The 288,358-nt window shown below is 41.1% G+C and overlaps 1 protein-coding gene across 33 annotated transcripts; it reads left to right on the top strand.

The window, feature by feature from the left end:
- Positions 1-111,515: 111,515 nt before the first annotated feature.
- Positions 111,516-230,664, top strand: LOC130282928 (uncharacterized). Of its 33 annotated transcripts, none has more exons than XM_056531896.1 (55): positions 111,516-111,769; positions 114,229-114,472; positions 117,127-117,178; positions 121,680-121,746; positions 127,583-128,090; positions 128,371-128,397; positions 136,478-136,507; positions 138,932-138,983; positions 141,759-141,825; positions 141,911-142,136; positions 142,225-142,248; positions 143,303-143,354; positions 144,355-144,421; positions 147,453-147,678; positions 147,762-147,791; positions 149,319-149,370; positions 149,551-149,611; positions 149,713-149,941; positions 152,730-152,781; positions 152,913-152,979; positions 153,064-153,289; positions 154,268-154,297; positions 169,579-169,605; positions 177,520-177,543; positions 177,831-177,860; positions 178,198-178,224; positions 178,787-178,816; positions 178,909-178,941; positions 181,071-181,103; positions 182,327-182,353; positions 182,445-182,474; positions 184,774-184,800; positions 184,897-184,926; positions 185,889-185,915; positions 186,007-186,036; positions 188,408-188,434; positions 188,542-188,574; positions 189,525-189,557; positions 198,141-198,173; positions 204,390-204,416; positions 204,521-204,553; positions 205,028-205,057; positions 205,526-205,558; positions 206,642-206,674; positions 208,189-208,221; positions 209,038-209,064; positions 209,169-209,201; positions 209,676-209,705; positions 210,165-210,197; positions 211,283-211,315; positions 216,816-216,839; positions 216,935-216,967; positions 218,197-218,223; positions 227,824-227,853; positions 230,479-230,664. In XM_056531896.1, the coding sequence occupies exons 1-55, from the start codon at positions 111,650-111,652 to the stop codon at positions 230,499-230,501; spliced, it is 3,492 nt and encodes a 1,163-aa protein (XP_056387871.1). In that variant the 5' UTR covers positions 111,516-111,649; the 3' UTR covers positions 230,502-230,664. The 33 variants fall into 33 exon arrangements, with proteins under 33 accessions (XP_056387871.1, XP_056387868.1, XP_056387870.1 ...); XM_056531893.1 differs by having other exon boundaries at positions 169,576-169,605; XM_056531895.1 differs by having other exon boundaries at positions 154,265-154,297.
- The last annotated feature ends 57,694 nt before the right edge of the window (positions 230,665-288,358 follow it).

Here is a 288,358-nt window from a genome sequence, read left to right as displayed (position 1 = left end):
ACTACTCGCCATATTTTCCATAAGAAGTCAAAGTAAAATGTCATAATTTACTGGCCTCCTATTTGCCTTTAGGAATCTTCAATGTGCCAAGCCGCAATTCACGCTGGAGTACTGAAGCCATGGGATGAAAATGTACGCATTTTAGTGGAAAGAATCCAAGGTCAACTGAGTTATAAGGAATCAAACAGGAATGGAATCATTGCCAAACCATATGGTGCTGCTCCTTGGTCATTTAGAGTGAGATTACCCAGAGAAGAACCAGAGGAATCAACTCCAGAACCATTTAAGTTACCAGCAGGTGATCATTTATGCATACTTTTTATGTTTGTTTGTTTCTTTAGGGACACGCACAGTTACGATTTCAGAACAATGTGTTGATTCGAAAAAATATTTAAAAGTCACATAATGCAAACATATACTAAGGCATACTTAGAAAAGATTATCAATACACCAGATTATAGAAAAATAATATTTAGCATAGTAAATAGGGGGCATAAAACAAATTGCTAAAACTATAAAGATAAAAGAAAACTAATGGTACTTTTGTTTCTTTGTTTGCTTTCAACACCAAAAGTATGGAGAGATTTGAACTAGCATTTTTTTTAGCAAATCTATTTTTGAAATATTGTACAACACATTAAAACTGATGTTTAAGTCACTCTCCCCAATTAAACTTTCTTGAACAGGGCTAAGTTATAAAACTTCTCATGATATTAATTCCATAAAAGCTTGTAGCATCCAGTAAAAAAAAAAGTATACTTTGAAAGTGTAGGCTCTTTAAGATAGAAGCCAACAGACGTCCTTCGGACCTCCACTGTTTTATTTTTATATTTGTTTCCCATCTTATTCGACACATCTTGGGATGTGTCCGTTTTAGAGGCTATTTAAGACAGGACACACCTGAACATATAATACTATCTTTTGCATACTATAATTTTTGAATTCAAGATTAAAGTGTAACTGTCATTTTTTTTATTCTATTTACAACATTTAAACGATTCTAAATATTTTTTATGCATATACTTTATTAGTCACATTGCACCCCTTGTGTTTGAGAATTAGTCTTAAAATAATGAATTCACCACATTTCTTAACTGCCGTTGCTATGCTCTGCACACAGTAGCTATGTAAAGTCAGAAGCATAGATACACTCTCGGCTCACTGGTCCTGATGCATTTTATCTCAAAATAGCTTTACCTGATGGCCTACCCGATGATAGAGATATAGAGCATTGGAACAAGCCTGCTACTGACCATTCTCAGCTGTGTAGATGAGAGAGAAGCAGTAGCAGGGGATGACACAGCTGCTCCTTCAATCCGTGCTCTAAAAAGGTTTACCCGATGCTCCATCTCTTGCATCGAGTACGTCACCAGAAAAAGCTATTTAGAGATAGAGAGTGTCGGGAAAAACGAGCTGAGAATGCAGATATGCCAATACACAGCTACTGTACGGACAGGGGATAGCAAAGCGAGTTTAGAAATGGGGGTGTTCCAGTTTAAGACTAATTTTCACATACAAGGTAACCAATATGGCTAATAAAGTTTGTTAAAAAAAAACATAATTAAAGTTCCCTAAATTTTGTAACTGAAAAATAATGACAGTTACACTGTAAAAATAAGTGACGGAACAATTTTCTCATAAATCATAGGCTGTTAAAATGTTGTGTTTGTCCTTATGTTATGTGTATTTTTATTACAGAAAAGTCATCCTGTTCATTAACTGCAATGGAAATTAAAGAGCGTGTCGCAGAGTAAGCACTCTTTCATTTTTTACTCCATTTCTTAAATCAAGTATAAATATATGTTAACATAATATACGGCATGCTTGAACAAACTATCTGACATGCCCCCCAAAAATTTTATTTATTTTTTCCATTCATTTAGAGTCCCATGTCCATCTGATTGTCTCAAAGAGAAAGCTGCTGTTTATGGAACTGAAGTCTATGCACCGGTAAGCTGAAATGTTAAATATGGCTATAAAAGAACTTAAAGGGCAGTAAACGTTTTTATATGTTTCCTGTTTAAAAAATAAAAAAAGTTTGAAAAAAAAAACATTTAAAACAACTGAACGCCATGAAAAAGGGTTAAAACGTATAAAATATTTGAACAATGCAATATGACCCTAAATAAGAGCTTGATCTCAACTTTGTCCCATAGGCTTCCTCCATTTGCAGAGCAGGTCTTCATGCTGGAGTGCTAGGCAATGAAGGTGGAAAAGTGATCTTTGCGAAAGTGCAAGGGCGCCCTAATTATGAAGAAAGCATAAACAATGGAGTGAGGAGCAATAAATATGGCCCTTCAGCAGAGTCATTTAGGGTCTCTAAACCAATCGACAAGGCTCCATCTGAAATCTCAGATAAGCCCTCATTCTGGGAACCTGAAGAAATTCCTCAACCCTCTGACTATATAAAGAAACCATCAACTTGGGATCCCACCAAAGAAACCAAAGAAACAGGAACTATCTACCCCACAAAAGAAGGAGAAACCGCTAAACCAGGTGGAAAGAAACCAAAGAAACCACCAGGTAAATTTAATTCTAAACAGATGTTAAAATCTGTATGGCAGCTAAAACAATTGCTTCTATGCCTGGATTACCTGAAAACACGGGTATTCCCATAGAGACGCGGAAAGGAGGCCGAAATTCGGTTTGTAGAAAGATCGATAGGTCATCAAACACCTAGATTCGGAACTTATCCCATTATGTTTATGCAGTGAAATAACATTTTGGAATGCTTATATATTTGACTGCATGAAGTTTTTGCTTTCCTTCGTACAAAACAATAGTGAGGAACTAGTTTGATTCCTTGGTAAAATGTATTTTAACAATCAATCTGAGGTCAATAAGAATGGACTCCTTATTGAAATCAGTCACTTAGTAAGCAACAATCCTACTTCACATCAATAGATGAAAACACGCAAGATCGCTATTCCTCCATAGGTCTAAACATTAACAATCGTCTTCTCCTCTTTTCTAAACAGTTAAGAGTCAGTGCTTGTCAACTGCCAAACAATTGGCTGAACCAGTTGCAGAGTAAGTTTGAGAAGTAACATTAAGTTTTTGTCTTGTTTAGGTTAATTGTTGCATTCTTCCTCTTCTTTGCATTCTCTTTACAACTCTGCACTCCTTTTTTTCTAGAATACTCTGCCCATCCAACTGCAACCAACATCCAAACATGGTGTGGGGTACAGATACCTACAGCTATGTAAGTTGCCACTGAAACAGGAAAATGTATTCTTCTGTAACATTGGCTTTGGCCAAAAAGGAATAACTACTCGCCATATTTTCCATAAGAAGTCAAAGTAAAATGTCATAATTTAATGGCCTCCTATTTGCCTTTAGGAATCTTCAATGTGCCAGGCCGCAATTCACGCTGGAGTACTGAAGCCATGGGATGAAAATGTACGCATTTTAGTGGAAAGAATCCAAGGTCAACTGAGTTATAAGGAATCAAACAGGAATGGAATCATTGCCAAACCATATGGTGCTGCTCCTTGGTCATTTAGAGTGAGATTACCCAGAGAAGAACCAGAGGAATCAACTCCAGAACCATTTAAGTTACCAGCAGGTGATCATTTATGCATACTTTTTATGTTTGTTTGTTTCTTTAGGGACACGCACAGTTACGATTTCAGAACAATGTGTTGATTGGAAAAAATATTTAAAAGTCACATAATGCAAACATATACTAAGGCATACTTAGGAAAGATTATCAATACACCAGATTATAGAAAAATAATATTTTGCATAGTAAATAGGGGGCATAAAACAAATTGCTAAAACTATAAAGATAAAAGAAAACTAATGGTACCTTTGTCTTGTTTCTTTGTTTGCTTTCAACACCAAAAGTATGGAGAGATTTGAACTAGCATTTTTTTTAGCAAATCTATTTTTGAAATATTGTACAACACATTAAAACTGATGTTTAAGTCACTCTCCCCAATTAAACTTTCTTGAACAGGGCTAAGTTATAAAACTTCTCATGATATTAATTCCATAAAAGCTTGTAGCATCCAGTAAAAAAAAAAAGTATACTTTGAAAGTGTAGGCTCTTTAAGATAGAAGCCAACAGACGTCCTTCGGACCTCCACTGTTTTATTTTTATATTTGTTTCCCATCTTATTCGACACATCTTGGGATGTGTCCGTTTTAGAGGCTATTTAAGACAGGACACACCTGAACATATAATACTATCTTTTGCATACTATAATTTTTGAATTCAAGATTAAAGTGTAACTGTCATTTTTTTTATTCTATTTACAACATTTAAACGATTCTAAATATTTTTTATGCATATACTTTATTAGTCACATTGCACCCCTTGTGTTTGAGAATTAGTCTTAAAATAATGAATTCACAACATGTCTTAACTGCCGTTGCTATGCTCTGCACACAGTAGCTATGTAAAGTCAGAAGCATAGATACACTCTCGGCTCGCTGGTCCTGATGCATGTTATCTCAAAATAGCTTTACCTGATGGCCTACCCGATGATAGAGATATAGAGCATTGGAACAAGCCTGCTACTGACCATTCTCAGCTGTGTAGATGAGAGAGAAGCAGTAGCAGGGGATGACACAGCTGCTCCTTCAATCCGTGCTCTAAAAAGGTTTACCCGATGCTCCATCTCTTGCATCGAGTACGTCACCAGAAAAAGCTATTTAGAGATAGAGAGTGTCGGGAAAAACGAGCTGAGAATGCAGATATGCCAATACACAGCTACTGTACGGACAGGGGATAGCAAAGCGAGTTTAGAAATGGGGGTGTTCCAGTTTAAGACTAATTTTCACATACAAGGTAACCAATATGGCTAATAAAGTTTGTTAAAAAAAAACATAATTAAAGTTCCCTAAATTTTGTAACTGAAAAATAATGACAGTTACACTGTAAAAATAAGTGACGGAACAATTTTCTCATAAATCATAGGCTGTTAAAATGTTGTGTATGTCCTTATGTTATGTGTATTTTTATTACAGAAAAGTCATCCTGTTCATTAACTGCAATGGAAATTAAAGAGCGTGTTGCAGAGTAAGCACTCTTTCATTTTTTACTCCATTTCTTAAATCAAGTATAAATATATGTTAACATAATATACGGCATGCTTGAACAAACTATCTGACATGCCCCCCAAAAATTTTATTTATTTTTTCCATTCATTTAGAGTCCCATGTCCATCTGATTGTCTCAAAGAGAAAGCTGCTGTTTATGGAACTGAAGTCTATGCACCGGTAAGCTGAAATGTTAAATATGGCTATAAAAGAACTTAAAGGGCAGTAAACGTTTTTATTTGTTTCCTGTTTAAAAAATAAAAAAAAGTTTGAAAAAAAAAAACATTTAAAACAACTGAACGCCATGAAAAAGGGTTAAAACTTATAAAATATTTGAACAATGCAATATGACCCTAAATAAGAGCTTGATCTCAACTTTGTCCCATAGGCTTCCTCCATTTGCAGAGCAGGTCTTCATGCTGGAGTGCTAGGCAATGAAGGTGGAAAAGTGATCTTTGCGAAAGTGCAAGGGCGCCCTAATTATGAAGAAAGCATAAACAATGGAGTGAGGAGCAATAAATATGGCCCTTCAGCAGAGTCATTTAGGGTCTCTAAACCAATCGACAAGGCTCCATCTGAAACCTCAGATAAGCCCTCATTCTGGGAACCTGAAGAAATTCCTCAACCCTCTGACTATATAAAGAAACCATCAACTTGGGATCCCACCAAAGAAACCAAAGAAACAGGAACTATCTACCCCACAAAAGAAGGAGAAACCGCTAAACCAGGTGGAAAGAAACCAAAGAAACCACCAGGTAAATTTAATTCTAAACAGATGTTAAAATCTGTATGGCAGCTAAAACAATTGCTTCTATGCCTGGATTACCTGAAAACACGGGTATTCCCATAGAGACGCGGAAAGGAGGCCGAAATTCGGTTTGTAGAAAGATCAATAGGTCATCAAACACCTAGATTCGGAACTTATCCCATTATGTTTATGCAGTGAAATAACATTTTGGAATGCTTATATATTTGACTGCATGAAGTCTTTGCTTTCCTTCGTACAAAACAATAGTGAGGAACTAGTTTGATTCCTTGGTAAAATGTAATTTAACAATCAATCTGAGGTCAATACGAATGGACTCCTTATTGAAATCAGTCACTTAGTAAGCAACAATCCTACTTCGCATCAATAGATGAAAACACGCAAGATCGCTATTCCTCCATAGGTCTAAACATTAACAATCGTCTTCTCCTCTTTTCTAAACAGTTAAGAGTCAGTGCTTGTCAACTGCCAAACAATTGGCTGAACCAGTTGCAGAGTAAGTTTGAGAAGTAACACTAAGTTTCTGTCTTGTTTAGGTTACTTGTTGCATTCTTCCTCTTCTTTGCATTCTCTTTACAACTCTGCACTCCTTTTTTTCTAGAATAATCTGCCCATCCAACTGCAACCAACATCCAAACATGGTGTGGGGTACAGATACCTACAGCTATGTAAGTTGCCACTGAAACAGGAAAATGTACTAACATTGGCTTTGGCCAAAAAGGAATAACTACTCGCCATATTTTCCATAAGAAGTCAAAGTAAAATGTCATAATTTACTGGCCTCCTATTTGCCTTTAGGAATCTTCAATGTGCCAAGCCGCAATTCACGCTGGAGTACTGAAGCCATGGGATGAAAATGTACGCATTTTAGTGGAAAGAATCCAAGGTCAACTGAGTTATAAGGAATCAAACAGGAATGGAATCATTGCCAAACCATATGGTGCTGCTCCTTGGTCATTTAGAGTGAGATTACCCAGAGAAGAACCAGAGGAATCAACTCCAGAACCATTTAAGTTACCAGCAGGTGATCATTTATGCATACTTTTTATGTTTGTTTGTTTCTTTAGGGACACGCACAGTTACGATTTCAGAACAATGTGTTGATTCGAAAAAATATTTAAAAGTCACATAATGCAAACATATACTAAGGCATACTTAGGAAAGATTATCAATACACCAGATTATAGAAAAATAATATTTTGCATAGTAAATAGGGGGCATAAAACAAATTGCTAAAACTATAAAGATAAAAGAAAACTAATGGTACTTTTGTTTCTTTGTTTGCTTTCAACACCAAAAGTATGGAGAGATTTGAACTAGCATTTTTTTTAGCAAATCTATTTTTGAAATATTGTACAACACATTAAAACTGATGTTTAAGTCACTCTCCCCAATTAAACTTTCTTGAACAGGGCTAAGTTATAAAACTTCTCATGATATTAATTCCATAAAAGCTTGTAGCATCCAGTAAAAAAAAAAGTATACTTTGAAAGTGTAGGCTCTTTAAGATAGAAGCCAACAGACGTCCTTCGGACCTCCACTGTTTTATTTTTATATTTGTTTCCCATCTTATTCGACACATCTTGGGATGTGTCCGTTTTAGAGGCTATTTAAGACAGGACACACCTGAACATATAATACTATCTTTTGCATACTATAATTTTTGAATTCAAGATTAAAGTGTAACTGTCATTTTTTTTATTCTATTTACAACATTTAAACGATTCTAAATATTTTTTATGCATATACTTTATTAGTCACATTGCACCCCTTGTGTTTGAGAATTAGTCTTAAAATAATGAATTCACCACATTTCTTAACTGCCGTTGCTATGCTCTGCACACAGTAGCTATGTAAAGTCAGAAGCATAGATACACTCTCGGCTCGCTGGTCCTGATGCATGTTATCTCAAAATAGCTTTACCTGATGGCCTACCCGATGATAGAGATATAGAGCATTGGAACAAGCCTGCTACTGACCATTCTCAGCTGTGTAGATGAGAGAGAAGCAGTAGCAGGGGATGACACAGCTGCTCCTTCAATCCGTGCTCTAAAAAGGTTTACCCGATGCTCCATCTCTTGCATCGAGTACGTCACCAGAAAAAGCTATTTAGAGATAGAGAGTGTCGGGAAAAACGAGCTGAGAATGCAGATATGCCAATACACAGCTACTGTACGGACAGGGGATAGCAAAGCGAGTTTAGAAATGGGGGTGTTCCAGTTTAAGACTAATTTTCACATACAAGGTAACCAATATGGCTAATAAAGTTTGTTAAAAAAAAAACATAATTAAAGTTCCCTAAATTTTGTAACTGAAAAATAATGACAGTTACACTGTAAAAATAAGTGACGGAACAATTTTCTCATAAATCATAGACTGTTAAAATGTTGTGTTTGTCCTTATGTTATGTGTATTTTTATTACAGAAAAGTCATCCTGTTCATTAACTGCAATGGAAATTAAAGAGCGTGTCGCAGAGTAAGCACTCTTTCATTTTTTACTCCATTTCTTAAATCAAGTATAAATATATGTTAACATAATATACGGCATGCTTGAACAAACTATCTGACATGCCCCCCAAAAATTTTATTTATTTTTTCCATTCATTTAGAGTCCCATGTCCATCTGATTGTCTCAAAGAGAAAGCTGCTGTTTATGGAACTGAAGTCTATGCACCGGTAAGCTGAAATGTTAAATATGGCTATAAAAGAACTTAAAGGGCAGTAAACGTTTTTATTTGTTTCCTGTTTAAAAAATAAAAAAAGTTTGAAAAAAAAAAACATTTAAAACAACTGAACGCCATGAAAAAGGGTTAAAACGTATAAAATATTTGAACAATGCAATATGACCCTAAATAAGAGCTTGATCTCAACTTTGTCCCATAGGCTTCCTCCATTTGCAGAGCAGGTCTTCATGCTGGAGTGCTAGGCAATGAAGGTGGAAAAGTGATCTTTGCGAAAGTGCAAGGGCGCCCTAATTATGAAGAAAGCATAAACAATGGAGTGAGGAGCAATAAATATGGCCCTTCAGCAGAGTCATTTAGGGTCTCTAAACCAATCGACAAGGCTCCATCTGAAACCTCAGATAAGCCCTCATTCTGGGAACCTGAAGAAATTCCTCAACCCTCTGACTATATAAAGAAACCATCAACTTGGGATCCCACCAAAGAAACCAAAGAAACAGGAACTATCTACCCCACAAAAGAAGGAGAAACCGCTAAACCAGGTGGAAAGAAACCAAAGAAACCACCAGGTAAATTTAATTCTAAACAGATGTTAAAATCTGTATGGCAGCTAAAACAATTGCTTCTATGCCTGGATTACCTGAAAACACGGGTATTCCCATAGAGACGCGGAAAGGAGGCCGAAATTCGGTTTGTAGAAAGATCAATAGGTCATCAAACACCTAGATTCGGAACTTATCCCATTATGTTTATGCAGTGAAATAACATTTTGGAATGCTTATATATTTGACTGCATGAAGTCTTTGCTTTCCTTCGTACAAAACAATAGTGAGGAACTAGTTTGATTCCTTGGTAAAATGTAATTTAACAATCAATCTGAGGTCAATACGAATGGACTCCTTATTGAAATCAGTCACTTAGTAAGCAACAATCCTACTTCGCATCAATAGATGAAAACACGCAAGATCGCTATTCCTCCATAGGTCTAAACATTAACAATCGTCTTCTCCTCTTTTCTAAACAGTTAAGAGTCAGTGCTTGTCAACTGCCAAACAATTGGCTGAACCAGTTGCAGAGTAAGTTTGAGAAGTAACACTAAGTTTCTGTCTTGTTTAGGTTACTTGTTGCATTCTTCCTCTTCTTTGCATTCTCTTTACAACTCTGCACTCCTTTTTTTCTAGAATAATCTGCCCATCCAACTGCAACCAACATCCAAACATGGTGTGGGGTACAGATACCTACAGCTATGTAAGTTGCCACTGAAACAGGAAAATGTACTAACATTGGCTTTGGCCAAAAAGGAATAACTACTCGCCATATTTTCCATAAGAAGTCAAAGTAAAATGTCATAATTTACTGGCCTCCTATTTGCCTTTAGGAATCTTCAATGTGCCAAGCCGCAATTCACGCTGGAGTACTGAAGCCATGGGATGAAAATATACGCATTTTAGTGGAAAGAATCCAAGGTCAACTGAGTTATAAGGAATCAAACAGGAATGGAATCATTGCCAAACCATATGGTGCTGCTCCTTGGTCATTTAGAGTGAGATTACCCAGAGAAGAACCAGAGGAATCAACTCCAGAACCATTTAAGTTACCAGCAGGTGATCATTTATGCATACTTTTTATGTTTGTTTGTTTCTTTAGGGACACGCACAGTTACGATTTCAGAACAATGTGTTGATTGGAAAAAATATTTAAAAGTCACATAATGCAAACATATACTAAGGCATACTTAGGAAAGATTATCAATACACCAGATTATAGAAAAATAATATTTTGCATAGTAAATAGGGGGCATAAAACAAATTGCTAAAACTATAAAGATAAAAGAAAACTAATGGTACTTTTGTTTCTTTGTTTGCTTTCAACACCAAAAGTATGGAGAGATTTGAACTAGCATTTTTTTTAGCAAATCTATTTTTGAAATATTGTACAACACATTAAAACTGATGTTTAAGTCACTCTCCCCAATTAAACTTTCTTGAACAGGGCTAAGTTATAAAACTTCTCATGATATTAATTCCATAAAAGCTTGTAGCATCCAGTAAAAAAAAAAGTATACTTTGAAAGTGTAGGCTCTTTAAGATAGAAGCCAACAGACGTCCTTCGGACCTCCACTGTTTTATTTTTATATTTGTTTCCCATCTTATTCGACACATCTTGGGATGTGTCCGTTTTAGAGGCTATTTAAGACAGGACACACCTGAACATATAATACTATCTTTTGCATACTATAATTTTTGAATTCAAGATTAAAGTGTAACTGTCATTTTTTTTATTCTATTTACAACATTTAAACGATTCTAAATATTTTTTTGCATATACTTTATTAGTCACATTGCACCCCTTGTGTTTGAGAATTAGTCTTAAAATAATGAATTCACCACATTTCTTAACTGCCGTTGCTATGCTCTGCACACAGTAGCTATGTAAAGTCAGAAGCATAGATACACTCTCGGCTCGCTGGTCCTGATGCATGTTATCTCAAAATAGCTTTACCTGATGGCCTACCCGATGATAGAGATATAGAGCATTGGAACAAGCCTGCTACTGACCATTCTCAGCTGTGTAGATGAGAGAGAAGCAGTAGCAGGGGATGACACAGCTGTTCCTTCAATCCGTGCTCTAAAAAGGTTTACCCGATGCTCCATCTCTTGCATCGAGTACGTCACCAGAAAAAGCTATTTAAAGATAGAGAGTGTCGGGAAAAACGAGCTGAGAATGCAGATATGCCAATACACAGCTACTGTACGGACAGGGGATAGCAAAGCGAGTTTAGAAATGGGGGTGTTCCAGTTTAAGACTAATTTTCACATACAAGGTAACCAATATGGCTAATAAAGTTTGTTAAAAAAAAAACATAATTAAAGTTCCCTAAATTTTGTAACTGAAAAATAATGACAGTTACACTGTAAAAATAAGTGACGGAACAATTTTCTCATAAATCATAGACTGTTAAAATGTTGTGTTTGTCCTTATGTTATGTGTATTTTTATTACAGAAAAGTCATCCTGTTCATTAACTGCAATGGAAATTAAAGAGCGTGTCGCAGAGTAAGCACTCTTTCATTTTTTACTCCATTTCTTAAATCAAGTATAAATATATGTTAACATAATATACGGCATGCTTGAACAAACTATCTGACATGCCCCCCAAAAATTTTATTTATTTTTTCCATTCATTTAGAGTCCCATGTCCATCTGATTGTCTCAAAGAGAAAGCTGCTGTTTATGGAACTGAAGTCTATGCACCGGTAAGCTGAAATGTTAAATATGGCTATAAAAGAACTTAAAGGGCAGTAAACGTTTTTATTTGTTTCCTGTTTAAAAAATAAAAAAAGTTTGAAAAAAAAAAACATTTAAAACAACTGAACGCCATGAAAAAGGGTTAAAACGTATAAAATATTTGAACAATGCAATATGACCCTAAATAAGAGCTTGATCTCAACTTTGTCCCATAGGCTTCCTCCATTTGCAGAGCAGGTCTTCATGCTGGAGTGCTAGGCAATGAAGGTGGAAAAGTGATCTTTGCGAAAGTGCAAGGGCGCCCTAATTATGAAGAAAGCATAAACAATGGAGTGAGGAGCAATAAATATGGCCCTTCAGCAGAGTCATTTAGGGTCTCTAAACCAATCGACAAGGCTCCATCTGAAACCTCAGATAAGCCCTCATTCTGGGAACCTGAAGAAATTCCTCAACCCTCTGACTATATAAAGAAACCATCAACTTGGGATCCCACCAAAGAAACCAAAGAAACAGGAACTATCTACCCCACAAAAGAAGGAGAAACCGCTAAACCAGGTGGAAAGAAACCAAAGAAACCACCAGGTAAATTTAATTCTAAACAGATGTTAAAATCTGTATGGCAGCTAAAACAATTGCTTCTATGCCTGGATTACCTGAAAACACGGGTATTCCCATAGAGACGCGGAAAGGAGGCCGAAATTCGGTTTGTAGAAAGATCAATAGGTCATCAAACACCTAGATTCGGAACTTATCCCATTATGTTTATGCAGTGAAATAACATTTTGGAATGCTTATATATTTGACTGCATGAAGTCTTTGCTTTCCTTCGTACAAAACAATAGTGAGGAACTAGTTTGATTCCTTGGTAAAATGTAATTTAACAATCAATCTGAGGTCAATACGAATGGACTCCTTATTGAAATCAGTCACTTAGTAAGCAACAATCCTACTTCGCATCAATAGATGAAAACACGCAAGATCGCTATTCCTCCATAGGTCTAAACATTAACAATCGTCTTCTCCTCTTTTCTAAACAGTTAAGAGTCAGTGCTTGTCAACTGCCAAACAATTGGCTGAACCAGTTGCAGAGTAAGTTTGAGAAGTAACACTAAGTTTCTGTCTTGTTTAGGTTACTTGTTGCATTCTTCCTCTTCTTTGCATTCTCTTTACAACTCTGCACTCCTTTTTTTCTAGAATAATCTGCCCATCCAACTGCAACCAACATCCAAACATGGTGTGGGGTACAGATACCTACAGCTATGTAAGTTGCCACTGAAACAGGAAAATGTACTAACATTGGCTTTGGCCAAAAAGGAATAACTACTCGCCATATTTTCCATAAGAAGTCAAAGTAAAATGTCATAATTTACTGGCCTCCTATTTGCCTTTAGGAATCTTCAATGTGCCAAGCCGCAATTCACGCTGGAGTACTGAAGCCATGGGATGAAAATATACGCATTTTAGTGGAAAGAATCCAAGGTCAACTGAGTTATAAGGAATCAAACAGGAATGGAATCATTGCCAAACCATATGGTGCTGCTCCTTGGTCATTTAGAGTGAGATTACCCAGAGAAGAACCAGAGGAATCAACTCCAGAACCATTTAAGTTACCAGCAGGTGATCATTTATGCATACTTTTTATGTTTGTTTGTTTCTTTAGGGACACGCACAGTTACGATTTCAGAACAATGTGTTGATTGGAAAAAATATTTAAAAGTCACATAATGCAAACATATACTAAGGCATACTTAGGAAAGATTATCAATACACCAGATTATAGAAAAATAATATTTTGCATAGTAAATAGGGGGCATAAAACAAATTGCTAAAACTATAAAGATAAAAGAAAACTAATGGTACTTTTGTTTCTTTGTTTGCTTTCAACACCAAAAGTATGGAGAGATTTGAACTAGCATTTTTTTTAGCAAATCTATTTTTGAAATATTGTACAACACATTAAAACTGATGTTTAAGTCACTCTCCCCAATTAAACTTTCTTGAACAGGGCTAAGTTATAAAACTTCTCATGATATTAATTCCATAAAAGCTTGTAGCATCCAGTAAAAAAAAAAGTATACTTTGAAAGTGTAGGCTCTTTAAGATAGAAGCCAACAGACGTCCTTCGGACCTCCACTGTTTTATTTTTATATTTGTTTCCCATCTTATTCGACACATCTTGGGATGTGTCCGTTTTAGAGGCTATTTAAGACAGGACACACCTGAACATATAATACTATCTTTTGCATACTATAATTTTTGAATTCAAGATTAAAGTGTAACTGTCATTTTTTTTATTCTATTTACAACATTTAAACGATTCTAAATATTTTTTTGCATATACTTTATTAGTCACATTGCACCCCTTGTGTTTGAGAATTAGTCTTAAAATAATGAATTCACCACATTTCTTAACTGCCGTTGCTATGCTCTGCACACAGTAGCTATGTAAAGTCAGAAGCATAGATACACTCTCGGCTCGCTGGTCCTGATGCATGTTATCTCAAAATAGCTTTACCTGATGGCCTACCCGATGATAGAGATATAGAGCATTGGAACAAGCCTGCTACTGACCATTCTCAGCTGTGTAGATGAGAGAGAAGCAGTAGCAGGGGATGACACAGCTGTTCCTTCAATCCGTGCTCTAAAAAGGTTTACCCGATGCTCCATCTCTTGCATCGAGTACGTCACCAGAAAAAGCTATTTAAAGATAGAGAGTGTCGGGAAAAACGAGCTGAGAATGCAGATATGCCAATACACAGCTACTGTACGGACAGGGGATAGCAAAGCGAGTTTAGAAATGGGGGTGTTCCAGTTTAAGACTAATTTTCACATACAAGGTAACCAATATGGCTAATAAAGTTTGTTAAAAAAAAAACATAATTAAAGTTCCCTAAATTTTGTAACTGAAAAATAATGACAGTTACACTGTCAAAATAAGTGACGGAACAATTTTCTCATAAATCATAGGCTGTTAAAATGTTGTGTTTGTCCTTATGTTATGTGTATTTTTATTACAGAAAAGTCATCCTGTTCATTAACTGCAATGGAAATTAAAGAGCGTGTCGCAGAGTAAGCACTCTTTCATTTTTTACTCCATTTCTTAAATCAAGTATAAATATATGTTAACATAATATACGGCATGCTTGAACAAACTATCTGACATGCCCCCCAAAAATTTTATTTATTTTTTCCATTCATTTAGAGTCCCATGTCCATCTGATTGTCTCAAAGAGAAAGCTGCTGTTTATGGAACTGAAGTCTATGCACCGGTAAGCTGAAATGTTAAATATGGCTATAAAAGAACTTAAAGGGCAGTAAACGTTTTTATATGTTTCCTGTTTAAAAAATAAAAAAAGTTTGAAAAAAAAAAACATTTAAAACAACTGAACGCCATGAAAAAGGGTTAAAACGTATAAAATATTTGAACAATGCAATATGACCCTAAATAAGAGCTTGATCTCAACTTTGTCCCATAGGCTTCCTCCATTTGCAGAGCAGGTCTTCATGCTGGAGTGCTAGGCAATGAAGGTGGAAAAGTGATCTTTGCGAAAGTGCAAGGGCGCCCTAATTATGAAGAAAGCATAAACAATGGAGTGAGGAGCAATAAATATGGCCCTTCAGCAGAGTCATTTAGGGTCTCTAAACCAATCGACAAGGCTCCATCTGAAACCTCAGATAAGCCCTCATTCTGGGAACCTGAAGAAATTCCTCAACCCTCTGACTATATAAAGAAACCATCAACTTGGGATCCCACCAAAGAAACCAAAGAAACAGGAACTATCTACCCCACAAAAGAAGGAGAAACCGCTAAACCAGGTGGAAAGAAACCAAAGAAACCACCAGGTAAATTTAATTCTAAACAGATGTTAAAATCTGTATGGCAGCTAAAACAATTGCTTCTATGCCTGGATTACCTGAAAACACGGGTATTCCCTTAGAGACGCGAAAAGGAGGCCGAAATTCGGTTTGTAGAAAGATCGATAGGTCATCAAACACCTAGATTCGGAACTTATCCCATTATGTTTATGCAGTGAAATAACATTTTGGAATGCTTATATATTTGACTGCATGAAGTTTTTGCTTTCCTTCGTACAAAACAATAGTGAGGAACTAGTTTGATTCCTTGGTAAAATGTATTTTAACAATCAATCTGAGGTCAATAAGAATGGACTCCTTATTGAAATCAGTCACTTAGTAAGCAACAATCCTACTTCACATCAATAGATGAAAACACGCAAGATCGCTATTCCTCCATAGGTCTAAACATTAACAATCGTCTTCTCCTCTTTTCTAAACAGTTAAGAGTCAGTGCTTGTCAACTGCCAAACAATTGGCTGAACCAGTTGCAGAGTAAGTTTGAGAAGTAACACTAAGTTTTTGTCTTGTTTAGGTTAATTGTTGCATTCTTCCTCTTCTTTGCATTCTCTTTACAACTCTGCACTCCTTTTTTTCTAGAATAATCTGCCCATCCAACTGCAACCAACATCCAAACATGGTGTGGGGTACAGATACCTACAGCTATGTAAGTTGCCACTGAAACAGGAAAATGTATTCTTCTGTAACATTGGCTTTGGCCAAAAAGGAATAACTACTCGCCATATTTTCCATAAGAAGTCAAAGTAAAATGTCATAATTTAATGGCCTCCTATTTGCCTTTAGGAATCTTCAATGTGCCAAGCCGCAATTCACGCTGGAGTACTGAAGCCATGGGATGAAAATGTACGCATATTAGTGGAAAGAATCCAAGGTCAACTGAGTTATAAGGAATCAAACAGGAATGGAATCATTGCCAAACCATATGGTGCTGCTCCTTGGTCATTTAGAGTGAGATTACCCAGAGAAGAACCAGAGGAATCAACTCCAGAACCATTTAAGTTACCAGCAGGTGATCATTTATGCATACTTTTTATGTTTGTTTGTTTCTTTAGGGACACGCACAGTTACGATTTCAGAACAATGTGTTGATTGGAAAAAATATTTAAAAGTCACATAATGCAAACATATACTAAGGCATACTTAGGAAAGATTATCAATACACCAGATTATAGAAAAATAATATTTTGCATAGTAAATAGGGGGCATAAAACAAATTGCTAAAACTATAAAGATAAAAGAAAACTAATGGTACCTTTGTCTTGTTTCTTTGTTTGCTTTCAACACCAAAAGTATGGAGAGATTTGAACTAGCATTTTTTTTAGCAAATCTATTTTTGAAATATTGTACAACACATTAAAACTGATGTTTAAGTCACTCTCCCCAATTAAACTTTCTTGAACAGGGCTAAGTTATAAAACTTCTCATGATATTAATTCCATAAAAGCTTGTAGCATCCAGTAAAAAAAAAAGTATACTTTGAAAGTGTAGGCTCTTTAAGATAGAAGCCAACAGACGTCCTTCGGACCTCCACTGTTTTATTTTTATATTTGTTTCCCATCTTATTCGACACATCTTGGGATGTGTCCGTTTTAGAGGCTATTTAAGACAGGACACACCTGAACATATAATACTATCTTTTGCATACCATAATTTTTGAATTCAAGATTAAAGTGTAACTGTCATTTTTTTTATTCTATTTACAACATTTAAACGATTCTAAATATTTTTTTGCATATACTTTATTAGTCACATTGCACCCCTTGTGTTTGAGAATTAGTCTTAAAATAATGAATTCACCACATTTCTTAACTGCCGTTGCTATGCTCTGCACACAGTAGCTATGTAAAGTCAGAAGCATAGATACACTCTCGGCTCGCTGGTCCTGATGCATGTTATCTCAAAATAGCTTTACCTGATGGCCTACCCGATGATAGAGATATAGAGCATTGGAACAAGCCTGCTACTGACCATTCTCAGCTGTGTAGATGAGAGAGAAGCAGTAGCAGGGGATGACACAGCTGCTCCTTCAATCCGTGCTCTAAAAAGGTTTACCCGATGCTCCATCTCTTGCATCGAGTACGTCACCAGAAAAAGCTATTTAAAGATAGAGAGTGTCGGGAAAAACGAGCTGAGAATGCAGATATGCCAATAAACAGCTACTGTACGGACAGGGGATAGCAAAGCGAGTTTAGAAATGGGGGTGTTCCAGTTTAAGACTAATTTTCACATACAAGGTAACCAATATGGCTAATAAAGTTTGTTAAAAAAAAACATAATTAAAGTTCCCTAAATTTTGTAACTGAAAAATAATGACAGTTACACTGTAAAAATAAGTGACGGAACAATTTTCTCATAAATCATAGGCTGTTAAAATGTTGTGTTTGTCCTTATGTTATGTGTATTTTTATTACAGAAAAGTCATCCTGTTCATTAACTGCAATGGAAATTAAAGAGCGTGTCGCAGAGTAAGCACTCTTTCATTTTTTACTCCATTTCTTAAATCAAGTATAAATATATGTTAACATAATATACGGCATGCTTGAACAAACTATCTGACATGCCCCCCAAAAATTTTATTTATTTTTTCCATTCATTTAGAGTCCCATGTCCATCTGATTGTCTCAAAGAGAAAGCTGCTGTTTATGGAACTGAAGTCTATGCACCGGTAAGCTGAAATGTTAAATATGGCTATAAAAGAACTTAAAGGGCAGTAAACGTTTTTATATGTTTCCTGTTTAAAAAATAAAAAAAGTTTGAAAAAAAAAACATTTAAAACAACTGAACGCCATGAAAAAGGGTTAAAACGTATAAAATATTTGAACAATGCAATATGACCCTAAATAAGAGCTTGATCTCAACTTTGTCCCATAGGCTTCCTCCATTTGCAGAGCAGGTCTTCATGCTGGAGTGCTAGGCAATGAAGGTGGAAAAGTGATCTTTGTGAAAGTGCAAGGGCGCCCTAATTATGAAGAAAGCATAAACAATGGAGTGAGGAGCAATAAATATGGCCCTTCAGCAGAGTCATTTAGGGTCTCTAAACCAATCGACAAGGCTCCATCTGAAACCTCAGATAAGCCCTCATTCTGGGAACCTGAAGAAATTCCTCAACCCTCTGACTATATAAAGAAACCATCAACTTGGGATCCCACCAAAGAAACCAAAGAAACAGGAACTATCTACCCCACAAAAGAAGGAGAAACCGCTAAACCAGGTGGAAAGAAACCAAAGAAACCACCAGGTAAATTTAATTCTAAACAGATGTTAAAATCTGTATGGCAGCTAAAACAATTGCTTCTATGCCTGGATTACCTGAAAACACGGGTATTCCCATAGAGACGCGAAAAGGAGGCCGAAATTCGGTTTGTAGAAAGATCGATAGGTCATCAAACACCTAGATTCGGAACTTATCCCATTATGTTTATGCAGTGAAATAACATTTTGGAATGCTTATATATTTGACTGCATGAAGTTTTTGCTTTCCTTCGTACAAAACAATAGTGAGGAACTAGTTTGATTCCTTGGTAAAATGTATTTTAACAATCAATCTGAGGTCAATAAGAATGGACTCCTTATTGAAATCAGTCACTTAGTAAGCAACAATCCTACTTCACATCAATAGATGAAAACACGCAAGATCGCTATTCCTCCATAGGTCTAAACATTAACAATCGTCTTCTCCTCTTTTCTAAACAGTTAAGAGTCAGTGCTTGTCAACTGCCAAACAATTGGCTGAACCAGTTGCAGAGTAAGTTTGAGAAGTAACACTAAGTTTTTGTCTTGTTTAGGTTAATTGTTGCATTCTTCCTCTTCTTTGCATTCTCTTTACAACTCTGCACTCCTTTTTTTCTAGAATAATCTGCCCATCCAACTGCAACCAACATCCAAACATGGTGTGGGGTACAGATACCTACAGCTATGTAAGTTGCCACTGAAACAGGAAAATGTATTCTTCTGTAACATTGGCTTTGGCCAAAAAGGAATAACTACTCGCCATATTTTCCATAAGAAGTCAAAGTAAAATGTCATAATTTAATGGCCTCCTATTTGCCTTTAGGAATCTTCAATGTGCCAAGCCGCAATTCACGCTGGAGTACTGAAGCCATGGGATGAAAATGTACGCATTTTAGTGGAAAGAATCCAAGGTCAACTGAGTTATAAGGAATCAAACAGGAATGGAATCATTGCCAAACCATATGGTGCTGCTCCTTGGTCATTTAGAGTGAGATTACCCAGAGAAGAACCAGAGGAATCAACTCCAGAACCATTTAAGTTACCAGCAGGTGATCATTTATGCATACTTTTTATGTTTGTTTGTTTCTTTAGGGACACGCACAGTTACGATTTCAGAACAATGTGTTGATTGGAAAAAAATATTTAAAAGTCACATAATGCAAACATATACTAAGGCATACTTAGGAAAGATTATCAATACACCAGATTATAGAAAAATAATATTTTGCATAGTAAATAGGGGGCATAAAACAAATTGCTAAAACTATAAAGATAAAAGAAAACTAATGGTACCTTTGTCTTGTTTCTTTGTTTGCTTTCAACACCAAAAGTATGGAGAGATTTGAACTAGCATTTTTTTTAGCAAATCTATTTTTGAAATATTGTACAACACATTAAAACTGATGTTTAAGTCACTCTCCCCAATTAAACTTTCTTGAACAGGGCTAAGTTATAAAACTTCTCATGATATTAATTCCATAAAAGCTTGTAGCATCCAGTAAAAAAAAAAAAAAGTATACTTTGAAAGTGTAGGCTCTTTAAGATAGAAGCCAACAGACGTCCTTCGGACCTCCACTGTTTTATTTTTATATTTGTTTCCCATCTTATTCGACACATCTTGGGATGTGTCCGTTTTAGAGGCTATTTAAGACAGGACACACCTGAACATATAATACTATCTTTTGCATACTATAATTTTTGAATTCAAGATTAAAGTGTAACTGTCATTTTTTTTATTCTATTTACAACATTTAAACGATTCTAAATATTTTTTATGCATATACTTTATTAGTCACATTGCACCCCTTGTGTTTGAGAATTAGTCTTAAAATAATGAATTCACCACATGTCTTAACTAGTGTTGAGCGGCATAGGCCATATTCGAATTCGCGAATATTCGCGAATATATGGACGAATATTCGTCATATATTCGCGAATATTCGCATATTCGTTATATTCTCGTTTTATTCTCGCGCGCGCAAAAATTCGCGCATGCAAAAATTAACATATGAGAAAATTCGCATATGCGAACATTAACATATGCTAATTTTCGCATACGTGAATTTTCGCATATGCACAGTAGTATTACAGCCTTCTTTACACCACACAACCTGGAAGCAGAGAGGGGTGATCACTGTGATGTGTACTGTGAAGAAAAAAAAAAAAAAAAAACGAATATTCGTAATTACGAATATATAGCGCTATATTCGCGAAATTCGCGAATTCGCGAATATGCGATATTCGCGAATAATATTCGAATTGCGAATATTCGCGAGCAACACTAGTCTTAACTGCCGTTGCTATGCTCTGCACACAGTAGCTATGTAAAGTCAGAAGCATAGATACACTCTCGGCTCGCTGGTCCTGATGCATGTTATCTCAAAATAGCTTTACCTGATGGCCTACCCGATGATAGAGATATAGAGCATTGGAACAAGCCTGCTACTGACCATTCTCAGCTGTGTAGATGAGAGAGAAGCAGTAGCAGGGGATGACACAGCTGCTCCTTCAATCCGTGCTCTAAAAAGGTTTACCCGATGCTCCATCTCTTGCATCGAGTACGTCACCAGAAAAAGCTATTTAGAGATAGAGAGTGTCGGGAAAAACGAGCTGAGAATGCAGATATGCCAATACACAGCTACTGTACGGACAGGGGATAGCAAAGCGAGTTTAGAAATGGGGGTGTTCCAGTTTAAGACTAATTTTCACATACAAGGTAACCAATATGGCTAATAAAGTTTGTTAAAAAAAAACATAATTAAAGTTCCCTAAATTTTGTAACTGAAAAATAATGACAGTTACACTGTAAAAATAAGTGACGGAACAATTTTCTCATAAATCATAGGCTGTTAAAATGTTGTGTTTGTCCTTATGTTATGTGTATTTTTATTACAGAAAAGTCATCCTGTTCATTAACTGCAATGGAAATTAAAGAGCGTGTCGCAGAGTAAGCACTCTTTCATTTTTTACTCCATTTCTTAAATCAAGTATAAATATGTGTTAACATAATATACGGCATGCTTGAACAAACTATCTGACATGCCCCCCAAAAATTTTATTTATTTTTTCCATTCATTTAGAGTCCCATGTCCATCTGATTGTCTCAAAGAGAAAGCTGCTGTTTATGGAACTGAAGTCTATGCACCAGTAAGCTGAAATGTTAAATATGGCTATAAAAGAACTTAAAGGGCAGTAAACGTTTTTATTTGTTTCCTGTTTAAAAAATAAAAAAAAGTTTGAAAAAAAAAACATTTAAAACAACTGAACGCCATGAAAAAGGGTTAAAACGTATAAAATATTTGAACAATGCAATATGACCCTAAATAAGAGCTTGATCTCAACTTTGTCCCATAGGCTTCCTCCATTTGCAGAGCAGGTCTTCATGCTGGAGTGCTAGGCAATGAAGGTGGAAAAGTGATCTTTGCGAAAGTGCAAGGGCGCCCTAATTATGAAGAAAGCATAAACAATGGAGTGAGGAGCAATAAATATGGCCCTTCAGCAGAGTCATTTAGGGTCTCTAAACCAATCGACAAGGCTCCATCTGAAACCTCAGATAAGCCCTCATTCTGGGAACCTGAAGAAATTCCTCAACCCTCTGACTATATAAAGAAACCATCAACTTGGGATCCCACCAAAGAAACCAAAGAAACAGGAACTATCTACCCCACAAAAGAAGGAGAAACCGCTAAACCAGGTGGAAAGAAACCAAAGAAACCACCAGGTAAATTTAATTCTAAACAGATGTTAAAATCTGTATGGCAGCTAAAACAATTGCTTCTATGCCTGGATTACATGAAAACACGGGTATTCCCATAGAGACGCGGAAAGGAGGCCGAAATTCGGTTTGTAGAAAGATCAATAGGTCATCAAACACCTAGATTCGGAACTTATCCCATTATGTTTATGCAGTGAAATAACATTTTGGAATGCTTATATATTTGACTGCATGAAGTCTTTGCTTTCCTTCGTACAAAACAATAGTGAGGAACTAGTTTGATTCCTTGGTAAAATGTAATTTAACAATCAATCTGAGGTCAATACGAATGGACTCCTTATTGAAATCAGTCACTTAGTAAGCAACAATCCTACTTCGCATCAATAGATGAAAACACGCAAGATCGCTATTCCTCCATAGGTCTAAACATTAACAATCGTCTTCTCCTCTTTTCTAAACAGTTAAGAGTCAGTGCTTGTCAACTGCCAAACAATTGGCTGAACCAGTTGCAGAGTAAGTTTGAGAAGTAACACTAACTTTCTGTCTTGTTTAGGTTACTTGTTGCATTCTTCCTCTTCTTTGCATTCTCTTTACAACTCTGCACTCCTTTTTTTCTAGAATAATCTGCCCATCCAACTGCAACCAACATCCAAACATGGTGTGGGGTACAGATACCTACAGCTATGTAAGTTGCCACTGAAACAGGAAAATGTACTAACATTGGCTTTGGCCAAAAAGGAATAACTACTCGCCATATTTTCCATAAGAAGTCAAAGTAAAATGTCATAATTTACTGGCCTCCTATTTGCCTTTAGGAATCTTCAATGTGCCAAGCCGCAATTCACGCTGGAGTACTGAAGCCATGGGATGAAAATGTACGCATTTTAGTGGAAAGAATCCAAGGTCAACTGAGTTATAAGGAATCAAACAGGAATGGAATCATTGCCAAACCATATGGTGCTGCTCCTTGGTCATTTAGAGTGAGATTACCCAGAGAAGAACCAGAGGAATCAACTCCAGAACCATTTAAGTTACCAGCAGGTGATCATTTATGCATACTTTTTATGTTTGTTTGTTTCTTTAGGGACACGCACAGTTACGATTTCAGAACAATGTGTTGATTGGAAAAAATATTTAAAAGTCACATAATGCAAACATATACTAAGGCATACTTAGGAAAGATTATCAATACACCAGATTATAGAAAAATAATATTTTGCATAGTAAATAGGGGGCATAAAACAAATTGCTAAAACTATAAAGATAAAAGAAAACTAATGGTACTTTTGTTTCTTTGTTTGCTTTCAACACCAAAAGTATGGAGAGATTTGAACTAGCATTTTTTTTAGCAAATCTATTTTTGAAATATTGTACAACATATTAAAACTGATGTTTAAGTCACTCTCCCCAATTAAACTTTCTTGAACAGGGCTAAGTTATAAAACTTCTCATGATATTAATTCCATAAAAGCTTGTAGCATCCAGTAAAAAAAAAAGTATACTTTGAAAGTGTAGGCTCTTTAAGATAGAAGCCAACAGACGTCCTTCGGACCTCCACTGTTTTATTTTTATATTTGTTTCCCATCTTATTCGACACATCTTGGGATGTGTCCGTTTTAGAGGCTATTTAAGACAGGACACACCTGAACATATAATACTATCTTTTGCATACTATAATTTTTGAATTCAAGATTAAAGTGTAACTGTCATTTTTTTTATTCTATTTACAACATTTAAAAGATTCTAAATATTTTTTTGCATATACTTTATTAGTCACATTGCACCCCTTGTGTTTGAGAATTAGTCTTAAAATAATGAATTCACCACATTTCTTAACTGCCGTTGCTATGCTCTGCACACAGTAGCTATGTAAAGTCAGAAGCATAGATACACTCTCGGCTCGCTGGTCCTGATGCATGTTATCTCAAAATAGCTTTACCTGATGGCCTACCCGATGATAGAGATATAGAGCATTGGAACAAGCCTGCTACTGACCATTCTCAGCTGTGTAGATGAGAGAGAAGCAGTAGCAGGGGATGACACAGCTGTTCCTTCAATCCGTGCTCTAAAAAGGTTTACCCGATGCTCCATCTCTTGCATCGAGTACGTCACCAGAAAAAGCTATTTAAAGATAGAGAGTGTCGGGAAAAACGAGCTGAGAATGCAGATATGCCAATACACAGCTACTGTACGGACAGGGGAATAGCAAAGCGAGTTTAGAAATGGGGGTGTTCCAGTTTAAGACTAATTTTCACATACAAGGTAACCAATATGGCTAATAAAGTTTGTTAAAAAAAAACATAATTAAAGTTCCCTAAATTTTGTAACTGAAAAATAATGACAGTTACACTGTAAAAATAAGTGACGGAACAATTTTCTCATAAATCATAGGCTGTTAAAATGTTGTGTTTGTCCTTATGTTATGTGTATTTTTATTACAGAAAAGTCATCCTGTTCATTAACTGCAATGGAAATTAAAGAGCGTGTCGCAGAGTAAGCACTCTTTCATTTTTTACTCCATTTCTTAAATCAAGTATAAATATATGTTAACATAATATACGGCATGCTTGAACAAACTATCTGACATGCCCCCCAAAAATTTTATTTATTTTTTCCATTCATTTAGAGTCCCATGTCCATCTGATTGTCTCAAAGAGAAAGCTGCTGTTTATGGAACTGAAGTCTATGCACCGGTAAGCTGAAATGTTAAATATGGCTATAAAAGAACTTAAAGGGCAGTAAACGTTTTTATATGTTTCCTGTTTAAAAAATAAAAAAAGTTTGAAAAAAAAAAACATTTAAAACAACTGAACGCCATGAAAAAGGGTTAAAACGTATAAAATATTTGAACAATGCAATATGACCCTAAATAAGAGCTTGATCTCAACTTTGTCCCATAGGCTTCCTCCATTTGCAGAGCAGGTCTTCATGCTGGAGTGCTAGGCAATGAAGGTGGAAAAGTGATCTTTGCGAAAGTGCAAGGGCGCCCTAATTATGAAGAAAGCATAAACAATGGAGTGAGGAGCAATAAATATGGCCCTTCAGCAGAGTCATTTAGGGTCTCTAAACCAATCGACAAGGCTCCATCTGAAACCTCAGATAAGCCCTCATTCTGGGAACCTGAAGAAATTCCTCAACCCTCTGACTATATAAAGAAACCATCAACTTGGGATCCCACCAAAGAAACCAAAGAAACAGGAACTATCTACCCCACAAAAGAAGGAGAAACCGCTAAACCAGGTGGAAAGAAACCAAAGAAACCACCAGGTAAATTTAATTCTAAACAGATGTTAAAATCTGTATGGCAGCTAAAACAATTGCTTCTATGCCTGGATTACCTGAAAACACGGGTATTCCCATAGAGACGCGAAAAGGAGGCCGAAATTCGGTTTGTAGAAAGATCGATAGGTCATCAAACACCTAGATTCGGAACTTATCCCATTATGTTTATGCAGTGAAATAACATTTTGGAATGCTTATATATTTGACTGCATGAAGTTTTTGCTTTCCTTCGTACAAAACAATAGTGAGGAACTAGTTTGATTCCTTGGTAAAATGTATTTTAACAATCAATCTGAGGTCAATAAGAATGGACTCCTTATTGAAATCAGTCACTTAGTAAGCAACAATCCTACTTCACATCAATAGATGAAAACACGCAAGATCGCTATTCCTCCATAGGTCTAAACATTAACAATCGTCTTCTCCTCTTTTCTAAACAGTTAAGAGTCAGTGCTTGTCAACTGCCAAACAATTGGCTGAACCAGTTGCAGAGTAAGTTTGAGAAGTAACACTAAGTTTTTGTCTTGTTTAGGTTAATTGTTGCATTCTTCCTCTTCTTTGCATTCTCTTTACAACTCTGCACTCCTTTTTTTCTAGAATAATCTGCCCATCCAACTGCAACCAACATCCAAACATGGTGTGGGGTACAGATACCTACAGCTATGTAAGTTGCCACTGAAACAGGAAAATGTATTCTTCTGTAACATTGGCTTTGGCCAAAAAGGAATAACTACTCGCCATATTTTCCATAAGAAGTCAAAGTAAAATGTCATAATTTAATGGCCTCCTATTTGCCTTTAGGAATCTTCAATGTGCCAAGCCGCAATTCACGCTGGAGTACTGAAGCCATGGGATGAAAATGTACGCATTTTAGTGGAAAGAATCCAAGGTCAACTGAGTTATAAGGAATCAAACAGGAATGGAATCATTGCCAAACCATATGGTGCTGCTCCTTGGTCATTTAGAGTGAGATTACCCAGAGAAGAACCAGAGGAATCAACTCCAGAACCATTTAAGTTACCAGCAGGTGATCATTTATGCATACTTTTTATGTTTGTTTGTTTCTTTAGGGACACGCACAGTTACGATTTCAGAACAATGTGTTGATTGGAAAAAATATTTAAAAGTCACATAATGCAAACATATACTAAGGCATACTTAGGAAAGATTATCAATACACCAGATTATAGAAAAATAATATTTTGCATAGTAAATAGGGGGCATAAAACAAATTGCTAAAACTATAAAGATAAAAGAAAACTAATGGTACCTTTGTCTTGTTTCTTTGTTTGCTTTCAACACCAAAAGTATGGAGAGATTTGAACTAGCATTTTTTTTAGCAAATCTATTTTTGAAATATTGTACAACACATTAAAACTGATGTTTAAGTCACTCTCCCCAATTAAACTTTCTTGAACAGGGCTAAGTTATAAAACTTCTCATGATATTAATTCCATAAAAGCTTGTAGCATCCAGTAAAAAAAAAAAAAGTATACTTTGAAAGTGTAGGCTCTTTAAGATAGAAGCCAACAGACGTCCTTCGGACCTCCAATGTTTTATTTTTATATTTGTTTCCCATCTTATTCGACACATCTTGGGATGTGTCCGTTTTAGAGGCTATTTAAGACAGGACACACCTGAACATATAATACTATCTTTTGCATACTATAATTTTTGAATTCAAGATTAAAGTGTAACTGTCATTTTTTTTATTCTATTTACAACATTTAAACGATTCTAAATATTTTTTATGCATATACTTTATTAGTCACATTGCACCCCTTGTGTTTGAGAATTAGTCTTAAAATAATGAATTCACCACATTTCTTAACTGCCGTTGCTATGCTCTGCACACAGTAGCTATGTAAAGTCAGAAGCATAGATACACTCTCGGCTCGCTGGTCCTGATGCATGTTATCTCAAAATAGCTTTACCTGATGGCCTTCCCGATGATAGAGATATAGAGCATTGGAACAAGCCTGCTACTGACCATTCTCAGCTGTGTAGATGAGAGAGAAGCAGTAGCAGGGGATGACACAGCTGCTCCTTCAATCCGTGCTCTAAAAAGGTTTACCCGATGCTCCATCTCTTGCATCGAGTACGTCACCAGAAAAAGCTATTTAGAGATAGAGAGTGTCGGGAAAAACGAGCTGAGAATGCAGATATGCCAATACACAGCTACTGTACGGACAGGGGATAGCAAAGCGAGTTTAGAAATGGGGGTGTTCCAGTTTAAGACTAATTTTCACATACAAGGTAACCAATATGGCTAATAAAGTTTGTTAAAAAAAACCATAATTAAAGTTCCCTAAATTTTGTGACTGAAAAATAATGACAGTTACACTGTAAAAATAAGTGACGGAACAATTTTCTCATAAATCATAGGCTGTTAAAATGTTGTGTTTGTCCTTATGTTATGTGTATTTTTATTACAGAAAAGTCATCCTGTTCATTAACTGCAATGGAAATTAAAGAGCGTGTCGCAGAGTAAGCACTCTTTCATTTTTTACTCCATTTCTTAAATCAAGTATAAATATATGTTAACATAATATACGGCATGCTTGAACAAACTATCTGACATGCCCCCCAAAAATTTTATTTATTTTTTCCATTCATTTAGAGTCCCATGTCCATCTGATTGTCTCAAAGAGAAAGCTGCTGTTTATGGAACTGAAGTCTATGCACCGGTAAGCTGAAATGTTAAATATGGCTATAAAAGAACTTAAAGGGCAGTAAACGTTTTTATATGTTTCCTGTTTAAAAAATAAAAAAAGTTTGAAAAAAAAAAACATTTAAAACAACTGAACGCCATGAAAAAGGGTTAAAACGTATAAAATATTTGAACAATGCAATATGACCCTAAATAAGAGCTTGATCTCAACTTTGTCCCATAGGCTTCCTCCATTTGCAGAGCAGGTCTTCATGCTGGAGTGCTAGGCAATGAAGGTGGAAAAGTGATCTTTGCGAAAGTGCAAGGGCGCCCTAATTATGAAGAAAGCATAAACAATGGAGTGAGGAGCAATAAATATGGCCCTTCAGCAGAGTCATTTAGGGTCTCTAAACCAATCGACAAGGCTCCATCTGAAACCTCAGATAAGCCCTCATTCTGGGAACCTGAAGAAATTCCTCAACCCTCTGACTATATAAAGAAACCATCAACTTGGGATCCCACCAAAGAAACCAAAGAAACAGGAACTATCTACCCCACAAAAGAAGGAGAAACCGCTAAACCAGGTGGAAAGAAACCAAAGAAACCACCAGGTAAATTTAATTCTAAACAGATGTTAAAATCTGTATGGCAGCTAAAACAATTGCTTCTATGCCTGGATTACCTGAAAACACGGGTATTCCCATAGGGACGCGGAAAGGAGGCCGAAATTCGGTTTGTAGAAAGATCGATAGGTAATCAAACACCTAGATTCGGAACTTATCCCATTATGTTTATGCAGTGAAATAACATTTTGGAATGCTTATATATTTGACTGCATGAAGTTTTTGCTTTCCTTCGTACAAAACAATAGTGAGGAACTAGTTTGATTCCTTGGTAAAATGTATTTTAACAATCAATCTGAGGTCAATAAGAATGGACTCCTTATTGAAATCAGTCACTTAGTAAGCAACAATCCTACTTCACATCAATAGATGAAAACACGCAAGATCGCTATTCCTCCATAGGTCTAAACATTAACAATCGTCTTCTCCTCTTTTCTAAACAGTTAAGAGTCAGTGCTTGTCAACTGCCAAACAATTGGCTGAACCAGTTGCAGAGTAAGTTTGAGAAGTAACACTAAGTTTTTGTCTTGTTTAGGTTAATTGTTGCATTCTTCCTCTTCTTTGCATTCTCTTTACAACTCTGCACTCCTTTTTTTCTAGAATAATCTGCCCATCCAACTGCAACCAACATCCAAACATGGTGTGGGGTACAGATACCTACAGCTATGTAAGTTGCCACTGAAACAGGAAAATGTATTCTTCTGTAACATTGGCTTTGGCCAAAAAGGAATAACTACTCGCCATATTTTCCATAAGAAGTCAAAGTAAAATGTCATAATTTAATGGCCTCCTATTTGCCTTTAGGAATCTTCAATGTGCCAAGCCGCAATTCACGCTGGAGTACTGAAGCCATGGGATGAAAATGTACGCATTTTAGTGGAAAGAATCCAAGGTCAACTGAGTTATAAGGAATCAAACAGGAATGGAATCATTGCCAAACCATATGGTGCTGCTCCTTGGTCATTTAGAGTGAGATTACCCAGAGAAGAACCAGAGGAATCAACTCCAGAACCATTTAAGTTACCAGCAGGTGATCATTTATGCATACTTTTTATGTTTGTTTGTTTCTTTAGGGACACGCACAGTTACGATTTCAGAACAATGTGTTGATTGGAAAAAATATTTAAAAGTCACATAATGCAAACATATACTAAGGCATACTTAGGAAAGATTATCAATACACCAGATTATAGAAAAATAATATTTTGCATAGTAAATAGGGGGCATAAAACAAATTGCTAAAACTATAAAGATAAAAGAAATCTAATGGTACTTTTGTCTTGTTTCTTTGTTTGCTTTCAACACCAAAAGTATGGAGAGATTTGAACTAGCATTTTTTTTAGCAAATCTATTTTTGAAATATTGTACAACACATTAAAACTGATGTTTAAGTCACTCTCCCCAATTAAACTTTCTTGAACAGGGCTAAGTTATAAAACTTCTCATGATATTAATTCCATAAAAGCTTGTAGCATCCAGTAAAAAAAAAAGTATACTTTGAAAGTGTAGGCTCTTTAAGATAGAAGCCAACAGACGTCCTTCGGACCTCCACTGTTTTATTTTTATATTTGTTTCCCATCTTATTCGACACATCTTGGGATGTGTCCGTTTTAGAGGCTATTTAAGACAGGACACACCTGAACATATAATACTATCTTTTGCATACTATAATTTTTGAATTCAAGATTAAAGTGTAACTGTCATTTTTTTTTATTCTATTTACAACATTTAAACGATTCTAAATATTTTTTATGCATATACTTTATTAGTCACATTGCACCCCTTGTGTTTGAGAATTAGTCTTAAAATAATGAATTCACCACATTTCTTAACTGCCGTTGCTATGCTCTGCACACAGTAGCTATGTAAAGTCAGAAGCATAGATACACTCTCGGCTCGCTGGTCCTGATGCATGTTATCTCAAAATAGCTTTACCTGATGGCCTACCCGATGATAGAGATATAGAGCATTGGAACAGGCCTGCTACTGACCATTCTCAGCTGTGTAGATGAGAGAGAAGCAGTAGCAGGGGATGACACAGCTGCTCCTTCAATCCGTGCTCTAAAAAGGTTTACCCGATGCTCCATCTCTTGCATCGAGTACGTCACCAGAAAAAGCTATTTAGAGATAGAGAGTGTCAGGAAAAACGAGCTGAGAATGCAGATATGCCAATACACAGCTACTGTACGGACAGGGGATAGCAAAGGGAGTTTAGAAATGGGGGTGTTCCAGTTTAAGACTAATTTTCATATACAAGGTAACCAATATGGCTAATAAAGTTTGTTAAAAAAAACCATAATTAAAGTTCCCTAAATTTTGTAACTGAAAAATAATGACAGTTACACTGTAAAAATAAGTGACGGAACAATTTTCTCATAAATCATAGGCTGTTAAAATGTTGTGTTTGTCCTTATGTTATGTGTATTTTTATTACAGAAAAGTCATCCTGTTCATTAACTGCAATGGAAATTAAAGAGCGTGTCGCAGAGTAAGCACTCTTTCATTTTTTACTCCATTTCTTAAATCAAGTATAAATATATGTTAACATAATATACGGCATGCTTGAACAAACTATCTGACATGCCCCCCAAAAATTTTATTTATTTTTTCCATTCATTTAGAGTCCCATGTCCATCTGATTGTCTCAAAGAGAAAGCTGCTGTTTATGGAACTGAAGTCTATGCACCGGTAAGCTGAAATGTTAAATATGGCTATAAAAGAACTTAAAGGGCAGTAAACGTTTTTATATGTTTCCTGTTTAAAAAATAAAAAAAGTTTGAAAAAAAAAACATTTAAAACAACTGAACGCCATGAAAAAGGGTTAAAACGTATAAAATATTTGAACAATGCAATATGACCCTAAATAAGAGCTTGATCTCAACTTTGTCCCATAGGCTTCCTCCATTTGCAGAGCAGGTCTTCATGCTGGAGTGCTAGGCAATGAAGGTGGAAAAGTGATCTTTGCGAAAGTGCAAGGGCGCCCTAATTATGAAGAAAGCATAAACAATGGAGTGAGGAGCAATAAATATGGCCCTTCAGCAGAGTCATTTAGGGTCTCTAAACCAATCGACAAGGCTCCATCTGAAACCTCAGATAAGCCCTCATTCTGGGAACCTGAAGAAATTCCTCAACCCTCTGACTATATAAAGAAACCATCAACTTGGGATCCCACCAAAGAAACCAAAGAAACAGGAACTATCTACCCCACAAAAGAAGGAGAAACCGCTAAACCAGGTGGAAAGAAACCAAAGAAACCACCAGGTAAATTTAATTCTAAACAGATGTTAAAATCTGTATGGCAGCTAAAACAATTGCTTCTATGCCTGGATTACCTGAAAACACGGGTATTCCCATAGAGACGCGGAAAGGAGGCCGAAATTCGGTTTGTAGAAAGATCGATAGGTCATCAAACACCTAGATTCGGAACTTATCCCATTATGTTTATGCAGTGAAATAACATTTTGGAATGCTTATATATTTGACTGCATGAAGTTTTTGCTTTCCTTCGTACAAAACAATAGTGAGGAACTAGTTTGATTCCTTGGTAAAATGTATTTTAACAATCAATCTGAGGTCAATAAGAATGGACTCCTTATTGAAATCAGTCACTTAGTAAGCAACAATCCTACTTCACATCAATAGATGAAAACACGCAAGATCGCTATTCCTCCATAGGTCTAAACATTAACAATCGTCTTCTCCTCTTTTCTAAACAGTTAAGAGTCAGTGCTTGTCAACTGCCAAACAATTGGCTGAACCAGTTGCAGAGTAAGTTTGAGAAGTAACACTAAGTTTTTGTCTTGTTTAGGTTAATTGTTGCATTCTTCCTCTTCTTTGCATTCTCTTTACAACTCTGCACTCCTTTTTTTCTAGAATAATCTGCCCATCCAACTGCAACCAACATCCAAACATGGTGTGGGGTACAGATACCTACAGCTATGTAAGTTGCCACTGAAACAGGAAAATTTATTCTTCTGTAACATTGGCTTTGGCCAAAAAGGAATAACTACTCGCCATATTTTCCATAAGAAGTCAAAGTAAAATGTCATAATTTAATGGCCTCCTATTTGCCTTTAGGAATCTTCAATGTGCCAAGCCGCAATTCACGCTGGAGTACTGAAGCCATGGGATGAAAATGTACGCATTTTAGTGGAAAGAATCCAAGGTCAACTGAGTTATAAGGAATCAAACAGGAATGGAATCATTGCCAAACCATATGGTGCTGCTCCTTGGTCATTTAGAGTGAGATTACCCAGAGAAGAACCAGAGGAATCAACTCCAGAACCATTTAAGTTACCAGCAGGTGATCATTTATGCATACTTTTTATGTTTGTTTGTTTCTTTAGGGACACGCACAGTTACGATTTCAGAACAATGTGTTGATTGGAAAAAATATTTAAAAGTCACATAATGCAAACATATACTAAGGCATACTTAGGAAAGATTATCAATACACCAGATTATAGAAAAATAATATTTTGCATAGTAAATAGGGGGCATAAAACAAATTGCTAAAACTATAAAGATAAAAGAAAACTAATGGTACTTTTGTCTTGTTTCTTTGTTTGCTTTCAACACCAAAAGTATGGAGAGATTTGAACTAGCATTTTTTTTTAGCAAATCTATTTTTGAAATATTGTACAACACATTAAAACTGATGTTTAAGTCACTCTCCCCAATTAAACTTTCTTGAACAGGGCTAAGTTATAAAACTTCTCATGATATTAATTCCATAAAAGCTTGTAGCATCCAGTAAAAAAAAAAAGTATACTTTGAAAGTGTAGGCTCTTTAAGATAGAAGCCAACAGACGTCCTTCGGACCTCCACTGTTTTATTTTTATATTTGTTTCCCATCTTATTCGACACATCTTGGGATGTGTCCGTTTTAGAGGCTATTTAAGACAGGACACACCTGAACATATAATACTATCTTTTGCATACTATAATTTTTGAATTCAAGATTAAAGTGTAACTGTCATTTTTTTTAATTCTATTTACAACATTTAAACGATTCTAAATATTTTTTATGCATATACTTTATTAGTCACATTGCACCCCTTGTGTTTGAGAATTTGTCTTAAAATAATGAATTCACCACATTTCTTAACTGCCGTTGCTATGCTCTGCACACAGTAGCTATGTAAAGTCAGAAGCATAGATACACTCTCGGCTCGCTGGTCCTGATGCATGTTATCTCAAAATAGCTTTACCTGATGGCCTACCCGATGATAGAGATATAGAGCATTGGAACAAGCCTGCTACTGACCATTCTCAGCTGTGTAGATGAGAGAGAAGCAGTAGCAGGGGATGACACAGCTGCTCCTTCAATCCGTGCTCTAAAAAGGTTTACCCGATGCTCCATCTCTTGCATCGAGTACGTCACCAGAAAAAGCTATTTAGAGATAGAGAGTGTCGGGAAAAACGAGCTGAGAATGCAGATATGCCAATACACAGCTACTGTACGGACAGGGGATAGCAAAGGGAGTTTAGAAATGGGGGTGTTCCAGTTTAAGACTAATTTTCATATACAAGGTAACCAATATGGCTAATAAAGTTTGTTAAAAAAAAACATAATTAAAGTTCCCTAAATTTTGTAATTGAAAAATAATGACAGTTACACTGTAAAAATAAGTGACGGAACAATTTTCTCATAAATCATAGGCTGTTAAAATGTTGTGTTTGTCCTTATGTTATGTGTATTTTTATTACAGAAAAGTCATCCTGTTCATTAACTGCAATGGAAATTAAAGAGCGTGTCGCAGAGTAAGCACTCTTTCATTTTTTACTCCATTTCTTAAATCAAGTATAAATATATGTTAACATAATATACGGCATGCTTGAACAAACTATCTGACATGCCCCCCAAAAATTTTATTTATTTTTTCCATTCATTTAGAGTCCCATGTCCATCTGATTGTCTCAAAGAGAAAGCTGCTGTTTATGGAACTGAAGTCTATGCACCGGTAAGCTGAAATGTTAAATATGGCTATAAAAGAACTTAAAGGGCAGTAAACGTTTTTATATGTTTCCTGTTTAAAAAATAAAAAAAGTTTGAAAAAAAAAACATTTAAAACAACTGAACGCCATGAAAAAGGGTTAAAACGTATAAAATATTTGAACAATGCAATATGACCCTAAATAAGAGCTTGATCTCAACTTTGTCCCATAGGCTTCCTCCATTTGCAGAGCAGGTCTTCATGCTGGAGTGCTAGGCAATGAAGGTGGAAAAGTGATCTTTGCGAAAGTGCAAGGGCGCCCTAATTATGAAGAAAGCATAAACAATGGAGTGAGGAGCAATAAATATGGCCCTTCAGCAGAGTCATTTAGGGTCTCTAAACCAATCGACAAGGCTCCATCTGAAACCTCAGATAAGCCCTCATTCTGGGAACCTGAAGAAATTCCTCAACCCTCTGACTATATAAAGAAACCATCAACTTGGGATCCCACCAAAGAAACCAAAGAAACAGGAACTATCTACCCCACAAAAGAAGGAGAAACCGCTAAACCAGGTGGAAAGAAACCAAAGAAACCACCAGGTAAATTTAATTCTAAACAGATGTTAAAATCTGTATGGCAGCTAAAACAATTGCTTCTATGCCTGGATTACCTGAAAACACGGGTATTCCCATAGAGACGCGGAAAGGAGGCCGAAATTCGGTTTGTAGAAAGATCGATAGGTCATCAAACACCTAGATTCGGAACTTATCCCATTATGTTTATGCAGTGAAATAACATTTTGGAATGCTTATATATTTGACTGCATGAAGTTTTTGCTTTCCTTCGTACAAAACAATAGTGAGGAACTAGTTTGATTCCTTGGTAAAATGTATTTTAACAATCAATCTGAGGTCAATAAGAATGGACTCCTTATTGAAATCAGTCACTTAGTAAGCAACAATCCTACTTCACATCAATAGATGAAAACACGCAAGATCGCTATTCCTCCATAGGTCTAAACATTAACAATCGTCTTCTCCTCTTTTCTAAACAGTTAAGAGTCAGTGCTTGTCAACTGCCAAACAATTGGCTGAACCAGTTGCAGAGTAAGTTTGAGAAGTAACACTAAGTTTTTGTCTTGTTTAGGTTAATTGTTGCATTCTTCCTCTTCTTTGCATTCTCTTTACAACTCTGCACTCCTTTTTTTCTAGAATAATCTGCCCATCCAACTGCAACCAACATCCAAACATGGTGTGGGGTACAGATACCTACAGCTATGTAAGTTGCCACTGAAACAGGAAAATGTATTCTTCTGTAACATTGGCTTTGGCCAAAAAGGAATAACTACTCGCCATATTTTCCATAAGAAGTCAAAGTAAAATGTCATAATTTAATGGCCTCCTATTTGCCTTTAGGAATCTTCAATGTGCCAAGCCGCAATTCACGCTGGAGTACTGAAGCCATGGGATGAAAATGTACGCATTTTAGTGGAAAGAATCCAAGGTCAACTGAGTTATAAGGAATCAAACAGGAATGGAATCATTGCCAAACCATATGGTGCTGCTCCTTGGTCATTTAGAGTGAGATTACCCAGAGAAGAACCAGAGGAATCAACTCCAGAACCATTTAAGTTACCAGCAGGTGATCATTTATGCATACTTTTTATGTTTGTTTGTTTCTTTAGGGACACGCACAGTTACGATTTCAGAACAATGTGTTGATTGGAAAAAATATTTAAAAGTCACATAATGCAAACATATACTAAGGCATACTTAGGAAAGATTATCAATACACCAGATTATAGAAAAATAATATTTTGCATAGTAAATAGGGGGCATAAAACAAATTGCTAAAACTATAAAGATAAAAGAAAACTAATGGTACTTTTGTTTCTTTGTTTGCTTTCAACACCAAAAGTATGGAGAGATTTGAACTAGCATTTTTTTTAGCAAATCTATTTTTGAAATATTGTACAACACATTAAAACTGATGTTTAAGTCACTCTCCCCAATTAAACTTTCTTGAACAGGGCTAAGTTATAAAACTTCTCATGATATTAATTCCATAAAAGCTTGTAGCATCCAGTAAAAAAAAAAGTATACTTTGAAAGTGTAGGCTCTTTAAGATAGAAGCCAACAGACGTCCTTCGGACCTCCACTGTTTTATTTTTATATTTGTTTCCCATCTTATTCGACACATCTTGGGATGTGTCCGTTTTAGAGGCTACCGTATATACTCGAGTATAAGCCGACCCGAGTATAAGCCGAGACCCCTAATTTCAACCCAAAATCCCAGGAAAAGTTATTGACTCGAGTATAAGCCTAGGGTGGGAAATACATCATCCCCCCCTGTCATCATCCAGACCCGTCATTAACATCCTCATCATCCCCTTGTCATCATCCCACACATCCCCCCTTCATCATCCCCTTGTCATCATCCCACACATCCCCTTATCATCCCACACATCCCCCCTTCATCATCCCCTTGTCATCATCCCACACATCCCCCCTTCATCATCCCCTTGTCATCATCCCACACATCCCCTTATCCCACACATCCCCCCTTCATCATCCCCTTGTCATCATCCCACACATCCACTTATCATCCCACACATCCCCCCTTCATCATCCCCTTGTCATCATCCCACACATCCCCCCTTCATCATCCCCTTGTCATCATCCCACACATCCCCTTATCCCACACATCCCCCCTTCATCATCCCCTTGTCATCATCCCACACATCCCCTTATCCCACACATCCCCCCCTTCATCATCCCCTTGTCATCATCCCACACATCCCCCCTTCATCATCCCCTTGTCATCATCCCACACATCCCCTTATCATCCCACACATCCCCCCTTCATCATCCCCTTGTAATCATCCCACACCCCCCCCCCTTCATCATCTCCACCCCCCTTCATCATCCCCACACCCCCCCCCCCCTTCATCATCCTCTTCTCATCATTCGCCCTCAGTGGTCTTCAACCTGCGGACCTCCAGAGGTTTCAAAACTACAACTCCCAGCAAGCCCGGGCAGCCATCGGCTGTCCGGGCTTGCTGGGAGTTGTAGTTTTGAAACCTCCGGAGGTCCGCAGGTTGAAGACCACTGCGGCCTTCAACCTGCGGACCTCCAGAGGTTTCAAAACTACAACTCCCAGCAAGCCCGGGCAGCCATCGGCTGTCCGGGCTTGCTGGGAGTTGTAGTTTTGAAACCTCCGGAGGTCCGCAGGTTGAAGACCACTGCGGCCTTCAACATGCGGACCTCCAGAGGTTTCAAAACTACAACTCCCAGCAAGCCCGGGCAGCCATCGGCTGTCCGGGCTTGCTGGGAGTTGTAGTTTTGAAACCTCCGGAGGTCCGCAGGTTGAAGACCACTGCGGCCTTCAACATCATCCAGCCCCCTCTCACCCCCTTTAGTTCTGAGTACTCACCTCCGCTCGGCGCTGGTCCGGTCCTGCAGGGCTGTCCGGTAAGGAGGTGGTCCGGTGAGGAGGTGGTCCGGGCTGCTATCTTCACCGGGGGCGCCTCTTCTCCGCGCTTCCGGCCCGGAATAGAGCCGTTGCCTTGACAACGACGTATCTGCGTCGTTGTCAAGGCAACGTGACTATTCTGAGGCCGGGCCCGAAGCGCTTAGAAGAGGCCTCCCCGGTGAAGATAGCAGCCCGGACCACCTCCTCACCGGACCACCTCCTCACCGGACAGCCCTGCAGGACCGGACCAGCGCCGAGCGGAGGTGAGTACTCAGAACTAAAGGGGGTGAGAGGGGGCTGGATGATGTTGAAGGCCGCAGTGGTCTTCAACCTGCGGACCTCCGGAGGTTTCAAAACTACAACTCCCAGCAAGCCCGGACAGCCGATGGCTGCCCGGGCTTGCTGGGAGTTGTAGTTTTGAAACCTCTGGAGGTCCGCAGGTTGAAGACCACTGCGGGTGGGGGAGTTCACTCGAGTATAAGCCGAGGGGGGTGTTTTCAGCACGAAAAATCGTGCTGAAAAACTCGGCCTATACTCGAGTATATACGGTATTTAAGACAGGACACACCTGAACATATAATACTATCTTTTGCATACTATAATTTTTGAATTCAAGATTAAAGTGTAACTGTCATTTTTTTTATTCTATTTACAACATTTAAACGATTCTAAATATTTTTTATGCATATACTTTATGAGTCACATTGCACCCCTTGTGTTTGAGAATTAGTCTTAAAATAATGAATTCACCACATTTCTTAACTGCCGTTGCTATGCTCTGCACACAGTAGCTATGTAAAGTCAGAAGCATAGATACACTCTCGGCTCGCTGGTCCTGATGCATGTTATCTCAAAATAGCTTTACCTGATGGCCTACCCGATGATAGAGATATAGAGCATTGGAACAAGCCTGCTACTGACCATTCTCAGCTGTGTAGATGAGAGAGAAGCAGTAGCAGGGGATGACACAGCTGCTCCTTCAATCCGTGCTCTAAAAAGGTTTACCCGATGCTCCATCTTTTGCATCGAGTACGTCACCAGAAAAAGCTATTTAGAGATAGAGAGTGTCAGGAAAAACGAGCTGAGAATGCAGATATGCCAATACACAGCTACTGTACGGACAGGGGATAGCAAAGAGAGTTTAGAAATGGGGGTGTTCCAGTTTAAGACTAATTTTCACATACAAGGTAATCAATATGGCTAATAAAATTTGTTTAAAAAAAATTATTAAAGTTCCCTAAATTTTGTAACTGAAAAATAATGACAGTTACACTGTAAAAATAAGTGACGGAACAATTTTCTCATAAATCATAGGCTGTTAAAATGTTGTGTTTGTCCTTATGTTATGTGTATTTTTATTACAGAAAAGTCATCCTGTTCATTAACTGCAATGGAAATTAAAGAGCGTGTTGCAGAGTAAGCACTCTTTCATTTTTTACTCCGTTTCTTAAATCAAGTATAAATATATGTTAACATCATATACGGGCATGCTTGAACAAACTATCTGACATGCCCCCCAAAAATTTTATTTATTTTTTCCATTCATTTAGAGTCCCATGTCCATCTGATTGTCTCAAAGAGAAAGCTGCTGTTTATGGAACTGAAGTCTATGCACCGGTAAGCTGAAATGTTAAATATGGCTATAAAAGAACTTAAAGGGCAGTAAACGTTTTTATATGTTTCCTGTTTAAAAAATTAAAAAAAGTTTTAAAAAAACCTATTTAAAACAACTGTAGGCCATGAAAAAGGGTTAAAAATTATAAAATATTTGAACAATGCAATATGACCCTAAATAAGAGCTTGATCTCAATTTTGTCCCATAGGCTTCCTCCATTTGCAGAGCAGGTCTTCATGCTGGAGTGCTAGGCAATGAAGGTGGAAAAGTGATCTTTGCGAAAGTGCAAGGGCGCCCTAATTATGAAGAAAGCATAAACAATGGAGTGAGGAGCAATAAATATGGCCCTTCAGCAGAGTCATTTAGGGTCTCTAAACCAATCGACAAGGCTCCATCTGAAACCTCAGATAAGCCCTCATTCTGGAAACCTGAAGAAATTCCTCAACCCTCTGACTATATAAAGAAACCATCAACTTGGGATCCCACCAAAGAAACCAAAGAAACAGGAACTATCCACCCCACAAAAGAAGGAGAAACCGCTAAACCAGGTGGAAAGAAACCACCAGGTAAATTTAATTCTAAACAGATGTTAAAATCTGTATGGCAGCTAAAACAATTGCTTCTATGTCTGGATTACCTGAAAACACGGGTATTCCCATAGAGACGCGGAAAGGAGGCCGAAATTCGGTTTGTAGAAAGATCAATAGGTCATCAAACACCTAGATTGGGAACTTATCCCATTATGTTTATGCAGTGAAATAACATTTTGGAATGCTTATATATTTGACTGTATGAAGTTTTTGCTTTCCTTCGTACAAAACAATAGTGAGGAACTAGTTTGATTCCTTGGTAAAATGTAATTTAACAATCAATCTGAGGTCAATAAGAATGGACTCCTTATTGAAATCAGTCACTTAGTAAGCAACAATCCTACTTCACATCAATAGATGAAAACACGCAAGATCGCTATTCCTCCATAGGTCTAAACATTAACAATCGTCTTCTCCTCTTTTCTAAACAGTTAAGAGTCAGTGCTTGTCAACTGCCAAACAATTGGCTGAACCAGTTGCAGAGTAAGTTTGAGAAGTAACACTAAGTTTCTGTCTTGTTTAGGTTACTTGTTGCATTCTTCCTCTTCTTTGCAATCTCTTTACAACTCTGCACTCCTTTTTTTCTAGAATAATCTGCCCATCCAACTGCAACCAACATCCAAACATGGTGTGGGGTACAGATACCTACAGCTATGTAAGTTGCCACTGAAACAGGAAAATGTATTCTTCTGTAACATTGGCTTTGGCCAAAAAGGAATAACTACTCGCCATATTTTCCATAAGAAGTCAAAGTAAAATGTCATAATTTACTGGCCTCCTATTTGCCTTTAGGAATCTTCAATGTGCCAAGCCGCAATTCACGCTGGAGTACTGAAGCCATGGGATGAAAATGTACGCATTTTAGTGGAAAGAATCCAAGGTCAACTGAGTTATAAGGAATCAAACAGGAATGGAATCATTGCCAAACCATATGGTGCTGCTCCTTGGTCATTTAGAGTGAGATTACCCAGAGAAGAACCAGAGGAATCAACTCCAGAACCATTTAAGTTACCAGCAGGTGATCATTTATGCATACTTTTTATGTTTGTTTGTTTCTTTAGGGACACGCACAGTTACGATTTCAGAACAATGTGTTGATTGGAAAAAATATTTAAAAGTCACATAATGCAGACATATACTAAGGCATACTTAGGAAAGATTATCAATACACCAGATTATAGAAAAATAATATTTTGCATAGTAAATAGGGGGCATAAAACAAATTGCTAAAACTATAAAGATAAAAGAAAACTAATGGTACTTTTGTCTTGTTTCTTTGTTTGCTTTCAACACCAAAAGTATGGAGAGATTTGAACTAGCATTTTTTTTAGCAAATCTATTTTTGAAATATTGTACAACACATTAAAACTGATGTTTAAGTCATTCTCACCAATTAAACTTTCTTGAACAGGGCTAAGTTATAAAACTTCTCATGATATTAATTCCATAAAAGCTTGTAGCATCCAGTAAAAAAAAAGTATACTTTGAAAGTGTAGATTCTTTAAGATAGAAGCCAACAGACGTCCTTCGGACCTCCACTGTTTTATTTTTATATTTGTTTCCCATCTTATTCAACACATCTTGGGATGTGTCCGTTTTAGAGGCTATTTAAGACAGGACACACCTGAACATATAATACTATCTTTTGCATACTATAATTTTTGAATTCAAGATTAAAGTGTAACTGTCATTTTTTTTATTCTATTTGCAACATTTAAACAATTCTAAATATTTTTTATGCATATACTTTATTAGTCACATTGCACCCCTTGTGTTTGAGAATTAGTTTTAAAATAATGAATTTCCCACATTTCTTAACTGCCGTTGCTATGCTCTGCACACAGTAGCTATGTAAAGTCAGAAGCATAGATACACTCTCGGCTCGCTGGTCCTGATGCATGTTATCTCAAAATAGCTTTACCTGATGGCCTACCCGATGATAGAGATATAGAGCATTGGAACAAGCCTGCTACTGACCCTTCTCAGCTGTGTAGATGATAGAGAAGCAGTAGCAGGGGATGACACAGCTGCTCCTTCAATCCTTGCTCTAAAAAGGTTTACCCGATGCTCCATCTCTTGCATCGAGTACGTCACCAGAAAAAGCGATTTAGAGATAGAGAGTGTCGGGAAAAACGAGCTGAGAATGCAGATATGCCTATACACAGCTACTGTACGGACAGGGGATAGCAAAGGGAGTTTAGAAATGGGGGTGTTCCAGTTTAAGACTAATTTTCACATACAAAATAACCAATATGGCTAATAAAGTTTGTTAAAAAAAAACATAATTAAAGTTCCATAAATTTTGTAACTGAAAAATAATGACAGTTACACTGTAAAAATAAGTGACGGAACAATTTTCTCATAAATCATAGGCTGTTAAAATGTTGTGTTTGTCCTTATGTTATGTGTATTTTTATTACAGAAAAGTCATCCTGTTCATTAACTGCAATGGAAATTAAAGAGCGTGTCGCAGAGTAAGCACTCTTTCATTTTTTACTCCATTTCTTAAATCAAGTATAAATATATGTTAACATAATATACGGCATGCTTGAACAAACTATCTGACATGCCCCCCAAAAATTGTATTTATTTTTTCCATTCATTTAGAGTCCCATGTCCATCTGATTGTCTCAAAGAGAAAGCTGCTGTTTATGGAACTGAAGTCTATGCACCGGTAAGCTGAAATGTTAAATATGGCTATAAAAGAACTTAAAGGGCAGTAAACGTTTTTAAATGTTTCCTGTTTAAAAAATAAAAAAAAATTGAAAAAAAAACACATTTAAAACAACTGTAGGCCATGAAAAAGGGTTAAAACGTATAAAATATTTGAACAATGCAATATGACCCTAAATAAGAGCTTGATCTCAACTTTGTCCCATAGGCTTCCTCCATTTGCAGAGCAGGTCTTCATGCTGGAGTGATAGGCAATGAAGGTGGAAAAGTGATCTTTGCGAAAGTGCAAGGGCGCCCTAATTATGAAGAAAGCATAAACAATGGAGTGAGAAGCAATAAATATGGCCCTTCAGCAGAGTCATTTAGGGTCTCTAAACCAATCGACAATGCTCCATCTGAAACCTCAGATAAGCCCTCATTCTGGGAACCTGAAGAAATTCCTCAACCCTCTGACTACATAAAGAAACCATCAACTTGGGATCCCACCAAAGAAACCAAAGAAACAGGAACTATCTACCCCACAAAAGAAGGAGAAACCGCTAAACCAGGTGGAAAGAAACCAAAGAAACCACCAGGTAAATTTAATTCTAAACAGATGTTAAAATCTGTATGGCAGCTAAAACAATTGCTTCTATGCCTGGATTACCTGAAAACACGGGTATTCCCATAGAGACGCGGAAAGGAGGCCGAAATTCGGTTTGTAGAACGATCAATAGGTCATCAAACACCTAGATTGGGAACTTATCCCATTATGTTTATGCAGTGAAATAACATTTTGGAATGCTTATATATTTGACTGTATGAAGTTTTTGCTTTCCTTCGTACAAAACAATAGTGAGGAACTAGTTTGATTCCTTGCTAAAATGTAATTTAACAATCAATCTGAGGTCAATAAGAATGGACTCCTTATTGAAATCAGTCACTTAGTAAGCAACAATCCTACTTCACATCAATAGATGAAAACACGCAAGATCGCTATTCCTCCATAGGTCTAAACATTAACAATCGTCTTCTCCTCTTTTCTAAACAGTTAAGAGTCAGTGCTTGTCAACTGCCAAACAATTGGCTGAACCAGTTGCAGAGTAAGTTTGAGAAGTAACACTAAGTTTCTGTCTTGTTTAGGTTACTTGTTGCATTCTTCCTCTTCTTTGCATTCTCTTTACAACTCTGCACTCCTTTTTTTCTAGAATAATCTGCCCATCCAACTGCAACCAACATCCAAACATGGTGTGGGGTACAGATACCTACAGCTATGTAAGTTGCCACTGAAACAGGAAAATGTATTCTTCTGTAACATTGGCTTTGGCCAAAAAGGAATAACTACTCGCCATATTTTCCATAAGAAGTCAAAGTAAAATGTCATAATTTACTGGCCTCCTATTTGCCTTTAGGAATCTTCAATGTGCCAAGCCGCAATTCACGCTGGAGTACTGAAGCCATGGGATGAAAATGTACGCATTTTAGTGGAAAGAATCCAAGGTCAACTGAGTTATAAGGAATCAAACAGGAATGGAATCATTGCCAAACCATATGGTGCTGCTCCTTGGTCATTTAGAGTGAGATTACCCAGAGAAGAACCAGAGGAATCAACTCCAGAACCATTTAAGTTACCAGCAGGTGATCATTTATGCATACTTTTTATTTTTGTTTGTTTCTTTAGGGACACGCACAGTTACGATTTCAGAACAATGTGTTGATTGGAAAAAATATTTAAAAGTCACATAATGCAAACATATACTAAGGCATACTTAGGAAAGATTATCAATACACCAGATTATAGAAAAATAATATTTTGCATAGTAAATAGGGGGCATAAAACAAATTGCTAAAACTATAAAGATAAAAGAAAACTAATGGTACTTTTGTCTTGTTTCTTTGTTTGCTTTCAACACCAAAAGTATGGAGAGATTTGAACTAGCATTTTTTTTAGCAAATCTATTTTTGAAATATTGTACAACACATTAAAACTGATGTTTAAGTCACTCTCCCCAATTAAACTTTCTTGAACAGGGCTAAGTTATAAAACTTCTCATGATATAAATTCCATAAAAGCTTGTAGCATCCAGTAAAAAAAAAAAGTATACTTTGAAAGTGTAGGCTCTTTAAGATAGAAGCCAACAGACGTCCTTCGGACCTCCACTGTTTTATTTTTATATTTGTTTCCCATCTTATTCGACACATCTTGGGATGTGTCCGTTTTAGAGGCTATTTAAGACAGGACACACCTGAACATATAATACTATCTTTTGCATACTATAATTTTTGAATTCAAGATTAAAGTGTAACTGTCATTTTTTTTATTCTATTTGCAACATTTAAACAATTCTAAATATTTTTTATGCATATACTTTATTAGTCACATTGCACCCCTTGTGTTTGAGAATTAGTCTTAAAATAATGAATTCCCCACATTTCTTAACTGCCGTTGCTATGCTCTGCACACAGTAGCTATGTAAAGTCAGAAGCATAGATACACTCTCGGCTCGCTGGTCCTGATGCATGTTATCTCAAAATAGCTTTACCTGATGGCCTACCCGATGATAGAGATATAGAGCATTGGAACAAGCCTGCTACTGACCATTCTCAGCTGTGTAGATGAGAGAGAAGCAGTAGCAGGGGATGACACAGCTGCTCCTTCAATCCGTGCTCTAAAAAGGTTTACCCGATGCTCCATCTCTTGCATCGAGTACGTCACCAGAAAAAGCGATTTAGAGATAGAGAGTGTCGGGAAAAACGAGCTGAGAATGCAGATATGCCCATACACAGCTACTGTACGGACAGGGGATAGCAAAGGGAGTTTAGAAATGGGGGTGTTCCAGTTTAAGGCAAATTTTCACATAAAAGGTAACCAATATGGCTAATAAAGTTTGTTAAAAAAAAAACATAATTAAAGTTCCCTAAATTTTGTAACTGAAAAATAATGACAGTTACACTGTAAAAATAAGTGACGGAACAATTTTCTCATAAATCATAGGCTGTTGAAATGTTGTGTTTGTCCTTATGTTATGTGTATTTTTATTACAGAAAAGTCATCCTGTTCATTAACTGCAATGGAAATTAAAGAGCGTGTTGCAGAGTAAGCACTCTTTCATTTTTTACTCCGTTTCTTAAATCAAGTATAAATATATGTTAACATAAGATACGGGCATGCTTGAACAAACTATCTGACATGCCCCCCAAAAATTGTATTTATTTTTTCCATTCATTTAGAGTCCCATGTCCATCTGATTGTCTCAAAGAGAAAGCTGCTGTTTATGGAACTGAAGTCTATGCACCGGTAAGCTGAAATGTTAAATACGGCTATAAAAGAACTTAAGCGGCAGTAAACGTTTTTATATGTTTCCTGTTTAAAAAAAAAAAGGTTGAAAAAAACCCATTTAAAACAACCGTAGGCCATGACAAAGGGTTAAAACATATAAAATATTTGAACAATGCAATATGACCCTAAATAAGAGCTTGATCTCAACTTTGTCCCATAGGCTTCCTCCATTTGCAGAGCAGGTCTTCATGCTGGAGTGCTAGGCAATGAAGGTGGAAAAGTGATCTTTGTGAAAGTGCAAGGGCGCCCTAATTATGAAGAAAGCATAAACAATGGAGTGAGGAGCAATAAATATGGCCCTTCAGCAGAGTCATTTAGGGTCTCTAAACCAATCGACAAGGCTCCATCTGAAACCTCAGATAAGCCCTCATTCTGGGAACCTGAAGAAATTCCTCAACCCTCTGACTATATAAAGAAACCATCAACTTGGGATCCCACCAAAGAAACCAAAGAAACAGGAACTATCTACCCCACAAAAGAAGGAGAAACCGCTAAACCAGGTGGAAAGAAACCAAAGAAACCACCAGGTAAATTTAATTCTAAACAGATGTTAAAATATGTATGGCAGCTAAAACAATTGCTTCTATGCCTGGATTACCTGAAAACACAGGTATTCCCATAGAGACGCGGAAAGGAGGCCGAAATTCGGTTTGTAGAAAGATCAATAGGTCATCAAACACCTAGATTCGGAACTTATCCCATTATGTTTATGCAGTGAAATAACATTTTGGAGTGCTTATATATTTGACTGTACTAAGTTTTTGCTTTCCTTCGTACAAAACAATAGTGAGGAACTAGTTTGATTCCTTGGTAAAATTTAATTTAACAATCAATCTGAGGTCAATAAGAATGGACTCCTTATTGAAATCAGTCACTTAGTAAGCAACAATCCTACTTCACATCAATAGATGAAAACATGCAAGAACGCTATTCCTCCATAGGTCTAAACATTAACAATCGTCTTCTCCTCTTTTCTAAACAGTTAAGAGTCAGTGCTTGTCAACTGCCAAACAATTGGCTGAACCAGTTGCAGAGTAAGTTTGAGAAGTAACACTAAGTTTCTGTCTTGTATAGGTTACTTGTTGCATTCTTCCTCTTCTTTGCATTCTCTTTACAACCCTGCACTCCTTTTTTTCTAGAATAATCTGCCCATCCAACTGCAACCAACATCCAAACATGGTGTGGGGTACAGATACCTACAGCTATGTAAGTTGCCACTGAAACAGGAAAATGTATTCTTCTGTAACATTGGCTTTGGCCAAAAAGGAATAACTACTCGCCATATTTTCCATAAGAAGTCAAAGTAAAATGTCATAATTTACTGGCCTCCTATTTGCCTTTAGGAATCTTCAATGTGCCAAGCCGCAATTCACGCTGGAGTACTGAAGCCATGGGATGAAAATGTACGCATTTTAGTGGAAAGAATCCAAGGTCAACTGAGTTATAAGGAATCAAACAGGAATGGAATCATTGCCAAACCATATGGTGCTGCTCCTTGGTCATTTAGAGTGAGATTACCCAGAGAAGAACCAGAGGAATCAACTCCAGAACCATTTAAGTTACCAGCAGGTGATCATTTATGCATACTTTTCATGTTTGTTTGTTTCTTTAGGGAGACGCACAGTTACGATTTCTGAACAATGTGTTGATTCGAAAAAATATTTAAAAGTCACATAATGCAAACATATACTAAGGCACACTTAGGAAAGATTACCAATACACCAGATTATAGAAAAATAATATTTTGCATAGTAAATAGGGGGCATAAAAAAATTGCTAAAACTATAAAGATAAAAGAAAACTAATGGTACTTTTGTCTTGTTTCTTTGTTTGCTTTCAACACCAAAAGTATGGAGAGATTTGAACTAGCATTTTTTTTAGCAAATCTATTTTTGAAATATTGTACAACACATTAAAACTGATGTTTAAGTCACTCTCCCCAATTAAACTTTCTTGAACAGGGCTAAGTTATAAAACTTCTCATGATAATAATTCCATAAAAGCTTGTAGCATCCATTAAAAAAAAAAGTATACTTTGAAAGTGTAGGCTCTTTAAGATAGAAGCCAACAGACGTCCTTCGGACCTCCACTGTTTTATTTTTATATTTGTTTCCCATCTTATTCGACACATCTTGGGATGTGTCCATTTTAGAGGCTATTTAAGACAGGACACACCTGAACATATAATACTATCTTTTGCATACTATAATTTTTTAATTCAAGATTAAAGTGTAACTGTCATTTTTTTTATTCTATTTGCAACATTTAAACAATTCTAAATATTTTTTATGCATATACTTTATTAGTCACATTGCACCCCTTGTGTTTGAGAATTAGTCTTAAAATAATGAATTCCCCACATTTCTTAACTGCCGTTGCTATGCTCTGCACACAGTAGCTATGTAAAGTCAGAAGCATAGATACACTCTCGGCTCGCTGGTCCTGATGCATGTTATCTCAAAATAGCTTTACCTGATGGCCTACCCGATGATAGAGATATAGAGCATTGGAACAAGCCTGCTACTGACCCTTCTCAGCTGTGTAGATGATAGAGAAGCAGTAGCAGGGGATGACACAGCTGCTCCTTCAATCCTTGCTCTTAAAAGGTTTACCCGATGCTCCATCTCTTGCATCGAGTACGTCACCAGAAAAAGCGATTTAGAGATAGAGAGTGTCGGGAAAAACGAGCTGAGAATGCAGTTATGCCCATACACAGCTACTGTACGGACAGGGGATAGCAAAGGGAGTTTAGAAATGGGGGTGTTCCAGTTTAAGGCAAATTTTCACATACAAGGTAACCAATATGGCTAATAAAGTTTGTTTAAAAAAAACATAATTAAAGTTCCCTAAATTTTGTAACTGAAAAATAATGACAGTTACACTGTAAAAATAAGTGACGGAACAATTTTCTCATAAATCATAGGCTGTTGAAATGTTGTGTTTGTCCTTATGTTATGTGTATTTTTATTACAGAAAAGTCATCCTGTTCATTAACTGCAATGGAAATTAAAGAGCGTGTTGCAGAGTAAGCACTCTTTCATTTTTTACTCCGTTTCTTAAATCAAGTATAAATATATGTTAACATAATATACGGGCATGCTTGAACAAACTATCTGACATGCCCCCCAAAAATTGTATTTATTTTTTCCATTCATTTAGAGTCCCATGTCCATCTGATTGTCTCAAAGAGAAAGCTGCTGTTTATGGAACTGAAGTCTATGCACCAGTAAGTTGAAATGTTAAATACGGCTATAAAAGAACTTAAGCGGCAGTAAACGTTTTTATATGTTTCCTGTTTAAAAAAAAAAAGGTTGAAAAAAACCCATTTAAAACAACCGTAGGCCATGAAAAAGGGTTAAGACATATAAAATATTTGAACAATGCAATATGACCCTAAATAAGAGCTTGATCTCAACTTTGTCCCATAGGCTTCCTCCATTTGCAGAGCAGGTCTTCATGCTGGGGTGCTAGGCAATGAAGGTGGAAAAGTGATCTTTGCGAAAGTGCAAGGGCGCCCTAATTATGAAGAAAGCATAAACAATGGAGTGAGGAGCAATAAATATGGCCCTTCAGCAGAGTCATTTAGGGTCTCTAAACCAATCGACAAGGCTCCATCTGAAAACTCAGATAAGCCCTCATTCTGGGAACCTGAAGAAATTCCTCAACCCTCTGACTATATAAAGAAACCATCAACTTGGGATCCCACCAAAGAAACCAAAGAAACAGGAACTATCTACCCCACAAAAGAAGGAGAAACCGCTAAACCAGGTGGAAAGAAACCAAAGAAACCACCAGGTAAATTTAATTCTAAACAGATGTTAAAATCTGTATGGCAGCTAAAACAATTGCTTCTATGCCTGGATTACCTGAAAACACGGGTATTCCCATAGAGACGCGGAAAGGAGGCCGAAATTCGGTTTGTAGAAAGATCAATAGGTCATCAAACACCTAGATTCGGAACTCATCCCATTATGTTTATGCAGTGAAATAACATTTTGGAATGCTTATATATTTGACTGTATGAAGTTTTTGCTTTCCTTCGTACAAAACAATAGTGAGGAACTAGTTTGATTCCTTGGTAAAATGTAATTTAACAATCAATCTGAGGTCAATAAGAATGGACTCCTTATTGAAATCAATCACTTAGTAAGCAACAATCCTACTTCACATCAATAGATGAAAACATGCAAGATCGCTATTCCTCCATAGGTCTAAACATTAACAATCGTCTTCTCCTCTTTTCTAAACAGTTAAGAGTCAGTGCTTGTCAACTGCCAAACAATTGGCTGAACCAGTTGCAGAGTAAGTTTGAGAAGTAACACTAAGTTTCTGTCTTGTTTAGGTTACTTGTTGCATTCTTCCTCTTCTTTGCATTCTCTTTACAACTCTGCACTCCTTTTTTTCTAGAATAATCTGCCCATCCAACTGCAACCAACATCCAAACATGGTGTGGGGTACAGATACCTACAGCTATGTAAGTTGCCACTGAAACAGGAAAATGTATTCTTCTGTAACATTGGCTTTGGCCAAAAAGGAATAACTACTCGCCATATTTTCCATAAGAAGTCAAAGTAAAATGTCATAATTTACTGGCCTCCTATTTGCCTTTAGGAATCTTCAATGTGCCAAGCCGCAATTCACGCTGGAGTACTGAAGCCATGGGATGAAAATGTACGCATTTTAGTGGAAAGAATCCAAGGTCAACTGAGTTATAAGGAATCAAACAGGAATGGAATCATTGCCAAACCATATGGTGCTGCTCCTTGGTCATTTAGAGTGAGATTACCCAGAGAAGAACCAGAGGAATCAACTCCAGAACCATTTAAGTTACCAGCAGGTGATCATTTATGCATACTTTTCATGTTTGTTTGTTTCTTTAGGGAGACGCACAGTTACGATTTCTGAACAATGTGTTGATTCGAAAAAATATTTAAAAGTTACATAATGCAAACATATACTAAGGCACACTTAGGAAAGATTATCAATACACCAGATTATAGAAAAATAATATTTTGCATAGTAAATAGGGGGCATAAAAAAATTGCTAAAACTATAAAGATAAAAGAAAACTAATGGTACTTTTGTCTTGTTTCTTTGTTTGCTTTCAACACCAAAAGTATGGAGAGATTTGAACTAGCATTTTTTTTAGCAAATCTATTTTTAAAATATTGTACAACACATTAAAACTGATGTTTAAGTCATTCTCACCAATTAAACTTTCTTGAACAGGGCTAAGTTATAAAACTTCTCATGATATTAATTCCATAAAAGCTTGTAGCATCCAGTAAAAAAAGAAAGTATACTTTGAAAGTGTAGGCTCTTTAAGATAGAAGCCAACAGACGTCCTTCGGACCTCCACTGTTTTATTTTTATATTTGTTTCCCATCTTATTCGACACATCTTGGGATGTGTCCGTTTTAGAGGCTATTTAAGACAGGACACACCTGAACATATAATACTATCTTTTGCATACTATAATTTTTGAATTCAAGATTAAAGTGTAACTGTAATTTTTTTATTCTATTTACAACATTTAAACGATTCTAAATATTTTTTATGCATATACTTTATTAGTCACATTGCACCCCTTGTGTTTGAGAATAAGTCTTAAAATAATGAATTCCCCACATTTCTTAACTGCCGTTGCTATGCTCTGCACACAGTAGCTATGTAAAGTCAGAAGCATAGATACACTCTCGGCTCGCTGGTCCTGATGCATGTTATCTCAAAATAGCTTTACCTGATGGCCTACCCGATGATAGAGATATAGAGCATTGGAACAAGCCTGCTACTGACCATTCTCAGCTGTGTAGATGAGAGAGAAGCAGTAGCAGGGGATGACACAGCTGCTCCTTCAATCCGTGCTCTAAAAAGGTTTACCCGATGCTCCATCTCTTGCATCGAGTACGTCACCAGAAAAAGCGATTTAGAGATAAAGAGTGTCGGGAAAAACGAGCTGAGAATGCAGATATGCCCATACACAGCTACTGTACGGACAGGGAATAGCAAAGGGAGTTTAGAAATGGGGGTGTTCCAGTTTAAGACTAATTTTCACATACAAGGTAACCAATATGGCTAATAAAGTTTGTTGAAAAAAAACCATAATTAAAGTTCCCTAAATTTTGTAACTGAAAAATAATGACAGTTACACTGTAAAAATAAGTGACGGAACAATTTTCTCATAAATCATAGGCTGTTAAAATGTTGTGTTTGTCCTTATGTTATGTGTATTTTTATTACAGAAAAGTCATCCTGTTCATTAACTGCAATGGAAATTAAAGAGCGTGTTGCAGAGTAAGCACTCTTTCATTTTTTACTCCGTTTCTTAAATCAAGTATAAATATATGTTAACATAATATACGGGCATGCTTGAACAAACTATCTGACATGCCCCCCAAAAGTTGTATTTATTTTTTCCATTCATTTAGAGTACCATGTCCATCTGATTGTCTCAAAGAGAAAGCTGCTGTTTATGGAACTGAAGTCTATGCACCGGTAAGCTGAAATGTTAAATACGGCTATAAAAGAACTTAAAGGGCAGTAAACGTTTTTATATGTTTCCTGTTTAAAAAAAAAAAGGTTGAAAAAAACCCATTTAAAACAACCGTAGGCCATGAAAAAGGGTTAAAACATATAAAATATTTGAACAATGCAATATGACCCTAAATAAGAGCTTGATCTCAACTTTGTCCCATAGGCTTCCTCCATTTGCAGAGCAGGTCTTCATGCTGGAGTGCTAGGCAATGAAGGTGGAAAAGTGATCTTTGCGAAAGTGCAAGGGCGCCCTAATTATGAAGAAAGCATAAACAATGGAGTGAGGAGCAATAAATATGGCCCTTCAGCAGAGTCATTTAGGGTCTCTAAACCAATCGACAAGGCTCCATCTGAAACCTCAGATAAGCCCTCATTCTGGGAACCTGAAGAAATTCCTCAACCCTCTGACTATATAAAGAAACCATCAACTTGGGATCCCACCAAAGAAACCAAAGAAACAGGAACTATCTACCCCACAAAAGAAGGAGAAACCGCTAAACCAGGTGGAAAGAAACCAAAGAAACCACCAGGTAAATTTAATTCTAAACAGATGTTAAAATATGTATGGCAGCTAAAACAATTGCTTCTATGCCTGGATTACCTGAAAACACGGGTATTCCCATAGAGACGCGGAAAGGAGGCCGGAATTCGGTTTGTAGAAAGATCAATAGGTCATCAAACACCTAGATTCGGAACGTATCCCATTATGTTTATGCAGTGAAATAACATTTTGGAATGCTTATATATTTGACTGTATGAAGTTTTTGCTTTCCTTCGTACAAAACAATAGTGAGGAACTAGTTTGATTCCTTGGTAAAATGTAATTTAACAATCAATCTGAGGTCAATAAGAATGGACTCCTTATTAAAATCAGTCACTTAGTAAGCAACAATCCTACTTCACATCAATAGATGAAAACACGCAAGATCGCTATTCCTCCATAGGTCTAAACATTAACAATCGTCTTCTCCTCTTTTCTAAACAGTTAAGAGTCAGTGCTTGTCAACTGCCAAACAATTGGCTGAACCAGTTGCAGAGTAAGTTTGAGAAGTAACACTAAGTTTCTGTCTTGTTTAGGTTACTTGTTGCATTCTTCCTCTTCTTTGCATTCTCTTTACAACTCTGCACTCCTTTTTTTCTAGAATAATCTGCCCATCCAACTGCAACCAACATCCAAACATGGTGTGGGGTACAGATACCTACAGCTATGTAAGTTGCCACTGAAACAGGAAAATGTATTCTTCTGTAACATTGGCTTTGGCCAAAAAAGAATAACTACTCACCATATTTTCCATAAGAAGTCAAAGTAAAATGTCATAATTTACTGGCCTCCTATTTGCCTTTAGGAATCTTCAATGTGCCAAGCCGCAATTCACGCTGGAGTACTGAAGCCATGGGATGAAAATGTACGCATTTTAGTGGAAAGAATCCAAGGTCAACTGAGTTATAAGGAATCAAACAGGAATGGAATCATTGCCAAACCATATGGTGCTGCTCCTTGGTCATTTAGAGTGAGATTACCCAGAGAAGAACCAGAGGAATCAACTCCAGAACCATTTAAGTTACCAGCAGGTGATAATTCATTATTTTTGTTGATAAAGTCTAAAGTGCAAACTTAAGATGTGCACTTTCCTTTTGGTATGAATGATTCCTTTTAGATTGTTGTCTTACCGTATATACTCGAGTATAAGCCGAGTTTTTCAGCACGATTTTTCGTGCTGAAAACACCCCCCTCGGCTTATACTCGAGTGAACTCTCTGCCTTCAGTGGTCTTCAACCTGCGGACCTCTGGAGGTCCGCAGGTTGAAGACCACTGCGGCCTTCGACATCATCCAGCCCCTCTCACCCCCTTTAGTTCTGTACAGTACTCGCCTCCGCTCGGCGCTGGTCCGGTGCTGCAGGACTGTCCGGTGGGGAGGTCGTCCGGTGGGATAGCTATCTTCACCGGGGAGGCCTCTTCTCCGCGCTTCGGGCCCGGCCCCAGAATAGTCACGTTGCCTTGATGACGACGCAGAGGTACGTTCATTACCAACGTCCTTCTGCGTCATCGTCAAGGCAACGCCTCTATTCCGGGCCCGCAGCGCGGAGAAGAGGCCTCCCCAGTGAAGATAGCAGCCCGGAACCACTATCCCACTGGACGACCTCCTCACCGGACAGTCCTGCAGCACCGGACCAACGCCGAGCGGAGGCGAGTACTGTACAGAACTAAAGGGGGTGATGGGAGCTGGATGATGTCGAAGGCCGCAGTGGTCTTCAACCTGCGGACCTCCAGAGGTTTCAAAACTACAACTCCCAGCAAGCCCGGACAGCCGATGGCTGCCCGGGCTTGCTGGGAGTTGTAGTTTTGAAACATCTGGAGGTCCGCAGGTTGAAGACCACTGAGGGCGGATAGTTCACAAGAGGATGATGACAAGAGGATGATGACAAGGGGATGATGAAGGGGGTGGGGATGATGACAAGGGGATGATGAAGGGGGTGTGTGGGATAATGACGGGGGGACGATGACAGGCGGTGATGATGAAAGGGGGATGATGACAGGGGGTGAAATTAGGGGCCTCGGCTTATATTCGGGTCGGCTTATACTCGAGTATATACGGTACATAATCTGTTGTCATTTTTCTTTAAGTAGAAGTAATTTATAAATATCCAACATGCTTCTTTTATGGTCAATTATGATGAACAACAACATAGTATGAGCAAATCCTAACTGTATCAAATTAAGTTGTATGGCACTGCTTTACCCAGTTGTAAATATAGAAAATGTTTATATATACTTAGGTATCATGCATATAATATCTGACAGGAAGAGTTGCCTAAAGGAAAAAAAACATTAATTTGTGATTGTTTTGTAGACAGATTATTTGACAATGTATTGGTACTGGTAGAGTAGTTTGTAATATGTAATTACTCCCAAATGGCTAAAATAAAAATTAAAAAGCTTATTTTCCATACATATATATATATATATATATATATATATATATATATATATATATATGAGTACTCCCGTGGAAAATATTTTTTTTTTAAATCAACTGGTGCCAGAAAGTTAAACAGATTTGTAAATTATTTCTATTAAAAAATCTTAATCCTTCCAGTACTTTTTAGGGGCTGTATACTATAGAGAAAATGATTTTCTTTTTGGATTTCTCTTCTGTCATGAACACAGTGCTCTCTGCTGACCTCTGCTGTCCATTTTAGGAACTGTCCAGAGCAGCATATGTTTGCTGTGGGGATTTTCTCCTGCTCTGGACAGTTCCTAACATGGACAGCAGAGGTCAGCAGAGAGCACTGTGGTCATGACAGAAGAGAAATCCCCCCCCCCCCCCCCCAAAAAAAAGCATTTCTTCTGTAGTATACAGTCCCTAAAATTACTGGAAGGATTACAATTTTTTAATAGAAGTAATTTACAAATCTGTTTAACTTTCTGGCACCAGTTGACTTAAAAAAAAAAAAAAGTTTACCACAAGAGTACCCCTTTAACCCCTTAAGGACATAGGGCGCACAGGTACGCCCTGACGTCCTGGTACTTACGAACACAGGGCGTACCTGTACCCTTGTGGGAATTTCGGACGGGGATGCCTGCTGACATCTATCAGCAGGCACCCTGTGCAAACCCCTGGGGAGATCCTGACACCCCCCACCTCCATGTCGGCAATCGCCTCAAATCGCCCGTCAATTCAGACCGGTTATTTGCTGCGATTCCGGGTCAATTGGGTCTCTGGTGACCCGGAAAAAAAGGGTGAATGGGGCTGTCCGACAGTCCCCTGATTGTTGCAGTTTTGCAACAGCTGGAGACACATTGGTTGTGAAACAGAGTTTGTCTCCTAACTCAGTGTTTCGCAATCAGTGCGCCTACAGTTCTACAAAAATAGAACTCGCAGCATGCACTGAGAGACTGTACATGCTGGGAGTTCTAGTTTTGCAACAGCTGGAGTCACACTGGTTGTGAAGCACTGAGTTAAGTAACAAACTCTCAGTGTTTTGCAACCAATGTGCCTCCAGCTGTTACAAAACTACAACTCCCAGCATGTATGGTCTGTCAGTACATGCAGGGAGTTGTAGTTTTGCAACAGCTGGAGGTTTGTCCCCCCCCCCCCCCCCATGTGAATGTACAGGGTACATTCACATGGGCGGGTTTACAGCAAGTTTTCTGCTGCAAGTTTAAGATGTGGGAAACTTTTCGCCGCAGCTCAAACTCGCAGCGAAAAACTCACCGTAAACCTCCACCTGTGTGAATGTACCCTAAAAACACTACATAAAATAAAAAGTAAAACACTACATACACATATACCCCTACACAGTCCCCCCCCCCACAATAAAAATAAATATACGTCTTGTACGGCACTGTTTCCAAAACAGAGCATCCAGCTGTTAAAAAACAACAATTCCCAGTATTGCCGGACAGCTACTGGCTGTCGAGGCAAACTGGGAGTTTTGCAACAGCTGGAGACACACTGTTTGGGAAACATTGCCGTAGGGTATTTTTGTGGCGGAAGCAAATCCCCCAATTTAGGCCTCAAATGCGCATGGCGCTCTCTCTTTGGAGCCCTGTCGTGTTTCAAGGCAACAGTTTAGGGCCCCATATGAGGTATTTCCGTACTCTGGAGAAATTGCATTACAAATTTTGTGGGGCTTTTTCTCCTTTTACCACTTATGAAAAGGTAAAGTTGGGGTCTACACCAGCATGTTAGGGTAAAAAAATATAAATTTTTTTACACTAACATGCTGGTGTTGCCCCATAATTTTTATTTTCACAAGCAGTAAAAGGAAAAAAGACCCCCAAAATTTGTAAAGCAATTTCTCCTGAGTATGGAAATACCGCATATGTGGACGTAAAATGCTCTAAGGGCGCACAACAGGGCTCAGGAGTGAGAGCGCACTATGTACATTTGAGTTCTAAATTGGTGATTTGCACAGGGGTGGCATATTTTACAGCGGTTCTGACATAAACGAAAAACAATAAATACCCACATGTGACCCCATTTTGGAAAATTCAACCCTCATGGAACGTGACAAGGGGTATAGTGAGCCTTAACATCCCACAGGTGTTTGACGAATTTTCGTTAAATTTGGATGTAAAAATGAAAAAAAACTAATTTTTGCACTAAAATGCTGGTATTTCCCTACATTTTTCATTTTCACAATAGAGAACAGGAAAAAAGCCCCACAAAATGTGTAGCCCCATCTCTTCTGAGTAAGAACATACCCCATATGTGGATGTAAAGCGCTCTGCTGGTGCACTACAAAGATCAGAAGAGAAGGAGCGCCATTGGGCTCTTGGAGAGAGAATATGTCCAAAATTGAAGGCCATGTGAGTTTACAAAGTCCCCATAGTGCCAGAACAGTGGACCCCCCCCCCACATGTGACCCCATTTTGGAAACTACACTCCTCTCGTAATGTAATAAGGGGTACAGTGAGCATTTACACCCAACAGGTGTCTGACAGATTTTTTGAACAGTGGTCTGTGAAAATGAAAAATTACATTTTATTAAATTCTGTGAGGGGTGTAGTTTCCAAAATGGGTTCACATGTGGGGGGTCCACTGTTCTGGCACCACAGGGGGCTATGTAAATGTACATGGCCCCGGACTTCTATTCCAACCAAATTCTCTCTCCAAAAGCTCAATGGCACTCTTCTTCTGAGCATTGTAGTTTGTGTGCAGAGCACTTTACATCCACATATGGGGTATTTCCATACTCAGAAGAAATGGGATTACAAATTTTGGGAGGCTTTTTCTCCTATTTCCCCATGTGAAAATGTAAAATTTGGTATAACACCAGCATTTTAGTTAAAAAAAAATCGAATTTTTCATTTTCACGTCCAACATTAGCGGAAATTTGTCAAACATCTGTGGGGTGTTAAGGCTCACTGTACCCCTTGTTACGTTCCTTGAGGGGTGTAGTTTCCAAAATAGTATGCCATGTGTTTTTTTTTTTTTTTTGCTGTTCTTGCATTATATGGGCTTCCTAAAAGCAACATACCCCCAAAAAACATTTCAGCAAAATTTGCTTTCCAAAAGCCAAATGTTACTTCTTCTCTTTTGAGCATTGTAGTGCGCCCGCAGTGCACTTGACGTCCACACATGGGGTATTTCCATACTCAGAAGAGATGAGGTTACAAATTTGGGGGGGCATTTTCTGCTATTACCCCTTGTAAAAATGTTAAATTTGGGGGGAAAAACTGTATTTTAGTGAAAAAATAATAATTTACACATCCGACCTTAACGAAAGGTCGTCAAACACCTGTGGGGTGTTAAGGCTCCCTGGACCCCTTGTTACATTCCTTGAGGGGTGCAGTTTCCAAAATAGTATGCCATGTTGTTGTTTTTTTGCTGTTCTGGCACCATAGGGGCTTCCTAAATGTGACATGCCCCCCAAAAACCATTTCAGAAAAACTCACTCTCCAAAATCCCATTGTCACTCCTTCCCTTCTGAGCCTTGTAGTGCACGTAGAGCACTTGACATCCACATATGAGGTATTTCCTTACTCAAGAGAAATTGGGTTACAAATTTTGGGGGGCTTTTTCTCCTTCTACCCCTTGTAAAATTTCAAAAACTGGGTCTACAAGAACATGAGAGTGTAAAAAATGAAGATTTTTAATTTTCTCCTTCACCTTGCTGCTATTCTTGTGAAACACCTAAAGGGTTAACACACTTTCTGAATGTCATTTTGAATACTTTGGAGGGGGTGCAGTTTTTATAATGGGGTCATTTATGGGGTATTTCTAATATGAAGACCCTTCAAATGCACTTCAAAACTGAACTGGTCCCTGAAAAATTCAGATTTTGAAAATTTTGTGAAAAATTTGAAAATTGCTGCTGAACATTGAAGCCCTCTGATGTCCTCCAAAAGTAAAAACATGTTTATGATGCAAATATAAAGAAGACATATTGCACATGTGAATCAAAATATATTTTATTTGATATGTCTAATTTCCTTATAAGCAGAGAGTTTCAAAGTTAACAAAAATGCAAAATTTAAATTTTTTTAATAAGATTTGGGGATTTTTCACCAGGAAAGGATGCAAGTAACACCAAAAATGTACCACTATGTTAACCCCTTAAGGACCCAGCCTATTTTCACTGTAGGACCCGGCCATTTTTTGCACATCTGACCACTGTCACTTTAAGCATTTTTTTTCCCCATTTTTCCAACTTTCAAGAATTTTCATTAAACACCTAAGGGGTGTTAAGGCTCACTATACCCCTTGTTACGTTCCGTGAGGGGTGTAGTTGCCAAAACGGGGTCACATGTGGGTATTTCTTTTTTTGTGTTTATGTCAGAACCGCTGTAAAATCAGCCACCACTGTGCAAATCACCAATTTAGGCCTCTCATGTACATAGTGCGCTCTCACTCCTGAGCCTTGTTGTGCACCCGCAGAGCATTTTACGCCCACATATGGGGTATTTCCGTACTCAGGAGAAATTGCGTTACAAATTTTGGGGGTCTTTTTTCCCTTTTAACACTTGTGAAAATAAAAAGTATGGGGCAACACCAGCATGTTAGTGTAAAAAAAAATTTTTTTATTACACAAACAGGCTGGTGTAGCCCCCAACTTTATCTTTTCATAAGGGGTAAAAGGAGAAAAAGCCCCCCAAAATTTGTAGTTCAATTTCTCCCGAGTACGGAAATACCCCATATGTGACCCTAAACTGTTTCCTTGAAATACGACAGGGCTCTGAAGTGAGAGAGTGCCATGCGCATTTGAGGACTAAATTAGGGATTGCATAGGGGTGGACATAGGGGTATTCTACGCCAGTGATTCCCAAACAGGGTGCCTCCAGCTGTTGCTAAACTCCCAGCATGCCTGGACAGTCAGTGGCTGTCCGGAAATGCTGGGAGTTGTTGTTTTGCAGCAGCTGGACGCTCCGTTTTGGAAACACTGCCGTACAATACATTTTTCATTTTTAGTGGGAGGGGGGGGGGACAGTGTAAGGGGTGTATATGTAGTGTTTTACCCTTTATTATGTGTTAGTGTAGTGTAGTGTAGTGTTTTTAGGGTACATTCGCACTGGCGGAGGTTTACAGTAAGCTTCCGGCTAGAAATTTACGCCGCGGCGAAAAATTTGCCGTAGCTCATACTTGAAGCAGGAAACTTACTGTAAACCTGCCTGTGTGAATGTACCCTGTACATTCACATGGGGGGTCAAACCTCCAGCTGTTTCAAAACTACAACTCCCAGCATGCACTGACAGACCGTGCATGCCCGGAGCTGTACTTTTGCAACAGCTGGAGGCACACTGGTTGGAAAACCTTCAGTTAGGTTCTGTTACCTAACTCAGTATTTTCCAACCAGTGTGCCTCCAGCTGTTGTAAAACTACAACTCCCAGCGTGTACTGATGCTGGGAGATGTAGTTATGCAATAGATGGAGATACGCAACTACAACTCGCAGCATGCCGAGACAGCTGTTTGGGCATGCTGGGATTTGCAGTTTTGCAACATCTGGAGGGCTACAGTTAGAGACCAGTGCACAGTGATCTCCAAACTGTGGACCTCCAGATGTTGCAAAAATACAAATCCCAGCATGCCCAGACAGCAAACAGCTGTGTGGGCATGCTAGGAGTTGTAGTTTTGCAAGATCTGGAGTGCTACAGTATAGAAATCACTGTACAGTGGTCTCTAAACTGTAGATCTCCAGCTGTTGCAAAACTGCAAATCCCAGCATGCCTAAACAGCTGTCTGGGCATGCTGGGAGATGTAGTTTTGCAACATCTGGAGGGTTACAGTGTAGAGACCACCATCTACTGGTCTCAGACTGTAGCCATCCAAAAGTTGATAGGCAACTCACCGACTTCCGTCGGATCCAGGGAGCCGACCTCTTCTGCCGCACGTCATCGCCGCCCGCGCCGATCACCACAGCCGATTGCCTCCCGCAGCCTCCACCGATTGGTAAGTGGACTTCGGCGCCCGGTCCCTGTCGGTTTCCCCGTCCTGCCCCGCCTATTGTGGGTGGGCAGGATGGGGAAAATTAAAGTTAACCCCGCCTCCCCCGATCTGCTATTGGTCGTCACGTCTGACGATCAACAGCAGGGATAGGAGGGGTGGCACCCCTGCCACCTCACTCCTATTCCTTCAGGGGGATCATAGATGTCATGGACAACCGCGATCCCCCTTATATTCCAGGTCACCGGGTCACCATAGACCCGTAATGACCTGGAATTGCGCAAATCGCAAGTGTGAATTCACTTGCGATTTGCCGCGATCGCCGACATGGGGGGGGGGGTCTGATGACCCCCCTGGGCATTTGCGCAGGGTGACTGCTGATCGATATCAGCAGCAACCCCAGTCCGGTCCCCGCCCGTCACGCGGCGGGGACCGAAATTCCCACGGGCGTACATGTACGCCACGGGTCCTTAAGTACCAGGGTGTCAGGACGTACCCCTACGCCCTGGGTCCTGAACAGGTTAAAGTAGAATATGTCACAAAAAAACAATCTCTGAATCAAAATGAAAAGTAATTAATGCTTAAAATGACAGTGGTCAGATTTGCAAAAAACGCTCTGGTCCTTAAGGTGAAAATGGGCTTGGTCATTAAAGGGTTAATAACCCATAAGGAGAATGTGAAAATAGAATTTTAGACACCTTCATTGGAGCTACCTGTGGTAAATTAGGTTGATTGGACATGATTTTTATAGACAGAGACCTGACTTTATAAGGTCTCACAGCTGACAATGCATATTAGAGCAAATATCAAACCACAAGGTGGAAAGACCTGCCTATACAGTTCAGAAATTAGACTGTGTGGATGTATAAATCTGGAGAAGGGTACAAATATATTTCCACTTCTTGAAAGCTCTCAAGAGCAAAGTGGCTTCTATAATTCTTAACAGGAAAATATTTGGAACTACCAGGACTCCTCCTAGAGCTGGCCGCCCTGCCAAACTAAGTAAGTGAAGAGAAGGGCCTAGAGGTTACCAAGATCCCAATCACTCTTGCTTAGCTCCACAGATCCTGTATGCAGATAAATAAAACTTTCAGAAACTAAACTATCACTGCAGCACTTCATCAATCTGGGCTTTATAGCCGAGTGGCAATAAATAAGCCTCTTGTCAGTAAAAGAATTTTGAAAGTCCGTCTGGAGTTTGGAAAAAAAATGCACCTAAAGTACTCTTACACAGTTGAAAATAAGATTCTTTGGTCTGTTTAAATAAATGATGTCTGTGACGGACTGACTCCGCCAAAAGTGACTTCTCCTTCCCGATGACAAGCTCCAGCATATCACAGGCAATATCCCCAGGCAGAACTAGAGATTATTGCATCCTTGTACCCAAAGAACCAGGCAACACCAGTCTTCAGGTATAAAATCAGAACCCTTTATTGAGGAACAAGTGTCTTCTTTTATAGGAAGGACATCACAGGGGGAAGGGTCAGTAAAAACAATAAAGGTGACGGTGAGTCTGAGACATAATCCAATAAAGTTGATTAGCTCTCCCTATACAGTGCCTTGAGTGCAAAAGCTGGAGGTGTGCAGAAGTTGGACTGTGTGCAAACAGGAGAAGCATGTGTAGAATTAGTGTATTGTATAAAAGGTGAACCGTGTGCAAAATGTGAACCATGTGCAAAAAGGTGTATTGTGTAAAGGAGGTGGACAGTGTGCAAAAGGTCGACAGTGTGCAAAAGGTAGACCATGTGCAGAAAGGTGTATTGTGCACAGAAAGTGGACCGTGTGCAGAAAGTGTATGAAAACAGTAAATAAAAGTATTTTAATTCTGAGCTTTATGTCACTGGACAACATCAACTGAGGGGTACAAATAGTGATGTCCTAAAGTCCATCCAAGTAGGTAGGGTGACTCTAGGATCCGTCACAATGTCCTTAAGTGGCCCAGTCAGAACATTGACTTAATCCTAATAGAACATATTTTGAGAAACCTGAATATGGCTTCCATAGATGGTTCCCATCAAACCTGACCTGAGAGGGGACTGAGTTACTTATATCAATGCAATATGTGGCAAAGGTTTCTAACATTTTGCTTTCACCTTGTCATTATAAGGTATTGAGCGCTGATTGAGGGGGAAAACTTGATTGTAATTTTAATTTAGCACAAGGCATCAACATAAAAATAGGCGAAAGAAGTGAATGGTTCTGAAGACTTTCCATATGCATTCTTTAAGAAATAGAAACCAACAAATTCAGTTTTATGTTTTCTTGTTAAGAGGGTTCCAATAGCTCAGCAGCTGTGCCTTGTCTTGTATCTATTAAATATTCATAATGCTTTATAGGTGTACCCTTCTGTGTGTACATTTTTATTTAATTTTGTTGTATTTTTAGCTTTTTTTGTTCTTCTTTCTTAGAGCAATCATCATGCTTCTTAACAGAAAAGGATATCAAGGAACCTCTAGTAGAGTAAGTTATGATTCATCAAATTACAATAGTTTTAAAATGATAAGTAATACCCATTAGTCAAGTCAATTTTTATGACAACAGAAAGAGCAACCCATTAATACATTGCACATTGTCATGTTTTTCTTTTTAACAGAATATTAAAAATTCATGTTTCTTTACTTTCTGAAATATAAGCATCATCAATCTTTAAATGGGTACTGTCGCTTTAAGGGTCTATTCACACGTACAGTATTCTGCGCAGATTTGATGCACAGGATTTCAAGCTGTGTTCAGTTTATATTGAAATCTGCAGCAGAAAATCCTGCACATCAAATCTGCGCGTCAAATCTGCATAGAATACTGTATGTGTGAATAGACCATAAAAATGACCTAGATACAAAAAAAAAAAAAATGATTTGCTCGAATCTGGATGCTCATCAGAGAAGTATTGTATTTCATATTCCTGACTCTAGTTACTATTTTCTAGAATACTATGCCCTCCTGACTGTCAGAACTATAAACCTGTTATTAATGAAGATGGAGCCGATTCATATGTAAGGCACATATTCAATTTTAACCTTCAAAGCTTTTTTACATAACAGTTTAAATGTTAAATAATTTAGATTTTTTTTGTTATATAATTTAGGATACACCTATTTGCCAAGAAGCTTTCTCTGCTGGAATGATAACTACTGGAGGTGGCAGAGTGGTCATCGAAAAGATAACTGATCAAACCACAGAATCACCAGAAGATGGAGACATTACTTACAGGAAAAGATTATTTGTGTTCCGTAGAGCTTTTGATATGTCAAGAGTTACACCATCACCAATCATATCAACTTCTACCCAGCTGCCAAGTCCTAAACAAGAACCAGGGCTTCCGAAGGATGGTACTGTAGTACCTAATTCAAATATAGAACCTGCAGCTAATAGTAACTCAATATCTTCTTCAGGCACACAACAAATATTCAAGAAACTACCAGGTATATTTCAATTTGAGAAAATGATCACAAATAATTATGCTCACAAAGATTATCACTTGCCATTTCTGGAGTTAATATTTTTGTATTCATTTTGTAAACATTCAGAGCCTTAATAATGATTGAACAGTTCAGATATTCTGAAACAGACATTCTTGGAAAACCATCAATATTAATCCCATACATTTCAGATATATAGAAGCAAAGCATTTGTCAATGTAGCAAAACTGAGTTTATTGTTAACCACAATATGTGCCAGTATATGACAATCTAGAGACAAGGAGAGAGCTCTCCATAGTGTAAACGAGCATGGTAATAGGAATCGCATAATGTGGTTTGCGCTTACTCCAGCATGTTGGTAGCCCATACACAACATTGGAAATGAGTATGGGGAACAAGTACAATCTTTCTGTAGCCCTCCTGCCCAGGTATAGTGGATGAATAGTAGACAAGCTTTAGAAAAGGGAACAAAGGATTTCCAGGCACTTAATGGACCAACACAGGAGTAGGTAACAAAAGTAGTTTAATGGACCATCATGCAACACATTTCACAGCACAAAAACAGAGCGTTTGTGCTGTGAAACACTTTGCGTATGTCACGATGCCGGCTGGCAGGTAGTGGACCCTCTGTGCCAGAGAGGGATTGGCGAGGACCGTGCTAGTGGACCGGTTCTAAGCCACTACTGGTATTCACCAGAGCCCGCCGCAAAGCGGGATGGTCTTGCTGCGGCGGTAGTGACCAGGTCGTATCCACTAGCAACGGCTCACCTCTCTGGCTGCTGAAGATAGGCGCGGTACAAGGGAGGAGGCAGAAGCAAGGTCGGACGTAGCAGAAGGTCGGGGCAGGCAGCAAGGATCGTAGTCAGGGGCAACGGCAGAAGGTCTGGAAACACTGGCAAGGGACACACAAGGAACGCTTTCACTGGCACTAAGGCAACAAGATCCGGCAAGGGAGTGCAAGGGAAGTGAGGTAATATAGGGAAGTGCACAGGTGATAACCCTAATTGGAACCACTGCGCCAATCAGCGGCGCAGTGGCCCTTTAAATCGCAGAGACCCGGCGCGCGCGCGCCCTAGGGAGCGGGGCCGCGCGCGCCGGGACAGAACAGACGGGGAGCGAGTCAGGTAGGGGAGCCGGGGTGCGCATCGCGAGCGGGCGCTACCCGCATCGCGAATCGCATCCCGGCTGGCAGCAGGATCGCAGCGCCCCGGGTCAGAGGACGTGACCGGAGCGCTGCAGCGGAGGGGGAGAAGCGAGCGCTCCGGGGAGGAGCGGGAACCCGGAGCGCTCGGCGTAACAGTACCCCCCCCCTTGGGTCTCCCCCTCTTCTTGGAGCCTGAGAACCTGAGGAGCAGACTTTTGTCAAGGATGTTGTCCTCAGGTTCCCAGGATCTCTCTTCAGGACCACAACCCTCCCAGTCTACTAAAAAAAAATTTTTCCCTCTGACCTTTTTGGCAGCCAAAATCTCCTTGACCGAGAAGACGTCCGAGGAGCCGGAAACAGGAGTGGGAGGAACAGATTTGGGAGAAAAACGGTTGAGGATGAGTGGTTTGAGAAGAGAGACGTGAAAGGCATTAGGGATACGAAGAGAAGGAGGAAGAAGAAGTTTATAAGAGACAGGATTAATTTGACACAAAATTTTGAAAGGACCAAGATAGCGTGGTCCCAACTTGTAGCTAGGGACACGGAAGCGGACATATTTAGCGGAGAGCCATACCTTGTCTCCAGGGGAAAAAACGGGGGGAGCTCTTCTTTTCTTATCCGCGAATCTCTTCATGCGTGAAGAAGTCTGTAAGAGAGAATTTTGGGTCTCTCTCCATATAATGGAAAGGTCACGAGAAATTTCATCCACAGCGGGCAGACCAGAGGGCAAGGGGGTAGGGAGGGGGGGAAGAGGGTGACGGCCGTACACCACGAAAAATGGGGATTTGGAGGAAGATTCAGAGACCCTGAAGTTATACGAGAATTCGGCCCATGGAAGGAGATCTGCCCAGTCATCCTGGCGGGAGGAAACAAAATGTCGCAAATAATCACCCAGGATCTGGTTAATTCTTTCTACTTGTCCATTGGACTGGGGATGATATGCAGAGGAAAAATTTAATTTAATCTTGAGTTGTTTACAGAGAGCTCTCCAGAATTTAGACACGAATTGGACCCCTCTATCCGAGACAATCTGCGTAGGCAACCCGTGAAGACGAAAAATGTGTACAAAAAATTGTTTAGCCAACTGAGGCGCAGAAGGAAGACCAGGAAGAGGGATGAAATGTGCCATTTTGGAGAATCGATCAACGACCACCCAAATAACGGTGTTGCCACGGGAAGGGGGTAAATCAGTAATAAAATCCATACCAATCAGAGACCAAGGCTGTTCGGGGACAGGCAGAGGATGAAGAAAACCAGCGGGCTTCTGGCGAGGAGTCTTATCCCGGGCACAGATAGTGCAGGCTCGCACAAAGTCCCCAACATCCGTCTCCAGAGTCGGCCACCAATAGAAGCGGGAGATGAGTTGCACAGATTTCTTGATGCCCGCATGACCTGCGAGATGGGAGGAGTGACCCCATTTGAGGATTCCGAGGCGTTGGCGTGGAGAAACAAAGGTCTTCCCTGGAGGAGTCTGCCTGATGGAGGCAGGAGAAGTGGAGATCAGGCAGTCAGGTGGAATGATGTGTTGCGGAGGGAGATCAACTTCTGAGGCATCCGAGGAACGAGAGAGAGCATCGGCCCTAATGTTCTTATCGGCAGGACGAAAGTGAATCTCAAAATTAAATCGGGCAAAGAACAGAGACCACCGGGCCTGGCGAGGATTCAGCCGTTGGGCCGACTGGAGGTAGGAGAGGTTCTTGTGGTCGGTGTAGATAATGACAGGAAATCTTGATCCCTCCAGCAGATGCCTCCATTCCTCAAGTGCTAATTTAATGGCTAGAAGCTCTCGATCCCCGATGGAGTAGTTCCTCTCCGCTGGAGAGAAGGTCCTAGAGAAAAAACCACAAGTGACAGCATGCCCGGAAGAATTTTTTTGTAGAAGAACAGCTCCAGCTCCTACTGAGGAGGCATCAACCTCCAATAGGAAGGGTTTGGAAGGGTCAGGTCTGGAGAGCACGGGAGCCGAAGAAAAGGCAGACTTGAGTCGTTTAAAGGAGTCCTCTGCTTGAGGAGGCCAAGACTTGGGATCAGCATTTTTCTTGGTTAAAGCCACGATAGGAGCCACAATGGTAGAAAAATGTGGAATAAATTGCCTGTAATAATTGGCGAACCCCAAAAAGCGTTGGATAGCACGGAGTCCGGAGGGGCGTGGCCAATTTAAGACGGCAGAGAGTTTGTCTGGATCCATCTGTAGTCCCTGGCCAGAGACCAAATATCCTAGAAAAGGAAGAGATTGGCATTCAAACAGACATTTCTCAATTTTGGCATAGAGTTGGTTGTCACGAAGTCTCTGAAGAACCATACGGACATGCTGGCGGTGTTCTTCTAGATTGGCAGAAAAAATTAGGATATCGTCCAGATATACCACAACACAGGAGTATAACAGATCACGAAAAATTTCATTGACAAAGTCTTGGAAGACGGCAGGGGCATTGCACAGTCCAAAGGGCATGACCAGATACTCAAAGTGTCCATCTCTGGTGTTAAATGCCGTTTTCCACTCGTCCCCCTCTCTGATGCGGATGAGGTTATAGGCGCCTCTTAAGTCCAATTTAGTGAAGATGTGGGCACCTTGGAGGCGATCAAAGAGTTCAGAGATGAGAGGTAAGGGGTAGCGGTTCTTAACCGTGATTTTATTAAGACCGCGGTAGTCAATGCAAGGACGTAGGGAGCCATCTTTTTTGGACACAAAGAAAAATCCGGCTCCGGCAGGAGAGGAGGATTTACGGATAAAGCCCTTTTTTAGATTCTCCTGGACGTATTCGGACATGGCAAGAGTCTCTGGGGCAGAGAGAGGATAAATTCTGCCCCGGGGTGGAGTAGTACCCGGGAGGAGGTCGATAGGGCAATCATAAGGCCTGTGAGGAGGTAGAGTCTCAGCTTGTTTTTTGCAGAAAACATCCGCGAAGTCCATATAGGCCTTAGGGAGACCGGTTACTGGAGGAACCACAGAGTTACGGCAAGGGTTATTGGGAACCGGTTTTAGACAGTTCTTGGAACAAGAGGACCCCCAACTCTTGATCTCCCCAGTGGACCAATCCAGGGTTGGGGAATGAAGTTGAAGCCAGGGAAGTCCAAGGAGAATCTCCGAGGTGCAATTGGGGAGGACCAAAAGTTCAATCCTCTCATGATGAGATCCGATGCTCATAAGAAGGGGCTCCGTGCGGAAACGTATGGCACAGTCCAATCTTTCATTATTTACACAATTGATGTAGAGGGGTCTGGCGAGACTGGTCACTGGGATGTTGAACCTGTTGACGAGAGAGGCCAAAATAAAATTTCCTGCAGATCCAGAGTCCAAGAAGGCCACTGTAGAGAAGGAGAAGGCAGAGGCAGACATCCGCACGGGCACAGTAAGACGTGGAGAAGCAGAGTAGACATCAAGGACTGTCTCACCTTTGTGCGGAGTCAGCGTACGTCTTTCCAGGCGGGGAGGACGGATAGGACAATCCCTCAGGAAGTGTTCGGTACTAGCACAGTACAGGCAGAGGTTCTCCATACGGCGTCGTGTCCTCTCTTGAGGTGTCAGGCGAGACCGGTCGACCTGCATAGCCTCCACGGCGGGAGGCACTGGAACAGATTGCAGGGTACCAGAGGAGAGAGGAGCCGAGGAGACGAAACGCCTCGTGCGAACAGAGTCCATGTCTTGACGGAGTTCCTGACGCCTTTCAGAAAAACGCATGTCAATGCGAGTGGCTAGGTGAATAAGTTCATGTAGATTAGCAGGAATTTCTCGTGCGGCCAGAACATCTTTAATGTTGCTGGATAGGCCTTTTTTGAAGGTCGCGCAGAGGGCCTCATTATTCCAGGACAATTCTGAAGCAAGTGTACGGAATTGTACGGCATACTCGCCAACGGAAGAATTACCCTGGACCAGGTTCAACAGGGCAGTCTCAGCAGAAGAGGCTCGGGCAGGTTCCTCAAAGACACTTCGGATTTCCGAGAAGAAGGAGTGTACAGAGGCAGTGACGGGGTCATTGCGGTCCCAGAGCGGTGTGGCCCATGACAGGGCTTTTCCGGACAGAAGACTGACTACGAAAGCCACCTTAGACCTTTCAGTGGGAAACAGGTCCGACATCATCTCCAGATGCAGGGAACATTGGGAAAGGAAGCCACGGCAAAACTTAGAGTCCCCATCAAATTTATCCGGCAAGGATAAGCGTATCCCAGGAGCGGCCACTCGCTGCGGAGGAGGTGCAGGAGCTGGCGGAGGAGATGACTGCTGAAGCTGTGGTAGCAACTGTTGTAGCATAACGGTCAGTTGAGACAGCTGTTGGCCTTGTTGCGCAATCTGTTGTGACTGCTGGGCGACCACCGTGGTGAGGTCAGCGACAACTGGCAGAGGAACTTCAGCGGGATCCATGGCCGGATCTACTGTCACGATGCCGGCTGGCAGGTAGTGGACCCTCTGTGCCAGAGAGGGATTGGCGAGGACCGTGCTAGTGGACCGGTTCTAAGCCACTACTGGTATTCACCAGAGCCCGCCGCAAAGCGGGATGGTCTTGCTGCGGCGGTAGTGACCAGGTCGTATCCACTAGCAACGGCTCACCTCTCTGGCTGCTGAAGATAGGCGCGGTACAAGGGAGGAGGCAGAAGCAAGGTCGGACGTAGCAGAAGGTCGGGGCAGGCAGCAAGGATCGTAGTCAGGGGCAACGGCAGAAGGTCTGGAAACACTGGCAAGGGACACACAAGGAACGCTTTCACTGGCACTAAGGCAACAAGATCCGGCAAGGGAGTGCAAGGGAAGTGAGGTAATATAGGGAAGTGCACAGGTGATAACCCTAATTGGAACCACTGCGCCAATCAGCGGCGCAGTGGCCCTTTAAATCGCAGAGACCCGGCGCGCGCGCGCCCTAGGGAGCGGGGCCGCGCGCGCCGGGACAGAACAGACGGGGAGCGAGTCAGGTAGGGGAGCCGGGGTGCGCATCGCGAGCGGGCGCTACCCGCATCGCGAATCGCATCCCGGCTGGCAGCAGGATCGCAGCGCCCCGGGTCAGAGGACGTGACCGGAGCGCTGCAGCGGAGGGGGAGAAGCGAGCGCTCCGGGGAGGAGCGGGAACCCGGAGCGCTCGGCGTAACAGCGTAATGTGACTTTAGAGCTATTTAGTAACATGTAAGGAATTACATAGTCTGTCACATTGAGGGAAGGTTTTTGAAATGACAGTGCCATTTAAAGGAAAACAGTTGGTCCGTTTACCCACACTAAACACAATACACCGGGTTATAGTGCGGGTAAACAGGAGACTGATGCTGGGTCTCTGACTAATATACATACCTTCAGTCCGGCACCTGGTCTGTCTGAAGATCGGTTTCTATCTGAGCTGAAATATGCACTGAGGGTGGGCCCACTGGCTGGATTTGAATATTCATGGTCACTGGTCACGTGAGCGCTTGTGCCTACTGAGTGATCACGTGACCAGCGACCATGAATATTCAAATCCAGCCTGCGTGTCCGCCTCCAGCGTGCAATTGAGCGCGGATAGAAGATGATCTTCAGAGAGACTGGGTGCCGGACTGAAGGTATGTATATTAGTCAGAGACCCTGCATCGGTCTCCTATTCACCCGCACTATAACCTGGTGAAGTAGGTTTAGTGTGTGTGAAAGGGATGCCCATTTTCCTTTAAAATATTTTTCTCAATTTTTTCTTTTTACTTCAGCATGTTTTTTACTGCATTCTGCATTACACTGGGAGCAGGGGTGTAATTTTAGGAGGCACATAAGGTGCAGCTACACCCAGGCCCAGGAGTTAGAGGCTTTGTTACAAATGTTACATTTGGACCATGCATCTTTAGGTTACACTTCTGAATGTCAGTTGGCAAAGGTTCTATTTACATTAGCTTAGGAGGCTTTGTTTAGATACTTTAACACAGATTTTGTGATGGAAAATAACCATATTCTTTTCTGCCAAAACAGTGAGGGAACTCACTGATATGCATTATAACTCAATATTGTCCATTCAGGCCTGTTAGTGGCCATCTCATGATGGATCCAGCACTGTGTCATGGTTTCCTTTTGTAATATAAAGCAGATAGTACATGTAAATATGTACGAATAATGAAATAGAGATAATACTAAATATTGCTGACCTGTAGGATAGTTAATCAAACAAATGCATATGTATAGGAACTGATCAATGGATCTACATTACTTCTTGATTTTTAACAAAAGGAAAAGAAAAAGAACTGGTGTACTCTATCCGAAACAGAGTCCAAGACACTTGGTCACATACATAACCCAAAAATAATCAACATACATAACCAAAATAATAATCAAAATGGATTATTGTATGAAAATGAGTAGTAGAACTGCTAGCATGCAGACAAAAATATAATAATCAAATTAATACAAAATACGGATAGAGAATACGAAATTGTGAGCAATTATTAATTAGATGGGAATCAAATGAAGCCATACAAAATAATAATAATAAATAGATAAATCAATAATAATAGTAAATAATAAATAGGTATCAGATAAAAACAAAGATGTAGCAAAAAGGAAAGTAAAGGAAGTGAAAAGAAAAACAAGGTAAAATGAGAATAGTAAAGAGTAGAATAGAAACGTTCAGTATTTGCTTAAAGTACAATTTATTAATACAAATAAAACATTTAAACATATTACAAAGTAGTCAAGGGGCCCTTATGGCTACTATCTAAAACGATTGATTTAAACTATCCTCTAACACAATGAACCCCTTTGTACAAAAATATAATGCCAGTTAGGCGCAAGGAAAAAATACAAGCAGATCAATCTGTGAGAATGTATCCTATGGAGAAAAAATATGTTGCAGAAATAGAAACAATGTCCTCATTTAAGAGTGAATAATAGTTTTCTTTTGCTTGTTTGTTTTTGTTTCTGATAGGTATTTTTCTATGGTATTTACTATTGTATCTTGTATTTGGTGATTTTCCCTACATTTTGCTATTATTATACCTGCTCTTAGCTGTCGATTTTTCTAGAACTCAAATCCACCACATTTTATGTGAAAACATTAGTAAATTTGTAGGGTTCTTTCCAAAATGTAGTTTTTTTGACACACGCCCCTTTTCCCTGGTTGCCACGCCCCTTTGTAGGTTTTTCTGAGTAAAGTCGAGAGTTAGTAGGGTTTTCTTATTTTTAGTCTGAAATTCTGTTGCACGACAAAAACTACAGAATCTACTCAGAAAAACCTTAGTGAATGAGGCAATATGTGTGCTATGGCAATTGTGCTGGTAAAACAGTTCAAAGAATGAATGTCTAATCCATCGTATGTTGAGGGATTTGTGCAATGTAAAGTATAGGAAGCTGTACTCACCTGTCCCCGCCGCTCGCGATGGTGTCCCCGCTGCTCGCGATGGTGACCCCGGGCCTCCGCTGGGCTCTCCTGGTCATCCCCAGTCCTCCGCTGTCTTCTCCGGTCCTCTGCTGTCTTCTCCGGTCCTCCGCTGTCTTCCGCAAGGCCTTACTGGGCCTGCGTAGCGACTTCCTTACGCCGCTGCGTGCGCCATTCCTATTGGATGACGTGCGCAGCAGCGTATTGACGTCATCGGAGAGGGCCGAGAAGACACCGGAAGACCAGCGCTGGACCCGGAGGGCACCCCAGAGCATCGTGGAGGGGTAAGTAATACTTACCGCACCACATGGGGAACATTAAGCTGCTATCCGGCAGCAGCTTAAGCATTTTGCGCTGCCGGATAGCACTTAATGCGATGGCCCCGACATAAAAAAGCATCGTATGTTGATGCTGACATCGACATGCGATGGCCTCTGAGAGGCCATCGTATGTCGATTTGATCATATGTGGGGGGGTCACTGTACCTTATATGCTGGTATATAAAACTGCTGATCCTCCTGACGGTTCTTTTGTATTCTTTATCTGTATTCTGTATTATCTCATTGCATAGTAGCAGTAGTGTTGCGAATATTCGCAAATATAGCACTATATATTCATAATTACGAATTTTCGTTTTTTTTTTTTCACAGTACACATCACAGTGATCACCACTCTCTGCTTCCAGCTTGTGTGGTGTAAAGAAGGCTCTATTACTACTGTGTGAGACTGACGTACGAATTTTTGCATATGTAAAAATTAGCATATGCTAATTTCCGCATATGCTAATTTTCGCATCTGCAACTTTTTGTTTATGCAAATTTTTGCATATGCAAATTTTCGCATATGCAAATTTGTGCATATGTGAAAATTTCACGCGAATATTACGAATATGCGAATTTAGCGAATATATGACGAATATTCGTCCATATATTTGCGAAATATCACAAATTTGAGTATGGCCTGTGCCGCTCAACGCTAAGTAGCAGTTCTACTACTCTCTTTCCATACAACATCCACTTTGATAGTCCCAACACCAAATATTACTATATATCCCTGTAGTCCTAGAGTCCACCTATTCTTTGTACTTCTTGATTTGTACAGCTAATTTTCATGCTTCAACTAAGGTTTAGTTAACAAAGATTAAAGGGGTACTCCATTCGAAAACATTTTGTTTTTTTAAATCAACTGTGCCAGAAAGTTAAACAGATTTGTAAATTACTTCTATTAAAAAAATCTTAATCCTTCCAGTACTTATCAGCTGCTGCATGATCCACAGGAAGTTATTTTTTTATATTTCTTTTCAGTCTGACCACAGTGCTCTCTGCTGACACCTCTGTCCATATCAGGAACTGTCTGGAGCAGGAGAGGTTTGCTATGGGAATTTGCTTTTACTCTGGACAGATCCTAAAATGGACAGAGGTGTCAGTAGAGAGCACTGTGGTCAGACAGAAAGGAAATTGAAATAGAAAAGAACTTCCTGTGGAGCATATAACAGCTGATAAGTACTGGAAGGATTAAGATTTTTAAATAGAAGTAATTTACAAATCTGTTTAAATTTCTGGCACCAGTTAATTTATAAAAAAAAATGTTTTCCAGTGGGGTACCCCTTAAGACATAGAAGATACCAACTTACCTCAAATAATTAAATGAGAAATTGGGGTGGGCCTGTCTGTGTTACATTCATATATTTTATACTTTTTACTCTTGATTGTCTCATCTTTATAGTACAAAGTCGATGCTCTTCAACTGCAAGACAGCTGAAAGAAAAGATCACAGAGTGAGTATATATCTCAACTAAACTTGGGTTATTAATAATAATTATTCTGACTATTATTTGTCTGTTAGTCTAAGGATATATTCACACTACGAAATTTCTGAGCAGAATCTCAGAAATTCTACTTGGGAAGTCCGGTGTAACAATTGTGATTGCTGTCAATGGGATTCCACTGCACACTGCAAACATATTCATTCTTTCAGCAGAATACCGCACAGAATACAATGCTGTCAATGGGGCCCGGCAATGTCCGAGTGGTCCCTTTGCCGACTGAGTCAGTGCCAGTCACTCCCCAGAATCTCTACCCAGAGCTTCTCCGGGCAGAGATTCCTTACTCAGTCGGTGCTAAGACCGCATAGTCCATAGTGTGAATGCACTCTAAGCCTTTGGAGTCTCGTATTTACATTAACCAGTGCTTACACTGATGTAAATGTGTCAGATAGCATTCAACTGGACTGCAAAGTAATGTAGGAACATTCCATGAGTTATTCCAGGTAGAATTGTTGTAAAATGCTCAGTATAGCAGGGGAAAAGGAGGATAGTTTGTCAGGGTTGCACACAGATGTTGCACACAGGGTTGCACATGTGGAAAAGCAAGATGGCTGCTACCAGTAGTGAGAGGTGAGGAGCTATTACATCATAACTAGGTTACAGGAAAATAGGCAAACACACAGTAGTAGCAGTATAACAGATTCATTCAATGAATAGAACTAAGTTGTAGGACTTGACAACAATATTAATTGAATGATGAATTCACATTCTATTCCAGACTGATATGTCCACCAGGATGTCTTAAAGAACCAGGCTACGTGTGGGGCACTGACATCTATAGGAAGGTAAGATTAAAAGTTTATTGTGTTTATTGAGGCTCAGTTGACATTCTTTTTTTTTTTAACTTGTGGTTTATACATATACAGTAAGTGGTCATGAAAAAAACTTTTGATATGTTGTCATCCCTGTGTTCTCTCTGCTGTGTTTGTGGCATCATAAATCTACTAACACATGGAAAACATATGAAACAGCCCTTAGGCCAAGGTCACACAACAAAGCTCCACACGGTGGAATTTTGGCAGCAGATGTTTCTGGAAATTCCAAATTCGCTCATTGCCGAAAGCGCATTTCCAAGCAGTCCTAGCTCTGGTGGAACATGCTATTTGTGGAATGTCTGGCTGTGTTACCCGAGCGGACATTTCACAAATTTTTCTCTATGTGAACATACCCTCGGGAGTGTGAGCACACGACGCACTCATCAGATTTTTGCATGATTTACTTTGCCCAAGCAAAGCTAGTACAGACTGGGCCTTCTGCCCCAGATGTATGTTGTAAAAATACATACTCACTCCTTTCTCCTGGCTGTGGTAGAGCTTTGACTCACATTTTCCTATGCAACACTCATGACATCATCAGTAGTTGCTAAATATTAGTACATGAGTACTGCACAGGAAAATGTCAGTCACGGTTTACTACAGCCAGATAAAGAGGGGCTGAGTATTTTTACAACAAACACCCCATAGGGTACATGAACACTGAAAAATATTAGATCGGCTCTCAGCTTGTAGCAGACTCTTATGGATTTCAATGGGATTCTGCTGCACTGTGCACTCTGCAAAATTTCTGGATTCTGGAACAGCAAAATAAATGAGCATGTTCATTTTTTTACAGAATTCCACTCTTTCTGCATTGCTCTCAATGGGGACAACACAAGTCCCGATGGTCCTAGCATGGATTGATATCAGTGGCGTCTGCTGCATACAAAATATCCTCCTGGAATTTCTCAGTGTGCTTAGGGTTGCTGAGCGGGGTATACCTGGTCATTAGTACATAGGGCTCCACAGAAATTACAAAGTGGAACAGGGACACATGTCATTTTAATAAGAGTCCATGCCCCTTTAGAGTAAACAGTCATATGTGAAGCATCATTGCTTACTGTATGGCCCATGGGCCTTACACTCACTGGACTGGGCATTAAATATGAATTAGCCATAAAATATTAAACAAATTTGTTAAACAATTGAATTAAAACCTTCCAAAACAAAATCAGTTTTTCCATCTTTAGTACTCAAGCTCTAAAAAAAATTTTTTGTTAAGTACAACTGCTGCAACTGCAGTAAAGTTGGGTTTACACTATGGAATTTCCTGATGGAAAAAGTGCGGTTGGCGCCAAATGAATCAGTTGGTGCTAGGACTGTGTGGACATTGCTGTCCCCATAGACAGCAATGTCTTTTGCACGGCTTCCGCCTGAAGAATGACTGAGATAATTCTTTTGGCGGTGGAATTTAAGTGGTGCGATTTCAGTCGGAAATTCCATAGACCCTACCTAACAGTAACATTGAAGTCCCATTATTGTAATCTATTTTAAGGAATATTTTATTACACTGTTGATACACATTTTCAAATTATTTTTTACAGGAATCATCCATCTGTAAAGCTGCAATCCACTCTGGAGTAATTACTAATGATGGAGGACCATTTGCAGTAGAAATCTTGGAAGGACAAAAAAGTTACACACCTTCTGTTAAGCATGGAATAGGAACTAGATATGCTGGGCCTGCCCCTGAATCATTTATTGTTAGGCCACCATTTGAAGATCCATTGATTCTTTCTCAAGATTTTCTTTCTGGCTTGCACACAGGTAAATCCTTATATACACAGCCAAAAAGAAAACATTTACCATGCACAGTTTGAATGCCTACAATATACGATAAAAATTTGAACAGAAAAAAAAATACTTAACCCCTTTAAGGACCACAGGTTTTTTCATTTTCGCACTTTCGTTTTTTCCTTCTCTTTAAATTTATCCCCTACAGACTCATTTTTCCATATACAGGGCAGTATGAGGGCTCATTTTTTGCGCCATGATCTGAAGTTTTCATTGGTATCAAATTTTTTTAGAGTATACAAATTGACCAAAATGACACAGTTTTGAACTTTGGTATTTTTTTACGTATACGCCATTGATCGCATGGGTTAATTAAGGTTATGTTTTTATAGTTTGGACATTTATGCAACTGGCAATACCATTTATTCTTATTATTCTTATTATGTTTTTATATTTTTTATATGGAATTTGTGAAAAGGGGGGTGTTTTAAACTTTGAATGTGTGTATAAGGGACTAATGTGTGTTTTTTTTTTTTTTACTTTTATTAAACTTTGTTTTTTTATACACCTTATTAGTCCCCTTAAGGGACTTTTAGGTGGAATCATGCTGCTGTCAGCTTTGGCAGCTGCAATCTAAAGGGTTAATAGCCGTCCGCGGCGATCACCACATGTCGTCTATTAACGCCGGCCCTTAGCTACAAGAATCAGCTGAGGGCCGGTATGACGCGGGCTCAAGTCGGGTGCCTGCGTCATACATGTATACACGTCCTTGGTCGTTAACCAGTTAAAGGGATATTTATCAAAACAACTGGTGCCAGAATTTTTTTTTATTTATAAATTATGTCTAGTTAAAAAAAAGTTTTCCAGTACTTATCAGCTGCTGTATGCTCTAGAGAAAGTTGTGTAGCCTGACCACAGTGCTCTCTGCTGACACCTTTATCTGTGTCAGGAACTGTCCAGAGCAAGAGCAAATCCTCGTAGCCAACCTCTTCTGCTCTAAACAGTTTCTGACATGTACAGAGGTGGGAACAGGCTGGAAAGAATTACACAACTGAAATGTTAAAGACTAAAAATTTTAAATAGACATAATTTACAAATCTGTATAATTTTGGGGCACAAATATCCAACAACAATCTTAAATTTGTATTTAGTATTATTTTCTCTTGCAGTGTCAGCAACTTGTTCTTTGGCTGCTGAAGACATTATGGAAAAAATAGTAAAGTAAGTTTATGAGTTATGAGATTTCTTGAAATATTTTATTTAGACTGGTTAGTGAGGATACAGCCTGTTGTATTTATTAGTGTATGCTAAAACAAAGTAAAAAATAATTATTGTTCTTGTATTTAACAGAGTATCATGCTTAGAAGACTGTTCAGATCATGATGCAGAAGTTTGGGGTACTGAAATCTACACAGATGTAAGAGAAAATCTAAATAAACTAAACATATGTGTATTAAAATGAATGATATAAAATGTTGAAATTTTGTTAATCCCGGTAATGCAGAACATAACATTTACAAATATCATGTGTTCTTTGACCACTTGTAGACCAGTCCTGTTACACTCCCCCCCCCCCTAGAAGTCAACATGCAGTATGCAAGTGGTTAAAGTATTTTTGACATCTGTAATTCAATTTTTAGAATATTCTTTTCTAAGAATAATAGAAATTTTGTTTTTTCAGGACTCCTCCATTTGCCGATCTGCAATGCATGTTGGAATAATTGACAAATCAGGAGGAATGTTCCTCATAGAGAAGAAGCCCGGCCAAGCCAGATATAAGGGAACAGTGAACAATGGCATCAAGTCTTCTAAATATGGAACATGGTCTGGATCATTTGTTATCCATGCAATTCCATCTTTTGAAAGCACAAAACCATCACCAATCGCACCCATCCTTCCTCCCAAAGACATACCATTAGGTAAAAATTTTTAAACTGTTCATCTAAATGAAACACACACATATATATATATATATATATATATATATATATATAACAAGAATTGCAGAAATGTTGACCCTGATTTATCAAACTGCAGAGATTTTAACAAAACAACCAATGACAGCTCAGCTTTCATATATCAAAAAGCTCTGGTAAAGTGAAAGCTGAGCTGTGATTGGTTGCTGTCAAAATATATCCCATTTTTATCTCACACTTTTTGATAAATAAGGGCCTTTGTGTAGTCAGCAGATTATCTGAGCAATTTTCTAGCTGTAGTCAGGAGATGTCATATCATATTATGTCAAGACAATTGGTTAAAATGCTAGAGTCATGCTGAATGCATCAAAGCCGATGAAAGCCACCTGACAGTCAGCAGTAATCCAGAAGTTAAATTAGCTGCAATCCAGGCAGCAGAACACTATGATCTTTCGCTATGTTTTTAGTGACTGAAGTCACGGTGCGGCCCAAGTGTTATTCAGAGTAATAGAAAATATTAGATTACATAATTTTACTTTTTATTAAATTATTAAGATCTTATGTTGCGACTGGAACTTATATTTTATTCAAAAAAATTTCTAAACCCCACATTCTCAAAGAATCTGCAATGCATAAACAGACAGCCATTCTGATATTATGTGATACCTGCATTTTGGTCAGACGAACAAGTTATGTGCTTTTTTTGTGTGTGCTTCAGTCTGCTAGCAGAAGCTACAGTACATAGACAAAAACAAATGTAGTATAATAACAATATAATAAATACTGCTCTAATTTGTTCTGCAGTTCCAGGCACCTGCACCATGAATGCAGCAAAGCTTTTAGACATATTTACACGGTATGGATATCTGTGAATATAACATGTTATTTCTGAGTTGCCTACTGGTCAATGGTGCACAAATTTTAGTTTTGTTTCTTTTTTAGAGTAAATTGTCCTAGAGGATGCTTGAGCCAGAAAATCCCTGTTAAAGGATTTATGGTCTACACAGATGTAAGATATCTCAATTGTGTTAATAAAATGGTGTTTAAGAAGTAAATACATAAATAAACCCTAATAATGTAATCTATTTGTCTACTAGGATTCATCTATTTGCCGAGCTGGTATCCAAGCTGGGGTGATAGACAAGGATGGTGGACTTGTTGTTGTTCGGAAGACACAAGGTCGAGAAAGCTATGATGAAGCCAATAAGAATGGAGTGAAGTCAAACCAGTTTGGTAGCTGGCCAGGATCTTTTGAATTTTTTACACCCTCATCATCATCCAGTACAGAAACTGCTCCTGAACAACCTAATGTTCCTGGAATTCCAACCTACAGATCACCAGAGGGTAACATATCCTAAAGTCAAAATAAACATGTTACTTTGTTAAAAAGCAGGTTTAGGCTACATGCACACCACGTTTTCCCTACGTTTTGAACCGTATACGGCTGGGGAAGGGGGCAGAGAGTCGGGGGCGGGGCAACCGCATGCTGCCGTATGCGGTCCCCTATCTAATGTATTTCAATGAGCGACCAGAGTGAAATGCTGCCTCCGGTCGGCTCCTTTTTGCCCCGTATACGGTTTCCCGACCGGACCTACAAACGTAGTTGACAGCGTTTGTAGGTCCGGTCGGGAAACCGTATACGGGGCAAAACGGAGCCGACCGGAGGCAGCGTTTCACTCCGGTCGCTCATTGAAATACATTAGATAAGGGAACCGCATACGGCAGCATGCCGTTGCCCCGCCCCGAATCTCCGCCCCATCTTTTTTAATTCTGTATTTTTAACTCTGGGTAAACATATTCTAAATTTGTTTAGTCAATAACCCTGCAAGGGTCCAAGGACAATGACCCAGATTTACTAAAGATTTCTAAGTCTTAGAGTGTAAATTTAGGCAATCAAACATTTATCACATTTGGCTCAGGCTGCATGTATTAAGATTGATGCTTATGTACTTCTTTCTTGTTCCAGTAACATGCAGAACAGGTGGAAATAAGATACCTGTGAAAATTGCTAAGTAAGTTTATCATATCATATCAGCCATTTCTAAATGTATTGTTTCAGACATAATAATATGAAAACTATAAGGATATATAACCATATGCATTATGCTCTATTTTTTATGTATATTATTTACCAGAATCATATGTCCACCTGGATGCCTCAGTGAAAAAGTTGATGTTTGGGGATCTGGTGTCTTCAAGGAAGTAAGTTACTTTTATTTTAGGATACTTAATCTTTAGTGTGAATGATTTACATGCAGTAAGATCTATCACTTACTAATTTTCTGTGCACAGTAGACCTGCACAATATATCGCCTGTGCAATTGAATCGCGATAATTGCAAATTGCGATATGTCGATATTGGCCTTGGGAAAATGATGCGATTATTACTGTGGCCACGGGTTCACCAAATCTGGCGGCAGCTGGTCCGACGGCTCTGGTGGGTGCGAATCCGACAGCTTTCGTGCTCCAGCTCATTTTGTATGTACTGCAGCCAGTGCCTAGCGCTGGGAGGAACTGATTTAAAGTTACTTCCTCCCAGTGCTCTATGGTGTTGTCATGGCAACTGCATGGGAGGGATCAACAGAATGCTACCGGTCTGTGTGTGCACTGGCCAGTCACAGTCCATGACATGAAATAGAGAAGGATTGCATTTATTTACTAAATAAGAAATACCAGGAGAGATGGCAAAGTAATGTTTCCCATTAAAATGTCTTAATGTAAAAAGTTTAGGCAGTTATTTCAGTTTCGTTTACAATACACATTTTCAATGCATTCTAGGACTCATCTATTTGCCGAGCTGCCATTCATGATGGAAGACTGCCTTCATCAGGGGGAGCTGTGGTAATGGAAAAAATAGCCGGTAAAAGCAGTTATGAAGATGGTACTAGAAATGGAGTGAAGTCTCTCAAATATGGAAGCTGGCCAGCATCATTTAAATTCAGCGCAGAAGAAGTTCAACCATCTCCAGCAAGCCCAAGACAAAATATTAAAGCTGCTACAGGTAGATAAATAAAACATAATAGTTTGGAAATATAATCTTTTTTTTTGACACATTAAATAGAGCTGTTTACAATCTATATATTACAAGGGTTGTCTAGTGAAAGACAGCTTATACCCTATCCACAGAATAGGGGACAAGTGTCGGATCGTGGGGGGAGGGTCTAAGATCTCCTAAAGGGGGTCCTGCCTGTTTGAGAGAAGCACATGCTGCAGATAACACATGATCAATTTATTCTGTATGGTTCCCCACAGAAATGAATAGAATGCGTGCGCTCAGACAGCCGGGGTCACTTTCACGAGATCATGACCCCCCCCCCCCCTCCCATGATTACAGACTTATCCCCTATCCTGTGGATAGAGCACAAGTCTTTCACCAGACAACCCTTTTAATAGAAAACCTGCGGATATGACATACCGTAGGTTATCTTTCACTAAACAACATCTTTAAAGAAGCACTCTGGACTTTATTTTACCAGGAAAGGCTATTATTAAAAAATAATGTAGAGGCTTTTGCATATGCTTTTGCATAATTATTGTAGATGATGTGTTATTTATGGGTTTTCTGTCATCTTAATTCATTCTTCCTCTCTAATATGGCTTCCTTAATGCAGCTTATATTTTTTGTGATGCATATGACTTTGCAAAGACAAAAAGAGTCTCATCACATTGCTTTGAGACCTGTAGTAAATAATAGTTCAGAGGCACAGAACTTCTGCACCCTAATTCACACCATAGTAACATAGTTCATAAGGTTGAAAAAGACCAGAGTCCATCAAGTTCACCCTATATCCCTAATGAGTCCCTACTGAGTTGATCCAGAGGAAGGCAAAAAACCCTCATACTAGAGGTAAAAATTCAAATATGGCAGTCAGAATAAATCCCTGGATCAACGTTCTATCGCTATAAATCTAATATACATAACCAGCATATAATGTTATTACTCTCCAAAAATGCATCCAGACCCCTTTTGAATTCTTTTACAGAGTTCCCCATGACCAACTCCTCTGGCAGATAGTTCCATAGTCTCACTGCTCTTACAGTAAAGAACCCCCGTCTATGCTGGTGTAGAAACCTTCTTTCCTCTAGACCAGGGGTGTCAAACTCAAATTCATCGGGGGCCGCATCAGCAGTTTGGTCACCCTCAAAGGGCCGGTTGTATCTGTAGGACCCCTCGCCCCCCCCCCCCACATACGGTATATGCCGGCGTATAAGACGACTGGGTGTATAAGACGACCCCCAACTTTTACAGTTAAAATGTAGAGTTTGGGATATACTCGCCATATAAGACTACCCCTCCTACCGCAATGTACAGTACCTTGTAGTTCCCCCCACATTAGGTAGGGAGCATGTTCCCCCACTTAAGTAGGCAGCATGTTCCCCCACATTAGGTTGACAGTATAGTTCCCCCCACATTAGGTAGGCAGTATAGTTCCCCCCACATTAGGTAGGCAGCATGATCCCCCACATTAGTTGGCAGCATGTTCCCCCACATTAGGTTTGCAGTATAGTTCCCCCCACATTAGGTTGGCACTATAGTTCCCCCCACATTAGGTTGGCAGTATAGTTCCCCCCACATTAGGTAGGCAGTATAGTTCCCCCCACATTAGGTAGGCAGCATGTTCCCTCACATTAGTAGGCAGCATGTTCCCTCACATTAGGTTGGCAGTATAGTCCCCCCCCACATTAGGTAGGCAGTATAGTTCCCCCAACATTAGGTAGGCAGCATCTTCCCCCACATTAGTTGGCAGCATGTTCCCCCACATTAGGTTGGCAGTATAGTTCCCCTCACATTAGGTAGGCAGCATGTTCCCCCACAATAGTTGGCAGCATGTTCCCCCACAATAGTTGGCAGCATGTTCCCCCACATTAGTTTGCAGTATAGTTCCCCACACATTAGGTTGGCAGCACCCCCCCCCCCCTCCCTCCCCACAGACATACAGCCTCCAGCCATATACAGTGTATCGCTGGAGGCTGTATGTCTGTGTGCTGCCCCCACTGTGATACGGTCACCGCTCCTCCGGCCCGGGGTCACAATCTACTGCTATGGCCTATGGACCATAGCAGTAGGTGCCAGGATCGGTCGAGTGGTGACCGGAACGCTTAAGACGATAACGCGCCGCCGGTCACTTACCAGGCCCCGGCCGGCACGCGTCCTGCGATGATCCTGCCGTCCTCCTGGTCCTCCCGCGTCTCTATGGTTGTACGCACGGGACATCACTGATGTCCCATGCGTACAACCATAGAGGTGGAGGACCAGGAGGACCGAAGGAGGATCACTAGAGAGCAGACATTCTCTGGCTTGTAGACTGCCGCGCATGCGCTGAAGAGGCGGCTTTCTTGTATAAAAAAAAATAAAAAAGCGAGAATAAAAGGTGAAGGCTGGCGGCCGGCGGTGGCTACGTGGGCCACATGACGAGGTCAGGCGGCCGGATTCGGCCCGCGGGCCTTGTGTTTGACACCCGTGCTCTAGACGTAGAGGATGCCCCCTTGTTATAGATCCAGTCCTGGGTATAAATAGATCATGGAAGAGATCTCTTTACGGTCCCCTGATATATTTATACATAGTTATTAGGTCACCCCCTAAGTCTTCTTTTCTCAAAACAAAATAACCCCAATTCTGATAATCTTTCTGGGTACTGTAGTCCTCCCATTCTCCGTATTACCCTGGTTGCCCATCTTTGAACCCTCTTCAGCTCCACTATATCTTTCTTGTACACTGGTTCCCAGTACTGTACAAAGTATTCTATGTGTCGTCTGACTAGTGATTTGTACAGCGGTAGAATTGTTTCCTTGTCGTGGGCATCTATGCCCCTATTGATGCACCCAATAATTTTATTTGCCTTGGCAGCAGCTGCCCGACACTGGTCACTACAGCTAAATTTACTCTTAACTAAGACCCCTAAGTCCTTTTCTACATCAGTAGTCCCAAGTGTGCTCCCATTTAATACATAATCCCAGCCCGGATTTTTCTTCCCCGTGTGCATTACCTTACATTTATCAGTGTTGAACCTCATCGGCCACTTCTCAGCCCAAACCTCCAACCTATCCAAATCCATTTGTAACAGTGCACAGTCCTCTATAGTGTGCACCACTTTAAAGAGTTTAGTATCATCTGCAAAGATTGCTACTTTACTATTCAACCCCTCTACAAGGTGATTAATAAATATATTAAATAGGACAGGACCCAAGATAGACCCCTGTGGTACCCCACTAGTAACAGCCACACAATCAGAATAAGCACCATTAATAACCATCCTCTGCTTCCTATCACTGAGCCAGTTACTTACCCACTTACATTCTCCCCCAGCCCAATCCTTCTCATTTTATGCACCAATCTTTTATGTGGCACCGTATCAAATGCTTTGGAAAAATCCAGATATACGACATCCAGCGATTGCCCATGGTCCAGTCTGGAGCTCATCTCCTCATAAAAGCTGATCAGGTTAGTTTGACAGGACCAATCCCTCATAAAGCCATGCTGATGTGGAGTCATACATTTATTTTTATCAAGATATTCCAAAGTAGCATCTCTTAGAAAACCCTGAAACAATTTACATACAACCGAGGTTAAACTAACAGGCCTATAATTCCGGGGGTCACCTTATAACCCCTTTTTAAATATTAGCACCCCATTTGCCATGCGCCAGTCTTGGGGAACAGACCATGTTACTATAGAGTCCCTGAATATTAAAAATAGGGGTCTGTCTATTACATTACTTGATTCCATTAGAACACTGGGGTGAATGCCATCTGGACCTGGTGATTTGTCTATTTGATTTTTTGTAGGCGGCACTGTACTTCTTCCTGGGTTAGACAGGTAACCTGTACAGGGGAGTTTACCTTATCTCGCTGTAGTTCACCGGGCATTTCATTTTCCGCGGTGAATAAAGTGGAGAAAAATTAGTTTCATATATTTGCTTTTCCTGATCCCTGTTTATAATTTCTTCTTTATTGTTTTTTAAAGGGCCAATACTTTCATTTTTAACCTTTTTGCTATTTATATAGTTAAAGAACATTTTGGGGTTAGAGTATTAGCATATTCTAGGAGTTGCAGCTTCAACCTGTCTCTTTTTGAGAGGTTTCGCCTTTCATCTAATAAAAGTCGGAGTCTAGCTGCATCTCATAGGAAAAACTACAGAATGTGCACCCAGAAGAGACAGACAATGTGAGTGAGGGGAGTTGTGTAACTCTGTAGCTATTCATTATATGGACTCAAGTACTACATTACCGCAGACAGGTGTAAGCTCACTGCATTTACTGCATACACTGCACATTACTGCATTCCTAGTTACATATATATATATAGCACAAATTATCTCTTCAGCATTCTATGGATATACAGATAAAGCTTGCTGGGGATAGGTCTATGCTGCAAGGAGGTATTTGATAGGAAATTATGTAATCATAAAGTTCACAGAAAGTCAGCCACACAGGACAATATACAGTGGTCCCTCAACACACAATATTAATTGGTTCTAGGAGGACCATTATACATTGAAACCATCATATGTTAAGTACATATGTCTATGGAAAACTGGTAATTGGTTCTGGAGCCGCGAAACCATTTTACATTGAAACCATCATATGTTGAGCACATATCTCTATGGAAAACTGGTAATTGGTTCCAGGAAGACCATTGTATGTTGAGTGTGTTTAGGTCCATACTATTAAAATGATACCCAACTTATATAGATTTGGATTTGTTGTTCTTCTGTTAAAAAATGATAGCTGCACGAAAATTAGTATGTTTAAAAATGTCCTCTTCTGACCCCTATAACTTTTTTATTTTTCTGAATACGGGGATGTGTGAGGGCTTATTTTTTGTGCCATGGTCTGTAGTTTTTATCAGTACCATTTTTGTTTTGGTGGGACTTTTTGATCGCTTTTTATAAAAAATTTTTAGGATATACAAAGTAACCAAAAATCTATAGTATATTTTTTTAATGTATATGTCATTGACCGTGCAGTTTAATTAACATGATATTTTTAAAGTTTGGACATTTGCGCACGCGGCAATACTAATATGTTTATTTTTATTATGTTTACATATTTTTTATATGGAATTTGGGAAAAGGGGAGGTGATTAAAACTTTTTTATAAGGAAGGGGTTAATATGTGCTTATTATTATTATTTTTTTATTAAACTTTATTTTTTACACTTTATTAGTCCCATTAGGGAACTTTTAGGAGAAATCTTTAGATTCTTCATACAGATAAATGGAGTTCCATAGAACTCCATTAATCTGTGTGATCTGTGCTCACTTGGTTGATCTTTGTGATCTGTGCTCAAATGAAGAGCCACGGACCTGGAAGGAAGCAGAGGTAAGCCCTCCGGCTACCTCCACAATGGATCGCTCAAACTCACATCAATGCAGGAATATTGTATTGCTGATGAATTAGATTTATATGTGTAAACGTCTGGTGTGCTTCTTTAAAGTCACTTTCAAAGATTTGCAAGTTTTAAAAGTACAAATTTCTGGAATTATGATATGTTACATAATGCATAACGTTTCTGTAGTCTAACACTGCTGCAATGTCTTCATGAATCTGCTTTAGGCTAGGGTCGCATCATGATTATTCAGAAAAATACAAAACATATTGTTGTTGTTTTTTTGTTCCTTATTGATCACTTTACTACAATTAATAATGTATTTACATAAGTTTACACTTCAATATAGTTGATACAGAATAATAGAATGTGTTCTGCTATTTCTTACAGTGGCAGCTTCTTGTATAATGCCTGCAAAATACTTACCAGAGATGCTAAATGAGTAAGTAAGCATGTTTAGTTGTTAAAGGGGTTGTCTCATTAATATGCAACCACTGGAGCCAATCAACGGATAGCTTTAGGTCACACCCCTGTAATTTATTGCAACTATTTTCTGTTAATTAAATTTTTCATTCAAATATGAAAAGATTAATATGTATTAATTGGTAAAATAATAGCAATAAACTATTTTGAACTAAAGAAAAGTTGCTGATTAACAGAAATCACTAGAATCCAAACATAATATTTCAGAAAGTTTCCAAACCCTTTTTTCACATTTTATAATGTTGCGGCCTTGAGCTAAAAAAATAATATCTATTTTTCCACAACATCCTTCACTCAATACATCATACTAAGAATGTGAAAATAGACATGTAGAAATGTTGCTAATTTGTTATTTTGCTATGAATTTTGCATGAACATTAGTTTTCAGAGGCTTTTGCTATAACATTTAAGCTTTATCTCTAGGGGCTGCATTGCTGCACTGAAAGTTACCAAGAGTACAGTGACCTCCACAATTCTTAAAATTAAGTTAGGAATAACCAGGACTCTTTCTAAGAGTGCATTCACACGCTATTGCTAACAGCGGGTTGCCCGCTGCAGGAAACCTGCTCTGAGTTACACTAATATTGATTTGAATGGGTCCACAGACAGTCCGCAATAGTGTCACATTTGCGGACTGTCCGCAGACTCATTTTAATCAATGGTAGCTTAACTCGCAGCGGGTTTCCCGCAGTCGGAAACTCGGTGCTAGCTACTAGCGTTTGAATGCACCCTAAAGATAACTGCTCCCCCAAACTAAGTAATTTAGAGAGAAGGGGTTTGGTAAAAGAGATAACCAAGAACCTAATGGTAACTCTGGCTAAGCTCTAAAGATCCTGTGTGTAGATAGGAAAAACTTCCAGAAGGTCCATCATTATGAAAGCTTGCCTAAAGTGTGTAAAAAAAAAAAAAAGCACCTAAAGGTCTCTCAGACTGAATGGTACAACATTCTCTGGTCTGATAAAACCAAAATTTAAGTTTTTGGCCTTAATTGATCAATACTTTTCATGCACTAATGCATGGTGGTGGCAGCATCATGCTGTGGGGCTGTTTTAATTGACTGGGACAGGGAGACTGGTCAGGGTGGAGATATTATTAATTTTCCAACAAGACAATGCAGGAGTGCCATAGGAACAACTCTGTGAATGTCCTTGAGTGGCCAAGCCAGAGCCTTGGGTATCAAACAACACTTGGGTATCAAACATCACTAGAGAGACCTAAAAATGTCTTCCACTGACACACCCCATCCAGCCTGACAGAGCTTGAGAGGATCTGCAGAAAAGAAGGGCAGAAAGTCCCCAAATGCAGGTGTGCAAATCTTGTGGCCTCATCCCTGCAGACTGCAGCCTGTAATCACTGCCAAAGGGGTCCTGAGTAAAGGGTCTGAATACTTATGTCAATACAATATCTTAGCTTTTCCTTTTCAATCAATTAGCAAAGATTTCTAACATTAAGTTTTTACTTTGTCTTTCTTAGATTATGGGGTATTAAGTGCAGAAAGATTGGGGAAAACTTAAAATTTTTTTTTTTTTTTGTGAGACCCTCCAGTTCACTCCAATGGGAAATTAGGGGTCCCGTTCTCTAGATGGTGGGGTCAGACCCATCAAATCATACACTTATGTCCTATCCCAGTGTTATAGGCTGCAATGCCCCTTTTTTTTTTTAATATTTCTAGAGTCATATGTCCACAAGGATGTCTACGCGAAGTAGCTGCCATCTGGGGAACAGGCGTTTACATGGATGTAAGTATGTTTTTCTAGATTCATGCATATACTTATTTTGAAAATAGGATAAGAAACCCTAACAAAATGCTATTATAGAAATTTGAGCAGATTCTTAAGATTATGGGGGAGATTTATCAAACCTTGTGCAATGGAGCAGTTGCCTATAAAAACCAGAAGCAACCAATCAGATTTTTTATTTATTTCTTTCTTTATTAAAACTGGAACTCATTGTTTGTGCATAGGGTTCAATAAATCCCTCCCTAAGTGCTGAGTTCACACTTACGTAAATTTTTCCTAGGAATCTCCAGTTTGCATAGCCGCAATACACGACGGAGCATTAACAAATGATGGAGGACACACTTGGGTGCAGAAAAAAACAGGACAAAACGGTTATGAAGAATCCACAAAAAATGGAGTAAAGTCTGGAAAATATGGAGTATCAACCGGGTCTTTTGTATTCCACAAAGAATTCCCTACATCCATTGCTGATAGTCCAGTTTCTTCTTCAGTGCCTTATCAATGTAATTACTTACCCTATATTTAATATACAGAATTGAAGAAAATAAAAAAATAAAAATAAATAAATATATATATATATATATATATATATATATATAATAACAAAAAACATAAAATATTCAAGTAAAGCTGCATTTACATTACAAAGGAAAAAAAGGAAAAAATAGCCACACCTCAAAGACACCACCATTAAAAATGGTGCATAATGGAATTTACAAAAGACCGTGCTTCAATTTCATAGAGATTTATTGAAACAATTTACATATAAAATTGACAATAAATGTTTATAAAAATGTAATAAAAGACATATATATAAAAAAACATAAATTATGCACTGATACTGTATTTATCTACCATTGGGCCCTAATGGTAGAATAATTATAGATGAGACACTGCTATTGGTTTTTTCAAGTATTGATGTTGTAACTTATAGTTCAGAACTCTGGTAATCCAGCAAGTTGATATATGGTGTTACTGTGTAAATAGTTGAAACAATCTTGCAAAATAACTGAGAATAACCACCTGTATAGTTGTTACATGATATCTCACCAATCGTCCAGCCGCTGATCTCATGCTGTGACAGACCCAGTAAAACGTCCTGCGGCTGTTGTACAATGTGGGCGCAGAAGTCGCTCTCTCTGATTCGGGGAGCAATCCTCCGGCCGCTGGTCTTGTACTGCGACGGACCCAGTAAAGCGTCCTGCGGCTGTTGTAGTTATTCTCTCAAATTCGGGCAACTGTCAGTTCCGTACATATTGTGCAGAGCGATCTCCCACGAGGCATCTTTAGTTGTTTGTTACAGCAGGAGAATCCAGCAGGAAACTCATGGCTCACCGACAGTGCTGCCGGACAAGGATCATAGGATCAGGTGAGGCAGGTGGATATCTTATAATTAATGAAGCCGGTATTCAGATGAATAGCAGCACATCCTTTTAGTGCTATATTCAGACAGTTCATAAAACTCTAGATGCATTTCAGGGTACTGTGCATAAATAGCTGACCCCTACTTCAGTAGATAGCAATGAAACTAGCATGTTGCTTCAGAAATGGTACTGGGTATATATAGAACTGATAGACATCTGTTTCAAAATAAGAGAATCTTCACTAATACATGAAATGGACTTCAATCAGCTTGCATGTGTAGGGGAAAAAAAGGCATGGATTTTTGCTGTTAACATAACCTATTAACATAACCAGTGGGTTTTGTTTACACCCATTTTGTGCATGAAGACTTATCATGGTATGATGCGGATTGAATCGCATAATACATAGAAATTTAAAATAGTTAATCAGATGCATAAGACAAAACAACCTAAAATATAAAAAGAAACTGTGATAATAGTATACCGAGATGGAAATAGATGTTAGTGTGAATACTGGTATAAAAAAGACTGTGATAGTGGTAAAACTATCACAGTCTTTTTTATACCAGTATTCACACTTACATCTATTTCCATCTCGGTATACTATTATCACAGTTTCTTTTTATATTTTAGGTTGTTTTGTCTTATGCATCTGATTAACTATTTTTTTATTTCTATGTATTAAGCGATTCAATCCGAGCAATACCATGATAAGTCTTTATGCACAAATAGGTTGTAAACAAAACCCACTAGTTATGTTAATCGTCTATATAACAGCGAAAATCCATGCCTTATTTTCCCTACACATGGAAGCTGATTGCAGTCCACTTCATGTATTAGTTAAGATTCTCTTAATTTGAAACAAATGTCTATCAGTTCTATATATAGCTATATCTATATACCCAGTACCATTCTGAAGCAACATGCTAGTTTTATTGCTATCTACTGAAGAAGGGGTCAGCAATTTATGCACAGTACCCAGAGTTTTATGAACTGTCTGAATATAGCACTAAAAGGATGCGCTGCTATTCATCTGAATACCGGCTTCATTAATTATAAGATATCTGCCTGCCTCACCTAATCCTCTGATTCTTGTCCGGGAGCACTGTCGGTAAGTCATGAGTTTCCTGCTGGATTCTCCTGCTGGAACAAACAACTAAAGCTGCCTCGTGGGAGATCGCTCTGTACAATATATACAGAACTGACAGTTGCCCGAATTTGAGAGAATAACTACAACAGTTGCATGACGCTTTACTGGGTCCGTCGCAGTGCGAGACCAACGGCCGGAGGATTGCTGCCCAAATCTGAGAGAGCGACTTCGGCACCCACATTATATAACAGCCGCAATATATTTTACCGGGTCCGTTGCAGCACAAGACCAGCAGCCGGATGATTGGAGATATATCATGTAAAAACTATACAGGCGATTATTCTCAGTTATTTTGCATGATTGTTTCAACTATTTACACAGTAAAACCATATATCAACTTGCCGGATTACCAGAGTTCCGAACTATTAGTTAGAACATCAATACTTGAAAAAACCAATAGCAGTGTCTCATCTATAATTATTCTACCATTAGGGCCCAACGGTAGATAAATACACTATCAGTGCATAATTTATGTTTATATATATATATATATATATATATATATATATATATATCTTTTATTACATTTTCATAAACATTCATTGTCAATTTTATATGTGAATTGTTTCAATAAATCTCTATGAAATTGAAGCACGGTCTTTTGTAAATTCCATTATGCACCATTTTTAATGGTGGTGTCTTTGAGGTGTGTTTTTTTTCCCCTTTGTGTTAAAGGGGTTATCCAGGAAAAAACTTTTTTTTTATATATCAACTGGCTCCAGAAAGTTAAACAGATTTGTAAATTACTTCTATAAAAAAAATCTTAATCCTTTCAGTATTTATGAGCTTCTGAAGTTAAGGTTGTTCTTTTCTGTCTATGTGCTCTCTGATGACACGTGTCTCGGGAACCACCCAGTTTAGAAGCAAATCCCCATAGCAAACCTCTGCTAAACTGGGCAGTTCCCGAGACACGTGTCATCATAGAGCACTTAGACAGAAAAGAACAACCTTAACTTCAGAAGCTCATAAGTACTGAAAGGATTAAGATTTTTTAATAGAAGTAATTTACAAATCTGTTTAACTTTCTGGAGCCAGTTGATATATAAAAAAAAGTTTTTTCCTGGAATACCCCTTTAAGTACTTGTAATTTGCTGTTGGGTGTCGGCAAATAACCACAGATACCTCGGACACTTTGCTGTGAGCTGCACACAACTCTCGCTTTTTTTCTTTACTTTACATCTAGTCACTACGGCTGCCGGACCCAGCTGGGAAATTTCAACACCAAGAGCTCCCGTATCCCAGCCGGACCGGCGCCGAAACCCATTCACTTTAATGAGCATTCTGGAGCCAGATAGTGACTCCGGTCTGCAAATTTTTGCGGTATACTACGGTTTTTGATCCAGTCTCAAAACCGGATACAGAGCAAAAATGTGCCGACCGGAGTCACTATCTGACTCCGGACGGCTGATTAAAGTGAATGAATTTCGGCGCCTGTCTGGCTGGGATACGGGAGCTCTCGGTTTTGAAATTTCCCAGCTGGACCCGGCAGCCGTAGTGACGAAACTTAAGGTAAGGATATACATACTACAAAATCTGGTAATGCAGCTTTTATGGGCCCCAGAACTGATGGCTCCTACCCAGGTTACCAAATAAGGGTGCGAAGAATTCATCACATTTATAGTTTTTATACTGGATACATATTGTGAAGCACTGTTTTCCATAAATGTTCAATAGTGGACAAATAACTTATAAGACACACTAATACATGAACATACCTTATCTTTTCTCCAACAGACACTGCAGAGTGTTCTTCTGTGGCACAAAGTCTAGCCTATGAACTTGCAGAGTAAGTATTATGTGGTATCTAGTCGCTCAATATAAGGAATATTTGAGAGGAAGATGTCATAACTTTCCAATGTACAATTGTACTCATTTAATAATATAGTAATAAGGTATTTTATTTTTGCAGAGTTACCTGTCCTAAAGGGTGTATGGATGTTCAAACAAGTCTATGGGGATCTGGGCCTTATACAGAAGTAAGTCTTGAAAAATACACAGATCATTATATTTATGAGTGGCAATAGTGCACTAATGATATAGATTATCAATGTGGTCAGGTAATTTAAGTATAGGACTGTCATATATATAAGGAACTCTTTATGTGCACTCAAAGGCAGACCTGACATTTTTTGGAGGGGAGGGGGGGGGGGGGGGGGGTGGGGAGAATAAGAGATAGAAGCAAAGCATTACAGATTGAATACAGTCATCCTACAACAAAGGACCCCATCCAAGACCTTTACCTCATTTAAATGGGCACTGTCAGGAGAAAATAAAATATTTTTGTACATCTGGACAAAACATTAACCATTTTAATATACTTTATAAAACATTTTAGCTCCTTTTATAGAAATCATGGCTTATAAAAAAGACCATTAGGGGTCCCCATACCATCCAGTACCTAATCCTGTCTGGCTGAAGCATCATCTTTCTCGCAGCCAAGGACAGGCAGGGACAAAGGGGGAGATTTATCAAAACCTGTGCAGAGGAAAACTTGCCCAGTTGCCCATAGCAACCAATCAGATCGCTTCTTTGATTTTTAGGGAGGCCTTTGAAAAATGTAAGAAGAAATCTGATTGGTTGCTAAGGGTAACTGAGCAAGTTTTCCTCTTCACAGGTTTTCATGAATCTCCCCTAAAGTCCAGAGATTGATGACGGGACTAGCTCTTCTCTGTGCTCACTCCTGACCTATCAGACTCAAAACAGAGAGGAGGGGGTTACAGAGCAGCCTGCAGTTATTGGATGAGAGACACAGCACTGCATACTAAGGGAGGAAGTGAAGTGAGGGTGGGCTAAGTGCTTGCCTCAGACACACCCCTTCCTGGGCAGTGGATGTCAGACTGAGTGAGCAGCAGAACACAGGGATTTGTGAGCCAATGACAGAAGTTAGACACATGACTAAGACATGTAAAGAATCTGTATGACCTAGTGCGTAACATATGGAAGCATTATTTTATTTTTTTCGTGATATGATGCTTTAATAAATGTATAATTTTCCAAGCATGTTTACAAGCTGTAATTCCAATTGCTAGAAAGGTTTTCTTTGTTATACTCGCAGTTAAAAGCAATGTGTCTGATGATTCTTCTTTTCAGCTGAGAGATTTGTGTTTTTATATATGTAATCATTTCATTTAAAGAGGTCATCCAGAAATTAGGAATTAGAAAAACATAGCTTATTTCTTTAAAAATAAGTGCCCCACACTTGTCCTCGGGTTATGTTTGGTATTGCAGTTCAGTTGCATTGAAGTAAATGAAGCCAAGATTTAGCTTTTTTTAAATTGTGGCTTCAAGCAGTGCTGGCTGCGCCTGTCCATACGCTTCTGTCAGCAACAGAGGGTAAGCTGAATGAACTTTACTTGTTAATGGAGCCAAATTGTAATACCACACATAACCTCAGGATAGGTGTGGTGCTATTTTGGGAAGAAATTAGCTCTGTTTTTCTATTATGGATATATTTTTAATTTACTTTGAATTTCTATATGTCTCTTCCAATAACTGCATCATCATGTTTCTCTCTATTTTTAATTGTATGATTTTAGGGTTCTTCCATTTGCCAAGCTGCCATTCATGCAGGACTAATAGGCAATGAGGGAGGTAAAATAAATATGTGGAAGAAACCAGGACAGACCGCATATAAAGGGTCAAGAAACAATGGAATACAGTCACTTGATTACTATAAATGGTCAGCATCATTTACAGTAACCTCTCCAAGGGAAGATCTTCCTAATATAGGGTCATCGCCATCCAGTTCAAATAAAGAAACTCCAAGTCAGCAGTTGTCTCCAAATCAATCACCTCCCATTAACCAAATTTCTGGAAGCGAGCCATTTTCTTCGAAACAACCACAGCGTACTAACCAGCTGGATATATCAAAGACCACTGGTATAAACCAACAACCTGCCTCATACCAAACATCTGCACAAATGCAGCTGCCTGCTGAAAACTTGCAACCTGGAGTAAACCAGCCATTTGGTCCAAACCAGTCACCTTCTGCTAATTTACAACCTGATGGAAACCAAAGACCTGGTTCATACCAACTGCCTAGTGCAAACATACAGCCTGGTATAAATGCACAAACTGGAGAAGAACAGTCACCTGATGGATACCAATTACCTTATGCCAATGTACAACCGGGTGGAAACCAACAACCTGCTTCATACCAACTATCTGGTACAAATATACAACCTAGTATAAATGTGCCAACTGGAAAAGGACAGTCACCTGATGTATACCAGACTCCTTCTGCTAATATACAACCTAGTGGAGACCAACAACTTGGTTCATACCAACCACCTGGTACAAATATTCAACTTGGTAAAAACCAACAACCTGGTTCATATCAACCTTCTGGTAAAAATATACAGCCTGGCATAAATGTGCAAACTGGAAAAGAACAGTCACCTGATGGATACCAGACTCCTTCTGCTAATATACAACCTGGTGGAAACCAACAACCTGGTTCATACCAACTACCTGGTACAAATATACAACCTGGAGGAAACCAACAACCTGGTTCATACCAACTACCTGGTACAAATATACAACCTGGAGGAAACAAACAACCTGGTTTATACCAACCACCTGGTACAAATATACAACCTGGTGGAAACCAACAACCTGATTCATACCAACCATCTGGTACAAATATACAACCTGGTGGAAACCAACAACCTGATTCATACCAACCATCTGGTACAAATATACAACCTGGTGGAAACCAAAAACCTGGTTCATACAAACCACCTGGTACAAATATACAACCTGGTGAAAACCAACAACCTGGTTCATACCAACCATTTGGTACAAATATACAACCTGGTGAAAACCAACAACCTGGTTCATACCAACCATTTGGTACAAATATACAACCTGGTGGAAACCAACAACCTGGTTCATACCAACCATCTGGTACAAATATACAACCTGGTGGAAACCAACAACCTGGTTTATACCAACCACCTGGTCCAAATATACAACCTGGTGGAAACCAACAACCTGGTTCATACCAACCACCTGGTACAAATATACAACCTGGTGGAAACCAAAAACCTGGTCCATACCAACTACCTGGTACAAATATACAACCTGGAGGAAACCAACAACCTGGTTTATACCAACCACCTGGTACAAATATACAACCTGGTGGAAACCAACAACCTGGTTCATACCAACCACCTGGTACAAATATACAACCTGGTGGAAACCAACAACCTGGTTCATACCAACCATCTGGTACAAATATACAACCTGGTGGAAACCAACAACCTGGTTCATACAAACCACCTGGTACAAATATACAACCTGGTGAAAACCAACAACCTGGTTCATACCAACCATCTGGTACAAATATACAACCTGGTGGAAACCAACAACCTGGTTCATACCAACCACCTGGTACAAATATACAACCTGATGCAAACCAACCACCAATTTCAAATGAACAAAACAAGGAAGACCAATCTATTGATCAGGAGCCTGTTATAAGACTGCAAGAATTATCCAGTTCACCAGGTACAAATATAATACATTAAAAAGGTTGTTTAGATTAGAAATTGTTTACATCCCCTAGTGTAAAAGGGGATTTTGTTCAGTATCCTCATCTTTTGGCCAGAGCACAAAAAATTTCTCTTGGTCTGAAGAATCTGTACATTCCTGCATTATACAAGCATCTCACTGATTTGGGTATTGTGTAATGCTTTTGTATAGTAAAGAAATGTGTATACAAATCTTAAAATATACACATAGGGGGAAATATATCAAAACCTGTGTAGAGGAAAAGTTGACCAGTTGCCCATAGCAACCAATCAGGTTGCTTCCTTCATTTTGAAAAGGGCCTCTGAAAAATGAAAGAAGCAATCTGATTGGTTGATATGGGCAACGGGTCAACTTTTCCTCTACACAAGTTTTGATAAATTTCCTCCATAGTTTTAAAATATATAAAACAAAATAAAATGTCCACCTATGAGTGACCATATAATGTTAATGGCATGGCAACTAATTACAAGTCCAAACTACTGTCTGTGCTATGAGTAATATAAAGACAATATAATACTTCTGGCAAAGAGCAAAGAAACAAGAAAAAGCTGTATGAAATCTTATGTAAGCTGAAAAGAAAAAAAACATATATTGCAACACTTTTAGATCCAAAGTGACACTTTGCTTTATTTATAAAATAAATGTAGCATTTGTTCAATATATAATGTGTGTATGGGAAAAAGAGAAATGTTAGCTCCTATGGAATATTCACTCCTACAGAAAAGAGAGATATAAACTCCTATGGAAACAAGGAAAGAGTGTCCACTCCTATAGAGGAAGAATGTCTGCTCTTGTGGAGGAAGAAACTGGTGCACTTCCTCGCTCACCGTTCAGAACAATGTAGTCCAGATGTGCCGGTTCTGAAATGAGATGGTAATTCTCACTGCTCCAGCAGACATACAAAGCCTCTGCCCACTGGCAGGCCAACTGTACCAGCAAGCTGGTGTAGTTACTGTATATGTGGTGGCAGCAGTCCAGTTGCGCAGTATTCAGTGATGGACTGTCTGTAGTAGCAGTGATCATGCGCAGCCACTGCCAAATGCCAGATGGCAGGCCGACCGCACAGGCAAAACTAGTAATGTGAGGGGTGAAGGAAGAGGTGAGTGGTGCTCTCTTTTGTGTCCTCATGGTTGTAACTGTATTGGAGGTCTTGGAGAGAGTGTCAGTGAATGGAAATATGATGATGACTGAATGATAATGTTCATAAACTGTAGTGGATATAATCACTTTAGAAATGGTGGCAATCGAAAAGGCTAGACGTGTTTCAGGGCACCTGAATAAAAAAGTGATAAAAAATTGATCTGTAGGTCATATAATTTCCAGCATTAAAAAGTCTTAAAGTTTGCAGGACAATAGGGAGGAAAAAGCATAAAAGAATAAAAATATAAAAATCCTGGACTGGACATAAAAATCGATGGAAAAATTGGATTGGACATGAAAGTAAAATAAAATACAAAACATAAAAGTAACCTAAAATGAATGGGGGGAGTAGTTGTTATACAGAATCATATACTTCAGCATAGAAAAGAGATAATAGAATTGGAAAACATGAAAAACTTGAGAGAGGAAACTTGAAAAACGTGAAATAAGAGACATCTTAATTGAACCTAGGTATATAATTTATTTTCTCAAGTTTTTCAAGTTTCTCATTTCTATTTTCTTTTTCAAGTTTTTCAAGTCTATTATCTCTTTTTTAAGCTGAATTATAGGATTCAATATAACAAATACCCCCATCCATAGGAGCGAGCATTTCTCTTTTTCCCATAGCATTATATGCTGAACATTACATTTACAGCTAACACACGATTGACATGCCATATTTCTGTCCTGATTGGGTTTTGCCCAGTCAAATCTATGCAAAATGAGAACTAATATAAAAGACTTAGAAAACCTTGATCTTAAAGATTCATGCTGCCTGAAGCTTGAGTCAGTTGGATGTTCCCTGGCAGATTATCCCCGCCACGCTGGCCATGATTATTAGATCTCTCCCTATTTAAGTATAGAAAGATCTATCAATATGGGCTGGTGGGGCAGGCAGAAGAAGCCTGGGACCTCCCCCAAGACCTGTGCTTTAGGCAGCATTAAAGTCTAATTCTCTTTACAATTCATTTGGTTCTCAGGATCAATGCGGGAGACAACACAATTGTTTCTTGATATCACTAGTAAAGGAATAAAGAAAAGGAGGATATTACAAGTTAAAAATTAAATTTTATATTTATATATATATATATATAAAGTATATATATATTATTTTTATATTACTAAATATTATGAATGATATTTTTTCTCTGTTTTCAGTTCCAGTGTTATGCTCATCCACTGCAATTCATCTATCTTCACTTGTGACTGAGTAAGTATTGGAACATCTATAGAAACTTGTAAATGAAAAGTTTTTGTTCCAATGTAACTAAAAACATAAATCAATTCTGCTAATTGCCTTGATTAAAAATGTATGGGATAATTTTCTGATCGCTGAGGGTCTGACTGCTGGGTCCTCTACCAATCACAAGGAGCAAAGGCCCCTTGTTTTCTAAGTAAATGGAGCTTGGTCACGGCTTGGTTGCCTGACTGGAGACTAAAGAATAGAGAAGAACAAACCTAATCTGTAGAACATTACTAAAAGTTTGGTTTGGCTAGAACTTGAACTTCGGGAGGTGCAGCTCGGCCAAACTTTAAAATAACATTAGCCACATGACAGAGAGGAAGAGGTGAAAGGATCACTTTAGAGAATGCCATAATGCCTATCAAACAGAACTCCCAGACAATCAGGAGGTAGTATAGGGATTATGTCAAAGCCCCTATAAAAGCCTATGGTACTCCCTCCCTCTCTCTGCCCCAGCTGCTGTGGTCTGTGTACATGGAGGCGGAGTGAATAGAGAAACAGCAGAGAGATGTGGGGGGAGGGTAAGCATAGTTCTTGGAATACTGTTACGAGAATGGCGTATCTGCTTTGGGAAAAAGTGCCTTCCCATGCGTTTCTGCAGGTCTCGAGCCCTGATTGTAGAAAAGCAGCAGAGAGTGTTCTGCATCTGTTGTGTAAAATGTGTTTAATTGGAAGTCAATTTTGACCAGTTTTTTTTTGTTGTACACAAATTGTCAAAAAGCCATGCTTAGGCGATTTTGTGTCACTTTTTGCACTTTCTAGGATGCCAATCCTGTTACTACACCTCAAACTTTGTCATAGCTGGTAAAAAGCTATTGCCGCATTACTTTCCAGGAAAAAACCTGTTGTTACTCCAAAAAAAAGGGATAATTTTTGGACCACTTGGAAAAACCCACTGATTCTTCTAAAAACCTCTGTGTATATAAACACTGGCAGGCACTTGCATCCAAAAAGGGAGAATTTTTGGACATTAAAGGGGTACTCCACTGCCCCAGTGTTCGGAACATTTTGTTCTGTATGCTTGGAGCAGCGTCGGGGGTTGAAGCATCACGGAAACACCCCCTCGTGGTGTAAGGTCACGCCATGCCCCCTCCCATAGACTTGCATTGAGGGGGCGTAGTGTTATGTTACGAGGGGGCATAATGTCACAACCTAGGGATCTAAATGAATGCTGAGTGCTGCTCAGAGATCGCGGGGGTTCCAGTGGCGAGACCCTCGCGACCAGACATCTTATACCCTATCCTTTGGATAGGGAATAAGAAGTCTAGGGGCGGAGTACCCCTTTAATTTTAAAAAGCAAACCAGAATCCGCTAATGCAGTGAGTTCCTATTCCATATGTTAGTTACCACCAGTCACCACCCATAAACATACATGTTGCCATAAACTTGAAAATATCTTTGCTTAAAGGGGTACTCCCGTGGAAAATTTAAAAACTGGTGCCAGAAAGTTAAACAGATTTGAAAATCACTTCTATTAAAAAATCTTAATCCTTCCAGTACTTTTTAGGGTCTGTATACTAAAGAGAAATCCAAAAAAGAAATGCATTTCCTCTGATGTCATGACCACAGTGCTCTCTGCTGACCTCTGCTGTCCATTTTAGGAACTGTCCAGAGCAGCATGTGTTTGCTATGGGGATTATTTCCTGCTCTGGACATTCCAAAAATGGACAGCAGAGGTCAGCAGAGAGCACTGTGGTCATGACATCAGAGGAAATGCATTTCTTTTTTGGATTTCTCTTTAGTATACAGCCCCTAAAAAGTACTGGAAGGATTAAGATTTTTTAATAGAAGTGATTTACAAATATATTTAACTTTCTGGCACCAGTTGATTTAAAAAAAAAAAAAAAAAACGTAGAAAGATAGATACACACTTAGGTGGCCTAACAGTTTTATACGGGTCATTTAGAGCTCTTAGGCAGTGTTATTTACAAATTTTCAGGCTAAAGTACAGGCTTGGACAGAACTAGTTCGGTCAGAACCAGACAGAACTGGCAGAATCGAACATTTAAAAAGTTTGCTCATTTCTACTAAATAACAATGAGAAAAGATTTCAAAATATGCCAATAATACATTTATTAACATGGTGCTTTATTTTTGTTTTGTAGAATCATTTGTCCATCTAACTGTATTGAAGAGGATTCTGAAGATGTGTGGGGATCTAATACCTATACCTCAGTATGTACTAACTAAATTCAGTTTAAAAAAAAGTAAAAACATTAAGGGGGAGATTTATCAAAACCTGTCCAGAGGAAAAGTTGCTGAGTTGCCCATAGCAACCAATCAGATCGCTTCTTTCATTTTTCAGAGGCCTTTTCAAAAACGAAAGAAGCCATCTGATTGGCTGCTATGGGCAACTCAGCAATTTTTCCTCTAGACAGGCTTTGATAAATCTCCCCCTAAATGCGTATTATAATATAAGAATAAATTACAGACCATTGTGATTGTTAAGATGTATTTTTTCAATATCAGTTAAAGGGGTTTTACCACAACTGGATAGGGGGATACTAGTTTGATTGTAGGTGGTCCAACCACTAGGACTTCCCAAACAGGACTCTGATTGGAGTGGCAGTACACTAATCAGTCACTCCATTCAGGGTCTCTGGGAATGCCAAATGCAACATATATACTAATTAACCCCTTAAGGACCAATCCCATTTTGACCTTAAGGACCAGGCCAATTTTATTTTTGCGTTTTCGTTTTTTCCTCCTCGTCTTCTAAAAATCATAACGCTATTATATTTTCATCCACAGACGAGTATGAGGGCTTGTTTTTTGCACGACCAGTTGTCCTTTATAATGACATCACTCATTTTACCATAAAATGTATTTGTGTGGGGCAATTAAAAAGAAAACCGCAATTTAGCTAATTTTGGAAGGTTTCGTTTTCACGCCATACAATTTACGGTAAAAATTACATGTTTTCTTTATTCTGCGGGTCAATGCGATAAAAATGATACCCATGATTACATACTTTTCTATTAATGTACCACTTTAAAAAAATCGCAAACTTTTTAACCAAATTATCACTCTATTTTGATTACCTATAACTTTTTAATTTTTTTGCACCATGATCTGTAATTTTTATTTATATGCCATACGTGTATATAAAACTTTCAATTTTTTTGGGGGGGGAGTAAAATGTGACAAAAAAGCAGCAATTCAGGACTTTTTTTTTTTACACTCACGCCGTTCATTGTACGGGATCATTAATATTATATTTTAAAAGTATGGACATTTACGCAAGCAGTGATACCGAATATGCTTATTAATTTATTTATATTTTACACTTTTTGGAGATAAAATGGGAAAAAAGGACAATTTAGATCTTCATTGGGGGTTTTCAAAATTTTTATACTTTTTATTTTAACTTTTTTTAACTTCTTTTTTTAACACTTTTTATGTCCCCATAGGGGACTATTTATAGCCATCACTTGATTGCTAATACTTTTCGGTGCTATGCATAGGGCATTGCATTGATCAGTATTATCTGCGATCTTCTACCCTGGTCTGCTAAAAGGCAGATCAGTGCAGAAGACGCTGCAAAGGCGGCAGAGGCTGGTGCCCCCCCCCTCCCCCCACCAGCCTCCCCCGCCTTTGCGGCGTCTCCTGAACTGATCTGCCTTTTAGCAGGGAAGGGGGAAGAATTATGGCACAGGGGGATTAAGATGGAGGGGGGTAATGATTATCCCCCCCCCCCCCTCCATCTTTTCCCCCTAGTGCCATTATTCCCCCCTTTCACTGATCCCATTTCGCCATTATCACTATCCCTCCTCTATCTTAATCCCCTTTTGCCATTATTCAACCCTAACTCTGATCCCCTTTTGCCATTATCCCCCTGCCCTCCATCTTTATCCCCTTGTGCCATAATCCCCCCCTCTCTCTGATCCCCTTTTGCCATTATTATGCCCTCCCTCTGATTCCCTTTTGCCATATTGGATAATAATGTCACAAGGGGATTAAGATGGAGGGGGGAATAATGACAAAAGGGGATCAGAGGGAGGGGGGAATGATGGCACAAGGGGATAAAGATGGAGGGGGGGAATAATGACAAAAGGGGATCAGAGGGAGGAGGGATGATGGCACAAGGGGATTAAGATGGAGGGGAGAATAATGGCACAGGGGATTAAGATGGAGGGAGAATAATGGCATATTTATTCCCCTTATAGCCATTCTCATCATATTTATTTGCCTTATAATTATTCCCCTTATATCCATCCCCTCATATCTATTTTCTTTATACCATTCTCTACATACTTATTCCCCTTATAGCCATTCTCCTGATATGTATTCCCCTTATTGTTATTCTCCTCATATTTATTCCCCTCATAACCATTCTCCTCATATGTATTTCCTTTATATTCATTCTCCTCATATTTATTCCCCTTATAGCCATTCTCCTCAAATTTTATTCCATTATAGCAATTCCCTTTATAGTCATTCCCCTCACATTAATCCCTATTTTAGCCATTCCCCTCATATTTATTCCTATTATAGCCATTTCCCCCATATTACCTTCCCTCATATTAATTCCTATTATAACCATTCCTCCCATATTAATTTCCCTCATTTAATAATCTCTTCCACCCCATTACACATTAATTGAATGAACATGAAATGGAGGGGATTGGATATGAAATGGGGAGAATTGAACATTATTCTTCCTCGCCACTTCATCTACCTGACCTGGGTATAGAGAGTCTCTGCTGTGTGTCCCTCCCTCATGACTGCGCTGCACCTTAACCTCTAGAGGACGCTGGGCATACAGGTATGCCCTGGGTGCCTAGGACTTAACGCACCAGGACGTTCATGTACATCCTGTGTCCCGCCACGGCTATGAAGAGAGTGCAGGAGCTGCACTCACATCATAGACCTCGATTCCAGCAGCCAGGGACCCACCAGTAATGGCACACATCAGCGAATATGCTTTATTAACCCCATCAGATGCCATGATCAGTATTAATCACTGCATCTGTGGCAATGGAGCCGTTCCCGTGGCTGATCAGATCAGCCAAAGATGGCAGACAGAGGTCTCCTTACCTGCCTCCTGCCGTCATCATGGAGTCTTCCTATCTGGTCTTCCTTTAAGCAGCCCAGAGAAGCAGAAGCCTATGCATAGCACTGATCAGTATTTGCAATCTTAAGATTGCAAAAAATAGTCCCTTTTGGGACTAAAAAAAGAGTATAAAAAAAAGGTAAAAAAATAAAAGTTTTAATAAAATAAAAGCGAATAAGCTCCTCCCCAATTAAAACGTTGCCCTCTGTTCACATTTTTTTTTTTTATTAAAAAAAAAATTTAAATGAATCAACCTACATGGTATCACAGCATGCAGAAATGCCTGATATATAAAAATATTATGTTAATGATCCCATACGGTGTAAGGTGTAAATGTAAAAAAAAAAAAAAAAAATCCCAAATTTTTGGTATAATATCAAAAAAATATCAAAAAATCCCATATACACAAATGTGGTACTTAGGAAAACTACAGGTCAAGGTGCAAAAAAGGGGCCCTCATATAGCTCCATATACCAAAAAATAACAAAAAAGTTATAGGGGGTCAGAATAGGGCAATTTTAAACATACTTTTTATTTTGTAAAAAATTCTGAGTGTTTTTATAAGTTGTACAATAATAGTGCAAAGATGGTAGTCATTTTAGTAGTGTTGACCCACAGAACAAAGAGATCATGCCAGTTTTAACATAAAGTACACTGGAGAAAAACAAAAACTCCCAAAAATTGCAAAATTTCGGGTTTCTTTTCAATTTCCCACCATAAATAATATTTTTTCGGTTACATGGTAGATTTTATGGTAAAAGGTGGTTAGAAAGCACAATTGGTCATGCAAAAAACAAGCCTTAATATGGGTCTGTGGATGGGAAAATAAAAGAGTTATGGCTCTTAGAAGGCGAGGAGGAAAAAACTAAAACACAAACATGAGAATGTCCTATGTCTTCAAGGCCAAAATGGGCTGTGTCCTTAAAGGGGTACTCCACTGTAAACATCTTATTCCCCATCCAAAGGATAGGGGATAAGATGTTAGATTGTGGGGATCCCGCCACAAATAAATAAACCCCAAAACTTCTTCCCCAACAACATTACCCATCCCACCTCCACCCCAACCACAAACAAAACCATCCCAAGTGTCCTAAGAGTCAAAGTCTATAAGTAGTATCCTGCAAAATAAGCAAGAAAAGGCAGGAAAAGTAGTGTAACCTTAATATTGTACAATATCACACAGAATGGGCATCAAGAAATAGGCAAGGTGGTAGAGAAAAACAATAACATAGTATGTATGTAGCGATCATCAGCAGAAACTGAAGTGACCATCACATTTATCACATTAAAAGAAGGAAAGAGGTACCTGTACAGAGAACATTAAAGTGTATGGGTATTAAAGAACAAAATGTCTGTGAACCAAAGGATGCCCCCCCCCCCCCCACAAGCCCCAACCAGAGCATGAAAGCTCCTTAGGGCCTATCAGGAACCAATCTATAATCACTTGCTCAGGGACCCCATACCATATGGAACTTACATATAACTATACGTTTTTCATAGATATCACTCTCCAAGCAAACGATAAGTAAGACCATAGTAGTCAGGTCGTCCACAGTAGCAGGACTGGCTCTTATCCAATACTGAGCAGTGAGTTTGCTTTGGACAGGCACAGTCAGGTCGGAGACCAATGTTTTGCAGAAACACCTGAATTTTATACACCTGTGTACAAGGAACGGCTGCGAAAAACATTTGGCCTCAGAAAGAGATAAAAATAGGGTATGTGACAAGATAGTAGACCACTACTCATCATGCAAAGGTCCCAAGTCAGCCTCCCATTTGCTGTGAATCGACAAGAGATATTTAGAAATGCAGAAACTTCTTTCCAGTGCGGGTCATAGCTGGGTGGTCCTGGTGGCTATCTGCCATCAGGACCCATCTCTAATGCCAGACATAACCTATCACGGTGATGCCCGGCTTTAACCCTTAGACACCGCAATCAAATTTGATTGTCGCATCTAAAATGCAAGTAAAAATGTCCCGGCAGCTCTGTGAAAGTAAAAACACCTAACCTGCCAAATTCAGGACCTGGCAAAAAGTGTCTACTTCCCTCCCTCACAAGCATCTAGAAAAAGTGTATGTGGTAGAGATTTTCCTACCACAGCAGAGCTGCGCAAAATTCCTCATCCTGCTGCACCTTCTTGATGAATAAGATGCACGCTAGTCAAACCCATCACTCAAATTAACATGGGAAAATAGCTCTACCGTAGACATTCTTTGATAAATCTGGGCCCGTATTCTGTAAATATGATACTGCCATACAATTTATCCTCTGAATAGAATACTATTCCACACTGTACCCTCAAAATATATAATACTACTACACACTATGCTCTCTGAATATAATACTACTGCACATTGTACCCTCTGAATATACTACTGCACATTGTACCCTCCGAATATAATACTACTGCACATTGTACCCTCTGAATATACTACTGCACATTGTACCCTATGAATATAATACTACTGCACATTGTACCCTCCGAATATAATACTACTGCACATTGTACCCTCTGAATATAATAGTACTGCACATTGTACCCTCCGAATATAATACTACCACACACTATCCCCTCTGAGTATAATACTGCCACACACACTATACCTTTGGAATATAATAATACCACACACTATACCCTGTGAGAATAATACTGCCACACATTGTATCCTCTGTATATAACACTACCACACATTGCACTCTCTGAATATGATACTATTACACACTGCGCCTCTGAATATAATGAAATAATGCCTTCTGCCCTGTGCCTCCTACATATAAAGTATATCAATGCCCAGTGATGTCACAGTATAGCGATAAAACACCCAAAGATGTCACAATACAGGGATAATACACCCAATGATGTCACATTACAAGAAAAATAGACTGAATTACATTACAGTAATACAGGGATAATACACAGTGATGTCACAATACAGGGATAATACATACAGTGATGTCTCAGTACAGGAATAATACACACAGAGATATTCCAGTACAGGGATAATACACAGTGATATCAGAGTACAGGGATAACACACACTGTGATGCCACAGTACAGGGATAATACACACAGTGATATCAGAGTACAGGGATAATACACAGTAATGTCCCAGTACAGAAATAATACACAGTGATGTCACAGTACAGGGATAATACACGGTAATGTCACAGTACAGGGATAATACACAGTGATGTCACAGTACAGGGATAATACACAGTGATGTCACAGTACAGGGATAATACACAGTGATGTCACAGTACAGGGATAATACACAGTGATGTCACAGTATAGGGATAATACACACAGTGATGTCACAGTACAGGGATAATACACAGTGATGTCACAGTACAGGGATAATACACAGTGATGTCACAGTATAGGGATAATACACACAGTGATGTCACAGTACAGGGATAATACACAGTGATGTCACAGTATAGGGATAATATACACAGTGATGTCACAGTACAGGGAGAATACACTTTAATGTCACAGTACACGTACAGGGATAATACACAGTGATGTCACAGTACAGGTATAATACACACAGTGATGTCACAGTATAGGGATAATACACACAGTGATATCACAGTACAGGAATAATACACAGTACAGGGTTAATATGCAATTATAGAACAGTACAGGGTTATATTAAAATTATAGAACAGTACAGGGTTAATATACAATTATAGGACAGTACAGGGTTAATATGCAATTATAGAACAGTACAGGGTTAATATGGAATTATAGAACAGTACAGGGTTAATATACAATTATAGAACAGTACAGGGTTAATATACAATTATAGAACAGTACAGGGTTAATATACAATTATAGGACAGTACAGGGTTAATATACAATTATAGAACAGTACAGGGTTAATACAATAATAGAACAGTACAGGGTTAATATACAATTATAGAACAGTACAGGGTTAATACAATAATAGAACAGTACAGGGTTAATAAAAAATTATAGAACAGTACAGGGTTAATATACAATTATAGAACAGTAAAGGGTTAATATGCTATTATAGAACAGTATAGGGTTAATATACAATTATAGAACAGTACAGGGTTAATATACAATTATAGAACAGTACAGGGTTAATATGCTATTATAGAACAGTATAGGGTTAATATGCTATTATAGAACAGTACAGGGTTAATATACAATTATAGAACAGTACAGGGTTAATATACAATTATAGAACAGTACAGGGTTAATATGCTATTATAGAACAGTATAGGGTTAATATACAATTATAGAACAGTACAGGGTTAATATGCTATTATAGAACAGTACAGGGTTAATATACAATTATAGAACAGTACAGGGTTAATATACAATTATAGAACAGTACAGGGTTAATATACAATTATAGAACAGTACAGGGTTAATATGCTATTATAGAACAGTATAGGGTTAATATACAATTATAGAACAGTACAGGGTTAATATACAATTATAGAACAGTACAGGGTTAATATGCTATTATAGAACAGTATAGGGTTAATATGCTATTATAGAACAGTACAGGGTTAATATACAATTATAGAACAGTACAGGGTTAATATGCTATTATAGAACAGTATAGGGTTAATATACAATTATAGAACAGTACAGGGTTAATATGCTATTATAGAACAGTATAGGGTTAATATACAATTATAGAACAGTACAGGGTTAATATACAATTATAGAACAGTACAGGGTTAATATGCTATTATAGAACAGTACAGGGTTAATATACAATTATAGAACAGTACAGGGTTAATATGCTATTATAGAACAGTATAGGGTTAATATACAATTATAGAACAGTACAGGGTTAATATACAATTATAGAACAGTACAGGGTTAATATGCTATTATAGAACAGTACAGGGTTAATATACAATTATAGAACAGTACAGGGTTAATATGCTATTATAGAACAGTACAGGGTTAATATACAATTATAGAACAGTACAGGGTTAATATGCTATTATAGAACAGTACAGGGTGAGAACTCACAATAGGGGGTGGGTGTAGTGAGGACTGGCAGGGGTCAGGGCACAGTACTTATAGTGTTACCTGTAATCTGCCTGTCATGCCATAACCATCTGTTCTGTTGCACTCTGGTCCTTGCTCTGACCCCAGCAGGCCTCCGTATGAGTTTTTCATCACATGACCAGCAGGGGGAGGAGCTGAGCTGGAGGCCGAGATCGTTGTGTGTATGGCAGTGTTTCCCAAGCAGGTGCATAGAGATATAGCACAACTGCAAATCCCAGCATGTCCAGATAGCTTTTGGCTGTCTAGGCATGCTGGGAGCTGTACTTTTCAACAGCTGGATGCACACTGCTTGGGGAACACTGCTGTACGAAGGCAGTGAAGGGGTCCATGTACACACAGGACAAGCTTTGTATGTCACAACAGAGCAGGTATATATATCCTCCCCTGGCTCCACTCATGCAGGAGCGGCTCGCAGTCCGGCTGTATGAGTCATCTGTGACTGTGGGGACTCCTAATGATGCGCACAGTCCTGAAGCCGCCGCGGTGCCAGTCACAGCCCCCACACACTGCTGTGCTGTACCTGCGTGCTGTGCCTCAGAAGTGATCGCACGGCTTGCACACAGCACACACTTGTCAGAGCGCCCAAGCCTGGCGTGGCTGCAAAATGATTATTAAAAAAAAAAAAGTTTAATTTTAACGCCCCCCTCCCCCGGCTCTGCAGTGTCAGCGCCGCAAGGCAGCCGCTTGGGCCGCCTTAGGCCTGTTCCTAAATATTTAAAACTAGTAACAATTTGTTTCCAGGACACTGCAATCTGAAGAATAGGAGAGAGTGGGTCCAGGGCCATCAGGACTTACTTATACCAATTAATTAACAGGCCAGAAAAGGAGCCAAAATCAGAGATTAAAGGGGCATTCCAGGCAATTCTATTAAAAAATCTTAATCTATTAGCTTCTGAAGTTTTCTGTCTAACTGCTCAATGATGATGTCACGTCCCGGAACCTGTGCATGATGGGAAAATATCCCCATAGGACCTGCACAGCTCCTGGGACGTGAGTCATCAGAAAGCAGTTAGACAGAAAACAGCAACTCAACTTCAGAAGCTAATAACTATTGGAAGGATTAAGGTTTTTTTAATAGAAGTAATTCACAAATCTGTTTAACTTTCCGGAGCCAGTTGATATATAAAAAAAAAAAGTTTTGGCCTAGAATACCCCTTTAAGTGCATGACGGAAGCTAATGATTGTGCAGTATCCTAAAAAAAACAATAACATATCATCTACATATAAGGCTATGTTTGCCTTAATACTGCTATACCTAAACCTATTGGCCAACATTTATCATTGTAGTGTAAATGAAGCATTTATCATTGTAGTGTAAGTAAAGCATTTATCATTGTAGGTGTAAGTAAAGCATTTATCATTGTAGTGTAAGTGAAGCATTTATCATTGTAGTGTAAGTAAAGCATTTATCATTGTAGGTGTAAGTGAAGCATTTATCATTGTAGGTGTAAGTGAAGCATTTATCATTGTAGGTGTAAGTGAAGCATTTATCATTGTAGGTGTAAGTGAAGCATTTATCATTGTAGGTGTAAGTGAAGCATTTTTCTACACCTTTTTTTGTGTGCTGATAATGTGTAGGAGCATCAAATTTATTAAATAGTCGCAGAGCATTTGATACATTTTGTGCAGGTCACATTTATGAAATTTCTCTCTTCCCATACACCAAAAAGCTAAGTCTGGGCTGGTGTCGTTTTAGAGACTTTTCAGTGGCTTTGCGCCTTTTCATAAAAAGGCGCAGTTCATAAATGACTTCCATATCATGTGTATTGCCAAAATCAGTGAATATCAACTCAAAATCAGCAGAAATGTGTAAAGCAAAAGGCACAAAAAACCCTGCTTGCACCTTTTTTGCGCATTTTGTAGACACAAAAATCAGTCTAAAGACATTGATAAATGTAGGCCCTAATCCGTAGATGATCTTACAAGACAGGCCAGAGGCTTAAAGGGGTAGTCCAGTGGTGAAAAACTTATCCCCTAGCCTAAGGATAGGGGATAAGTTTGAGATCACGGGGGGGGTCCGACCGCTGGGGCCCCCTGCGATCTCTCTGTACGGGGGCCAGGCTCTCCGGCCAGATAGCGGGTGTCGACCTCCGCACGAAGCGGCGGCTAACACGCCCCCTCAATACATCTCTATGGCAGAGCCGGAGATTGCCGAAGGCAGCGCTTCGGCTCTTCCATAGAGTTGTATTGAGGGGGCGTGTCGGCCGCCGCTTCGTGCGGATGTCGACACGCCCCCTTCCCGCGGGCTGTCGGGGCTCCGTACAGGAGATCGCAGGGGGCCCCAGCGGTCGGACCCCTCGCGATCTCAAACTTATCCCCTATCCTTAGGATAGGGGATAAGTTGTTCACCACTGGGTTCACCACTGGACTACTCCTTTAAAGGGGTACTCCGGCCCTGAGACATCTTATCCCCTATCCAAAGGATAGGGGATAAGATGTCTCACCGCAGGGATCCCTCAGCTAAGGACCCCCGCAATCTTGTATTCGCCACCCACCTGTTTGAGCTTCACACCGCGGTGCCACCTCACAAACAGCCGGGTGGCAACTACGGGGCCGGAGTATCGTGATGTCACGACTCCGCCCCCGTATGACGTCACCCCCCCCCGCTCCCGCTATGCAAGTCTATGAGAGGGGGGAATGACGGCCGTACAATAATATGGAAAAGCCCTTACCCCCTTGCAGGGGTTAAAAAAAGTCCCTTGGATCCTGCTCTTTCATTTAGCCCTTGGTATTAGTGACCCAGTGGATAAAGTAATTATGACATTTATATACCATAAAACAATAAATATAACTTTTTAATTACCATTATATGTATTTGGTTTATTAGGATTCTTCCATTTGTCGAGCTGCAATCCATTCAGGAAAGCTGAAAAAGGAAGGAGAAAAATTATATGTAAAAAAGATGCCTGGACAGGATGAATATGAAGGATCTACCAGGAATGGCGTAACGTCATATGAATATGATGAGTGGCCAGAATCATTTACATTCATCAGCTCAGAAGAAGCCACAATATATACTATGGTAACTCCGCGCCCTCCAAAGCCTAAGCCAGCACCTAAATTACCAGTTGGTAAGATTTATTCTACACATCCCTTTATATTGCAGGTGACAACTTCTTGGCCATATTCAGTATTTCTAATTGCAAGTTATTGTTATTCTGATAGCAGGATAACAAAGTGTCCCTCTGTGAAAGATGGTAACTTATAGGTAAACCTGTCAATAAGTGTTTTATGCAGCACTATCACAGGGGAAAATAGGCATTACACCAGTGGTCTTCAAACTGTGGCCCTCCAGATGTTGCAAAACTACAATTCCCAGCATGCCCGGACAGCCAACGGCTGTCCGGGCATGCTGGGAGTTGTAGTTTTGAAACAGCTGGAGGGCCACAGTTTGAAGACCGCTGCATTACACCATGTAAATGTAAGGCTGGGTTCACACTACGTTTTTGCCATACTGTTTTCAATCCGTTTTTCTAAAGAAAACCGTATGGCAAAAAAACGGATGGAACAGTATGGAAAAAAGTAAACCGTATGCGTTTTTAAACAGTATACTGTTTTTAAAAGTGCATACAGTTCCGTCAGTTTTTATAGAAAAAAAAAACCATACGTTTTTGAAAATTTTGTCCATTTTTAATGGGAGGGGTCTTGGGTGGGGACTTTAGGATTCAAATGCGCATGTGCAAAGTAAAAACGTATACGTTTTTCCCGTATGGAACCGTATACATGTGCGTTTCCCATTGATGTCCATGTTAAAAAAAAACGTGTGCGGTTGCTGTACGGTTTTTAAACCGGAGTCAAAACCGTGGTTGACCACAATTTTGTCTCCGGTTTAAAAACCGTACTGCAACCGCATACGTTTTTTTTTTTTTAACATGGACGTCAATGGGAAACGCACATGTATACGGTTCCATACGGGAAAAACGTAGACGTTTTTACTTTGCACATGCGCATTTGAATCCTAAAGTCCCCACCCAAGACCCCTCCCATTAAAAATGGACAAAATTTTCAAAAACGTATGGTTTTTTTTTCTATAAAAACTGACGGAACTGTATGCACTTTTAAAAACAGTATACTGTTTAAAAACGCATACGGTTTACTTTTTCCATACTGTTCCATCCGTTTTTTTGCCATACGGTTTTCTTTAGAAAAACGGATTGAAAATAGTATGGCAAAAACGTAGTGTGAACCCAGCCTAAGTCAAAAGGTTTTCGGTGAAATACAAGACAGCACAAGTCCTCCAGAGGGAAAGATTCTACTTGTAGCCTCTACACTTTGGCAAAGAGATCACGATCAGTCAGGATTCTCTTCCCTCTATCATTTAAAGATTCCCTAATAAGGTTTCGAAAAATGGATTTCCTCTACTGAACAACTCTATTAAATATTCCATGGTCTTACTTAATGTTTGTGTCATTAGAGCTAGAGATGAGCGAACTTACAGTAAATTCGATTCGTCACAAACTTCTCGGCTCGGCAGTTGATGACTTTTCCTGCATAAATGAGTTCAGCTTTCAGATGCTCCCGTGGGCTGGAAAAGGTGGATACAGTCCTAGGAGACTCTTTCCACCGGAGCACCGGAAAGCTGAACTAATTTATGCAGGAAAAGTCAGCAACCGCCGAGCCGAGAAGTTCGCGACGAATCGAATTTACTGTAAGTTCGCTCATCTCTAATTAGAGCCATAGATTAGCACTATTATTTTGTTATTCCCCCAGCTGCCATACCCATTTCAGTGCTACCTCTCTTTGCACTTCTCTGTTTCCAGTAGGTATAAATATGTCTTAAAGGGGTACTCCCCTGGCCAGTGTTTGGAAGTTAATGTTCCGAACGCTGTTTTCGCACTGTGGGGGTCGCCCACGCACCTCGCGACATCATGGTCATGCCCCCACAATGCACGTCAATGGGAGGGGGGGGGGTGACGGCTCTCACGCCCCCCCCCCCATTGACCTGCACTGAGGGGGCATGACCATGACATCACGAGGGACGTAGCCGACCCCGCAGCACAAAAACAGCATTCAAAACATTTTCTTCCGAACGCTAGCCAGTGGAGTACCCCTTTGAAAGCCTGCCAACACTGCTCTGTATTGGATGTCCCTGCTCTCACTTCCCATACTGTTTAGTGCTTTTGTTTGCTGCCGGCCGAAGAAGGGGATTAGGTAAGAGAAGCTCCTCGCCCAGGGGACTATTTACGGGCGCGGCGGTGACAAGTTTATAAGTTCGTATCCGCACCATGCCTGGGGGCAGGAGCGTCCCCTGGGGATGGTGCAAATAAAGATTTTACCCTATATAACGCTTTGCCAAGCGTTATATAGGGTAAAATCTGATGACTGGTTCCCTTTAACTTGTCAACACAGAAGCCAGTGACTGACCAGAGCTGGGCCGAAGCCCATTCAGAATAGACTGGGAGGGGACCAGAAGCGTGTCAACACAGAAGTGGCAAGGGCACTGAGAGTGAATGCTTTTATTTTAGAGCAATGTAAGCCAATTATAAAAAATACATAAATATATCAATAATGGGGTTGGAGACCCCTATTAATGTCTAATACAGAATCAGTGTTTATTTAAGATTAATTTATTTTGTTATTTAGTCATTGCAAAGTTGTCTGTATGAATTCTGATGTCCTTTTACATGTTGATTCATGAGTTCATGAAGTACATGTCATAATGACAAATCTGTCTCAAGTGATTTCATTTATGTTTTGAAGCTATTCATTTATTTCTTTTTTTCAGCTGAAGCTGTATGTTCCTCCTCGGCTGTCCATCTACCTGCACAACTTACAGAGTGAGAATTGTATACATTGATTACATATTAGTCACATAGCATCTGTTGCAGAAATTTACAACAGTGGCCCTCATTTACTGTTGCAAACCCGACATGTTTTGTCGGGTTGTGCGCCAGATTCTGTCATCTTGCGCCAGAAATTCTGTCTGCGCCAGAATCTGCGCCACAAATTCTTTCTGCGACAGAATTTGCGCCAGAATTTAAAAAAACCCCGACTAACTCTCCATTTTGCTAAGAAAACCTGAAAAGGGGGCGTGGCCGCCGTGAAAGGGGGCGTGGTCTCCGAAAAGGGGCATGTTCTCGATATTTTCACAAAAAAACAACATATTTACTTAGGTTCACACATAAAATGTGTTGGATTTCAGCTGAGGAAAACCCTACAGGTCCAGAACATGTGTAAAAAAAGGAAAATGTAGGGAAACCTTAGTAAATACTGTGGAAAATAAATTGCAGGGAATTAAAACCCACAAAGAAACCTACACAACACTCTTAGTAAATAAGGGCCAATGTCCTCACATTAGCCCCAGTTTTCTCACAAGCTGTCACAATTTATATTCCCTGTCATACATGCTCCAAAAAAATACTGCCATTTCCGAGAAATCTACTTACTCAAACATGTTTTGAAGTATAAAGTATTGAATGTAGATCATGGAACTTGCAACTTGAACAGGAAAGTGACTTTTTTTGTTGCAGGTTTTAACTTGAACGAAATACAGGACAGTTTTGTCCTGAAATTAACTAAACAAAGGAGTGAGGCTATGTTCACAAGATGGACTTTCAGTGCAGAATTCCATGCATTCTGCATGGATATTCCGCTGCAGCAGAGTCCCATTTCAATGGGATTCTGCTGCACTGTGCACACAGCGAAATTACCGTGGCAGATATTTCTGCTTCGGAAATCCCGATTCCGGACTCCACAAAGAAATGCATTGACATCTATGAGATGGCACATTTTCTAGCGGTCATAGAACTGGCATATTCTGCTGGCACTCCACTGTCGGAGGAATGTCCACACAGAAATTTTCTGTGAGGACATTCGCCCGTGTGAACATAGCCTAACGCTTTGACCTAGCAGGAGCAGAGCTGAAAGAGGTGTTCACATTTTACTGTCAAAACCAAGACTGCAAGTAACTGGAGAGGGGGTTAGACTAGGGACTCTTCCCATAGCTGTTCTAAAAATTTCTGTTTAGAGTCTAGCTGGGAAGCATCATGTGACCAAAGCATCACTCATCTGATACAACTCATATGCTTTTAACCCTTACACTCTTATAATACTGTATCATACGCTGTTAAATCAATGCAATGTACAAAGACAGTTTTGCAAGTTAACTCACAGTACTCCATACACAGATTTATTCAGGTAGAAAAGGGATTCTCTCAGCCACACAAAAGATAAAACAAATTGCAGATAGAACACAGTTACCAGAGCCCTACAAATTCCCCCTCTTTAGATAAACCAACCTTAGTGACGCTGCAGGAGGGCACCTAAACTCAAAGACAATCTAAAAGCAGGCATAAATATTATGTTTTTTTTTTTGTTTTTTGTTTTTTTCAAGGCATTTTTCTTTCACAAACAGGATGTAATTACATTTTTAAATTATTTTAAAATCATTGATAAATTATAAGAATTGCTTTTTTTTTGGACGTATGAAGTGTCTATAGTCATTGGAAAAACATCTATAAAGGGTAAATATATATGCCATAGAGCCCAAATGATATCAGAAACAAAGACTTTGGTGCAATATTGAGTAATAAATAAAGTACAAGGCAGTGGTAGCCAGGTACAGATGCTTGAACTGAGATTATTTAGAAGTTACCAATTTATATACGTATGGACCTATGTACACATACTGCTTTAGGAAAAGGATATGGGTATTTAGTTCTAATAGCAAGCAGGGGGGACACCTTTGGTGCTTGGCTTAGACTTGTTAAAGGGGTACTCTGGAGAGAAAAATGTTTTCTTATAATCAACTAGTGCAAGAAAGTTATACAGATTTGTAAGTTACTTCTATTTAAAAATCATAATCCTTCCAGTACTTATCAGCTGCTGTATGCTCCAGAGGAAGTTCTTTTCTTTTTGAATTTCTTTTCTGTCTGACCGCAGGGCTCTCTGCTGACACCTCTGTCCATGTCAGGAACTGTCCAGAGCAGAATAGGTTTGCTATGGGGACTTGCTTCTGCTCTGGACAGTTCCTGATATGGACAGAGCTGTCAGCAGAGAGAAGAGAGTGGTCAGGCATAAAATAAATTCAAAAAGAAAAGAACTTCCTCTGGAGCATACAGCAGCTGATAGGTACTGGAAGGATTCATATTTTTAAATAGAAGTAAATTACAAATCTGTTTAACTTTCTTGCACCAGCTGATTTAAAAAAATAGTTTTTCACCAGAGTACCCCTTTAGGCACAATTTCTTCTGCAGTAGCAGGAATCACGCAGTCTCTGATTTCTGTGATGCTGAGTTTGTGTCTGTAGTGATAGCTGGAGTCATTGCTGATGGTCCTTAAATAATAACTAGATTGCAGCTAGAAAAAGGGTACCAGGACACTACAAGAGCAAACTACCATAAACATGACAAAAAAAAAAAAAAAAAACCTCCACCCTGATCTGACCCATAGTGGCACTGCGGCAGGGATCAGATCAGCCAAGATGCCAGATGGAGGTCCCCTTTCCTGCCTCCACTTCTCTCCAGGGGTCTTCTTCTCTGGTCTGACATCAAGCTGACCGGAGAAGAAGATTGCCAATAACACTGATCAGTGCTATGCATATGCATAGCACTGAACAGTAATAGCCATCTGATGATTGCTATAGATAGCCCCCTATGTGGACTTAAAAAGTGTAAAATAAATGTAAATTTCAAAATTGCTGCGTCGTTTTGGTCACATCACATTTAAAAAAATGCAATCAAATTGTCACATTGATGCAAAAGTGGTACAAAAAAAAAAATACTGATCACAGTGCAATATAAGCCCTCATACAGCCCCGTATATGGAAAAATGAGAATGTTATAGGTGGTCAAAATAAGACAATTTTATGCATACTTATTTTGTCAAAAAAGTTAGTTTTTTTTTTTAACCCCTTAACGACAATGGATGTAAATGTACGTCATGGTGCCGTGGTACTTAATGTACCATTGCGTACATTTACACTCCGTCATGACCGTGAGCACTGGAGCAGTGCTGTCGTCATGCAAGGCAGGTCCCGGCTGCTATCAGGGACCCGCCGGTAATGGCGGACATCCGCAATCGCGCGGATGTCTGCTATTAACCCCTCAGATGCCGTGATCAATACAGATTACGGCATCTGCGGCAGTGCGGTACTTTGAATGGATGACCGGATCGCCCGCAGCGCTGCAGCAGCGATCCGATTATCAAGCATGGCGGCCGGATGTCCCCTCATCTGGCCGTCTCCCGGGGTCTGCTGCTCTGGTCTGAGATCGAGCAATCAACGACTATTAAAGTGTAAAAATGAAAGTAAAAAATGTAAAAAAAAAAAGTTTTTAAAAAAAGTGAAAAATCGCCTCCCCCAATAAAAATGAAAAATGGCCTTTTTTCCCTTTTGTCCCATTTTACCCCAATAAAGTGTCAAAAAATGTATAATTAATACACATATTGGGTATCGCCGCGTGCATAAATGTCCGAACTATTAAAATATAATGTTACTGATCCCGTATGGTGAACGACGTGAACGTAAAAAAAAAAAAGCACATTTCTGCTTTTTTGTCACATTTTATTAAAAAAAAATTATAAAAAAATTAATTAAAGTTTTATATACACAAACGTGGTATCAATAAAAAGTACAGATCATGGCGCAAAAAATTTGCCCTCATACCGCTGCTTATACGGAAAAATGAAAAATGTATAGGTCATCAAAATAGAAGGATTTTAAACATACCAATTTGGTTAAAAAGTTAGCGTGCAGCACCCCACTATCATTACTACGCAGAACGAGATCACTCTGCACGTAATGACGGGCGATACAGGGGCCGGAGCATTGTTACGTCACAGCTCCGCCCCTCGTGATGTCACGGCCCACCCCTGTCAATACAAGTCTATGGGAGGGGGCGTGGCGGTCGTCATGCCCCCTGCCATAGACTTGCATTAAGGGGATGGACCGTGATGTCATGAGGGGCGTAGCCATGACGTCACGCTGCTCCGGCCCCTGTATCGCCCGTCATTACGCACAGAGCGAACTCGCTCTGTGCTGTAATGATGGCGGGGTGCCGCAGCGGCGATCCCCGGGGTCCCCTGCAGTGGGACCGCGGTGATCTAACATCTTATCCCCTATCCTTTGGATAGGGGATAAGATGCCAGGGGCGGAGTACCCCTTTAAGTGGGCTGTGTCCTTAAGGGGTTAACTGGTTGATCTTCAACTCAGGACCCCTCTGCTGTTGGAAAACACATAGCCATTTACTCACCTAAATGAATATGAGCAACATGTAAAAAAAAAAAACAATAAAGTCTAATATACAATAAAGTCTAAAAACATATTCATTTTATTTCTAGAGTTGTATGCCCTAGTGGATGCATGGATGAGCATGGAGGTGTATGGGGAACCGGAACCTTCACTGATGTAAGTAACAGTTGTAGTGTAACAGATGAACAGTATAATAGTAATAATAACAATAATTTATTAGGAGTAGCTATTTACTTGTGATTTATGCTTGGTGTTTCAGCCTTTATAGGTCATCTAAAAAGTTTCACTCTGCAAACTGTTTTGGATTAAATCATCCACATTCATCTAATGACATCTGTGTATTGGGACCTTTAGGCTATGTTCACTCGCCAGAATTTCCATGCGGAATTCCAATGCGAGAATTCACAGCAGCAAAGACCCATTTGATTTCAATGGGATTCTGCTGTGCTGTGCACATAGCAGAATTGTGGCATCCGCAGAAAGAATTAACATTTTTTCTGTAAACTCTGCACAGAATGCATTCCAGCAGTCTGCAGAATGTCCACACAGAGATTTTCTGTGCAGACATTCTGGCATGTAAGCATAGCCCTATAGGGTCTATTCACACAGCAAGATTTCCGCACATCCGCACCTATCCCGCTTCCGCATTCATTTGGGTGGTTTCTGGCTTGTGTGGATTTTGTGCAGAATTGGTGCAGAATCGGTGCAGAATGTGCAAGCGGAAATTCGGAAGTGTGAATGGGAGTGTGTAATCCCATAGAAGTCTATTGGGCTTTAATTTGAGGAGGAATCCACATGTGGAAATTCTATTGTGTGAATAGACCTTTAGGGTACATTCACCTGTGCATATTTTGCTGCAGATTTTTATGTTGCAGATTTTGCTACCCATTGAAGTCAATGGGTAGCATAATCAGTTGCAAAAAATCTACAGTAAAATAATCAGCAAACAACACACATGTGAACGTATGCTTAAAATTCTAACATTTATTGTATTTTACCAACAGAATTATTAATTATGGGAATGTTTGTTGTTTCTTAGTACATAGTATGTAAAGATGTATCCTTGCTAAAGGATGGTACTTCTTTTCTAAGCTTTGTCTAAAATGCCAACTCAAATTTGAGTGTTATATAGGAGTCAATGATCTGCTTAGACTTATAGTGGTACAAGGGGTAAAAAGGATGAAAAAATATTTTTTTAAATCAGCTGGTACCAGAAAGTTAAACTGATTTGTAAATAACTTCTATTAAATCATCTTAATAGATAGAAAAAACAGGTTGGTTACAGCTCACCGCTTGTAGTCTAAGCTTGCTTGAGAGTCTTATCTGAGGTGCGCGGGACTGGAAACACACAGCCGCTCTAAGGTAGTCATCAAGAGAAGGAAACTCCAACCTGAAGAGAGTCCAGCACTCAAGGATAATATTAAAACATATCCAGTTTTATTGAAGACATCTTAAAATGTCCATAGGACTGGCATACAATATATATAAAACCAACAGCGTTTCGCTGTAGTCCTGGAAAAGACTGGGGGACAACTGGTTGCCGAGGGTACAATTCTGTTTTGCTATGAATGTACACCCCTGTTCCAGGATTCGTTCAAGGCCTGTGTCTCATTTCAGAATGGGTAAATATTTTTTAATTATATTTTTAATCACTGGATATTCCTTGCTATGAGTGGTGGAGAACACAATATTCGGGCTGTCATCAAAAGTGTCAGACTTGCTAGACAATTGTTTACTTGTTATTTTTCTACCCTTGTACAGGTAGGCAGATCTAGGTTCAGATATAACCACCTGCCTGGCACTGTCCATGAGCCCCTTTTTAGTAGATGTTTTTCTACTCTTTCACATTATTCCCGAATAGATTTCTCTTCAGAGCAATTGCATCTAGCCTGTATGAATTCTCCCTTGGGGAGGTTTCTGATAACATGCCTCTCATGGGCACTTTTAGCATGTAAAAGGGTGTTTCCTGATATCGACTTTTTGTACAAGTTGGATGTTATTTTACCTGACTGGGAATCTCCTAAGATCTCGTAAGATAATAATCTTAAATTATCCTCATTATAATTCAGAAAACTTCAAAAATGAATTGCCACACGGAGGTCCAGTCCCCACACCATCAGCACGTCATCTATATAACGAGCGTACCAGATGATGTGACGTAGGAAGGGATTCTCCGCAGGGGGAAGATGCGTCCCTCCTCCCACCAGGCCATATAGAGGTTGGCCAATGAGGTCGAGACTTTGGCCCCCATAAGACTACTCCTAACCTGAAGGAAGAAGGGCACATCAAAATAAAAATAATTGTAAGTGAGCAAAAAAAATAAACGGTTACATCCAATATACAGTATATTCTTTGAGTTCCGGAGAATAATTACTGTACCTGTCTAAATGATGTCTACTGAAAGGGGCTATATCTGGGGACTCATCGACAGTGCCAGGCAGGCAGCTATATCTAAACCTAGATCATCCTACCTGTACAAGTGTAGAAAAATAACAACTAAACAATTGTCTAGCAAGTCTGACACTCTTTATGACAGCCGAATATTGTGTCCTCCACCACTCATAACAAGGAATATCCAGTGATTAAAAATATAATTAACAAATAGTTGGAACAAGACATCCACATTTAAATCAGAAGTCACTGAACAAGTTTTTACAATTGATACCTATGTGTCGTGCAAATCGTCACACGCAGTATACTGTTTCACCTGCGAGGCATGTAGACTGCAGTATGTGGGGTACACTTCCAGAAAAGTAAAAAATGAGTAGCGAAACACATAGCAGGGGCAAAGCCCTCAAGCGGTGTTCACACCAAAGCGATGTCAGGAGCATTGCAGCATTTTAAGGAATGTCATGATGGTTCCGTCTCAACAATGAAGGTAACTGTGTTGGAGCAAGTTAAAAAAAAACTTGAGAGGAGGGGATTGATTAAAAAAACTGCACAACAGAGAAGCCTTTTGGATTCTTAAAGGGTACCTTTCATCGCTTCTCACTAAGATCAAGTGTAGGATCTGTTCTTATCAGTTTCATGCCGGTGGCAGGCAATGCTGGTGTGGAGCTGGTAGGGATGGGTACTGCATGGTAGGGGGCAGGTGTACCGGTGCGTTCTGGGGCTGGTTCTGAGGAATCATCTCGAAGGCTGCCCTGATGTGACCTGTTTCCTCCGGGACTTTTGTGCCTCGGGGAATGGTGACCCTAAGGTGCTGAAACTCACTAGGTGTTATAGCTCACTGAGTGAACGCACTGCACCATATACTCTTCACCTTTGGCACTCACCCTTGGTATCCCGGCCTTCTGGCTAGGATCAGGGAAATTTTTATAGATCCAGCTGCACTCATTCACTTATTTATTATTTTTGTATGTCACTATGCCACTTTGCATGTTTTGTTTGTACACAGGATTTGTCAGGATGCGGTTGCCCTTCTGGGTATCCCTCCTGGCGGTCTAGGTGAGGTGTGTGTGGCCATTCAGTTCCTCACCTCCCTGCAACCCCTCAAGATGCCATCAGTATACAGCTCCTCGGCTGATACTTTGGTTAACGCCTAGGTTAAAGCCAGGTGCATTTGTGGCCCCTTAGTAGCTTCAGCGAAAAGGGGCATCGAACCTGGATCCTTGCAGGTGCCTTTTGGCCCAGAGGTGAAGGGTAGGTTTGTTGGGGGTTTGTTGGAGAAGGGCTTTGCGATAGACCGCATCCTTTGTGCACGTTTTTTTAGTGTGACCCATTTGCACTTTTACTTGCACTTTTGATATATTATAGATTGATGTATGCAGAATAACTTTCCAATTGCAAGTTATTAAAAAATATGCTTCTTTCTATTTAATTTTTCACTTTGAAAACATGAGCACCTTTTTATAGATTTCAGACTCATGCTGGAGTCCAAAATCTCAGACTGCAACCGGGACACGGACATTTTTTTGAGGATGCATTCTTTTATGTTTATACAAATAAGTTTTCATGCATTTATAGAGGATGCATTCCCCGAATAATACTACGCTGACGTATTTATACCAGTATAATTTAGAAATAGAGTAATTATGTCATAAACCTGGATTTTCTCTGTGTGGATTAGGGGTTAATATGAAGACAAGGCTTAGGATCTGTGGATTACACAGCTGCGTTAACGAGAGTGAGGGGCGGATCATACAGACCCAGTAATTCTTATATATATCTTGTCTTAGGTGAAATTCACAAGCCTTGATAAAGACTACAGCGAAACGCATTGGTTTTATATATTGTATGCCAGTCCTATGGACATTTTAAGAAGTCTTCAATAAAACTGGATATGTTTTAATATTATCCTCGAGTGCTGAACTCTCTCCAGGTTGGAGTACCCTTCTCAAAATGTTTTACTCCTTCCAGTACTTATCAGATGCTGTATACTACAGAGGAAGTTCTTGGACAGTTCCTGACATGGACGGAGGTGTCAGCAGAGAGCACTGTGGTCAGACAGAAAAGACATTCAAAAAGAAACAAACTTCCTCTGGAGCATACAGCAGCTGATAAGTACTGGAAGGAGTAAGATTTTTAAATAGAAGTCATTTACAAATCTGTTTAACTTTCTGGCACCAGTTGATTTTTCCCCCCCCCCCACCGGAGTAACCCTTTAAAGGAAATGTGTTGCTTAGATTTTCTTTTCACTGATTAGAGCTAGATAGTGAAACATGTTTTTTACTAATCTGTTTCTATACTCAGATTGTAATTTTTACTGAATGTAATTTTTTGTACATTATTAGAGATGAGCGAATTTACAGTAAATTCCATCCGTCACGAACTTCTCGGCTCGGCAGTTGCTGACTTATCCTGCATAAATTAGTTCAGCTTTCAGGTGCTCCGGTGGTCAAGAAAAGGTGCATACAGTCCTAGGAAAGAGTCTCCTAGGATTGTATCCACATTTTCCAGCCCACCGGAGCACCTGAAAGCTGAACTAATTTATGCAGGATAAGTCATCAACTGCCGAGCCGAGAAGTTCACGACAAATCAAATTTACTGTAAGTTCGCTCATCTCTATACATTATTATGGAGGCATCTTGCTTAAACTTTTAGAGGTATGCTTTACAGCAAGCCCCTTGGACAAAGGCAACAATAGACAGGCTGCTCTATTGGCATCAATGGGAAAGGTGTCTAAGATCCACTGGTGTCAGCTTTCACTATACTTCTGTCTTTGATGATAAGGAGGACAATGCTTTAAAGGGGTACTCCACCCCTAGACATCCTATGCCCTATCCAAAGGATAGGGGATAAGATGTCTGATCGTGGGGGTTCCCTCAATACAAGTCTATGGGAGGGGGCCTGACGGCCTTCACGCCCCCTCCCATAGACTTGCATTGAGTGGACGGGGCGTGACATCACACGGGGCGAAGTCGTGACGTCACGATCTTCCATTCCCGTGGACTGGACCCAGACCCTCCAACGCTTCCGGACAAGAAACAGGTGGGTGCCGCATGCTATATTGAGGGGGTCCCCAGCGGTGGGACCCCTGCGATCAGAAATCACATCTTAGTTTTAAGTGAAGTGCAAGGTTTCAGAATTTTTATTATACAGATGGTAAAGTGAAATCCTATGGTTAACACAATAACTTGATGACTAAAATTGACCATCCATTCAGTTCTTTAGTATTCTTTACAGTATGACTGGCTGGACTCTCTAGATGCCTAGATACAGTATTGTCATATTTATTTTTAAAGTAATTTCTTATCCTCATTGTATTAGTCATATTCATTGATATCTCCATTCTATGTGAATGTACAGTATTTCATTAGCTGTAAGTTAAAAATTAATGTAAATTCTAACTCAAAACTAGTCATAAGCTATTTTCTTGCTAAGTGTAGCTCAAACTCCATTTCACTTTGCTCATGTCAAGTCACAGTAGGAAAAACTCTGTCAAACATAATATACTGTACAAAGACACTATATATATATATATATATATATATATATATATATATATATATATATATATATATCTTCATGGCTGGGCTTTGCTGTCTTACAGGATTCTTCCATTTGTCAGGCTGCAATTCATGATGGAAAGCTTCCTCCAGAAGGAGGCCGTGTGATTGTGCAGAAAAGGCCTGGTGAAAAGCGATATTTAGCATCTGCACAGAATGGAATAGAGTCACATGAGTATGAGGAATGGTCAGGTTCTTTTGTATTAATAGCCCATTCTCCTACACCACCTGTTATAAATCAACCTTCTTCAGGGAACCCATCAGAAACAAGCCTACCTCCTGAAGCAAGCCCATCTTATGCAACAAACTCACCATTTGCAGAAAACCAACCCTCTGGTGTAAATCCACCTTCAGCAGTAAACCCACCATCTGCATTAAACCCACCAACAGCATCAAATCCACCATCTTCAGTAAACCCACCACCTGCAGTAAATCCATCAACACCATCAAACCCGCCATCTGCAGTAAACCCACCAACAGCATCAAACCCGCAGTCCACAGCAAATGCTCAGAATGGTGCAAATCCACTGCCTCCTTTTAGTCCACCAAATAGTAAGTTACACATTTATAGCATTATTTTTCTTTAGTTTTCTTATGATTCTCTAAATTTGTTTACATATATAAATGTAGTAAATGACAGAAAATAACTACAATAAATCAAACAATATAGATTTCATACAGGGTGTTCAAATAAATATGGTTGCCATGTTAAAAAGATTGTATAATTATGTTGTTGAATCAATACCAATTATTATTATTTGTTTTGTTTATTAATAACATGAATATGTTTTCTATATTATCTCTGTAAAGCAAATGTTTCTTTATTTCTTAGCTGGCATTGTGTATGAACCTCCAGCAGGTAAGTCATGATTTACCCTTCATACAAACCATTATTTGTAACATAACTCTATGCAATCCTATGCAAAATATATAGAAAGAAAAAGTATCAGGTACACTGGCATATATTTATTAATACTGGTGTATGGTACCAAATGGTTTACATTGCATAGCTTACTGCAACTTTTCTGCTTAGAAAAGAGGTTCAAACTAGTGTATATACATCACTTCTTGTGTACAAATTGAAAACCATGCCTCCTGTTTTCTGACTTTTACAAGAATCTTATAAGGGTCAGAAACATGGCTGGAGAGCTGCGGAGAAGTGTCATATAATACAAGAAAACCAGCTTAATTGCACTGAATAATACCCCCAACTGTATGATTTTAATCTCTACTGCATTGTCAAACATTTTTTGTTGCCTATGTACTATGTATTTCTCCTGCGCATCGTTCCAGATCTCCCTACACACAGAGGGTTGGCACATGCCCTCCATTCAAATCTTTGGGCAATCCAGAGGTACATGAGTATAGTGCTCGGGTATCTCCAGCTCTCCCATAGAGATGGAGGGCGCGTGCCAACCCCCGCTCCATGCGCGAGGATAGCCAGAGCATCATTTAGAAGATCACCGGGGTTCCCAGCAGTCAGAACTCCTGCGATCAGACTCTAATCCACTTTTAGATAGGGGTTAGATTGCCCTTCACTGTAGTACTCCTTTAAAGGAGTACTCCGGAGGAAAAATATGTTCTTAAATCAACTGGTGCCAGAACGTTATACAGATTTGTAAATTACTTCTTTTTAAAACTCTTAAGGCTTCTCTGTATGCTCCAGAGGAAGTTGTGTAGTTCTTTACAGTCTGACCCCAGTATTCTCTGCTACCAATTCTGTCCGTGTCTTGAACAGGAGAGGTTTGCTGTAAGGATTTGTTCCTGCTCTGGACAATTCCTATAAAGGACAGCAGAGAGCACTGTGTCTGATTGGAAAGAACTACACAACTAATATTAAGTAATTTACAAATCTGTATAACTTTCTGGCACCAATTGATTAGATTTTTTCCCTCCAGAGTGCCCCTTTAATCTTCTGGTCAATAGTGGTTAGTGCTACATTAGGTGTCTTTATGTCTGTGGTATAATAATGTCAATAGACACAGGCCATTTTGTCATTGAGGACACAGCCAATTTAATTTTTTTTCCTCTTTGCCTTTTAAGAGACATTACTCCTTTGTTTTTCCATACACAGACCCATATGCTTGTTTTTATTTTTTTTGCAAGATTAATTGTACTTTGTAATGACTATGTAATGTAATGACAAATATTATTTGTGGGGGGGAAATTGAAAAGAAACCTGCAATTTAGCAAATTGGGGGGTGGGGGGGGTATCTTTATCCTGTGGGTCACTTTTCTCTGTGGGTCAATACAATTAAAATGATACCCATGTTCGCATGCAATTTTATTATTGCACTGCTTTACAAAAACGTAATCGAATAAGTTTGTTTAAAATTGCCCTATTTTGACCCCTTTAACCCCTTAGCGCATATGGACGTTTATGAACGTCCATATGCGCGTTCCCATATATAATGCGCGCTCACGAGGTGACCGCGCATCATACCCGGTGGGTCCTGGTTGCTATAAGCAACCAGGACCCACGCTAATGCCAGACATCGCCGATCGGGCTGATGTCCGGCATTAACTCTTTAGATGCGGCGATCAAAGTTGATTGCCGCGTCTAAAAGTGAAAGTAAAAGCATCCCGGCTGCTCAGTCGGGCTGATCGGGACCATCTTGATAACATCTACAGTTTTTATCGGTAGCATTTTTGTACTGATCTTATTTTTTGATTACCTTTTTTGTGGGATTTGAGGTGACACAAGAAAAGAAATTCCATGGTTTTGATTTTTTTTTTTACACATTAAACACCATTTACCATTCTGGATAAATAATGTTATATTATAATATTTCGGACAATTGAGCACATCAGTGTGTATGTGACTTTTTGAGAAGAGATGAGATCAGAATTTCTAAACTGATTTTTTTTCTTTTATGTTTATATTGTTCACCATACGGTATCATTACCATTATATTTTAATAGTTTGGGCATTTCCTTTATTTATTTACATTTTTTTTTTTGTAAAAGGGGGGTGATTGAAATTTTATTGCGGTAGAACTCGCTTCCTCAGGGGGCGTGAGGAAGCGAGTTCTACCGCAAAACGGTCGTTGGGGTTTGGTATAGGTATGGTTTGGCACCCATAGGTCATTGCTATTTTCATGCTATGTACTTTATCATTTGGTCTATTGTTTGTACCACATTCTTGCACTTTACATGTGAATCTAGTTCTATTGCCATCTTATGTACTGTGTGCCTGCCCTACCTGTACCTTGTATCTGACTGGTGCTGTACTATTTTGCTCTATATGTGTGTTTTTTACTAGTCTTTTAACATTATTATTTACTTCAATAAAGATTGTTTATATTTTGTCTATACTTTAGTTTTTGGTGCATTTTTTGTAAGTGTAGTAATTATGCTGATAATGCGGAATGTCCCCCCCGAACTGATCCCGCATATGACCGCCTGTATAAAATCAGGCCGGTCATCAATCACTTCGGGGTCAAATTTTGGGAGGACTATGTCTCTGGGCGGAAGGTCGCTATTGATGAGTCTCTCATCAGCTTTTAGGGGAGACTCAGCTTCTGGCAATACATCCCAACCAAGCGGGCGCGGTAGGCGTGAAGATGTATAAACTTTGCTAGAGTACCTCAGGGTACACTTACAAGTTTATGGTGTATGAGGGACGAGATTCCCATATTGAATCCCCAGAATGTCCCCCCACTCTGGGTGTTAGCGGGAAAATCATTTGGGGCCTTTTGCACTCATTACTAGATAAAGGTTACCACCTTTACGTGGATTACTTTTACACTAGTATCCCTCTCTTTACATCAGTCGCCGCCAGATCCACGGTCGCTTGTGGGACAGTCTGGAAGAATCAAAGAGGCCTTCCACCCCATCCCCTACACGCTCCTATCCCCGGGGTGAGTCCCGTGCCTTTTCCCATGAAAACCTGTTGCTGGTCAGGTATAAGGACAAGAGGGATGTGCTTATGCTCACCACAATTCATGGGAACGGCAGCACCCCTGTCCCTGTGCGAGGTACCGTGGGACTGCTCCTCAAGCCCGATTGTATTCTGGACTACAATCAGTATATGGGGGGAGTTGATCTCTCTGACCAAGTCCTCAAGCCATATGATGCCATACGGAAAACACAGACATGGTACAAAAAAGTAACGGTCTACTTGGTACAGGTTGCCATGTATAACTCTTTTGTACTGTCCCAGTACACTGGCTGCACAGGAACATTCCTGCAGTTTCAAGAGAAAGTTCTAAATGCCCTAATCTTTGGTGACCACCAAAGAGCGGGTCAGAGCACCTCTGGAACTGTGGTTCCCTGATCATCCCCGGCCATCACTTTCCAGCTGAGGTCTCCCACACTGGAGAGAAGGGACGATCCCAGAAAAAATGCAGAGTGTGTCACAGGAGGGGGATTCGGAAGGACACTACCACTCAGTGTGACACTTGCCCCGATCATCCGGGCCTCTGCATTAGAGATTGCTTCAGGGAATATCACACTTCCATGTAGTGCTAAATTTTTAATCCTTTTCCATAATTTTAATTCCCCAGAATTCTACTCCAATGTACCAGTCCAGAGTACATTGTTTTCCAAATTTTAAAACCAAACACCCCCCCCCCAAACAATACAAAAACAAAACCTCTTTCCCAATACCCCTGATAATATTTTTCCCCCCCCCAAAAAATGGGTCATGGGACACAGAGTCAACAGCATTGGGGGTTTGCAAGTTGCCTGAAATGCGCAGCGCTCTCTACCCACCTGAGCGAGGTGCACATTTGAGGTAACAGAATAGGGACGGTCACACACATCACATTCCCAGAATGATAATTCAGAGCATAGGGTTAGGGGAGGGCATCATTTTTACTTTTGTCCATACTCTGGGTCATCATTCTGGGAAAATTATTGGCATATCAGTAGTAAAATTGCAATTTTCATTTTCCCCATATTAAACCTCATCCATTCCTGGAAAATAAATTTAGGGAGCACTAGTCTGTTCCCAATCTCCACATTACCCCTATACACCTTCCCTAGGGGGTGTACTGTTTGTAATAGGCTCACATGTGGGTGTTCCTTTCTTGTATTTTCCTCTGAATGTATGTAACTGTCAGTTAGGTCCGTAAGAAACATTGGCTTCAAATGCGAAGAGTTCTTGCTCATGAGCTCTGTCGTATTTCCAGGCGACAATTCGGAGTCACATGTTAGTTGTTCCCAGAAAGATGAAGCAGAGCATAGGTTGAAAATTGCAATTTTCAAAAGCTACCCTTCATCCATTACTGGAAAATAAATTTAGGAAACACCTGTGCGTTCAAAATTTCCTCTTTACCCCTATACCCATTCCTCAGGGTGGGTACTTTCTGTAATGGTGTCACATTTTTGTATTTTCCTCTGAATGTATGTAACTGTCAGCTACTGATATGCCATAGGCCTCAAATGCAAACAGACCTCTATGACTTCTGAGCCTTGTTGTGCGCCCGCCCAGCATGTTACCCCATATGTGGGTGTATTTCCATAGTCAGGAGAAAAAGACCTCCAAAATTCGTAACCGAATTTCTCCCATTACCCCTTGTGAAAATGTTAAAAATTGGGTAAACCCAGCATTTTAGTGTAAAAAGAAAAATCTAATTTTTTAATTTATGGCCTCACTGTACCCCTTGTTGCCTTCCTTGAGGGGTGTAGTTTCAAAATTGTGGTCCCCTTAGATTTTATGTCAGAACCTCAACCATTGCAGTGCAAATTACCACTTTAGGCCTCAAATCTAATCGGTGCTGTCTCACTCCTAAGCCCTGTTTTGCACCAGCACAGTGCTTTACCACCATAGCCATATATGGGGTATTTCCTTATTCTGGAGAAATCGGGCTACAAATTTTGTGGAACTTTTTTTTCTCTTACTACTTATGAAACTAAAAAAATTTTGGTTAATACCTGCAATTCAGTGTTAAAAATAAATTTTTTTACTTTTATGGCCCACTGTTCAAAAAACTAAAACACTTGTTACATTCCTTGAGGGGTGTAGTTTCTAAAATGGTGTCACATGTGTGGGGTTTCTGCTGTTCTTGCACAATGGGGGCTTTGTAAACGCACATGGCCCCCGACTTCAATTCCAACAAACTTTTCACTCCAAAAACCCAATGGCACTCCTTCTGTTCTGAGACCTGTAGTCTGAGCATTGTAGTGCGCCTGCAGAGCACTTTTTATCCACATATGGGGTATTTTTTATTTCTCAGGTGAAATTGCACTACAAATTTTGGGGGCCTTTTTCTCTATTACCCAATGTGAAGATGAAACATTTGGTATAACACTATCATTATAGTGTGAAAAATGGCTCCATGGGAGGTTTGTAAATGCACATGGCCCCGACTTCAATTCCAGCAAAATTCGCTCTCCAAAAGTCGAATGGCGCTCCTTCTGTTCTGAGAACTGTCCACATTTCTTAATCGGGAGAAATTGGGCTTCTAATTTTGGGGTCCATTTTCTCCAATTATACCATGTGAAAATGAAAAGTGTTGCGTAACACCATAATTTTAGTGTTAAAAATTTTTCATTTTCTTGTCCAAGTTCAACGCAAATCCGTCAAACACCTGTAAGTTGTTATGGATCACTGTACCCCTTGTTATGTTCCTTGAGGGGTGTAGTTTCCCAATTAGTGTGCCATGTGAAGTTTTTTTTGCTGTTCTGGCACCCCAGGGACTTGTAAATGCAACATGCGTCCCAAAAACCATTTCAGAAAAATTATCTTTCAAAAGATGTGTGGGCACTAGGACGTATATTTATGTACAATGTCATTAAAGGAGTACTCCGGTGGAAAACAATTTTTTTTTGTAAATTACTATGTAAAAATCATAATATTTCCTGTACATATCAGCTGCTGTATGCTCCACAGGAAGTTCTTTTATTGAATTTCATTTCTGTCTGACCACAGCGCTCTCTGCTGACACCTCTGTCCATGTCAGGAACTGTCCAGAGCAGGAGTAAATCCCCATAACAAACCTGGACAGTTCCTGACATGGACAGAGGTGTCAGCAGAGACCATTGTGGTCAGACAGAAAAGAACTTAAAAAAGAAAAGTACAAAAGAACTTCCTCTGTAGTATACAGCAGCTGAGAAGATCTGGAAGGATTAAGATATTTAAACAGAAATAATTTACAAATGTGTTTAACTTTCTGTCACCAGTTGATTTAAAAAGAATGTTTTCCCTTTAAGACATAGAAGATACAAACTTACCTTACATAATTAAATGAGAAATTGCGGTGGGCCTGTCTGTGTTACATTGATATATTTTATACTTTTTACTCTTGATTTAACCCCTTAAGGACCGGGGTTTTTTCTGTTTTTGCATTTCCGTTTTTTGCTCCTTTCCTTTAAAAAATCATAACTCTTTCAATTTTGCACCTAAAAATCCATATGATGGCTTATTTTTTGTGTCACCAATTCTACTTTGTAATGACGTCAGTCATTTTGCCCAAAAATCTACGGTGAAACGGAAAAAAAATCATTGTGCGACAAAATTGAAAAAAAAATGCAGTTTTGTAACTTTTGGAGGCTTCCGTTTCTACGTAGTAAATTTTTCGGTAAAAATGACACCTTATCTTTATTCTGTAGGTCCATACGATTAAAATGATACCCTACTTATATAGGTTTGATTTTGTCGGACTTCTGGAAAAAATCATAACTACATGCAGGAAAATTAATACGTTTAAAATTATCATCTTCTGACCCCTATAACTTTTTTATTTTTCCGCGTATGGGGCGGTATGAGGGCTCATTTTTTGTGCCGTGATCTGGAGTTTTTAACGGTACCATTTTGCATTGATAGGACTTATTGATCGCTTTTTATTAATTTTTAAATGATATAAAAAGTGACCAAAAATGCACTATTTTGGACTTTGGAATTTTTTTTGCGCGCACGCCATTGACCGAGCGGTTTAATTAATGATAAATTTTTATAATTCAGAAATTTCCACACGCGGTGATACCATATATGTTTATTTTTATTTTTATTTACACTGTGTTTTTTATTGGAAAAGGGGGGTGATTCAAACTTTTAATAGGGGAGGAGTTAAATGATCTTTTTTCACTTTTTTTTTTCCACTTTTTTTTTGCAGTGTTATAGCTCCCATAGGGACCTATAACACTGCACACACTGATCTTCATCATTGATCACTGGTTTCTCATAAGAAACCAGTGATCAACGATTCTGCCGCATGACTGCTCATGCCTGGATCTCAGGCACTGAGCAGTCATTCGGTGATCGGACAGCGAGGAGGCAGGTAGGGGCCCTCCCGCTGTCCTGTAAGCTGTTTGGGATGCCGCGATTAGCCGCGGCTATCCCGAACAGCCCGACTGAGCTAGCCGGCAACTTTCACTTTCGCTTTTAGCCACGCGGCTCAGCTCTGAGCGTGCGGCTAAAGGGTTAAAAGCGCGCGGCGCCGCGATCAGTGCTGCGCGCTATTAGAGACGGGTCCCAAATTAACTATGACGCCGGGCCCGCCGTGATATGACGCGGGGTTACTGTGTAACCCCGCGTTATATCAGGAGAGCCGGACCAAGGACGTACCGGTACGTCCTTGGTCCTTAAGGGGTTAGTAATTTACAAATCTGTTTAACTTTCTGGCACCAGTTGATTAAAAAAATATGTTTCCGACCGGAGTGTCCACCATAAGGTGAACCTGGGAAATCCCAAGACATGAGTAAATTTTGTATCCTGTTAAAAATAAATATTGTGGCGAAAATCTCATAAGAATAGCAAGACCACTGTCACACACAGGTACAGACACTATATTATGAACTAAACTAACTTTACAGCCACTGCAGCATAGTCAAATAAAAAAAAAAAAAAAATTCTGGAACATCCCTTTAAGGAGTTAAATGAATAGCAATAGAAAATAGCAATAAAGAGGCAGGAGCTCTTTGTCTTAGAGCATTGTTTATACCTACAGGTTTTTATATTTATAGTTCGCTTACATTTCTATTGTTATCTCTTACAGGACAGACAACAAACAAAAATCTACCCGAAGGTATTTTCTTTCTGTGTTCTAAGGCTGTGTTCACACGCACACGCACATACATTGTGTTCACACGCACACGCACATACATTGCAAGTGCTAAAGGGGTACTCCGGTGCTTAGACATCTTATCGCTGGGGACCCCCGGGATCATGCACACGGCACCCCGTTTGTAATCATTCCCTGGAGTGTATTCGCTCCGGGACTGATTACCAGCGACTACAGGGCGGGCGGCGTGTGACGTCACACCCCCGCCCCGTGTGATGTCACGCTCTGCCCCTCAATGCAAGGCTACGGGAGGGGGCATGACAGTTATCACGCCCCCTCCCGTAGGCTTGCATTGAGGGGCGGAGCTTGACATCACACGGGGGCGGAGGCATGACATCACACGCCGCCCGCCCTGTAGTCGCCGGTAATCAGTCCCGGAGCGAATACACTCCAGGGAATGATTACAAACGGGGTGCCGCGTGCATGATCCCGGGGGTCCCCAGCGGCAGGACTCCCGCGATCAGGCATCTTATTCCCTATCCTTTGGATAGGGAATAAGATGTCTAAGCACCGGAGTACCCCTTTAAATTGCAATTACTGAATTCAAAACCAGGAATGGATTTGAAAAGAGATGATGTCTTGGCTTTTATTTTGTCCTCCATTTCTGGATCTGTTCTTGGCTTTTTATTTAATAATTACAATTATAAACTTGCATGTGTGAACATACCCTAAGTGTTTAGTCTGATTAAATGAATTAATCTTCACTAAAGCATCTTATGATTATGTTTTGAGTTAAATGCAGTCAGAAGAGAGATAGATGTTGTGTATGGAGCAGAACTCTGGGTCCTGTCTCCAGCAAGTGCTTCTGCAACTTTTACATATTATTTACCAGCAAAAGCTTCATACATTTGATTGTAGTCAGGCTGGGTATTTGTATTGAATGGGACTGAAATGCATAGAGCTCCAGTACCAGGCACCACAGCTATAAAATGCACAGAGCTGTATCTGGTAAACAACAAAATTACGGAGTTTTTAAGGTTAAAATAGTTTATTAAATTTAACCTATATCCCTATCCCTGTGTCTCTACTGAGTTGATCCTTATAAGGCTGATGCCAACTGCCAGCCTCATACCAGGGGAAAAATGTCTCCAAATATGGCAAAATAAGTCCCTGGATTAACGTTCAGTCCCTTTAAATCTAGTATCCATAACCTGTAATGTTATTACCCTCCAGAAATGCATCCAGGCCCTTTTGAACTCTTTTATTGAGTTCAACATGACCACCTGAGAGTTCCATAGTTTCACTGTTCTTACAGTAAATAACCCATTTTGTGCTGGTGTAGAAACCTTCTTTCCTCTAGACATGTGAACCTTCTTTCCTCTAGATAGTGTGAACCTATGTAAATTTACTTCTTCCATAATAATATTTAACATCACCCTGCAGAAATGTTCGAGCTACTAGAGTATAACATTAACAAAACATCATGATGAATGGCGTAAATGTTAAAATAATACCAAATACCAGAATTGTTTTCCCTTGATCACATTAAATCCCTGAAAAAAATTGACTAAAACAGGTCTGTATACGGAAAAATTTAAAAGGTATTTTTTTAAAGTAATATAACAACATGGAAACTATACAAATTATTGTAATCATGCTTACTAAAGATAACATGTAAGCTTTCTGCACCATGAACAGTGTAAAAGAAAAAAGCCCTACTCCTCCAAGCCTGTATATTTATTTTTTAATGCAAAAATTAAAGAGTTATTGCTTGTTGAAAGGCCAGAAGGAAAAAAACAAAAGTGCAAAAATGAAAATTGGACCAGTCCTGAAGGGTTTAAGCAGTGTTTAAAGGAAATATGCAGCGAACAAAACTTATCCCCTATCCACAGGATAGGGGATAGGTCTCTGATCGCCGGGGGTCTGACCACTGGGACCCTCCATGATCTCCTGCATGTGGCCACGGCTCTGCTGTGGCTCTCCCGTGCAGGAGGCGTGTTGGCCGCAGCATGACGTTGCGGCTGACACGCCTCCTCCATGTATCTCTATGGGAGAGGCAGCGTTCGTGCCTCCCCTCCTTTCCCATCGAGCTGTATGGGGAGGGGGCATGGAGGGGGCATACAATGCAGGGGCCCTGTTTGGGAGATAGTGGGGGGGACCCAGCAGTCGGACCCCCCGCGATCAGAAACTTATCCCCTGTCCTGTGGATAGGGGATATGTTTTTTTCACTGCAGATGTCCTTTAATAGGTTTATTCATCCCTACTGTGAAAACAGCACTTGTTGTTGCTGAGATCTGGGAAACCCTGACCAGGCTCCAAGGAACCCCAGGGTGTTAGGGGACCTAGGTTAGGAAACATTGCTCTATAGTAACAAGAAATACACCTGCAACTAAATGCAGAAAGTAAGTTGCTCTCCACAAAACCTAATATTTCACTTTACCTTTTTAGTTCAAGCATCATGCTCATTGACTGGACAGGAAGTGAATGCAGAAGTCGCAATGTAAGTTCAGCAGCCATAAGAAAGAAAACAAACTTCAAGTAATCAATAAGAGGCTTAAATACTGTATTGAGGACAACACTAGTTACTTTCTGTTTTTTTTTTTACATTGTGTTAACAACACTAGTAAACAGTCTGTTCCCTACATTTTAGAACTCCAACTACTACATTGATGTTGAGTCCATTCATTGCTACAATATAATGCCTTAAAATAAAGAATGTGATAGTGAATGCACTGCTCAAAAAACTTAAAGGGAACACTTAAACAACACAATGCAACTCCAAGTCCATCACACTTCTGTGAAATCACACTGTCCACTCAGGAAGCAACACTTATTGACAATCAATTTCACATGCTGTTTTGCAAATGGAACAGACAACATGTGGAAATTATAGGCAATTAGCAAGACCCGAATAAAGGAATAGTTCTGCAGTTGGTGGCCACAGACCACTTCTCAGTTCATATGCTTCCTGGCTGATGTTTTGGTCACCTTTGAATGCTGGCGGTGCTTTCATTCTAGTGGTAGCATGAGACGAAGTCTACAACCCACACAAGTGGCTCAGGTAGTGCAGCTCATCCAGGATGGCACATCAATGCGAGCTGTGCAAGAAGGTTTGCTGTGTCTGTCAGCATAGTGTCCAGAGCACGGAGGCGCTACCAGGAGACAGGCGAGTACATCAGGAGACGTGGAGGAGACCGTAGGAGGGCAAACCAACAGCAGGACTGCTACCTCCACCTTTGTGCAAGGAGAAGCAGGAGGAGTACTGCCAGAGTCCTGCAAAATGACCTCCAGCAGGCCACAAATGTGCATGTGTCCACTAAAACGGTCAGAAACAGAATCCATGAGGGTGGTATAAGGGCCCGATGTCCACAGGTGGGTGTTGTGCTTACAGCCCAACACCGTGCAGGACGTTTGGCATTTGCCAGAGAACACCAAGATTGGCAAATTCGCCACTTGCATCCTGTGTTCTTCCAGGTGAAAGCAGGTTCACACAGAGCACATGACAGAAGTGACAGAGTCTGGAGACGCCATGGAGAACGTTTGGAGGTGGGTCAGTAATGGTGTGGGGTGGCATTTCTTTGGGGGGCTGCACAGCCCTCCATGTGCTTGCCAGAGGTAGCTTGACTGCCATTAGGTACCGAGATGGATCCTCAGACCCCTTGTGAGACCATATGCTGGTGCGGTTGGCCCTGGGTTCCTCCTAATGCAAGACAATGCTAGTCCTCATGTGGCTGCAGTGTGTCATCAGTTCCTGCAAGAGGAAGTCATTGATGCTTTGGACTGGCCCGCCCGTTGCCCAGACCTGAATGCGATTGAGCACATCTCGCTCCCCTATGAAGAGAAGGAGTGTCTCGCTCCATCCACCAACTCCACGTTGCACCACAGACTGTCCAGGAGTTGTCAGATGCTTTAGTCCAGGTCTGGGAGGACATCCCTCAGGAGACCATCCGCCACCTCCTCAGGAACATGCCCAGGCGTTGTATGGAGGTCATACGTGCACGTGGAGGCCACACACACTACTGAACCTCATTTTGACTTGTTTTAAGGACATTACATCAAAATTGAATCAGCCTGTAGTGCGGTTTTCCACTTGGATTTTGAGTGTGACTCCATATCCAGACCTCCATGGGTTGATAAATTTGATTTCCATTGATAATTGTTGTGTGATTTTGTTCTCAGCACATTCAACTATGTAAAGATGAAAGTATTTCATACGATTAGTTCATTCATTCAGATCTAGGATGTGTTATCTTAGTGTTCCCTTTTTGAGCAGTGTACATAAAGACTAAACATAGAAACCCTCCATGTGCCTCTGTGAAAAACCAAAGTAACCAATAAGAGTCACCTTGTAGAATAATAATTATTTTAAGATATAGGTTAAATATTCTCAAGATTAAAGCAGCACTTAAGGTATTTTTTATTTATTTGTTCACTGTCAGTAATATTGTTCAGTTAAACAGTTGCGATGACCCTCTCTTCTCTAGCCAGCGACTTTACTTGTCCAATCAGGTCCTGTTTCTTGCCTACTTGATTCCCACAGCCGCTGCTATGTGGACTAAAGATTACAAGTTATTTGTTCTTAAGCTGTCACAAGCATTTTTTACAACCCCCAATGCCCCTACTACCTATGTTTCCTTGGTTCCCTGCAGGCCTTTGTGATGCACTGTACACGAGACCAAAGTTATTCAACCAACTGTGAATTTACAGTCAGCCCCTACAAAAAATCTGTAGATTGTGTAGGCTGCTCCTGTGTTAATATAAGTATTCAGATCATTTAAAAGTATAACCATAACCGGAATAGGCAGCTTTTGTAAAATGTATCACATTGCCCTTTTCCACAGCGTTTCATTATGTATCAGATATATAAGGAAAGAAAAGAAAAAATATATATATAACATTATTGGTACGCATGCATACTACTATGTTTGTTATGTTGGAGATGTTATATTTCCTTTATTTTTATTTATTTTACTTTATTCTTTTTATTTATTTCTGTTTTCCTTTTGGTTTGGTTAAACAACTGCCTATCTTATATGTAAGATTATATGCAGTAAACAACTGTTCGCTGTGTTTGTTGTCGTAAAATAATAAGTTGACAGCTGCGTCTGTCCTTTATACATGTTTGTTTTTCTATTATGGTAAAATTCAATTAAAAACTATTAAAAGAAAAAAGAAAAGTATAACCAATATATTTTTAAACATATTTTATATTTTTAGATAAGGCATTGTTTCATTCTATAACAAATAACTACTCTTCTTTTGCTATTTGTTTTAGCATTATTTGTCCTAAAAATTGTCACAAACACCCTGCACAAGTCTGGGGATCAGAAGTCTACTCAGATGTAAGAAAAAAGCATAAATGAGCTCTTATTTAAAACAAATGTACCAATTATTGCAATACAATGTATATTTTATTGTGATCTTCAGGACTCTGCACTTTGTCTAGCCGCAATTCATGGTGGCTTTGTAGACACCGTTGGTGGAAAAGTGGTAATGCAAAAGAAGCCAGGACAGAGCAGCTATGACGAATCCACAAAGAATGGAATAACAACTCAACGTAAAGGTTCTGCATCTGGATCAATTATACTGAGCCTTTCTTATGAATATCAAACCACCACATATACAGAATATTCATATACAGTGCCACAGACAGGTATGGTAGTGACACAAATTTAGATAATCAGACACTTGTCTATATTGCAATCAATATTATTATACAATAATTAAACTTTCTATTCTAGGAATGAAATTGGAATCTAAGCCAGGTAAAGGTTTAACTTTCAGATGATTTCAGGCACTACCATTTTAGTAAAAAAAATATGTATTGGTTTATTTATTGTTAATATTTATATTAACAGTGGAGACATTTTGTAAATTAAGTAAACATTTGGAAAACTGCATTTCATGAATTTGCAATACATCCAATACATTTTTATACTGGAGCCCAGGAAAGCCCAAAGCTGTTACATTTTCTAGAAGATATTTTAAAACATTTACAAACAAGTGGTCACGTTCTTTTCAAAATGTTGGCTTCTTGGCTTCCATTTTTAACAGCATGCAAGAATAAAAAAGTTAAAGTAGAGAAAAGTAATAAAAGAAAATTTAAGGAAGCCAATGAGGTTAAATAACTTAAAACAAGGTTAAAACAATAGCAATAACCATACAATAATAGCCATACATGAACAATGGGATCATCCAAGAATGTACGTATTAGCAATAAAAAGAAAAGGGGTAAGCCATTAGCTGACTGTTCTAGCTATGGATCATCTCCCCAAAAACAAAACAATCAGCCAGTTAAATTCCAACATGGCAGATCCTTTTCCTCCGTCACTGTATCTGTCAGGGGAGAATCGAGGTGCTCACATATACATTAGATGATCAGTTGGTCCGCCAAGGACAGCAGGTTCAACCAACACATGTCTAATGTGTATGAGGCCTTTACAAACACACAAATATCTATCCGTCATCACCTCCAGTAATGACCCCAACATGAAATACAAAGAACTGATATTTAAACCCTCCAGATATATATTCAAGGGATAGCAAGATATAGAGTAAAATGGAAGTGTTTACACTGAGACAGAAGCAAAGGGAAAAGGAGAGATGTAGAGCAAAAGTCGGGGAGAGCACATCATCTTGTTTTGCACTGTTTATTAAAACAAAAAAAAAGAATATAGAAAAAAATTTTTAAGAGAAAAGCTAATGTTACAATATCATTTCATCATGGACTGAGGTCCCAGAGCTTCTGAATTGTTTCTGTTTTGTAAATGGTAATATACTTTTATTTTATTGATGTATTTGTTCATTGTATTACCACAGTTTCCGTACATTGTGCAATGTCTGCAAAGGAGTTACCTGCACCTATTACTATGTGAGTTTGTCTAAAGTTGGAGGATATATTTGTGGGATTAAAATGTGACGCACAGATGAGCTGCTCCATTTCCAAAAGGTTGAATGTTTAATGCAATATTTCTGCAGTCTAAACTGGGGTGGGCAAATAGTCACTTGGTCCTCAATGGAATGTCTCAGTTTTGGTAAATGAACTGTACACAATTACATCGTTAATCCACATTTGTTGCATATGTAGGATAGGGAAGTTTAAAGGGGTACTCCACTGGCCAGCGTTCGAAACATTTTGTTCCGAATACTGTGTGCATACTGTGGGGGTTGGCCACACCCCCTCGTGATGTCATGTCATGCCGTTCAATGCAAGTCTATGGGAGGGGGCGTGGCAGTTTTCACACCCTCTCCCTTAGACTTGCATTGAGGGGGTGTGGCCTGACGGCATGAGGTTCTAAAAAACTAAATGTTCCGAATGCTGGCCAGAGGAGTACCCCTTTAAAGAACATAAAGAGGAAATAGTAGTCTTGCAGATAGAGTAGATTTTGATGGTTAGGAAAATAAAACAAAGGTATTGTATCTGCGAGACTTCAATTTCCTCTCTCTAGGAGCAATAATTTTTTTTTTGACTGGCTAAGGTGGTACCCAATCATTTTGTTTTCATTCTTTCAAAAAGAACAGGGAATTGGCTGAATCATATACTTGTATGGCTATAATGATAATCTTGCACAAAACTTTAGGCTTGCTTTGATGAGGATCTCTACACTTATTATTATTATTATTATTATGCAGTAATCTAGAAAATGTAATCTGACAGTCATCAGGTTTCGTTAATGAAGAATTAAAGAAATGTCATTTATAGGACAGGCAGTACATGGATATGTTATATGTGTCATACATTGGAATTGACTATATTCTTTTATTTAAACCATTTACATTGAAAAGTGTTCCTCAGAGATTATCAAACGGCATTCATTGCACCATTGTTTGGATCGCATTTAACGAATTGTTCTGCATATTTTACTTAACAGCGTACTTTGCCCTGGTGGATGTGAAAGTCAGAAGGAAATGATTTGGGGCACGGATACTTATGCACAGGTGAGAATAAGCTAACAAATTCCAACATGCACAGAAAAAAGTAACTAAATGATAATGTATGGGAAATTATACATCTAAAAGCATTCACATTTTAGAGTTAAACACTTAAAGACTTAAACCTGAGAAAACCTAATAGATTTCATTAAAGTCAGTTGAGAGACTCTTGAATAACCTGCCATTGCTCATTAAATACAGGTCATTAAAGGGGTTCTCTGCTTTGAAAATCCTTGCTTGTTGGAAGAGGCTTGTGACAATGAGCTGATGACAAAGTATCCCCCTACAGGGATCCCTAGCATTTATCTGTGATTTGTGGGTAAACTTGCAAGTATAAAAGTAGGTGTCACTCTGCCACCCATAGCACACACAGTGGTACTACAGTTAACAAACTGACAGGGTGTGGATAAAGGCATCTATTATCACCAGAAAATTACACTTTATTTAAAGGTTATGGGCTAGGACAGAACTGAGGACTCACGGCCCTGGTGCAAAAGGTCAGCTCAGGCCTCAGGCCTAACACCGGTCACAACAAATCTAAGACCACACTTTTTAATTACTGGCCTTTTATCTTGGAGCAGTATTGCCATTAGGTTCAGTATGGCATCCCTGATGTAATGTGAACAGAGAGGGTGGGGAAACGTAAAGCTTTGGTACTGGAACAGCAGAAAGTTAGAAAGATTTGCTATTCTATCATACTCCCTAGTCAGATTTATTTGTTAATATTTTTCGGCCATTAACAGTTACGGTAATAAATTACATGACACTTAATTTTACGCCAATGTCCGGTATTAATCTTTAGATGCAGTGATCAAAGTTGATCATGGAATCGAAAAGCCAGTTGGTTTGAAGGGCTATTTGGTACCTCCGCAAAAAAATTGGGGGGTGCCAATCAGCTGATGATGAGAGGGTTCCTAACTGCCACTGATTGATGCACCATGAATACAGGCAGACTCAGCAGCCTGTATAAATTAAATGCTAATAACAGTGATCAATGCTATTTTATTGCATTACATTGGTAAGTGTTCATAATCGAAATATTGCAGGTAATAGTCTCCTAAGGGGACAAAAAAAAAGTGAAAGAAAAAAAAGTTGATAAATAATCCCTCTCCTAATAAAAGTTTAAATAACCCCCCTTTTTTCCATTTTTTTTTCAAATAAAAGAAACAAAAATAAACATATTTTGTATCACCACATGAAGAAATGTCCAAATAGTTAAATGATATCAAATATAAGAAACCACACAGTTAATTGTGTAAGTGTAAAAAAAAAAAAACTACCAAAGACCAGAATTGCTGATTTTTGGATCTCGGGAAATGCCCAGTTTAGAAGAGGTTTGCTATGGGGTTTTGCTTCTAAACTGGGCGTTTCCCGAGATAAGTGTCATCAGAGAGGATTTAGACAGAAAAGAACAACCTTAACTTCAGAAGCTCATAAGTACTGAAAGTATTAAGATTTTTTAATAGAAGTAATTTACAAATTTGTTTAACTTTCTGGAGCCAGTTGATATATAAAAAAAAGTTTTTTTCCTGGAATACCCCTTTAAGCATATTAATTTCTTACAAAAAGTTATGATTTAAAAAAAAAAAAAAAACTATATGTATACATTTAATTATTCGATAGAACATGATGCTTTTGAGCCCAAGTAATTGAATGTATGTGTGTGGGAAAGGACCCAAACATAGTTACTATGTGACTACATTCAGGCCATGAAAGTCAGTAGTGGATGCCACGGGTGGCACATATGTTATGAGTCATCAAAAAATTTTGGAAAACCGAAACACTGAATAAAGATAAAAGGAACATGTTAGTGACTTTATGGTGCCTGAACCATTAGCAGCATAAAATAGGGAGAAAGAGAATCTTTTTTCACAATGCTGTATACTTGTAATGACTTGACCTGGTTTTGCCCAAAGGGTTAAACCTTTCTAGTGTTAGGCTGCAGCGTCTTGGCTTTAAAGGCTCTCAGTCGTCTTTCAGACTCTGCTTGAGAAAGAGTTTACTCTCCTAAGCTAGCTCCTTTCTGCATGTGATTTTGGTATTCCTGTATTTGACTTCTGCTTTGTTCCTCAGTTAACCTATTGTCTGATGAATTGGTAGTTCTCTTGGCTATTGGACTCTGCTTGCTGACAATTCTATTTTTGCTTGTCTGTCCCCCTCTGTGTTTCCTTTGTTGTACATCTTAACCCATTGTTTCCTGACCATTTTTTCCTGAGCTGTACTGTATTGTATTTTGATTATTATTTTGGCTTGTGAAGCCCCTGCACTTAGTCCGGAGGAGGGACCATCCTTAAAGGGGTACTCCACTGCTCAGCGTTTGGAACAAACTGTTCCGAAAGCCGGAGCCGTCACTGGGAGCTTGTGACGTCATAGCCCCGCCCCCTCATAATGTCACACCCCTTCAATGCAAGTCTATGGGACTTGTATTGAGGGGACGGGGCTATGACGTCACAAGCTGCCGGCTCCAGCGTTCGGGACAGTTTGTTCCAAACGCTGAGCAGCGGAGTACCCCTTTAAGTTATGGAATCGCCGGTTAGGGAAATTACGCAAGTAGAAAGTAGATCTGGGTGAGAGCAGGAGTACACTTTTCCCTGCCCATATGTGACAATACTCTGAAGAGCTGTGTGGTTTCAGAGGTATCAATAATATAACTTGACTGAGTCATCATGGCAGTCCCTGGTGATTTAATTGATAGATCTTTCATTATACACAAAAGGAAGGGATCTGTCAATCATAGCCAGTGGTGCAGGGAGAAGCCACCGGGGACCACCCCATTGACCCAGAGCCCTGTTCCCTGCTGAAATTATAACACTTATTCCTCTGAAACAGTGCTGCCATTTAGAGGGAATTTCCCAACATTGCGAAAAGGGAGCCTGTTCCAGTTTCATGCTGCTCGTGGTTCAGGCAGCTGGGAACTAATGGCAAGAAGGAACTTTTAACATACTAGTGACGAATGAACATGTTCTGCTTGAATATGACCCATGTATGTATGAAATGCAGAATATTACACTACTGTCCTACTTTTTTGTTCCATTAGAAATCTTCAATATGTGCATCAGCTATTCATGCAGGAAGAATACCATTAACAGGGGGAACCACCCTGGTACAGAAGACACCAGCACAGAAAAAATTTGTATCATCTACAAGAAATGGAATAACATCACAAAGTCTGGATGAGTCATTTGAGACCTTTGTGTTCAGTACATCATTTGATTTTCAAACCACAACAAACACAGAAACATTATTTAGTATCCCAGAATCAGGTAATGTTTTAGGTTTTCACTACTTATTGTATATAACTTTTTCAGACACCTTCTAACATTACTTGCTTTTACACTTGTAACAGATAATGAACAGGAGTTCGACCCAACAACAGGTACATTTTATTAATTTGGATATATGATATTTGAAATTAGGAATGCTTAAAGGGGTGCTCCGGTGGAAAACATGTTTTTAAATCAATTTAAAGACTTATGAGCTGCTCTATAATACAGGGGGAGTTCTTTTCTTTTAAAATTTATTTTCTGTCTGTCCATAGTGCTCTCTGCTGACACCTCTGTCCATCTCAGGAACTGTCCAGAGCAGGAACAATTCCCCATACCAAACCTATTCTGCTCTGGACAGTCCCTGACATGGACAGAGGTGTCAGCTGAGAGCACTGTGGACAGACAAAAAAAAAAAAAAAAAGAACTTCCTCTGTATTATACAGCAGCTGATAAGTCATGGAAGGATTAAGATTTTTAAAAAGATTTTAAAAAGATTTTAAATTGAAGTAATTTACAAAACTGTTTAACTTTCTGGCACCAGTTGATTTAAAAATAAAATGTTTTCCACCAGAGTACCCCTTTAAATTACTTATTGAGCCCTTAAATTAATGGATGATCTACAGGACTCTGATATCCGGATACCTCTTTCAATTTTTATGGCCACTGACATTGGTTGACATTGAATGTTTTTTTGCATCACACTTTTTAGCTTAGCTATGCAGATTGGGGCAGAGTCACTTCAATTTTGCGGTAGGATTATAATGATAGATGACTGCGCTATTATACTACAAAAGGCCTAAATAAGGCAGGATAACAACTCTATACACCCAGATAAGGCCTTTCTTTCAACTGACGGTTCTCTGGTCAAAGGGCTATATTACGTTTTCTGTAAACTGTAATTTTATTTGGATAAAGAAAGATTCAGGACCCAAAGGCTTAAGGCTCAGTAAAGTCTTTTATTTGCAAACCTCAGAATAAATATGTCATTTTTAGACCTTTTTTTGTACCATTCTGAAATAATTTGATAAGGGAGCAATAAAGCACATAATAAACCTTATGCCCTAACGCATTAAAGATTTCATGAAGTAATAAAAACAATATCAAATAAAAATGCCCAATGGAGGACCAAAAAAACATAATCAGTCTACATACATTTGTTTATCGTTTCTTCCATGTCTGCTTTAGGACAGGAAATTCATTCTGTGCTTTATTGATCTATCACCATATTAAGAAAAATCCAAAATAGATCCCCAGCCTCCCTTGCCCCCTTTCTGCAGTGACTGACAGGATGGCTGTGCATACATGGATACATAGCAGCCTGTCAATCAGTGCCTTCATAAATGTAATAGACTCATGACTATGCCTGCTTGTCCTGTGAACTCCCCTGCGTCCGTGTTTGTACTCCCCGCCACAAGCGTGTGAATAGAAGAGATATCCTGCAATACCGGTGAGTGTGGTCCGTCTATCTACTATTGGTTTATTGTTTTGTAACTCCTATTATCCAATAGGAACAAAAGGAGTGCAGACCTGTAGCCGTAATATCCGGCCCTTATACAGGACCACATGTTAGAGATGACAGATTTGTTTTCAGCCTCATTACATTACATGTAATGTGAATCATATTTTTCTTTTCTTAGTTAGAGGTAGTTGCACTTTAACAGGGAAGCAATTACCTGCACCAATTACTATGTAAGTATGAGTATTTTACTTTACGTTAATAATATACATACACAAATGTATATGCTCATTGTTGATTCTGTTCTGGGCATATTTAATCAATATAAAGGGAATTAGAATAAATATTAGCAGAGTAGATCTTGTTGCATTTACCTTTTAAACTTGTCATAAAACTTTTCCTTACAACAACAGAGTGATTTGTCCTCCTGAATGTGTAAAAGGAGACGTATGGGGAACTGATATCTTCACAGATGTAAGATTGCAGCTTTAATAAATATTATAGCAAATATTTTTTTTCTTTTTATAATTTAGCTATATAATACAACTGTGTAATTTATGTGCCCGCTATTATAGGAATCTTCAGTCTGTACAGCTGCTATACATTCTGGAATGATCACACCTACAACTGGAGGACAGTTTATTGTACAAAAGAAGCCTGGACTAAATAGCTATATACAGTCCAATAGAAATGGAGTCACTTCAAAAAATCAGGGGCCATGGTCTGGATCTTTTGTGTTGAGTCAAACATATGAATATTTATCACTGAGGCATAAAGACAACCCACAAGACTCTTTAGAAAAAGGTAATATCAGACTGTTATGGAAGTGAAGAAAATCATTGATAAAGATGGCAGTGTTTGAAAAAAATTTAATTGCTCTTAATTTTTATGTTTACTTTTTTTTTTTTTACATGTAGAAAATGTACAATATTGGGCCTCATTTACTAAGCTTAAACCGACCAGTTTTTGTCTGGTCATTTTGTCTGAGAAATGTCTGCGCCAGTGTGCGACAGTGTGCTCCTGAAAAATCTGACAAACCCGAAAAGTTACTATGGAATTCACAGAAAATCCTGTGGGTAAATGGCTGGAAATATCGACCTACAAAAAGCTGGTCAGAAAATTTTCCGACTTTTCCCAATAGTAAATAGAGAGGAATCCTGCATGTCTAAAACAACTTTTCCCACTAGTAAAAACCCGAAACTCTTAGTAAATGAGGCCCATTCATATATAGGCTGCACACTCCATTGTGGCACAAAAGTTGTGAGAAACATATTCTGGATGTTTTTCTGCTCGTGGTCACAGTGATTTGTGGGTCGCAGCTTGATTACATTCGCTTTCATTGGCTGCAATGCAGGAACATGGCGCTGCTATTCTTGGCGACTTGAACTGTGTTGCAGCCAAAGTCACAGTGGAGCCTCAATAAAGATAAATAATACAATTATTGTGCTTTTTAGATAAATCTAAGTAATAAAACCAAAAATGTGTGTGTTTCATACTTCTTGATAAGCATATCTGTGCATCTGGGTACTTGATTGATATTTGCAGATACACACAGCTGTATTTGTTGCTCAGAGTTGTAGATACCATTGAAAAGTTGTTAAGGAATAAAAGTAAACTGTAGATCCTGGAGCTGATGGTGGCTGCCAAACTTACTGATCCCTCCTTATTGACATACAGAGCCCTGTACATCAGTGAACAAGGGTCTGGGAGGTGAGAGCGAGCGTCTGGGTGTGCCAGGATGTGGCACTTTAGCAGCTTGGCTCCACCTTCTTGACACTTTACAATGAGAATTGAAAAGGTAATTAGCAACCACCAACATCTATTTAACCCAAAAGGAATGAAGGGCATTCAGGTACACCCTTGCACCCTCCGGCTTTCCGGTTACATCCGCGCCTCGGGTGGTGATTGGAACAGGACACCTGCTGAAATCGTTCTGAGGTTCTGACATAAACACAAAAAAACACACTCATGGTGATAAAACAGTTGCACCCCCCCCCCCACATGTGACCCCATTTTGGAAACTACACCCCTCAAAGAATGTAACAAGGGGTGCAGTAAGCATTTATACCCTTACAGGTGTCCAACAGATTTTCGGAACAGTGTCCGTGAAAATGAAAAATGTAATTTTTCATTTGCACAGCCCACTGTTCCAAAAATCTGTCAAATGCCAGTGGGGTTCCTGTACCCCTTGTTACATTCCTTGAGGGGTGTAGTTTCCCAAATAGTGTTTCATTTTTGCTGTTCTGGCACCATGGGGCCTTCCTAAATGTAATATGCCCCCAAAAACTGTTTCAGCAAAATTCGCCCCCCAAAATTCTAAAGCTGCTCTTTCCCTCTAAAGTTGCTCTTTCTAGTGCGCCCACAGAGCACTTTACATCCACATATAAGGTATTTCTATACTCAAGAGAAATTGAGTTACAAATTTTTGGAAGCTTTTTCTCCTTTCACCTCTTATAAAAAAAAAAAAAAATAGGGCTACAAGAACATGTTAGCATAAAAACAATGACGATTTTGAGTTTTCTCCTCTACTTTGCTGCTTTTTCTGTGAAAAACCTAAAGGGTTACCAAACTTTCTGAATGTCATTTTGAATACTTTGAGGGGTGCAGTTTCTATAATGGGGTAATTTATGGGGTATTTCTGACAGATCAAATCCACTTCAAACTGAACTGGTCCAAGAAAAATTCTGATTTTGAATTTTTATGTGAAAATCTGGAAAATTGCTGCTATTTTTTAATGTCTTAAAAAAGTAAAAACATGTCTACTTTATGATGCCAACATAAAGTTAAAAATATTGTATATGTGAAACAATATATAATTTATTTGGCATGTCCATTTTTCTTACAAGCAGAGTTTCAAAGTAAAAGAAAAAGCAACATTTTCCAAATTTTCATCAAATTTTTGAATTTTTCACAAAGAAATGATGCAACTAATGACGAAAATATACCACTATCCTAAAGTAGAATATGTTTCAAAAAAACTATCTCGGAATCAGACTGATAAGTAAAAGCATCCCAGAGTTATCAATGCATAAAGTGACACAGGTCAGATTTGCCAAAAAATGCCCTGGTCCTTAAAGGGGTTATCCAGGAAAAACCTTTTTTTTTTATATCAACTGGCTCTAGAAAGTTAAACAGATTTGTAAATTACTATAAAAAAATCTTAATCCTTTCAGTACTTATGAGCTTCTAAAATTGAGTTGTTCTTTTCTGTCTAAGTGCTCTCTGATGACACGTGTCACGGGAACTGCCCAGTTTAGAAGAAAATCCCCATAGCAAACCTATTCTAAAATGGGCAGTTCCCGAGACACGTGTCATCAGAGAGCACTTAGACAGAAAAGAACAACTCAACTTCAGAAGCTCATTAGTACTGAAAGGATTAAGATTTTTTTAATAGAAGTAATTTACAAATCTATTTAACTTTCTGGAGCCAGTTGATATATAAAAAAAAGTTTTTTCCTGGATAACCCCTTTAAGGTCAAAATGGGCTTAGTCCATAAGGGGTTAATGATGTTTGCAGCTCATAGCAAGAAAATATTCCTGACAAATTCTCTTTACATAGCACTTTTCTTAATGTGTTTGTTTTGTATTTCAGTTGAAGGAAACTGCGCCTTCACAGCCATTCAACTACCCGCCCAAATAACTCTGTAAGTACGAGTATATTGCATTTGAGTATTCTGTATGCTTAAGTGAAATTTTCTGCTATTGTGCAATGTTTCATCATGAAGAATATTTGAGGTGGTATAATACATGTTATCTTACAACTTTATGTTTTCAGCGTTATTTGTCCTGCTGGTTGCCTCGCACAGAAGGAAAATGTTTGGGGATCTAAAACTTATGCACAGGTGAGATATGAATTTATTAGGTATTCCTAATATTTCTTTGTGTTGGTTCCAGAATCTTATATCTGCAATATTTTAAATTTATAGGAGTCATCTGTTTGCGCAGCTGGCATTCATGATGGAAAAATGCCTCCTGAAGGGGGTAAATTGATAGCACGTGTAAAACCAGGACTGGACAATTATGAATCTTCATCAAGAAATGGAATAACATCAAAAAGTCATGGTTCATCATCTGGATCATTTGAGTTCATCTCTTTAAATGAATTCCAGAGCACTCTTTATACCCAAACGTCTTACAAGCTACCACAGACAGGTATCTTGCAATTAACACACAGATAAGCAGCATTAATCTTTATATATAAAACTCAATGTAAGTGTGTACATATGTGTATATGTTCCAGCATAACTTCCCAATGGCTGGATGTATTTTGGTTAAACCACAGTGCTCGCTGCTGACACTTCTGTCTGTTTCAGGAACTGTCCAGAGCAGGAGCAAACCCCATAGCAAACCTATCCTGCTCTTCACAGTTCCTGAGACAGACTGATGTGTCAGCAGAGAGCACTGTGGTCAGACAGAAAACACATTTAAACGAAAGGAACTTCCTGTGGAGCATACAGCAGCGATAAGTACTGGAAGGATTAAGATTTTTAAATAGAGGAGTTTTACAAATCTGTTTAACTTTCTGGCACCAGTTGATTAAAAAAAATAGTTTTTCACTGGAGTACCCCTTTAATGTTTTCTTTATCATTAAAAAAAAGTCATACTGCATCTAAGATTCATAAACCTGTGTGGCATTATTGTTGAAAAAAGGCAAGCACAATATTTAGTAAAATGATTTCAAACATTTGATTAAATATGATACTTAAGAAATTTCCCTTTCTGAAGGGTTGTCCCATCAGTCTTAATTTTCACAGGAATATTAAAGAACAGGGTTTTTCCACTTAGGCCCCACCTGACCCAGGAGAGAGAATCTGACATAGACCCATCTATTACCTAATTAGCCAGCATGTAATGCCACCACAATTCAAAGTTTCCTTTTCCGTGTCTGTTAAAAAGGATCTTGAAAACTCTGTGAATTAAAGAACACTAAGTACTATATATTTGAAAGCTGCTGGATACTTATTTGTATGATTATTAAGCTTTATTTGCTGAAAACAGAATGTGACAGAATCTTTTAGTCCAATTCTCTGACCAACTTTTTTGATCAACATTTCATATAAGTATTTAAAACCACACATTTGATTTTTTTTTTATTAACCTTAAAACATTGTTTATTCTGTATTTTAGCAGACTGGAAATGGAACATGAATGCAGAAGCAGGTAATAGCTCATAGCTTCTTTACAAGTAAAAAAAAATAAATGGAACCTTCTTGGAAAAGATAAGTAATTTATAAGAGTCAACAGTGGGTTATATCAGAATAATGTTAGGTTGTGCAAGCCAGATTCCAGGTCTATAATTTAAAGAGGTTTTCCTATCTAGACATTGATGGCTTATTCATGGGATATGCCATTAAAGGGGTACTCTGGGGAACTAATCCCATAGCCCATGCTTTCCTTCTCACCAACTTATTTAATTGTCTAAATATCATTCATTAGTAATAAAGAGCAGTTCCCCCTCTTTAAGTTGTCACTTACATGCAGCAAGTGAGAAAAAGACATGATCCAGCCACCCCCTGTGTCTCTGTCCAAGTCCCTTTCTGAAAGCAGCCCCCATCCTCCAGAGACACAGAGAGACACAGACCACATGGTTTCTGTTTTGAAATATTTTATAAGTTTTCAATGATACACGAATAGCATATACCACAATAAACAAACAAATAAGAACCCAACCCTCTTACCTACAACTACATCCATCCAACTTCTTTCATACCATTCTAACCGCTTCACCCCCCTTCACTTTGTCTTTAAAATCTAATTTTCTCCACCTGGCGTAGTTGTTCTATAAAGTGTTCCCAGACTTCACAATATCTAAATCTAGCTTTAACATTTTCCAGTCTTCCTAATATAAATTTTTCCATAACATCTATTTGTTTGAGGGATGCTATAACCTGAGAGATATCTGGTGAATCTTATTTTTTCCAACACCTTGCAATAGCATTCCTTGTTGCTGAAAGTGTGTGAAAAATTTAAGTGGTTTCAGTTAATTACGCTTCTTCTAAACCCAATCATAACAGTGCCAATACAGGACCCCATTTAATTTTGGCATCTCCCGCCAACTTATTTTATAAATAATATAAGAATCTTTCTCCATAGCACTTGTATCCCTGTGCACTCCCTCATATATGTATTAATGAACCGATCTCAGTTTTACATCTCCATATATGGGGGAGGTATTAGTATAAAACTTGGCCAGCTTAGCCTGGGTAAATTACCATCAATATAATAATTTGCAAGAGGATTCTAGGTCAGATACACAATGTGAAACTTTAGATAAAATGGAAGATATCTTATACCATGATACATCAGAAATGGGATACCCTAAATCATTTTCCCACTTCTTTTGATAGGACAATTTCCTCGTAGTTGATGTTAACTGTAGAGCTTTATATGTTTTAGATACAGTCATGGCCATAAATGTTGACACCCCTGAAATTTTTCTAGAAAATGAAGTATTTCTCACAGAAAAGAATAGCAGTAACACATGTTTTGCTATACACATGTTTATTCCCTTTGTGTGTATTGGAAATAACCCAACAAATGGGAGGAAAAAAGCAAATTGGACATAATGTCATACCAAACTCTGAAAATGGGCTGGACAAAATTATTGGCACCCTTTCAAAATTGTGGAAAATAAGATTGTTTCAAGCATGTGATGCTCCTTTAAACTCACCTGGGGTAAGTAACAGGTGTGGGCAATATAAAAAGCACACCTGAAAGCAGATAGAAAGGAGAAGTTCACTTAGTCTTTGCATTGTGTGTCTGTGTGTGCCACACTAAGCATGGGCAACAGAAAGAGGAGAAGAGAACTGTCTGAGGACTTGAAACCAAAATTGTGGAAAAATATCAACATTGTCCACAGTGCACAACATTGTCATGAAGTTTGGCAACCTATGGCACTGTAGCTCCCTGGGTGTGGACGGAAGAGAAAAATTTATGAAAGGTGTCAACGCTGGATAGTCCGGATGGTGGATAAGCAGCCCCAAACAAGTTCCAAAGATATTCAAGCTATCCTGCAGGCTCAAGGAGTATCAGTGTCAGCATGAACTATCTGTCGACATTTAAATGAAATGAAACGCTATGGCAGGAGACCCAGGAGGACCCCACTGCTGACACAGAGACATAAAAAAGCAAGACTGCATTTTGCCAAAATGAACTTGAGTTGCCAAAATCCTTCTGTGAAACGTCTTGTGGACAGATGAGAGCAAGATAGAGCTTTTCGGTAAAGCCCATAATTCTGCTGTTTACCGAAAATGGAATGAGGCTTACAAAGAAAAGAACACAGTACCTACAGTGAAATATGGTGGAGGTTCAATTATGTTTTGGGATTGTTTTGCTGCCTCTGGCACTGGGTGCCTTGAATGTGTACATCATGAAATCTGAGGATTACCAATGGATTTTTGGTCGCACTGTATAGTCCAGTGTCAGAAGGCTGGGTTTGCGTCCGAGATCTTGGGTCTTCCAGCAGGACAATGACCCCACACATACGTCAAAAAGCACCCAGAAATAGATGGCAACAATGTGCTGGATACTTCTGAAGTGGCCAGCAATGAGTCCAGATCTAAATCCCATTGAACACCTATGGAGAGATCTTAAAATTGCTGTTGGTAAAAGGCGCCCTTCCAATAAGAGAGACCTGGAGTAGTTTGCAAAGAAAGAGTGGTCCAAGAAGAGGTGTAAGAAGCTTATTGATGGTTATAGGAAGCAACTGATTTCAGTAATTTTTTCCAAAGGGTGTGCAACCAAATATTAAGTTAAGGGTGCCAATAATTTTGTCCAGACCATTTTGGACTTTGGTGTGACATTATGCCCAATTTCCTTTTTTTCCTCCATTTTTTGGTTTAGTTCCAATAAAATATCTGTTACTGCAATCCTTTTCTGTGAGAAATACTTCATTTTCTAGAAAAAATTCAGGGGTGCCAACATTTACGGTCATGACTGTATTCCTCCCTATTCCTTTTTAAATTCCATAAAATAATCATCATATAGCTTCCTCCCTTTATCCTCTCCCCATTTAAAAGAGTTTACACAGTGACGCACCTGGAGATACTTAAAAAAGTCATTGGGTAATATTCCAAAATGTTTAGAGATATTTTCAAAAGGTGATAAAGAACCTCTCTCACTAATTTCTCCCAAATTATTAATATCTTTACTAACCCAATTGAACAAATTAGTTGCTGGAAGTAAATGTTGAATCAGGGCCATAGGGGCATCGTTACGTTTCAAGGGGCACAGAACTTGATGTTTAAAAGCATACTGTTACGCCGAGCGCTCCGGGTCCCCGCTCCTCCCCGGAGCGCTCGCTACACTCTCCTCACTGCAGCGCTCCGGTCAGATCCACTGACCCGGGGCGCTGCGATACCGCCTCCAGCCGGGATGCGATTCGCGATGCGGGTAGCGCCCGCTCGCGATGCGCACCCCGGCTCCCGTACCTGACTCGCTCTCCGTCAGTCCTGTCCCGGCGCGCGCGGCCCCGCTCCCTAGGGCGCGCGCGCGCCGGGTCTTTGCGATTTAAAGGGCCACTGCGCCGCTGATTGGCGCAGTGGTTCCAATTAGTGTTATCACCTGTGCACTTCCCTATATCACCTCACTTCCCCTGCACTTCCTTGCCGGATCTTGTTGCCATCGTGCCAGTGAAAGCGTTTCCTAGTGTGTTCCTAGCCTGTGTTCCTGACCTCCTGCCGTTGCCCCTGACTACGATCCTTGCTGCCTGCCCCGACCTTCTGCTACGTCCGACCTTGCTTTTGTCTACTCCCTTGTACCGCGCCTATCTTCAGCAGCCAGAGAGGTTGAGCCGTTGCTAGTGGATACGACCTGGTCACTACCGCCGCAGCAAGACCATCCCGCTTTGCGGCGGGCTCTGGTGAAAACCAGTAGTGACTTAGAACCGATCCACTAGCACGGTCCACGCCAATCCCTCTCTGGCACAGAGGATCCACTACCTGCCAGCCGGCATCGTGACAGTAGATCCGGCCATGGATCCCGCTGAAGTTCCTCTGCCAGTTGTCGCTGACCTCACCACGGTGGTCGCCCAGCAGTCACAACAGATAGCGCAACAAGGCCAACAGCTGTCTCAACTGACCGTTATGCTACAGCAGTTACTACCACAGCTTCAGCAATCATCTCCTCCGCCAGCTCCTGCACCTCCTCCGCAGCGAGTGGCCGCTTCTGGTCTACGACTATCCTTGCCGGATAAATTTGATGGGGACTCTAAGTTTTGCCGTGGCTTTCTTTCCCAATGTTCCCTGCACTTGGAGATGATGTCGGACCAGTTTCCCACTGAAAGGTCTAAGGTGGCTTTCGTAGTCAGCCTTCTGTCTGGAAAAGCCCTGTCTTGGGCCACACCGCTCTGGGACCGCAATGACCCCGTCACTGCCTCTGTACACTCCTTCTTCTCGGAAATTCGAAGTGTCTTTGAGGAATCTGCCCGAGCCTCTTCTGCTGAGACTGCCCTGTTGAACCTGGTCCAGGGTAATTCTTCCGTTGGCGAGTATGCCGTACAATTCCGTACTCTTGCTTCAGAATTATCCTGGAATAATGAGGCCCTCTGCGCGACCTTTAAAAAAGGCCTATCCAGCAACATTAAAGATGTTCTGGCCGCACGAGAAATCCCTGCTAATCTACATGAACTCATTCACCTAGCCACTCGCATTGACATGCGTTTTTCCGAAAGGCGTCAGGAGCTCCGCCAGGATATGGACCCTGTTCGCACGAGGCGTTTCTTCTCCCCGGCTCCTCTCTCCTCTGGTCCCCTGCAATCTGTTCCTGTGCCTCCCGCCGTGGAGGCTATGCAGGTCGACCGGTCTCGCCTGACACCTCAAGAGAGGGCACGACGCCGCATGGAGAATCTCTGCCTGTACTGTGCTAGTACCGAACACTTCCTGAAGGATTGTCCTATCCGTCCTCCCCGCCTGGAAAGACGTACGCTGACTCCGCACAAAGGTGAGACAGTCCTTGATGTCTACTCTGCTTCTCCACGTCTTACGGTGCCTGTGCGGATGTCTGCCTCTGCCTTCTCCTTCTCTGCTGTGGCCTTCTTGGACTCCGGATCTGCAGGAAATTTTATTTTGGCCTCTCTCGTCAACAGGTTCAACATCCCGGTGACCAGTCTCGCCAGACCCCTCTACATCAATTGTGTAAACAATGAAAGATTGGACTGTACCATACGTTTCCGCACGGAGCCCCTTCTAATGTGCATCGGATCTCATCACGAGAGGATTGAACTTTTGGTCCTCCCCAATTGCACTTCTGAAATTCTCCTTGGACTTCCCTGGCTTCAACTTCATTCCCCAACCCTGGATTGGTCAACTGGGGAGATCAAGAGTTGGGGGCCCTCTTGTTCCAAGGACTGCCTAAAACCGGTTCCCAGTAACCCTTGCCGTGACTCTGTGGTTCCTCCTGTAACCGGTCTCCCTAAGGCCTATATGGACTTTGCGGATGTTTTTTGCAAAAAACAAGCTGAGACTCTACCTCCTCACAGGCCTTATGATTGTCCTATCGACCTCCTCCCGGGCACTACTCCACCCCGGGGCAGAATTTATCCTCTGTCCGCCCCAGAGACTCTTGCCATGTCTGAATACGTCCAGGAAAATTTAAAAAAGGGCTTTATCCGTAAATCCTCCTCTCCTGCCGGAGCCGGATTTTTCTTTGTGTCCAAAAAAGATGGCTCTCTACGTCCTTGCATTGACTACCGCGGTCTTAATAAAATCACGGTTAAGAACCGCTACCCCCTACCCCTCATCTCTGAACTCTTTGATCGCCTCCAAGGTGCCCACATCTTTACCAAACTGGACTTAAGAGGTGCTTATAATCTCATCCGCATCAGAGAGGGGGATGAATGGAAAACGGCATTTAACACCAGAGATGGACACTTTGAGTATCTGGTCATGCCCTTTGGCCTGTGCAACGCCCCTGCCGTCTTCCAAGACTTTGTTAATGAAATTTTTCGTGATCTCTTATACTCCTGTGTTGTTGTATATCTGGACGATATCCTGATTTTTTCTGCCAATCTAGAAGAACACCGCCAGCATGTCCGTATGGTTCTTCAGAGACTTCGTGACAATCAACTCTATGCCAAAATAGAGAAATGTCTGTTTGAATGCCAATCTCTTCCTTTCCTAGGATACTTGGTCTCTGGCCAGGGACTACAAATGGATCCAGACAAACTCTCTGCCGTCTTAGATTGGCCACGCCCCTCCGGACTCCGTGCTATCCAACGTTTTTTGGGGTTCGCCAATTATTACAGGCAATTTATTCCACATTTTTCTACCGTTGTGGCTCCTATTGTGGCTTTAACCAAAAAAAATGCCGATCCCAAGTCTTGGCCTCCTCAAGCGGAAGACGCCTTTAAACGGCTCAAGTCTGCCTTTTCTTCGGCTCCCGTGCTCTCCAGACCTGACCCATCTAAACCCTTCCTATTGGAGGTTGATGCCTCCTCTGTGGGAGCTGGAGCTGTCCTTCTACAAAAAAATTCTTCCGGGCATGCTGTTACTTGTGGTTTTTTTTCTAGGACCTTCTCTCCGGCGGAGAGGAACTACTCCATCGGGGATCGAGAGCTTCTAGCCATTAAATTAGCACTTGAGGAATGGAGGCATCTGCTGGAGGGATCAAGATTTCCAGTTATTATTTACACTGATCACAAGAACCTCTCCTACCTCCAGTCTGCCCAACGGCTGAATCCTCGCCAGGCCAGGTGGTCTCTGTTCTTTGCCCGATTTAATTTTGAAATTCACTTTCGGCCTGCCGATAAGAACATTAGGGCCGATGCTCTCTCTCGTTCCTCGGATGCTTCTGAAGTTGAACTCTCTCCGCAACACATCATTCCTCCTGACTGCCTGATTTCCACTTCTCCAGCCTCCATCAGGCAAACTCCTCCAGGAAAGACCTTTGTTTCTCCACGCCAACGCCTCGGAATCCTCAAATGGGGTCACTCCTCCCATCTCGCAGGTCATGCGGGCATCAAGAAATCTGTGCAACTCATCTCTCGCTTCTATTGGTGGCCGACTCTGGAGACGGATGTTGTGGACTTTGTGCGAGCCTGCACTGTCTGTGCCCGGGATAAGACTCCTCGCCAGAAGCCCGCTGGTTTTCTTCATCCTCTGCCTGTCCCTGAACAGCCTTGGTCTCTGATTGGTATGGATTTTATTACTGACTTACCCCCTTCCCGTGGCAACACTGTTATTTGGGTGGTCGTTGATCGATTCTCCAAAATGGCACATTTCATCCCTCTTCCTGGTCTTCCTTCAGCGCCTCAGTTGGCTAAACAATTTTTTGTACACATTTTTCGTCTTCACGGGTTGCCCACGCAGATCGTCTCGGATAGAGGCGTCCAATTCGTGTCTAAATTCTGGAGGGCTCTCTGTAAACAACTCAAGATTAAATTAAATTTTTCTTCTGCATATCATCCTCAATCCAATGGACAAGTAGAAAGAATTAACCAGATCTTGGGTGATTATTTACGACATTCTGTTTCCTCTCGCCAGGATGACTGGGCAGATCTTCTACCATGGGCCGAATTCTCGTATAACTTCAGAGTCTCTGAATCTTCCTCCAAATCCCCATTTTTCGTGGTGTACGGCCGTCACCCTCTTCCCCCCCTCCCTACCCCCTTGCCCTCTGGTCTGCCTGCTGTGGATGAAATTTCTCGTGATCTTTCCATCATATGGAGAGAGACCCAAAATTCTCTCTTACAGGCTTCATCTCGCATGAAGAAGTTCGCGGATAAGAAAAGAAGAGCTCCTCCCATTTTTTCCCCTGGAGACAAGGTATGGCTCTCCGCTAAATATGTCCGCTTCCGTGTCCCTAGCTATAAGTTGGGACCACGCTATCTTGGTCCTTTCAAAATTTTGTGCCAGATTAATCCTGTCTCTTACAAACTTCTTCTTCCTCCTTCTCTTCGTATTCCTAATGCCTTTCACGTTTCTCTTCTTAAACCACTTATCATTAACCGTTTCTCTCCCAAATCTGTTCCTCCCACTCCTGTTTCTGGCTCCTCGGACATCTTCTCCGTCAAAGAGATTCTGGCATCCAAAAAGGTCAGAGGGAAAACCTTTTTTTTAGTGGATTGGGAGGGTTGTGGTCCAGAAGAGAGATCCTGGGAACCTGAGGACAATATCCTAGACAAAAGTCTGCTCCTCAGGTTCTCAGGCTCTAAAAAGAGGGGGAGACCCAAGGGGGGGGGTACTGTTACGCCGAGCGCTCCGGGTCCCCGCTCCTCCTCGGAGCGCTCGCTACACTCTCCTCACTGCAGCGCTCCGGTCAGATCCACTGACCCGGGGCGCTGCGATACCGCCTCCAGCCGGGATGCGATTCGCGATGCGGGTAGCGCCCGCTCGCGATGCGCACCCCGGCTCCCGTACCTGACTCGCTCTCCGTCAGTCCTGTCCCGGCGCGCGCGGCCCCGCTCCCTAGGGCGCGCGCGCGCCGGGTCTTTGCGATTTAAAGGGCCACTGCGCCGCTGATTGGCGCAGTGGTTCCAATTAGTGTTATCACCTGTGCACTTCCCTATATCACCTCACTTCCCCTGCACTTCCTTGCCGGATCTTGTTGCCATCGTGCCAGTGAAAGCGTTTCCTAGTGTGTTCCTAGCCTGTGTTTCTGACCTCCTGCCGTTGCCCCTGACTACGATCCTTGCTGCCTGCCCCGACCTTCTGCTACGTCCGACCTTGCTTTTGTCTACTCCCTTGTACCGCGCCTATCTTCAGCAGCCAGAGAGGTTGAGCCGTTGCTAGTGGATACGACCTGGTCACTACCGCCGCAGCAAGACCATCCCGCTTTGCGGCGGGCTCTGGTGAAAACCAGTAGTGACTTAGAACCGATCCACTAGCACGGTCCACGCCAATCCCTCTCTGGCACAGAGGATCCACTACCTGCCAGCCGGCATCGTGACACATACAACCACACTTTCAAGCCTGTTGTTAATGTTAAGCTATTACTGTCTAATATTTGCCTGACATAGGGCGACATAATATTTGAGATGTGGTTCTAGGTCTCTTATTTTGCCAAATATATCTCAAAATGATTGAATGTTTCTACATTTACTCATATGAAGTTAGATGGAGAGGAAGTTAGTTTAATGCCTAAGTATGTTAGGAAGTCCCTAGCACATACAAAGGGATATATCGCTTCTAGCTGGATTCTAATTTCCTCACTTATTTTTAAAGGGAGAATGGTTGATTTAGCAGTGTTGATATAGACAAAGAAAAGTCCAGCTCACCCTCTTAGGCTGGGTTCACATCACGTTTTCTCCCATACGGGAGCGCATACGGCAGGGGAGAGCTAAAACCTCGTGCTCCCGCATGCCTTTCTATGCACTCCCGTATGTAATTCATTTCAATGAGCCGGCCAGAGTTAAACGTTCAGTCCGGTCGGGTCATTTTTGCGCCATATGCGCTTTTCCCCAGGACCTAAAACTGTGGTCAACCACGGTTTTAGGTCCGGTGGTAAAAGCGCATACGGTGCAAAAATGAGCCGACCGGACCGAACGTTTCACTCCGGCCAACTCATTGAAATGAATTACATAAGGGAGTACATAGAAAGGCATGCAGTAGCGCGAGGTTTTAGCTCTCCCCTGCCGTATGTGAGAAAACATGGTGTAAACCCAGCCTAACCCTGAAGCAATCCAAGCGCCCGGAAACCACGGTGCAGTGGAGGCAGGATACAAGCAAAGGAAAAATCCAGCGCTAGACAGGTGGAGTAAAATCACAAGACTTTATTTTCTTCTTTAAAAATGGATTAGCAAGCATGTACAATGAAGCAGAGCTCAAGCTTGACGAGTTTCGTGGTGTCCCACTTTGTCAAAAGCATACTGCCAGTGTTACACACAATGTTAAAATAGAGTACATCTTACCAACTGATAGGAATCAGCTGAGATCACACAATTAGAACAATGGATAACACGGATGCATCACTACTCTTGAAACAAGGGGGTTAACATTAACCCCTAAGATATTTTGTATTTTACATAGAGACAGATTCTAAAATGAATAATAATCAAAAAGTTACTTATAATTTGCATAAAATTCGGGATATATAACATCTCATGATGTGTATATAATAATACCACAAAAATGTGTTGGCTGACACAAAGAAAAAAAAAACGCAAGTGTAAAAGTGTGAAAAGCAGGCAAATAATAGAACCTTTGCATTTTCAATAATTTATGAGCTGCTTGGGACCAAAGTTTCTGAGACTCTGTCTTTTATTAGAGACACTAAACACCTTTTGGGCATCCTTGACACCATATCATGGACAGACGACCTCTAATGGGGTACGTGTGATGTCACTGCCCTTTATTCCTCCATTCCGATGGGAGAGGGCCTTTCCGCATTAAGGTATTTTTTGGATCATCACAGCACATATTCACCTTCACTAAAGGAATTTTTGTCAATGGCGGTGGAGTTTTTTGTGTTTGACGGACAATTCGATTTGCGGAATGCTCCCTCTCGTTTGCAAATATTTTTATGTCCGTCTTCGAGGACAAATACATTTTTTCTTTATCCAATCCGTTTATTGAACATTTTCACTGGGTAGGGCGTTATATTGACGATCTGGTAATAATCTGTAAAGGAGAAACGGATGAATATGATGCTTTCATCAAGTATTTAAATTACAATGCTATGAATTTGAGTTTCACATCATGTTATGGACCCAACGAAATTCCTTTTCTTGACGTGATCCTCTCATCCAAGACGGATCTGTAGTGGTCAAACCGTACAGAAAACCAATAGCTGGTAACACTATATTGTTGAAAAAAATCATGTAATCTGAAACATGTAACCAATAATATCCCCTATGGAGAATTTCATAGACTGAGAAGGAATTTTTCTGATATAAATACTTTTAATAATGAAGCAAAAAAAACTCTCAGACCGTCTTCTCCAACAGGAACATTACAAGCAAAACATAGAAAGAGTTAAGACTATAGCACTGTCTTTGAACCGACAGAATTTAATTTCTTACAACAGAACATCAGCAAACGGAATAACAACAAAACCTTTTTTATTACATCGTACAGTAGACAGTTCACTCAAATTAAATGGATTGTACAACACTATATTCCCATCCTAGAATAAGATATTATTTTAAAACAAATAGTGAATGAAGGTGTGAACGGTGTATGCAAAAAAGCTCTGACTTTAAGTAATTTTCTTTCCCCCCAGTGAATTTAATTAATCGCAGCCTACAGCTTCTCATTGGCTAACCTGCAAGGGAAACTATATATGTGCTAAAACACGTTGTATTACCTGCACATATATGATTAGAACTTCCGAATTTACTTCGTATAGTACAGGTAAAAAATATGGCCACAAGAATTTTATCAATTGTGACACAAGGGGAGTTGCATACTTAGGAGCCTGTACCACCTGCAAAAAACAATACGTAGGATGTACAGTTAACTCTCTGAAGTCCCGTGTGAGAAGACCGGCATTGAAAAAGTCCTTTTGCTGAAAAGAGGTGGTGATTTTCACAGAAAACTTCTGAATAGAGAGTTTTTGGATTTTTGTTTTGGGAAGCAGACACCCACGCATCTTATACATTTTTGAATATGCAAAGGTTATATTATTTGGCTGCTGTTCACACTTTTGCACTTGCGTTTTTTGCTCTTTTTAGTTTTTCTTTGTGTCAGCCAACACATTTTTGTGGTATTATTATTTACTCATCATGAGACATTATATATCCGGAATTTCATGCAAATAATATGTACCTTTTTTTATTATTATTCATTTTAGAATCTGTCTCTATGAAAAATACTAAATATCTTAGGGTTTCATATTAACCCCTTGTTTTATGAGTAGTGATGCACCCGTGTTATCCATTGTTCTAATTGTGTGCTCTAGATGTACTCTATTATAACATTGTGTGTAACACTGGCAGTATGCTTTTGACAAAGTGGGACACCACGAAACGTGTCAAGCTTGAGCTCTACTTCATTGTACATGCTTGCTATTGCATTTTTAAAATAGAAAATAAAGCTTTGTGATTTTACTCCACCTGTCCAGCACAGGATTTTTCCTTTGCTTGTATTTAGTAGTGTTCAGCTTATAATAACTTACTTTACTGAAGCTTGACAGCACCTCTGTTACTGCCTGCAGCGATTGCATCCGGTTTGTACATGAAATAAGAATGTCGTCTGCAGACAAGCTTATACGTGATCGCTTGTTCTGACATGGATGCCACCTATCCCCTTCGTCTCCCGAATCTGCTGAACCAACGGCTCTGTTGCCAAGACAAATAACAGGGGGGACGAGGGGCATCCCTGTCGTGTTCCATTAGAGATTCCAAACCTCCTTGATATCGCTCCCTCTGCACACACTTTCTAGCGGTAGGTGCAGAGTAGAGGCCCAATATTGCCAAGGTCAATATGGGGGAAAACTACATTTCTCCAACACTGTCCTCAGATACCCCTAGTGGACGCAGTCAAATGCCTTCTCCACGTCCAAGCCAAGGAGGAGGGGAAGGCACCTGACCACACACCGCCTCATCTATAAGATTCAACAATCTTCTAGTCCCATCCGATGATTGGCAACCCTTCACAAATCCCACCTGATCCATATGGATAAGGTTGTGAAGAATTCCCGATAACCTTGCTGCCAATGTTTTAGCATATATTTTAATATCTCTGTTTAGCAGGGAGATTGGTCTGTAGTTTTCTGGGGAGGAACAATCTTTCCCTTCTTTTGGGAGCGTGATTACTGCTGCCTCCAACATTTCCCCCTTACTTAACCTGTTCCCATAATTTCATTGAACAGGTTTGTAAGATGCAATGACAGCTTATCTATATGAATCCTGTAAAATTAATTTATTAAACCATCTGGTCCTGGCACCTTTGACAGTTTAAGGAGGCCAGGATGGCAGAGCTGTTTTAAAAAGAAATTCATTTATGAGCTCTACAGTTGGTTGTATAGTGTTTGAATCTTCTTTAATCTTTAAGTTATATAATCCTTCATAATAATTAGTGAAGGCATCTGCCATCCCCCTCGGATCGTAAACCCTCAACCCTGAAGGAAGTACCATATACGGAATTGTTTTCTGACTGGTTCTTCTATTAATTTGTCTTGCTAAATAAGCTCCTGATTTATTCGCTAGCCAATATATATCTAGTTTCTTCTTTCTCAATGCAGACTCAAATTTAAAAAGATCTATATTATGTAGTTCTTGTGTAATATCAGAAATGCATTTAGAATGGTCTATGCTGTAGTTAACCTTATTCTTTCTATGCAGTTCTGTCAACTCTGTTAAGAGTGAAGTTTTTTAAAAGTTGTATTCCTTTCTTTGGTGGGCCGTCTGGCTTACAATCTGGCCTCTTACTGATGCTTTAAAGGCGCACCACAGTGTAGACTTTGATGATATAGAATTTCCATTTATCTAAAAAAATGAGTCAATGAAGGATGCTGTATCTGCTGTATATTTTGCTTCCCGAATTACGTTAACATTAGACCTCCACAACTTTTGTGACCTATCACAGCCAACTTCCTGTAATGCTAAAACTATAGGTGCATGGTCTGACCATGTTATTACTTTAATTTCTGATTTAAGCATTTGATCTAATATGGGTCTGCTTATAAGTAATCTATTCTACTATTAGTTTTATAAGCCTGCAAAACCACATGGTTTCTGCCCTGCACTGATGAGTCATACTCTCTTTAGTGCTGAGAGCTGGAAGGTGTGTGCAGTCTCAGCCAATCAGACACTAAATCTCTCTGCTCACAGAGCAGGAGGGTGGGGGCCGCTCTCGGAGAGGGAGCTAGCTGACAGTGAGAGCAGAGCTGCAATGACTCCTGGGACTTGTAGTATCATGCTGCAGGGGGAGGAAAGGATTGCAAAAAATATATCAAGCAACCAGAGAAGACAACAGGGGCTACAAATATCAGGCAGGATGATTTACAGGGAACATATCCAGGTAGTATAGTGGCTTTGAAGCATATATATATATATATATATATATATATATATATACATACTTCCCTGGAGCACCCCTTTATTGTCTCATAGATGCAGTGACCACTTCTTAGAAGTTATGTAAACAGTTTAGCAAGTGGTGCTTTGCTGTTTATGCAACTCTATGGGAGTTAAGGTTAGTGCATAGAACAGCCTGTGCAGCTGTTTTCCACTACCCATGCTCTTGTAGTGTCTGTGCAGCTGTTTCCCGCTACCCAAGCTCTTGTAGTGTCGTGGTCCAGGGGGCCCTCAAACCAGAGGTAAGTGCAGGTCCCAGAGGTGGGACCAAAATCCATCTATAGGACATGTATGGCATACCCATATGGCATATATATGACATATCCATATTGTAGCACTTGGGGACCGTTACAGTGATGGCTAGCTTGGAGTAGTAGTTCATCAGGAATGCTAATAGTAATGTCACATGGCAAGGTGATGTTGCTTACCTGATGTTCCCATTTTGTCAAGTAAGCTGTCCCCATAGTGTGTAGTGCAAGAAGAACAACCCCAGACACTTGGATAACATGGAAACAACATGAAAACTATTTTGACCCTTCTGTGCATATCCAAATACAACACAGCCTTTTCAGTACAGAGTAAAATGTTACACTTGTTTACCAGATGAATGAAGAATATAGTAAAGAGGAATTCTCAGCACTCCTGACATGTCTGTTTTAATGCATACTGTTATTTTCTATAAAATAACTATTCTGGAGAAACTTTTCTTACATTTTTGTATTTTGCTTTTCCTCCATTGTTCTGGCTGTTTATTTATGAATACATTAAGAACAGAGTGTTACCATTATCAATGGGTCCCTACGAACATTGGCACTGTTAGCACTGATTACACAGGGTCAGTGTTTATAGGGCCACGCACCTAAAGGACACACATAGTTGTCAATTTATTCATGCATTTTTGGGAGGAATAACAAAGGAAAGTTACAGGGTCTCGAGGAAATATGATCCAGAATTGTTATATTATGGGGACTGCAAGTATGTAGCAAAATAGACGTGTCAGGAAAGCCAACAGATCCTCCTAAATGAACATATGGAATAGAAACTGCATGATACATTTTAATTTAATTTCCTATATGTTCCAACTGGGATGTGGACTCTGGAATGAGTAAAATATTTTTTTTATTATCATTTACCACACAGTGAACCAGATTTATTAATCTGCCTGAAATCAAAACTGTCTGGCTTTGCCCATAATAACCAATGACAGCTCAGCTTTTATAACTTAACGAGCGCTAGTAAAATGAAGGCTGAGCTGTGATTGGTTGTTATGGGCAACACCAGACAGTTTTGGTTTCAGGCAGATTGATAAATCTTGGTCAATAAGTATATAATTTACATAAACATAAGACAGCAGCTAAACAAAGTGGTTTACCACTGATCATCTCCTTTCCTGACCAAGTATGCTTGCCTCAGCCAGTTGCATATATTAGGCATTGTCAAATCAGTGGAATCCTTTTAAAACACTACATTTTCTTTCAAATTTTAGCAGGACCTCAACAGGTGCCATTCAACAAAGGTAACGTTTTACAATACTTCGTAAACTAAAAAAAAAAAAAATGTTTTAATTGTTGGTATAAAAGATAGTATTCATACCATATCTTAGCTACCGTCAAAATAAGTCTGGAAATATTAAGTAGTGAGGTGCCTAGTTATATCTGTTTCTGACAAAAACTTGGCTAACAACAAATGGATTCAAAGTCTCAGTAGTAGATTTACATGTTTTATCTGGTTATGACTCTGTATTTCTTACCTTACACAGAGATTTTTCTTTCTTGCACTATGGTATAACTGGGTTTATTAGGCTAGGTTCACACTGCATTTTGTTTACATTTACATTCATTTATTTTATACACCTGAAAAGAAAAAAGAAAAAAATATGTTAATGGATACTATAATTGGAAGCTGCTGTATTTCATACAGAAGAATCGGTTTACAATAGATTTACATGATAAAAAAAAAATGATGACAGCATACCTTTTTCTTTTTTTGATGTATACAAAAAGGTGGTTGACTATGTTTTTTGTATACAACTTAGTCAACCACTTTTTGTATATGTAAAAAAAAAAAATGTAACCTGTTGTAACAGAAACAAACGGAGACAAAAACCCAGCCTTACTTGTTCACAAAACAATAAAAACTGGGCGACAGTCATAGTGGTTGTCACTCAACTTTCTCAGAAAGGAATACAACTAATTACTAAATACAGTTTCTAACCACTTAACAGAAGAAAACAGGTTATCTAGAAAACTATATTGCATCCCATTATGTAATCACTGCTTTTCTGCAGGACTGAAGGTAAACCTACTACATGTATTAATGTTTGCAATTTTGGGGCTTAAAGTTTTGGTGTATATGCAAAGTTAGATAACAGGAGAAATAAGCATTTTTGTCTAATTAGATATATTGCAAAGTTTATTTTATTCCCTTGTACTATTGATCTATTCCGAGTTTGTTTAAATGACATGTCTATTTAACCTATTTTATAAACTATTATGCTATGGCTGTTAACCCCTTAAGGACTACAGGTTTTTTCATTTTTGCACTTTGCACTATTTTCCACCCCACCTTCTAAAAATCAAAACACTTTACATTTTGCACCTACAGACCCATATGAGGGCTTGTTTTTTGTGCCACCAATTGTACTTTGTAATGACTTCAATCATTTCACCACAAAATCTACATCAAAACCAGAAAAATAATATTTGTGGGTGTCACGATTCGGCTGGCAGGAGGTGGATCCTCTGTGCCAGAGAGGGATTGGCGTGGACCGTGCTAGTGGACCGGTTCTAAGCTGCTACTGGTTTTCACCAGAGCCCGCCGCAAAGCGGGATGGTCTTGCAGCGGCGGTAGCAACCAGGTCGTATCCACTAGCAACGGCTCAACCTCTCTGACTGCTGAAGATAGGCGCGGTACAAGGGAGTAGACAAGAGCAAGGTCGGACGTAGCAGAAGGTCGGGGCAGGCAGCAAGGATCGTAGTCAGGGGCAACGGCAGGAGGTCTGGAACACAGGCTAGGAACACACTGGGAAACGCTTTCACTGACACGATGGCAACAAGATCCGGCAAGGAAGGAAAGGGGAAGTGAGGTTATATAGGGAAGTGCACAGGTGAATAAACTAATTAAGCCAACTGCGCCAATCAGCGGCGCAGTGGCCCTTTAAATCGTAGAGACCCGGCGCGCGCGCGCCCTAAGGACCGGGCCCACGCGCGCCGGGACAGGACCGACGGAGAGCGAGTCAGGTACGGGAGCCGGGGTGCGCATCGCATCCCAGCTGGGAGAAGTATCGCAGCGCACCCGGTCAGCAGGTCTGACCGGGGCGCTGCGATTGCGAGGAAGTTGCGAGCGCTCCGGGGAGGAGCGGGGACCCGGAGCGCTCGGCGTAACAGTACCCCCCCCCCTTGGGTCTCCCCCTCTTCTTGGAGCCTGAGAACCTGAGGACCAGACTTTTGTCTAGGATGTTGTCCTCAGGTTCCCAGGATCTCTCTTCAGGACCACAGCCCTCCCAATCTACCAAAAAAAATCTTTTTCCTCTGACCGTCTTGGAGGCCAGTATCTCCTTTACGGAGAAGATGTCAGAAGAACCGGAAACAGGAGTGGGAGAAACAAGTTTGGGAGAGAAACGGTTGATGATGAGTGGTTTAAGGAGAGAGACATGGAAGGCATTGGGAATACGAAGAGAAGGAGGAAGAAGGAGTTTGTAAGAGACAGGATTAATCTGGCACAAGACTTTGAAAGGACCAAGATAGCGTGGTCCCAGTTTGTAACTGGGGACACGAAAGCGGACATATTTAGCGGAGAGCCATACCTTGTCTCCGGGAGCAAAGATGGGGGGAGCTCTTCTTTTCTTATCGGCAAACTTTTTCATGCGAGATGAAGCCTGTAAAAGAGAATTTTGGGTCTCTTTCCATATGGTGGAAAGATCACGAGTCACTTCATCTACAGCGGGCAAACCAGAGGACAAGGGAATAGGGAGGGGGGGAAGAGGGTGACGGCCGTACACCACGAAAAATGGGGATTTAGCAGAAGATTCAGAGACTCTAAAGTTGTACGAGAATTCGGCCCAAGGTAGAAGATCTGCCCAGTCATCCTGGCGGGAGGAAACAAAATGCCGTAAATAGTCACCCAGGACCTGGTTAATTCTTTCTACTTGCCCATTGGATTGAGGATGATAAGCAGAAGAGAAGTTTAATTTAATCTTGAGTTGTTTACAGAGAGCCCTCTAGAATTTTGACACGAATTGGACACCTCTATCCGAGACAATCTGCGTGGGCAAACCGTGAAGACGAAAAATGTGTACAAAAAATTGTTTTGCCAACTGAGGCGCTGAAGGAAGACCAGGAAGAGGAATAAAATGTGCCATCTTGGAAAATCGATCAACGACCACCCAAACAACAGTGTTGCCACGGGATGGGGGTAAGTCTGTAATAAAGTCCATACCAATCAGAGACCAAGGCTGTTCGGGGACAGGCAGAGGATGAAGGAGACCAGCAGGCTTCTGGCGAGGAGTCTTATCCCGGGCACAGACAGTACAGGCCCGCACAAAATCAACAACATCCGTCTCCAGAGTCGGCCACCAATAGAAACGAGAGATGAGTTGCAAGGACTTTTTGATGCCCGCATGGCCAGCGAGGTGGGAGGAGTGACCCCATTTGAGAATCCCGAGACGTTGGCGTGGAGAAACGAAGGTCTTCCCTGGAGGAGTTTGCTTGATGGAGGCTGGAGAAGAGGAGATCAGACAGTCAGGAGGAATGATGTGTTGCGGAGAGACCTCTACTTCCGAGGCATCCGAGGAACGAGAGAGAGCATCGGCCCTAATGTTCTTGTCGGCAGGGCGAAAATGAATTTCAAAGTTAAAACGGGCAAAGAACAACGACCACCTGGCCTGGCGAGGATTCAGCCGTTGGGCAGACTGGAGATAGGAGAGATTCTTGTGATCGGTGAAAATGATAACTGGAAATTTTGATCCCTCCAGCAGTTGCCTCCATTCCTCAAGTGCCAATTTAATGGCCAGTAGTTCTCGATCCCCGATGGAGTAGTTCCTCTCCGCCAGAGAGAAGGTCCTAGAAAAAAAAACCACAAGTAACAGCATGCCCGGAATAATTTTTTTGTAGAAGGACCGCTCCAGCTCCCACTGAGGAGGCATCAACCTCCAATAGGAAGGGTTTAGATGGGTCAGGTCTGGAGAGCACGGGAGCAGAAGAAAAGGCAGACTTGAGCCGTTTAAATGCGTCTTCCGCTTGGGGAGACCAGGACTTAGGATTGGCATTCTTCTTGGTTAAAGCCACGATAGGAGCCACAATAGTGGAAAAATGTGGAATGAATTGTCTGTAATAATTGGCGAACCCCAAAAAACGTTGGATAGCACGTAGTCCGGAGGGGCGTGGCCAATCTAAGACGGCAGAGAGTTTATCTGGGTCCATTTGTAGTCCCTGGCCAGAGACCAAGTATCCTAGGAAAGGAAGAGATTGACATTCAAAGAGACATTTCTCCATTTTGGCATAAAGTTGATTGTCCCGAAGTCTCTGAAGAACCATGCGGACATGCTGGCGGTGTTCTTCTAAGTTGGCAGAAAAAATCAGAATATCGTCCAGATAAACCACAACACAGGAATATAAGAGATCACGAAAAATTTCATTAACAAAGTCTTGGAAGACGGCAGGGGCGTTGCACAGGCCAAAGGGCATGACCAGATACTCAAAGTGTCCATCTCTGGTGTTAAATGCAGTTTTCCATTCGTCCCCCTCCCTGATGCGGATGAGATTATATGCACCTCTTAAGTCCAGTTTGGTAAAGATGTGGGCACCTTGAAGGCGATCAAAGAGTTCAGAGATAAGAGGTAGGGGGTAGCGTTTTTTTACCGTGATTTTATTAAGTCCGCGGTAATCAATGCAAGGACGTAGGGAGCCATCTTTTTTGGACACAAAGAAAAATCCAGCTCCGGCAGGAGAGGAGGATTTGCGGATAAACCCCTTTTTTAAATTTTCCTGGATGTATTCAGACATAGCAAGCGTCTCTGGGGCGGACAGAGGATAAATTCTGCCCCGGGGTGGAGTAGTGCCCGGGAGGAGGTCAATAGGACAGTCAAAAGGCCTGTGAGGAGGTAGAGTCTCAGCTTGCTTTTTGCAAAATACGTCAGCATAGTCCATATAAGCCTTAGGAAGACCGGTTACAGGGGGAACCACAGGGTCACGGCAGGGAGTACTGGGAACCGGTTTAAGACAGTCCTTGAAACAAGAAGTACCCCAGCTCTTGATCTCTCCTGTGGACCAATCAAGGGTTGGGGAATGGCGTTGAAGCCACGGTAGTCCAAGGAGAATTTCGGAAGTGCAATTGGAGAGGACCAAAAACTCAATTTTTTCGTGATGAGGTCCGATGCACATTAGGAGGGGTTCCGTGCGGTAACGCACGGCACAGTCCAATCTTTCATTGTTAACACAATTGATGTAGAGGGGTCTGGCGAGACTGGTCACTGGGATGTTGAACCTGTTGATGAGAGAGGCCAAAATAAAATTTCCTGCAGATCCGGAATCCAAGAAGGCCTTAGTAGAGAAGGAGAAGGTAGAGGCAGATATCCGCACAGGCACAGTAAGGCGTGGAGAGGCAGAGTTGACATCAAGAACTGTCTCACCTTTGTGCGGAGTCAGCGTACGTCTTTCCAGGCGGGGAGGACGGATAGGACAATCCTTCAGGAAGTGTTCGGTACCGGCACAGTACAGGCAAAGATTCTCCATGCGGCGTCGTGTCCTCTCTTGAGGTGTCAAGCGAGACCGGTCAACTTGCATAGCCTCCACGGCGGGAGGCACAGGAACGGATTGCAGAGGACCAGAGGAGAGAGGAGCCGGGGAGAAAAAACGCCTCGTGCGAACAAAGTCCATATCCTGGCGGAGCTCCTGACGCCTTTCGGAAAAACGCATGTCAATGCGAGTGGCAAGATGAATGAGTTCATGCAGGTTAGCAGGAATTTCTCGTGCGGCCAGAACATCTTTAATGTTGCTGGATAGGCCTTTTTTAAAGGTCGCGCAGAGGGCCTCATTATTCCAGGATAATTCGGAAGCAAGAGTACGGAATTGGATGGCGTACTCGCCAACGGAAGAATTACCCTGGACCAGGTTCAGCAGGGCAGTCTCAGCAGAAGAGGCTCGGGCAGGTTCCTCAAAGACACTTCAAATTTCCGAGAAGAAGGAGTGTACAGAGGCAGTGACGGGGTCATTGCGGTCCCAGAGCGGTGTGGCCCATGACAGAGCTTTCCCAGACAGAAGGCTGACTACGAAAGCCACCTTAGACCTTTCAGTAGGAAACTGGTCCGATATCATCTCCAAGTGCAGGGAACATTGTGAAAGAATGCCACGGCAAAACTTAGAGTCCCCATCAAATTTATCCGGCAAGGAAAGTCGTAGGCCGGAAGCGGCCACTCGCTGCGGAGGAGGTGCAGGAGCTGGCGGAGGAGATGATTGCTGAAGCTGTGGTAGTAGCTGCTGTAGCATCACGGTCAGTTGAGACAGCTGGTGGCCTTGTTGCGCTATCTGTTGCGACTGCTGGGCGACCACCGTGGTGAGGTCGGCGACAACTGGCAGTGGAACTTCAGCGGGATCCATGGCCGGATCTACTGTCACGATTCGGCTGGCAGGAGGTGGATCCTCTGTGCCAGAGAGGGATTGGCGTGGACCGTGCTAGTGGACCGGTTCTAAGCTGCTACTGGTTTTCACCAGAGCCCGCCGCAAAGCGGGATGGTCTTGCAGCGGCGGTAGCAACCAGGTCGTATCCACTAGCAACGGCTCAACCTCTCTGACTGCTGAAGATAGGCGCGGTACAAGGGAGTAGACAAGAGCAAGGTCGGACGTAGCAGAAGGTCGGGGCAGGCAGCAAGGATCGTAGTCAGGGGCAACGGCAGGAGGTCTGGAACACAGGCTAGGAACACACTGGGAAACGCTTTCACTGGCACGATGGCAACAAGATCCGGCAAGGAAGGAAAGGGGAAGTGAGGTTATATAGGGAAGTGCACAGGTGAATAAACTAATTAAGCCAACTGCGCCAATCAGCGGCGCAGTGGCCCTTTAAATCGTAGAGACCCGGCGCGCGCGCGCCCTAAGAAGCGGGGCCGCGCGCGCCGGGACAGGACCGACGGAGAGCGAGTCAGGTACGGGAGCCGGGGTGCGCATCGCATCCCGGCTGGGAGAAGTATCGCAGCGCACCCGGTCAGCAGGTCTGACCGGGGCGCTGCGATTGCGAGGAAGTTGCGAGCGCTCCGGGGAGGAGCGGGGACCCGGAGCGCTCGGCGTAACAGTGGGGCAAAATTGAAAAAAAAACAAAAAAAACCCCACCATTTTGTAAATTTTGGGGCTTCCAATTCTACACAGGGCACTTTTCGGTAAAAATGACACCATATCTTTATTCTGTAGGTCCATATGGTTACAAGGATACCTAATTTATATAGGTTTTATTTTATTTTACTACTTAAAAAAATGAGAACTACGCACCAAAATTAGAATGTCTAAAATTGTGATCTTCTGACCCCTATAACTTATTTATTTTTCTGTATACGGGGATGTATGGGCTCATTTTGGGTTCTGTGATCTGAAGTTTTTATCGGTATAATTTTTGTTTTGATGGAAGACTTTTTGATCACTTTTTATTCCTTTTTCTAAAGGTATACAAAGTGACCAAAAATACGCAATTTTGGACTTTTTTATGTGTACGCCTTTGACTGTGCGGTTTAATTAACATTATATTTTTATAGTTCGTACATTTATGAATGCGATAGTACCCACATATGTTTGTTTACTTTTTTTTTTACATATTTATTTATTTTTTAAAGGGAAAAGGGGGGTGATTAAAACTTTTATTAGGGAATGGGATAAATCACGTTTATTAATAAATCAGATTTATCATATTTTTTTAAACTTTTTTAACACTTTTTTTTGTCCCCATAGAGGACTATTACATGCAATCCTTTGATTGCATACACTGAACAAAGGTATGCCATAGAATAGCATTAATCAATGTTATCTGTGCTCGATTGCTCCAGCCTGCAGAGCCTGGCTAGAGCATCGAGGCACAGATTGGACGGTGAGGAGGCAGGAAAGGGCCCTCCCGCCATACACTCAGTAGTTCGGGACGCCGCAGCGGTCCCGAACAACCCGCTGAGCTAACCGGCATGTGTTTTCTCCCCTTTTAGACACCGTGATCAACTTTGATTGTGGCGTCTAAAGGGTTAATACCTGAAATCAGCCTGATCGGCAATGTCTGGTATTAGTCACGGGTCCTGGTTGCTGATAGCAATCGGAGCCCACCGGGTATGAAGCTTCATTTAACGGGAGTCGGCAAAGGATGTAAGGGGTTAAATGCTGTTTCCACCATTCCCATAGAAGTAAATTAATTGAAAGGGGATTGCTCTAAATAAAAATGTTTTCTTTTCTTCAAATCCTAACAGATATAAAATGGGATGTCAACTCAGGTAATGATAAACACATTCCATACAGATTTATTTAACAAAATACAAATATCAGGATACCTAATTAATCTAGAATTTAATAGAAACTGACAGTACAGTAGTACTAAACAAGCCACATATGCTAATAGCACGGATATACCCTTCATATTTTCCTAGAGCGTCTAACAGTAATTGCCACTGTGCAAGGACATACAAAAAAGAAAATACTTATCAATTTTTATTTATTTAATGATCTACATCCTGAATTGAAGATTTTTATTTGAAACACAGTTTTTTTTTTATTCTAACAGATATTAAATGGGATATAAACTCCGGTGCAGGTAATTCACAAGGAAACTTATTGTTTATGTTTCTCTGAACCCTTAAATATTTACTGTGCAATCAAATTTGCAGCTTTATGATATATCTATTTCGCAAACTTTATTACATTAACCGCTCCATTTTTTTTAAAATAATTTATTGATGTTTTGAGAACATTGATCTTACTCTTCAAGCTTTAAAATGTACATGTGTCTTTTGAGTAGAACTTTGACCATGACCATATTCAATATTCGTGCTTTATCTTGGCTGCATGTTGCTCTCTTTGGATAGCTGAGAAGTAATAAAACATCCTAACACATGACTTTTCTAAATTCTATATTCTCCAACTCCTGACAGACATAACGTGGGATCTAAATTCACCAGGTGATAATGTTATCCTCAAGTATTCAATATATAGAAGAGAGTTTAAATATATTGAAGGGGTACTGCCCTGGAAAATATTTTTATTTTATATCAACTGGTGCCAGAAAGTTAAACAGATTTGTAAATTACTTCTATTTAAAAATCGTAATCCTTTTAGTACTTATCAGCTACTATATGTTTCAGAGGAAGTTCTTTTCATTTTTTAATTTCCTTTCTGTCTGACCACAGTGCTCTCTGCTGACACCTCTTTACAACTTAGGAACTGCCTGGAGGAGAGGATTGCTATAGGGATTTGCTCCTACTCTGGACAGTTCCTAAAATGGACAGAGGTGTCAGCAGAGAGCACTGTGGTCAGACAGAAAGGAAATTCAAAAAGAAAAGAACTTCATCTGGCACATACAGTAGCTGATAAGTACTGGAAGGGTTAAGATTTTTAAATAGAAGTCATTTACAAATCTGTTTAATTTTCGGGCACCAGTTGATTTAAAAAAATGTTTTCCAATAGAGTACCCCTTTAAAAAAAATAATAATAATTAATTCATGTCTTGCTTTTAATTTCCAGATATGAATTGGAATGCTAATTCACTAGGCGGTAATCTTATATTTTTACTTTTCTACTGCAGTTTTAGAATTTTCATGGACATTTTTTAAAACGTACACATTTGTATTTTATAATATCAACAGGAATGAACTGGGATGTAAACTCTGGAGCTGCAGGTAATGTTCTTTTTTCGAAGCTGAGCCATCACCTTCTCACCTTCTGATTTATAATGTTTAAATTTTTCTGTCCATAGAGCCATTTGGGCCTCTATTAATATTATACTAGTTTTGAATGGCCAAGTAACATTTTTTATTTCTTTTTTTTTTTGTAAAATTGACACAATTGTTTGCGGCCTAGACAGAACCAACACATGTTATCTTGCCGGCTACTATCTGCAGCTGACTGAAACTGGGTGTCAGCTGCAGATTTTAACCAGCACCCACCAGGTATGAAGTTGACTCAGCCCCTGAGCTTGCACCATGCATCCCTATTCAACATATGATGTACCTATATATTAAACATCAGGAAGGTGTTAATACAAATTACTGTAAACTTTTACATGTAAATTACAATAAAATATGAATTTTTCTTTCATCAGAACTTGGGGTAAACTTGGAGAGAGGCCAAAACTACAGTATATTTAATGTTCATGCTTGTTCCGACCTGCACATCTATCTTTGGTTAGCTCACGCCTAGTTATGAAATTAACACAATAGCCCAGATTTATCAAATTGTGTGAGTGAAAAAATAGAGTGATTTTACCCCAGCAGCCAATCACAGCTCAGCTAACAAGCTCTGGTAAAGTGAAAGATGAGTTGTGATTGGATCACCCTATTTTTCTCTCACAGTTTGATAATTTGGGCCAATATCCTTGAACTAGGCTTTTGTAACTATCAAGCCTTGTACCCCTAGAAGACATTTCTAATTTAAACAGGAAGAATTTCATCTGCTAATATAAAAAGTATGAGACATTTGGACATTCAAAGTTGAACGCCGCGTCTAAGACAATAGTAAAAGCTTCCCGGCTGCTCAGTGGGGCTGATCGGGACGACCGCAGTGAAAATGCAGTGTCCCAATCAGCTAGGGCGTGAGCCGAGGTCCTCTTACCTTCCTCCGGCGCGTCCGATCGGCGATTGATTACTCGAAGCCTGAGATGCAGGCTTGAGCAATCGACCGCCGATAACACTGATCAATGCAAAGCTATGGCTTTGCAGTGATCATTGTAAAAGATCAGTATGTGCAGTGTTATAGCCCCCTATGGGAGCTATAACACTACCAAAAATAAAGTTAAAAAAAAGTTAATAAATGTGATTTAACCCTTTCCCTAATAAAAGTCCAAATCCCCCCCCCTTTTTCCACTTAAATAAAAACATGTAAATAAAAATAAATGTAAACATATGTGGTATTGCCGCGTGCGTAAATGTCCGAACTATAAAAATATGTAATTACTTAAACCGCACGGTCAATGGCGTACGCGCCAAAAAATTCCAAAGTCCAAAATAGCGTATTTTTGGTCACTTTTTATATCATGAAAAAATGAATAAAAAACGATCAAAAAGCCGATCAATACAAAAATGATACTGCTAAAAACTTCAGATCACAGCGCAAAAAAATTGCCCTCATACCGCCCCATACGCGGAAAAATAAAAAAGTTATAGGAGTCAGAAGTTGACAATTTTAAACGTATAAATAATAAGTTATGATTTTTTCCAGAAGTACGACAAAATCAAACCTATATAAGTAGGGTATTATTTTAATCGTATGGACCTACAGAATAAATATAATGTGTCATTTTTTTAACGAAAAATGTACTGCGTAGAAACAGAAGCCACCAAAAGTTACAAAATGGCGTTTTCTTCTTCAATTTCGTCGCACAATGATTTTCAGTTTCGCCGTAGATTTTTGGGTAAAATGACTGATGTCACTGCAAAGTAGAATTGGTGGCACAAAAAATAAGCCACCATATGTATTTTTAGGTGCAAAATTGTAACGGTTATGATTTTTAAAAGGTGAGGAGGAAAAAAATGAAAGTGCAAAAACGGAAAACCTGTGGCCCTTAAGGGGTTAAAATATAAGCTTAAAAATACGCAAAATTACAACACAATGATTAAAAAAAAGCATACAAACATGGACCACCTTCATTGCTGCTCTAGAAAAATGCTTTACAAAGTCGGAAATGGTGTTGTAAAGTCTGTTTTGTTAAGAGCAACGAAAGTGACTTTGAAAATTAAATACAAAACAACAAAATAAACAGATAAATATCCTCCTTTAACTTCTAGAAACTTACACATTTTTATTTTAACAGGAATGAATTGGGATATAAACTCTGGAGCTGCAGGTAGGCATATCCTTGAAAATGGGATACATTTTTCTAAGATTTTTTTTGTTGTTGTTATGGAGCCATGTGAGGGCTTGTTTATGCAGGATGAGCTGTAGTTTGTATTGATATAATTTTGGGGTAGATGGGGATTTTGGATAACTTATTCCATGTTTTTTAGATTGGAAAGTGGCAGCTATAGAAGCCCTGGCAGCCATGACAACTGATTGGCACACCACATTTTCTAAATGAGGGAAGGGGTGATTGTGACCTAGATAGAACCAACACATGTCAGCTTCATGCTAAAGTCAGTATTGACTGTGGCATTTAAAAAGGTAAACATGTTGCTTAGGAGTGCTATCTGATGCCAGTCACTAAGACTGGGTGTCAGGCTCAGATTGTAGCCAGTAACCACCAAGTATGAAGTTGACTCAGCCCCTGAGCTTGCACCATGCATTCCATTTGAAATATGATATGATATGAATGTGATAATATATAGTACCTATATATCAAACATTGCCAAGGAGTTAATGTATACTATACAAACTTTTAAATGTACATTTTTCCTTAAGTCATAAAATGTCTTATGATAAAATGTGAATTTTACCTTCATCAGAACTGGGAGAGAGGCCAAAACTATATTTAATTTTCATGCCAGCTCTCAGCTGCACGTCTCTCTTTGGTTAGTTTCCACCTAGTTATGAAAGTAACACAATGGCCCAGATTTACTAAGAGTGGAGTGTAGTTTTCTTTGCGGGTTTCGATTCCTGACAGGTATTTTTCCATGATATTTACTTATGTTTTCCTACGTTTCGGACTTTTACCTACGGTTTGCTATTTTTACAACTGCTCCAAAGCTCAAATCCACCACATTTTCTTTGGACACATTAGTAAAAATGCTGGAATTTTTGGAAAATGTCTTTTCCAGATGGCCACTCCTCTTTTTTGGGTTTTCTAAGTAAAATGGAGAGCTAGTTGGGTTTTTTGAATTTTTTGGTCGCAAATTCTGCTGCAGACGCAATTTGTGGCACACTGCACAAAATTTTGGTCAGTTTACAAAATGAAATCAGGGTCAATATCCCTGAACTAGGCTTTTGTAAATATTAAGCCTTGTATTGCTTTACTCCTAGCAGGCATAAACATCTAAATTTAACAAGAAGAATTCATTCTGCAAATATTAAATATACAAGACATTTGGAATATGTTAACAGAACAATAACATTTTATGCTTTTTAATATTTCAGGAATGAATTGGAATAGTAAATCACCAGGTGATTTAATATTATTACTTACAATTCTGTTTTAAAATATAACCATTTAAAATTTAGAAACTCAAACATTTGCATTATGTAATCTCAACAGGAATGAATTGGGATATCAATTCTGGAGCAGGTAATGTTCTTTTTCTAAATCTGACCAATCAGCTTTAGCAGTGTGTCAGGTGCAAGGGAAAAAATCCTCATGTATGTTTAGTAACATTCAGTTTGTTGAGGCATATATATACAATTCAAAACTACAACAGTGTACTACAAGTTGCTGGAGAGCAGAATATATTTATCATATGTTTCTACAGGGTGGGCCATTTATATGGATACACCTTAATAAAATGGGAATGGTTGGTGATATTAACTTCCTGTTGTTGTTACATTAGTATATGTGAGGGGGGAAACTTTTCAAGATGGGTGGTGACCATGGCGGCCATTTTGAAGTTGGCCATTTTGAATCCAACTTTTGTTTTTTCAATAGGAAGAGGGTCATGTGACACATCAAACTTATTGAGAATTTCACAAGAAAAACAATGATGTGCTTGGTTTTAACATAACTTTATTGTTTCATGAGTTATTTACAAGTTTCTGACCACTTATAAAATGTGTTCAATGTGCTGCCCATTGTGTTGGATTGTCAATGCAACCCCTCTTCTCCCACTCTTCACACACTGATAGCAACACCGCAGGAGAAATGCAAGCACAGGCTTCCAGTAACCGTAGTTTCAGGTGCTGCAGAATGGGCAAAACAAAATTTGGAACTGGACCCTCAGTTTACGCAGAAGATTTTATTCAGTGATGAGGCAAACTATTGGTCTGAAACTAACCCACATTTGATAGATCCCTCCAAGACTGTTGGAACACAAAAATTGATGGTATGGTGTGGTATATGGGGTACAAAGATAGTGGGTCCATTCTTCATCAATGGAAACCTCAAGGCCACTGGATATGCGAAATTGCTACATGATGATGTGTTTCCCTCTTTATGCACTAAAGCTGGCACGTTCCCTGAGATTTTCCAGCAAGATGGTGCACCACCACATTATGGGTGTCAGGTCTGATCATTCCTAGATGAACAGTTTCCTGGAAAGTGGATTGGTTGTCGTGGGCCAGTTGAATGGTCCCCAAGGTCTCCCGATCTGACCCCCTTAGACTTTAATCTTTGGGGTCATCTGAAGGCAATTGTCTATGCTGTGAAGATACGAGATGTGCAGCACCTGAAACTACGGATACTGGAAGCCTGTGCTAGCATTTCTCCTGCGGTGTTGCTATCAGTGTGAAGAGTGGGAGAAGAGGGTTGCATTGACAATCCAACACAATGGGCAGCACATTGAACACATTTTATAAGTGGTCAGAGACTTGTAAATAACTCATGAAAGAATGAAGTTACATTAAAACCAAGCACATCATTGTTTTTCTTGTGAAATTCCCAATACGTTTGATGTGTCACATGACCCTTTTCCTATTGAAGAAAAAAAAGTTGGATTCAAAATGGCCAACTTCAAAATGGCCGCCATGATCACCACCCATCTTGAACAGTTTCGCACCTTCACATATACTAATGTGCCACAAACAGGAAGTTAATATCACCAACCATTCCCATTTTATTAAGGTGTATCCATAGAAATGGCCCACCCTGTATACTCAGGTGTGTGGAAACGGTATCGCCCGATGCTCGGTACATGCAGTTCTGGGTGCCAGGCAGGTGAATTCTTAAGGCATTATCCCTGTTTCGGGCAAGCAGGTTTAAATGCCTGAAGAATTCATATATGACGGGGCAATCAGTCTTGCCCTGTCACTAAACTCCTATAGACCGCAGCTGTAGGCTGCAGCCTATAGAGAGCCACGCAGAATGTTTGCGTCCCGGCGAAGGCAAATGCGATGATGTCACTCATCACACGCACCTCTGTCAGGATTGATTTCGGACTTTTACATACGGTTTGCTGTTTTTACAACTGCTCTGAGCTGTGGAGTTTTCCAAAGCTCAAATTCGCCACATTTTCTTTGGAAATATTAGTAAAAATGCTGGAATTTTTTTTAAATGTTGGGGACACGCCCCTTTTTTTCATCCACGTCCCCTTTTCCAGACAACCACTCCTCTTTTTCTGGTTTTCTAAGTAAAATGGAGAGTTGGTTGGGTTTTTTGAATTTTTTGGTTGCAAATTCTGGCGCAGACACAATTTGTGGCGCAATGCACCAAATTTTGGCACACAACCCATCAAAACAGGTCAGATTCACAATATTAAATCAGGGTATATATCCGTGAACTAGGCTTTTGTAAATATTAAGCCTTGTATTGCTTTACTCCTAGCAGGCATAAACATCTAAATTTAACAAGAAGAATTCAATCTCCTAATATTAAATATACAAGACATTTGGAATACGTTAACAGAACAATAAAATGTAATGCTTTTTTAATATTTCAGGAATGAATTGGAATAGTAAATCACCAGGTGATAATTTCATAATTCTTACTTACACTTCTATTTTAAAATATATCCATTTTAAAATTTAGAAACTCACACATATGTAATATGTAATCTCAACAGGAGTGAATTGGGATATCAATTCTGGAGCAGGTAATGTTCTTTTTCTAAATCTGATCAATCAGCTACAGTATAGTGTGTCAGGTGCAAGGGCAAAATTCCTCAAATATATTTAGTAACATTCAGTTTGTTGAGATATACAGATACAATTCAAAACTGCAACAGTGTATTACAAGTTGCTGGAGAGAAGAATATATTCATCATATGTTTCTATACTCCGGGCTGTGGAAACTGTATCACCCAATGCCTGGGATGTGCATTTCTGGGTGCAAGGCAGTTGCCCTGTCACTAAACTACTATAGACTGCAGCTGTAGGCTGTAGAGCCACGCAAAATGTTTGCGTCCCGGCGAAGGCGAATGCGTCAGGACCGAAGTGCTCTGGAGTACCAGACACAGGCAAATGCGATGATGTCACTCATCACACGCACCTCTGTCAGGATCGAGGTGCTCTGGAGTACCAGACGCAGTACTCCCTCTCTTGCTGCAATAGGCATGCCCTCTCCTGACCAGCAGCGTGTTTACCCTCGCTACCCAGGGGTATCTTTTAAGGATTTTGATTCCCGACAGGCATTTTCCACTGTATTTACTTATGTTTCCCTACATTTCGGACTTTTACATACGGTTTGCTGTTTTTACAACTTCTCTGAGCTGTGGAGTTTTCCAAAGCTCAAATTCGCCACATTTTCTTTGGAAATATTAGTAAAAATGCTGGAATTTTTTTTAAATGTCGGGGACACGCCACTTTTTTTCATCCTTATCCCCTTTTCCAGGCAACCACTCCTCTTTTTCTGGTTTTCTAAGTAAAATGGAGAGTTGGTTGGGTTTTTTGAATTTTTGGGTTGCAAATTCTGGCGCAGACACAACTTGTGGCACAATGCACCAAATTTTGGCACACAACCCATCAAAACAGGTCAGATTCACAATATTAAATCAGGGTATATATCCGTGAACTAGGCTTGTAAACAATAAAATGTAATGCTTTTTTAATATTTCAGGAATGAATTGGAATAGTAAATCACCAGGTGATTTAATATTATTACTTACAATTTTATTTTAAAATATAACCATTTAAAATTTAGAAACTCAAACATTTGCATTATGTAATCTCAACAGGAGTGAATTGGGATATCAATTCTGGAGCAGGTAATACTCTTTTTCTAAATCTGATCAATCAGCTACAGTATAGTGTGTCAGGTGCAAGGGCAAAATTCCTCATATATATTTAGTAACATTCAGTTTGTTGAGATATACAGATACAATTCAAAACTGCAACAGTGTATTACAAGTTGCTGGAGAGAAGAATATATTCATCATATGTTTCTATACTCCGGGCTGTGGAAACGGTATCACCCGATGCCTGGGATGTGCAGTTCTGGGCGCAAGGCAGTTGCCCTGTCACTAAACTCCTATAGACTGCAGCTGTAGGCTGTAGAGCCACGCAAAATGTTTGCGTCCCGGCGAAGGCGAATGCGTCAGGACCGAAGTGCTCTGGAGTACCAGACACAGTGCTCCCTCTCTTGCTGCAATAGGCATGCTCTCTCCTGCCCAGCAGCATGTTTACCCTCTCTACATAGAGGTGTCTTTTATGGCCTCCGGTTATGTCTTTTAAGGCAGTGGTTATCAACTGCACATATTTAGTTCTATTGCTGGGCTGCCCTGCTGTACGGGGCCGGCTCTCTGGTTCCTAGGCTGAGCTGTCTTGTGGGAATGTGTGTACCTTCTATATGGATCTCATTAGCGTTCCTTCAATTCACATCCCCCACAGGCACACCATGCACGTGGACCCCACAGGCACACCATGCACGCGCCCCCCATAGGCACACAATGCACGCATCCCCCACAGGCACACCATGCACGCATCTCCCACAGGCATACCATGTACACGTCAAAGAGGATTGGTTTATATGTTACATATAAAAGCATACCACTGCACTGAACATCATTTCACCCTATATGGTTTACACCACGTACACATTCTATACCGTTTACATTATGCATACTTACCATAGCCTTAACAGGGTTGTGGAAATCACATTGCATGATGGGGATATATCTATCTGTGGCCCTGTCTACCTACTGGGGAGCCCTTCCTGCCTTCCTGATGGGTGACATATATATGTAGGACTCTGTCTACCTACTGGGGATCCCTACCTTCCTACCAACTAGGGGGAAATATCTATCTGGGGCATTATTTATTTACTGGGGGAGCCCTAGCTGTCTACCAACTGTGGAATATATCTATCTGGGGCCCTATTTACCCACTTGGGGAGCCCTACCTGCCTTCATACCTGATGAGGGGACAATGGTTGAAATTATTTTGTGTACCAGGACAAGTAGATTGTGCTCCCATTTCAGTCACTTGGACAAGAAGTGTTTTTTTTTTTTTTTTTTTATTTTTTTTTTTTCCACACCCCTGATACTGATTGATCCAGAGACACAGAAAGACCTTTTGGTGACAGGCTTCTCTCTATGATTCCCTGATACTGATTTATCCAGAGACACAGAAAGACCTTTTGGTGACAGGCTTCTCTCTATGATTAGCTCACACAGAAAATTACACATTATGCTACAACAAGACTTTTCTAAATGTCATACTCTCGCTAACACATAACAGACATAAAGTGGGATCTTACATTCACCAGGAGGCAATATTATCCACAAATATTAAAAACACAAAACTGTTTCAATGGGTTAAAGGGAATCTGTCAGCTTCATAGAATCCTCATAGCTTAAAGTGATACTCCTGTGTAAAACATTTTCTTAAATCAACAACAGATTTGTAAATTACTTCTATTTAAAAATCTTAATCCTTCCAGTACTTATCAGCTGCTGTATGCTCCAGAGGAAGTTCTTTTCTTTTTGAATTTATATTCTGTCTGACCTCAGTTCTCTCTGCTGACAACTCTGTCCATGTCAGGAACTGTCCAGAGCAGGAACAAATCCCCATAGCAAACCTATTCTGCTCTGGACAGTTCCTGACATGGACAGCAGAGAGCACTGTGGTCAGACAGAAAATAACTTAAAAAAGAAAAGGACTTCCTCTGTAGTATACAGCAGCTGATAAGTACCATAAGGAAGGATAAAGATTTTAAATAGAAGTAATTTATAAATCTGTTTAACTTTCTGGCACTAGTTGATTTAAAAAATATTGTTTTCCACCGGATTACCCCTTTAAGTTTCCTAGAGGAAGTGCCAAGCTGCAGCTTGTTCTCCTCCTACCTCCCCGACCCTCCCTGCCTTGCATTATTGATGCATAGGGCTCAGTGCTGGAAGCAGTGAGGGGTGGGGGAGGAAGAAGGCATGCATGCTGCAGCCCAGTGTTGCCTCTAGAACACTTGAACTTGAAAGGAAAATGTGATCTTACAACTTTGCAAACAGCCATTTTCTAAGAGACCAGTTTTGTTTGTTTTATCTTCCAATCACCTATCTGCCCATGTCTGAAGCTCTGAGCATGATATTTAGCTGACATATTCACTTTAACTAAACAATTTATTGTGTGGCATTTATTTTACAGAAATTCAGTGGAATACTAAGGCACCAGGTAATCTCATATTTTTTTCTTACTGTACATTTGTATTTTATAGTATAAGCATTTTTATAGTATAAGCATAATGAAAACTTACACATTTGTATTATATAAATCAACAGGACTAAACTGGGATATAAACTCTGAAGCAACGGGTAAGGTTGTTTTTCTCAATCTGAACAAACAGATTCAGCATCAAATTTCAAATGACAATCTGTTTAAAAAAGTACTTAGCAAGGATGATACTATATTTAGAATAAACTTCTGAACAGCTGGAATATGCTATAAATGGCTGGGTGAAAATCAAGGTCACAGAGACAAAGAGCAGAATGTATTTATCATAGGATTCTATAGTATTTGGTACTGAGACAAATAACAGACAGATCAAAATTTACCTGGAGGCAATATTATTCACAAATAGGCAATGTTATGCACAAATATTAAGTATAAATGGTTAAATGAATTCTGTCAGCTCTACATCATGCTCATAGCTCAATTGTAAAAGAAGTGTTGCCAAGCTGCAGTATGCATGCCTTCTCTCTCCAGGGAGGAGGTGGGGAAGAGAGGAGGTGTGTGCAGGGGCAGGTCAGCCTGACCTCTACTACACTTGAATTTAAAAGAAAAGCATAACATAATTTTTTTTATCTTCTTCTCATCTATCTGCCCATGACTGCAGCTTGAACGTGATACAGAGCTGACAGATTCCCTTAAACAGAAAAATTAAGAGGGGATTTATCAAGACCTGCATTTCAAAGGCACACATATCTACATGCACCTGTGTGTCCTCCCTGAAATCTCAAACCAGCTGTGAGCTGGTCATAAATTTGCCGAGCGGGGGCCACCACATTTAGTGTGCGAGGAAAAAACAATTCTCATAATGTTTGCGCACAGCTAGATCTTGCCCAAAAACTATGTGGACTTTTCCATTTTATTGACCGTTTTTGCTAAATGCCCTTTGATAAACTCCACCCTAAATGTGGTGTATTTAAATTAATTGGAATACTATGTCCCCAGGTGGCAATACATTTTTTTACTTAAATTTGTATTTTTAAAGCATAAGCATTTTAATGGAAACTTACTCATTTGAATTACATAATCTCAACAGGAATGGACTGGGATATAAACTCTGCAGCTGCAGGTAAGGTTATTTTACTAAATATAACCAATCAGATAAATTACAGTAAGTCAGGGGACTTAGTAAGCCACATATATGTTTAAAGGGCTACTCCGCCCCTAGACATGTTTGATCGAGGGTGGCCCGGCCTCTGGGACCCCCCACAATCTCTGTGCTGGCGCTGTGGTATTATGGTCGCGGAAGCCTGGGGCTTCCTCCATTCATGCCTATGGGAGGGGTTGTGACGGCTAGTACACAGCCGTCACGCCTCCTCCCGTAGACATGAATGGAGGAGGTGTGGTGGCAGAGTTCGGACCCCAGCGGCCAAACCCCCTTGATCCTTTGGCTAGGAGATAACCTGTCTAGCAGTGGAATACCCCCTAAAAGATGACTAAGGGTGAAACCTATTATCAATAAATATTTACAACTATTTTGTTAGGCTACATAGAGTTTGGCAAAAACTGCTCCCGCTTAAAAAAGGGCTAGACAATGGTGAAAATCCTTATCAATTTTCAGTAGCATTTAATATGCTGAGATACATAGATATAATTCAGAACAGCTACAGTGTACTACAAGTTGCTATTTAACAAAAATAAATCACAGAGAGCAGAATATATTTATTATATATCCTTAGATATAGAACTGGAGACAGACACTTTGTAGTCCAAGCTAGGCTTTAAAAGGAATATCTTTCCTCTGACCAAAGCTTGGGGCGGGGCCATGGCTCTATTCAGTATTTATGCATGTTCCTGGTTTTAGGCTTTTCTTTTTGGTTAGCTCACACACAGTTAAAGAAAGTGCACAATATGCCAAAGCAAGCCTTTTTTTTTTCGTCAACCTTGTATTTTCTACCATATGACAGACAATAATATTCAGAAATATTAAACACACAGAACTGTTGCAGTAGGTTAAGGGAAATCTTTCAGCTCTATATCGTTCACATAATTTAAGTGTCAATGAGGTTTTGCAAAGCTTCAGAATACATGCCTTCTCTCTCCCCTTTCCCTCTCTGCCTATGTACATGGCTCAGTGAGGGAAGACAAGCATAGAAGGGTTGGTAAGGAAGGAAGGAGGCATGTATGCTTCAGCTCAGCACCACCTCTATGACACTTGAGCTTAAAAGGAACACACCATTTTTTGACTTTGCAAACAGTCACCAGTTAAAAGAAGTAGAGATGGACAAATTTTAGAAAAAGTTGGCGGCAGCATGAGGAAACCATATAGTGGCTGAATGACACAGCGTGGAGGTGGCGGCAGCATGAGGAGACCATATAGTGGCTGAATGACACAGCCTGGAGTTGGCGGCAGCATGAGAAGACCAAATAGTGGCTGAATGACCCAGCGTGGCATGGAGGTGGCGGCAGCATGAGGAGACCATATAGTGCCTGAATGACACAGCGTGGAGGCGGCGGAAGCATGAGGAGACCATATAGGGGCTGAATGACACAGCATGGAGGTGGCGGCAGGATGAGGAGAACATAAAGTGGCTGAATGACACAGCCTGGAGTTGGCGGCAGCATGAGGAGACCATATAGTGGCTGAATGACACAGCCTGGAGTTGGCGGCAGCATATAGTGGCTGAATGACACAGCCTGGAGTTGGTGGCAGCATGAGGAGACCATATAGTGCCTGAATGACACAGCGTGGAGGTGGCGGCAACATGAGAAGACCATATAACGCCTGAATGACAGCGTGGAAGTGGCGGCAGCATGAGGAGAAAATATAGTGGCTGAATGACACAGCGTGAAGGTGGCAGCAACATGAGGAGACCATATAGTGGCTGAATGACCCAGCGAGGAGGTGGCGGCAGCATGAGGAGACCATATAGTGGATGAATGATACAGCCTGGAGTGGGCAGTAGCATGAGGAGACCATATTGTGGCTGAATGACACAGCCTGGAGTTGGCAGTAGCATGAGGAGATCATATAGTGCCTGAATGACACAGCCTGGAGTTGGTGGCAGCATGAGGAGACCATATAGTGGCTGAATGACCCAGCGAGGAGGTGGCGGCAGCATGAGGAGACCATATAGTGGATGAATGATACAGCCTGGAGTGGGCAGTAGCATGAGGAGACCATATAGTGGCTGAATGACACAGCCTGGAGTTGGCAGTAGCATGAGGAGATCATATAGTGCCTGAATGACACAGCCTGGAGTTGGTGGCAGCATGAGGAGACCATATAGTGGCTGAATACACAGCGTGAAGGTGGCGGCAGCATGAGGAGAACATATTGTGGCTGAATGACACAGCTTGGAGTTGGCGCCAGCATATAGTGGCTGAATGACACAGCCTGGATATGGCAGCAGCATGAGGAGACCATATGGTGGCTGAATGACACAGGGTGGAGGTGGCGGCAGCATTAGGAGACCATAAGTGGCTGAATGGCACAGCCTGAAATTGGCGGCAGCATGAGAAGACCATATAGTGCTGAATGACATAGGCTGGAGTTGACGGCAGCATATAGTGTCTGAATGACACAGCCTGGAGTTTGCAGCAGCATGAGGAGAACATATAGTGTCTGAATGACACAGCCTGGAGGTGGCGGAAGCATGAGGAGACCATATAGTGGCTGAATGACCCAGCGTGGAGGTGGCGGCAGCATGAGAAGACCATATAGTGGCTGAATGACACAGCCTGGAGTTGGCGGTAGCATGAGGAGACCATATAGTGGCTGAATGATCCAGTGTTGAGGTGGCGGCAGGAGGAGAAAACCATATAATGCCTGAATGACAGCGTGGAAGTGGCAGCAGTATGAAGAGAAAATATAGTGGCTGAATGACACAGAGTGGAGGTGGCGGCAGCATGAGGAGACCATATAGTGGCTGAATGACACAGCGAGGAGGTAGTGGCAGCATAAGGAGACCATATAGTGGCTGAATGATGCAGCCTGGAGTTGGCAGTAGCATGAGGAGACCATATAGTGGCTGAATGACACAGCCTGGAGTTTGCGGCAGCATGAGGAGAATATTTAGTGTCTGAATGACACAGCCTGAAGGAGGCGGAAGCATGAGGAGACCATATAGTGGCTGAATGACCCAGCGTGGAGGTGGCAGCAGCATGAGGAGACCGTATAGTGGCTGAATGACACAGCGTGTAGGTGGCGGCAGCATGAATAGAACATATAGTGGCTGAATGACACAGCATGGAGGTGGCGGCAGCATAGGGAGACAATATAGTGGCAGTATGAGACAGCTTGGAACTGGCATCAGCATGAGGAGAACATATGGTGGCAGAATGAGACAGCCTGGAGGTGGCAGCAGCATCATCAGGAGTCCTGAAAGTGACCCGTTGACAGAGCGGTGGGTGGCCATACCAGGTGATGAAGGTAGGTAAAAAAGGAGAACTTGGCATCAGATGTATGGCATCAGGCGGGTGGCAGGATCAGAATAGTAGCTGAGGCAGGTAGGCAGAAGAAAACGGTCTCTCTTTTGAAAAAGTGTTAGTTTGCACAAGTTAGTATTGAGGATATGCATTACATAAAACTTAACTTTTAATAATATGCATAGGATAAAATATATGTACCTTCAATTTTTTTTTAAGTCACACAAAAAGAAAGTGGTGCAAAAAATACAATGTGCCACCTACACCACCAAGTATTGATGTGATGCAAAGACCTCTAAAAGGTGGAAGGGAACAATGTATGCTCCATTGTAACCGGTGGGGGTAAAATCCTCCCTGTAAGGCCCTACTCTACGCATTATTAATTCCCTTCTTGGCAAGTGTTACGCGCCCTAAAAAGTGCGGCCCCACACAGGAACCTCTCCCTATTTCCACCTACAAACACTAGCATTTCCCAGGGTTTTTAGGTGGAAATACGGATTGGTTCCTGTGTGGGGCTGCCCTTTTTAAGACGAGTAACACTTTTCTCGAAAATGTGGATGGGAACAATGTATTGTCCATTGTAGCAGGTGGGGGTGAAAAGTGGCAAGTGTTACTCACCCTAAAAAGGGCAGCCCCACACAAGAAACTCTCTATATTTCTACCTAAACATGCTGGGAAATGGCAGTGTTTGTAGGGGTAAATAGGGAGAGGTTCCTGTGTGGGGCCGCCCTTTTTAGGACGAGTAACACTTGTCAAGAAGGGAATTAATAATGCGAGAGTAGGGCCTTACAGGGGAAGTTTTTACCCCACCGGTTACAAGGGACCATACATTGTTCCCTTCCACCTTTTAGAGGTCTTTGCTTCACATCAATACTTGGTGGTGTAGGTGGCACATGGTGTTTTTTGCACACCTTTCCTTTTGTTTGATTAAAAAAAAGATTTTGGGTACATACATTTTTTATGTATGTCAAGGCATGTCACCACCTGCTCCAGGTCTACCTGCTGCTGATGAGTTGCTTCTCTATGCGGGTGAAGAAAGCTACTCATCAGCGACTGTAGACTCAGGCTGCTGCTGATGGAGCTGGTACTGCTCCTTCCACCCTGCCCCTTCTCAGCAGCCATGGCAGTGGAAGGAGAGTGCAGGGGGCCCCCCTAGTCCGACTTGCGAGAGGATAGACGATGGTGCAGATAGGCATCGGCCAACTGACTACGTAGGATGTCTCTGTAGTAGGTCAGTTTGTTCTTCCTCTCAGTGGGTGTAAAAAAGGCCTCCATTTTCTACCGGTAGCAAGGGTCCAATAAGGTGGAGAGCCAGAAGTCATCCCGCTGCCAAATGGTGACAATTTGGTGGTCACTACGCAAGCAAGTGAGCATGCATCGTACCATTTGTGCAAGTGACTTGGAGGGACTCCCTGCCTCCATCTCCACTGCATACTGCCACGGTGTGTCTGAGTCCTCTGTCACGCCTTCCTCATAACACTCTAGCTCCTCTGGCTGCTCCTCCTCTCCTGTCAGATGGCTAGAAAAACCGCCCATTTCACGAAACCTAAACTGTGCCCCTCCCCCTCCTCCTCCAGTTCAGCCCCCACAGGGCTCATGTGGCCTTGAGATGTAGGTGCCACGTCTTCAGTGCCCTGACCAGCCATAATTTCCAACACATGTTGTAGCAGATGAAGCAGTGGAATGATGTTGTTAATCCCCTAATCCTGGCGACTGACTAATAAGGTGGCTTTCTCAAAGGGCCTGAGCAAACGGCAGGTGAAACATATGAGCTTCCACTGGTTGACATTGAAGTTACACAGTGGAGTCCCCCTATCCGCTTGGATCATCAAAAAATCGGTGATGGCTTTTCTTTGTTCTTATAGTCGGTCCAACATATGGAGGGTTGAATTCCAACGTGTGGAAACGTCGCAAATCTGACTATGTTGGGGGATAACATTCTGACGCTGCAGCTCAAAGAGGGTGTGCTTTGCGGTGTACGAGTGGCTGAAGTGCATGCAAAGTTTCCTTCCCATTATTAGGATTTATTGCAGATGGGGGGGAACACTTCAGGAACCGCTTGACAGATTGAACACGTGTGCCATGCAGGGAGCATGGCTTAGTCTTCCTTGTCGCAGCGCAAACAAGATGTTCTTCCTGTTGTCGGTCACCATGGTTCCCATTTCCAGTTTTCATGGAGTAAGAAATTATTCGATTTTGTGATGAATGGCTTTTAGCAGTTCCTCCCCTATGTGATTCCATTCACCAAGGTAAACCATGTGAAGAACAGCATGACTCCACTGTGCCCTGCACACATGGCATGCTGTAGGGGCACTGAGACTTGTCCGTGCAGTGGAGGCCGAGGACACGGTGGAAGATGAGGAGGCGGAGTTGCACACTGTCACAGGTCCAATGGCCTGAGAGCATGGAGGCGGAAGCGACGTGACCTGTCCAGGTTACTGTTGTGGCTGTGCAGGAACCACATTCACCCAGTGGGCTGTAAAGGACATGTATTGTCTTTGACAGCTCCACACGTCGGTGCTGCCATTCACTTTGGTACACACTGACAGGCTCAGGGACTGGCCCACCTTCTCGTCCACAAAATTGTGCAGGGCTGGTACTGCCTTCTTTACACGGCTGTGGACTCTCCACCTCGGCTCAGCACAAGCCATCAGTTCTCTGAAAGGTGGCAGAGTCCACCACTTGAAAAGGGAGGGACTGCAGCACCAGCAACTTGGACAGGAGCACATTCAGCTTCTGCAGTGCGCATACTGTTGTCTCTTGGACATGGCTTCACCGATGGATTGCTGGCAGAATGACTGACTAGAAGTTGGAGGAGCAGGAGCAACTGGAGTGACAGAAGATGGGTATGACGCACAGCTCCCTTCGGCTGTGGTGGTGGACCCATGGCTGTCTGAAACAAGGAGCGGCGTGCCACTGGGTGATGCAGCAGGCTGGACTACCTCATCAGAGATCAGAGCCACGGTTCTCCCAGGCCGCTTTATGGTGATGCTGCATATGTTGACGCAGGGCCGTGGTGCCAACATTGGGACCCTGGCCATGCTTCACCTTCTGCCGACACATCTTGCATGTGGCCATGTTAACCTCCTCCGGATGCTTTATGAAAAACTGCCACACCGCCAAGTAGCTGATTTTCCCACCAACAGTCCGCACTGATTGACTGCTACTGCCACCAACTCCAGGAACCCCTGTTCCACTACCTCCCGGGAAGGTAGGTGGCCGCGATGCAGGTGGTCTACCCTGGGCACGTTTGGCTCCAGACTTTCCACTTCTGCTACCATGCTGACTGCCAACCATGCTACCACCTTGCTGGCTCAGCTGCTGCTCACAGGCAACCTGCAACCCTTTACTCCTGATGATGATGAAGCCCCTTCTGCACCCAGCTCCCAAGTGCAATCGGCTTCATCATCATCGAGTTGTGTCTGCACATCACTGGTGTCCTCCTCGGGTTCCTTATCAGTGTCTGCTTCAGGAGCCTTAACGCTCATAACACCACCTCCCACACCACTCTCCTCTTCACTACTTGCCCACCTAGCGGAGGAAGCGGCGGACGTCTCCTTCACTTCTTAGCTGGGCAGTAGCTACTGACTGTCCTCTATTAGATCGTCCTCACTAAATAGTGGAGCTAAACCCACAGCATAAGATACTTCTGTGCAGGAGGGAACAGCATAGGACAGAGGCAATAAGCTCCACTACACTTAAAAGAGTATTTGTCTACAACACATGCAGGTGTGTACTTTTGCCTGGCCTTTCACAGTAACAAGGCCCTTAAGACTTTAACAGAAACAATGATGTACAAATGTAGTATGCACTTATGAGGGGAATATGATGGGCTCCAGTACGCTTAAAACAGTATTTGTCATCAACACGAGCAAGTGTTTACTTTTGCCTGGCCTTTCACAGTAACTAGGCCCTTAAGACTTTAACAGGAACAAAATGGTACACCACTTAGATGTACGTATGTGGTATGCACTTATGAGGGGAGTACAATGCGCTCCAGTATGCTTAAAACAGTATTTGTCTACAACACCAGCAGGTGTATACTTTTGGCTGGTCTTTCACAGTTACTTGGCCCTTGAGACGCACAGGTTAGACTTATTAGAGGACAATACACTTATAGTGCTCTGCTCAACCTAACTGGCTGGTTACTATTAGCTTTTCAGTTGTTTTACACACCAGTGCTGCAGCACACAGTCGCTGTGTATTACACCCAAAATTGCACTCTCTCAATCTCACTCCCTTCCCTATCAGTGCTTCTAGGCTGGATTTGGGCCTGAGTTAAATCACTGCTGTAATACACCCACAATTGCATTTTCTCTCTCAATCTCATTCCCTTCCCTGTCAGTGCTTCATTGTGAATCAAATTTTTCCTGAAATTCCTAACGAATTTGTATTCGGCAGATTCGATTCGCTCATCCCTAAAGAGAAGAGAATCATCTGTTTGATTTCCTTATCAACTATCTGCTCATGTCTGCATCTCTGAGCATAATAATTATTGTGAATAATTGTCAACAATTTCTTGTTAGGGTACATAAATTAAAGGGGTACTCCACTGGAAAACATTTTTTTCTAAATCAACTGGTGCCAGAAAGTTAAATAGATTTGTAAATTACTTCTATTTTAAAATCTTAATCCTTCCAGTACTTATCAGCTGATGTATGCTCCACAGGAAGTTCTTTTCTATTTGAATTTCCTTTCTCTCTGACCACAGTTATTTCTGCTGACATCTCTGTCCAATTTAGGTACTTTCCAGAGTAGGAGCAAATCCCCATAGTAAACCCATCCTGCTCTGGACAGTTCCTGACATGGACAGAGGTGTCAGCAGAGAACACTGTGGTCAGACAGAAAGGAAATTTAAAAAGAAAACAACTTCCTGTGGATCATACAGCAGCTGATAAGTACTGGAAGGATTACAATTTTTAAATAGAAGTAATGTACAAATCTGTTTAACTTTCTGGCACCAGTTGATTTAAAAAAAAAATGTTTTCCAGTGGAGTACTCCTTTAAATCCAGAATAGCTCTAACATAATTAGTTGAATGCAAATTCAAAGTAACAGAAAGCAAAATGTGACATACACAGTGAAAGAAAATCTTTCAAATGTTGTAATTTCAGGACTATATTATTTTTATATAGTATGGATTTTTTAAAAATATTATAGGTGGAAAAAGGGCAGGGATTATAATTTTTAAACCTTAAGGTAACAAGGGGTAACAAGGGGTTAAAACATAAGCATTTTAATAGACTTTCTGAAATTCACACATCTGTGTTTTATAATCTCTACAGGAATGAACTGGGATATAAACTCTGGAGCCACAGGTAATGCTCTTTTTCTGAATCAGATTTAGTATAGCATGTCAGGTGACATACTGCTACTTAATAAAATGGCTAAACCAGGGTGGAAATCCTCATGAATGAAGTGAAAAGGCATCTTACAACAAGGTGTTTCTAAATTTGAAATGTTGTATTCTCAAACCACTGATAAACAAAGTAGGATCCAAATTTATCAGGGTGTAATAAGACTGTTACAATAGATTAAACAAACCATTAAACACATTTCTTTTGAAAGAAACCCATCATATTGAAAATGGGAGTCTGATCTGCAGTGAGTGAGCTGCAGATTAAGCATAAAGAGGAGCTAAGCAGATTAATATTGAGTTTTGTAGCAAAAAAGTAATGTACTTTTTTTAGCACTAAGTACTGGAAGTACTGGAAGTACTGGATTTTTAAATAGAAGTAATTTAGAAATCTGTTTAACTTTCTGGCACCAGTTGATTTAAAAATGTTGTTTTCCACCGAAGTACCCCTTTAAGTTTCCTAGAGGAAGTTCCAAACTGCAGCTTGTTCTCCTCCCCCCCCCCCCCCCCCCCCCCTCCATGATTGATGCTTAGGGCTCAGTGCTGCAAGCAAGGAGGGGTGGGGGAGGAACACGGCATACATGCTGCAGCCCAGTGTTGCCTCTAGAACACGTGAAAGGAAAATGTGAGCTTGTAACTTTGCAAACAGCCATTTTCAAACCACTGATAAACATAAAGTAGGATCGAAATTTACCAGGGTGTAATAAGACTGTTACGATAGATTAAACAAACCATTAAACACATTTATTTTAAAAGGAACCCATCATATTGAAAATAAGAATCTTATCTGTGAGCTGCAGTTTAAATAGCAAGAGGAGCTGAGCAGATTAATATTGAGTTTTGTATCAAAAAAGTAATTTACTTAATTTTAATTTTTTTTTATTTTTAGGAATGAATTGGAATACTAATTCATTAGGAGGTAACTTTACATTTATTTACTAAGACCTTTCCGAGTAGATTTTGTATGTTTTTTTGTGTCACGTGTCATGAGTCAGAATTTCTGAAAAAAACAAAACAAAAAAAAACCCTACTAACTCTCCACTTTGCTCAGAAAACCCTACAAAGGGGCATGACTATCAGGGAAAAGGGGCATGTCTCCAAAAAAAACCCTAAATTTTTAAAAGAAACCTTCAAATTTACTAATGTTTCCACATAAAATGTGGTGGATTTGAGCTCTGGAAAACCAGACAGCTCAGAGCATCTGTAAAAAGAGAAAACGTGGGGAAAATCACCAAATACAAGATACTAGTAATAATAGTAAATAACATGGAAAAATACCTGTTGGAAACAATAACCCACAAAGAAAACTACACTCCACTCTTAGTAAAAGAGGCCCAAAGTGTTGATGCATATTATGAAACTCACATGTTTGTATTACATAATCTCCACAGGAATGAACTGGGATGTAAACTCAGAAGCTGCAGGTAATGAAACTTTTTCTGAATCAGATTCAGCAGAATATGTAAGATGACATTATTAGCCAAACATTTGCTTTAAAAGTGGGTTAAAGGGGTACTATGGTGGAAATTTTTTTTTTTAATCAACTGGTGTCAGAAAGTAAAACAGATTTGTAAATTACTTCTATTTAAAAATCTTAATCCTTCCAGTACTTATCAGCTGCTGTATGCTCCAGAGGAAGTTCTTTTCGAATTTCTTTTCTATCTTATCACAGTGCTCTCTGCTGACACCTCTGTCCATGTCAGGAACTGTCCAGAGCTGCATAGGTTTGCTATGGGGTCCTGCTCTGGACTGTTCCTGACACAGACAGAGTTGTCAGCACTGTGATTAGACAGAGGAGAAATTCAAAAAGAAAATAATTTCCTTTGGAGCATACAGCAGCTGATAAGTAATGGAAGGATTAAGATTTTAAAATGAAAGTCATTTACAAATCTGTTTTACTTTCTGGCACCAGTTGATTTAAAAAAGACATTTAAAACAGAGTACCCCTTTAAGCAAGGCTGGAATTCGTAGTATTTCTGAACAGCTGCTGTGCACTGCAAATTACTAGATGAAGATTAAGGTCCCAAAGAGCAATAGGTTTCTATAGTGATTGATCCAAGGTCATGGAAATAGAGAAGTTTAATGGCAGACACTCTTGATTACAAACTAGACTGTGTTTTTCTATTGATTATAACATGGGATGAGGCCATGACCAGATTCAGGGCTCATGCTTATCCCTCAGCACATGTGTTTTAGTTCATACTTAGAGAAATGGCACAATATCCTAAATGTATCCTAATATTTTAAATTATCTAACCTCTAAAAGAGACAAGGTGAAATCCAAATTTATCAGGAGGAAAACCATCCTAAAATATGAACTATACAATATAGTTTCAATAGTTTAAAAGAACATTTAAATGTATTACTTTACATTTTCAGCAATGGATTGGAATACTTATATATTTATCCTTACATTTCTGTTTTAAAGTTTTAGAATTTTATAACACTTTCTAAAACCCACACATTTGCATTGTATAATCTCAACAGGAATGAACTGGGATATAAACTCTGGAGAAAAAGGTAATATTGTTTTTCTGAATCTGACCAATCCGATACAGTATAGTATGTCAGGTGACATAATTGGCCAGGCATCTGCTGCAAAAGTGGTCTAAACAAACACAACAAGTACGTGGTCTCAAATGTCAGGAAGTGCTCGAGCCCAAATGCTGACGTGCATTTATAGGGAATAGCAAGTCCTGCACTTGTGGTTCGTTGCTATAGGCAATCCCCAGCAAAAAATGCATACAATGGAGGATGTCTGCAACCGACCACAAGACCAACATACATCATCCTTACCCGATGAATGGATGTGTGAATGTGAACATAGAGAAGTACAGAAACACAACATAACATAAATGCACTGGTGTGGTGGATGTAACAATGACATTAGCTAACCCTCAAAACTGATGTAAAATCGAGACATTAGCCAGTGCTGCAGCACACAGTCGCTGTGTACTACACCCAAAATTGCACTCTCTCAATCTCACTCCCTTCCCTATCAGTGCTTCTAGGCTGGATTTGGGCCTGAGGTGAATCACTGCTGTAATACACCCACAATTGCATTTTCTCTCTCAATCTCATTCCCTTCCCTGTCAGTGCTTCATTGCGAATAAAATTTTTCCTGAAATTCCTAACGAATTTGGATTCGTCAGATTCGATTCGCTCATCTCTAAAGAGAAGAGAATCATCTGTTTAATTTCCTTATCAACTATCTGCTCATGTCTGCATCTCTGAGCATAATAATTATTGTGAATAATTGTCAACAATTTCTTGTTAGGGTACATAAATTAAAAGGGTACTCCACTGGAAAAAAAAATTCTAAATCAACTGGTGCCAGAAAGTTTAATAGATTTGTAAATTACTTCTACTTTAAAATCTTAATCCTTCCAGTACTTATCAGCTGATGTATGCTCCACAGGAAATTCTTTTCTATTTGAATTTCCTTTCTGTCTGACCACAGTGCTCTCTGCTGACACCTCTGTCCAATTTAGGTACTTTCCAGAGTAGGAGCAAATCCCCATAGTAAACCCATCCTGCTCTGGACAGTTCCTGACATGGACAGAGGTGTCAGCAGAGAACACTGTGGTCAGACAGAAAGGAAATTTAAAAAGAAAACAACTTCCTGTGGATCATACAGCAGCTGATAAGTACTGGAAGGATTACAATTTTTAAATAGAAGTAATGTACAAATCTGTTTAACTTTCTGGCACCAGTTGATTTAAAAAAAAAATGTTTTCCAGTGGAGTACTCCTTTAAATCCAGAATAGCTCTAACATAATTAGTTGAATGCAAATTCAAAGTAACAGAAAGCAAAATGTGACATACACAGTGAAAGAAAATCTTTCAAATGTTGTAATTTCAGGACTATATTATTTTTATATAGTATGGATTTTTTAAAAATATTATAGGTGGAAAAAGGGCAGGGATTATAATTTTTAAACCTTAAGGTAACAAGGGGTAACAAGGGGTTAAAACATAAGCATTTTAATAGACTTTCTGAAATTCACACATCTGTGTTTTATAATCTCTACAGGAATGAACTGGGATATAAACTCTGGAGCCACAGGTAATGCTCTTTTTCTGAATCAGATTTAGTATAGCATGTCAGGTGACATACTGCTACTTAATAAAATGGCTAAACCAGGGTGGAAATCCTCATGAATGAAGTGACAAGGCATCTTACAACAAGGTGTTTCTAAATTTGAAATGTTGTATTCTCAAACCACTGATAAACAAAGTAGGATCCAAATTTATCAGGGTGTAATAAGACTGTTACAATAGATTAAACAAACCATTAACCCCTTAAGGACCGGAGGTTTTTCCGTTTTTGCATTTTCGTTTTTTGCTCCTTGCCTTTAAAAAATCATAACTCTTTCAAATTTACACCTAAAAATCCATATGATGGCTTATTTTTTGCGCCACCAATTCTACTTTGTAATGACGTCAGTCATTTTGCCCAAAAATCTATGGTGAAGCGGGAAAAAAAATCATTGTGCGACAAAATTTAAAAAAAAACGCTGTTTTGTAACTTTTGGGGGCTTCCGTTTCTACGTAGTACATTTTTCGGTAAAAATGACACCTGATATGTATTCTGTAGGTCCATACGATTAAAATGATACCCTACTTATATAGGTTTGATTTTGTCGGACTTCTGGAAAAAATCCTAACTACATGCAGGAAAATTAATACGTTTAAAATTGTCATCTTCTGACCCCTATAACTTTTTTATTTTTCCGTGTATGGGGCGGTATGAGGGCTCATTTTTTGCGCCGTGATATGAAGTTTTTAACGGTACCATTTTTGCATTGATAGGACTTATTGATCGCTTTTTATTCATTTTTTCATGATATAAAAAGTGACCAAAAATGCACTATTTTGGACTTTGGAATTTTTTTGCGCGCACGCCATTGACCGTGCGGTTTAATTAACGATATATTTTTATAATTCGGACATTTCCGCACGCGGCGATACCATTTATGTTTATTTTTATTTTTATTTACACTGTGTTTTTTCTTTTATGGGAAAAGGGGGGTGATTCAAACTTTTAATAGGGAAGGGGTTAAATGATGTTTATTCACTTTTTTTTTGCACTTTTTTTTTGCAGTGTTATAGGTCCCATAGGGACCTATAACACTGCACACACTGATCTTTTACATTGATCACTGGTTTCTCATAAGAAACCACTGATCGATGATTCTGCCGCATGACTGCTCATGCCTGGATCTCAGGCACTGAGCTGTCATTCGGCGATCGGACAGCGAGGAGGCAGGTAGGGGCCCTCCCGCTGTCCTGTCAGCTGTTCGGGATGCCGCGATTTCACCGCGGCTATCCCGAACAGCCCACTGAGCTAGCCGGCATGCTTTCGGTTTCACTTTAGACGCGGCGTTCAACTTTGAACGCCGCGTCTAAAGGGTTAATAGCGCGCGGCACAGCGATCAATGCCGCGCGCTATTAGCCACGGGTCCCGGCCGTTGTTAGAGGCCGGCCCGACCCGCTATGACGCGGGGCCACGCCGTGGCCCCGCGTTATAGATCGGGAGTGGACACATGACGTTCCAGTACGTCATGTGTCCTTAAGGGGTTAAACACATTTCTTTTGAAAGAAACCCATCATATTGAAAATGGGAGTCTGATCTGCAGTGAGTGAGCTGCAGATTAAGCATAAAGAGGAGCTAAGCAGATTAATATTGAGTTTTGTAGCAAAAAAGTAATGTACTTTATTTTTTTTTAGCACTAAGTACTGGAAGTACTGGAAGTACTGGATTTTTAAATAGAAGTAATTTAGAAATCTGTTTAACTTTCTGGCACCAGTTGATTTAAAAATGTTGTTTTCCACCGAAGTACCCCTTTAAGTTTCCTAGAGGAAGTTCCAAACTGCAGCTTGTTCTCCTCCCCCCCCCCCCCCCCCCCTCCATGATTGATGCATAGGGCTCAGCGCTGCAAGCAAGGAGGGGTGGGGGAGGAACACGGCATACATGCTGCAGCCCAGTGTTGCCTCTAGAACACGTGAAAGGAAAATGTGAGCTTATAACTTTGCAAACAGCCATTTTCTAAGAGACCGGTATTGTTTGTTTTATCTCCCAATCACCTATCTGCCCATGTCTGCAGCTCTGAGCATGATATAAAGCTGACATATTCACTTTAACTAAACAATTAAATGTGTTGCATTTATTTCCCAGGAATTCAGTGGAATACTAAGGCACCAGGTAATGTCATATTTTTCTTACTGTACATTTGTATTTTATAGTATAAGCATTTTATAGTATAAGCATAATGGAAACTTAAACATTTCTATTATATAAATCAACAGGACTAAAGTGGGATTTAAACTCTGGAGCAACAGGTAGGGTTGTTTTTCTCAATCTGACCAAACAGATTCAGCATTAAATATCAGATGACAATCTGCTTAAAAAAGTACATAACAAGGGTGGTACGATATCTAGAATAAACTTCTGAATCAGATTCAGTTTAATATGTCAGGTGACATATTGCTTCTTAAAAAATGGCTAAACCAGGGTGGAAATCCTCATAAATGAAGTGACAAGGTATCCTACAACAAGGTGTTTCTAAGGTGTTTGTATTCTCAAACCACTGATAAACATAAAGTAGGATCCAAATTTACCAGGGTGTAATAAGACTATTACAATAGATTAAACAAACCATTAAACACATTTATTTTAAAAGGAACCCATCATATTGAAAATAAGAATCTGATCTGTGAGCTGCAGGTTAAATAGCAAGAGGAGCTGAGCAGATTAATATTGAGTTTTGTATCAAAAAAGTAATTTACTTAATTTTATTTTTTTTTTATTTTTAGGAATGAATTGGAATACTAATTCATTAGGAGGTAACCTTACATTTATTTACTAAGACCTTTCCGAGTAGATTTTGTATGTTTTTTGTCACGTGTCATGAGCCAGAATTTCTGACAAAAAAACAAAAAAAAAACCCTACTGACTCTCCACTTTGCTCAGAAAACCCTACAAAGGGACATGACCATCAGGGAAAAGGGGCATGTCTCCAAAAAAAAAACCTAAATTTTAAAAAGAAACCTTCAAATATACTAATGTTTCCACATAAAATGTGGTGGATTTGAGCTCTGGAAAACCAGACAGCTCAGAGCATGTGTAAAAAGAGAAAACGTGGGGAAAATCACCGAATACAAGATACTAGCAATAATAGTAAATAACATGGAAAAATACCTGTTGGAAACAATAACCCACAAAGAAAACTACACTCCACTCTTAGTAAATGAGGCCCAAAGTGTTAATGCATATTATGAAACTCACATGTTTGTATTACATAATCTCCACAGGAATGAACTGGGATGTAAACTCAGAAGCTGCAGGTAATGAAACTTTTTCTGAATCAGATTCAGCAGAATATGTAAGATGACATTATTAGCCAAACATTTGCTTTAAAAGTGGGTTAAAGGGGTACTATGGTGGAAATTTTTTTTTTAAATCAACTGGTGTCAGAAAGTAAAACAGATTTGTAAATTACTTCTATTTAAAAATCTTAATCCTTCCAGTACTTATCAGCTGCTGTATGCTCCAGAGGAAGTTCTTTTCTTTTTGAATTTCTTTTCTATCTTATCACAGTGCTCTCTGCTGACACCTCTGTCCATGTCAGGAACTGTCCAGAGCTGAATAGGTGTGCTATGGGGTCCTGCTCTGGACTGTTCCTGACACAGACAGAGTTGTCAGCACTGTGATTAGATAGAGGAGAAATTCAAAAAGAAAATAATTTCCTTTGGAGCATACAGCAGCTGATAAGTAATGGAAGGATTAAGATTTTAAAATGAAAGTCATTTACAAATCTGTTTTACTTTCTGGCACCAGTTGATTTAAAAAAGACATTTAAAACAGAGTACCCCTTTAAGCAAGGCTGGAATTCTTGAATTAATATTTCGTAGTATTTCTGAACAGCTGCTGTGCACTGCAAATTACTAGATGAAGATTAAGGTCACAAAGAGCAATAGGTTTCTATAGTGATTGATCCAAGGTCATGGAAATAGAGAAGTTTAATGGCAGACACTCTTGATTACAAACTAGACTGTATTTTTCTATTGATCATAACATGGGATGAGGCCATGACCAGATTCAGGGCTCATGCTTATCCCTCAGCACATGTGTTTTAGTTCATACTTAGAGAAATGGCACAATATCCTAAATGTATCCTAATATTTTAAATTATCTAACCTCTAAAAGAGACAAGGTGAAATCCAAATTTATCAGGAGGAAAACCATCCTAAAATATTAACTATACAAGATAGTTTCAATAGTTCAAAAGAACATTTAAATGTATTACTTTACATTTTCAGCAATGGATTGGAATACTTATATATTTATTCTTACATTTCTGTTTTAAAGTTTTTTAATTTTATAACACTTTCTAAAACCCACACATTTGCATTGTATAATCTCAACAGGAATGAACTGGGATATAAACTCTGGAGAAAAAGGTAATATTGTTTTTCTGAATCTGACCAATCAGATACAGTATAGTATGTCAGGTGACATAATTGGCCAGGCATCTGCTGCAAAAGTGGTCTAAACAAACACAACAAGTACGTGGTCTCAAATGTCAGGACGTGCTCGAGCCCAAATGCTGGCGTGCATTTATAGGGAATAGCAAGTCCTGCACTTGTGGTTCGTTGCTATAGGCAATCCCCAGCAAAAAATGCATACAATGGAGGATGTCTGCAACCGACCACAAGACCAACATACATCATCCTTACCCGATGAATGGGTGTGTGAATGTGAACATAGAGAAGTACAGAAACACAACATAACATAAATGCACTGGTGTGGTGGATGTAACAATGACATTAGCTAACCCTCAAAACTGATGTAAAATTTAGACATTAACTAGTGCTGCAGCACACAGTCGCTGTGTACTACACCCAAAATTGCACTCTCTCAATCTCACTCCCTTCCCTATCAGTGCTTCTAGGCTGGATTTGGGCCTGAGGTGAATCACTGCTGTAATACACCCACAATTGCATTTTCTCTCTCAATCTCATTCCCTTCCCTGTCAGTGCTTCATTGCGAATAAAATTTTTCCTGAAATTCCTAACGAATTTGGATTCGTCAGATTCGATTCGCTCATCTCTAAAGAGAAGAGAATCATCTGTTTAATTTCCTTATCAACTATCTGCTCATGTCTGCATCTCTGAGCATAATAATTATTGTGAATAATTGTCAACAATTTCTTGTTAGGGTACATAAATTAAAAGGGTACTCCACTGGAAAAAAAAATTCTAAATCAACTGGTGCCAGAAAGTTTAATAGATTTGTAAATTACTTCTACTTTAAAATCTTAATCCTTCCAGTACTTATCAGCTGATGTATGCTCCAGAGGAAATTCTTTTCTATTTGAATTTCCTTTCTGTCTGACCACAGTGCTCTCTGCTGACACCTCTGTCCAATTTAGGTACTTTCCAGAGTAGGAGCAAATCCCCATAGTAAACCCATCCTGCTCTGGACAGTTCCTGACATGGACAGAGGTGTCAGCAGAGAACACTGTGGTCAGACAGAAAGGAAATTTAAAAAGAAAACAACTTCCTGTGGATCATACAGCAGCTGATAAGTACTGGAAGGATTACAATTTTTAAATAGAAGTAATGTACAAATCTGTTTAACTTTCTGGCACCAGTTGATTTAAAAAAAAAAATGTTTTCCAGTGGAGTACTCCTTTAAATCCAGAATAGCTCTAACATAATTAGTTGAATGCAAATTCAAAGTAACAGAAAGCAAAATGTGACATACACAGTGAAAGAAAATCTTTCAAATGTTGTAATTTCAGGACTATATTATTTTTATATAGTATGGATTTTTTAAAAATATTATAGGTGGAAAAAGGGCAGGGATTATAATTTTTAAACCTTAAGGTAACAAGGGGTAACAAGGGGTTAAAACATAAGCATTTTAATAGACTTTCTGAAATTCACACATCTGTGTTTTATAATCTCTACAGGAATGAACTGGGATATAAACTCTGGAGCCACAGGTAATGCTCTTTTTCTGAATCAGATTTAGTATAGCATGTCAGGTGACATACTGCTACTTAATAAAATGGCTAAACCAGGGTGGAAATCCTCATGAATGAAGTGACAAGGCATCTTACAACAAGGTGTTTCTAAATTTGAAATGTTGTATTCTCAAACCACTGATAAACAAAGTAGGATCCAAATTTATCAAGGTGTAATAAGACTGTTACAATAGATTAAACAAACCATTAAACACATTTCTTTTGAAATAAACCCATCATATTGAAAATGGGAGTCTGATCTGCAGTGAGCGAGCTGCAGATTAAGCATAAAGAGGAGCTAAGCAGATTAATATTGAGTTTTGTAGCAAAAAAGTAATGTACTTTATTTTTTTTTAGCACTAAGTACTGGAAGGATTAAGATTTTTAAATAGAAGTTATTTAGAAATCTGTTTAACTTTCTGGCACCAGTGGATTTAAAAATGTTGTTTTCCACCGAAGTACCCCTTTAAGTTTCCTAGAGGAATTGCCGAGCTGCAGCTTGTTCTCCTCCCCCCCCCCCCCCCCCTCCATGATTGATGCATAGGGCTCAGCGCTGCAAGCAGGGAGGGGTGGGGGAAGAAGATGGCATGCATGCTGCAGCCCAGTGTTGCCTCTAGAACACGTGAAAGGAAAATGTGAGCTTATAACTTTGCAAACAGCCATTTTCTAAGAGACCGGTATTGTTTGTTTTATCTCCCAATCACCTATCTGCCCATGTCTGCAGCTCTGAGCATGATATAAAGCTGACATATTCACTTTAACTAAACAATTAAATGTGTTGCATTTATTTCCCAGGAATTCAGTGGAATACTAAGGCACCAGGTAATGCCATATTTTTCTTACTGTACATTTGTATTTTATAGTATAAGCATTTTATAGTATAAGCATAATGGAAACTTAAACATTTCTATTATATAAATCAACAGGACTAAAGTGGGATTTAAACTCTGGAGCAACAGGTAGGGTTGTTTTTCTCAATCTGACCAAACAGATTCAGCATTAAATATCAGATGACAATCTGCTTAAAAAAGTACATAACAAGGGTGGTACGATATCTAGAATAAACTTCTGAATCAGATTCAGTTTAATATGTCAGGTGACATACTGCTTCTTAAAAAATGGCTAAACCAGGGTGGAAATCCTCATAAATGAAGTGACAAGGTATCCTACAACAAGGTGTTTCTAAGGTGTTTGTATTCTCAAACCACTGATAAACATAAAGTAGGATCCAAATTTACCAGGGTGTAATAAGACTGTTACGATAGATTAAACAAACCATTAAACACATTTATTTTAAAAGGAACCCATCATATTGAAAATAAGAATCTGATCCGTGAGCTGCAGGTTAAATAGCAAGAGGAGCTGAGCAGATGAATATTGAGTTTTGTATCAAAAAAGTAATTTACTTAATTTTTATTTTTTTTTATTTTTAGGAATGAATTGGAATACTAATTCATTAGGAGGTAACCTTACATTTATTTACTAAGACCTTTCCGAGTAGATTTTGTATGTTTTTTGTCACGTGTCATGAGCCAGAATTTCTGACAAAAAAACAAAAAAAAAACCTACTAACTCTCCACTTTGCTCAGAAAACCCTACAAAGGGACATGACCATCAGGGAAAAGGGGCATGTCTCCAAAAAAAAACCTAAATTTAAACCTTCAAATATACTAATGTTTCCACATAAAATGTGGTGGATTTGAGCTCTGGAAAACCAGACAGCTCAGAACATGTGTAAAAAGAGAAAACGTGGGGAAAATCACCAAATACAAGATACTAGTAATAATAGTAAATAACATGGAAAAATACCTGTTGGAAACAATAACCCACAAAGAAAACTACACCCCACTCTTAGTAAAAGAGGCCCAAAGTGTTAATGCATTTTATGAAACTCACATGTTTGTATTACATAATCTCCACAGGAATGAACTGGGATGTAAACTCAGAAGCTGCAGGTAATGAAACTTTTTCTGAATCAGATTCAGCAGAATATGTAAGATGACATTATTAGCCAAACATTTGCTTTAAAAGTGGGTTAAAGGGGTACTATGGTGGAAAACATTTTTTTTTTAATCAACTGGTGGCAGAAAGTAAAACAGATTTGTAAATTACTTCTATTTAAAAATCTTAATCCTTCCAGTACTTATCAGCTGCTGTATGCTCCAGAGGAAGTTATTTTCTTTTTGAATTTCTTTTCTATCTTATCACAGTGCTCTCTGCTGACACCTCTGTCCATGACAGGAACTGTCCAGAGCTGAATATGTTTGCTATGGGGTCCTGCTCTGGACTGTTCCTGACACAGACAGCGTTGTCAGCACTGTGATTAGACAGAGAAGAAATTCAAAAAGAAAATAATTTCCTTTGGAGCATACAGCAGCTGATAAGTAATGGAAGGATTAAGATTTTAAAATGAAAGTAATTTACAAATCTGTCTTACTTTCTGGCACCAGTTGATTTAAAAAAGAAATTTCCAACAGAGTACCCCTTTAAGCAAGGCTGGAATTCTTGAATTAATATTTCGTAGTATTTCTGAACAGCTGCTGTGCACTGCAAATTACTAGATGAAGATTAAGGTCCCAAAGAGCAATAGGTTTCTATAGTGATTGATCCAAGGTCATGGAAATAGAGAAGTTTAATGGCAGACACTCTTGATTACAAACTAGACTGTGTTTTTCTATTGATCATAACATGGGATGAGGCCATGACCAGATTCAGGGCTCATGCTTATCCCTCAGCACATGTGTTTTAGTTCATACTTAGAGAAATGGCACAATATCCTAAATGTATCCTAATATTTTAAATTATCTAACCTCTAAAAGAGACAAGGTGAAATCCAAATTTATCAGGAGGAAAACCATCCTAAAATATGAACTATACAAGATAGTTTCAATAGTTTAAAAGAACATTTAAATGTATTACTTTACATTTTCAGCAATGGATTGGAATACTTATATATTTATTCTTACATTTCTGTTTTAAAGTTTTTGAATTGTATAGCACTTTCTAAAACCCACACATTTGCATTGTATAATCTCAACAGGAATGAACTGGGATATAAACTCTGGAGAAAAAGGTAATATTGTTTTTCTGAATCTGACCAATCAGATACAGCATAGTATGTCAGGTGACATAATTGGCCAGGCATCTGCTGCAAAAGTGGTCTAAGGAATGATGGAATTCCTGAATTAATATTCATTAGCAGCCAGTTTATATCAACCCCTTATAGGGGTATTCCAGGAAAATTTATATATATATATATATATATATATATATATATATATATATATATATATATATCAACTGGCTCCAGAAAGTTAAACAGATTTGAAAATTACTTCTATTAAAAAATCTTAATCCTTTCAGTACTTATGAGCTTCTGAAGTTAAGGTGGTTCTTTTCTGTCTAAATCCTCTCTGATGACACCTGTCTCGGGAAACGCCCAGTTTAGAAGAGGTTTGCTATGGGGATTTGCTTCTAAACTGGGCGTTTCCCAAAATATGTACGGAAATAACCCATATGTGGACGTAAAGTGCTCTGCCGGTGAACAACAAGGCTCAGGAGTGAGAGAGCACCATGTACATTTGAGGCCTATATTAGTGATTTGTACAGGTTCTGTTGCCGCGGTTCTGACATAAATGCAGAAACAAAAACACCAACATGTGACCCCATTTTGGAAACTACTCCCCTCAAGGCATGTAATAACGGGTGCAGTGAGCATTTACACCCCACAGGTGTCTGACAGATTTTTGTAGCAGGGGTCCGTAAAAATATAAAATAAAATTTTCCAGATTTACAGCCCACTTTTCCAAAAATGTGTCAAATGCCAGTGGGGTGTAAATGCTCACTGCACCCCTTGTTACATTCCTTTTGGGGTGTAATTTCCAAAATGGTGTCACATGTGGGCGATTTCCACTTTCTGGGCACCATGGGGGCTTTATAAAAACGACATGGCCCCCATGAACTGTTCCAGTCAAATTCTCTGTCCAAAAGCCAAACGGCATTGAAAAATGGAATTGAAAAATTTGGGGTAACACCAACAGTTTAGTGAAAAAAATTGAATTTTTCATTTTCACGTCCCACTTTAATGAAAGTTAGTCAAACACCTGTTTGGTGTTAAGGCTCACTGTACCCCTTGTCACATTTCTTGAGGGGTGTAGTTTCCCAAATAGTGTGCCACAGGGGGGGGATTTGTTTTTATTTTTTTGCTGTTCTGGCATGCTGGGGACTTCTTAAATGCAACATGCCCCTCAAAAACCAATTTAGCAAAATTCGGTCTCCAAAAGCCCAATGTCACTCCTTCCCTTTTAAGCCCTCTAGTACTCATGTAGAGTGTTTTACATCCACATATGAGGTATTTGCACACTCAAGAAAAATTGGGTTACAAACAAAAATAAGCAAAATGGGGCTACAAGAACATTTTGGTGCAAACATTTTTGATTTTGAGTTTTCTCCTCAACTTTGCTGCTATTCCTGTGAAACACCTAAACTTTGCAAATGTCATTTTAAATACTTTGAGGGGTGAAGTTTCTAGGTTTGGGGGATTTCTCACAGAAAGGCCCCTCAAATCCCCTTCAAACTGCACTGGTCCCTGAAATATTCTGATTTTGGAACTTTTTTCATGAAGATTTGGAAAATTGCCGCTATACTTTAACCCCTTAACGACGCAGGACGTATATTTACATCCTGCGCCGTCTCCCGTGATATGAGGCGGGATCGCGCCGCGATCCTGCATCATATCGCTTCGTTCCCGGCGCTCATCAACGGCCGAGACCCGCGGCTAATACCACACATCGCCGATCGCGGCGATGTGCGGTATTAACCCTTTAGAAGCGGCGGTCAAAGCTGACCGCCGCTTCTAAAGTGAAACTGAAAGTGACCCGGCTGCTCAGTCGGGCTGTTCGGGACCGCCGCGGTGAAATCGCGGCGTCCCGAACAGCTGATCGGACACCGGGAGGGCCCTTACCTGCCTCCTCGGTGTCCGATCGACGAATGACTGCTCCGTGCCTGAGATCCAGGCAGGAGCAGTCAAGCGCCGATAATGCTGATCACAGGCGTGTTAATACACGCCAGTGATCAGCATAGGAGATCAGTGTGTGCAGTGTTATAGGTCCCTATGGGACCTATAACACTGCAAAAGAAATGTAAAAAAAAAGTGTTAATAAAGGTCATTTAACCCCTTCCCTAATAAAAGTTTGAATCACCCCCCTTTTCCCATAAAAAAAATAAAACAGTGTAAAAAAAAAAATAAATAAACATATGTGGTATCGCCGCGTGCGTAAATGTCCGAACTATAAAAATATATCATTAATTAAACCGCACGGTCAATGGCGTACGCGCAAAAAAATTCCAAAGTCCAAAAAAGCGTATTTTGGTCACTTTTTATACCATTAAAAAAATTAGTAAAAAGTGATCAAAAAGTCTGATCAAAACAAAAATCATAACAATAAAAACTTCAGATCACGGCGCAAAAAATGAGTCCTCATACCGCCCTGTACGTGGAAAAATAAAAAAGTTATAGGGGTCAGAAGATAACATTTTTAAACGTATAAATTTTCCTGCATGTAGTTATGATTTTTTCCAGAAGTGCGACAAAATCAAACCTATATAAGTAGGGTATCATTTTAACTGTATGGACCTACAGAATAATGATAAGGTGTAATTTTTACCGAAAAATGCACTGCATAGAAACGGAAGCCCCCAAAAGTTACAAAATGGCGTTTTTTTTCCGATTTTGTCGCACAATGATTTTTTTTTCCGTTTCGCCGTGCATTTTTGGGTAAAATGACTAATGTCACTGCAAAGTAGAATTGGCGACGCAAAAAATAAGCCATAATTTCGATTTTTAGGTGGAAAATTGAAAGGGTTATGATTTTTAAAAGGTAAGGAGGAAAAAACGAAAGTGCAAAAACGGAAAAACCTGAGTCCTTAAGGGGTTAAAGCCCTCATATGTCTTCAAAAAGTAAAAACATGTCAACTTTATGATGCCAACATACAGCAGACATATTGTATATGTGAATTGATGTATAATTTTATTTGGCATGTCCATTTTCCTTACAAGCAAAGAGTTTTAAAGTTAGAAAAATGCTAAATTTTCAACATTTTCCTGAAATTTTGGCATTTTTAACAAAGAAATGATGCAAGTATCGACAAACATTTACCACTATTTTAAAGTAGAATATGTCATGAAAATACTATCTCAGAATCAGAATGATAATTAACAGCATCCCAGATTTATATTAATATGTAAATCTGACACAAAAGTGACACAGATCAGATTTGAAAAAAATGGCTGTGTCCTCAACGTCAGAATGGGCTGCGGCTGCAGAATGGATACTCCGGTGGAAAAGATTTTTCTTTTTAATCAACTGGTGCCAGAAAGTTAAACAGATTTGTAAATTACTTCTATTGAAAAATCTTACTCCTTCCTAGTACTTTTTCCCATAGCAAACCTCTTCTGCTCTGGACAGTTCCTGACATGTACAGAGGTGTCAGCAGAGAGCACCGTGCACAGACAGAAAATAAATTCCTCTGTAATATACAGCAGCTGATAAGTACTGAAAGGATTAAGATTTTTTTTATTAGAAGTCATTTACAAATCTGTTTAACTTTCTGGCACCAGTTGATTTAAAAAAAAAAATGTTTTACACCAGAGTACCCCTTTAAGGCATTTTTTAAATGAAAAGAATACTTTGAGTTATAAATCTTGCAATAAGTTTGAGTCTCCATTCTTTTATAATTTTTTTTATTAGATTTTTTAAATTACATTTTAACGTTTTCATGCATAAAAACATTATAAACCCTGTGTCCCACCTCTAACCACCCCGACTCCCTAATAAGAACACCCACCCCCACCAAAACAGTCTTAACTCCACCCTATGTCCATATGCATGTGCGCCGTCCTGCAAGATTCTAGGTTTAGATTCTTCTCATGTATGTGTGTCTGCCCAATAATACGCGATAGTTGGGAGATCTGTTATTAGGAGTCTATCATGTGCTGTATGTGTTCTGCGTCCCTCTACACCCATGAGATTCTCCTCTACAAACTGTCTTTTGTATGCTTTCCTTTTATTTATAGACTTTGTGTGCTGCCCTCCATGTATGCTTTCCCCTCAATCCACACTCTAAGCTGCTATGTTTAAAGGGGTTATCCAGGAATCAAAAAACACAGATAATGTCTTTCAAAGACCGCTCCCTGTCTGTCTCCAGGTTAGGCGTGGTTCTGCAGCTCAGTTCTATTGAAGTGAATGGAGCCAAGTTGTAATACCATAAATTACCACAGAAATGTGGTCTTTTTTTCTTTTCCTGGATAACCACTTTAACTCCCTCACCATCACTGCTGTTATGTATAACACAATGAGAGCAGAAAGCCTTACTAATTATCTCTGACTTTATTTAGCAAAAAAAAAAATTTTGGGCCTTTGTTCTGATAGAATGTCTGTGCTTTTTCCTAGCTACATGCCTGTATCTTTGGTAACTTACACATAGTTATGGAAGTAATAAATTAAAATATTAATTCAATTAAATAAAAAAATAAAAATAATAAGTAATAAAGAAGTAATAAAATATCCTAGGTTAAGACTTTTCTTAAATCACAAACTTTGTAGTCTATAACTCCTGACAGTAAAGTGGGGTCTAAATTTACCAGGAGTGGGGTCTAAATTTACCAGTGGGGTCTATAATTTTTAATTATACAGCACAGCTTTAATAGGACAACAGAACATTTAAATTTTTTACTTTGCATTTTCAGGAATTAATTGGAATACTAAATCATCAGATGGGAATTTGACATTTATTTTTACATTTCTTTTTTAAAGTTTATGATATTTTATGCACTTTTTGAAACTTGCACTTTTATATAATAAAATCAGGAATTAATTGGGATATAAACTCTTGAGACAAAGGTAATGCTCTTTTTCTGAATCTGACCAATCAGATTCAGCATAGTGTGTCAGGCAACACGCTTAGCCAATAGATCTACTTAAAAGAGGCCTAAGCAAGGGTAGAATTCTTATATTAATTTTCATTAACAGCCAATGTAAAAGTTATGGACATTTTTAATGTGAAAAAAATATATATTTTAGTTTTATTCTACAATCTTCATTCCCTCACTTACCTTGCCTTGTTTTTTAGTTTTTAGCCTGCTTCTAGGTTCACATTCTTTCATGTAGGTGTGAGGTCTGTGATCATGAGTCTAGAGTTTGTTTTATTTATAGCCTTTGTGTGCCGTCCTCCATGTATGCGCTCCCCTCTGTCCACACTTTAAAGGAGCACTCCACCTCCAGACATCTTATCCCCTATCCAAAGGACAGGGAATAAGATGTCTGATCACTCGGGTCCCGCCACTTGGACCGCGCTCCGTGAACTCCGTGCAGCACCCGTACCGCATCCAGCATTCTAAACATTAAATGAAATGACGTCACAGCCCCTCCATTCATGTTTATGGTAGGGGGCGTCACGGCAACTCACACATAGTTAGGGAAGTAACATGATATTCCAAGATGAATACTGTCCTCAATAATTACCTATACAAGACGGTTACCAGAACATTAAAATGTGTTGCTTTTAATTTCCAGGAATCAATTGGAAGTCACCAAACGGTAATCTCATATTTATTCTTATATTTCTATTATGAATTATAATCATTTAATGGACTTTCTGAAACTCACACATTTCCATTGTATAATTTTAAAAGGAATGAACTGGGATATAAACTCTGGAGCTACAGGTAAGGTTCATTTTGTGAATCTGACCAATTACATTTAGCATGGTATGTTATGTTATCTCATGTGACAGAATTGATCAAACACCAGTTAAACTTAGATCTCACCATCGGTGGGTTGACTTACTGTGCTTGGGTCTTGGTTTCAAATGTAACAAAAAGTAACATGTTTGTCTCCCCATGTTTGTGTGTGTTTTCTTCTGATGCTTCATTTTCTTTCCACACTGGTTCATTTGGCATTTAGATTATAAGCCCCAATGTTAACAAGCAGCAATGTAAGTGGTGACAAGCTATAAACAGCACTGCAGACTGAGTTGGTGCAATATAAACAAATAAAACACATAGATAATAATATAATTTAGGGGATGTCTGATCATAAAACCTATTTACAACTGTTCTCATCTTCCTGTTCCTGCACCGCCAATAGTGCCGCTAAGTAGCTGCTACCAGCCTTGCTGATATATCAGGGTGCTGAGTCGCTGGGCCAATCAGACTCAGGTCCATATCCCACACTTCTTAAGATGTGCCATTAAATCTGTTACTCACAGACTATTGTGACTGGTATCTCTGAGGGCCTCATACATGTTATACATATCCGTGGATCTGCTGTGTACCAACGCATTGCCTGTATGCCCTGTTTTCCTGCCTTAACTTCTTATTCTGCTATTGGCATTCCCTCCTGGTAATCTGACCCCTTGCTTGACGTCTGACCTTCATCTGGTCTCTGACTTTATTCCTGATTCTGTTTTCTGATATTTGACCTTGGCTCTGACTTTGACCAAGCTTCTGACCTGGATATTGTAACTGATGTGCCTCTCTGTTGCTGACCAGCTAGACTAGACTATCCCAGGTTCCCTGTGCATTTAGCTAGTTAAGCACCAGCTGGGGTTGCCATCTTTTGGGATGGGAATTCCAAGTATGTAGGTACCAGAGCGCAGATGGAGATAAGGGCTGCAGATCCCTGCCCCCTACATTACAAAACATTGACCCATTTCTTGGACTTTGGAGTCCAACAGGCAGTTCTACTTAGTGCACAGCTATTTTCTGGGGACTTACATGGTAAGACTGTCACTTATTGAGTAAGGCCGCCCACTAGATTAATAAGAATAAGCAAAAGTTTAGATCAACCTCTTTTTAATTTCCAGGAAATATATGATATATTTATTAATTGTATTATAAGGTTTAAGCTTTAATGTACTTCCTCAAACTAATACATTTGTGTTAAAAATTAACAGGAATGAACTGGGATGTAAACTCAGCAGGTAAGGTTCTTTTTGTACAATGTCTACTTTAAAGCAGTAAGAACAATGTTGTCCGTAATTATTTATTGCTATTTATCTTCCAAAATTTGCAAAATTGCTGTTTTCTCTGCAATATGAATATAAATATTTTTGGGTTGTGCCATACATTTTATGGTAAAATGATTGATGTCATTAGGAAGAACAATAGGTTTGGCAAAAAAAAACAAGCCCTGCTATGGGTCTGTGGATGAAAATATAGTTATGATTTTTAGAAGGTGAGGAGGAAAAAACGAAAATACAAAAATAAAATTGGCTGTATCCTTAAGGCCAAAATGAGATGTGTCCTTAACCCCTTAAGGACGCAGGACGTACTCAAACGGCCCCTTTTCCGAGTCCTTAAGGACTCAGGACGTTTGAGTACATCCTGTCAAATCCCGGCCCCCCACCGCTAGCTGGAGGGGAGCCGGTGCCCGATGCCTGCTGAAATCGTTCTGCAGGCATTGCGGCATATCGCCCAGGGGGGTCATGATGAGCGGCGGAGGACCTCCTATACCGGCGATCGCTGCAGGACGCCGTTAAGTATTAATTGGCGTTCTGCAGCGGTTCCGGGTCATCAGGGTCACGTGTGACTCTGTGACCCAGATATAGATGTTGAATGGTGGTGTAATATACACCACCAATCATCATCAGTGCTGTACTGGGGGCTGGCATTGTTGCCACCGCCCCCACTACAGTGTGATTGGGTGGCCAAAGTGACCACACCAATCACAGTGTAATGGGAGAAGATGGTGGGGGCTAGGAGCATGTTGCTCCGTTCTGCCCGCCATTACACAGAGATCTGGCGCCACCATCCCCTCAGTTGAAAAAAGTGCCCCTTGCCCCCTTACTGTGGCCCCTTGGCACAGAAATCCCCCAGGGTCAGCTTTAGATTAGGTAGGGACAGGTTAGAGTTAAAAAAAAATTTTTTTTTTTTTTTTTTCAGCGTACCTCAGTGGGTGTCCGTGGGTCCGTAGCACCTTTAGCTGCGTGACCCCGGCCCTGCTGGGCCATTGCGGTCTGCCGCCAGCGGGTTTGTTTTTGGCGCAATTTTTTTTTCCACTTAAGCGTGTGTGCGGATCCTCTAGGTTATAAAAGAGCCACCGTTTGTTAAAGCCCACCCGCTGCTGATCAGTCCCGTAGTACTGATCAGGTTTTTTTTTGTGGTGCTGGCACTTTTTTTCGGGTTTTCTAGCGCTTTTTTGCACCCATAGGTGGTCCGTGCCACCAGTAGCAGGCGTGTACTGTGTGGCCGGACCGTACCTGTGTGTGTGCAGCATGCCTCACCGCTGTCAGTGATTTATCACTGATCAGCGTTTTTTTTTGTGTGGTAAAGGCACTTTTTTCGGTTAACGTGTTTTTTTTTTCACCCATAGGTGGTCCGTGCCACCAGTAGCAGGCGTGTACTGTGTGGACGGACCGTACCTGTGTGTGCAGCCTGTCCCACCGCTATCAGTGATTTATCACTGATCAGCGTTTTTTTTCTTTGGTTCAGGTGGGTGCATTTTTTCGGGGTTAAGCGTTTTTTTATTTTATTTTTGGGTTTTTTTGTGTGGGGGTCTGTGAAAAAGCCACCAGCCACTGTTCTGGGCTGAGTGGCCGGACCCCCCACTGAGTTCTGCGCCCCCTGCCGCCACAAGCGCTAATCAGTGCGCACACCACTGATTAGATAAACGCTTTTTTTGTCGCAGGGCTTTTTTTGCGCTAGAAGTCCCCCCCTTTTTTTTTTTTTTTTTTTTTTTTTAAAGTCCCCTTTTTATTTTTATTTTATTTTCTGTTAGGGCGGGTTCGTTTAGTTAGGTTGGGTTAGGGTGGGTAGGGAGGTAGTATCGCACCACACCACACGCAGCACATACACAAATAAAGTTTTCCCTCCCCCCCCCCCACACACACACACACACACACACACACACACCGTATCCACAATAGAGTAGGGAAATGGCCCGCAGAGTGTTTTCGGCGGAGGAGTCATTAGCCATACTTGCCTCCGACTCTGAAAGCATCTCAGAGGACAATGGAGACCTTACCTTCCTTATTTCATCGTCCTCCTCATCATCATCTAGTTCAGATGATGAGCCACCAAGGCGGCGAACTCGCCGCCGTGCGGTGCTGCAAACCTCCTCTGCCCTTGACCCTGTGCCCCATGCTAGTATGAGTCCCCCTGGCGCTCATACTAGTGAAGCCCTCCAGCCACGTTCACTGGTACATCGTGTTATGCTGATAATGCGGCATGTCCCCCCCGAACTGATCCTGCGTATGACCGCCTGTATAAAATAAGGCCGGTCATCAATCACTTCGGGGCCAGATTTTGGGAGGTCTCTATTGATGAGTCTCTCATCAGCTTTAAAGGGGTACTCCGGTCAAAACATTTTTTCTTTTAAATCAACTGGTGGCAGAAAGTTAAACATATTTGTAAATTATTTCTTTTAAAAAATCTTAATCCATCCAGTACTTATTAGCTGCTGAATGCTACAGAGGAAATTCCTTTCTTTTTGGAACACTGATGACATCACGAGCACAGTACTCTCTGCTGACATCTCTGTCCATTTTAGCAACCATGCATAGCAGATGTATGCTAAGGGCAGCATGGTGGCTCAGTGGTTAGCACTGCTGCCTTGCAGTGCTGGGGACTTGGGTTCAAATCCCACTAAGGACAACAATAAATAAAGCGTTGTTATTTTTATAACAACATCAGCAGAGAGAACTGTGCTCGTGATGTCATCAGAGAGCATTCCAAAAAGAATTTCCTCTGTAGTATTCAGCAGCTAATAAGTACAGGAAGGATTAAGATTTTTAAATAGAAGTAATTTACAAATATGTTTAACTTTCTGCCACCAGTTGATTTAAAAGAAAAAAGGTTTTCACCAGAGTACCCCTTTAAGGGGAGACTCAGCTTCCGGCAATACATCCCTACCAAGCGAGCGCGGTATGACGTGAAGATGTATAAACTTTGCGAGAGTACCTCCGGGTACACTTGCAAGTTTATAGTGTATGAGGGACGAGATTCCCATTTTGAACCCCCAGAATGTCCCCCCACTCTGGGTGTTAGCGGGAAAATCGTTTTGGGCCTTTTGCACCCATTGCTAGATAAAGGTTACCAACTTATATACTAGTATCCCTCTCTTCACATCCCTCGCCGCCAGATCCACGGCCGCTTGTGGGACAGTCCGGAAGAATCAAAGAGGCCTTCCGCCTCATCCCCTACATGCTCCTATCCCCCGGGGTGAGTCCCGTGCCTTTTCCCATGAGAACCTGTTGTTGGTCCGGTATAAGCACAAGAGGGATGTCCTTATGCTCACCACTATTCATGGGAACGGCAGAACCCCTGTCCCTGTGCGAGGTACCGCGGACCCCGGTCCTCAAGCCCGATTGTATTCTGGACTACAATCGGTATATGGGGGTAGTTGATCTTTCTCATCAAGTCCTCAAGCCATATAATGCCATGCGGAAAACACGTGTATGGTATAAAAAGGTTGCGGTCTACATGGTACAGGTTGCCATGTACAGCTCTTTTATACTGTACAAGTATGCTGGCAACACAGGGACATACCTGCAGTTCCAAGAGGTAGTTCTAAGGGCCCTCATCTTTGGTGACCGCCAAGGAGCGGGTCAGAGCACCTCTGGAAATTTAGGTCCCCGGATCGTCCCGGGCCAACACTTTCCAGGTGTGATCCCCAACACTAGAAGGTCGGGACGAACCCAGAAGAAATGCAGAGTGTGTCACAGGAAGGGGAGACGGAGGGACACCACCATTCAGTGTGACACTTGACCAGATAATCCGGGCCTCTGCATAAGCTGCTTCAGGGAGTATCACACTTCCATGGAGTACTAAATTTTCCATCCTTTGCCCTAATTTTCATTCCCCAGAATTCGGCTCCAATGTACCAGTCCAGGGTACATTGACTTCCAAATTTTATACCAAAATACCCTACCCCCCCCTAAAAAAAAAAAAAAAAAACTTTTTCCCAATACCCCAATACCTTTTTTTTTCTTCCCCCTAAAAAATGGGTCATGGGACGCAGAGTCAACAGCATTGGAGGTTTGCATTTGCCTCAAATGCGCAACGCTCTCTCTCTCCACCTGAGCGGGTTGCGCATTTGAGGTAACAGAATAGGGACGGCCCCACACATCCCCTTCCCAGAATGATGATTCAGAGTATAGGGTTTGGGGCGGGCATCATTTTTACTTTTGGCTGTACTCTGGGTCATCATTCTGGGAAAATAATTGGCATATCAGTAAAATTGCAATTTTCTTCCCCCCCCCCCCCCCCCATAGTACATTTTATCCATTCCTTGAAAATAAATGAAGGGAACACCCGTCTGTTCCAAATCTCCACTTCACCCTATACACCTTCCCTAGGGGGTGTACTGTTTGTAATAGGTTCACATGTGGGTGTTTCTTGTATTTTCCTCTGAATGTATGTAACTGTTAGGTCCGTAACAAACATCCGCCTCAAATGCAAAGAGTTCTTGCTGAAAGATGAAGCAGAGCATAGGTTGAAAATTGCAATTTTCAAAAGTTACCCTTCATCCATTCCTGGAAAATAAATTTAGGAAACACCTGTGCATTCAAAATGTCCTCTTTACCCCTATACCCATTCCTCAGGGTGGGTACTTACTGTAATGGTGTCACATGTCGGCGTTTCATTTTTGTATTTTCCTCGGAATGTATGTAACCGTCTACTACTGATATGCCATAGGCCACAAATACAAAGTGACCTCTATGACTTCTGAGCCTTGTTGTGCGCCTGCCCAGCACGTTACCCCATATGTGGATGTATTTTTATAGTCAGGGGAAAAAGCCCTCAAAAATTTGTAACCCAATATCTCATATTACCCCTTGTGAGAATGTTAAAAATTGGGTAACCCCAGCATTTTAGTGTAAAAAAATCAAATTTTTCAATTTATGGCCCACTTTTCAAAAAACCTGTGAGGCGTTATTTCCCACTGTACCCCTTGTTACGTTCATTGAGGGGTGTAGTTTCTAAAATTGTGTCACATGTGTTTTTTTTTTTTTTTGCTGTTGGGGCTATATAAATGCACATGACCCCCGACTTCAATATCAACAAAATTTCACTCCTTCTATTCTGAGCATTGTAGTGCGTCCACAGAGCAATTAACATCCACATATGGGGTATTTTTTTTCCTCAGACGAAGTTGTTCTACAAATTGGTAGATTTATTTGAACAGTAAGAGACAGAATACCAACAAAAAATCCAGAAAAATACATAGCCAAGACCAAAGAGCTTTCCAAGGATGTCAGGAAATAGATTGTAGACCTACACATGGCTGGAATGGGCTACAAGAACATCATCATACAGCTTGATGTTTACAACACTTAATGGGATTATTTACAAATGGAAGAAACACAAAATACCGTATTTATCGGGGTATACCACGCATTGGCCTATAACACGCACCCTCATTTTACCAAGGATATTTGGGTAAAAAAAGTTTTTTACCCAAATATCCATGGTAAAATGAGGGTGCGTGTGTGCGCGTGTATACCCCGATACATCCCCAGGAAAGGCAGGGGGAGAGAGGCCGTCGCTGCCCGCTTCTCTCCCCCTGCCTTTCCTGGGGTCTAGAGCCCTGCTGCCGGCCCTTCTCTCCCCCTGTCTATCGGCGCCGCTGCCCATTCTGTCCCCCTGACTATCGGTACTGGCGCCCCATTGCCGGCGCCGATAGCCAGGGGGAGAGAAGCGGCGCTGACAGCCAGGGGGAGAGAAGGGGCAGCGGCACCCATTGCTGGCGCCGCTGCCCCGTTGCCTCCCCCCATCCCTGGTGGCATAATTACCTGGGTCGGGTCCGCGCTGCTCCAGGCCTCCGGCGTGCGTCCCCTGCGTCGTTGCTATGCACGGTGCGGCGCACTGACGTCATGCGCCGTGCCGTGCCGCACATAGCAACGACGAAGGGGACGCACGCCGGAGGCCTGGAGCAGCGCGGACCCGACCCAGGTAATTATGCCACCGGGGATGGGGGGAGGCAACGGGGCAGCGGCGCCGGCAATGGGTGCCGCTGCCCCTTCTCTCCCCCTGGCTATCGGCGCCGGTACCGATAGTCAGGGGGTCAGAACGGGCAGCGGCGCCGATAGCCAGGGGGTGAGAAGGGCCGGCAGCAGGGCTCTAGACCCCAGGGAAGGCAGGGGGAGAGAAGCGGGCAGCGACGGCCTCTCTCCCCCTGCCTTTCCTGAGGCGGTATCGGCGTATAACACGCACATAGACTTTAGGCTAAAAAATTTAGCCTAAAAATTGTGTGTTATACGCCGATAAATACGGTAACTGCCAGTCTCCCTCGGTTGGGAGCTTCATGCAAGATCTCACCTTGTGGAGTGTCAGTGATCATAAAAAAGGTGAGGACTCAGTTAAGAACTACACAATTGTCAGTGATATCAAGGCAGCTTAGTCACGAAGAAAACAATTGGTAACACATTATGCCATGAAGGCCTGAAATCCTGCAGTGCAGGTCCACCTGCTCAAGAAAGCACATGTAGAAGCCCATATGAAGTTTGCCAATGAACATCTGAATGATTCAACGGTGAACTGAGCTAAGGCAATGAAGGTGTGGCTCAAGGATAAGCATATTAAGGTCCTAGAGGGGCATAGCCAGTCTCCAGACCTTAATCCCTCCAGACCTTAATCCAGACCTTAATAGCAAAATCTGCAGAGGAAGCTGAAATCCTGTCTGAGATGTGTGAAAACCTGTTGGCCAATTACAATAAACAACAAGGGTTTGCCACCATGCACTACAGCAATTCATGTTTTGCAAATGGGTCAAATACTTATTTCACTGAGTAAAATGCTAATTAATTCATAACTTATTAGAAATGCATTCTGCGGCTTTGTTTGTTGCTTTACTTTCTCTTACTGTTAAAATTTACCTACCATTAAAATTATAGATTGATCATTTCTTTGTCAGTGGACAACATACAATATCAGCAGGGGATCAAATGCTCCTAGTACCTACTAAATATGATGCACAGACTGTTAAAATGCAGCCATTAAGGTTGTTGTTGCTTGTTCTCTGTGTACTATATCAATTTCCCCAGATTACTCCATGTTGTTCTGTTTGCCCACATTACCTCTAGCCCCTCTGTTTCTGGAGGTTTGAAGGTTTGCTAGGGATTTATCTGACTGAAAATAAGTCAGACGGATAGCACTTTATTTCTGATGGTTTGTTTCAGTCGTAGGTAGCACAAATTATTTGTGCAGATAGCACAAATTATGTCATTAAAATGTTTGTCCAGTTTTAAAAACCCAATTTGTTATTTAAACTAATGACAGATAGTTCTGGAAGTTTCTGGATTCTATCAGTTGTGCTAGGTCTGCAACTGGGGACCCCATCTTTATTTACCGAGAAGGCCCTAACAGGTTATTTAAAAATTGATTTTTAAAACCAGACAACCCTATTTAAAGGTGTTATCCAGGAAAAAACTTTTTTTATATATCAACTGGCTCCCGAAAGTTAAACAGATTTGTAAATTAGAAGAGGTTTGCTATGGGGATTTGCTTCTAAACTGGGCAGTTCCCAAGACAGGTGTCATCAGAGAGCACTTAGACAGAAAAGAACAACTCAAATTCAAAAGCTCATAAGTACTGAAAGGATTAAAAAAAATTTTATAGAAGTAATTTACAAATCTGGCAAAAATAGATTTATTAGTCCTCAGCTCAATATCAAAAAAGATTAAATGGTAGATGTCTGGTATCAAATAGAAAAAAAGAAAGAAAATGAAAAAACTGATAGATAATATGTTATGTATTATAGGATAAATAATCAATGCGTGCCCGCAGGGCCCTACGGTAGCGCACAAATGGTTAAAAGGTATAATAAAATATATAAGAACCATTAGGTGTTACACTACAGAGTAATACACTCCACTTCAGTGAAGAAGGGGTATTACTAACGTTCTATGAACCCCGAAACGCTTTTGGTAACTGAGATTGAGCCTCTGATATTTAGATCCAGTTCACACTACAGCTGCGGTTTCACAGCGTTTATTGGAGAGTTGCTTTTCTGGAGAGATTTTATTCATTTACCACCTACTATTCATATACTTCATGGATTCGCATTTAAATCTATTTGCCAAACCGGTATAGAACCCTCCACTACAGGAACATTGTCCTAAAGTTTGTTGGAGTTATACTTTATCTGCACGCTACTAACTATCTGCATCCAACGCTATCCAGTGCTTACCAGCCTCCCGCACCAGGTCAGCTGACCTGCCATCAGCTGACCTCTGACGTCAGACGCCAAGGAACAGCTCGCCGGCGAGAGCGGCTGTACATCTTGCGACCATCACGCCACCCCGGCTAGAGCGTATGTGACCATCTTCCATCTGCCTTGCCAGTGGTGCGGTGTGTGGCACAACTGTGCCAAACACTATATTTCTTTTGCAGACAATTCCAGTGTGAAGTGGAAAAACCGGCAATAGCGATCCAGCACTAATATCAATCATACAAACTGATCTGTATTCCATACCTGTTACATGATATCATTATATTTCAGGACATTTTTTTTTTTCAGGACATTCATAGGACACTTATTTACTTTACAGGATATAATTCTACCATCTACAAGACTGTTTTTCATTTTTCATTTACAGGATATTTATTCATAGAACATTTATTGTATAGAAGGTTTCTCTGAAAAACAAGCACATCAAACAGATATATTTTTTACAGGTGGAACGTTTATTTTTCATGTATAGATCTCCATTCGGTGCACATTAGACACACTATCATTCTGATAAGTGTGGCAATATATGCAACAGCAACATAAGTGTATCACTATATAGCTGGCAGCTATAGTAGATACATTGGTTACATCAACTTATGTATTTGAGAGTATTATCAATACTACCCATGTTCGCTCTGTAGTGTAACATCTAATTGTTCTTATATATTTTATTGTACCTTTTAACCTTTTGTGCTCTTTCTTTTTTTCTATTTGATACCAGACATCTACCATTTAATCATTTTTGATATTGAGCTGAGGACTAATAAATCTATTTTTGCCACTTTTCCTTATCTCTCTGTGGGGGAGAGCTTTTTGTTAACCTTGCTCATTTTATTGTGGTTGAGCTACACACAAATACTCACATAATTTACAAATCTGGTTAACTTTCTGGAGCCAGTTGATATTTAAAAAAAAAGTTTTTTCCTGGATAACCCCTTTAAGTAAAGAGCCATCTTGTTAACAGCTGTCCCATGCTTCTTAGGACTTTGGTTCAGAAGTATTTGAACAGTGACACAATCCAGTAGTTCCTCAACTTACAATGGACTAAGGTTACACTATTTTCAACCTACAAAGGTCTTTTCTGGACCATTAAAACCATACTCAACATACAATAATATAGAGTGACCAATTTTATACCCCTTGAATTAAAGCTAAAAGTCTAAACATTGATATATTGATGACTTTCATCAATATGAGTTTCAAATACATTGTGGGGTGTGCAGATGCTGAATTGTTAAAACGTCACTGTCTAAATACTTCTGCACCCAACTATATAAGTAAACAATAATCATGAATTAGATTTATGGCTTTAAGCACTGAATCCTAACCATTGCTTCATAACTCATTACAGCCAAATTGCAGACGTCTAAACCACGACAAGGTAAGAATATTGTTTTTTCCATTGTTGTTGCAGGAATGAAAAGTGCAGCCTTGACTGCATACAGTTTAATGGTATATTTGTATTAATGTGTACAGGGGGACATAAAAGCTAATTCATTCATGTACTAAAAAAAGACACAGGCTTGCCAGACAAGCCAGACAGGGAAATTGCATTATTGCTTTACAAAATATTGGTGCAGCCCTTATCTGGAGTATGCTGTTCAGTTCTGAGTTTAATAAAAGGTTCCCCTGGAGTTGGGAAAGTACGAAACAACTAAACTGACTAAAATAATTAAATTTATTCATTCTAAATAAATAAAGGATGACATTCTGTACTTGTTTATGAATATAAAAGACGTGTAAGAAAATTGGGCAAAAAGCTGTTTCATTTAAAATCTTCTCAAAAGACATGATGAACTCTCTCCTTCTGGAGCAAAAAAAAAAAATGTACACTCTCCAATGATTCTTTACCATAAGGTCATTTTAACACAAACATTTTACGATCACATTTTTGTCACCATTTACAGTCTAAATCTGTCTGACTGACACCTTTCAGTTCAGGTCCTTAGACTCATGGTCAGGCCAGGACTTATTATAGACACAAATTTTTTTATTTAAAATGCCCCTGTGAAACTGGCCTAAGAACTGCAAATCTGCAATAGATATCTCAAGAGCTGGTCACAGCAGAAACAATTTATAATTAAAAAAGGCTTAGATTATTTCTTATAAAAAAACCAGGATTAATACTTATGTAAATGTAAACATTTATTTTGAATGCTAATCAGTATAAAAGAAATTGATAATGGAGAGCACACCTGTGCAGAGCCCGAGCAGCAGAGGAAATCTTAAAGTGCTGAAAATGCACTTACCTAGGGTTGTTGCACTAGGAGCAACAGAGCTTACAGAAGTACCTTATAGATTACATATATAGGCACAAAACAACGTGTTTCAGATCCAGAAATTACCCTTCATCAGGATGGGCACCTACCTGATGAAGGGCCCTTTCTGAATCTGAAACGTGTTTTGTGCCTGTACTTACAATTAAGAAAAAATTAACTAATACTTTTATTCACATTAATCCTTGGAAGCTGCATTGGCATTCTGGTACACGGTTTCTATGCCACTCATAGGAGGTTAGTTTCTGAATTATTTTGAATGTTGAGCCAGTCACATTTTCCCTTTTTATGGCTGTGTTTGCTCTGAACAAAAAACGCAGCATTTAGATGTTAGTTGGGAATCAGTAGGAAAATATGAAACAACATACCCACTTTATTTTTTTTTCTTTGAGGTTTTTTCACTCTTCATTGGCATTTGTTTTTTAGTGGCAGTTTTTTTTTTAATCACAGCGTAATGAGACCATAGTTTTTTTTTTAGGGAATTGATGTTTTTTCTCCCATAGCCTTCTACTGGAGGAGGAAAAAAAATGCAATGTGGTTTTAACATTGGCATTTTTTTGCATTCTCTCCCCCCAATTATTCAATAGAAGTCCTTGAGACACATATTAAAAGAATCATATGACTTATAATGAGGAAAAAGCAGGGGAAAAAAAACACCAAAGAAAAAAATGCCAAGACTAAAACCCACTATTTAAACTTCACAATAACTGCATATTGAGAGTGCAAAACGAGAGGACAGTTTTTATGGCATTTTTTAGGGTACACTGTAAAAACAAAAACACCAAAAATAAGTTAAAAGCAAATTTTGTGGAAATGTAGCCTAAGGGTAGATTCACACGTAGAGGATATGCTGCATATTTTTGCTGCATATTTTCTGCAGCTGATGCTGCTACCAATTGAAGTTAATGGGTGGCAAAATCAGCTGCACAAAATATGCAGCAAAAATATGCAGCAGATCCTGTACGTGTACACTAAAGCAGATTGGTTTAGGCCTTATGCATTTCTTACCTAACTCTGGATCAATACAAAGAAAACAACATTTTAAAGTTAACCATACCTTCCCTTCATCCACTTCCTATCCCGGACCTTGCATAAACTTGATGGACATATTTCTATTTTTAACCGCACAAACTATAGAACTATATAACCCAACTATATAACCCAACTATATAACCCAACTATATAACCCAACTTTAAAAACAGCTCAGAAGATCACATAAACACTCCTAGCTGATCCAACAGTGTTATTGTACAGGGCTTTTAGGGCTCTTACACAGTGTTATACACACATAATTGGGCTATTGGGGAAAGTTCTGACAGAACTAGTTTTGTCAGAACCAGAACTGTTTTCCAGATTTTGATGAATCAGCAGATCTGAACTTTTAAAAATTTCCTCATCTCTACTAGAGATCCTAGAGCAAATTTACGAAAATGCCCTTCTCCCCCAAAAAGCTAATTAGAGGAAAGTACATGAGGAATGTGTCACAAATGGTCCAGTTTCTGCATAAAGCAACTCTCATTTTCTAAACTTGACTACAAAGATGAATTAGTTATTATAGACAACAGGGAATGTTTCTCACTGAGACAGTTTGGGTCCGATTTTGCATTGTGCACTCCAACCACAGAATGCCACCAAGGATTGCCTATAGCTCAGAGGCTGTAAATTCTTAATGCAAAATGTGCGTATTTAACTAATAGGTTATTAAAACTTTTTTATTTCTTTCTTCTAGGATTTTTTTCCAAATGGGGTTAAAAGATCCACTTACTAGAGGTTAAATTGCTTTATACAATGAAATTACAAGACAAGACTGTTAAAGCTCTAAAAGCGTCTTAGATATGTATCACATTTGCTTTACTGTAATGCTTTATCTGCATATCTTCAAATGCAGTATATGACAAAATAAAAGCTTGCTCTTAAAGAATATAATTGTGAGAGTGTTTTTTTATGTTTTTATTTTAAAGATTGAATGAAATGAAATGTCAAGAAAAGTTGTGTCTACAATTTTCCACAGTAGAGAAACATAAAAGGTTGTACTAAATAATATTCTTCAGTTCAACCTGGGCCACCTTTGATCACGGAGATTCCCAGTGGTCCGACTTTCCAGAACAGTGCCCTGGCTCTAAACTGCATGGAGCTGCAGACAGCATGCACTCAGTGCACTGTCTATGGGAGCGTCAGAGATACCAGAGTACAGCCGGTATTTCCAGTGCTCCCATAGACAATACTCGCCAGTAGAGAAGAATACATTTTTTGAATATTCGATTTGGCCAATTTGCCAAATTTTCCAAAAGAATTTGGTTCGGTCTGAATGTTTTCGCAGTGAATCGCTATAAAAAAATGGCTATTTCTGGCCTACAGAGGCTCAATAAGGGTATAGAACACTTTGCCTTGCCCTAACATGCATAAGGAGTATGCTGTGTTAGTGAAATAATACTGTTATTCAGTATGACATGCAGATTACAGGTATCGCTATTAGAATCACTGCCGCAGAGCGTCTGGATGTGGCAGATTTTTAATGTAATTTTTATATAATTTAATTTGAATTTATTTTAATGTTTTGATTACCCATCCTGGTGAGCATCGAGCTGGCGGCCCGCCGCAAGGTGAGCTGCCACCTGTTCCAGCCCCTGCCTCTCAGTGCACGCCCATACTCTGAGTGTCCACTTGAAAAGGGAGGGACTGCAGTACCAGCAACTTGGATAGGAGCACATTCAGCTTCTGTGCCATTGGATAAGTGGGTGCAGTGAAAAAGTTTGTACTTGTATCTTAAAATCGAGCTGGCGGTTCCCCGCCACGCGAGATACCACCTGTTCCAGCCCCTGCCTCTCAGCACCCCCCTTGACTGTGAAAGTGCAAATGTTTCATTTAATCAGTTATGGTTCATGGTTATTGCTCCCAGCTGTTTCATTGGATTCTTCAAAACAAAACAGACACGGAGCGCTCCCTGTATGGAATCAGTGATGTCGCCAAGGTGAGAAATGAAGTAGAAACTTGCTCATCTGGTGAGGTTGTGCTTAAGAGGCACAACACTCGGAAAAGTATAAAGGAGAAACGACTGCAGCAGCTTCCCACACCGACTCGTTGGCGTGAAGACAATAGAGATAAGCAGTGAGGCAGAAAATGGAAGCTGGTAATCGCGCTGTCGAAGAAGGATAAATCCAATACAATCAGAGACGTAAAACACGGATATGACGTGTTCAGCCAAAGTAAAACATGGAAAACATAGGTAAAACATGGGAAAAAAATTGAACCCATTGAAAAAAATAAAAAATATATATACCAAGACATAGAGAAAATTTAATGTATATATGTGAACACCTGTATATATATATATATATATATATATATATATATATATATATATATATATTACGCACATAAATAGACCTACACAAATACATATACCATATTTATCGGGGTATACCACGCACCGGCCTATAACACGCACCCTCATTTTACCAAGGATATTTGGGTAAAAAAAGTTTTTTTACCCAAATATTCTTGGTAAAATGAGGGTGCGTGTGTGTGCATGTGTATACCCCGATACACTGTTTCTGACCCCGCAGAAGCCCCTAGGAAAGGCAGGGGGAGAGAGGCCGTCGCTGCCAGCTTCTCTCCCCCTGCCTTTCCTGGGGTCTAGAGCCCTGCTGCCGCCGCTGCCCCTTCTCTCCCCCTGGCTATCACGGGGCAATGACGAGTGACGTCACTCGTCATTGCGTCTTGCAGCGCATAGCAACGATACAGGGGACGCACACCGGAGGCCTGAAGCAGCGCGGACCCGACCCCGGCAACAGGTAATTATACAACCGGGGATGGGGGAGGCAACGGGGCAGCAGCGTCGGCAATGGGTGCCGCTGCCCCTTCTCTCCCCCTGGCTATCGGCGCCGGCAATGGGGCAGCGGCATCGATAGCCAGGGGGAGAAAAGGGGCAGCGGTGCTTATAGCAGGGGGAGAAAAGCGGCAGCAGCAGGGCTCTAGACCTCAGGACAGGCAGGGGCAGAGAAGCCGGAAGGTCTCTGCACCTGCAAAAGCCCCTGCAGTTCATTGATTTAAAGCGTCCGCTTTAAATCATTGAACCGCAGTGGCTTATCGGCGTATAACACGCAGATAGACTTTAGGCTAAAAACTTTAGCCTCAAAAATGCATGTTATACGCCGATAAATATGGTATATATAAATAACTAACAACAGTACAAAACATTCTATATAAAAAAGCAATGTATATAAAAAAAAGCATAAAAGGAGCAATATACAGCAAGATCATATTTAATTTAAAAGTGTTTTTTTTCTATTGTTTCATTTAAACCATGAGGCCATAATGAATTTATGATGAAGATCCAGTATGATTCTTTATTAATCAGTTTCTGGAGTCTATTATGTGTGGTCTCGAGAATCGAATCAATAACTTGGACTGTCAAACCTTGCAAATCACCAGCATGAATGCTAGTAATGTGTCGAGACACGCTGTGTTGCATAAATTTGCTATTGATATTAAAATGATGTTTGTTCATTCTGGCCTTAAGGGACTGAAATGTTCGGCCAATGTACTGTAACCCGCATTTGCAGGTAAGAAGATAGATAACAAACATCGATGAACAGTCATATTTCCCTCTAATGGAAAAGGATTCACCTGTAGAAAATGATTTAGCCCCTTAAGGACCAGGCCATTTTACACCTTAAGGACCAGAGCGTTTTTTGCAAATCTGACCACTGTGACTTTAAACATTAATAACTCTGGAATGCTTTTAGTTATCATTCTGATTCCGAGATAGTTTTTTCATGACATATTCTACTTTAACTTAGTGGTAAAATTTTATGGTAACTTGCATCCTTTCTTGGTGAAAAATCCCCAAATTTGATGAAAAAAAATGAAAATTTTGCATTTTTCTAACTTTGAAGCTCTCTGCTTGTAAGGAAAATGGATATTCAAAATAATTTGTTTTTGGGTTCTCATATACAATATGTCTACTTTATGTTTGCATCATAAAATTTATGAGTTTTTACTTTTGGAAGACACCAGAGGGCTTCAAAGTTCAGCAGCAATTTTGAAATTTTTCACAAAATTTTCAAACTCACTATTTTTCAGGGGCCAGTTCAGTTTTGAAGTGGATTTGAAGGGTCTTCATATTAGAAATACCCCATAAAAGACCCCATTATAAAAACTACACCCCCCAAAGTATTCAAAATGACATTCAGTAAGTGTATTAACCCTTTAGGTGTTTCACAGGAATAGCAGCAAAGTGAAGGAGAAAATTCTAAATCTTCATTTTTTACACTTGCATGTTCTTGTAGACCCAATTTTTTTATTTTTGCAAGGGGTAAAAAGGAGAAAATTTTTACTTGTATTTGAAACTCAATTTTTCTCGAGTAAGGACATACCTCATATGTCTATGATAATTGTTCAGCGGGTGCAGTAGAGGGCTCAGAAGGGAAGGAGCGACAAATGGTTTTTGGGGGGCATGTCACCTTTAGGAAGCCCCTATGGTGCCAGGACAGCAAAAAAAAACAAAAACACATGGCATACCATTTTGGAAACTAGACCCCTCAGGGAACGTAACAAGCGGTAAAGGGAACCTTAATACCCCACAGGTGATTCACGACTTTTGCATATGTAAAAAAAAAATTTTTTTTTTACCTAAAACGCTTGGTTTCCCGAAAATTTTACATTTTTAAAAAGGGTAATAGCAGAAAATACCCCCCAAAATTTGAAACCCAATTTCTCCCGATTCAGAAAACAACCCATATGGGGGTGAAAAGTGCTCTGCTGGCGCACTACAGGTCTCAGAAGAGAAGGAGTCACATTTGGCTTTTTGAAAGCAAATTTTGCTCGGGGGGCATGCCGCATTTAGGAAGCCCCTATGGTGCCAGGACAGCAAAAAAAAAAACACATGGCATACCATTTTGGAAACTAAACCCCTCGGGGAACGTAACAAGGGGTTAAGTGAACCTTTATACCCCACAGGTGTTTCATGACTTTTGTATATGTAAAAAAAAAATTTTTTTTTTACCTAAAATGCTTGTTTTCCCAAAAAATTAACATTTTTAAAAAGGGTAATAGCAGAAAATATCCCCCAAAATTTGTAACACAATTTCTCCCGAGTACGGCGATACCCCATATGTGGCCCTAAACTGTTGCCTTGAAATACGACAGGGCTCCAAAGTGAGAGCGCCATGCGCATTTGAGGCCTAAATTAGGGACTTGCATAGGGGTGGACATAGGGGTATTCTACGCCAGTGATTCCCAAACAGGGTGCCTCCAGGTGTTGTAAAACTCCCAGCATGCCTAGACAGTCAGTGGCTATCTGGCAATACTGGGAGTAGTTGTTTTGCAACAGCTGGAGGCTCCGTTCTGGAAACAGTGGCGTACCAGACGTTTTTCATTTTTATTGGGGAGGGGAGGGGGGCTGTGTAGGGGTATGTGTTTATGTAGTGTTTTTTACTTTTTATTTTATTTTTTGTTAGGGTAGTGTTTTTAGGGTACAGTCACACGGGCGGGGGTTCACAGTAGTTTCTCGCTGGCAGCTTGAGCTGCGGCAGAACATTTGCCGCAGCTCAAACTTGCAGCCGGATACTTACTGTAAACCTTCGTCCATGTGAGTGTACCCTGTACGTTCACATTGGGGGGGGGGGGGACATCCAGCTGTTGCAAAACTACAACTCCCAGCATGTACGGTCTATCAGTGCATGCTGGGAGTTGTAGTTTTGCAACAGCTGGAGGCACACAGGCTGTGAAACACCGAGTTTGGTAACAAACTCAGTGTTTTGCAACCAGCGTGCCTTCAGCTGTTGCAAAAGCTACAACCCCCAGCATGTACGGACAGCGGAAGGGCATGCTGGGTCTTGTAGTTATGCAACAGCCGGAGGCATACTACTTTGGCTGGGGATGCTGGGGATTGTAGTTATGCAACAGCTGGAGACACACTGGTTTGCTACTTAACTCAGTGTGCCTTCAGCTGATGCAAAACTACAACTCTCAGCAGTCACCGACAGCCAACGGGCATGCTGGGAGTTGTAGTTATACAACCACCAGATGCACCACTACAACTCCCAGCATGCACTTTAGCTGATTGTGCAAGCTGGGAGTTGTAGTTATACAACAGCTGAAGGTACACTTTTCCATAAAAAAATGTGCCTCCAGCTGTTGCAAAACTACAAGTCCCAGCATGCCCATAAGGGCATGCTGGGAGTTGTGGTGGTCTGCCTCCTGCTGTTGCATAACTACAGCTCCCAGCATGCCCTTTTTGCATGCTGGGAGCTGTTGCTAAGCAACAGCAGGAGGCCGTCACTCACCTCCTGCTGCTGCTCCACGATGCCGCCGCACATGTCAGTCCCTCACCGCCGCCGTCGCTCCTGGGGCCCCGATCCCAACAGGGACACCGGGGATCGGGGTCCCCAGCACCCGGGGTCTTCTGCCCGCACCCGCTCACGTCCTCTGGAAGAGGGGCGGAGCGGGTTGCGGGAGTGACACCCGCAGCAGGCGCCCTGATTGGTCGGCCGGGAAACCGGCCGACGAATCAGGGCGATCGTGAGGTGGCACCAGTGCCACCTCACCCCTGCTGGCAATGGCTGTTCGGGGCCGTCTCTGATGGCCCCGATCAGCCAGTAATTCCAGATCACCGGGTCACTGGAGACCCAATTGACCCGGAATCCGCCGCAGATCGCTGGACTGAATTGTCCAGCGATCTGCGGCAATTGCCGACATGGGGGGGACATAATGACCCCCTGGGCGATATGCCGGGATGCCTGCTGAACGATTTCAGCAGGCATCCGGCACCGGCTCCTCTCCAGCTAGTGGCTGGGGCCGGAAATGCGCAGGGTTGGAGTCACAGACCAGGTGCTGTCACTTCTCCAGTGACGGGTTGCACACAGGCACTCTGTGTTGACTGCCTATGGTGGCCACTGGAGTTGCCCCCCAGGACTACTAGAGAGCTGCGGTTCCCGCAACACTCAGGTTTTTACCTTGTGCAGAAATCACCCACCAGGAGATTGCCGTGAAACACCGGAGCCCACACAGACCACTTCCAAGATGGCGCTGTCCTCGCTCCCTCCAAGTGTGCGCATGCACCGCACAGGACGCCCCGGTCTCCAGGATCCAGTGCACAGAACAGCCCACATGGTGTTCGTCACTTCCGCACGCCGCATGAAGCTCCCGTACATGCCGGAAATGCCTTGGTCTATGCCTTCACGTCATGCTGCCTCGCCGGGTGAGTGACCGCGGCCCCCCGCCCACTTGTGCATCTAGATTGTAAAACTGCCACAGCATTTTATTGTCACACCATGTACACATGTATCATGCACTGTTATTTGATTTTGATCGCTGTTATTGCATACCACTTGGATTTGTTTACATGTCAACTCTAATTATGAGGGCGGTCCTGCGTGACCTATAAGTACGCTCCTTCTCCACCATTTTGTTGCTTGACAAAGGCAGCGGGAGACTGCCGAAACGTAGCTCACTTTGGAGTAAATAAAGACACCACTTTATTTCACCACTGCTTCTACTTTACTACATTATTTTGGATCCCTGACCCAGATCAACAACAGTAGGCACCTGTTCACCTTTATCGCAGGAGTGCTGCTTCCCTCCTCTACTAGATAGGTAGATAGATAGATATGAGATAGATAGAAAGATAGATAAATAGATGATATATAAATAGAGAGATGATATATAGAAAGATACATAAATAGATGGATAGATAGATAGATAGACAGATCGATAGATGGATAGATGATAGATACATAGATATGATATAGATAGATAGATGATAGATAGATATGATATAGACAGATAGATAGATTAGATAGATAGATAGATAGATAGATAGGAGATAGATGGATATGATATCGATAGATGGATATGATATAGATAAATTGATATGATTTAAATAGATAGGAGAAAGATAGATAGATCAGTTTCCCAACCAGGGGGCCTTCAGCTGTTGCAAAACTACAACTCCCAGCATTCCTTTGGCTTTATGAGCATACTGGGAGTTGTAGTTTTGCAACAGCTGGAGGCCCCCCTAGTTGGGAAACACTGATCTATCTATCTATCAATCATCTATCTATCTATCTATCTATCTATCATCTATCTATCTATCCATCGATCTCCTATCTATCTATATATCTATCTTTCTATCTATCTATCTATCTATCTATCTATCTATCTATCTATCTATCTCATATCTATCTATCCATCTATCTATTTATGTATCTAACCAAAGGATAAATTGGCCAGCACCATTGATCCAAACTATTGTAAAAACCTGGCTTGCAGGTGCAAGCTGCTGGGCTAAATATACAGCAACAGGAGAATACAGCAGCACACTGCTAGCACAAAGATATAGATGAAACATGAGTATATAGATAAAACATGAGTATATAGATAGAACATGAAAAGCTATACAGCTGTAATACAATAAATGAAGATATGAAACTATGAAAATATGAGGTACTTAGCTTGCAAATTTGGCGCCAAATAGCGTGGACCGTCCCACCACGGTAAGGTGACCTCATTCTGGGACGGACCCTACACTGTGTATATCTATCTATCCATCTATCTATTTATGTATCTAACCAAAGGATAAATTGGCCAGCACCATTGATCCAAACTATTGTAAAAACCTGGCTTGCAGGTGCAAGCTGCTGAGCTAAATATACAGCAACAGGAGAATACAGCAGCACACTGCTAGCACAAAGATATAGATGAAAAATGAGTATATAGATAAAACATGAGTATATAGATAAAACATGAGTATATAGATAAAACATGAGTATATAGATAGAACATGAAAAGCTATACTGTCACGATGCCGGCTGGCAGGTAGTGGATCCTCTGTGCCAGAGAGGGATTGGCGTGGACCGTGCTAGTGGATCGGTTCTAAGTCACTACTGGTTTTCACCAGAGCCCGCCGCAAAGCGGGATGGTCTTGCTGCGGCGGTAGTGACCAGGTCGTATCCACTAGCAACGGCTCAACCTCTCTGGCTGCTGAAGATAGGCGCGGTACAAGGGAGTAGACAGAAGCAAGGTCGGACGTAGCAGAAGGTCGGGGCAGGCAGCAAGGATCGTAGTCAGGGGCAACGGCAGGAGGTCTGGAACACAGGCTAGGAACACACAAGGAAACGCTTTCACTGGCACGATGGCAACAAGATCCGGCAAGGAAGTGCAGGGGAAGTGAGGTGATATAGGGAAGTGCACAGATGATAACACTAATTGGAACCACTGCGCCAATCAGCGGCGCAGTGGCCCTTTAAATCGCAAAGACCCGGCGCGCGCGCGCCCTAGGGAGCGGGGCCGCGCGCGCCGGGACAGGACTGACGGAGAGCGAGTAAGGTACGGGAGCCGGGGTGCGCATCGCGAGCGGGCGCTACCCGCATCGCGAATCGCATCCCGGCTGGAGGCGGTATCGCAGCGCCCCGGGTCAGTGGATCTGACCGGAGCGCTGCAGTGAGGAGAGTGTAGCGAGCGCTCCGGGGAGGAGCGGGGACCCGGAGCGCTCGGCGTAACAGTACCCCCCCCCTTGGGTCTCCCCCTCTTCTTAGAGCCTGAGAACCTGAGGAGCAGACTTTTGTCTAGGATATTGTCCTCAGGTTCCCAGGATCTCTCTTCTGGACCACAACCCTCCCAATCCACTAAAAAAAAGGTTTTCCCTCTGACCTTTTTGGATGCCAAAATCTCTTTGACGGAGAAGATGTCCGAGGAGCCGGAAACAGGAGTGGGAGGAACAGATTTGGGAGAGAAACGATTAATGATAAGTGGTTTAAGAAGAGAAACGTGAAAGGAATTAGGAATACGAAGAGAAGGAGGAAGAAGAAGTTTGTAAGAGACAGGATTAATCTGGCACAAAATTTTGAAAGGACCAAGATAGCGTGGTCCCAACTTATAGCTAGGGACACGGAAGCGGACATATTTAGCGGAGAGCCATACCTTGTCTCCAGGGGAAAAAATGGGAGGAGCTCTTCTTTTCTTATCCGCGAACTTCTTCATGCGTGATGAAGCCTGTAAGAGAGAATTTTGGGTCTCTCTCCATATGATGGAAAGATCACGAGAAATTTCATCCACAGCGGGCAGACCAGAGGGCAAGGGGGTAGGGAGGGGGGGAAGAGGGTGACGGCCGTACACCACGAAAAATGGGGATTTGGAGGAAGATTCAGAGACTCTGAAATTATACGAGAATTCGGCCCAAGGTAGAAGATCTGCCCAGTCATCCTGGCGGGAGGAAACAAAATGTCGTAAATAATCACCCAAGACCTGGTTAATTCTTTCTACTTGTCCATTGGATTGAGGATGATATGCAGAAGAAAAATTTAATTTAATCTTGAGTTGTTTACAGAGAGCTCTCCAGAATTTAGACACGAATTGGACGCCTCTATCCGAGACGATCTGCGTAGGCAACCCGTGAAGACGAAAAATGTGTACAAAAAATTGTTTAGCCAACTGAGGCGCTGAAGGAAGACCAGGAAGAGGGATGAAATGTGCCATTTTGGAGAATCGATCAACGACCACCCAAATAACAGTGTTGCCACGGGATGGGGGTAAGTCAGTAATAAAATCCATACCAATCAGAGACCAAGGCTGTTCGGGGACAGGCAGAGGATGAAGAAAACCAGCGGGCTTCTGGCGAGGAGTCTTATCCCGGGCACAGATAGTGCAGGCTCGCACAAAGTCCACCACATCTGTCTCTAGAGTCGGCCACCAATAGAAGCGAGAGATGAGTTGCACAGATTTCTTGATGCCCGCATGACCTGCGAGAAGGGAGGAGTGACCCCATTTGAGGATTCCGAGGCGTTGGCGTGGAGAAACAAAGGTCTTTCCTGGAGGAGTTTGCCTGATGGAGGCTGGAGAAGTGGAAATCAGGCAGTCAGGAGGAATGATGTGTTGAGGAGAGAGTTCAACTTCAGAAGCATCTGAGGAACGAGAGAGAGCATCGGCCCTAATGTTCTTATCGGCAGGCCGAAAGTGAATTTCAAAATTAAATCGGGCAAAGAACAGAGACCACCTGGCCTGGCGAGGATTCAGCCGTTGGGCAGACTGGAGGTAGGAGAGGTTCTTGTGATCGGTGTAAATAATAACTGGAAATCTTGATCCCTCCAGCAGATGCCTCCATTCCTCAAGTGCTAATTTAATGGCTAGAAGCTCTCGATCCCCGATGGAGTAGTTCCTCTCCGCCGGAGAGAAGGTCCTAGAAAAAAAACCACAAGTAACAGCATGCCCGGAAGAATTTTTTTGTAGAAGGACAGCTCCAGCTCCCACTGAGGAGGCATCAACCTCCAATAGGAAGGGTTTAGATGGGTCAGGTCTGGAGAGCACGGGAGCCGAAGAAAAGGCAGACTTGAGCCGTTTAAAGGCGTCTTCCGCTTGAGGAGGCCAAGACTTGGGATCGGCATTTTTTTTGGTTAAAGCCACGATAGGAGCCACAACGGTAGAAAAATGTGGAATAAATTGCCTGTAATAATTGGCGAACCCCAAAAAACGTTGGATGGCACGGAGTCCGGAGGGGCGTGGCCAATCTAAGACGGCAGAGAGTTTGTCTGGATCCATTTGTAGTCCCTGGCCAGAGACCAAGTATCCTAGGAAAGGAAGAGATTGGCATTCAAACAGACATTTCTCTATTTTGGCATAGAGTTGATTGTCACGAAGTCTCTGAAGAACCATACGGACATGCTGGCGGTGTTCTTCTAGATTGGCAGAAAAAATCAGGATATCGTCCAGATATACAACAACACAGGAGTATAGGAGATCACGAAAAATTTCATTAACAAAGTCTTGGAAGACGGCAGGGGCGTTGCACAGGCCAAAGGGCATGACCAGATACTCAAAGTGTCCATCTCTGGTGTTAAATGCCGTTTTCCATTCATCCCCCTCTCTGATGCGGATGAGATTATAAGCACCTCTTAAGTCCAGTTTGGTAAAGATGTGGGCACCTTGGAGGCGATCAAAGAGTTCAGAGATGAGGGTTAGGGGGTAGCGGTTCTTAACCGTGATTTTATTAAGACCGCGGTAGTCAATGCAAGGACGTAGAGAGCCATCTTTTTTGGACACAAAGAAAAATCCGGCTCCGGCAGGAGAGGAGGATTTACGGATAAAGCCCTTTTTTAAATTTTCCTGGACGTATTCAGACATGGCAAGAGTCTCTGGGACGGACAGAGGATAGATTCTGCCCCGGAGTGGAATAGTGCCTGGGAGGAGGTCGATAGGACAATCATAAGGCCTGTGAGGAGGTAGAGTCTCAGCTTGTTTTTTGCAAAAAACATCCGCAAAGTCCATATAGGCCTTAGGGAGGCCGGTTACAGGAGGAACCACAGAGTCACGGCAAGGGTTACTGGGAACCGGTTTTAGGCAGTCCTTGGAACAAGAGGGCCCCCAACTCTTGATCTCCCCAGTGGACCAATCCAGGGTTGGGGAATGAAGTTGAAGCCAGGGAAGTCCAAGGAGAATTTCAGAAGTGCAATTGGGGAGGACCAAAAGTTCAATCCTCTCGTGATGAGATCCGATGCACATTAGAAGGGGCTCCGTGCGGAAACGTATGGTACAGTCCAATCTTTCATTGTTTACACAATTGATGTAGAGGGGTCTGGCGAGACTGGTCACTGGGATGTTGAACCTGTTGACGAGAGAGGCCAAAATAAAATTTCCTGCAGATCCGGAGTCCAAGAAGGCCATAGTAGAGAAGGAGAAGGCAGAGGCAGATATCCGCACAGGCACAGTAAGACGTGGAGAAGCAGAGTAGACATCAAGGACTGTGTCACCTTTGTGCGGAGTCTGCGTACGTCTTTCCAGGCGGGGAGGACGGATAGGACAATCCTTCAGGAAGTGTTCGGTACTAGCACAGTACAGGCAGAGATTCTCCATGCGGCGTCGTGTCCTCTCTTGAGGTGTCAGGCGAGACCGGTCGACCTGCATAGCCTCCACGGCGGGAGGCACAGGAACAGATTGCAGGGGACCAGAGGAGAGAGGAGCCGGGGAGAAGAAACGCCTCGTGCGAACAGAGTCCATATCCTGGCGGAGCTCCTGACGCCTTTCGGAAAAACGCATGTCAATGCGAGTGGCTAGGTGAATGAGTTCATGTAGATTAGCAGGGATTTCTCGTGCGGCCAGAACATCTTTAATGTTGCTGGATAGGCCTTTTTTAAAGGTCGCGCAGAGGGCCTCATTATTCCAGGATAATTCTGAAGCAAGAGTACGGAATTGTACGGCATACTCGCCAACGGAAGAATTACCCTGGACCAGGTTCAACAGGGCAGTCTCAGCAGAAGAGGCTCGGGCAGGTTCCTCAAAGACACTTCGAATTTCCGAGAAGAAGGAGTGTACAGAGGCAGTGACGGGGTCATTGCGGTCCCAGAGCGGTGTGGCCCAAGACAGGGCTTTTCCAGACAGAAGGCTGACTACGAAAGCCACCTTAGACCTTTCAGTGGGAAACTGGTCCGACATCATCTCCAAGTGCAATGAACATTGGGAAAGAAAGCCACGGCAAAACTTAGAGTCCCCATCAAATTTATCCGGCAAGGATAGTCGTAGTCCAGAAGCGGCCACTCGCTGCGGAGGAGGTGCAGGAGCTGGCGGAGGAGATGATTGCTGAAGCTGTGGTAGTAACTGCTGTAGCATAACGGTCAGTTGAGACAGCTGTTGGCCTTGTTGCGCTATCTGTTGTGACTGCTGGGCGACCACCGTGGTGAGGTCAGCGACAACTGGCAGAGGAACTTCAGCGGGATCCATGGCCGGATCTACAGTCACGATGCCGGCTGGCAGGTAGTGGATCCTCTGTGCCAGAGAGGGATTGGCGTGGACCGTGCTAGTGGATCGGTTCTAAGTCACTACTGGTTTTCACCAGAGCCCGCCGCAAAGCGGGATGGTCTTGCTGCGGCGGTAGTGACCAGGTCGTATCCACTAGCAACGGCTCAACCTCTCTGGCTGCTGAAGATAGGCGCGGTACAAGGGAGTAGACAGAAGCAAGGTCGGACGTAGCAGAAGGTCGGGGCAGGCAGCAAGGATCGTAGTCAGGGGCAACGGCAGGAGGTCTGGAACACAGGCTAGGAACACACAAGGAAACGCTTTCACTGGCACGATGGCAACAAGATCCGGCAAGGAAGTGCAGGGGAAGTGAGGTGATATAGGGAAGTGCACAGGTGATAACACTAATTGGAACCACTGCGCCAATCAGCGGCGCAGTGGCCCTTTAAATCGCAAAGACCCGGCGCGCGCGCGCCCTAGGGAGCGGGGCCGCGCGCGCCGGGACAGGACTGACGGAGAGCGAGTAAGGTACGGGAGCCGGGGTGCGCATCGCGAGCGGGCGCTACCCGCATCGCGAATCGCATCCCGGCTGGAGGCGGTATCGCAGCGCCCCGGGTCAGTGGATCTGACCGGAGCGCTGCAGTGAGGAGAGTGTAGCGAGCGCTCCGGGGAGGAGCGGGGACCCGGAGCGCTCGGCGTAACATATACAGCTGTAATGCAATAAATTAAGATATGAAACTATGAAAATATGAGGTACTTAGCTTGCAAATTTGGCGCCAAATAGCGTGGACCGTTCCACCACGGTAAGGTGACCTCATTCTGGGACGGACCCTACACTGTGTATATGCCTCTGTGTGAACAGTACAACAGGCATTGCAAGGTCTGAAACATCCAAGGCACCTTATATACACCTAATAGAGGTGGGTGGGGTGCAGGAGCCAACATGGAGGTAGCCACTCCCCCGTATGTGTAATACAACCAAAGGATAAATTGGCCAGCACCATTGATCCAAACTATTGTAAAAACCTGGCTTGCAGGTACACAGTGTAGGGTCCGTCCCCGAATGAGGTCACCTTACCGTGGTGGGACGGTCCACGCTATTTGGCGCCAAATTTGCAAGCTAAGTACCTCATATTTTCATAGTTTCATATCTTCATTTATTGCATTACAGCTGTATAGCTTTTCATGTTCTATCTATATACTCATGTTTTATCTATATACTCATGTTTCATCTATATCTTTGTGCTAGCAGTGTGCTGCTGTATTCTCCTGTTGCTGTATATTTAGCCCAGCAGCTTGCACCTGCAAGCCAGGTTTTTACAATAGTTTGGATCAATGGTGCTGGCCAATTTATCCTTTGGTTGTATTACACATACGGGGGAGTGGCTACCTCCATGTTGGCTCCTGCACCCCACCCACCTCTGTTAGGTGTATATAGGTTGCCTTGGATGTTTCAGACCTTGCAATGCCTGTTGTACTGTTCACACAGAGGCATATACACAGTGTAGGGTCCGTCCCAGAATGAGGTCACCTTACCGTGGTGGGACGGTCCACGCTATTTGGCGCCAAATTTGCAAGCTAAGTACCTCATATTTTCATAGTTTCATATCTTCATTTATTGCATTACAGCTGTATAGTTTTTCACGTTCTATCTATATACTCATGTTTTATCTATATACTCATGTTTCATCTATATCTTTGTGCTAGCAGTGTGCTGCTGTATTCTCCTGTTGCTATTTATGTATCTATCTTTCTATTTATCTATCTATCTCATATCTATCTCAGATAGATGAGAGATAGATGAAAGATAGATAGATAGATAGATAGATAGATAGATAGATGATATATAGATAGATACATAAATAGATGGATATATAGATAGATATGAGATAGATAAAAATATAGATAAATAGATAGATATGAGATAGATAGATAGATAAATATGAGATAGATAGATATGATACAGATAGATAGATAGATATATATTAGATAGATAGGATATAGAAAGATAGATAGATAAAGAACAATATGATGCAGCATGCCACAAGTTTGCAGAAAATGGTGGTTTATTCCATCATGTGCATAGACTATGCACATGATGGAATAAACCACCATTTTCTGAAAACTTGTGGTGTGCTGCATCATATTGTTTGTTGTCTGGATTGAGGAACCAGTCGACCCAGGTTCCAAGTATGCGGGCACCCCGACTTTTCTCTAATTTCTGGATTTTGGTTGTGCCGTTTTTATTTGTTTTAGATAGAAAGAGATAGTATCTATCTATCATCTATTTATCTATATTTCTATCTCATATCTATCTATCCATCTATTTATGTATCTATCTATCTATATTTCATCTATCTATCTCTCATATCTATCTATCTCTCATCGATCTCTCATCTATCTGAGATAGATATGAGATAGATAGATAAATAGAAAGATAGATACATAAATAGATAGATGGATATAGATAGATGGATGGATAGATAGATAGATAGGAGATAGATAGATAGATAGATAGATGGATAGATGATAGATAGATAGATCAGTGTTTCCCAACCAGGGGGCCTCCAGCTGTTGCAAAACTACAACTCCCAGTATGCTCATAAAGCCAAAGACATGCTGGGATACACTGATCTATCTATCTATCTATCTATCTATCTATCTATCTATCTATCTATCTATCATCTATCTATCTCATATCTATCTATCTATCATCTATCTATCTCATATCTATCTATTTATCTATCTATCTATCACATATCTATCATCTATCTATCTATATATCATCTATCTATCTATCTATCATCTATTTATATATCATCTATCTATCTATCTACAAAACTAAAGATCCAGCGCCACTCCAAGGTGCAAAAACAAAGTTTTTTATTCCCCCATGTATGTGTGACGTTTCAATAGCATCCTGCCATCTTTATCAACCGTACAGTTGTACATTCTGTAGTCTCTGTGACATCACTGTGCTTCATAATAAACTGCGACATCACTGTGCTTCATAATAAACTGTGACATCACTGTGCTTCATAATAAACTGTGACATCACTGTGCTTCATAATAAACTGTGACATCACTGTGCTTCATAATAAACTGTGACATCACTGTGCTTCATAATAAACTGCGACATCACTGTGCTTCATAATAAACTGCGACATCACTGTGCTTCATCATAAACTGTGACATCACTGTGCTTCATAATAAACTGTGACATCACTGTGCTTCATAATAAACTGTGACATCACTGTGCTTCATAATAACCTGTGACATCACTGTGTTTCATAATAACCTTTGACATCACTGTGCTTCATAATAAACTGCGACATCACTGTGCTTCATAATAAACTGCGACATCACTGTGCTTCATAATAAACTGCGACATCCCTGTGCTTCATAATAACCTGTGACATCACTGTGCTTCATAATAAACTGACATCACTGTGCTTCATAATAAACTGTGACATCACTGTGCTTCATAATAACCTGTGACATCACTGTGCTTCATAATAAACTGCGACATCACTGTGCTTCATAATAAACTGCGACATCACTGTGCTTCATCATAAACTGTGACATCACTGTGCTTCATAATAAACTGTGACATCACTGTGCTTCATAATAAACTGTGACATCACTGTGCTTCATAATAACCTGTGACATCACTGTGTTTCATAATAACCTTTGACATCACTGTGCTTCATAATAACCTTTGACATCACTGTGCTTCATAATAAACTGTGACATCACTGTGCTTCATAATAACCTGCGACATCACTGTGCTTCATAATAAACTGCGACATCACTGTGCTTCATAATAAACTGCGACATCACTGTGCTTCATCATAAACTGTGACATCACTGTGCTTCATAATAAACTGTGACATCACTGTGCTTCATAATAAACTGTGACATCACTGTGCTTCATAATAACCTGTGACATCACTGTCCTTTATAATAACCTTTGACATCACTGTGCTTCATAATAAACTGTGACATCACTGTGCTTCATAATAAACTGTGACATCACTGTGCTTCATAATAAACTGTGACATCACTGTGCTTCATAAAAAACTGTGACATCACTGTGCTTCATAATAAACTGTGACATCACTGTGCTTCATAATAAACTGTGACATCACCGTGCTTCATAATAAACTGTGACATCACTGTGCTTCATAATAAACTGTGACATCACTGTGCTTCATAATAAACTGTGACATCACTGTGCTCCATAATAAACTGTGACATCACTGTGCTTCATAATAAACTGTGACATCACTGTGCTTCATAATAAACTGTGACATCACTGTGCTCCATAATAAACTGTGACATCACTGTGCTTCATAATAACCTGTGACATCACTGTGCTTCATAATAAACTGTGACATCACTGTGCTTCATAATAAACTGTGACATCACTGTGCTTCATAATAAACTGTGACATCACTGTGCTTCATAATAACCTGTGACATCACTGTGCTTCATAATAACCTGTGACATCACTGTGCTTCATAATAAACTGTGACATCACTGTGCTTCATAATAACCTGTGACATCACTGTGCTCCATAATAACCTGTGACATCACTGTGCTTCATAATAACCTGTGACATCACTGTGCTTCATAATAAACTGTGACATCACTGTGCTTCATAATAAACTGTGACATCACTGTGCTTCATAATAACCTGTGACATCACTGTGTTTCATAATAACCTTTGACATCACTGTGCTTCATAATAACCTTTGACATCACTGTGCTTCATAATAAACTGCGACATCACTGTGCTTCATAATAAACTGCGACATCACTGTGCTTCATAATAAACTGCGACATCCCTGTGCTTCATAATAACCTGTGACATCACTGTGCTTCATAATAAACTGACATCACTGTGCTTCATAATAAACTGTGACATCACTGTGCTTCATAATAACCTGTGACATCACTGTGCTTCATAATAAACTGCGACATCACTGTGCTTCATAATAAACTGCGACATCACTGTGCTTCATAATAAACTGTGACATCACTGTGCTTCATAATAACCTGTGACATCACTGTGTTTCATAATAACCTTTGACATCACTGTGCTTCATAATAACCTTTGACATCACTGTGCTTCATAATAAACTGTGACATCACTGTGCTTCATAATAACCTGCGACATCACTGTGCTTCATAATAAACTGCGACATCACTGTGCTTCATAATAAACTGCGACATCACTGTGCTTCATCATAAACTGTGACATCACTGTGCTTCATAATAAACTGTGACATCACTGTGCTTCATAATAAACTGTGACATCACTGTGCTTCATAATAACCTGTGACATCACTGTCCTTTATAATAACCTTTGACATCACTGTGCTTCATAATAAACTGTGACATCACTGTGCTTCATAATAAACTGTGACATCACTGTGCTTCATAATAAACTGTGACATCACTGTGCTTCATAAAAAACTGTGACATCACTGTGCTTCATAATAAACTGTGACATCACTGTGCTTCATAATAAACTGTGACATCACCGTGCTTCATAATAAACTGTGACATCACTGTGCTTCATAATAAACTGTGACATCACTGTGCTTCATAATAAACTGTGACATCACTGTGCTCCATAATAACCTGTGACATCACTGTGCTTCATAATAACCTGTGACATCACTGTGCTTCATAATAAACTGTGACATCACTGTGCTCCATAATAAACTGTGACATCACTGTGCTTCATAATAACCTGTGACATCACTGTGCTTCATAATAAACTGTGACATCACTGTGCTTCATAATAAACTGTGACATCACTGTGCTTCATAATAAACTGTGACATCACTGTGCTTCATAATAACCTGTGACATCACTGTGCTTCATAATAACCTGTGACATCACTGTGCTTCATAATAAACTGTGACATCACTGTGCTTCATAATAACCTGTGACATCACTGTGCTCCATAATAACCTGTGACATCACTGTGCTTCATAATAACCTGTGACATCACTGTGCTTCATAATAACCTGTGACATCACTGTGCTTCATCCTGTAATTTGATGTCACTGTGTATAACAACCCTGTTGTGACATTACAGTTTATTATTCTTGAATGCTGACTTCACTGTGTATATTTTCCCGGTACAATGACATCACTGTATAGTTACCCTCTACTGTGACAACACTGCGTTTATTAACCCTGTAGTGGCAAAACTGTTTATTGTCCCTGTACAGAGACATTACTGTTTATATTAACTCTGAACTGTGATGTCACTGTGCATATTTACCCTGTATTGTCACTCGCAGTGCAAGGTAAATATGTACAGTGACATTAGGGTATACAGGCTTAATATATACAGTGATGTCACAGTGCAGTGTAAGTATCAACAGTGATGTTGCAGTATAGAGATAACACACAGTGATGTTATAGTTCAGAGATAATATACACAGTGATGTCACAGTACAGGAATAATACACACAGTGATGTCACAGTACAGGAATAATACACACAGTGATGTCACAGTACATGGATAATACACAGTGATGTCACAGTACAGGGATAATACATACAGTGATGTCACAGTACAGGGATAATACATACAGTGATGTCACAGTACAAGGATAATACACACAGTGATGTCACAGCACAGAGATAATAAACACAGTGATGTCACAGTACAGGGATAATACACAGTGATGTCACAGTACAGAGATAATACACACAGTGATGTCACAGTACAGGGATAATACACAGTGATGTCACAGTACAGGGATAATATAAACAGTGATGTCACAGTACAGGGATAATACACACAGTGATGTCACAGTACAGGGATAATACACAGTGATGTCACAGTACAGGGATAATACATACAGTGACGTCACAGTACAGGGATAATACACAGTGATGTCACAGTACAGGGATAATACACAGTGATGTCACAATACAGGGATAATACACACAGTGATGTCACAGCACAGAGATAATACACACAGTGATGTCACAGTACAGGGATAATACACACAGTGATGTCACAGTACAGAGATAATACACACAGTGATGTCACAGTACAGGGATAATACACAGTGATGTCACAGTACAGGGATAATACACACAGTGATGTCACAGAACAGGGATAATACACACAGTGATGTCACAATACAGAGATAATACACACAGTGATGTCACAGTACAGAGATAATACACACAGTGATGTCACAGTACAGGGATAATACACAGTGATGTTACAGTACAGGGATAATACACACAGTGATGTCACAGAACAGGGATAATACACACATTTATTATTCTTGAATGCTGACTTCACTGTGTATATTTTCCCGGTACAATGACATCACTGTATAGTTACCCTCTACTGTGACAACACTGCGTTTATTAACCCTGTAGTGGCAAAACTGTTTATTGTCCCTGTACAGAGACATTACTGTTTATATTAACTCTGTGATGTCACAGTACAGGGATAATACACACAGTGATGTCACAGTACAGGGATAATACACAGTGATGTCACAGTACAGGGATAATGCACACAGTGATGTCACAGAACAGGGATAATGCACACAGTGATGTCACAGCACAGAGATAATACACACAGTGATGTCACAGTACAGGGATAATAAACAGTGATGTTACAGTACAGGGATAATACACAAAGTGATGTCACAGTACAGGGATAATACACACAGTGATGTCACAGTACAGGGATAATAAACAGTGATATCACAGTACAGGGATAATACACACAGTGATGTCACAGTACAGGGATAATACACAGTGATGTCAACGTACAGGGATAATACACACAGTGATGTCACAGTACAGGGATAATACACACAGTGATGTCACAGTACAGGGATAATACACACAGTGATGTCACAGTACAGGGATAATACACAGTGATGTCACAGTACAGGGATAATACACACTGTGATGTGTACAGCTGGTATCTACCACTATAAGGCCAGTGTATGTGGGAGTATTGGTATTCGTAAAATGAATTTTATACAGTAACAATTGGTGTTAGTCGGTCATTAGTCAGTCACAATGGTAGTCGTGGTCATGGTGCGGCAGTATTATTTGTTTCTTGCTACACAACTAACAGTAAGCACCTTTTGTCTGGAGGTGCTGACCATTTTTATTTTTTTGTACTGGTATTATCAGTAATATTGGTGTAAGTAACAGTATGACCATAATATGTATGATGACAATATTTCCTCCCTGTATGCTGGTATTATTGGTAATATTGGTCTCAGTATACAGGATTTGGTCAGTTACAGTATGATGGTAATATGTATGGTGATAATATTCCTCCTTGTATACTGATATTATTTGTAATATTAGTCTCAGTATACAGGTCATTGTTCGCACTAGCGTCTAGCTCACCGGTGCGGCATGGAGCCGCTTTGCCTGCACACCCTGGAATTAAAGCATGAAGTCTTGCAAAAGATTGGTGAGTTGCCTGTAATTTTTCTACATCATTGCGATTGGATGAACTGTCTTTACCTATATTACATGAGCACCACCATATTACAAGCCTGTGGTGTCTGATACTTTAGAGTCCGGATTATAGGACAAACATATTTTTTGTGAACCACACAATACAGGTAGTGCCAGCACGCTTCTATCTACACATATATTACTTATGTTAATGTTTGACAGGGAACTGGCCAAAAAATAAGTGACATGTCACTTCTTCTCCACGTAGACAGGGCCGGATTAACGTAGGGGCGGATGGAGCTGCCGCTCCAGGCCCCTACATAAAAATAGGCCCAGCGGCCTGCACAGACGGCCCGCCCAGCGCACACAATAAAATCAAAGAGGGCCGGCGCGGCCCTGCACTGCATCACCCGACACCCGCCCCCCCCCCCCCCCTCTCCATTCAAACACGCTGCGTACGGCTGTTAGTGAGAGCCGCGGTAGCGCCACCAAGGCCCCGCTGTCAGCTGTTCAGCCCCCCAACCCCCCCCCCCCTCTCCATTCAAACACGCTGCGCACGGCTGTCAGCGAGAGCCGCGGTAGCGCCACCAAGGCCCCGCTGTCAGCTGTTCGGTGACGGCCGCCATCCAGTCCACGGCAGGCCGGCGCGATGACATCACATCATCGCGCTGGCTGCCGGAAATCACGTCCCTGCGGCTCTCACTCTCACTGCAAGAACGGGGCCGCAGGGTAAGGACGGTGACAGTTGTGAGTAAATGGGGGAAAGAAAATTATAAGTGAGGGGCAATATCTCAGGGGGGGGGGGCATTATGTGAGAAAGGTGACAGGTGTGAGAAGGGGGGGGGAGAGAAAATTATAAGTGAGGGGCAATATCTCAGGGGGGGCATTATGTGAGAAAGGTGACAGGTGTGAGAAGGGGGGAGAAAATTATAAGTGAGGGGCAATATCTCAGGGGGGGCATTATGTAAGAAAGGTGACAGGTGTGAGAAGGGGGGGGAGAAAATTATAAGTGAGGGGCAATATCTCAGGGGGGCATTATGTGAGAAAGGTGACAGGTGTGAGAAGGGGGGGGAAATTATAAGTGAGGGGCAATATCTCAGGGGGGGCATTATGTGAGAAAGGTGACAGGTGTGAGAAGGGGGGGGAGGAAATTATAAGTGAGAGGGGCAATTTATATGTAAGGGGCACATGTCGGGGGCAGCCGCTTTATATGTGAGGGGCACAGGACATGGGGTATTATATATGAGGGGCACATGACAGGGGGACATTATATGTGGGGGCACATGACAGGGGGACATTATATGTGGGGGCACATGACAGGACCCCCCCCTGTCATGTGCCCCTCATATATAATACCCCATTACCTGTGCCCCTCACATAAAATGCCCCCCTGTCATGTGCCCCTCATATATAATACCCCATGTCCTGTGCCCCTCACATATAATGCCCCCCTGACATGTGCCCCTCACATATAATGCTCCCTGTCCTGCCCCCTCAGGGGGCATTATATGTGAGGTACACATGTCAGGGGGGCATTATATGTGGGGGGCACATGACAGGGGGCATTATATGTGGGGGCACATGACAGGGGCCCCCCTGTCATGTGCCAATATAATGCACATATAGTGCCCCGCTGATATTTGCCACTTATTTATAATACCCCCTGTCCTGTGCCCCTCATATATAATGCCCCCCTGTCATGTGCCCCCACATATAATGCCCCCTGACATGTGCCCCTCATATATAATGCCCCATGTCCTGTGCCCCTCACATATAATGCCCCCTGTGAGGGGCACAGGACATGGGGCATTATGTGTGAGGGGCACAGGACATGGGGCATTATAAGTTAGGGACATATGTCAGGGGGGCATTATATGTGCATTATAATATATTATATATATATTATTATGTGAGAAAGGTGACAGGTGTGAGAAGGGGGGGGGAATTATAAGTGAGAGGGGCAATTTATATGTAAGGGGCACATGTCGGGGGCAGCTGCATTATATGTGAGGGGCACAGGACATGGGGTATTATATATGAGGGGCACATGACAGGGGACATTATATGTGGGGGCACATGACAGGACCCCCCCCCCTGTCATGTGCCCCTCATATATAATACCCCATGACCTGTGCCCCTATATACAGAGGGTACGGTGTGTGGCGGATTTATATTCAGAGGGTACGGTGTGTGGCAGTATTATATTCAGAGGGTACAGTGTGTAGTACTTTCATATTCAGAGGGTACTGCGTGTGCCAGTATTATATTCAAAGGATACAGTGTTTGGCAGTATTATAATAATTATTGTTTTCATATAGAGGATCAGAATCCACTGACATAGTGAGGAGCCATCTGGGCGTCAAGTTCTGCAGGGAGAACATTTAGCTGGAACAAGTCCTGGCGGTATGTACCATCTGAATTAGATAAGGGAAGACTATAGAGAAGACGTCACCTGTAGTCACTGGTACCATTCTGTAGTCTCCTCACTATGTCCTATCAGAGCTGTAGTCATTTGTAAGTTCTGCAGTAATGATGGGGGAAACAACAACTCCCAGCATCCTCTCACCACATATTTAAGGTCATACTGGGAGCCGTAGTTTTAAATGGTAAAAACTTCTTTAGCACTTTCCCATTCTGTGGCAATTGGTATATTTGATTATTATACTGGAAATAATTTACTGCAACATGCTACAGCGCGGGCATCCCAACATGCTACAGCGCGGGCATCACAACATGCTACAGCGCGGGCATCACAACATGCTACAGCACGGGCATCACAACATGCTACAGCGCGGGCATCCCAACATGCTACAGGCATCACTAAATGCTACAGCGCGGGCATCCCAACATGCTACAGCGCGGGCATCACAACATGTTACAGCGCGGGCATCCCAACATGCTACAGGCATCACTAAATGCTACAGCGCGGGCATCCCAACATGCTACAGGCATCACTAAATGCTACAGCGTGGGCATCACAACATGCTACAGGCATCACTAAATGCTACAGCGCGGGCATCCCAACATGCTACAGGCATCACTAAATGCTACAGGCATCACAACATGCTACAGGCATCACAACATGCTACAGGCATCACTAAATGCTACAGCGCGGGCATCACAACATGCTACAGGCATCACTAAATGCTACAGGCATCACAACATGCTACAGGCATCACAACATGCTACAGGCATCACTAAATGCTACAGGGCCTATATCCCTTAATGTTATGTTTTTGCAAATATTCATCCAGTTGCTGTTTAAATGTCTGTACAGACTAATAAAACCGCATCTGCAGGCAGAGGATTCCACATCCTTAATGTTCTTAGTGTAAAATACCCTTTCCTTTGCCTTAGACAAAATCTCCTTTCTTCCAGTCTAAAAGTTGCTGAGTTGCCCATAGCAACCAATCAGATCGCTTCTTTCATTTGTAAAAAGGCTTTGGTTGCTATGGGCAACTGGTCAACTTTTCCTCGGACAACTTTTCATAAATCTCCCACTAAATGTGTGACCGTGTCCTATGTGTAGTCCTGTTTATGTAAACATTCTAATATATTATACGTCAACTGCTTAAAATGTCTTATGATCTTTGTAATATTGATATATCTGTTCAAACATATCCTATCTGTCCGCAGGGAAAATCTCTGTGCGGACAGCCGTCTCCTAGATGGTTAAGCATTCCATGCGGTGTCTGCAGAAAGAATGAACATGTTCATTCTTTCTGCGGATACAGAAAACGGAATTTCCGTGCTGGAAACATCTGCCATGGATATTCTGCCGTGAGTACAGCGCAGCAGAATCCTGTTGAATTCAACGGGACTCTGCTACAGCAGAATGCCCGGGCCGAATTCCACAAGGGGTTCTCCGGTGCTTAGACATCTTATCCCCTATCCAAAGGACAGGGGATAAGATGCCTGATGGCGGGAGTCCCGCTGCTGGGGACCCCCGGGAGCTTGGACGCGGTACCCCCCGCCTCCGCCCCCGTGTGATGTCATGCTCCGCCCCTCAATGCAAGCCTATGGGAGGGGGCTGTCTCGCCCCCTCCCATAGGCTTGCATTGAGGGGCGGAGCGTGACTGATTATGAACGGGGTGCTGCATGGAAGATCACGGGGGTCCCCAGCGGCGGGACTCCCGCGATCAGGCATCTTATCCCCTATCCTAAAGGTTTACGTTCTATTGTTGTGAATGTTGTATTTATTCTTGTTCTACTGTTACAAAGACATTTTTTCTATACATTTCTGTTATCACACTTAAATGTTAATTAAATTATTTAATTTGTCTTAATAAAATTGCTTTGCGTTTTCATTTTATATATTGTAAAATATTTTCATAAAAAGGCCCAGAAAAATTCTCAGCACCAGGCCCATGATGCTCTTAATCCGGCCCTGCACGTAGACACATGCTGAAGCTGCCTTTAAAGTCAATGAGATCTTCATGGTCCCCCGATGCTGCCCTTGGCTTGGATATAATTTGCACGTGCAATGTATAAATGTGGTGTTGTTATAATTGCCCCCCCTACTTTTGTCCTGGCCCCCAGTGTGCCCCCCAAAATTTGAAAGCTGGAGACGCCACTGCCCCAGATTAGGAGCATAGTTGTCCCCCAGATTAGGAGCATAGTTGTCCCCCAGATTAGTATAGTTGTCCCCCAGATTAGGAGCATAGTTGTCCCACAGATTAGTATAGTTGTCCTCCAGATAAAGCAGCATAGTTGTCTTCCAGATTAGTATAGTTGCCCCCCAGATAAGGCAGCATAATTGTACCTCAGATTAGTTGTCCCCCACATTAGGCAGCTCCCCCCCCCCCCCCCCACACACACACACTGACACAGGCACATATAAACACAGACACATACACAGACACATATAATCACACACAGAAACATATAAACACAGACACATACACAGACACATATAATCACACACAGACACATATATACACAGACACATATAATCACACACAGACACATATATACACAGACACATATAATCACACACAGACACATATATACACAGACACATATAATCACACACAGACACATATAAACACAGACACATATAATCACACACAGACACATATAAACACAGACACATATAATCACACACAGACACATGTATACACAGACACATATAATCACACACAGACACATATATACACAGACACATATAATCACACACAGACACATATAAACACAGACACATATAATCACACACAGACACATATAAACACAGACACATATAATTACACACAGACACATGTATACACAGACACATATAATCACACACAGACACATATATACACAGACACATATAATCACACACAGACACATATAAACACAGACACTCACCCGCCCTGCGCAGCAGAGGGAGACAGGATACATGGCCTCTCCTCCTCTCCCCTCCCTGCTCTGCCTATGGAGGGTTGTAAGACTGCACGGCAGAGAGAAGGCGGGGGAGGTGAGAGAGGAGATAGGAGGGGCACGCCCCTCCCCAGCACTGTACAATCTCTTCCTGTCATCGCACGGAGCTCTCCCTGTCACAGGCTGCTGGTGTCAGACCTGGGCATTGTACGGCCCGACAGTCAGCGCGGGCCGGTCAGAGCCAATCAAAGGGCCGTATGTGGCCCACGGGCCGTACAATGCCCAGGTCTGTTATAAGGGGTTTAGGAGGAATTTTTTATTTTACAATTGGGTCACTTAGTAAAATTGCCCAATGTTTCCTGCCGAATGGCTTATATATAAGCCGTAATGGGCAGGCAGTTCACGCATCACGGCTTAGATATATGACACGCAGTTAACCCGGCGATGCGCAGCATCGCACGGGTTAACTAGCAGAAGTCCCGCTGTTTCCAGCAGGGGACAACTTCTGCAACACCCCCCAGGACCATTTGTCGATAATCCTGGTCAGCGATCACTGTGATTGGTCCCTGTGGACCAGTCACAGTGAATGAGCTGACTGGGGGGTAAATTTAATTTCCCCTGCTCTTCGCGCCCATAGAAGTCCGGGAAGAGCAGGGGAAGATGACGCCGACAGCTGGGCGGGGACTGCGGCACTTACTGGCGTTTTTCAAGTACCGGCACGGCAGTGGGGACCGGCGGCAGGCTCTCAGCAGCTGGAGGCACATGGCGGCGGGTAAGTGGAGGAGGCAGCGCTGCGTCGGCATCTGCATCAGAGGCAGCAGTGAAGCTCTTCACTGCTGCTTCTGGTAGATCCAAAACTACAACTCCCAGAATGCCCAGACAGCCTTTGGCTGTCTGGGCATGCTGGGAGTTGTAGTTTTGCAACATCTGGAGGGCTGCAGTTTGGAGACCACTGGGCAGTGTTCTCCAATCTGTGCTCTTCCAGATGTTGCAAAACTACAACTCCCAGCATGCCCAGACAGTCCAAGCATGCTGGGATTTGTAGTTCTGTAACATCTGGCCCTTCAGATGTTTCCAAACTACAACTCCCAGCATGCCTGGGCAGTCTGTGCATGCTGAGAGTTGTAGTTTTGCAACATCTGGAGGGCTACAGTTTGGACACCACTACACAGTGGTCTCCAAACTGTTCTCCTCCAGTTGTTGCAAAACTAAAACTCTCAGCATGCCCTTCGGCTGCCTGGGCATGCTAGGAGTTGCAGTTTTGCAACAACTGGAGGCACACTGGTTGGGAAACATTGTCTGTTTCCTAACTCAGTGTTTCCCAACCTGTGTGCCTCCGGCTGTTGCAAAACTATATCTCCCAGCATGCACTGAAAAACTGTACATGCTGGGAGTTGTAGTTTTGCAACAGCTGGAGGCGCACGGGTTGGGAAACACTGAGTTAAGTAACAAACTCTCAGTGTTTGCAAACAGTGTGCCTCCAGCTGTTGCATAACTACAACCCCCAGCATGCACGGACAGCCAAAGGGCATGCTGAGAGTTGTAGTTTTGCCCCCCCCCCCCCCCTCAATGTGAATGTACAGGGTACATTCACACAGGCGGATTTACAGTGAGTTTCTCGCTGCAAGTTTGAAATGCAGCAAATTTTCCGCTGTAGCTCAAAACTCGCTGTAAACCCGCCTGTGTGAATGTACCCTAAAAACACTACACTACACTACACTACACTAACACATAATAAAGGGTAAAACACTGCATATACACCCCTTACACTGTGCCCCCCCCCCAAATAAAAATGAAAAACGTATTGTACGGCAGTGTTTCAAAAATGGAGCCTCCAGCTGTTGCAAAGCAACAACTCCCAGCAGTTCCGGACAGCCACTGACTGTCCAGGCATGCTGGGAGTTTAGCCACAGCTGGAGGCACCCTGTTAGGGTTATTCTACGCCAGTGATTCCCAATGTCCACCCCTATGCAATCCCTAATTTAGTCCTCAAATGCGCATGTTGCTCTCTCACTTCGGAGCCCTTTGTTTATCCAGAATTTGTTCAATATAGCGTATTTTGGTCGCTTTTTATACAAAAAAAAAATATATATATAGTGATCAAATATCAGATTAAAACGACAATGGTTACTGCTGAAAACTTCCGATCACGGCGCAAAATAACTGAGCCCTCATATCGTCCCTACTCATTTCCCAGCTCCTCACCCCCGCCACACTAGCACCCCCCCCCCTTACCTCCCCCTTGCACTGCTGCCATGGCTGCTGCAGCCCCCCTTTTCCTCCTGTTTCTCTGGAGCTACCCATGGTTCTTGCAGCCACTATATGGGTGTATGTCTGTGTTGGTCTCTGGTTGTGAGTTGGGTACGTCTCTTCTTGACTGGGTGCTTTGATAGGGTATTATTTTCTGCAGTGCGCGCTTGGGTGAGTGGTCTTTTGGCCTTACACTCTGGGTGGCCGGGGTTTTGTGGACTTAGCTCCCGAGGCTTGTTCCTTATCCTGAATCGTGACTACCACCCAGTTACGGTTTCGTTTCTTTTGGTTTTCTCCCCCTTTGTTTGTTTTTTCTCTCTGTCATTAGTTGTAGTCCCTCTCCGCTGCTCCATTCGTCTTAGGCTGGGTCCACACTACGTTTTGTCCCATACGGGAGCGCATACGGCAGGAGGGAGCTAAAACCTCGCGCTCCCGTATGTGACCGTATGCGCTCCCGTATGCCATTCACTTCAATGAGCCGACCGGAGTGAAACGTTCGGTCTGGTCGGCTCATTTTTGCGCCGTATGCGCTTTTACAACCGGACCTAAAACCGTGGTTGACCACGGTTTTAGGTCCGGTTGTAAAAGCGCATACGGCGCAAAAATGAGCCGACCGGACCGAACGTTTCACTCCGGTCGGCTCATTGAAGTGAATGGCATACGGGAGCGCATACGGTCACATACGGGAGCGCGAGGTTTTAGCTCCCTCCTGCCGTATGCGCTCCCGTATGGGACAAAACGTAGTGTGGACCCAGCCTTAGTGTATTTGTCTGATGTTTTCTCATGTTTTGCTCCCAATCTTTGGTAGGCATGGGACTCCTGCATGTCATGCTGGGTGCTTTCGCTGATGTAGCGGTGGGTAGGTTTCGCTTGGGTCTCCGTTTGTCTTGCCTTGGGGGTTCTTCTGTTCGTGGTGGTATTTCTGAGGACGATTCTCCTGTGCTCTACGCTTGTTGGCGTTTCGGTTGGTTGGGGTTTGTCAGGAGTCGTGCAGTGGACAGGCCTGCTTTCAGTCCCCCAATTGCAGCGCACGGGGAGCTCGCTCTGTTCTCACATGTGGCTGGTTTGGTCGGTTGTTGGTGTGGTGTTTGGTTTTCCAGTGGTGCTGCGGGGTGGTTTACCCCTGGGTCTTGGTAGTCAGTGGGTTTCTGCCATGCTTAGGTTTTGTTTGCGCTTTTCCCTTGGTGTTGGTTGTGTGACTTTGGGTGCTTGCTTCGGCGGCTCATGTTCTAGAATTGTAACGATACTGTGTGGGTTGGCATGGCCCCTGCACATGGTTGCGCGCTAATTTTGGACTGCTTTTCTTCTTTTCTAGGGTGTGATTTGAGTGATTGTGGGGCGTGTTGTCGGTCTGATATTAGGGGCGTTGTCACTGCTAATATCTCTTTCTTTTGGCTTTCTTCCTGCCTCGACTTGTTGCACCTAGTGCTTTGCTGTTTGGAGTTAAGATTTATTACAGGGCCACGCTCCCTGGGGTCGGTATTGGGTGTTGACCCTTTGTCCCGTTTTTCTCTGGCAATAGTTCCGGAGGTTGCTCCCTCGGGCGGAGTCGGTGGGTTGCTTGTGCGGCCGGCCCGTGGGTCATCATGGAGAGTGGTGTAATTCTTGGTCCGCTTTGGTGGCTCCTGCGACTTGGTCGCACTCACGGTACGGCGCTTGGAGTGGTTGGTGTTGGTGTGGAGGCCGGGATGTCTACAGTCGAGGAGGGTCTCGGAGGTTCCAAATGTGTCTGTGCATAGGGGATTTGTTTTTCATACCTGGAATGCCCCTTGAAGTAACCTTACAAGGCTCTGATGTTTTGATTTCCTATTTCGTTTTCATAGGATGTGATAATGGAAGTTAACTGCTGTTTCACCTCTCCAAGGAGGTTTGAGATTTGGGCTGTGTTATCCGTGCATCCAAATAACATTCTTAGTATGTGATGCTGGGTACTGTTCACCTGTTCATGTGAATCACCTACTAAACAATAATAAAAAAATTAAATAAAAAGTTGTGTGGCTTTCCCGCTGTGATGCGATCCAGTGGGGTGCGGTTGCCACACGGCGCATGGCGGGGGTGATTTTTCTTTTCTGCATTGCGGTTGGTGGGATGTTTGTATATACGTAGGGGCTGGGCCCGGGAGTGGGTGGCCTTGCTGTCGGCGACCGGTTTTTCCTATCAGTTTTTGGGTCGCTTGGTGGCGGCTGCGGGTTGGTTTTTGGTCATCGCTTTTGTGTCGTTTTCTGATCTGAGGTTTTGCGCTGGCTTTTTTCAGGGCTATGTGGATGGGGCTAGAGATGAGCGAATCGAACTTGACGAACCCGAATTCGTTACGAAATTCATGAAAAATTCGATTCACAACGAATACGAATATCACCGCGATTCTATCACACGAATCGCTTCATTAAACTCCATTTTACAGCGTTCCATGCTATTGTAGAGCTAAGATTGCGGATCCACATGTGAGTACATGGGGCAGGGGATTATGGGAGGGTGGGAAACAGCGGCGGGAATGAAGGTAGGCGGGCTGACCCAGAACCCCATGTGAGATGTGAAAGGTTCTCTATCTACTCAGTACCCCTGGTACTAGGTCCAATTTGGCTTAAGGCTTGTACTGTCCAGGAGAGCGTCTTGTCAGGTGTGGAACAAAATACATGCACACAGGATACCCTCTAAGTACGCTCTGTTTTACTATTTGCCAACGTTCATATATATATATATACCATGTTGCTTAATAGTTACAAGTCAGCAGAACACAAAAACAGGATGTACGTGCACAACAGTTAGGAATCAGCAGTTGAGAAAACGAGAAGTACGGTACGAGCCTTGCGGTTACAAAAGGCAGAATTAAGATATATCATACAGTATTAAAGAATTAAGATATACATCATACAAGATTACAGAATTAAGATATACATCATACAAGATTACAGAATTAAGATATACATCATACAAGATTACAGATCTGTATTATTCTATCAAGACCCTTGTATCCTTCAATCCCCTCTTAAAACCAGTTGTCACTTTAGACAACTTGGTTTTTCTTGTATTCTATTTTCTTTTGAAAAGTCTTTATGCAGGCAGTATAGCCTTCTGCCGAGTGGCGGTGAAGTAGAGGGACTTGGGTGTCTGATGAGGTGGAGAGGAGGATTTTAGTATCTGCAGCAGGTCCCTGCTTGCAGCGTTTCATACATAAGAAAATAAGTTTTATTGACACATATACTATGAGGATAATGACAGTAATGTGTATTATGAGCTGCAGAACGCCCCCTATCCATCCTCCTACGCCCTTGAGCCAGGTAGTGGGATTAAATATTGAAAAGGTATCCCCCCACCACTTATCCCTGTTGATTTCATTGTCTTTGGCATATTTGTCCCTCAATTTTGGTATGTTCTCAAGCTGGTGGTGCATCTGAATTGTTCCTGAAGTGTCTATGTAATGGCAACAAGTAGGACCTATGCAATAAGTCTTTAGGCATTTTTTTTTTAAGTAACACCAGAAAGGTATCTGTCCTAATCTACCGCAGTAGCCCACATCTGGGTTATTCCATGTTGGTTCAGTAAGTTGGTATTCTAACGTGTCATTGCATGGTTGGTGTCTTGTTATATTATAGCAGTCTACATCTTGAGTAGCCTGAGTAAAGAGGGTGTTATTTGGCCACCTTGGGTCATGTAAGTACCTTTCTATCTGGCTGGGTTTAAGAAGATCAGCACTTGCCGATGTCCCGTTAAAACTAACTTTTATTCATTCTGTGGGGATCGCTCCTAGGTCTAGTATATATGTGACCACTGGAGTCACCCAGGAACCGCCTTTGAAAACCAACATTTGGTGTGGTCCTGGGCCTGGGCTGCTTAAGTTTCCCTGCCACCATGGCTGCCCCACCCATCCTACTATAGGAATACCCACTGAGGTGTTTCAGTTCTTTGCATATGGTGTCTCGTTGTCAGCAAGCATGTCAAAACAGTCTCCCTGAAATAATTCATATGAGGGCACAGGGATAGCAAAGTAGGGCATGCTTTGGGCAGACACAGGGGCATGGGTGCATATCCAACAATCCTTCGCAGTGAGGTTTTGTGCTAACATTATATGGTGTTTCAGGAACTTATTGTTTGGGTGTCTCTCTAATTCATTCTGCAGAATCACTGTGGGGGTGAATCAAAGTCAATAAAGTCATTAATGCAAACATCATGAGACTTAGTTTCTTCAACCATCTGCCAAAACAAGGCCAGGGCATCAGCGGGTACATCTTTCGGTAGGCTTTCAAGGTCAGGGCTGTCTGCCCCCGTTATTACCTCCTTTGGGTGATGTTGGACGAGTTTGATCCGAGAGGCGTGGATCCAAGAAGGGCTGTCTTCCGTGAGAACCGCCGTCCTCGTCACGGCAACAACTGTGGTTGGGGGTCCAAAGGTGAAGTCTCCGGGCTTCTTTCCTTTCGACAGAGTCTTAACCATGACAGTGTCGCCTTCCTGGAACTGGTGTGTTGGTTCCTGTGGGAGAGAAGGAGAATTACAGACAACTGTTTGTTCTACTTTATCAAGGGTTTGGATAAGGTCTGTGACATATTGTTCCCTTATCTGGTCGAGGTCCCCTTCTTCTGTTATAAGTGGTCGTTAGGCCCATGGAGTCGGGAAAGGCCTACCCATGAGAATCTCAAAAGGGGAGAGTTGTAAAGTCTTATGGGGGGTCATTCTAATTTCTGAGAGTATGATGGGAAGGACTTGTTTCCACTTCTCAAAGGTGCTCTCTGTGGCCTACTGTGGTACTCTCTGTGGAAATGAGCAATAAAACTGGGGCACTGTGTTGGGGTATGCATGGTGTCCCCTCTTTGCAGATCAATCCTGTTACAGGATTTTTCTGCAATACCGGATAACACCAATCATATTCCTCTTGTTTGGGAACAGAGGACTGGAGAGAGAAGAAGTTGTGTGTCTTCGAGTGAAGGAGGTGTAAGAACTGGTAACATCAGTGAGACGGGTTGTTGTGTAGCAGCCAGTTTGGTGGTGTGGTCTGCTAGAGCATTGCCCTTTGAAATGTGATCAGTCCCACGTGTGTGTGTCCTGCAGTGAATGATGACTAATTGTGATGGTAGGGATGTCCGGCATCACATCATCATGAATTTTCAGGCCAACTAGTGCGCAGGGCCAGATGTAGGGGAGGCATACACCATTTTCAAGGATGGATTACTGAGGAGAATTGCCTCATATCCAGAGAGCCGTTGTGTTTACATGTGTTTGTGTATGTAGGCCTTTAAGGAGAGAGATAACATCATGAGAAGTGTACAAGGTAGTGTCATGTCCTAAAGTAAGGGTGGTAGCTTGTTCAACAATCATAGCACAGGCAGCAAGAGCTCGCAGACATGCCGGCATCCCCTGTACGGAGACGGGCATCACCTTTGAGAAAAAAGCACAAGGACGCAGTTTGCCTCCGTGAAATTGTGTCAGCACACCCGCCATGGTTTTACATTTGTCTCGTGCATACATGTGGAAAGGCAAATAGTAATCTGGGAGGCCTAGCCCTGGACTCGTCATTAAAAGCTTTGTACATTTATGAGGACCATTTGATTAGATCTGGTTTGCCTGATAGGGTAGCATCTCTATGAGCAATCGGGAATCCACTGTCTGCAGTAGTTTATCATACCCAAGAAAGATTGCATTTCCTTCTGGGCATGCGGGGTGACCAGGCCCGCTACAGACTGAACTCTAGACTTGCCCAACTCCCTTTTCCCTTTTGGCAGAACAAAATCCAGATATTCAACCTGTTCACAACACCATCCTCAGAGAAACTACACAGTAACAAATCATCAACATATTGGAGGAGAACAGAACCCTGGGGGCGTGCCATGATTGTAAAAAGGCTTGGAGGACAATGCTGAACACAACTGGTGAATCAGCATACCCCTGGGGCATTCTACACCAGGTTAACTGTAGTCCCTCAAAGGAAAAAGCAAAAAGGAGTCTGGTCTCTTTGTCCACTGGGATCGAGAAGAAAGCATTCTTCAGATCGAGGACAGAAAAATTTGTTGCCTGTGCTGGGATTGATGACAACAGTTGGGTGACATCAGGAACTATAGGGGCAATAGACACAATTAGTCTGTTGATGGCTCTCAGGTCTGGTACAAAACAAACAGTACCATCAGGTTTGGGGACCGGATTAATTGGAGTGCAGTAGGGAGAGACAGTATGTTCTAAGACTCAAGTTTGTAGGAAATGTTTGATCATAGGGCGGATACCTTTGATTTTTTTCCTGTGACAAGGGGTGCTGTTTTTGGTAGACCGGGAGGATGTCTGGTTTGAGTCTTGCCTTGTATGGTGTACAGTCAATATGTCCTACATCATGGTCTCCATGTGACCAGACAATGGGGTCTACCTCAGGTGGGACCTGGGTCGGGGACATAACAGGATAATGTTAGTACCCTGCAGGTGTGACTATGGGTGCGAGGTCAGACGTGACATGTAACCTGGACTGGGATGCAGTGATATGTAATTTGAGTTTACATATGAGGTCTCTTCTCAGGAGGTTTACAGGGCATTCAGGTATGATGCGAAAGGAAGGGAAGGTTAAATGCTCACCCTCGGGGCATTGTGTATACAGGTGCTATGAACATACTCAATTTCAAACAGTAGACATATATATATATATATATATATATATATATATATATACATATATGCACATACACACATATCCCCTGAAAAACAAAATTACACCAGATCCAAAGAAAAAGAGGCTGTCATGCTCCCTGTAAACCCTGCCTTACTCCTCCCAAACCTCTATGTCACCAGTCACCGCCCCTTTGAGTCTGGCTTCTTGTCTTTCCCCAGTTCTGGTCAGTCACCATGAAACGTCTATTATCACATGTGTTACTGACAGTGTTACTTAACATCAAGAGACATACAAGAAACATAACATTTAACAATACCGACATTTACAAATACTTAACGTACAACACAGAGGGCCCACATTCTCACCAAAGATATAAAAATAAAAGTGTACACAGCTCTCTCAAAAATTTGAAAAATAATTATCTCCAATGCGCATTGTTTATAATCCAGTAAACCATTAGCTTGATTTTAAATGCCTAAAGTAATGTTTATCAATTAAATAGTGATCACTTTTTTTATTTATTTTATCTTCTTGGCCAAATTTCTTCTCTTATTACTCCTGTAATATAATCAGACAATTAATTGCATTTCCTGATAAATTTCATTTTTTTTGCCATCAACCCTGTGTTACTGTGAAGGCAAGAAATTAATGAAATATCATCAAATAGTTCAATTTAATACCACGTGAATATATTTTTCTTTTAACACCATTTTCATTACAACACAAACAGCTTCACAGGGAAAACATTCACTGGTCATTTTCTATACACTCCTGATTCTATACACCTCACACATATATAACATACTTTATATCATAAGAACCATCCTATAAACGCCATCATATGACCACATACACAGGGCTTTCCTAGCGATTTACCACATCACTCCATTCCATAGCATTGAACACTCATCTTCACTTCATTTATTCCAGCAGTGTCAGCTCTGCTCATCCTACATTCCTCACACTGCTTCACATGCTTTCTCCTTCACAAATCACCTGCTTTTCCACCAAAACGTTGAGTCTCTATTTCTGACAACAATCTCTAATCCTATCAAACAATTTACACAGCCCTGCATCATAACGCCAACATGCTGTGAACCTTTTCCAAAAATTCAGTAACAGTTTCACCTAGTTTTTTTGTTTGCATGCCACAGCAATAGGCAGTGATGATTTTTGTTTGAAAACTTGGTTAAGTTCCTCTTCTAATTCTCTCCATATACGCTCTCTACCCTTCTCGAGATTACAAATGTAGTTGTTAGAGTGGGGGTCAGGTGGTATTTATCATTGGCCCCCTCCCTTGGGAATGGGCTGGAGTCCTTCATGAATTCTCACCAACCAGCTATATCATCTACCCATGGATTCACTAAGTCCCATCCTGTAGGGCTAAGTCGGGCCACATAAGCCTTACATGTTTCACCGGGAAGGGGAGGAGGATAGGACTTAGATGATTTGGAACCCATGTTCCGTAATTGGTGCAAAACCACAATCTCTGGATTTGGCTGTACTGAACTCTGAAGGTTCCGACAATTCCTCTCAACAGAGTAGGGATTCTCTGATTTAATTGCACCAATCACTGAGCATGCACGGTATCTCTGAACAAATTGTCACTGGCTTTCACCACATCCCGGGTCAACAAGTTTCCTCTAGCCGGGAGGGTGGGGCGTCTTACAGATGTTTTGAGAACCAGCAGATTATTACTATTATTATTATTATTATTATAACAGTTATATGCGCCTTACTCTATACATTAAAGCAATGTTAGTATACTCACGTGTCTTCTTAAGCTTAAGGGAAAAAGTTACAAGTAAAACACTAAACAGAACTAAACAGAAATACAAGAAGTTTTTGTAATCGTTAAGCCAAATTGAAACATGACAACCACCCTGGATTGTCAAATTACTCTTAGTTCCTCATTTCCCCTGTTCCCTGAACAGAAGTCAAATACTGTAATACTGTGTCCCAGACACGATATGAAAGTAACTCTTATACTTACTGGAATCGAGACGCGGCCAGTACCCCCAGGTCGACAATACCACACAAGGACATGGTTCTTACCGGTCCGGAGGATGACCCTCTCGATCCCGGACGAGCCCCCAGCTGAAAGGTTCTCTATCTACTCAGTACCCCTGGTACTAGGTCCAATTTGGCTTAAGGCTTGTACTGGCCAGGAGAGCGTCTTGTCAGGTGTGGAACAAAATACATGCACACAGGATATCCTCTAAGTACTGTTACGCCGAGCGCTCCGGGTCCCCGCTCCTCCCCGGAGCGCTCGCTTCACTCTCCCCGCTGCAGCGCTCCGGTCAGATCCACTGACCCGGGGCGCTGCGATTCCGCTGCCAGCCGGGATGCGATTCGCGATGCGGGTAGCGCCCGCTCGCGATGCGCACCCCGGCTCCCGTACCTGACTCGCTCTCCCTCGGTCCTGTCCCGGCGCGCGCGGCCCCGCTCCCTAGGGCGCGCGCGCGCCGGGTCTTTGCGATTTAAAGGGCCACTGCGCCGCTGATTGGCGCAGTGATTCCAATTAGTGTCTTCACCTGTGCACTTCCCTATATCACCTCACTTCCCCTGCACTTCCTTGCCGGATCTTGTTGCCATTGTGCCAGTGAAAGCGTTCCTTGTGTGTTCCTAGCCTGTGTTCCAGACCTCCTGCCGTTGCCCCTGACTACGATCCTTGCTGCCTGCCCCGACCTTCTGCTACGTCCGACCTTGCTTCTGTCTACTCCCTTGTACCGCGCCTATCTTCAGCAGCCAGAGAGGTTGAGCCGTTGCTAGTGGATACGACCTGGTCACTACCGCCGCAGCAAGACCATCCCGCTTTGCGGCGGGCTCTGGTGAAAACCAGTAGTGGCTTAGAACCGATCCACTAGCACGGTCCACGCCAATCCCTCTCTGGCACAGAGGATCCACTACCTGCCAGCCGGCATCGTGACAAGTACGCTCTGTTTTACTATTTGCCAACGTTCATATATATATATATATATATATATATATATATATATATATATACCATGTTGCTTAATAGTTACAAGTCAGCAGAACACAAAAACAGGATGTACGTGCACAACAGTTAGGAATCAGCAGTTGAGAAAACGAGAAGTACGGTACGAGCCTTGCAGTTACAAAAGGCAGAATTAAGGTATATCATACACTATTACAGAATTAAGATATACATCATACAAGATTACAGAATTAAGATATACATCATACAAGATTACAGATCTGTATTATTCTATCAACACCCTTGTATCCTTCAAGATGCAGCCTATCAGTGTTCACAGACCCCTGTGATGTCACACCCCCTATATAATCGGCGGCCATCTTGCCTCACTTCATTTCATCTATGCACTCAGATGGAGAGGACGGGACTGTGTGTGTGTGTGAATAGCTCATACCACAGTGTTACACTGCAACTGCTAGTCACATCAGCATTAGGGAAAGACAGGAGTGCAGAGTGCTGTGCTGTTACACTGAGAAGGATCATTGATAGCTAAACCTCCTATTCACGTTATAGAGCATTGCAGCAGAGAGGGGCAGATAGCTGTCAGCTGCCTCATACAGATCTCCAAGCTGCCTGAACTTTCTGAAGCATCTCATCTCCTCATTTTTCAGCTCTATTGAGTTTTTTTTTCTCCACAAATCTTCTGCTGCTCAGAATTGTGTGACAGAGTGCAATTTAGAGTTTAATCCCTAGAATTGTGTGACAGAGTGCAATTTAGGGTTTAATCCCTGGATTTTTTTTTTTTGGTGATGCTGCACTGTTGGATCCTGCTGCTGTTCAGAAATGAGTCATATTAGTGTGGATTTTAGTGCCTTTTTTACAATTTTTCACCTGTTACTCTGTCTCTGTGCTAAATTCAGTGTTATACCACACGTTATACACCTGCCGGTGTATTAAAGAAATTTTTCCTGAGTACAAATACGCTTAACAGTGGCCTTATCATTGCAAAAGGCCTAAATACAAGCAAATAGAGTACCATATACTACCTTTTTTTCTATCTCTGTGCTAAATTAAGTGTTATACCACACGTTATACACCAGCCGGTGTATTAAAGAAAAAAAAGTTTTTCCTGAGTACAAATACGCTTAACAGTGGCCTTATCATTGCAAAGGGCCTACATACAAGTAAATAGCGTACCATATACTACCTTTTTTCTGTCTCTGTGCTAAATTCAGTGTTATACCACCCGTTATACACCTGCCGGTGTATTAAAGAAAATAATTTTTTTCCTGAGTAAAAATACGCTTAACAGTGGCCTTATCATTGCAAAGGGCCTACATACAAGCAAATAGCGTACCATATACCACCTTTTTTTTCTGTCTCTGTGCTAAATTCAGTGTTATACCACACGTTATACACCTGCCAGTGTATTAAAGAAAATAAATTTTTTCCTGAGTAAAAACAGTGGCCTTATCATTGCAAAGGGCCTAAATACAAGCAAATAGCGTACTATTTAGTACCTGTATTTCTGTTTTATACCACACATTATACACCTGCCGGTGTATTAAAGAAAAAAAAGGTTTTCCTGCGTAAAAATACGCTTTTTCAGTGGCCTTATCATTGCAAAGGGCCTAAATTCAAGCAAATAGTGTACCATATACCACCTTTTTTTCTGTCTCTTTGCTAAATTAAGTGTTATACCACACGTTATACACCTGCCGGTGTATTAAAGAGAAAAAAAAAAGTTTTTGCTGCATACAAATACGCTTAACAGTGCGCTCATCATTGCAAACGGCATACATACAACCAAGTAGTGTACTATTTAGTACCTGTATTTCTGTCTCGGTGCTAAATTCAGTGCTATTCCACACATTAGTATACACTGGCTGGTGTATACAACAAAAAAAGAGTTTTTTCTGCGTATTAATACGCTTAACAGTGCGCTCATCATTGCAAAGGGCATACATACAACAAAGGAGTGTACTATTTAGTAACTGTTATTCTGTCTAGGGCCTATATACTTTGAAAGGACAGCCGTAAGTAATCGCCTGCTGCTGTTCTATACCCTCATAAGCGCACTAATTATGTCAGGCAGGGAAGTGCCAGGACGTGCACAGAGAAGGGGCAGAGGCCTACATATGTCAGGCAGAGTTGGCAGCAGACTTGGGGCGAGTGGCAGCAGGAGTCGCAGCAATAGGCCAGCGGTCGTGTCGTCGACTCATCTCGTCAATTGGTTTGCACACTCATCCCCATCATCACAAGCGACATCTGACAACCCCAGTCAAGAGTCGGTGGGTTCCTCAGACACAACCCTCAGTTGGCATGGCCCGGGAGCAGTCCCTGTAATCCCATTGCCTTTGTCCTATGCTGTTCCCTCTCCCAAAGAAGTATCTCATGCTTTAGGTTCAGCTCCACTATTTAGCGAGGACGATATAATAGAGGACAGTCAGCATATAATGGGCAGCCAAGAATGTGAGGAGACATGCGTCCCTTGCTCCGCAAGTAGTGATGCAGAGAGTGACGTGGGAGGCGGTGTTTCAATTGCTCAGGGTCCTGAGGCAGACACTGTTGTGGAACATGAGGAGGACATTAGTGACGTGCACACATCTTTTGATGATTATGAAGCCGATCGCAATTGGGAGCCGGGTGCAGAAGCCGGGGCTTCATCATCATCATCATCATCAGGAGAAGAGATTTGCTCTATGAGGCAGCAAGGCGGTAGCACGGTTGGCAATCAGCGTGGTGGTGGCAGTAGTGGAAATTCAGGAGCCAAACGTGCCAGGGGGAGACCACCTGTTTCGCGACAAGCTACCATTCAGGGAAGTAGTGGAACAGGGGTTCCTGGAGACGGCGCCAATAGCAGTGAAATAGTGCGAACTACTGGTGGGAAAATCAGCTACTCTGCGGTGTGGTTGTTCTTCATAAAGAATCCGGAGGACCTTAGTGTAGTCACATGCAAAATTTGTGGGCAGAAAGTGAAGCGTGGCCAGCGTCCCAATCTCGGCACTACGGCCCTGCGTCAACACATGATTCGCCACCATAAAGCAGCCTGGGATAACCGTGGCTCCGAGGTAGTGGTCCAGCCTGCCGCATTACCCAGTGGCCATCCGCTCCCTCCGTCATCCAGCCAAGGCTCCACTACCTCAGCCAAAGGGAGCATTGTGTCAAACCATCCTTCTTGCGCTCCTGCTCCCTCCGCTCGTAGTCAGCCATTCTGCCAACAATAGATTGGCGAAGCCATGTCCAAGAGACAACAGTATGCGCCCCCTCATCCATCGGCGCAGAAGTTGAATGTGCTCCTGTCCAAGTTGCTGGTGTTGCAGTCCCTCCCTTTCCAACTGGTGGACTCTTCAGCTTTCAGGGAATTGATTGCTTGTGCCGAGCCGAGGTGGAGAGTCCCAAGCCGTCATTTCTTTGTGAAGAAGGCAGTACCAGCCCTGCATAAGTTTGTACAAGAGAAGGTGAGCCAGTCCTTGAGCATGTTGGTGTGTTCAAAAGTGCACGGCAGCGCCAACGTGTGGAGCTGTAACTACGGGCAGGGACAATACATGTCTTTTACGGCCCCCTGGGTAAATATTGTTCCTGTACAGCCACAGCAGCAACTTGGACAGGTCCCACCGCTTCCTCCTCCACGCTCTCGCTCCCAGGCAGTTGGTCCTTTTACAGTGTGCGCCTCCTCCTCCTCCCCCGTGTCCTCAGCCTCCACTACACATCCAAATCTCGGTGGCCCTTCATCGTACCACATGTGTAGGGCACAGCGGTGTCAAGCCGTCCTTCACATGGTTTGCCTTGGCGAACGGAGTCACACAGGGGAGGAACTGCTGAAGTTCATTAGGGAAGAAATCCGAGTATGGCTTACTCCACGAAATCTGGAAATTGGAACCATGGTGACCGACAATGGGAAGAACATTGTGGCTGCGCTGCGACAAGGAAGTGTGAACCATTCGCACTGCATGGCACACATGTTGAATCTGGTTATCAAGAAGTTCATCAAGTCTTCACCCCATTTGAAAGACGTCCTGACAATGGCAAGGAAACTGTGCATGCACTTCAGCAACTCGTACACCGCCAAGCACACTTTGCTTGAGCTGCAGCGTCAGAACGGTATCCCACAACATAGTCTCATTTGTGACGTTGCCACACGTTGGAATTCCACCCTCCATATGTTGGACAGACTATACGAACAAAGAAAAGCCATCAATGTGAACGCGTGGCAGCTCATACGTGACACCTGCCGTTTGCTGAGGCCCTTTGAGGAAGCCACATTTTTTGTTAGTCGCTCGAATTACACCATGAACGACGTAATTCCACTCCTACATTTACTCCAAAAAATGATTGAAAACATGGCTGGTCACGGCAATGGAGATGTTGCGCCTACATCAGAAGGCTACATGAGTCCTGTGGGGGATGAACTGGAGGAGGATGATGAGGGGCAGAGTGGAGCACAGTTTACGGTGGATGAGATGGCCAGTGTTTCTGGTCATTGGACAGGAGGGGAGGAGCAGGAGCAGCCAGAGGAGCTGGAGGGTTATTACGAGGGAGGCGAGACAGAGGACCCAGACACACCGCGGCAGTATGCAGTGGAGATGGAGGCAGGTAGTCACAGTGAGTCACTGTCACAAATGGCACGATGCATGCTGAGTTGCTTGCGTAGTGACCCCCGAATTGTCAAAATTCGTCAGCGCGATGACTTCTGGATCTCTAACTTATTAGACCCTCGCTACCGGCCCAGAATGGGGGCCTTTTTTACACCCACTGAGAGGGAGGACAAACTGACCTACTTCAGGGAGCTTCTACGTATCGGCCACATGGTCCATCCACTCGCAGGTCTGACTCGGGGGGCCCTCTGCACTCACCTTCCACTGCCACGGCTGCTGGGGAGGGGAGGGGTGGCAGGAGCAGTACCGGCTCAATCAGCAGCAGCCTGAGTCTACAGTCGCTGATGAGTAGCTTCCTTCAGCCGCATAGTGAAGCTACTCATCAGCAGCAGGTGGACATGGAGCAGGACCTGAACCAGCAGGTGATGGCTTACCTCGACATGACCCTGCCAACAACCGTTGAAGATCCACTGGACTTCTGGGCAGCCAAACTCGATTTATGGCCGCAACTAGCGGAGTTTGCCCTGGAAAAGCTGTCCTGCCCGGCCAGTAGTGTGCCATCACAGCGGGTGTTTAGTGCGGCCAGGGCCATAGTCACCCCAAGGTGAACTCGTCTGTCCACTAAAAATGTGGAGAGACTGACGTTTGTCAAGATGAATCAGGGATGGATTAGCCAGGATTTCCAGCCACCAATGACAGATGGGTCTGAGTAGATTGACCATGCTCCTACAACAAAATTTTCTCTATTGTGGTTGGTTATGAAACCCTCTGGGGAAGACCTGCGGATTGTACAGCCCGCTTGACACATACGGCCCTTTGATCGGCTCTATACGGCCTGCGCTGATTGGGGGACAACTATGCTGCCTAATCTGGGTGACATCTATGCTGCCTAATCTGGGGGACAACTATGGTCCTAATCTGGGGTACATCTATGCTGCCTAATCTGGGGGACAACTATGCTCCTAATATGGGGAAAACTGAAGCTTCTGGCTTTGGGCTTATCATTTTTTGAAGTTTAGCAGTAGTTAAATACATGCTCCAGACTCATTCTGTGTCTTTCACAAACTACTTGCCTCCCTGGTGCCTCAGGCCTTGGGCCTATAATTTTTTGAAGTTTAGCAGTAGCTAAATACATGCTTAATGCAAATGTAAACATTGATCTTTAAATGTAAGGGGCTATGAAAACCTCTTGGGTACTGCAAATGCATGCTCCAGACTCATTCTGTGTCTTTCAGGAACTACTCGCCTCCCTGGTGCCTCTGGCCTTGGGCCTTAAATTTTTGGATGTTTAGCAGTAGCTAAATACATGCTCAATGCAAATTTCAACAATGATCGTTAAATTCTCGGCGCTCTGCCAGGGCCTTCTCCTACCCCGCCTGGAACAAAGTACGGTTTGAAGAAAACCGTACTTTGTTCCAAGACTTCTGCCGATCCCTGCGAGGACATCGGCCGCAACCCGCAGGCTGCAGCTCGGGACTATCGCTCACTACCCCAACACGGAGGGGTTACATGCATGAACCCAAGGTTCACCTAAGGTGAGCATATTACTTAGTCTTTCGCTTTAACACATATCATCGGAATTACACGAGGCGCCGTCCTCCTTTTTTTTGCTTTTCTATTTCCTACCCCACCTGGGCCGATTCGAGGAACTCACTAACCAACTCACTAACTAATCCAATCGCTTACAGCGACGGGCGGTGTGTACAAAGGGCAGGGACTTAATAAACACCAGCTTATGACCCTCACTTACTGGTAATTCCTCATTTTAAGATTAAATAATTGCAAGCATAGATCCCTATCACGAACTGGTTTCAGCGTGAAACACGCCCCTGTCCTTGAAAGATAGAGAGGCGCTAATCCGTTCAGTGGAGCGCTAGTGCGGCCCAGGACATCTGAGGCCATAACACACCTGTTATTGCTCGATCTCGCAATTGATCGGGCAAGGTAAGGGGTTATTAAAGCCTCTTGGGTACTGCTGAGGCCTACTCCTGACTGCTCCTGGTGCAATGTATGGGGTAATTAAACACTCTTGGGTAGTGTTATTGTTAAATTTACTCGTAATTTTATCAGTAATAAAATTTAATTTTGCAGAATGCTAACCATTAGATAACGGAACGCTTCTTGCGTGTGATTTTTTAATGAAAAAAAATAATAAAATAGATGGAGAGGGATTAACTCTGCTTAATCATTTTTGGCGAATAGAATCCTTTTGCCATCTGATTTTTTGGAGACAGATGCACTTACACACATGTAATAATTTTTTTAACCAAATTTCAAACATTGTGTGGTTTATTACTTTTGAGAAGAATGTCTTTTGGTGGTCCACCATCGTGCATTATAGAGTCTTCTGAACTGCTGTATATGCGCTTGTTTTTTTAAAAAAAAAGGTATTTTGTCCGACAATTTCGATAAAATTTTGCGTTTTTTTGGGGTGGATTGTGAAGCCCGGGTGACGGGTGTGTAGTGTGTACTCGTGCATCAGTCAACTCCAGTCTGAGTCCGTTAGGCAATATATGGGTTACTGATGCAGCAGAGGTGGGGCCTTGGTCCTGGAATTTCAATTATTAAAAAAAAATTGAACATATTGTGTGGTTTATTATATTATAGAAGAATGTCTTTGGGTGGTCCACCGTCCTGCATAATAGAGTCTTCTGAACTGCTGTATGTGCGCTTGTTTTAACAAAAAGGTATTTTGTCAGACAATTTAGAAAAAAATTTGCAGTTTTTTTGGGTGGATTGTGAAGCCCGGGTGACGGGTGTGTATAGTGTGTACTCGTGCAGCAGTCAACTCCAGTCTATGTCCGTTAGGCAATATATGGGTTACTGATGCAGCAGAGGTGGGGCCTTGGTCTTGGAATTTCAATGATTTTAAATTTTTTTTACATATTGTGTGGTTTATTATATTATAGAAGAATGTCTTTGGGTGGTCCACCGTCCTGCATTATAGAGTCTTCTGAACTGCTGTATATGCGCTTGTTTTAACAAAAAGGTATTTTGTCAGACAATTAAAAAAAAAAATTGTGTTTTTTTGGGGTGGATTGTGAAGCCCGGGTATGTACTTGTGCATCAGCCAACTCCAGGCTGTGTCTTTCAGGCAATCTATGGGTTACTGATGCAGCAGAGGTGGGGCCTGGGTCTAGGAATTTCAATTAAAAAAAAAAAAAAATTCAACAAAGTCTTTGGGTGGTCCACCGTCCTGCCTTATAGAGTCTTCTGAAATGTTGGATATGCGCTTGTGCTTACACAAAGTTGTAAATTAAAAAAAAAAAATGTATACAATTTTGTTGATTTTGGGGCGGATTGTGAAGCCCTGTGTGTACTGGTGCATCAGTCAACTCCAGGATTTGTCCTTCAGGCAATAAATGGGTTCCTGATGCCGCAGAGGTGGGGCCTCGGTCTGGGAATTTAAAATTTTTGGATTGCGGGTGCTACAAAAAAAGATGGACACACCCTAATCCGTTCAGTGGAGCGAGCCTGCGGCCCCGGACATCTGAGGGCATAACACACCTGTTATTGGTCGATCTCAGGAGAAGGGGGTTCATCATCGGGAGAAGAGAGTTGCAAGTTGCCCTTGAGTCAGCAAGGCGGTAGCACGGTTGGCAGTCAGCGTGGAGTGGCAGTAGTGGAAACTCTGGAGCCAAATGTGCCCGGGGGAGACCACCTGCTTCGCGGCAGCTTACCTTTCCGGGAGTTAGCGGGTTACCAGCACCGGTCGATGAAAGATAGAGACACGCTAATCCGTTCAGTGGAGCGCGCCTGCGGCCCCAGAATTCAGAGGGCATAACACACCTGGTATTACTCGATCTCGCAATTGATCGTGCAAAGGTAGGGGGTTATTAAAGCCTCTTGGGTACTGCTGAGGCCTACTCTTGACTGCTCCTGGTGCAATGTATAAAATTTATTTTCCAGAATGCTAATCGTTACACAACGGAACGCTTGTTGCGTGTGATTTTTTAATGAAAAAAAAAAAATACGGACAGGGATTAAAGGGTACCTCTCATCAAATAAACTTTTGATATATTTTAGATTAATGAATGTTGAATAACTTTCCAATAGCATGTTAATGAAAAATATGCTTCTTTCTATTGTATTTTTCCCGATCAGTCCTGTCAGCAAGCATTTCTGACTCATGCTGGAGTCCTAAACACTCAGAGCTGCCAGCCTGCTTTGTTCACAGCCAAACAGGCTGTTAACAAAGCAGGCTGGCAGCTCTGAGTGTTCTCCTTCATGAACAAAGCAGACTGGCAGCTCGTAGTGTTTAGGACTCCAGCATGAGTCTGAAATGCTTGCTGCCAGGACTGATAGGGAGACCCCTAGTGGTCATTTCTTCAAAGTGGAAAATTAAATAGAAAGAAGCATATTTTTTAATAACATGCAATTGTAAAGTTATTCTGCATACATTAATCTATAATATATCAAAAGTTTTTTTGATGAGAGGTACCCTTTAACTCTGCTTCATCATTTTGGGCGAAAAAAGTCCTTTGGTGATCCGATCTTTTGGAGACAGATGAGCTTACACACATATTGAATTAGTTTTTGTAAAAAAAATTCAAACATTGTGTGGTTTATTATTTTTGAGAAGAATGTCTTTGGGTGGTCCACCGTCCTGCATTATAGAGTCTTGTGAACTGTTGGATTTGTGCTTGTTCTTACACAAAGTTATTTCTTTAAAAAATTTCTAAAATGTTGTTGTTTTTTGGAGGGGATTGTGAAGCCCGGGTGTGTACTGGTGCATCAGCCAACTCCAGGCTGTGTCCTTCAGGCAATATATGGGTTCCTGATGCCGCAGAGGTGGGGCCTGGGTCTTGAAATTTCAAATTTTTGGATAGCGGGTGCTACCAATGAGAAATCTTTGACAAAAATTTCTCATTGTGTTGATTTTGGAGGGGGGATTGTGAAGCCCTGGTGTGTACTGGTGCATCAGCCAACTCCAGGCTGTGTCCTACAGGCAATATATGGGTTCCTGATGCCGCAGAGGTGGGGCCTGGATCTTGAAATTTCAAATTTTTGGATAGCGGGTGCTACCAATGAGAAATCTTTGACAAAAATGTAATATATTATGTTGTTTTTTTTTTTTTTGGGGGGGGGGGGGGGGGGGGGGGATTGTGAAGCCCTGGTGTGTACTCTTGCATCAGCCAACTCCAGGCTGTGTCATGCAGGCAATATATGGGTTACTGATGCCGCAGGGGTGGGGCCTGGTTCTGGAAATTTCAAATTTTTGGATAGCGGGTGCTACCAATGAGGAATCTTTGACAAAAATTTCTCATTGTGTTGATTTTGGAGGGGGGATTGTGAAGCCCTGGTGTGTACTCCTGCATCAGCCAACTCCAGTCTGTGTCCTACAGGTAATATATGGGTTACTGATGCCGCAGAGGGGGGGCCTGGGTCTGGAAATTTCTAATTTTTGGATAGCGGATCCTATCAATGAGAAATCTTTGTCAAAAATTTAATATATTGTGTTGTTTTTTTTTTTTTTTGGGGGGGGGGATCGTGAAGCCCTGGTGTGTAGTGTATTAGTGCATCAGCCAACTCCACGCTGTGCCATTCAGCCACTAAATGGTCTTCTCTTGCCACGCTATGTTCACGCTATGTCATTCAGTCACTATATGGTCTCCTGACACTGATGCCACCACCAGGCTCTGTCATTGTGCTGCTGTGCGGCAGTGATTCTAAGAGCGATGCCGGTAATCTGCATGCTATTCTGAATAACAGTATTATTTCACTACCCCAGCACACTCCATATGCGTTTTACGACACAGCAAAGTGATCTATACCCCTATAGAGGCTGTATGTAGGCTAGAAATAGCCTTTTTTAACATCGATTCGCCGCAAATAAATTCGGATCGAAACAAACTTTTGGGAAAATTCGTCGAATCGTCCGAATCGAATTTTTGAAATGTTCGCTCATCTCTAATTGTAACCCAATTTCCTCTGCATATGTGGACGAAAAATGCTCTGCAGGCGCACGGCAGGGCTCAGAAGTGAAGGATGACCGTTGGGCTTTTGGAGAGAGGATTTGTCTGAAATAGTTTTTTCAGGGCCATGCTGCGTTTATAAAGCAATGATGGTGCCAGAAAAGTGGAAACCCGCTCATGTGACCCCATTTTGGAAACTACACCCCTCAAGGAATGTAACAAGGGGTGCAGTGAGTATTTAAAGGCGTACTCTCCTGCTCAGCATTTGGAACAAACTGTTCCGAACGCTGGAGCCGGCGTCGGGAGCTCGTGATATCATAGCCCTGCCCCCTTATGACGACATGGGGCGGGGCTATGACATCACGAGCTCCCGATGACGGCTCCAGCATTCCGAACAGTTTGTTTCAAATGCTGAGCAGCGGAGTACCCCTTTAAACCTCACAGGTAGAGATGAGCGAACTTACAGTAAATTTGATTCGTCACAAACTTCTCGGCTCGGCAGTTGATTACTTATCCTGCATAAATTAGTTCAGCTTTCAGGTGTTCCGGTGGGCTGGAAAAGATGGATACAGTCCTAGGAAAGAGTCTCCTAGGACTGTATCCACCTTTTCCAGCCCACGGGAGCACATGAAAGCTGAACTAATTTATGCAGGATAAGTCATCAATTACCACGCCGAGAAGTTTGTGACGAATCGAATTTACTGTCAGTTCGCTCATCTCTACTCACAGGCATTTGACAGATTTTTGGGACAGTGGGCTGTGAATATAAAAAAATTATTTTTTCATTTTAACGGACCACTGTTTCAGAAATCTGTCAGGCACCTGTAGGGTGTAAATTCTTACTGCACCTCTTGTACATTCCTTGAGATGTTTAATTTCCAAAATAGCGTTACATAAAGGTGGTTTATTTTTAGCGTTTACGTCAGAACCTCTGCAACTATCAGCCATTCTAATCCAAATCCCCAATTTAGGTCTCATGTACACGGTGCTCTCTCACTCCTGAGCAATGTTGTCCGCCCACAGAACTCTTCATGTCCATATATGGAGTATGTCCATTAGAGATGAGCGAACTTACAGTAAATTCGATTCGTCATGAACTTCTCGGCTCGGCAGTTGATGACTTTTCCTGCGTAAATTAGTTCAGCTTTCAGGTGCTCCGGTGGGCTGGAAAAGGTGGATACAGTCCAAGGAAACTCTTTCCTAGGAATGTTTCCACCTTTTCCAGCCCACCGGAGCACCTGAAAGCTGAACTAATTTACGCAGGAAAAGTCATCAACTGCCGAGCCGAGAAGTTCATGACGAATCAAATTTACTGTAAGTTCGCTCATCTCTAATGTCCATACTAGGGAGAAATTGCGGTACACATTTTGGGGGTCTTTTTCTACTTTTACCTCTTGAGAAAATGAAAAATATGGGGCAGACCGTGCATGCTAGGAGTTGTAGTTTTGCAACATCTAGAGGCACACAGGTTGGGCAATACTGAGTTACGGTCTGTTACCTAGCTCAGTGTTTCCCAATCAGTGTGCCTCCAGCTGTTGCAAAACAACAACTGCCAGCATGCACGGCTGTCAGTGCATGCTGGGAGTTGTATTATTATTACAGCTGGAGGCACACTTGCTGGGAGAGCAGGGGCAGCCATACACCCTGGCAGGAGCACTGATTGGTCGCTCCAACCGACGAATCAGGGCCATCGGGAGGGGGGCGTCAGTGCCTCCCTCCTGCTGGTGGAAGGTGATTGGTGCTGTCTTGGACAGCACCAATCACCCTCATCTTCCGTACCATCAGGTCACCAGAGACCTGATTGGCACAGATGTGCCGTGATTCTCCGGTCAGAATTGACTGGCCTATCACGGTCACAAGACCCCCGTGGATGATGTGCCAGGATGCCTGCTGAATGATTTCAAGAGACATCTCATTCCGATCACCGCCCAGTATATCATGTGTCCTAATTACCATAGGTTAGCACCTTAAAACCACTTTGAAACTACCCGAATACATTCCTAGATGACTCTAGCTGTGTTATACAGGGCTTTAGAGCTCTTAGACAGTGCTATTCACATGTTTTGAGGCTCATTTTATTGGTGGTTCACTAAGAAACGGTTTGCCACAAACCACACTTTTTCAGAAAGTTTGGTAAGCCACTTAACCAAACTCTTGAAAAGCATTTAAAGTTAATCAATAACTATGGGGAACATTTATCAGGGGCAATTTTTTTGCTTACAAAAGTCGCACAAAAAGTCGCATAAGCACATAAGCAAATTTTTGGGCGAATTTTGGCTGTAAGCAAAAATCTACAAAAAAGCATACCAAAGTGAATTACATTTTTCACTTTGCAGTGGTCAGGGATTTATCAAGTGCGAAAGTCGCACAAAAAGTCGCAACCTCTCAAAAGCACCATAAATGTAACGCAAGCCTGTTACCACCTAGGCCCAGGAGCGCCATTTTTGATGCTCTGGGCCTGTTGGTATCGGCTATTCCCGGCACCCCTGTGGCTGTGGGTGCCGGGGAAATAATTGGGGGTTAGCACTAGCTATTTTTGGGGCTTATGCTGAGCCCTGGCTAAATAGTAGATTCCGTCTATAAGACAGCTTATAAGCCTGTCAAGTAAATTAAAAAAAAAAACAACACGTTTAACCCCTTAAGGACGCAGGACGTACTCAAACGGCCCCTTTTCCGAGTCCTTAAGGACTCAGGATGTTTGAGTACGTCCTGTCAAATCCCGGCCCCCCGCCGCTAGCCGGAGGGGAGCCGGTGCCCGATGCCTGCTGAAATCGTTCAGCAGGCATCGCGGCATATCGCCCAGGGGGGTCATTATGCCCCCCCATGTCGGCGATGGCCGCAGATCGCTGGACAATTCAGTCCAGCGATCTGCGGCAGATTCCGGGTCAATCGGGTCTCCAGTGACCCGGTGACCCGGAATTACAGGCTGTTCGGGGTTGTCTCTGACGGCCCCGAACAGCCAGAGCCTGCAGGGGTGAGGTGGCACTGGTGCCACCTCACGATCGCCCTGATTCGTCGGCCGGATTACCGGCCGACCAATCAGGGCGCCTGCTGCGGGTGTCACTCCCGCAACCCGCTCCGCCCCTCTTCCCGAGGACGTGAGCGGGTGCGGGACGTGCACCCCAGGTGCTGGGGACCCTGATCCCCGGCGTCAATGTTGGGATCGGGGCCCCAGGAGCGACGGCTGCGGCGGCGACGACGAGGGACTGACCTGTGCGGCGAGGATCGTTGGAGGTGAGTGACAGCCTCCTGCTGTTGCTTAGCAACAGCTCCCAGCATGCAAAAAGGGCATGCTGGGAGCTGTAGTTATGCAACAGCAGGAGGCAGACCACCACAACTCCCAGCATGCCCTTATGGGCATGCTGGGACTTGTAGTTTTGCAACATCTGGAGGCACATTTTTTCTATTGAAAAGTGTACCTTCAGCTGTTGTGTAACTACAACTCCCAGCTTGCACCAACAGCTAAAGTGCATGCTGGGAGTTGTAGTAGTGCATCTGCTGGTTGCATAACTACAACTCCCAGCATGCCCGTTGGCTGTCGGTGACTGCTGGGAGTTGTAGTTTTGCAACAGCTGAAGGCACACTGAGTTATGTAGCAAACCAGTGTGTCTCCAGCTGTTGCATAACTACAGTCCCCAGCATCCCCAGCCAAAGTAGTATGCCTCCTGCTGTTGCATAACTACAAGACCCAGCATTCCCTTCCGCTGTCCGTACATGCTGGGGGTTGTAGCTTTTGCAACAGCTGAAGGCACACTGGTTGCAAAACACTGAGTTTGTTACCAAACTCTGTGTTTCACAACCAGTGTGCCTCCAGCTGTTGCAAAACTACAACTCCCAGCATGCACTGATAGACCATACATGCTGGGAGTTGTAATTTTGCAACATCTGGAGGCACATTTTTTCTATTGAAAAGTGTACCTTCAGCTGTTGTGTAACTACAACTCCCAGCTTGCACCAACAGCTAAAGTGCATGCTGGGAGTTGTAGTAGTGCATCTGCTGGTTGCATAACTACAACTCCCAGCATGCCCGTTGGCTGTCGGTGACTGCTGGGAGTTGTAGTTTTGCAACAGCTGAAGGCACACTGAGTTATGTAGCAAACCAGTGTGTCTCCAGCTGTTGCATAACTACAGTCCCCAGCATCCCCAGCCAAAGTAGTATGCCTCCTGCTGTTGCATAACTACAAGACCCAGCATTCCCTTCCGCTGTCCGTACATGCTGGGGGTTGTAGCTTTTGCAACAGCTGAAGGCACACTGGTTGCAAAACACTGAGTTTGTTACCAAACTCTGTGTTTCACAACCAGTGTGCCTCCAGCTGTTGCAAAACTACAACTCCCAGCATGCACTGATAGACCGTACATGCTGGGAGTTGTAGTTTTGCAACAGCTGGATGTCCCCCCCAATGTGAACGTACAGGGTACACTCACATGGGAGGAGGATTACAGCAAGTATCCGGCTGTGAGTTTGAGCTGCGGCAAATTTTCTGTCGCAGCTCAAACTGCCAGCGAGAAACTACTGTGAACCCCCCGCCCGTGCGACTGTACCCTAAAAACACTACACTAACACACAATAAAAAGTAAAAAACACTATGTATACACATACCCCTATACAACCCCCCTCCCCTCCCCAATAAAAATGAAAAACGTCTGGTACGCCACTGTTTCCAAAACGGAGCCTCCAGCGGTTGCAAAACTACAACTCCCAGCATGCACTGATAGACCGTACATGCTGGGAGTTGTAGTTTTGCAACAGCTGGATGTTAAATGTGAACGTACAGGGTACACTCACATGGGCGGAGGTTTACAGTAAGTATCCGGCTGCAAGTTTGAGCTGCGGCTCAAACTGCCAGCGTGAAACTACTGTGAACCCCCGCCCATGTGACTGTACCCTAAAAACACTACACTACACTAACACACAATAAAATAAAAAGTAAAAATCACTACATATACACATACCCCTACACAGCCCCCCTCCCCAATAAAAATGAAAAATGTCTGGTACGCCACTGTTTCCAAAACGGAGCCTCCAGCTGTTGCAAAACAACTACTCCCAGTATTGCCAGATAGCCACTGACTGTCCAGGCATGCTGGGAGTTTTACAACAGCTGGATGCACCCTGTTTGGGAATCACTGGCGTGGAATACCCCTATATCCACCCCTATGCAAGTCCCTAATTTAGGCCTCAAATGCGCATGGCGCTCTCACTTTGGAGCCCTGTCGTATTTCAAGGCAACAGTTTAGGGTCACATATGGGGTATCGCCGTACTCGGGAGAAATTGTGTTACAAATTTTGGGGGGTATTTTCTGCTTTTACCCTTTTTAAAAATGTAAAATTTTGGGGAAAAGAGGCATTTTAGGTTAAAAAAAATTATTTTTTTTTTACATATGCCAAAGTCGTGAAACACCTGTGGGGTATTAAGGTTCACTTAACCCCTTGTTACGTTCCCCGAGGGGTCTAGTTTCCAAAATGGTATGCCATGTGTTTTTTTTTTGCTGTCCTGGCACCATAGGGGCTTCCTAAATGCAACATGCCCCCAGAGCAAAATTTGCTTTCAAAAAGCCAAATGTGACTCCTTCTCTTCTGAGACCTGTAGTGCGCCAGCAGAGCACTTTTCACCCCCATATGGGGCGTTTTCTGAATCGGGAGAAATTGGGCTTCAAATTTTGAGGGGTATTTTCTGCTTTAACCCTTTGTAAAAATGTAAATTCTTTGGGAAACCAAGCATTTTAGGTAATTATAATTTTTTTTTTACATATGCAAAAGTTGTGAAACCCCTGTGGGGTATTAAGGTTCACTTTACCCCTTGTTACGTTCCCCAAGGGGTCTAGTTTCCAAAATGGTATGCCATGTGGGGTTTTTTGCTGTCCTGGCACCATAGGGGCTTCCTAAATGCGGCATGCCCCCAGAGCAAAATTTCCTTCAAAAAAGCCAAATATGACTCCTTCTCTTCTGAGACCTGTAGTGCGCCAGCAGAGCACTTTTCACCCCCATATGGGGTGTTTTCTGAATCGGGAGAAATTGAGCTTCAAATTTTGGGGGGGTATTTTTTGCTATTACCCTTTTTAAAAATGTAAAACTTTTGGGAAACCAAGCATTTTAGGGAATTTTTTTTTTTTTTTTACGTATGCAAAAGTTGTGAATCACCTGTGGGGTATTAAGGTTTACTTTACCCCTTGTTATGTTCCCCAAGGGGTCTAGTTTCAAAAATGGTATGCCATGTGTTTTTTTTTTGCTGTTCTGGCACCATAGGGGCTTCCTAAATGTGACATGCCCCCCAAAAACCATTTGTCGCTCCTTCCCTTCTGAGCCCTCTACTGCGCCCGCCGAACAATTAACATAGACATATGAGGTATGTGCTTACTCGAGAGAAATTGGGTTTCAAATACAAGTAAAAATTTTCTCCTTTTTACCCCTTGCAAAAATTCAAAAATTGGGTCTACAAAAACATGCGAGTGTAAAAAATGAAGATTGTGAATTTTCTCCTTCACTTTGCTGCTATTCCTGTGAAACACCTAAAGGGTTAAAACGCTGACTGAATGTCATTTTGAATACTTTGGGGGGTGCAGTTTTTATAATGGGGTCTTTTATGGGGTATTTCTAATATGAAGGCCCTTCAAATCCACTTCAAACCTGAACTGGTCCCTGAAAAAAAGCGAGTTTCAAAATTTTGTGAAAAATTGGAAAATTGCTGCAGAACTTTGAAGCCCTCTGGTGTCTTCCAAAAGTAAAAACTCATCAATTTTATGATGTAAACATAAAGTAGACATATTGTATATGTGAATAAAAAAAAATATTTTGAATATCCATTTTCCTTACAAGCAGAGAGCTTCAAAGTTAGAAAAAGTCAAAATTTACAAATTTTTCATCAAATTTTGGGATTTTTCATCAAGAAAGGATGCAAGTTACCACAAAATTTTACCACTAAGTTAAAGTAGAATATGTCACGAAAAAACAATCTCGGAATCAGATTGATAACTAAAAGCATTCCAGAGTTATTAATGTTTAAAGTGACAGTGTTCAGAATTGCAAAAAATGGCTGAGTCCTTAAGGTGAAAAAGGGCTCAGTCCTTAAGGGGTTAAACTAAATTTAATCACCAAAAAACACTTTCCCAACATAACGGTCTTACCGTAAACGGCTGAGAGGTGGATCCGCTGTCCTGTGTGGACAATGACTGAACCATACTAGGGAGCAGAGTCTAAGGTGCCCCTGGTTTTCACCAGAGCCAAAGCGAGATGGACTTGCAGCTGCAGGCGGAACCCAGGTTGCTACCCCTGGCAAGATCCGTCCACACAGGTTGCCCAGATGTAGCTTGGCACAGTAAATAGGCATAGTCAGACGAAGCATGAGTCAGAAAGCAGGCAGCAAAGTAGCGTAGACAGGTCACAGGCACAAGGTCAGGAGGCAGGCTGCAAAGTAACAAGGTCAGGTCACAAGCGGGAGGTAAGGAACACAATAAGGCACAAACAATAAGACGCTTTCTCGAAGGCACTAAGCACAAAGATCCGGCACCATAATTGGGAGGTGCCAGACTAATATAAGGTCCATTCAACAAGGAAATAATTATGGGCGTACTGGCCCTTTAACTCCTTAACGACGAAGGACATATATCTACGTCCTCTGCCAGCTCCCGCGATATGCCGTGGACCCCGCGTGATATCGGGTCGGTCCCTGTGGCCATCAATGGCTGGGACCCGCGGTAAATACAGGACATCACCAATTGCGGTGATGCCCTGTAATAACCCTTCAGACATGGCGATCAAAAGCTGACCGCCATGTCTGAAGTGAAAGTGAAACTATTCCGGCTGCTCAGTCGGGCTGTTCGTGACTGCCACGGTGAAATCTGCAGAGTCCCGAACAGCTTACAGGACACCGGGAGGGACCCTACCAGCCTCCTCCGTGTCCGATCGGCGCATGACTGCTCCGTGCTTGAGATCCAGGCAGGAGCAGTCAAGCGCCGATAACACTGATCATATGCATGTTAATACATGCCAGTTATCTGTCTGTGTAAAAGATCAGTGTATGTAATGTTATTGGCCCCTATGGGGGCTATAACATTGCAAAGAAAAAGGGAAAAAAAAGTGTTATTAAATATCATTTAACCCCTTCCCTAATAAAAGTTTGAATCACCCCCCCTTTTCCCATAAAAAAAAATAAAACAGTGTAAATAAAAATAAACATATGTGGTATTGCCGCATGCGTAAATGTCCGAACTATAAAAATATATCGTTAATTAAACCGCACAGTCACCTGCGTACACGTAAAAAAAATTCAAAGTACAAAAAAGCGTATTTTTGGTCACTTTTTATACCATTAAAAAATTAATAAAAAGTGATCAAAAAGTCCGATCATAACAATAAAACTTCAGATCATGGCGCAAAAAATGAGCCCTCATACTGCCCTGTATGTGGAAAAATAAAAAAGTTATAGGGGTCAGAAGAGGACATTTTTAAACACATACATTTTCTTGCATGTAGTTATAATTTTTTCCAGAAGTACAAAAAAATTAAACCTATATAAGTAGGGTATCATTTTAACCGTATGGACCTACAGAATAATGATAAGGTGTCATTTTTACAAAAATATCCACTGCGTATAAACGGAAGCCCCCAAATTAACAAAATTGCATTTTTTCTTCGATTTTTTCGCACAATAATTTTGTTTTCCGTTTCACAGTGGATTTTTGGGTAAAATGACTAATGTCACTGCAAAGTAGACTTGGTGATACAAAAAATAAGCCATAATATGGATTTTTAGGTGGAAAATTGAAAGGGT

Source organism: Hyla sarda, chromosome 7 (genome assembly GCF_029499605.1).
Source record: "Hyla sarda isolate aHylSar1 chromosome 7, aHylSar1.hap1, whole genome shotgun sequence".
NCBI classification, from domain to species: Eukaryota; Metazoa; Chordata; class Amphibia; order Anura; family Hylidae; genus Hyla; species Hyla sarda.
The sequence above is the reverse complement of the archived record's forward strand: the minus strand, read 5'-3'. Positions and strand labels throughout refer to the sequence as shown.

Bases quoted from the DNA above. Each gene is read 5' to 3' on its own strand.
- LOC130282928 (XM_056531892.1), top strand. From the start codon at position 111,650: ATGCTGGGAGCTGTACTTTTCAACAGCTGGATGCACACTGCTTGGGGA. The intron at 182,475-184,773 runs GTAATGTTCTTT...TTAATATTTCAG, and splicing joins GGATATCAATTCTGGAGCAG to GAATGAATTGGAATAGTAAA. The intron at 189,558-198,140 runs GTAAGGTTATTT...TAATCTCTACAG, and splicing joins TATAAACTCTGCAGCTGCAG to GAATGAACTGGGATATAAAC.